The sequence below is a fragment of the Talpa europaea genome (genome assembly GCF_964194135.1).
Source record: "Talpa europaea genome assembly, chromosome: 9".
NCBI classification, from domain to species: Eukaryota; Metazoa; Chordata; class Mammalia; order Eulipotyphla; family Talpidae; genus Talpa; species Talpa europaea.
The window spans coordinates 109,338,530-109,569,493 of NC_140076.1; the positions used below are offsets into that span (position 1 = coordinate 109,338,530).

Here is a 230,964-nt window from a genome sequence, read left to right on the forward strand (position 1 = left end):
TAGAAACTACTTGTTCTTTATGTTTGGAACTAAATAACTTACCTTGCCCATGTACAAGATGCAAGAACTCTTTCCTGCAACCTATGCCATTTTTACTGTAGAAATTGAATCTATGCCATAAAGACATGAGTATTAAACCATAAATCTGATCTACCAGGTATAAAAACAGCAAACATGGCAAGAGTCAGGGCAAGATAAAATTCAGGGAAGAGAATAATTACCAAATAAGAATCTGTTATTCCAGAGAATTCTCATTTTGATTTGAAGAAGAGATTGAATTGTTACCTCACACCTTAAAACAGAAAGTAGCAGCAGACCCACTATTACATACTGTACTAACGGGATAAGATACAACTCTTAACTTTGCATAATCTGTGTAAAAAAGATATGCTTGACATTTGTGGAATGTCATTTCTCTTTATAGAATTATAGGCAAGATTTCTCCAATAAAACTTAACTTAAGCCAGTTATAAAACTATAACTTCACATCAAAATTTAAAAAAGTTAAAAAATGTGTTTGAATATGTACATATCACACAGGAGTGCTTGAATGTTCCTGCAGACTGTGCTGCTGGTCAGAGTCCAGTCTACTTTCCACCTTCAAAACCGGAATAGGCGGAGTCATCGGATCTTGCTGCAGATTAAGTTCTGATGAAGCTGGGAAGGACGATGAAGCAGTTGTCAAAAGCTGCATCTCTGTGCATGTTTCTTCAGATTCAGTTTTTATCCTCACACACTGGGAGTCAACTTCTAACTCTCGCTTTCCAGTTAAATCACAGTCCTTGTTAGAACTACTCTCTGAGTTTTGAGTAGCTTCCACAACAGGGTGGTATTGTTTAAGCCTTATATGCCAGGCCAAACTGCACACTGCGGACACTGTTTTGAACTGATGAATGACATTTCTAGGGATGAAGTAGATATCATTGTCGCACAGCTGAATTCTAGCGTAACGAATGCCTTCCCGCCTCATTTGGTTTAGTTTAGCTTCGTCCACCCACTGAACACACTGAAGAGAAGAAAAAGAGTTTCATGAGACTTTAAAACATAGAGCAATTTAGTCAAGTGAAATTTTATAATTAACACAGGAAAGCAGTAGAGTCAAATTAAAGCTAGGCGATACTAAATGATATGAACTTTCTAAAATTTTCTGTAATGCCTGAGAAACGTTTTCCTCATATTTTATTACCTCTCTAGTGTCAAGCATCAGTTAAAGTCAGGATGGCATAGGTTTTCAAAGTGCACTGAAATAGCAATATTCATTGCCACACACAAGGGCCTTTAGTGTCCCACATTCCTTCAGTGCCTTTCCATGTTTTGGAGGTGAGGGCACAGTGTGCAACAGAGTTAACAGCCGAGACTGCTCATGGTCAGAACTGAGCAGCCTGGGCCCTCCGAGCAACCTAGTCAACTCGGCATCCCAAAGACTGAATGGATCTGTTTTAATGATTTTCAACATCTCCACACATAGCCTATCATAGTAATAAAATTAAATTCACTACTACATGTTATCTAAGATAAAATGAAAGAAAAATGAGCAAGATACTTTTTCCCAATATCTTACTCAAGCTATGTAAGAAAGCAAGATTTATTACCTGAGAAACTGGAGGTTCATGAAGGTCTAACTGAAGTCTCTGTACAACATCAGTAAAATCCTCAGCATGAAAACAAATCACATCTTTGGTTATGCGAGGTTGGTCACTCCTAAGGGTAACAAAATTAAGTTTTAGAAATAAACATCTCACAAAGGAAAATGATGGCAAATTTCAGTCTTTCTAGAAAATTCCTGAAAATGCTACAATTAGCATACAAATTGATGCATAACTCCTAAAGACAAAATATACATTTGCTTCTTTAACTTTTAAAAAAATAAAAAAAGTCACAAAAACAAAAATTAGATTGGTATAAAACTGAAACAATGACTAAAAACAAGTAATTTTATTACAAACTAAACGCATTTGCAAATCTTTCACCACTTTGCCCCACGAGCTCCATGCCGTCCTGTGATAACATCAGGATAAAATAGAACACATCTCACTCACAAATCCCACACCTCCCAAGTTTCAAAGTAAAAAGGGAGAAAAAAGCCTGAATGATCTTTAACTTGAAATATTTGTAATAGTGATTGAACTACATCCTAAAAAAGTTCAGTTTAAGCTACAGTAATACTGAAGGCCCTGAAGTCATAATTATGGAAAAGTAAAATATAGTTTTTACTTTTCTAGCTTTGTTAAAACTGGGCACCAACTGAAAGTAAAAGGAAGCAGAGACTATGAAAAACAATATAACAATTCCTCAATTCCAGCAAGTCCACTTCTGGATAATACCCAAAAGACTGAAAACAGGGGTACAAAGAGCTACACCCATGTTCCTAGCAGCCAAAAGGGGGAAGCTGATAAATAAATGAATAAACAAAATGTGTCTCTGTGTGTGTATGTAATGGAATACTATTCAGTCTTTAAAAGGAAGGAAATTATGACACGATGCGTAATAGGTAAAACTTGAGGACATTATGCTAAATGAGAAAAACTTGGCACAAAAAGACAATTAATTGATTCCACTTATATGAGGTATTTAAAGTATTTAAAGTATTCACATTTATAGAAACAAAGTAGAATGATGATTACCAGGAATTAGAGAATGAAAAGCAGTTATTGTTTAATGGGTATACAGTTAATAATTTTGTAGGATGAAAAAAGTCTGGATATCAGTTTCTCAACAATATGAACATACTTATTAGCACTTCTGAACTACATACTTAAATATGGTTAGGATTTAATTTTTAAATTTTATGTTATGTGTATTTTACCATAATTAAAAAAAAAAAAATGGTCCCCAACCTTTTAAAATCAAGAGGACATATCTCAGACAATGTTAGTCAACCTTGCAGTTGAGTTCCATTCACTTACCATTCACCAAACTGTACAGCTTTCAAAACCCCAACAGCAGCCGTACTCTGCCAGTCAAACCCCTGACCCACATGATCAGCATGAGCTCTGGTCCTATCTTCAAAGAGGACTTCACGGGGTTCACTGGTCCGAGGTAGGTACTGGAGATTTTTTATTTCATTCATTGATCTAGAGTTGATTTGGTTGTGAAGTAAAGGGGGGGGGAGGGAAAGTATTAACAGCAATAAGACAAAAATGTCTGCTGAAATGCAAGATTTTAAATAAGATGAAGTCTGAGAAGGAGGCAATGATTTTTGATCACTACCATTTAACACACTATATTGTAATGCGTAATGTGGTTACACTCCTCTCTTGGTATGTCATCGTAATATAGAAGCTACATCTCTGATTTGTCTCAAAAGTAGTGATTGAATAAATAAAATTTAGTTGTAGCAACAGAAAATACAATTCAAAGTATATGGCTGTATGTGGTACTTAGTCATCCTCACTTTTAACTTTAAAAATATCCTACCAGACTTAAAATTCAAGATGGTAAACTGAGCCTCTCCCTCCACATTAAAATGAAAGCAAAGAGCTTCAATCTAAGAAAGAAGGGGGAAAAGACATATATGGACAACAAAACCACCAAGAGGGTACAGTGGAGCAGGGAAAGTCTCCCCAGTAAGTGGTGCTGGGAAAACAGAAAACATGCAAAAGAAGGAAATTAGCCCACTATTTAACTCCATTTACACAAATTAATGTTTTTGTGACTTAACAATGAAGTATTACCTCACACCCAGGAGAACAGCCATTATTCAAAAGGTAAGAAACATGTGAGAGGTCATGGGCAAAGGACCTTTGTGTTCTTGGTGGGGATATAAACTGGTATGGTTCTATGGAAATCAGCGTAGCAGGTCCTCAAAAAATGAAAATAAAAAGAAATTCCGTATGATCTAGTTATCCCATTTCTGGGTATTTACCCAAAGAATACACTGCAATGAATTAGTGAAAATACTAGTTCAGACATATATGCACCTCCCTCCCTATGTTCATTGGAGCATTATTTACAACGGCTAAACGCTGGAAACAAAGTAAGTGCCCATGGACAGATGACTGGATAATGATGTGGAGTACAGTGGGAGACTACTAGCCATAAAAATAAAAGATGAAATCCTGCAATCTGAAACAACATGAATGGACCTAGAGTATTATGCTTAGTGAAATAAGTCAGATGGAAAAAGACAAACACCATACGATTTCACTAATGTGATATATAAAACAGCAAAACAAACTAAATAAAACAAAAATAAACTTTTAGACTGTAAGACCAAATTAGACCAAATTAGACCAAATTTCCTACTGGGTTACCAGAAGAAAAGGGGAGAGGAGAAATCAGGTAAAAGAGGGTCAACTATATGGTGAAGGATGGAATGAGACTTCTAATGGTAAAAGCAACATAGTATATATATAGATTTATGGTGTATATAGATTTACATATGTAGATTTATGGTGATATACACCTAAAACCAACATAATGTTATAAACCAATGTTATACGTCAATAAAAAAATTTTTTTTTTAAATAGGGTACCTACAAAGACCAGGCTTTATATCTTCTCATAAACAATATTAGATACTAGGAGACACTGTGGTAATACTGAAAATTCTAAGGGGAATCCAGCTAAACATTAATCATATTTAATGACCAAAAAAGAAATTTCCAGACAGATAATGACTCAGGTTACCTTCCTTTTCTCAGAATATTATTGAGAATGTGCTCAAACAACAAAAGGAAATAAACCTAGAAAGAAGGCACGTGTGATTATTCAGAAAAGCATTAAAATGGGAAGTCCCAGGTTAATAACGCCGATAAGCCTTTCACATTGAAGAGAGCACAGAGTGCCAAAATATTTCTAGATTAAAAGTGATGTGTTAGAGCAGACAGTATGACTAAAATTCTAAAAATGTAGAATGCAAGGCAACCACAAGTGCTCATACACACAAAAAGGTTATATAAAAAAGCCATAGCCAAAGTCATAATCATAGAGGAGAAAGTCAATTAGGTTCCACAAGTATCTTAAACAAAAAAGAAAATAGAAAGTACTAGGAATATGGTCAATAAAAGCTTATGTTCCCCTTCAAAAAGGGCAATCAGGGGCCTCCCTGGTGGCACAAGGGGTTAAGCACCGCATATGAAGCAATTTGCAGCATCTGATGCACAAGTTTGATCCCTGGCCAGCCAGAGAGAAACGCACATGGTGAAGCAGACCTCTCCTGTCTCGCCCACTGCTCCCCACAGCAGTGTATTTCAGTCAGTCTGCCTGTTCTGCTCCCCACTCTGTCTCTAGTGAATCTTCTCACCCTCATCTCTGGCGTGTACCCCAGCTCTTGTATGCATAAATAAATAAATCTTAAAAAAAAAAAAAAACAGGGGCCTCCCTGGTGGTGCAAGGGGTTAAGACGCAACCTATGAAGCTGTCCACAATCACTGCAGCACAAGTTTGATCCCCGGCCCGCCAGGGAGCAACCCACATGACGCAGCAGACCTCTCCTAGCTCGCCTGCTGCTGCCCTCAGCAGTGTATTTCAGTCTGCCTGTTCTGTCACCCTGTCTCTGGTGATTGAATCCTCTCACCCCCACACCTCTGGCCTGTACCCCAGTTGTTGTATACATAAATAAATAAATCTTAAAAAAACACACACACAAAAACAAAAAGGAGCAATCAAAACTACAGGGAAAATAGGACATTTTTTAAAAAAATCTGCACAATCCAAATATTAAACAAGATTTTCAATATCTAGACAAAATAAAGGAAAGGTCCTTTTGTACATTATTCTTTTGAGTAAGTAACATAACATTGGGACATTATACAAATTTTTAGACTCCTAGTTTGGTCTGTAATAACAATACAGGTAGTAATCTTACCTATCTGTATTATTATAAATGCCATTTGTTGGCTTTCAAATTTTAGAATACACATACTGGCAATGCATGTAAGATCTAATTAAGCTTTTAAAGCAGAATATGAAGTTACCTCATGTATAAGTACAGCTAACACAAATACAATGGGGTGGGGGGAAGAGTAAGATAAAACTTGGTTCATGCAACTATTTGGAGAGCAGGTAAGGAAAGAAATCTATCATTCCAGGAAACTGACACCCTGTCAAAGTCTTAAAACAAAAAAAGCACTAAAAGCAGAATTGGGATTTGCTTCTGTTAACAAGGTGCTTGCCTTAAGGGTGGGTGAGGGGACTGGCCAAGCATGTTTATTATAAACCCCACTGTAATAATTTTTAAAACCCTGTGCATGTATTTCTTTAACTCTCAAGTTCATAGTGCTCGCTTCGGCAGCACATATACTAACTCTCAAGTTCATAAACTCAAAGATTATTCTTCCTTAACAGTGCCCTTGATACCTAGTTAGCTTCTCAGATTGACTGGATCATTTTCAGCAATAGGACATTCTCAACACAAAAAGATGACTTTAGTATTTAAGTTCTGCTTTATTCAGCTCCAATTCAAAGTGCTTCTGAATACCTCACTTAAGACTATTTAATCCCAACAGAAATAAAATTTGACAGCACTTCAGATTGGTGGAAAAATAGCAAATTATTAAATAAATAATGTCGGTATAGGTTCTTAACAACTTAGAAAAAATGTGAAATTTCTCCCTCTAAACTGAAATCAATACAAGGTAAATACAATATATAAATACTGAAATCACATTAACTAACAGGTTAATATTTTATCATGCTAACCTCAGAGGAAAACACAGATCTGACAACATGTAAGTAATTTCTGTGTGTAAAGAAAAATAAAATATTAAAGCTAAAAGGAAAAAGATGAAAAAAAACTTGCAACATGGGGAGGGGGAAGTTAATAGTCATAATATAGATTGTATTTTTTTTCAAATGAAAAATCCAGTAAAGATATAAGTAAGGAAATTAAACAGGAACTCCAATATAAGAAACACAAACTCCTCAATGAAAAACAAACTAACTGAGACATTTTTTTCCAATCAGATCAGCAAAGTTAAAAAGAATGCTAGTAGAAGTTATGTGTGAAACAGTGCTGTCTTACCAGATGGGTGGAAGCATAAATCAGCACATTTCCAGAAGTCAGTAAGAAATGTGTGACTACTTTTGAGCCTCTAGGAATTTCTAAGAAACATACAACTGCACAAAGATTGTACCTACCTACCCATCAACACGTCAGCCACCAACCAGCATCCATCCATCCCTAAATCAGTAAACTGTTGCACACATTTAACAAATGGCTTCAGGGAAAGATGGCTGATTTGCTGATTTCTGTGGTACAAATACTCCCCACATGGCCAAGTTACTGTGACTTTACTTGTTGTAGAATTGCTGGTTAATTATGATCTTGTGAGCCTATGCAAACTGGCTCCAGCATACCACTGTCATGTTTGTTAAAAAAGTTTATATTTGGAAACAATTTACACTTGTAAATTGTGGTTAAATAAATCTCGATACCACCTTAAGTAAAAACTATACAGTCATTTAAAAATGATGATGCGGTTGTATCTTAATACATAATCTAAGGAGGGAAAAAACAAGTTTTAAAGTAAGGAATGAGTGCTTTTGTCTATAATGGAAAATTTACGAGCATGTATGGACTAAAATTTAAAAAGTTAATATGCCTAAATGAGTGGGATGATGGATCTTTTTTTGCCTTTTTATTCTTTTCAATTATCTGATTTTTTAAAATTTATATTACTGATTATAATAATCAGGACACAAACGGTAGTCATTTCCTTTTTGGAAGGGTATAGAACAACAGTTATAAATAGTCTTTTAGAATTTAGAATTTCAATATTCCATACCGTCATATACAAAAATTGCTATGGTCTAGCACCATGCAGACATCTGGATTACTGCTAGGTTTTATCATGCCACCATGTTGCATTCATACATAGTTTTTACAGAACTTTTTAATGCATTATGTCAAGTGTCTAAAGGTTAGGTTATTCCACACTTAGCTCTGGCAACTTTCCTTTAAGATAAGATCTAGAGTAATATGCTGGTACCTATCTGAGTAATTATTTTGAGTTTCTATTTCCATAGTCAGCAAATATAAATCAAATCAAATATAAGCAAATACAAATTATTTTCAGTCTCCTTAAATGACAATTTTCATAGTACTAGAGTTACTCTACATTTAAGTTTCTGAAACACAAACTATGTTAATGCAGTGAGTTACTATAGGACAGTACATTACTGGTTTAATACAGCAAACAATGATCACCTGCCATGTGTCATGAAGACAAAAAAGAACATTACACAGCCTCTGTCCTCAAAGAGCTCCAAATTTTGTAAAAAGTAACATGTAAGCAGATCATTAATGAAGAGAATGATGTCAGAGGACAAAAGAGGTAACAATTAGTTATCTAAAGGAACAAAGAAAAGCTTCACAAAGGAAGTGACATCCCAAGGTAAATTTTGAAAATTTAAGTGTTTGCCAAGTAGAGGAGTAGGTGGGGAAGAGGATGCCAAGTAAAAATAATAGTACAAAAGCACAAATTTGTAAAGAACAATGGTTTGGAAATCGAATTCAGTGTAGCTGGAATAAACAAAAGCAGAGAATGTTGCAGTTATATTATGAAAGAGTAGACCACAAAAGGAGTTTGGGACTTTTATCTAGTAGGCAGTTAGGACTCAGGTTTTAAGGGGGAAAAAAAAAACAAAAACTGAAGTATTTTTAGGAGGATGCCTCACAATGCTGACTGTGCAATGAACAGGCTCAGCTAAGGCGCTGACCACTACAAGGTTTTCTGAAGAAAGATCTGCAAACAATCTAGACAAGTGGTTTTCAAACTGTGTTCATGTTTCAATCATTTTTATAGGCAACAAACCCAAACAAAATGTGCTTTGCTTATTTGAAAAAAATAAACGTTTACCGTCGTCTTTTGAAGGGTGACTTTGGCATGTCTGCTGTAGGGATCATCTGCTCTCCTGGCCTTACCCACATGATAGGCCCATCATCACTCTGGGACCTACACTGGAGTCGGAGGCTGGAAAGTGTACCCCAGGGCAAAGTCATCTAGAAGAGGAATGAGTCATATTAAAAAAAATTCTTAGACTATTTACAAACTAACCCCCCTCCCCACCAAATGAATGTTCTGAGAAGCTTATTTTGTACGTGCATATGAAAAAAATAAATGCCAATTACAGAGTAACTTATACGAAAAAAAGAATAGCTAAAGTTAAATATCTTACAGTAATTTTCTAAACATTTCTATTCAAAACACTGGATAAAATTTACTTTTAATAGACAAGACTAGCTTAATACTCTTTTAATAGAAGGTGTCCATTTCAGTAATGATCAGAACTTTAATAATCTGACACTCACTTTCAGAAATGGTGATTCTTCTAACATATCAAGGAACTCTGGGAAATAATCACCAACTTCTTCATCTACTGCTCCAACAAGACTTATTTGCCGCATAGGACCTGCCCGGTAGGTGCCACAGCAGTATGTCCTGTTGACCTGAGGAAAAATGAAAGAGGGGAGGGAGGAGAAAGGACTGAAGTACATATAATATAGTCCAAGCATTAGCATAGCATATAGTTTCCAATGTTGCTATTTCTTCTACATACTATGAACTCAGTGGTCGGTACCTTGGATAAAGTTTATAGTTACAAAAAGGAACCCTACCACACTGACAAAGTCATTGACAGGATACATGCCACAAACACGTTACCTCAATAGAAAGCAAAAACAACCATTTAGTATTTCTTACACAGTTCTTTGGCAGCATTTTCAGATCAACCCAATATTTTTTCCCATGGACAATTAACATCACCCACACACATACTTGTATACACAGAAAAAAAGATCTTAGATTTTGTTCTCAAATAGCAGGGATTTCCTAATCCCGTATAAATCTTTCTCCCAAGATCACCTTAGGTGATCCTTAAGCAGCAACCGCCAAGGTCAGAATTTCCTAGCATATGTTTGTGTAAGTTATCTCCAATTTGTATGATCAGCGTGCTAGAAAAAGCCAGGGGAGGCAGACTGAGAAAGAGAATAATCATGGCATATAGAGATAAGAAAGGTAAAGTAAGGAGCTTTTCTAAGGATTAGTTTAACCTTTCGAAGCCAAGTATCCTAAACTACTAAAGCAGATTTTACTTTCAGTTACAGGACCACATGATTTCAGAGATAATATTAGTCTCCCCCCAAACACCAACTCAACTATTCCCAATTATCAGAACTTCCTTTACCAAGAACTGGCTATCAAACTACACAGGATAGTGACATTTTTATGGGAGAATTTGTCCTAAAGAGCTATCATAATTTAGGATTCCCATAACTCAATACCAACCCTGAAGCATGCTTCCATGTGGCAGGTTTCAATTTACTGAACCTGCTGCCTTTGAGCTATGCAACTCTTAATGTATTATTTATCTAAATGAAGTCACATTATTTAAAATTTTGCACATATTTCAAGACTGAATTAATATTTTAATATCACAATAGCCAAGTTTACCTAATTTGAACACCATTAAATTCAAAAGCACTGAACTTGAAGACATCTAAAAATGCAAATATCATGGACAGTTAATATGTGACATGAATAAATATAAAGTATCTTTTCCTATTTAGAAAATAAAAGAAAGTAAACCTGAAAAGGGGGAACTACTGAAATGAAGTAATCCGTCATTAAGTGTTGGCAAAAAAAAAAGTAGTAATAATAAAGCTATTAACAGTGTCACTTGCACAAACAAATTTTAATAAATGCTAATGTCTGAGATACATTTAAATAATTAACAGCACAAGTTAAAAGACAGGCAGCATTTAAGACCAGAAATTCAACACATACCAACTGTGTGAAACTAATGCCAAACAAACTACTAATTATCCCCTAGTATCTATTCTATTCTTCTTTTAGTTTAAAAAAATAAATAAAAAAAAAAACCTTCCTGGGCATACAGCCAATGAGCTAGGCTCCCTGGCAGCTAAGCGTGGCCTGTGACTAAGTTCTAGACAAAGAGATGTTAGCACAAGTTGCATGTGCAATTTCCTAGGCATGCCTTTGTAAGAAAGCAGCTAGCTCTCCACTTCCTCTTTCTCTCCTCTGGGGCCAGGTTCAGCCATGCACATGACAAGACCAAAGGGTTTTTAATCGTTTAAGGTAAGACTTAAAAGACAGAGGGAAAGTAGAATTCCTGGATGATAGCATGGAACAGAAATGCTGATCTCTAAGCTTACTCAGGGAACTTTTATTTTGCTCTGGCCATTGTATGTAAAATTTCTTTGTTATTGCGCGGAGTGATTGGGCAATACTCCGTATTGCACAGGTGATACATGCGATATTATCTCCTGCTCTAAGCTAAAAAACAAGTCTGTAACTAGGGAATAACCTAGAGAACCATTAAGATGATTAGTGACTTGAAAACACACAAATTGAAGGAAGAGTACAGAAATTAAAAGATTTCAAAAGCACTTAATATGAAAAAGTAAAGAAGGTATATTAAAGTCCTCAAATACTTGGAGGTTTATTACAGAAGAGCAGACATACATAGTTTTAAATAAAGAACAGGAGTTACAGGAAAGCAGATATTATTCTTTCAATAGAAGTTTACTGTGTATTTTTTTTTAATAGAGGCATGTTTTTATTTATTTGTTTGTTTGTTTTGTTTATACAAGCACTGGGTACAGTCAGAAGCGCGGGAAGGTGAGAGAATTCACCAGAGCCAGAGCAGGGAGCAGAGCAGGCAGAAGGACCGAAGTACACTGCTGAGGGGAGGAGAGGTCTGCGTGCCATGTGGGATCCTCATCCGGTGGCCGGGGAGCAGCCGGGGATTGAACCGGCGCCGCAGAGGCCGCGGGCAGCTTCGCAACCCAGCGCTCAACCACTGCGCCACCGGGGAGGCCCTACTGTGTATTATTGTTGGCACTGTTCTCAACATAGATAAAGCAATCAGACCCATTCTTGGCCCCTTGAAGCTTACAGTCTAGAAAGGAGAGTGAGACACTAAACAAATAACTATTAGCTGTGACAAGTCTTCAGAATGAACAAAAAGACATTATGAAAGACAACGTGGAATCCTGATGTAGGGGTGGGAGGGTAAAGTGCTTCTTGAAACTAAGCTAAAATCTGTGTGACGAAGTTTAAAGGAAATAAAATTCTCTAAGCATCACTACTTCTGGGTCTAAAAGAAAGCTAAGGATGCTCAACAGAAAAATAAGGATGAGATTGGAAAAATGAGCTACTGCTTGATGATGGCAAACCTTGAAAACCACATTAAGGATTCTGGAAAATCACACAAGGACCTAAAGTAGAAGAAACGGTATCAGCTTTGTCTTTGCTTTTTTAGGAGAAAGGGAGACTTGGTGTTTTTTGTTTTTGTTTCATTTTCTCAAAGGGGCAAAGAAAGCAAAGCGACAGCTTAGGAGGGTTCTGTAACGCTGCAAGTAAGAAACAATAAACTAAGCTAAGTAACAGTGGGCTCATGTTTTAAAATAAACAAGATTTGAAAAATATTGAGATAAATTGTCAACATTTGGAGAAAGACTGGCCAGGAAAGACAACTGTGTCGGGGACGTCTTCCAGGTCCTGACCTTTGCCATCAGATGGAGAAACCACTCTTTATACTGGAGGAGGACAGGTCAGGGAAAGGAGGTGGTATCTTCAGTTTTAGACACAATGAAGGCTGAATAGACTCCCCAAAATATCCACATCCTAATCGCTGGAATGTCACCTTATATGGCAAAAGGATTTTGCAGCTGTGACTAAATTAAGAATCTTGAAATGGAGATTATCCCAGATCATCCACGCAGGCCCTAAATGTAATCACAGATGTCCTCATAAAAGGGAGGTAGAGGATGAAGCCACAGTTGGTCAGGAAACGGAGTGGGCCTCCCGTAGCTAGAAAGGGTTAAAAAGCCAGATTCTCCCTCAGAGGCTTTGTATTTTTTTAAGCTACTGTGTTTACGGTAATTTGTTAAAACAGCAATAGGCACCAGTATAAGATACTTTTGAAATGTACAAGTGAATGTGTCCAGAAGGCAAATGGATCTGCAATCAGAAGACCTCCGGACAGTCATTGGCAATAACTGACACTTTAGACTAAATACAAGTTCAGAGAGTAAGTATTTTGGAAAGCTCCAATTTAAAAAAGCGAAAAGGGAAGAAAAGGTAACCCAAGAAGAACGTAAAGGAGCTATGGAAGTGCTCAGAGAGGCTAATAAACCAAGACAGCACAACATGCAGAAAGCCAAAGAAAGAAAATATTTCAAGAACTCTGTGACAATGGTGCTGGCACTTCCAGTAAGATGAAGATGAATAATGCCCCACTGCTAACCTTTGCAATGGATATTTCCGAGAAATTGAGGGCAGAAACCACACTGGCATGGTTTGAGGAGAGGAGGAAATGGAAACAGCAAAATGCAGACAATCTTTCAAGAAGTCTGGTTGTGAAAATACAAAAGGTTGGTAGTTACAGGAGGAAACAATCAAGGGAGAATCTTTTAGATGGAAAAACTGAGCAACTCTGAATAGAATATCAATATATGCTGCCCCATAATCTCATGAACAGTGTAATCAAATGTTTAGATTTCTACTAAATTGATACGTAAAAACTGACATCTAAATAGTTTTAATTTCATTTTCTTGGGAATGAAGTATCTTTTCAGATAAAAAGGTTAAAAGGTCTTTTATATTTTTCTGGGAACTATCCATTCACAATGCTTATTTATATTGGATTGTTAGTATTTTTTAGTATCTATTTCTAGAGCTCTTCATAGTTTAGAAAGTTTACTCCTGTCAGTGATATGAAATATAATTTTTCACAATTTGACTTTGTTTATAAGTGATTTGGTTTATTTATTTTTGTCATAGAAAGACCCTCCCTATGCCAAAGTCCTGAAGGAGATTCCATGGGGATTGTTTTGTTTTTTCCATCTTGTATGTGTCTCCCACTTCTTACATTTAAATCTCTGATCTCATTTGGAATTTATCTTGGTAACCAGTGATATGGATACCAAAATAAATTCTAGGTATCCTGATGTCCCAACACTATCTTCTCTCTGCTACCAATTATTTGAGATTCTATCAATTTTATAATCCAAAAGCCTATATGTATTTGGATCAAATGCCAGACTTAACTTTTCTGTTTTACTGAACAGTGTTCACAAACTAGAACAGTGTTCACAAACTTATTGCATAGCTAAATCCTCAAAATGTACTGGCATCCGTTAGGGTACCCTTCCGTAACTGCTTTTCCTTTTCAAAGATTTCCTGGCTGCTCTTGTCTGTTACCTACCACCCATCACCTCTCATTATTAAACTTCAAACCAACTTGACTATCCCAGAACAAAAACAACTATTGATATTTTTATTTGGACTGTGTTCAATTTATAATTTAGAGAAAAATCATCATTCTGATGTTGATTTTTTATTCTCCTTAATCCAAGAACATCTTTCCATTTAAGATTTCTTTTGTGTACTGTTTTAATGCTAATGGGAAGAAACTGCTAAGAGTGAAAAGGAGACCTCTAGTTAAACGTGGGAGACTAAACATCATTTATTTCTATTTCTTATTAAAACCCGACTCAATTGAAAGTAGAAAGGATACAAATCCCAGACATTTAAAGAGAACATAAGGGAAAACGGCAAATACAAGCTATCAAAATATGTTTAGAAGGTGAAAAGCACACAGGAGAATAAGCAGACTGAGAACTCTGGATACTGCATACCTACACAGAACATACCCCAAAGGCCAGTTTGTGCGCAGAATCAGGTAAAGCTAAGAATCTCATAAGGCAGGGAACAAAGCATGGAACTAAGGACAAAGAATATTGGATTAAGATGTATAAGGATGAATTAATTAGACCTCTCCACTTTAACTTCTACCTCCCTATCCCATATTCTTTCCTACCCTATCTATTTTGTGAAGACAGTAAACTAACGAGACTATAGAATAAGATACCAGGCACAAAAATGTTAGAGTCATTATATTGAAAATAAGGAATTAAACAAAACTCTACATATTTAGCAATATCACCTTCCAGCTTCCACAGTTTGGCTCCCAGGACTTCAGCAGACGGGTATATAAACTGTTCTTCTACTAGAGCAAAAATGAGGTGAATTCGTAGCTGTAGAGATTTAGAGCCCCTAAGAAAAGACCTCTAAAAGTTATTTGGGGCTTTTCTCATAATAATGGGGTAAGAGTCCCTGCCCAGTCATCAAGTGATAAGTCCCACCTACAGGGTTTCTAATTAGTTTTGTACTAATATTTCAGTATAAACAAATCACCAGCCATTTGAAGAAAATACCTAATATACTCACAAGATTAAAACAGAAAGGAACTCAATGACACAGAAGAAAGTCTGAATATAGCCAAGTGTATTATTATCAAAGAAATAAATATATCCATGAAACAATGTTACTTAAAAAATAACAATGTTACTTAAAATTCAAAACATTACAGGTGAAATAAACCAATAGGAGAAAAGGAAGATAGTTAAATCTCTTTATCAGCAAGGATTGTATGGGGAATATAAAAATAAAATTTATTATTAAAAAAAAAAATTAAAGGTTCAGGGTCTCCCCTGGTGGCGCAGCAGTTGAGCGCTGGGCTGCGAGGCTACCCGCAGCCTCTGCAGTGCCGGTTTATTCCCTGGCCACCAGCGAGGGTCCCACCAAAAAAAAAAAAAATTAAAGGTTCAATGAGGAGGCCTAATAACAACTTATAAAAGTTTCCTAAGAACAGAACAGTGAAGGGCCTCCCCGGTGGCCCAGCAGGTCGAGCGCTGCTCTGTGAAGCTGTCCGCAGCCTCTGCAGTGCAGGTTCTATTCCTGGCTGGCCAGGGAGAAACCCACATAGCACAGCAGATCTCTCTTGCCTCGCCCACTGCTCCCCTCAGCAGTGTCTTCGGTCTGTCTGCCTGTTCTGCTCCCCATTCTCTCTCTGGTGAATTCTCTTACCCTCCTGTGCCTCTGACCTGTACCCCATTTCTTGTATAAATAAATCTTTCAAAAAAAAAAAAAAAAAAACAGTGAAAACTGATATAAGAAACAAAGAAAAAAATACAAGTTTACCCAAACATTATTAGGACATGCATTTCCATATTGAAAAGGACTAAATTCTCATCAGAAATGCTCTGGTGATAAAGACTCATACTAATGAGATCTAAGAAAAATCATAGGGGCTGTTAAAGGGTGGCCATCAACTGTATTCATGCTGTTTTATTTCTTAAGCTAGATAGTAAGAATGCAGGTGTTATCCTTTTTTTTTTTTTAAAGATTTATTTTTGCATACAAGAGCTGAGGTGTAAGCCAGAGGTGCGGGCGGGGGGGGGGGGGGGGGTTGCAGAGGATTCACCAGAGACAGAGTGGGGAGCAGAACAGGCAGATGGACTGAAATACACTGCTGAGGGGAGCAGCAGGCGAGACAGGAGAGAGGTCTGCTGTGCCATGTGAGTTAGCTCCCTGGCTGAGGATCGAACTCGTGCTGCAGTGGCTGCCGATAGCTTCATAGTGCTGAGACTTAATCCCTTGCACCATCAAGGAGGCCCTGCAGGTGTTACTCTTCATACTTCTTTGTATGTATGTGATATTTCGCAATAAATTAGAAAACAAAAAGACCCATCTCAAGGTCTCACATTACCCTCAATTTTCTGAAGTTATGTGGACAGAAGTTTTGAAAGCATCCAGACAGGAAAAAATAAACACACCTAAAAAGCACCAAGAACAATTTTAAAACCGGATTTCTCAACAGCAAAGCGAGAAGCTTAAATAAAGACACTGCAGCAATGCCTTTACAAATCTGAAAAACTTCCCACCTGGAATTTCAGACCTATCTAAATTATCAATCAAATGTAATGGCAGAAAACTTTTCAGAAATGCACAGTTTAATTTGAGTCGCTGAATTCAGGCAACTAACCAGTCATATAATCCTGGAACAGGAGAAAAAGTAAACAGAAACCCAGGACACATGGGATGTATGCAGATATGCATCTAGGAGACATCTACATGTACTCTTAATGCAACCCAGTAATATTACAAGAGGGTAAGCAACCTAAATGTCCAAGAACAGAAAAATAAAGAAATTGTAATATAGTCACACAACAAAATACCAAATACGATCACTGAAAATCAATGAATTAAACAGCATTACATGTGCACAACACAGTTCTCAAAAGCAATGTGGAATCAAAGCAATCTGCAGAATGATACACACAATATACTACATGTAAGTGTTAAATCACACAAAACAGTCATACATATCATTTATATGTTCATATATTCACAGCAAAATACATGTACAGAAGATGCATAGAAATGATAAACCACAAATTCAGAAAAATTTACTTTTGGGAAGATAAACTTTTTTTTAAATGATGTAAATATAAGGCAGAAATTCACTTAATATAATTTTTATTTTTCTTTATATGGAAATGAAGGCGGGGGGGGGGAGTTAACCGGTCGGGGTGGGTAAAGATTCTAAGCAAATGTATGTTTCTATTTGGAATGATGAAAAAATTCTAGAAATGAATAATGGTTATGCTCATACAACACTGTAAAAGTGCTAAATGTCAACGAAGCCCACTCTTATAAATAATTAAAATGATAAACTTTATGTTATGTATCTTTTCCTACAATTAAAAAAAAACAAAAAACAAGTATGGTGAGGGATGAAATCCAGAACACAGAAGCACTAGCTTTTGAGGAGGAGATGGGCTATCTTCTCTAACACGAGAGAATGTACAAAATATGCATAGGTCACACTTGAATACAGACTTGAACTGTGAGGGTCCACTTAAACATTTTTTCCTATCCTCAAATTCCACATTTACTGATTCAACCCATTTTAAGTTATACAGGGATTTTGAACTGCTTGCAGGGGTCAGGGGTAACACAGGCCCTAGTTCCCATTTTTCAAGAGTCAACTAGACATAGGTAAACGGTTTGAATAGTCATCATGAAGCACAGGCAAGCAAGGAGTCCAAAGAAAGAAGCAGGCTTCCTAGAAGTGCTGGTGGTCCACTGGAAGACTTATGAAACCTTATGAAAAGACAAGACCCTGAATAACTATCAACTACTGCACTATGGAAAGGTTGGACAAGATGATCTCCAAGTCTTTGGAAATTCTAAGAGGATGCTATCTGGAGGGCAAATGAAAAGAATCAGAGCAACGGTAAATGGAATACAGTTTTAAAAAGTGTTTCTCAAAGGTGGCTGATCATAGGAATTAAGATCACTCGAGCTATCTACATTAGCCCTCGCTCCAGAGCTAATGAATTAGAATTTCCAAGAGAAGAATCTGAGACTCGAATAGTATTCTGAATTCGCAATCCCTGTATTACTCTTCGGATCTGGCAAGGGTGAGAAACTCTGGCCTAGAAATGGCACTTCAAAGCAAAGTACAAGTTGACTTCTACCACTGCCCAAAGTAGTACTGGGGACATATTGTTGAAAGAAATGAGTGTTAGGGGACTGGAGGGAGATTAAGTAGAGACCAAAGAACAGAAAAGAGCAAGGCTGCCCTGGAAGCAGGAAACATAATGCCAACAGGGAAAACAGCCTTTAGAAAAATCAGAAGGCAAAAGGATGAGAAATCAAGGGAGGTAATGTCTGTAAGAAAACAGTAGTTAGCACTGCATGCACATTAATGTGTTAACAGATATGAAGTGGTCCTTTAGATTAGAAATTCAATTTTACAAAGTTATCCTGTGTCAACTGCTGAAAGTTAAGTAAGCTCAACTGTGCCCCCAAAACAGACACCTTTTAATAACAACAGTCATAAATTAGTTAGGAACTTAGAAAAGACAGCTGCATCTTGGAAGCAACCAAGATGTTTTTCAATAGTGAGTGATAAACTGTGGTACATCGGGACAATGAATTATTCAGCACTAAAAAGAAAGGAGCTATCAAGCCATGAAAAAACATGGAAGAACCGTGAATGTATATTACTAAGTGAAAGAAGCCCAAATAACTATATGCAGTATGATCACACCGACAGGACATTCTGGAAAAGGTAAAAGCACGGAGACAGGGAAGGCCTCTTGGTGGAGGCAGGGGGTATATGGGAAATCTCTGCACAGTCCCTTCCATTTTGTTGTGAACCAAAAACTCTGTCAAAAACAAAATAAAACACTTTCAAGGACAAGCTAGAAATACACTGCTTAGAAAACCCTGTGGGGGGAGACAAGGGGTGCAATGATTCTACAGAACTCATGTTTCAGGAAGACGTTTATTCAAGCTGCGTGCTTAAACAGAAAGGAAAAACGCTTGCCAGCAATCTACCCAATCTTGTATGTATGTAAGTAAAAAGGTTTACCCACTTTAAAAGTGAAAAATTAACGTCAAAGTGAGTTAATTATAAACTGAACTTGACTGAGCAAAAAATTAATCTACTGTTTTTAGGCTGTTTTATTTTTATAAAGCCATCTACTTAAAAATACTTTCCCCTTTTACATAACACTTATATGAAGTTCCTTAGGAGTTTCTCAGTTATTTCCCAAGTTACACAACACTGTACTGGTACTACTCTTTTAGCACTACCAATTCACCATAAAATGTTAATTATATTAATCAAAGATGGGGAGCACACGATAACCCCAGGTTAGGCCTTGCCACAACACACAATGAAGAAGGAACACTTGTTTCTCTCCAGGACAGCACACATTACTAGTCTATAGTAATGAAAGTAACAAAAAACATCTATCGCCCCTTGAAAGAGATGATCCACTGTAAGAAAACTTCAAAACTGTACATATACAGAAAATTTTGGGGAAAAAAAGGAAGAATGTAATATATGTACAATTACCAGCTGAAGAGAACAAAACCCTATTGTGGTATACATGCTTTCTTACTCTATCCCCAGCGCATTCACAAACACACCCTTCTCCAGATTCATCCCTCAGTTACTTAGCTGCTACAAGGTGAAGACAGCTGCAGATGGTGATATCTAAAATAATTCCCCATTTAACTTCACTGTATTTTTAGTGCTTTTTCTTGGAATTTATGTATATAATTTAAGACCTACATGAACCAGCTCATGAACCAGCAGTATCAGCAGCATCTGTGATATTGTTACAAAATGCAGACTATAAAGCCCAAATCCAGACTATAAGATAAAAATGTGCATTTTACATGTACACTAAAATGTGCTAATCCTTCACCTCTTTTAATACCACTCAGAGACAGAGGAGAAAACAATTCCTCTTTGAATATTTATTCAAACTAAACTTGGGGAAGGTCACAACCAAAATGTGACCTTCCTAAATCAATACTACAAAGGCTTGGAAATGGCTCCCATCTGTTCTAAAATCCTGATAATCCACAAGATGTTTGAATCCTTAATCAATTTATCAGTTACCAAAGGATTTTTATCAGGAAGAAAGTCAAGGCTTGCATACTTATTGCAAAACTATCACACTTTGAAGTTTAAAACCACTTAAAAAGTTTTCAAGTAGCCAATAATTATAAGATATAACACCTTAGGGGACAAAAAACAAATTTATTTCTAAAACATACTTTAGGGAAACATACATTTGTAAAGTGATACTAATTTTTCTCCATTAACTGACCAAAAGAATTCCCAAACACTTAAGCTTTGGGGGTCAAAATTGCAATTTAGTCAATGATTATTTAAAACTTAGACATGAATAATACTACAGAAATTTTAAATGCCATACTGTGTCAATATATATGTAATCCTCTAGATTAGAAACTCAAACTTACAAAGTTATCCTGTATCAATTGCTGAGTTAAGCAATCAAATTTGAGGGACGCTAATGCTCCAACTGGTATTATCAAGAACTTACCTCCTTTGGTGTTAGAAAATCTAAGTTTGACAGAACGTTAAAAGAAAACCACTTACATATGCATCCTTGCTTTGCCACTACAATCATTTCAAAACAAACAGAAGCTATTATCTTCTGCACAAAAACCTACAGTTTACTTCCCTTCTGCTAGTGGAGATGAGTTGTAAACTAGTGCTTCTCAAACTTTAATGTATGTGTGAATCATCTGGGGAAATCTAGTTAAAATGGATATTGTGATTCAGAAGATCTGGGCATGAGAGTCTTCATTTCCAGTAAGCTCCCCAATGATGTCACATTCATGCAGAGTACACTTTAAGTAGAAAACTTCTTAAAAACAAAGCTTAATTTACAATTCTTAGATGACCATGATTTGCAAAGTTCTGATGTTAATGTTTCCAACTAAATTCCAACCTAGCTTTTTTCCATCATTGTCTTGATTCCTCGTAAGGATCTGACACTTTAATTATGCCATCGTTCCAAAAACCAAGAAAGCTTGTATCCTAATCTTTTTTCTGCCTCTCTTTTTATCTTTCTCTCTCTCTTTTTTCAGAGTATTTTCCTTAAACTTACATGGGTGTACAGAATCTTATTAGCTTCATCTCTCTCCATTCTAATGCTGTCTTTGGGTCACCTACCTACAGATGCTAGTGGGTCCAACTTCTACATCTCCATCACAGAGATGTCTCCTGATCTTAGATTGGTATATTCATCTACCTAATAAGACATTTCTAACCATTAGTCTCTACGGGCACCTCCACAAGATGTCTCAAACACCTTCCACCTCTAGATACCAGCTTTTACAACTCTGTGTTGATTTTGTGACCACCACATTCCACTCATTTATCCAATATCATTCTTCTCCCTCACCAAGGACAATTAAATCCACTTTCTAATTTCTCAAATTTCATTTCCATCCTCTCTTCAGCGTCAATACCAGTTTGGAAATGGATCATTTCTGATATGGTCACCATAGTAACCTAACCAGTCTTCTTCCAAGCTCTCATTTCCCCCCCCCACCCCGCCAATCCCATCCTCCACCCTGTCCTGCAATTTTTCCAAATATAAAAGAATACTCGTCTATTAATGTCAGTCCCCCTTGTTTTTAGGAAAAAGTGCTACTTTTTTAGCACATCATGTAAAACTCTTCACAATCTTAATTTTGTCTAATTCTCTGGTTTCAACTCCCATCATCTCTTAACAGTCAGCACATATTCTTGCCGTGTTCAACTATCTCTAGCTTCCTGAAAGTGCCATATTCTCTAATGCCTCTGTGTGCTTACAGAGGCTATGATTCCCTCTGCTTAAAACACAATTACTAAGTACTAATCATCTCTCAAGATCCTACTCAAACACCATATGCTTTAAAATGCCTTGTGTAATCACCTGAAGTCTTGAGGTAATGCCACAAACTGTGCTTCTATTATTACAGGATTTTCCCTATGCATACCTCTATTCTACTACTTATAAAACTATAAAATTGCTGGTTTATTCATCTCCATTAGATTGTGCTCATCTGTCTTTTAAGAAGAATCTCCAGTACATGGTAGGTTCTCAAATAAATGTTTGCTGAATAAACTATCTTGAAATATAGCCATGAATAATTATCATGGCTATACATAACGAGAAGTAACTGCCAATAACCATCTCTAACGCAGTAAAAGAAATTTACTTCGCTTTATTTATAGGCTCCACAGAATTTCACAAGATTTCACAAAACACGGAGTTCAAAACACCCAAGGTATTGACTTAATTCCCAGCAACCGAGAGGTATTTATTAAAAGTATTCAAGTAAAAATATCTGAGTTATTTTAAAATGAGATGGCTTAATTTCATTGACTACAGTTTAGACCAACAAATGGAAGTCTCTTTTCCAGACTTAAGTAAGAGAGGAGGATGGTAAAATTATGGAGATACTGTTCAAGAAGTCTAGGCTTGCACCCCGATTTCTACTTACTAGTAGCTATATGACCACAGATGACAGTGAACATCGCCAAGCCTCAGTTTCTTCAATGGAAAAGAAATAAAATTTCTTATCTAACCCACAGGTTGTATCAAATATTCAAATATGAATGTGAGTGCATATTCATAAACCATGAAATGGTAAATAAATTTGAACTATTATGTTAGTTTACACCTTAGTTATCTGCTAAAGACTTAACAGGTACAAATTCAAGATTTCATGGACTAATTCAACCTTCCCTACCCACCTCCTACTTCTCTCCAATGATTTCTCTCTCATGAATAAAGTTTCAGAATCACCAGAGCAAGAGACTTAATCAATAAACTTATGCGGTTGAAGTATTTAAGGGTATCTAATTCAGTAATAATCTGATATGTTTCTAAAAAATTAGTTATTTTCTAAATCTCAAAGTAAATCTCAAGGTAAGTTGTTGGTACAGTCATTTAAATTTCAGCTCCATTAAAAAAATTAATTGGAGGACAAAAATCAGCAGGGAATATATAGATTTCTTCTTTTGTTAAATAGATTGGATTCTATTTATTGATATATAAACTTGTTCTACTATAGACTGATATGAAAATTAAAAAGTCACCACTGTAAAACCAAGACTTTCCCCCCCAAAATTTCTGGCTAATTTCAATTATGCTTGCTGGTCTAGCAATCAGAAAAGAAAATTTGCTGCATTTTTTTTAAACTAAAAAAGTGATATGCATATGTTAATTCTGCTCTCAGCAATATCTTTCTTCTTTAAATAGGGACTTATGAGGATTATAGAGTACATTAGGAGAACTGTTTTCAGTCTCTTCTATAATATTTATAAAAATAGAATTCCTTAACCTTCAAAGGGCAAAACTCCTTTAAAAAAAAAAAAAAAAGGAAAAAGAAAAAACAAAATCTACTACAAAAGTCAGCACTTCGGTACCTGATTGTAGTAACAAGGCCAAAATCCAAGGCGAAGCCCTTTATTGCACATCGTGTTCCAACATCTTGGGCAGCCCCATCTTGCGACCTCTCCAGACTGGCTGCTCCTGCTCTCTCTACTGCAGAGAGAACTTCAATTAGAGAAATTCTGAACCTCATAAATCTAAACTGGATACTCCCCTCATCGGAGGCAAGGATGGTAAGAATCACTAAAAAGATTCAAGTCAGAGGAGGTTTCAAATAAACCGAAGTGGCTTGAAACCACTATAATGCAAGCAGCTGAGAGTCTTTATTACGCAACAGTATTTGCCTAAAAAAAAAAAATCTGAAGGAAAAGAACGGCAGCAAATTATTAGATAACCTGAAAAAAACAGGTTATATGATCACAAATCTAAAAAGTGAAATATTCTCCACTAAACTTATGTAGTTTATATCCATAATACAAACTTATAGCTGACCATTCATATCCATAATCCTTATGAGAACAGCAAATAAGAAAAAAAAAAAAAACTAGGTCACATTATCAACTTTTTATGCCCTAATAAACTTAATTACAAAAATGTTTGGGTAAAAACCACCAGTTAGGAAGGAGCGGTTTCCCTGCTGACTTAAGCCTAGCTGCCCAAGCAAGGCTTCAGAAAATATCTTCACCTACAATGGTGCATAGGCAGAAGGAGCAGCGGCTATGGCGGTCTTCCTAGTGACACTCTCAAGTCACACAAATGGAGTATGTTTCTGGGATAGACTGCCAACAAGTTACTGAAAGAAGAGAAGTAAAAGGAAAATCCTGGCAAATAAACAGGCCAATGCCCTCATATTTTATTACGACATAAAAGGTAAGTCTTAACTAAAGTTACCTTGAGACTACCAGATCTAAGTCACATCTTCCATACTAATATTATCTGGGTTCTAAAAGACTGGACTGATTACTTTTCAAGTTGATTTTCCACAGACTTGTAATGATGTGTGCGTGTATAAAATATTCCTTATATCAAGCAAGACATAAGCCATATCCCAAAGAACTCAGCAATTAAGACTTATCTATTAGAGGAATAAACAAACAATATGAACCACCTTTTGCCACCATGAATTTTTATCAAAAGTGTGCTGGTATGTGCTATGCAAAAGAATGAAGTTAATACTGTTGAGATGCTAAAACTATACTTACTAAATAATTTAACAATGATTTTACCTTACCTGAGTGTGAAAATTTGAAATGGTGGTTGTTTCGATATCTTTCTTGCCCAGAATTTCCATTTTCACTGGAGTGTTGGGGAAATTAAAAGCAAAGTAATCCAAGAAGTCTGGGAGATAAGCAGCCGCTCCATGCACTATTGCTAAAGCATAGTAAGCAGCATTTTTCTCATTTTCACTGAATGTCAAAGCAAGAAACTCCTCAGAAAATCTCTCCATCTCCATTGGAGACAAAAATGAGAGTTCATCCATGTAAGCATGAAGGACAAGAGCACCACCATTGGACTGGTGTTCCTCATGAATAAAGTTGCTAAATTTAGTACCTGTTTTTAAGAAATTTCTACGAATAGAATGTTCCTGGTGAGTCATAAAAGGTGTTTGTACTCCCTGGGGTACCCGATATTCTTGCATGCCCAAATTTAATCGGCACAGCTGTTCATCTTTCAGATACCTGAAGGACTCCTTATTAACTCCTGAAGTGCTATTTATTTGTCCTTGGGTGAGGATTTCCTTACTGATGCGGGTCAGGCCAGCACAGACGGTTTGTACTTCCTTATTGTACATTTTAAGGCGTCTTCCTCGCATATCTTCCCGGTGTTTCTTTTTCTTTTTCTTCTTTATTTTCTTCAAGACAAAATCATCAGCTCTCTGGGTTTTACCATTTTCATCTGGTGTTTCTGGCCACAATAATTAAAAAGAAGTTAGTTGCTAGTGCTAGTGTCAACATACAAGCTTTTTAAGGTACTCAATCACAAATTAAATACTTAAGATTCTCTGAAAATACCATTGTAACTTACATTTTTATAAAACAAGTGAGATAAAATTAAAAAAATGAGTTTAAAATACAATGTACTGGATTGAAGATTATACTAAACAGCAGATAATGCAAAAGTAAGCATATAAGTTGACTTGCAATCCAAACCATAGAAGTACGCAAGTAACTTCATACATGCTACATTATGGACTATCTGCTCAGCAACAATTTTAAAATCTAAATTTCAGATCATCATATTTTGTTGTCAGTCTACAAATTACTATCACACATACAGGCAAGTCAAACAAAGGCAAATTAAGCTGTAAAACACCATTTTGCTATCAAATTGCCAAGATGGATTTTTGGCATGCTCCCATATTGTTGCTGAATGTATAAACTGGTACAACTTTCATGAAGGGCAATTTGGTGGTATGTACCAAAAGCGCTGGAAAATACTTATAATTCTTGGGAACCAGATTACACTCCAAAGAAAAAATTACCAAGGGAAATAACTGAAGATACATAAAAACAACCATGACAGTGTTATTTAAAATGGTAAATTCCTTAAATGTCTATTGATTAAATGCTGGAGCTTACTGATAAAATGGTAAAAATAGTTGTAATACCCAGCTATTACAAATCACATTATAGATGGAAAAACCAGCAAGTTACAAGGTTACAAAATGCTTACATTGTCACCTTTTCAAAAAATCTCTAACCACTCTTCCACACCCAATTTAAATAGCATTGTGCTCTCTTAACACTGCTGTTCCCCTATCACAGCACTCACCATACTGTTATTACATGTTTAATTGTCCACCTTTCCTCTAGTCTGTAAGCAATCTACGATTAAAAACATATCTTGCTTACCTTTCCTTTTTTTTAGATCTTTTAAAAATTGTTCATATTTTTATTTTAGTAAATCTAATTTTTAAAAAATTGTTACTGAGGTACCATTATGTTACCTTTCTTTGCAGAGCTTCTAAACTGATCCCATTTTTGCAACATTCAACATTCATTCAAACATTTATTAAGTATCTACTACATGCCAGGGACACTTCTGGGTAGCAGGGATATGATGCTGAGACAGACGGGGTTCCTACTCTCTCTGACCTTCAATCCAATTGCACAAGAAAAAGAAAGCTATCAATAGATTTTTCTTTAGGATGTGACATTTAGGTTGAGCCTTAAATGTCTAAGGGAAATTACTTCAGGAAGAAGCAAAGGACCTAAAGAGAGGAAAAAGTCTGACTAATCTATAAATATTTTGAATATATACAACACAGAAAAATATCTGAAGAAATATACACCAAGGTGTTAATGCTAGTTATCCAGGGCAGTAGGATTATAAAGCTTTCTTATTTTTTGTTTATATGTATTTTCTGATTTTCTACAATAAACACATATAGCTTTATAATATAAAATTTTATTTTTAATTTTTGAGAGATTATAAGGATTGACACGCCAAAAGAAATTAGTGTATTTTATTTACTAGTTGTAAAATATACCAGCAAGAAATCTTTAGAATTAAATACCAGATACAGTCCTGCCTAAACATCATGCTTGGTGTGGTATTTACTATACAAAATATATGCACCCAATAACACTGTTTCTGACGTGACTGACCCTGTTACGACATCTGGGAAGAACATTTTCAATAAATGCTACAAAAGATGGTTGCAGCACTCTGTACAAAATCCTTCCCAATCACCAGCTTACAAGAGTTATCAAATCTTTTAGAGAAAATACTTAAAAAAAAAAAAAAAGTGCAAGCCAAAGATCTTAAAGTGCATACATACAAATGACTTTCATTCTATTTGATATTTGCTTTTAAACAAAGAAAACCTTCATTTGCAAACACCACTTGTAATTAAATTGAGACCATATACCAAAATATAAATGTAATTTAACATTTAAATTGACAAAAGAAAAAGCAGTCTTTTATTCTACACACAACTAAATCTTCGAGAATTTGTTAAAACACTCGTAACAATCATTTATACCTCTCACCCTAAATTTAATCCAAATACTTTCCCCATATATCACATCTTTAATTTGAGCAATTTTCCTAAGCAACTAAATGTTAATGCCATTAAATACAAAGGTTAGACCAATTTTAAAATAGTTATCTAATTACCTTCTGCTAAATGTTTTAGCAATTGCACAGAAAAAAAAAAAGGAAAAAATATCTGAATAGATTCTGTTATTTTAAGCTTCAGGGGAGGTATTTAGCATGCAGAAGATGAATTGTGACCCAGATCTGCCGCTGAAATTACCACCACGAATGAGCTGCCTTGACTGTAACACATTTTCTATACTACTATGACTTTACCAATGGTATTTCTAACATGGCCAAGTCTCTGGGTTTTATTCCAAAACTCATTCATATGAGTACTATTACAGTAGCGCAACACAGCCCATGTTTGGGGGGGGGGGGGAACCACTACACAAGGAAATGAGAAATACCTTGCATTAACTGTAACCTCTTCTATAAACAAGGTAAAAGCTTAAAACATTATGAAATAAATTAATCTCCCTCTTCACAACCTGGTTTTTCAAATTTTGACTCTTATCTAAGGTTGAGATATATAAGGTTAGTCTTCGTTTACAGAGGAATTTAAGACCATTTGTATCATACTGATACCGGAATTGTCAGGCCTAGTCTCTCAGCCAGGAATGGATCCCAGGCTGCAGGGCAGCACTGAGCACCGGCCACTAGACCCCCAGGGGTTGGTGTCTCACAAAGCCACAGCAGGGACTTCGCAGACGCTCAGGCAAGCAAGCAAGAAGAGGCAGGTCAGGTTTGTTTAGAAGAAAAAGTTTATTGAGGAGGAAAAGAGCAGAAATAAAGTGGGACTCCCAGGCCAGGGAACCAGGCCTGGGAGGGGCAAGGAAGCCAAAGTAGAGTCATGTCTTAGGGAATATATACCTTTTTTCCCTCATTATTCTAAAGCTGCCCCAGTCTCTTTGTGATTGGTCAGTTCTCAGCTGTCTCACTTAATTTGCTACTGAATGGGGATCTTCATATTCCTTATCTAACAGCTTTCTCTTTCCCCATTTGTTGCATCTTTAAATTTATGGCCCAGTCTTCTGGATGGGCATCCCTGCATTGAAGTTAAACAGCTGCCCTTCTAATGTGACCATAAATTAAACCACTCTCCATTTCTCCAATCTCCGTCTCCCTTTACCACCTGAAGGAAACCAGGACCAGCATTAACAATGTTGTCCTTGGTCCTGGCATGTTTGTTTTTCCTAATGGAATGGGTTACTTTCCCTTGCTTGTCCTTATCTCTGAAGCCTCCCTAAATTCTTCAGAGGTCCCCTCCTGCACTATCCCTAAAACTGCCTAATAACCCTAGCTTGCCCTGTCTCAATACTAGATAATGAATTTCCACAAATGCCAAAATTTGCGTGTGAATTACTGCAGAGGTACTGAGAATAGAATATATACACAAAGTTTGTAAGGGTTATTATAGTAAAGTTGGCCATGGTTGCTTTATGAGAATGATAACCAGTTACCTTGCCTTGAATTAATGTGATTTAAAAGTCAACTGTCTTCACAGTATAGATGTATCAAATCAATATGCTGTAGATCTTAAACTTATATACTGTTATATGCCAATTACATCTCAATTGTTGGTTAACAAATTGAGTTATACTATAAAAAGTCAAACTATACTGGCTATCTTAAAAAGGGTCATTATAACTATGATTGGATTAATATGTGATGCTATGAATCAAATCCTCATGGCATGGCTAATATCATCAATTTATCAGAGCATCATTTAACATCACACTACTGAAAGTTTTCATTAATGCAAAGTAAAATCTTCCTAAATTACAAAATTTTAAAACCAATCTTATATCGGAACTATATCGTAGAGCTGGGAAAAAAAGTAATATATTCACTTCCTAAAACTCCTGATGGATAAGCAGAAGCTAAATAAAAATGTTCTATATTTTATAAGTCATAATAAAAGAACTAAAAATAGTTTATTGTTAGGAGTACGAGTTCTTGTAGATCTTTAAGTTCTCATTACAAAAAAAAAATTTGTTAACCATATATGGTGACAGATGTTAATGTCTTATGACAAGCATCTCAAAATACATACAATTATAGAATTACTATCTTGTATACCTGAAACTAACAAGTTATATGTCAATTACACCTCAATTTAAAAAAAAATAGCTTTTTAAGAAAGACTTTGTTCTGGTTCTATATAAAGGCCTGGTTAGTAACACTGCCTGACTTTACCACACCAGCGCTGTTTACTAAGATGTTTAAGAGTGGCTTAGTTGTATCTGAATCTCTATCCTAACACTTTTCCTAGAAGTATAAATCTTTGGCAAGCTAGTTTTTGTATACTGACTTGTTGGTAAAAAGGGGAAAAATAAGACTACCTTCTTCATAAAATCAGTGTGCAGAGGAAATGAAACTGCATATATTCAGAATAGTCCTAGGAAATAACAAATCATCAGCGCATGTTAACTACTATTATCACCCCAAAACTAATTTTAGAGGCAAGAGAGTATAGTATTTAGTAAGCAGTGCTTCACAATTAGACTGAGGTTAATGTCTACTACTTACTAAGGTCACTGGGCAAGCTCTAAAAACTTTAATTTTCTCATCTTAAAACGTTAATACTAGTATCGATCTCAGGGAGCTATCATAAAAATACAAGCCCTCATCAACAGTATTTGACACACACAGAAGTCCTCACCATTTAACTCTTATTATTTTCATAGTTGATATTCCACAATATTTGATATTTCATAATATTCCTTGAAATAACTGGCAACAACTCTGGAATATCAAAACTAGAGTTAGAAATTATGGACATAAAGTACCATACATCTATAGTTACCATAAGAGAACCATAAAAAGGGAAAAAATCTGAAAGGGGGGAAATTATTATTCACAAAGTGCTAGGGAACATAGGTTATCCCATCTTAATTCTCAAACAAGTCAGTGAAATACATATATAAATCCTGTTTACAGAAAAAAGAGGTGTTTGGTTCGAATTATAGCAGGTCACAAAGCTGGTGACCCTAATACTCAAACTGTCACCCGTCTGGCTCTAAAACTTACTCTTCCAGTACACTAAATTTTACACTCTCTTTTCCTTTCTGGCTCCACTACTGATGCAGCAATACTCCCATTAGGTGATCATCTAAAATTATCTAATTACAATTAATGGACATGAGATGGTTTGCAATGATCGCCAATAAAGAAAGCATTACTTCATGTAACACATATTTTGAGTGTCTGTTACAGCATAATTCTGCATAAAAACATACTGCAAAGAGATTTCCATGCCCTTAAAGACTTTTTTGCCTCTCTCTGTGTGGGTACGAAAAGAATCAGTCCCTGAAGTTGTTGCTATGTTAAATGAGATTATCTGTTTATTTCAGTTCTCTTTATAATATAATCCCTGTAAAACTCCCCATTCCTATCACAAAAAACAGTCAACTGTTTCTGGATTTAAAATTCCTGCCAATAGCTTTTTGAAATCACAGAAAATTTCCATTAGTTGTCTGGTTTCCCTATGACAACACTTGGGAGGTTATTCAAAGATGAAAAAATGTGGGAAAGGAAGGTGGTCTCTGAGGAAGTACACAGCAGCAATCCTACAATCTAATGACACCAATGTCATTAGAGATCTATGGGGATCCACTCCCTGTCCTTTTAAAAAATATTAAAGATTTAGTAGGATCATAAATATAATAAATAAAAAAATTATAAAGCATTATTTATTTTTTAATTTTTCTGTGAAGTTGGTTCTATGCTTCAATGCTTGGTAATGAGCAATAAAAGGGAAAGAAAAAAGTATAGGTTTCAAAAGACCCAGGTAACTATCAGTTTCAGCCTCAAGCCCATTGCTTAGAGGGTATAGTATCTTTTTATTAATTTAGCAATCCCAGTGTGTTTAGTATAAACTAAAACCACCTGGATCAAAATTTCTAAAACTGGGTTTTAGATTCAGTTCTACCGTGTACTAACTAGAAAATTTTAAGCATGTCACTTCACCTCTTTGAAAATCACTATACCTGCCTTTTAGAGATGAAGATTACCTTCTCATTTACAGATTGTTTTTGTTTCAATTTGTGACTAACCTATAATGAATAAAATATCTCAGACACAGGCAGACTTTTCCTGTAAAAGAAGCCAAAGAGATAGTAAGTTTTGCAGGGAATATGTACTCCGCTGTTGTAGTGTGAAAACTGCCACACACAATGATTAAGTGGAGTGCTGTTCCAATAAAGCCTTATTTCCGGGCTCTGTTTGAATTCCATATGATATTTCATGTGTCACCAGTTTTTGCAATTAGTTAAAATGTAAAAACTGGTCTCAACTCACAGGTTGCACAAAAACAGGCAATGGAACTGATTTACGACAAAGGAGCAAAAGCAATTCAATGGAGGAAAAACAATCTTTTCAAAAGATGCTGGTGTGATTAGATAGCAATTAGGTTAAAAAAAAAAAAGACCCTCAAACATCACACTTATATTCAAACAGATCACAGGTTAGAATGTAAAAGTTCACATTATAAAGCCTTTAAGGAGAAAATGTTTGACATGATGCCAAAAACATTATAAGAAGGAAAAAATCAATAAATTGGACATAAGCAAAATATAAAGCTTTTGTTCTGTGAAAAACCGTTAAGAGGATGGAAAAACACATAACAGTGGAGAAAATATGTGCAAGTCAAGTATCTGACAAGAGATTCCTATTTGTAATATACAAAGAAGTATCTAAGCTCAAAAGTATGGTAACATACATTTGAAGAAATGTGAACACATGCCCCTAAAACATACAGTGTTGTAAACTCATATTACTGCAGTAAAAAAAAAAAAAAAATTTTCACCAATGTTACTGAAATAAAAAAATTTTTAAAAATTTAAGTTAGTAAAAAAATATTACCTCAATTTAAAAAATCCAAACAATTGAACTAGAAAGTGGGAAGTGACTCTATAAAGACATTTTACTAATGTGGATCTATGGACAGCAAATAACATGAAGAGATGTTAACTATCACTAGCCATGCAAATTCAGTTCACAACTAGGTACTATGGTACATCCACTAAAACACTTGAAATAAATGTAGCAGCAATGCCAAATACTGACAAGGATGTGAAGAAAGGTGATCTCTTAATACACTGTTGGAGGGAATATAACATTGTACAGATATTCTAGAAAAAAGTTTGGCAATATCCTTATAAAAAACAAATGAATATATTTGCCACGACTCAACAACTGCAATCCCAGAGAAATGACTGTTTACATATCACACAAAACACTTGAACATGAATGTTTATAGCTTTAATCATAATAGCCAAAATAGAAACAGCCAAAATTGTCCTTCAACAGGTAAATGGTTAAACCGTGGTCGATCCATATCACAGAACACTACTCAGCAAGAAAAAAAGGAGTGAGCTATTGATACATTTAACTAGAATGGACCTCAAGATCCTCAAGCTGAGTGGGAAAAAAAAAAAGTCAATTTCAAAAGGTCACATACTGCATTATTCCATTTATATAACATTCTTAAAATAACAAAACTATAAGGATGGAGAATAGAGTAGTGGTTGCATGGAGTTAGGAAAGATGGAGACACATAGAAGGCACCTAAAACTATAAAGGTAGACAGCAAAGGGGGACCTCTGTGAAGGAATAGCTGTGTATCTTGACTGCAGTGGTGGGTAAACTAAGCTACAGGTGATTCAATGGTACAGAACTGTACCCACACATTGTACCAATGTCAATTTCCTGGTGTTGATATTATACAATAGTTATGTAATATGTAACCACTGGTGAAAGTTAATGAAGGGTAAGGACCTCTCTGTACTATTTTTGCAATTTCCTGTGAATATAGAAACCTTTCAAAATAAAAATCAAAATAACATTTGAAATTTTGAGCATAAGGGAAGAAAAGACATAGTTCTGTAACTAGCAAGAGTTTAGCCACTCTCCTCATTAATCTTACAGCTACGTAAAGAACCAAGCATGAAAAAAATAACAAAAGGTAGTTTCAACAGCACCTAATATTAGCCACTGTTTAAAGTACTTTCCACATACTGCTCCATTTAATACACACAACAATCTTGTAAAAGAATACCACAAGCCCATTTTACAGACAGGAAAACTGACGCTAAGGGAAGTTAAAGTAATTTGCCCACGGTCAGGCACTAGGTGGTAGAGTCACCGTGTACACGAAGATTCCAGAGGCAGCCTCCTTCAAATGACTAACAAGAACAAAAAAAGATACCCAACAAGTGTGTGCAAAAGTACAGATTAAACAAGGTTAAACCTGTTTACTGTCTGTATTCTCACTTTCAAAATGCCAATGTATATTATATATCTAAAAGGCCAGAGCATATAGTTTTTCCTGAATGTATCTGGCCACAGAGCACACTCCCCTCAGAATATATAATCCACATTCTTTCATTACAAAGTTAAAATGTTTAAATGCCCCATCTTAATCCATTTCTCTTTTCCACACACTGGCAAACTAAAAATACTTCAAACTGCGCTGTCCAATGTGGCAGTCACTAGTCAAAAGAAACTATGTCATTAAGAATTTAAAAAATAAAAAAATGCAGCGCCTCAGTCACACTGGCCACATTTCAAATCTTGAAGGGTCTGAAAATTTGACCCTTGTTGCAAGGGTCACACATGACTAACGGCTACCATATTGTACAGCACAGACACAACAGTTCTATCAGCGGAGGGAGCTGCATTGGACAGCACGGGGGTAAAGTTTTATTACTGTTTTTTTTAAAAACAGTCCTGGGCAATCTTCTGAGCAGCACCTTGTGAATTATTATACGTGTAATTACCACAACCCTAACATAAAAGGGGGCTAAGTCAGAAACTCCTAACAGGGTTAGCTACTGCCACTCTGACACCAAGGCACAGGGGGAAAGGAAAGCAGAGAAGCAGCAGAATGAATTGCAAAAAATAAGCTTCATGGGGGGGGGGGAGTGAGGGGAAGATGAAGCTTGATGGGATTCAGTAAAGCTGGGTTCTACTCCCTATGATGCCGATGATTCATTCTAAAATTTTTGCACTTGCTACTAATTAACTGACTTGAGCAAACAAGTCTCTTCACTACTTTGGGCCTCAGTTTCCTCTTCTACAACACAAACTTGAACTGGATGATCTCTAAGATTCCCTCTAATTCTGTACAACTGAAAGATACACATGCTAAGGTGAGAAATAAAGGTAAAAATAAAAGGGACCATTGCATATAGGTAGTGCAAACTCTTGTCAGCTTGGCACAAGTCTGAGAATAAAATTTGGAAAACACCACCAAAAAAAAAAAAAAGAGGTTTAATTCAATTAAGTAAATACTTATGGGGGCAAATATTTGCAATTAACGGTGCTATTTAAAAGCAGCACCAAAAATACTCATCAGTCCTAAATACGTGTTAGAAATCCGAGACTCTCCAAACTTCAGACTGACAGGCTGGCTCCTGAGCATAAAGTAACCAAACTGCCCGAGTACTCGGAAACAAAAGTAACCGAAAATCTTCTTGAGCAGCTGCAAGTAACCATAAAATCCTATACAATGTACAAACACTTGGCATAAACAAAATTCGCACCTGCATTTCCTCTACAGAGAATCTAAACAAATGTTTCAGGTACTCGGAGGAGGAAGGCACCAATTTTGGCCCACCTCATTTCTTCAGCACCCACATTTAATTAAGTAATCCTACATCCCCTGGGTTAAACCCCTGACCATAGCAAGGGTTAGGAGCGCTAACTACACTCTCAACTTCAGCCGTGCCAGACAGAACAAAACGTCACTGGAATTCCTGCCTCCACCACCTACTACTGCACGCTTCCCACTTCCCAGACACAGTGTTGGCCCCACTTCCCAGGAGCCGGAGGGGGAGAGAACCGCCCACCCCTTTCCTGAGCATCAAGATTTAAAATTAAAACAAACAAACAAACAACAGAGATGTCTTTACTCCGGATTTCAAACAAACAAAGAAGTGAGGGAAAAAAAAAAAAAAAAAGATACAGGGCATGGGATACTTTGTGCTCTGCAGAAGCCACGGCAACCTCCATCAAAAAATCAAACTGATTTAAACCTGAACCACATCCGCGAGCTGCTGGACCGCAAGGAGTGGATATTAAAGTCTTCCATCAAGGCAGACGGGAGGGGAACCTCTTAGCAACGAGCCTTGACTTTTAAAAAAGGCGGTTCTGGGCACCCCACCTCCCAGGCCCTGGGCCAGGCCCGCGCCGGCGGCTCCGCGAGCCACCGCGGGTGCAGGCCGGGGGCCGGGGGGTCCGGGGTGGGGGGCGAGGGGTGCGGGGGGCCGCCGGGCCGGGCCGGGCGCTGACAGCTCGGCCTCGGCGCGCAGCCCCCGGCGGGCGAGGGCGCGTCGGGGGCCCCTCGCCCCGAGTCCGCCGGCGCCGGCCGAGCCCGGCCCTCCCCGCGCCGAGGGGCCGCCGCCCGCTCACCTCTCTTGGGGGCCTTGCCCGGCGGCCCCCCGCCGGCGCTCCCGCCGTTCTCCTGCTTGTCCTTGCGGGCGGGCGCGCCGGGGCCGCCGTCGCCGCGGTGGTGGTGGTGCCGGTGCCGCTCGCGGTGGCCCTTGTGCTTGGGCCCGGCCGCGCTCACCGTCAGCGGCGAGAAGGTGAAGAGGGCCGCGGCGCCCGGGGCCGGGAGCGCGGCGGCCACGGCGGGCCCGGCGGGCGCCAGCGAGGGCGGCGGCGGCGGCGGCAGGAGCAGCGGCTCCACCGGGCCGGGGCCGGGGCCGGGGCCGGGCCCGGCCGGGGCTGCGCTCGCCGGCGGCGGCGGCCCGGGGTGCTGGCGGCTGCGGCGCCGCCGGTGAGGGGGAGCGAGCGGGGGGTCCTGGCTCGGCCGCCCCCGCTTCTCCTGGGCGCCCCCGCTGCTCGCGCGGCGCTGCCGCTTCACGCCCCGCGGCGAGACCCCCACATGGGGCTTCTCCTTCCCCTCTTTGTCCGGCTCCTCCGGCGCCGCCACCGCCCGTACTACGCGCACCGCTCCGACCTGCGCAGCCATTTCACCCACAAACACACATTTAAATGGCCCGACCGCCCCCCCGTCCGCGCACCGCGCATGCGCCGCCCGCGCACGGCCCGCTGGGCATTGGAGTCTCGCCCCCGCCCTCCGCTTCCCGGCCGGGCTCCCTCCGGCGCGGAACATGCCGGAAGGGGCCGTCCCCAGCGCCGCTCCGCCGCCCTCGCCAACCGCGCTCTGCGGAGAAGCGCCGCGGGCCGCGCAGAGCTTCATGGGAGTTGTAGTTCGCCCGCGCCGCCCGCCGGGCCCGGTCCGCCGAGGGGCGGCGCCGCGAGCGAGCGTGCGCCGAGTCACGCTCGGGGCCGCGACGCAACCGCCGCTGGGCGGAGAGTTGCCGCCAACGGCCCTAACGGCTGAAACAATGTCAGCGGCTCTCGGCGGCCCTCGGCGCGTTCCGCGTGTCGTCTTCGGGTGGGCCTTCGTCACGTTCCACGGAGTAGGTGGTCTCCATAGTTACTTTCCAATTTCCTGTTCGCCCCTGACCTCTGTGAGGTAAAAGACTCTCCAGCGTTTTGCGCCCGCACTTCACCGGCCGTGAAAGGAAGAGGAAGGAGGAATTTTAGGAGACGGTGATGGGAGGACGACGTGGGTCCGCCGTCGGAGGGGGCTGTAATTCGCGAGGATTTGGGCCCCTCGTCGCGGCCGTTGCCATGGTTACAGCGGCGGGCGGGGCCGGACAGGTGCGAGGGGAGGGGAGCGCCCGGCTCACCTGCCCGCTCACCTGCCCGCTTACCTGCCCGCTCACCTGCTCGCCCTCAGGTGCCCGCCAGGGTGGGGACCGCCTGGCTCTGAGGGCGTCCCGAGGGGCGAGTGCTGGACGGGAAGTCCGGGTCACGCTTTCCCAGCCAGACCTTTTTTCCAGATCTCACGTGGAAGGTTTCGTAAATCTGAGAAGCGGGTCTAGCAGAAAACACGCCCAAAACCATCAGGCAGGGTTCCCGCTCGGAAATCCACGTGCAGTGTTTCATCCACGACCCAAGGCCTCCCTGAGATCCTTTTCATCTGTTTGGTCCTCGAGAGAGAGACTTGGAAGTAACTGATGGAGTGAAGGACTCGGGGTAGACGCCAGTGGGTGGATCCCACTAGTGTCTGGAGACGTGTCCCGCTAAGTGAACGCTCAAGTTAGTGAGAGAGAAGGAAAAAATAAAAATAAAACGTTTATTGAGCCCCTGTGGGATACGCTGTGCTGCGATAAGCAGGTGACTGTTGCATCCAGGAGCCCTGGCAGTGAGAATTCCTAATGAGAAACACTGAAGAGCAAATGCGGTTTATTTCATGCTCCTAAGAATTAGAAAATTTTGATAAAGAGTTAGGTGGGGGAACTCTGGAATGCTTTGTAAAAAATATTAAGTTATTTGTTGCATAAGATTAAGTTGGAAACATCAGATTTTAAGGCCGATTCCATATACACACTGATTGTTTTTAACTGCTAGCACCCTGATTGGATAGATGTGCGTGTTTAGAGTGGACCTTGGAAATGACGAAAATGCTACCAAAAGATTTGGTTCATTATTTGTCTAAAATTGATAATCGAATAACTGGCTGAAACTTTAAAAGATTGCATTGAACATCTTGTTGGTGTATCCAAATGAAAGGAAAAAAAAAAAAGACTGTCATTCTTTGTATATCCTCTTAAATATAACTTCTTTTCATACCTACTTTGAAGATGTGGAGGGATATTCTCCACTGAGGCAAAAATAGCTCCCAGGGAATAGTCACTGCCAAAAGCAATAATTTTATACTGCAACCACAATATAAGATTTTTAAAAACACTTTTTATAGTAAGTTGTGACAATTTCCACAATTAATAGTAATATCCAATTAATATCCAATTCTTTCACAACTTTTGAAAGATTGTATCTATGTAGAAGAGCAGAGTAAAATTCATTTCCAAAAATGAAAACTCCACTCCAAAACTTTCTCATCCAGTATTCTTTACATAAGCTCAAGTGAGCTTTTATTTTCGGTTTCCAACCCAAAGTAAATGTGGTGAAAATATAAAACTTCTGGCACTTATTTCCATAATGCTTTTCCTTTAAAAAGCTATTACCACATTATCATATCTTCATTGTTGATATTTGTCTATAGAGAACTTGTTTTAGCTATCAGTATTCTAGTAGTTTTAGTTGCAGATGCACTTGCAATCTGTATTCCAAATTGTGTTAAACATTCCAAGTTGCTGGTGGTTTCCTTGGTCCTTTGGGTTTTGAAAAACGATTTGCAAAACCTGGGAACAAAAATAAAATTGAATTTAAAAACAGATTTTTTAATGGATATGAATATTTGGATTTAGAGTATATTATACAAATACATGGATTTTTTTCTAAAGGCTAAGCATCATTTTTGATCAATGTAGTAATAGCTTATAAAGGAATTTGGTAATTAAATTAAAGCTTAAATGATAATAGAAACTAAAAATATTATAAATTTGTAAAGCACTTACAAATTTATTAATTGTAATAATTATATAAAGAACCCTGATTATGATAGCCTTTGAAAATTCAGCACATAGTATCCTTTTTTCAGCTATATTAAAATACTGCTGACATATGAAATATTTTGAGTTTGAGGTGTACAACATGATGACTTGATACATCTGTATATTGTGAAATGATTACCACATTAAGGGGTAGTTAACACCTCCATTTCCTTATGTAATTACCATTTTTTGTGTGGTGATTACGTTTAAGAGCTACTCTCTTAAAAACTTGCAAGTATACTGCCAATTCTAGTGACCCTGTTGTACATCAGATCCTCGGGACTTAGTGGTGTCATAGCAGAAAGCTTGGGCCCTTTCACCAGTATCTCCCCTTTTCCTCCAGCCTCAGCCCTTTCTACTAGAACTACTCCAGCCTTTTTAGATTCCACTCGTGGGACTATACAGTATTTGTATTTCTCTGACTGACTGATTTCACTTAACATAATGTCTTGAAGCTCTACCATGTTGTTGTAAAAGGCAGAATTTTCTTCTTTTTGTGGCAAAATAATATTCCATTGTGTTCTATATGTGTGTATGTATGTATATGACAGATGTCCCTGAAAGAGGGAGTTAGAGGCACCAAAAACCCACCCTCCCATTGAAAATCCAGATAGAGCTTTTGACTCCCAAAAAACTCTACTAGTCGTCTGTTGTTCACTGGAAAGCCTTACCATAACATAAACAGTTGGATAACACTATTTTGTATGTTATATGTGTTATATACTATATTCTTAAAATAATTAAAGAAAAAATGTTATTAAAATCCTAGGGAAGAGAAAATACATTTATAGTACTATATTTATTTAATCCTAAATTTTATCGTCTGTTTACCAGAATATCTGTAAAAGTGGGCCTGTACAGTTCAAACCCATGTTGGTTGTTGAAGGGTCGTGTGTGTGTGTGTGTGTGTGTGTGTGTGTGTGTGTACACCCGCATATTCCATTCATCTATCAATGGGCACTTAGGTTGTTTCCATGTTTTGGATATTGTAAATAATACTGCAATTGAACATGGAGTAACATATAATTCTTCAGAGAGAGTGACTTCATTTCCTTCAGCTATAGATCCAGAAGTGATATTTCTGGATCATATGGTAGCTTTATTTTTAATTTTCTGCAGACCCGCCATACTGTTTTCCATAGAGAGTATACCAATTTACATTCCCACCAACAGTGCACAGAGTCCCCTTTCTTCACAGCCTCCCACAACACCTGTTAGCTCTTGTCTTTTTTATAATGGTGATTATAATGTGGGGTCATATCTCATTGTGGTTTTGATTTGCATTTCCCTAGTGACTAGTGTTAGTGAATATTTTTTCATTTACCTGTTCACCATTATAGCTTTTTGGAAAAATGTCCCTTTTAAGTCCTTTACCCATTTCTAATTGGATTTGTAAAATAATATATTTTACCTACATCTTTTCACCTACCATCCATTCATGAAAATAATAAAACTGGGATATTTCAATTCAAAAAATAAGCATCATTCACTTTATAAAATCATTGTATTAAATTCACTACTTTGTCCATGAAGCCCCATTTTACTAAGGTTTTGTTTGAAAAGCTTAGGGGGGAAAAAAAAAGAAAAGCTTAGGAAAAAAATAAATAACATCCAGAAAAACTAAGTAAACATTTTCTCCCTCTCTTTCTCTCAAACACTCCCTTCTACTCCCACTCCCGTCCTCAAAGAAGGAAGATGAAGAAATTTTATACAACCAGTGAAAACGATGTCTGGGTATGTTCAAAAAACCTGCAGTTACTACATTGATCCTTTACCACACCAGCAACTTCCTGCTTTCCTTTTTCTTTGATGAAGGTATATTTTCAAGGTACTCTTACACTTAATAATATTAGGGGCTCAAATTGATCAATGAAAGCTTTGAAATATAAAGACAGAACAGAGAATAGAAAACTCAGAGATAGTCCTAAACCTTAAACCTCATCACTTCACAAAGTAGTGTATATTATATACCTTATAGAACTGACAAAAGAATCACCTGAGGTATTTAAGTATCCAAATACAATGCCTGGCACATAGTAACTACTCAGGCATTACTTAAGTCTGATCCACAAGAACACTACCAGAACTGGGGGAGAGAGAAGAGTAAGAAGACAGAAGCAAAAATCCATTAAAATTGAATCTATAAATGGTGATGGTAAAAAAAAAAAATGGAGAGAGCACACAGCCTCATTCATATACATTTTACTGGTGAAGAAAAAGGAGGAGCATACGGAGAAGGAGGAAGAGAAGAGAGAGGAGAGGAGGAAATGGAAGCAACCTACTGAAATGGAATAAAATATTTGCAAATCATGTATCTGGTCAAGGATTAATATCCAAACTATATAAAGAAGTCTCAGAACTCATTAGCAAAAAAAAAAAAAAAAAAAAAAAAGGACCTGACTAGATATTTTCCCAAATCATATATACAAATATTGAATCATGTTGTACACCTAAAACTAATATATATCAATTCACCTCAATGTTAAGAATATAGAAGAAAAAACATTTCAGGTTAGTTTCACACAATTGTCACAAAATCATCCATTCAGTCCAGATAACTTGATTGTCACCAAGTGGACTGAAAATAGAAGAACATAATATTCGTCACATAGGAGGACTCCCTACACTCAATCTTTCTCACTGATCAATTCTCAATAGTCAGAACAGTAATGAATGATCTACCTTTTTGCATGTAAGGCTAATCAGGAAAGACATAAATGTTTATAAGCCACCCAATCTTTTCATTCTAATTTAAATACATTGCCTCTTCCTTTATGAAAGTGTGTCAATGAAAAAGTGCTACTTTCTTCATGGATCAAATAGTCAAATCGGTACATTTGAGAAGAAACAAGACGGATGCAGGTCTCTTAATATTTTACCCTTATATTAAGTCACACACTGCTGTAAAGTTAGATGGACCACGAGTTTTTCAAATAGCATCACTAATTGAGAGTAAAGAAGGAAACAGGCAACATTTGCATTCAAAGCAAAGTTTAGTGCTTTTTCCCTTAAGCTATGTAATATTCAATATAAATATTTAAACTAAATTATTTCATAAGAATAGTAACTTTTTTAGAATCATAACATTTTAAACCTCAGAGTTAATGTACTCCAAATAAAATTTCATGGCCCAAGAAATAGATCCGGAGATTATAGTTAAGTATTTGCAAAGGTCGGATAGGACCCATAACCCAGATATGCGGAGATGGCTGCTTCTTCACAAAATCTTTCCTTGCTTCTTCAGGAACAGAATTCCGTACAGGCGGCTGTTTTCCTGGCAGGATTACATTTCCCCATCTCCCTGGGAGCTTAGAGCACTTGTCTCAGGCTCCTATGTGAGCCAAATTGATGTTGTCAATTTCAGGCCAGTGCTTTAAGGCCAGAAGAGGAAAATCATGCCTCTTCCACATTTTCTCTCACCTTCTTGGCACCTGCAATGTGGATGTGGGAGCAACCTAATTTTGACCATACAGATCAAGACGATACCATAAAGCAGCAGTTCCTAAGATGTGGTCACATTCTACATTAATTGCATACTTCTTTTTTTGCCATGTGATAAAAGTCACTTTGATTACACACATTTCTCTGTTGAATTTATTTGTAATAAAAGGCTACTAGCATATTTAAAATAACATCGTTTTATTTTAAATGACCATATTCATGTAATAAAAGGCACACACAATTTGAGAGTTCTGTTGACATCTCTTGCATTTTGCTCCAGTGGCTCTGAAACTATTTTTGGATGAGATTTTCATTCTTTGCTTGGTGGTAAGATTTAAATATGTTTGCATCTGCAAAGGTCAGGTGACCCTGATTTTATGATTTCTTGGTGTGATCTGTGAAGAATTTCTGAAGATGCCTTCCTGTTTAGATAGGACACTTGTCTCAGTAAGTTGGAGAAATATTCAGGAAATTAGAATCTTTAAAAAATGACAAATTTTCTGACTTTTTTTTCCAACTCCAAGTATTCTCTTTGTGATTCCCGGCCCTGAGAACAGTGCAGAAGCAGTCACCTGCCCAGGAATGGGGCTGGCAGCTGCCATCTTCCTGCTCCCCTCTGTCTGATTGCACACTTCTTACAAAGAATTACAGTGTTCATAACATCACCTTAACTAGTATGATTTTACGTAGTAAAGAATAATAGAATGCTTAAAATAAGATAAAATTATTAAGTTTATAGCTTATACTAGGGACAATTGAGCAAACAGTTCCTTTAAGCTGCCAGACTTGTACTTCAACTTGTACTGTTGAACAAGTTAGACAAGATTGAATAGCAACAACTGCTGCTCTTTTGATCCCAGTTGTGTATAACTTTGCTTAGATACAAACTAGAGTATCATGGCATTTCAGAATTTCTTCATCTGACTAGTCACATTTATTTACTACATATCAACATAGTCATTTGGTTTCCTAGCTTTATTTTCCACATATAGTAGGCAGTTCAGTCCTCTGTAAGATGTTAAGAGGACGCTAATGTCAAAAATAAAAAGACAAATTGCATGGAAAAGAATATATAAATACAATTATAGCTCAGATTTTAAAAGGACATAAATATCAGAACCTCTATGTGCAAACTTAAATCATATTTCAAGTGTAGCTTATACTGCAAACGAATAAAATAGATGAACTTTGCTAAAGTCTATAAACAATACACATACCAAAATTCAGAAAGGAGATGGAGTGATTTGACTGAACAGCGTCTGGAGGCTTGTTTGGAGGGGAAGAATTACAAATACCTAGAACCAAAAGAAGAAATGCAAGAGAGAGAATGAAGATAGGCTCAAATCTATCCAACCACATAATTTCTCCAAATTAATATTCCCAAACTAACATTTTCTTCAAAGTAATTATTCTTCCCAAATAAATATATCACTATCAAACAAAAATATAGATGCTTACGAATGGAGTCATCACTATAGTCTTTTATTTTTCTCTGTATTTTAAAAAAAATGTTGCTTTTCTTTGCAAAAATATTGTATAATAAAGCTCTGTTACATGTGACTCAACTTTTTGGGGGATTCACCTTTTGGCTTTGGATTTCATCTTACTGTACATCTGACCACTTTCGGTACTTTTAAATCATTTGTTTTTTCATTAGTTCATCCACAGCATTCATCTATAACTTTTTTTAACACTACCCTCTACTCTTGGGATGTCTCTCTTTCCTTTCTAGCTTACTTCTTTCCCATTACAGATATTTCTAGATAGTTCCAAAATTTCCCCAAAGTGATGTTATTTTGCTATTTTTAGCTACTTACAGATATATTTAAAAAGTACACTTTCTCTTCCCAGCACCTTAATGTAGTCATGTATCAGTTTCTGCCCCATTTTGAAAGTTGTCCATGAAAACATGGTCTACATTTTGCATAATTTTAGGTTTATATAATCTTTTTAAGAAACAGCATATAATTGGGAAATTATTAAATATTCACTTTTTTTTGTCTTCAGCACTTTCAGAATGCAATGAGAGCATTGCATATGTATTTGTACACCTAATACCATGATTCCAGAAACACTTTCCCCTTCCTGAACATACTTGAGTATGAAACACTAAAAGTACATGGTAAATTTCAACCAAATTCAATAAAAATATATAATAATTGAATACTTACTATGTGCCAAGCATTAGGCCAGGCACTGAGGACAGAAAAACTAGTAAGATGTAGGTGAAAGTGAGAAATTTCAAAAGATATTAATCATCTCTAGACTGCATATGAGCTGAGAGTCATATTCATCCCTCAGAAATAACACCGTAGAACCAAATATTGGTATTTGTATTTTACAATGAGAGATAAAAATACTGCAGATATATGTCAAAGGAAGCTCTATTTTGCATATTGACTTGTCATTGATATTTTTATGTTGCCTGCCCAGCATTAATTCCTCCTTCTTCTGAAAATTAAACTTGAATTTCTCTCTAGGAAGCCACTTTCCCCTGTTTGAAAGCTCCTGTGGAGCTGATTCTGGTCTTAAACCAAGGAACTAAACAAACCCTTAGATCAAGCCTTATGACTGGGACAGATTTTAGTACATTGGCATGGTCACATGGTTGTTCAGAGCTGATCCTTACAGTCCACAGTGTCCACATATAGTAATTGTTCAATATTAGGTGTGAAGGAGTCTTATATTAATCAGCATATTAAGTATAATGGCAATAGCTGGTTCAGGCAAGAGCAAATGATTCAAGTCAAGATATCTGGACCCAATCAAAACTTGTCATGAGAATGTTGCTTGAGCAACTAGGAAAGAATTCATTTTTCCATTATAAGTCTGAAACCACATGGGTAAATGTCTGCCTGTGAGTGAGGTAAAGAGAGTATAACAAAGCCAGAAGATAGGAAATGAGAGATTAGATACTGATATCACTTAATCTCTTGGTTACAGGCCAAAAATATCTCCATTTTCTGCTTAAGCCAGCTCAAGTTGGGTTTTCTGTTACTTGCAACTGAAGGATTTCTGAGCATTTAAAATTTTTACCAAAAGTAGGCTTCAGGCATGATTCAAGCTCTTGTCGCTCTGTAATTCATTTTCCATACTGCAGCCAGAATGATCTTTTATAAAATAGATCATGTAACCTCTCTGCCTAAAACTTTTCTATGACTTCCCTTTACATTTACAATAAACCGTGACCTACTTAACATGACCCGTAAGGGTTTATCTACCTCCTCTTCCAACACTACTCTCTTTTCAGCCTCTCCTTAGTTCTCGCTCCTCTTGATTTGCCTACAATTATGTTAATTGTCTTTGAATTCCTATAACATACCAAACACACCTCAGAATTTTTGTACAAGCTATTCCCTCAATCTGGAGTGCTCTTCTCCCCATTCTTCTGGCTGGCTGCTCCAGCATGCTTCAGGTTTGTCATATCTCAGAAAGGGGTCCATCTCTTGGACCCCTGAGTATAAAACAGATTCCCTTTGCTGTCCTCCCTCATAATTATCTTCTTAGTTTCTTACATAGCTTTTATCACAATGTGTGGCTATGTATATATTTGTGAATTTACTTTTTTAATGTCTGAATCTCTCACTAAAGTTCTCCAAAGGCAGAGCCCAGCATCTGTTCTGTTCATCAGCACATCCCCCATGCCCTGCAGAATGTCTGGTAGATGGCAAGCACTCAACAAACATTCATTACACAAATGAATAAATAAATGAATGTGTAACACTCTGCTTAGCTGCTGGCTTCAAATAACAGATGAAAAATCCTCAATTACATTAAAAGTAGGGTCAACTTTAATGATAGACCAGTAAGAAATTCAGAATAAAGACAGAACATAAGAAATACAGGAATCATGAACCATCTGGAAGGGAAAAGGAAACAAAAACAAGTATGGACAACTAAGTCTAAAGCTTCAGGGTCAACTTTGGAGGTCAGATATTATTCTTCATTTAAGGCCAAAAGGCCAAAAGAGGCAGGCAGCAAAGAAATAGAAATTAACTCAGATCTAGAGAATGACCTAAGCAGAGTCTCTGAGTCTCACCATATTTAAAATCTATGCCAACCTAAGTTTCTGTGTCTTTATTCACTATACCCAAGACAAAATCGGTGCTAAAGAAAGAAAGCTTATGGTGTCTCATAAACTAAGCTGGTCAATCTATGGCTGTCTAATCAAGTAACTAGTTCATTTGCTTTTGATGCTTTTGTTTCCCTTGTTTCATACTATAACTTCCTCCTGAAATGGTTAATTCTCTTTTACCTAATTTTGGAGTTAAAAGTAGAATTTTCAATCATCCTTTCGCCATCACAGGTGAGAAATCAGTTCACTTCAAAAATTATGTGAATGGCAGGGAAGGCAGAGTGGGCTAGTTTATGGAGAGGGAGATAGAATGAAAACTCAGAAAATAAGGGTTAGTTATAATTCTCAGTTAGTTATTACTTAACATATTGTCAAGCTTTGTTAAGTTACCTGTTAAGTCAAATTTTCTCATTGCTCTTTGTCCCTCCCAAATCACCAGTGTAACTAAGTTGCTGTTTGGTCCTTGATTGGGCTAATTTTGTGTTAAAAAAGAAAAAAGTATTGCCATGTTTTATATACTTGGTAGTTGTAAATAAGGATTTCTAAGATAATCATCTTCCCACAGTTTCAGGAATCTTTGGATTTTGTTTTCATGACAATATAGTAAACATAGTAAGCAACAGACTTTTATTGCTAATAATACTCTGTGAAAATGGCAATGTGTCAATACTTTGCTTATTTCATTAAATCAACACATTTGTTTCACAATGTGCTTTGCTGTGACTATTTTCAAAGAAAATACATCTGAGGTTAAACTGCTGGGAATTTTAAATAACACATTTGTATGACAGCATCTTAGGATGGGTAGAAAGTGCCAAACATCATACTATTTATTCTTGCCTTTTAAACAAAAATTATCCCTCCCCTGACTTCTTACCAGATGTTAGCATTGTAGAGCCCAGCAGGTGCAAGACCTGGGGGTGATAGCAGTGAGTCATAGGATCCCACTGAAACTCTGCTTAGGAATAATATTGTTAATTTTTTCACAGAGTGATTATATAAGTAAAATTTACATAATTGTCAAAGCAGTATAGATACTCTAAGTAAGTGTAAAGAAACTTACTCTTTTTCATGTTCCGCAAAATTTTCAAACTCTGCAAAAATGAAGAAAAAGAAAGCGTTAGTTTTGTTCCTATGAAATCCAAAACACTTTAAGCGGAAATTTAAATATTAGTCTAAAACATGAATTTCCTTAAAAATAGCCATCAAAACGTACAGGGTTTTTTTTCCCATCTTGCCATTTTCAGTTCACTACAGAGTCATCACCTGACTTCATCTAGTTATTTATTCCCAACCCTAAAAGATTGTACAGAGCTCCTAGAAATGTGTTTTAAAAATAATAACCCTAAAAGAAAAATGGGCAAAAATACAGTACTTCTATGGGTCATTTTTTGTTTCTTGTTTGTTTGTTCTTTTTAACATTTAAATTTTCCATCTATCTAGAATATGTCCTGGGATAGCTATGATGTATGAATCCTACATTTTACTCCCTCCACCCCCCAATCTACTGACTATTCTTGTTTTTCTTCCCCTCCCCCATTTTAACTTAGAAATCATTTTGTCTTGTCCCAGAAGAAGAAAAGTTAAGTTTTATTGGGCATGCTTTAAGCCAAGTTGTTTTTTTTTTCTTTTTGGTTTCTTTCTATTAATGTGATTGTTGTGAGATCAACAATTTGAATGAAGACATTTAATCTATTTTTCTATCTTAAATCTGGCAATTGGGGTTAGGAGGAGGGCAGCTTCAATAATGAAAAGCCTCTGACGACATGTGTCTTGAAAGTCTTGTCTTCTTTACCTTACTCCTTGTGAAACATTTTGTAGGAGTCTTCAATGTCTGTTTTGAAGATGTTGAATTGTCCATGGGGTTAGGACAACTAGTGGAATAAGTGTGTATAGCTTCAGCTTGCAAACCCACATCTAAAAAAAAATGTTGCAGAGTTTTGTTGCATAGTTCTTAAGCTTTCAGATATATATTCATCATTTTCACTTTGACTTTTTATACATTTTAAAATAAATAATTAAAAAATAAGTTTTTATGTAATTTTTGTAATATTTAAACACTTTGTACCTTTTCTATTTAGATCCAACTTAATTGTTAGCCTATTATCAGTCTTATCTTTGAATAACTTTTTTGAAAGAAAGTGCTGCCACTTACAGTCTTCATCAGCAAGAAAGAAGGACTCTCGGGTTCTTTCTGGAAGCGGAGGTGGTGAGGGAGATGAACGATCGTCATAGAGATCTGTGATAAAAAGAGTATCCAAAAAAGCAAAAAAGATCCGATTAAAATTCATGTCAGGATCCCCTTTTGGTTTTGAGTGACTTTTCTAATTTTTAATATTAACCCATAACAACCAAATAAAAAATTATCTGAAAGATGACTGGTGCCTCAAGAAATTTATTCTTCTAGATATTTAGCCAATAGGTCAATGATTCACCAGACACTGTAAAATGTTATGAACCATTTTATAGTACAAATCCTTAGCGCTAAATATCATCTAAATGAAGGAAATTTTTTTTACCTGGGTTGGGACTCAGGAGTTTTACACTCTAAAAAATAAAAAGGGAAAATGAAAGCAGACTATGCATACAAATGCACAAACTTAAAGCAATAAATAACACATTTTGACATTACACGTCCTATACCTGTTGGAATAGTTCCGAGTGCTGACCCTGTTTTTCCTAAGTAATAAGTGTGCTGAGTTACAAAAAGGCATCCTTAATCCTTACAGTGATTTTTATGTCACAGCACTGAGTCGTAAATGGAGGTTTTGTCTCCTTTCCTTTCTACTCAGAACATTTTCCTGAAAATTTAATTGAAGGTAAGTTGCTGAATTTGAAGTAAGTACATGGCATTGGGGAATGAGTGAGTGTTCTTTGCTCTGGGAGTTAAGATAAAAACTATTACATATATGAATATCATTAGCAATAATATTAACAATTAGACTAGCAAATTAAAAGTATAATTACAAAGGTAAAGCATATTTGCCTATCAGTATTGCCATTGTAGCCATTTAAAATATATACTTAATTACTTTTCAGATCTCTGAAATCTTCAGACAGTTCGTTCATGGAATATATACAAATACAAAATACATTGTTGAAAGTGTAAATATTTCTTTCAGAAGTAGACAACATTATTCCCGGAAGTTTTATCTTAAATAAAAAGGGTATCTGCTATGAAAGTAAGCTATGATTACTTTCTATCATAGCTTATCACAGCTAATATGATTCAGTCCACCAAATTACTAGCAAGAACAAGTTACCTACTTATGAAACATTTATTTTTGCCTTAATTATCTTTCAAGAATCAGCTTAAATATTTCCTCTTACACTAAGTCTTCCTTGATTATTTTCAACTTCCAATTATTATTTCCCAAGGATCTCTCAGCTTTTGAGTCTCTTCTCTTTCTCATGGCATTAATCAATTTTGCCTTGCTTTGACAAATATTGACAAAAATAAAGACATCACATCCTGTAACTCACTGCTAGACTCTAAGTTTCTTAGGACAATAGTTATTTCTTATATATTTTTTTATCTCCCATATCCTCTAGCACATTGTTTTATAAATAGGATCTGCTTAATATTTATTGAGTGATAGGTGTTAAAAATACAAGGAGAAGGACTATAGTCTATTGAATCCAAATAAGTAGAATCCGGAATGAAATTACTGACCTTTCTTGGTCTAAGTCTTACAGAGTCATCCAATTTCTCTGATTCAGATGTTCCACTCCATTCTAGTGATGTTTCAATTTTTATGTTCATAGCTGAAGCTAAGGATTTGGGGACATCTGGAGAGAATTCTCCTGGAAGAAAGTAAATATGGTTCAATTCTTAGGAGGGTTTTCATTCTTTTAGAAAACAAGGGTCACTCAGTAATAGCAGACAGAGTGTTGAAAGGACCTGAGAAGTCATCTAGTTAATCCACCCTATTCCACCCACCGAATTGTACTCACCAGCTTCGTCTACCACAATAAAAGATTCAGGTGTCCGTTCAGGAAGTGGAGGGGGGATTTCATCTTCTGTCCTTGCAGAAGTTGCTATCCAAAATGCCAGAAATATAATCACAATTTTAATTGGAAAACGCCAAAGAAAATTCTTACATTCTAATATTGAGGTAAATGCCATCAATCATCACTACACTATTGAAACTGGTATCTTTCAATCAAGAATAAAAGCAAAATATAGTTTCATCTTAAATTTCAAACCCAGGATTTCTTTGCTTCATCTTCAAAATGTTCTATTTCCTTTAAAGGTTCAAAGTACTTTGTTTGGGCCTCCCCGGTGACGCAGCAGTTGAGTGCTGGGTTGGGAAGCTGCCCGCAGCCTCTGCAGCGCCGGTTTGATCCCCGGCTGCTCCCCGGCCAACAGAGGAGGGTCCCACATGGCGCGCAGACCTCTCCTGCCGCCTGCTGCTCCCCTCAGCAGTGTACTTCTGTCCTTCTGCCTGTTCTGCTCCCCGCTCTGGTGAATTCTCTCACCCTCCCACGCTTCTGACTGTACCCAGTGCTTGCATAAATAAATAAAAATCTTTATAAAAAAAAAAAAAAACAAAGTACTTTGTTTGAGGGCCTCCCTAGTGGTACAAGGGGCTAAGTCTCAACACTATCAAGCTTATCACCAGCCACTGTGGCATGAGTCCAATGCTCCACCAGGATGCTAACCCACATGACACAACAGACCTCTTCTGTCTCCCCATTGCTCCCCTCAGCAGTGTATTTCAATAGCTCCACCTGCTCTGCTCCCCACCCTGTCTCTGGTGAATCCTCTCACCCCCCACACACACACTCTGGCCTACACCCCAGTTCTTGTGTGCATAAATAAATAAAAATAATCTTCGAAGTATTTTGCTTGAGTCGCTGAATATCAGTTAACATAATATAAAACACTACATTAATTTAGAAAGTCTTGGGTTGTTTTCTACAACTTTCTCAATTTCACTAAGACTATGTAACAAAGCAACTTAATACACTTTGATATGTTAAAGATCCAGTTACAAAGTATGTAAAGTCATAAAGATTTTAGTATCACTTCTTCATTCTACAAATGAAGAATATGGAATGTTCTTGGTTCATGGAACTGGGATAACAAGGTTTTCTATACCTCTATAGAAATAGCATTCCAGATTTTTATAGAACTTTTAAAATGCTATTCTAAGAAACTGCCACTGGGTGGCACAGATGTCAATGTTGTTACAATTCCAGAAACTAAGGATTTGGGTTTGGTTTTGTTTTGTTTTTTGATGATGCTGATGAAGAAGTCCAATATATTATGGGGTATGCAGGAAATATAAAATTCCTTTAAATTGTAAAACAAGATCAAAGTACGTAAAATAAGTAAAGAAGGAACTTCCTAGGTCCAGATAAAGTATTTCTGTAACAAAGTTACTTATCTATGCAGCTATTAAAAACAAGTGTTCTCTAGTTCCTATCCAGTTAGACCTTTTTAAATTAGTTTTAGAAGCTCTACCTAAGAGTTAAACTTGCTCTGTATTTTACTGCATCTTCTTCCACATCACACTATTATAATCTTCTCTAACAGTAGAATCGCTCCTTTCAAACCACTAAATGAAACAAAACAATAGGCAGAAGATGCAAAAATCTAGAATGATGAGATAAGGTATGAAAGTAAAGGTGTATAGAAGGTTAAAATCCCACAGAGAACACTGAACATGAATTCCCTTCTACTAAGTTATTGCAAAAGGACAGGAGGAAATCAGGTCTTTCTCTTCCAGCTCCCGCAGGAAGAGAATTCAATTCTGAGCAATCTGGCCAACTCATTATAGCCATATGATTGTGCAAGAAATATTTTGAGTGACCATGTGGTGCTGTTGATAAAATCTTTCCTGTATGTTAACAAATTGTTAACATTGCCTGCTAGCATAGATGCAGTACCAAGTCACACAACCTTCACTCCTACCTAGTGTGATGAAATAGAGCATGCTTGTTATTGCTATTTTCAAGTTAACACAACATTGAAACACTCTTGGAATTTAGGACACAGAGGGAAAGAAGCAGAGAAAGACAAGGGGGAAAGTGAGAAGTAATCCAAATCTTACATAGAAACAAATTGAGGGCCTCCCCGGTGGCGCAGCGGTTGAGCGCTGGGTTGCGAAACTGCGCGCGGCCTCTGCGGCGCCGGTTCAATCCCCGGCTGCTCCCCGGCCAACAGAGGAGGGTCCCACATGGCGCGCAGACCTCTCCTGCCGCCCGCTGCTCCCCTCAGCAGTGTACTTCGGTCCCTCTGCCTGCTCTGCTCCCCGCTCTGGCTCTGGTGAATTCTCTCACCCTCCCTCCCGCCTTCTGACTGTACCCAGTGCATGTATAAAACAAAACAAGCAAACAAAACAGCAAACAAATAAATAAAGCATGCCTCTATTAAAAAAAAAAAAAAAAAAAAAAAGAAACAAATTGAAAGCTAAAATGCCACACACATTTTAAAAAATAACATACCTACTAATGCTGTCTCTTGGTTCGGTACTGAGGGATCCACTGCTAAAGAATCATGTGAATGATAATAAGAAAAGAAGGTAGAAGATAATGGCAATGAAGAACACGATAAAACAGTTCCATCTTGCTTCTCAGGAAAGTCAAGAGACATCTTGGAACCAGTACTACTTGGAGACAATGATGAAAAATAAGGATCCTCTACTAAAGACATGTCAGAATATATATTGAAAGCACTGGAGACATGTTGCCTTGCACTAGATGGATTAAACATTTGCTGCTGAGACTCATAAGACAGGGAATAGTTCAGTTCTGCTGAAGAAAAGTGCATCTTTTTCTGAGGCTCCTCAAGAAAAGAATGGTGTGGTTGAGATTCCAAATCAGAAAAATTTCCCCTGATGTCAAACTCCTTGGTATCTCTCTGCTGTAGCAATTCAAAGGGAGTTGATTTGGTCCGTGTTATTGGCCTCTTTGGATTAAAGTATCTTTCTGTTGAGTTTATAGATTCTGAACTAGAACAGGCTTCAAACAAAATGGAGTTCAAGTCCAAACTTTTATGCTTCTGAAGAGCATCATCATTACAACCACAATTTAGCTCCAAAAAGTCCACAGAACTGCTCTGCTTAGCAGGGTGTAAAACTAATCCTTCCTTTTGACTAGTTTCAGAAGTCCTCAGGTCAAAGGAAGAAGTTTCTGCATTTTCCCTTTGTGTGCTCTGTTGGTTCACCATTTTTGCTTCTTTTGTACTGTTGAAATAAAGGAAAGTAGTGAGGATAGCATACCCAGAGGCCTCTTCCCTGTCTTCTTCCTAGCATCACAGAGAATTATGAATTTGAGATTTGTCTCCCAGATCTGTCCCTTTTACATGTGTGAAATTGCACTCACCATTTTGGTAAATTAAGAGAATAAGTGTCTTCTTCTAGATGAGGAGTTTGCTGAGGAACTGAATACTTTGCTCGAATCTTCAAAAGAAATAAGGTATTTTTTTTTAGTGAAGCATTGGCAATAAAATATTTTAGCATCCACAAGGCTGAGAAGTTACTTTTCAGAAAATATAAGGATTGCAAATAATTCTTGAAAAATTAGGTGAATTTCCAAAATAATGAATCCAACAAGAACTTGTTCACATACTTAGATCAAAAGGTTCAGAATAAAGGATTATTAGTATTAGAGAAACTAGAGAGGATTTACTTGTAGTATCTTTTCAAGTGTGGCCGTTTTCAAATGTGTTTGAGGGGCAACCTTTGGAACTTAACCTTTAAAGTTAATAGGTGTTTATTAGGTTCTCATACTTATTTCATCTTATTCTACTTCCTCCTTCTTGTGCTGGTTTTCCTTAACATGCCAAACTCATTTCCAATTTAAGGCCTTTATAGTTACTATTATCTTTGATTGAAATACTCTTCTTACTCCAGATGTTGCATGTTTGACTAAATAGTTTATTTCCGCTTAAATGTCACCCGCATAAGGAAAATTTCCCTGACCATTCAACCTAAAATTACTCTCTCACATTGAGAGTACTTAGCCACTCTCAATCTTTATTTTATTCATAGCAATCACATTATGAGATTTGTTATTGTGACTCATAGCATCTAAGATGCCATAAATTGTAAAATATATTCTGATCTCAGAGACTTCTAAATGTAAAAAAAAAAAAAGTCAGCAAATCTTAAGACTCCACCTGTTATAAAAAGATAAACTCTAACAATAATATCTTTGAATGTGACTATATTTGGAAACAATCTATGCAGATGTAATTGGTAAAGATGAAACCATACTGGATTAGAGTGGGCCCTTATAAGATGATTTGTGTTCTTCTATGAAGAGAAAACAGAAATTCAAAGACACAAAGGGAAAATAAAATCTTGTATATTTTTCTGCTGTTGGGTGGAACATTCTGTGAATATTGATTTGATCTGATGGGTTTATGTCATGTTGAGTACTCCTGTGTTCTTGCTGATTTTTTGTCTAGTTCTATCAATTGAGAGGGGGGTATTGCAGTCAGTCTCTAAACAGAACTATGATTTTTCAAATTTCTCCTTTTAGTTCTATCAGTTTTTGCTTCATACACTTTACAATTATGCTTGGTTCATACATATTTCATATTCTATGTATAATAGCAGTAAGCAATGGACTGATTCTTTTATCATAATACAATGTCCATCCCTGTCTGTGATAATTTTCTTTCCTCTGAAGCCTGCTTTACCTGATATTAATATAACTACTCCTATTTTCCTTTTATTCATTCCTACATGATGTATTTTTTCTCAATCCTTTACTTTAAACCAACCTATATATATGAAGTATATATATATATATATATATATAAAGTATTTTTCCTATAGATAGAATATAGTTGGACAGATTGCTAATCAGTCTGTTCACTGGTATATTTGTATCATTTACATTTAATATAATGCTATGGTAGGGTTTAAATATGCCACTTTATTTTTTTTCTGTTTTCTGTGTTACTGATTTCTTTTGCTGCCTCTTCCTCTTTCTTTTGCTGCCTCTGCCTCTTTTTCCTGCATTTTTTAGAATTTCATTTTGACATCTATAGTTTTTTGAATGTATATTTTTGTGTCACCTTTTAGTGATAGCTCTAGGTACAGCCATCAGAATCTATCTATAGGTGTTGCATTTTACTAGTTCAAGTACAGAAAACTTACCTCCCTTGATTAAAAAAAAGAAGAAAAAGCAGAAACCTTACCTCCCTTTCTGTCCCTAATCCTTCCCTGCTTATAACAGCCTTAACATATTTCCTCTAATACATTTACAGCCACATGAAACAGTGTTATACTTTTTTAATAATCAGATTAGAAACTTAAAAAGAAAACCTATTCTATTTCCTTTGTTCAGCATTTTCTTCCTGATTAGAAAACTTGCTTTGTCATTTTTTAGAGTAGGTCACTGGCAACAAATTCCCTTAGTTTTTCTTCATCTGAGAATATCTTGATTTCCGGTTGAGCACCGCACTGTGAAGCTGTCCGCAGCCTCTGCAGTGCGGGTTCGATCCCGGATGGCCGGCGAGAATCCCAAATGGCGAAGCAGACCTTTCCTGTCTTGCCTGCTGCTCCCCTCAGCAGTGTATTTCGTCAGTCTGCCTGTTCTGTTCCCCACTCTGTCTCTGGTGAATCTTCTCACCCTCCCATGCATCTGGCCTGTACCCTGGTTCTTGCATTAATAAATAAATCTTTAAAAAAAAAAAAGAATATCTTGATTTCCCCTTTATTTCTGAAGGATATTTTCACAGGTGTAGAATTCTGGGCTAAGAGTTCTTTTCTTTCAGCACTTGAAAAATATTGTGCAACTTTCTTCTGGCAAATTCATTAGAGTTGACAATAACTAGAGAATTGCTTAGTTTGTTAACTAGCCTCAACAATTTTTTGGGCTTTCTTCCCTCCCTGAAGTTTTATCATTCAACTGATAGGAGTTATTATCAAGGACATGTCTTACATACTTTGTATTCCTAATTCTATGGAAATGGTAGACCCTTAATAAATACTTTCAGATCAATAATCCAAAATGTGATATTAAAAGTTAAATTATTATAGATGTTACATGCACCCTAGAAGGTAAATCAGTCATTTTTTTCTTCTAAAGGTTTGCTCAGAAACTAGTACTTTGTGATTATACAGTTAGTCCTTGACTTATTTTTTATAACATAATTAAAAACCATATTCCAAAACACTCAATGTTTCAATTGGCGTTTGGTCAAATCATATTTGCTTTCATACACAAGACCTTCAGCTGAAAATCATTCTCAAATTTCTGTGAGACATTGGCGTAACAATAAGGCTAGAAAAATCCTATCAAGGCTCAAGTGTGATTTTATTTTGTAATTATTACTCTTTTCTAACTCACCACACAAACCTCTACAGCATGAGAACAGGACATAAGCTTGCCCTTTCACTCACTCCTATTGTTTCTAAACTTACTTGAAAATGGTGTGCAATAGGAAATCAATAAATGAATTTTCTAAGTTTAAGTATCTCAATTAATTTGTCCTTTTTCACAGGAGATTTTCAGGGCAGGCACATGCACATCTGACGCTCCAATTTAGTTGCAACAATAAACAAAAGATTCTGTAACTAATCTGAGGTTCCTTGACCAAAATCAAACATGAAAAACAAATGGAAAAAATACCAAGTTTAAAGCTTACCTCGATTCCAGAGGATTTATCATTGATAATTTCTATCTGTCTCTTAAATAGCTCTAATACAGCTTTGTAGACCAGTTCATACTGTTCCTAAAGAGCATCACAAATGAAAACAAAGAGAAAGTTTGGTGAATTACAAAGCCAGATTTTGGGAATAGTAACACCAACCAAACCCTTAGTATAGCAGACCTGAAAATACCAATAACAATAGCTTAATGACGGTGTCTTCTGTTTGCATAAGCCACTTCAGATTTCAAAGCGCTTTTAGGCTACCAGAAACAGCCAAATATTTGACCTACCTAGCTATGTACAAGGACCCCCGAGGCCTACTGTTTCTGTGTTCTAACCCCACTTTCTTATCTACCCCCTTCTACCACCTCTTGAGTTCTCTTTTCTTTGCTAACATTTTAGAAATTTTATTTCATCCTGAATGCATTTTTTTTTTGTAAGTCACCTTCATCTTTTCTGGAAAAAATCAGAGAGGTTGTGGTTCGTGGGTAGATAGCTAGCTTTGATATTTATTATTTCATTTGACCCTCACAGTTGATCTAGCAAGTAGGTTATTATCCTGTTTACAGACTTGTCCAAGGTTATACAGAAGTGATTTTTGCAGGACATTGGTTAGAACATGAATCTTTGCCTCTTGGTTTAGTGTACTTAGATCAAGAGGCTGAAATTATTCCCTGGCAAAGATATCAAAAAAAAGGTACACTGCTTAGAAATCATTGCAGAACTGAGGCTGTTAGATGGTGAAGGTGGATATAAGAGCTAAATGGGAAGGGGCCATGGTATAAAGGGCCAAATATGGGTAGTGGGGCAGGGGTGGGAGGGGTGTGGTGATGTACATCTGAGGTATCAGGTATGAACTTATTCCTCTGATTCTTATACAGTGATGTCAGCCAATGTCACCTCCAAGTCAGAAAAAAAAAAAAAATTTAAAAAGAAAGTAAAGAAACTGTTGAATAGAGTCTGGAAATTTGTAATTCTAAAAGGATTTCACCATAAATTAGACATCTATAATTACAAGTTTTATGGGATTTTACTACTTTATTTTGACTTTCACCTAAATGGACCTGTTTAATGGGTTTTCCCTGACATTTTACACAATCTTATACAAATAAATCCAACTTTTTCCAAAAGTAATTTTAGCAGGAGAATAATGCAAAGTCTATATCACCCAACACAGGCAGGGTTAGTGCCCTCTTGAATTTTTTTTTTCATTTACGAATTGACTTCTTTTTTAATTTTTTTTTTTTAAGATTTATTTTTAGTTATACAAGAGCTAGGGTACAGGCCAGAGTCGTGGGAGGGTGAGAGACAGAGCGGGGAGCAGAACAGGCAGACGAACCGAAAGCACTGCTGAGGAGAGCAGCGGGCAAGGCAGGAGAGGTCTGCTGCGCCATGTGGGATTCTTGCTGGCCGGCCGGGAATCGAACCGGCACTGCCAAGGCTGCGGACAGCTTCAGAGCGAGGCGCTCAACCCACTGCACCACTGGGGAGGCCCCGAATTGACTTTTTAAAATTAATTTCTTTGTTTTTCATCGAGGTAGTCACTCTTGAGTTTTTTTAGAACAAAGAAAATCAGACAGGAAGTAGTCAGCTAGTGACAGTGCTATTTCGTGGTTAAAACAGTGTCAGAAAAAGCTACAACTGGTAGGTAGTCATTAATAATGTCAAAATGTGAAGGCTAACTTAAAATTGTTTTAGCTATATTCCAACTCTTAAAAGTAGGCCTGAAGTGAAATTTTTCTGAAATGGGGTGTGGTTCTCTTTATTGACTCAGTTTTACAACTGATTACTATACAACTAGATTGTACATTTCTTGGCATCTTTAGACATTGCATGGATCAGCCTTCGTTAAGTCTGAAAGCACTAAACCAGTCAATGCCCTCATTTCACACAAACTTTCCCCCTCATAGGCTGAATATAGAAAACACCTACAGTGAATACATGAAAAAAAAGTTGTATTTTTCCACTAGCTATTAGTGGAAAACCTGTGTGGGCCAAACAAAATGCTTATTCTATAATAGCTCTTCATTTTTTCCCTTTAACTCACAAATCTGAGATGAAAATATCTGAACTGCCACTGTCAATTGTTTTACTCTGAATCTATGTGCAAGTTCATTTCCAAGTGCTTTAAACATGTTAGGAACTTGAAAAAGTAACTAATTATACAAAAGTGTCTGTTGTATAGTAAATATCAATAAATGTTTGATGAATGAATGAGTGGAAGCCAAACACTATCTTAAAGATAGAGACCATTTTAAAAATGAGAGTTAAATTATTGGTGTAGAAATATGGGTAAAATTAATATTAATAACAATGAGAGATTTGAGCTGGGAATGTTTTACACGGGAGGTAGAACTTGAGCTGGAAAGAAGAGAAGGCAGAAAAAAAAGCATTCTTAGCAAGTAAATAAGTATTAGCAACCTGGAATGGGTTACAATATATAATCATACATACAGAATTATTATAATTACAATTTTTTATATATGCATACAGTAAGGACCAGGAAAGAGACCTCTTGGTTATAGGATTATGGTTGATTTTGTTTTTCAGTATTTCCTAAAATGAGTATACAGAATGCATCCTCCAGACTCTGTTACCACCTCCTGGAATAGATATTGCAACTCTCTAATGGTCAATTAGAAATGAATTTACTACTAAAAATTTCAAGTTGACCTGATCCTTCTATTTCTTTTTAATAAGTCAAACAGCCTATTGAGTTTTCTCAACATCCTTTTTAAGTAAGAAATATTTTATTGATTTCTTATACTTTTTCTGAAGAGACAGTAAACTAAGGAATGAAGGAAATTTGACCCAAGGCAAAGGATACAGGGAAAATATTGGTACATTTAGAGTTAGAGGGAAATTGGATTAATGCACTTAATAGCATATTGGCGTGAGAGCTAAGCTGTGGTGTGGTAGTTGTTTTTGGATGCCTTGGTATTAAACAGAGAAATGGAGCAAGATCCACATTATGGTCAACTGGCCATAGTTCTCACCTGTGTTTGAACAAATGAAGGCCTCTGTGTTCGCATTTCCTGGATCAAATTAAAAACATTGAAGTTCTCCGGAATTATCTATCAAAAAGAAAGAATTATTATCTTATTCCTTTAACCCTGTCTTTGTTAATAAATTATTGCCACTCCCATGATAGTTGTTCTCCCGACATGCAATAATATCAGAAAAAGAACGTGTTGTTAAACAAATGTGGTTTCTTATCACTTGTATCATCATTTTAGGGCATGGTTTTCCACCCAGAAAAGATTGAAGAAACTCTGCAGAATGATTTCCCATGGAATGATTGATCAAATGTTTGAAGTTAAAGATAAAATGAGGGAAAAGTCTCAGTAGATGAGCATGTATAAGGGTTTTATGAAATAAAAGTTGGTAGACAGGTCTGAAACCCACATTTTTAAACTTTCCATTTTGTACAAGCCTATTAAAAATGATTTAGCTATTTACAATAGCTAAGATATGAAAACAACCCAAAAGCCCCAAAACAGATGAATGGATTAAAAAGATGTGGTATGTATACACAATGGAATACTACTCAGCTATCAAAAAAGATAAACCCATGCCATTTGCAGCAACAAGGATGGCTCTGGAAGGGATTATTATAAGCAAAAAAAAAAGTCAGAAGGAAAAAGATAACATCAGATACTTTCACTTCTATGTGGAATATAGAGAAAATGAACAAAAGGTTAGGAAAGAGATAAAACTTGCAAGCTGATCATAGATCTGAGGCATCCAGCAGGGCAGGGGGAAGGAAAGGGGTCAAAACAGGGGAGGGAACCCTGGTGGTGCAAGGGGTTAAGCACCGCACTGTGAGGCAGTCCACAGCCTCTGCAGCATGAGTTCGATCCCTGGTCCACCAGGGAGCAACCCACATGGTGCAGCAGACCTCTCCTGTCTCGCCTGCTGCTCCCCTCAGCAGCGTATTTCAGTCAGTCTGCCTGTTCTGCTCCCCACTCTGTCTCTGGTGAATCTTCTCACCTCCCAGACCTCTGGCCTGTATACCAGCTCTTGTATGCATAAATAAATAAATCTTTAAAAAAAAAAAAACAAGGGGAGGGAAGAGCATAAGAAACTATGGTGATTGTTCACGTATGCTATGGTGGTGGGAGAACTACTGTGACTACATCGGACTACATCTGAGGAGAGAAATCAAATACTGTACAAAAATTAACAATGATGTAAGAAAATAGATTTAATAATAAAAATAAAAATGATTTATCTCTTTCCTTGCTGTCACAGAGTAGCAGAGACAGAGGTTTGGGTGCATTCAAGATTTGGCTCTACCTGCAGCCCACTGCCATGGGCAAGAAAGGCATTACTGCTGGACTTGGGGTGCAGCATGTGGGGCCAGAGGCACTGAAGACTTCCCCCCAGAATGCCTACCTAGCATGTGAATTCTGAAAAACCACCAAAGCCTTAAGCAAGTTCCCAATTGATCTTTGTGTGCTTGCAACCAACTGTGATATGCTGTGTATATCTTGTTGGTGGAAATCCTTCGTGCTGACGCCAGATCAACCTATCTAAGGTTGATGACAAGAAACCAGGGGAATGAGTAGACCTCTGTGAAACTAACAGAGCGGGGAAACTGTAAAATGGCTGATTGCAGTAGTTTTGTTAGGGACTATGGCAGAATCTCAGACCAAGGTTGTCATGGAGGAAGACAACATAGAAATGGACAAATAGGGCCTCCCTAGTGGCGCAAGGATTAAGATACAACCTATGAAGCTGTCCGCAGCCTCTGCAGCATAAGTTCCCCCACCAGGGAGCAACCCACATGGCGCAGCAAACCTCTCCTGACTCGCCCACTGCTCCCCTCAGCAGTGTATTGCAGTCAATCTGCCTGTTCTGTTTCCCACTCTGTCTTTGGTGAATCCTCTCACCCCCCCATACCTCTGGACTGTACCCCAGTTCTTGTGTGCATAAATAAATAAATCTTTAAAAAAAAAGAAATGGACAAATAAAAAATGTGATTATTGTTCCTTTGAAAAACAAAAATGATTTATAGAAGGGAACATAAAGTTTAATTGCAACTTGAGCCATTTACAAAAGCAACTTGGAGAAAGCGTCATTATAGAATTTAGGGCAGTGGCTCTCAAACTACCTGCCAACCTTGCTGGCTCACGCCCCCAAAGTTGCTGCCTTAGTCCACCTGTGTTGGGTCTGAACTCTGCATTTCTAAAATATCCTCAGGCAATGCTGATGCTCTTTGTCTGGGAAACTCAATTTGAGAACCATCAACTTAATGACTAATTTAACCCCCTGACAAAGTAGGTCTACAAGAAAATGTTCTAGAAATGATGAATTATGGAGACAGACGTTTTGAAGAACCAACAATTCCTAAGTCTGATGGCCACAGGGTAAGTAAATGGAAAGGACCCGTGGAGAGAAACTCACCCCATCTTTTAGTAACATCCACGCATAGTCAATAGCACAGATAACACCCGTCCTTCCACAGCCGGCACTGAAATGAAAGACCACAGGAGCATGTGTAACTGCAGACAGCGGAGTTTTGCAGCTGTGCTATTGCAACAGCAGATTTGCAGAAGAAAGCTGGAAACAATGAAACTTTCTAAACCTACCAGTTCCCAGAACACCCTTGCCAATTGCCACATGGTACAATGAACCTCAGGAGAGATCAGAGGGAACTTCTCACAGAGTCTCTAGAGCTACACTGCTCACAAGTCACTTTTCAGAAAAAAATATTAATTTGATAATTTAATAAATTATTTAATAAGTAACATTAATTTAATGCTCAGGTTGAACTTATTATAGTCTGTTTCTGTGATTCACCTTTTGTTTCCCATCAACCTCATTTCTAAACTTCATTGCTGGCAGAGAGGGGTATTGGCATGGGTTTGGTGGAGGATGAGTAGAACGTGGGCACATTCAGAAGAGCAAAAATGCAACCCCCAAATTAAAATTAAATATATGTACAGATATCTAACAGGGAAAAAAGCAAAGGAACTTCATTCCTTCCTGATCAAAGGGAAAAGGTGAGGCCAGGATCAGCAATGTGCACCCCGTGTGCTCCAACCACCTTCAGTTCCAACAGCGAGTCTTCCCGTCATGGCCATACTGTGACCCTGGGGTGTTGTGGGCACAGGCTCACGCCACAGCATCCCACCTGCAGTGAATGCACACAGGGACACTGTCGTCCTCTTGGTAGCAACGCATATCCCAGATGAGCTCAAGAATAGGGTCGATGGAGGACGGCACATCGTGGTCCGGCCAGTTCTTGTAATGAAACTGGTAGATGGTTCGAGTCTCCTATAAAGAATAGCCAGGACAAAAGGTGAGTTCGGGGATAGGACTCCCCCTCATTCTACCATAAGTTTACTCTGACTTACGAAGTAGAATCTATAGCATGTCTGCAATTTATGCTGCTTTCTTTCTTATAGACTTCTGGTGCCTTCTGAGAACAATTAAATGTGATTTCAGGTCACTTACTATTGGTCCACTCACAAGATGAGGGCAGTAGGCAGACAGTCCACCCTAGAGCTGGGTCACAGGCATGCTGCTACCTCAAGACCCTTTGCTTTAGAGAATGGGCAGCCTCGGCTCTCAAACTGACCCCTATTCACTGTGCAATCTCTATTCACCCTACGCCTATTATCATTTTATACATGTGCCATGGCATTGAATAGATTGTCTCTTTTGTATACGAGGCTTTTATTCTGAACATTAAGACTGCTCTTTCCCCAATTCGTTAGGTCCAGCCCAAGTCACATTTGTATTTACCTTCCTGATCTATGTAGGCTTTGGAGTTTATCTCACCTGTTCTGTACTTACATTTTTGAACTTGGCTTTGAGAGTCCTGATTATGTAATCGGATTTTCTTTTTTCAGATTCCTAAGAAATAGATTAAACATTAGCTATTTCAATGGCTAATATTACAAGATTTTTCTTTGTCAAGTAGACCCTGAAGTGTTTGCTCAGCCTAATGGGAACGGAGATGATACTTACACAGATTATGGAGAAAGGACCCACTTGTAGTTCCGTCTCTCCTAGCTCAGCCCAGTAGCGCTCACACTTTTTCTGTGGCACAAAGCAGAATATAATGATTTCCCTCCATTTATTCTAGTTTCTTTGAGGTGGCAAGAGCCACTTCCTCATTCAGAAGCAAAGTCAGCTCTGCATGCTTCATCTTACATTAGGAACTTCCAATCCCCATGGACTTAGTCCAACATCAAGATTTCCCATCAGAGACTCCCCAAGGATGGAAAAGCAAACACTTAAGGATATATAAGTTAATGACTTCCTAGAGGCCTGAAAAAGTAGAAACAGAGACTTTTGGCATTTTCAGTATTTCAGAAGGATCAATAGAAATCATGTCTGCTGTATGAGCTAACAGAAACATTAAGCCCCCTTGTTTTAACTGGAATTGTGTCAACTTAAAATGGAGACAGGTGGGATTTCTGTTTAAGACTGTAATATGAGCTGCCTATCTAATTTTTAATTTTTTAAAATTTTTGTGTAGAAGCACTGGGATGTAGGCCAGAGGTGCAGGTGTGAGGGTAGAGTGAAAGGATTCACCAGAGACAAATAGGGGAGCAGAACAGGCAGATTTACTTAAATACACTGCAGGGGAGCAGAAGGCAAGACAGGAGAGGTCTGCTGCATCATCTGTGGATTAGCTCCCTGGCCGGGACCAAACTCAGGCCATAGTGTTTATAGTGCTGAGACTTAACCTGGAGGCTACAAGGAAGGCCCCTAATTTTTAATTTTCTCATAAATGCATTCAAAAATGAAAAAAGGTAAAATTATCTTACTTGGCCCAAAATGTCAAAAAAAAAATTCTACATGCTATCAAGATAAGTCATTAGCTATTTGATATTTTCAAACTACAGCTTCAAAATCTGCTATATATTTTATATTTACAGTATATCTCAATTAGTATGCTCACTTTTTATTGGAAATATGTTATTTACATTTAGATTTCATAAAATGTACAGTTGAAAACAAGCTACCCAAGTTGTTCCAAATATATAAATAACATTTTCCAGGAACTGAACTGTATATCAGTTTTTGCATTTAAATTCATTAAAACAGAATAAAATAACTAAGCTCAGCAGCCACACCGGGCCGCACTGCAGGAGCTCAGGAGACATACGTGGCTGAGGCGGCCATTGAAAGCCCAGGTCAGCCCTCTGACCAGCATTAATAATGTCTGATTTTTAAAAATGGAAAAATAAATAGTGATTTTTTTAAAAGTTCCTTAATTTTACTTTAAAACATGGAATCTACTAGGAAAATGAACCAGAAGGGCAATTAGGGGTTAAAAAAAAAATCCCTGAGAGTCAGCTGGTATTCCCAAACTGAAAACTAGAAAAATAAGAATAATTTTTTTGTAGGTACATTTAAGTACATTTTTGCTGTCTAGTTTCTACCTTCTTTTCCTTCTTTCCCTTATTTTTAGGTAAGCTAAAAGGCAACTCACCTTCCCCATCTCAAACTCCATGCATGCCATCACAATGATCTGGGGGATGCAACAGAGAAACAAGGACACACAGTAGTTAGAGCAGCTAATCGGAAGGGCTTGGGTCAGGGTGGAATATGCTTCTTGCTTTTGGTTTTTTTTCTTTTTTACTAAAAGGTAATCCTGATAAATTATTAAAGGTTGTTCCTACCCTTCCTTCTATTCTGTCCTCACTTCCCTTTTCTCTATTCAAATCAGTAAATTCTTGTTAACAAATGAACTTGTCAAGATGAAAATTTCCATTTCCTTGAACAAGAATGACATGATACTTTTGACTAAAAGGTGTCAGAACACTGAAGTTCTAAAGACTGACCAAAAAAAGCACCGATTTTAATACATAGGAAGTCTCAGTCACACACCCTCACACTCTACTCCCACCTTCTTTAAAACTAGAAAATTAAGTAACAAAAGCAATTCCACACTTACCAGGACACTATATTCCCAAATCATCCTCCAGAAGTCCAGGACAGTTGTAGCCAAAGGTCCCTGGGAGGCAATATAAGCTTTGGGTCCATAAACTCCCTAAAAGGGAACAAAAATCACACGGGGTGACTACAAATAGTATCCTCTTCTTGTCTATTGTTTTCCCCTCTTTTAAAAGAACCTCTTAGAGAAATACAGAATAAGGAGTGTACCTTAATGAAGTTGGCATTGATGTAGTTGGAGTCCTCGTCAGAGAGTATTAGGGACAGCTCTACTCGGCTGTGATCATCTAGATTACAAAAGACATAATTAAGAGGGTGTCATCAGAGGGTTGACTGTGAGCAAGGTCTGGCAAACTACAAATAGTGATGTTCGCATCTGATGAGTGAGTGTTCTTTTGAATCATAAATAGCACAAACTAATTTGTCAAAACCAAGATTAGGAACAGCAAGCAAAGGATAAAAAGAGAAAAGCATGAGATTGAACTTGGAAGAAGGTACAAGTTTATAGAAAGAAATGAAACTTACAAGGCAAGATATCCTTATATCTGTTTTTCTTGATATTCTTGGGTCTCTCAGCAACAGTTGTAGGGTAGGTTTTATCTACTTTGTACTTGGTGGATTGTCTTTTCAGTTTCTGTAATAAAATTTCAAGAATAATTAAATCTTTCTAAAAAAAAAAAAAAGAGGGAAGAAGTATCTGCAGAGCTAATTCTCCACTACCCCCACATTCCATTTCTGCCCTTCCAGTAACCCCCGAGATTGGCCTCCCTCAGGACAGAGCCTCAGAGCAGAAGGACATCAGAATTGGGTGACATTTAGAGAAGTGAAATTAGCTGAGCCACAAATAGCTAAAACTTAGAGATGAAACTGGTGAATATTTAAAAAACCAGTATATTCTGAAAACAAATCAGCACATACCCCATCTCCACCCAAATGGTCAGATATTAAAAGTTTAATTCACTTTCTTTGTAGAGTTATTTTAAGTAGAAATGGAACTTTCGTTAGCTGAATAAAACTTCTCTATAGCTAACAAAATGTCAAGATTTCAAAAGCTATCATTTTAAATATGACCTAAACTTCAAGCCAATATCTCAAACAATAACCTCAAGTAGTAGCATTTTCTGCCGATAGAATACAATCTAGATCAGGTGGGAGCAAGCATAAGGTTCCTCAAAATAATGGGATAATCATTAAAATTATTCTCATTTCCCAGTTATCCCATAGACCCAAATTTCAGAACAGAGAAATGGTATTTCCTCTTTAGCAACTTCTTAGGAATCCATTTTATCCCAAATTATATTTAACTTCCTCATCTGATTCAAAGAAACCACATTGAATAGCTGTGACCTTTGTGGTCCTACTTAATTTGAGAAAGCTAAGGGGAAAAAAAACATCCTTGGTGTCCAATAAGTATTTGTTGGATTGAACTACAGAAAATAATTTCCATTATTTGCCCACTATGTAATGGTGATTTTGTCACACAAAGAGCATTAATTACTTCCTGTCGGTCAGATTTCTCAGCATCTATTTAGTATTCATTCTCTTTAACTTCCTTCTGGACATTTCCTCTTCCCTTCACCCTTATTAGTCTGTTACCTTGGTTTTCTCCTTTCTTCTCTGACTTCTCTTTCCCACTTCTCGCTCTGAAAATGGTGTGGCTCTGGCTGGCTGTTCATTTCTATGTTCTAATTGTGAATTACCCCCAATTTCCAAAGTAAAATCTTCAACACTCTGCTCTTCTCTCACTATATGCATTTGCTGAGAGATAGCATATACTCTTATTGAAATTATACCCAGTGGTTTTTAACTGATTCAAATTGAATTTTAATTCCAGCTCCTATTGGATAACTCAAGTTTATAAACTGAGACTCAATTACTAAATTACAATCCTGAATTCCTGATCATATATCCCAGACGTTTCCACTTGGATACCTTACTATAGCTGCAAACTCAGAACATTTAAAACCAAAGTTATTATTGTCCCACTGTCATTGCTGATGGCATTATCTTTATCCCATGCACCCAAACTCTGGAAATGGAATGACTTTTGGTTCCCACCCTCCCGCAATTTCTACCTCCAATTCAGTCAGCAAGGTCAAGTTTCTTCCCAGGCAAAACCTTGCATCCACCTTCCTTCCTATGCCAGTTACAGAAACCTTAATTCCCTCCCTTACAGCTTGAGCTGTCACAGTTACTTCTTAACTCATCTTCACACTTTCTTTTTCTTTTTAAAGATTTATGTATTTGTGCATACAAGAACTGGGGTACAGGCCAGAGAAGCAGGGGGTGAGAGGATTCACCAGACAGGGTGGGGAGCAGAACAGGCAGATCCACTGAAATACACTGCTGAGGGGAGAAGCAGGCAGAATAGGAGAGGTCTGCTGCACCATGTGGGTTTCTCCCTGGTCTGCTGGGGTGTGCTGCAGTGGCTGGAGATAGCTTGAAAGCGCTGTCCTTAACCCTTGCACCACCAGGGAGGCCCCACACTTTCTTTTTCTATTCAAATCCATCGGGCATAACTATGCCCAATTAATCTTACCAAAATACAGTTTTTGCTTTATCTCATACGCAAAACAACTTCAATGGATTCCCTAGAAAAAATCCAAACTCCTTAGCCATGTGCTTAAGAGTTTTCTCATTCTTAGTTGGACCTTAATTTTCCATTGCCCTAAAAGTTTGAGGCTTCTAAAGATGACTTCCAGTTTCATTCAAGTTTGTACAAATGGACGTCATTGAAAATTCTTTAAAATTATGACTTCTTCCTCGTATATCTGTACCCAATGCTGCTTTTGCATTTCTCAGTCATGATTATGGTATCTTGGATTAAACTTATAAAAATAAATCAAAAAAAGAGAAAGAACTTTTCTCAAGTGACTGGCAACACAAAAGAAAAGAGGATTATATTATTATTAGTTGCTTATATTTCATATAATATTTTCACATAATTAGGATCTGTGTCTATCTGTAGATACTTACTTAAGGACATGTAACTAGGTCTCAAAAAGAAAATGGGTAATGAAGTGAGAGCTGAAATAAAGGCATGATGAGGGAGAAAAAAAATGAGGTAGGAGAGAGTAGAAATTGATTACACCCAAATCTATTGTCAGTTTTCACAATTAATGAGGATATTTGGTGAGTGAGTGAGTCTACGAGGAGAGGGAAACAGTTGAGGTCATAAGATGTATGTTAGCTGGGAATTCATAATACAGAGAATTATCAAAGAGCTAAAATCTAACTAAATTCACACCAAATACCAAATCAATCATAGTTGTTATAACTCATTGTATAAGAATGTAAGTTTTTTCCAACTAAATATGACAAATGGAACAGCCACTCTTGTGTAATGACTAGCCCACAAATGCCAGCACTGAGTGTTCTTATGACCCTTTTTTCTCCTAGAATTAGATCAGACACAATTAGATCAAACCCACGAAAAGCAGGTGTCTGGCGAGCTCTTAAAACTTAGCTTTTTACCATGTTGAATTTGTATGCACTTTCAGGATTGGATTTAGCAGAAAAGATGCAAACCTGATAATTGCACAGCTTATTTTTACACCAAGATAGACACAAGTGGGCTAGTTGGGGAACTGAACTTAGGGCATCGCACGACACATGAGAGACTATGAAATAATTCCATTCAAGTTATTCCTACTTTTTAGCTCTCTTGCTCTTACATACCTTCAGAATAATCATTTTCAGGTTGCTGTTGATTCCTGGTTTGCTGAAAAGATTTTAAATTCCAGAACCATTCCTTTTAGACTTCTCTAGAACTGATCCTAGAACGTACTCCCCATTACTCTGTTTTTATTTGTTCGTTTTGCTTTGCCGCTCCTTTTCCGGGGAGAATGCTATAGAAAACTTACTCTTGGTAAGATAGCCTCAATTATTAGGTGAAATGTCACCGATTAAGGTTGTGTGTATGCGTCACATACCTGTTTAGTGGCCTTGACTGCCACCTTCAACAATGAAACAAAACAGCTTTTTTTCCTATGCCATTCCTCATCTAGACTCATCTGGCTGGATGACAAAAGGAGAGGCTATTAGCAAAACATCACTTAGGAAAGGCCTATAAGGGTGTTAATTTGGGAAGGATAAAAGCTTTTTTTTTTTAATTTTCAGATACCTTGCCTTTCCTTTTTCACTTTCACAGTTTTTAATGAAAGTTGTATATAAAATTCCTTTATGCCTGCTCAATTATTTCTTCATTGTATTTTCCCTTTTCTTTTCCTCCTAGGTGAGATTTGGCTTTGTGTGCTGGGATTTTTTTGTGGTCTTGGTCCAAGTTTAGCCAGTGATGACCGCTTGTCTGGGTGAATGCCCACCTGGCTGGGTGTGCCATCTCCCGCTGCACTCGGCTGGTGGAGATGACATGTGTCTTCCTGTAAGCCTGCATTGCCTTGCCAATTTGCTGCCTTTTGTAGTGTCCTCGTACAACCTGACTTCATCATCCTTGAGAATGGGTATGGATGGAGTATTGTCATTTTAGCTCAGCTCTGGGAAGAGGGGAAGATGTAATCTTTCTACAAATGTGGGAAGGTGCGCCAAAATGCCTTGACAGTGCTTACAGAAGGCGCAGAAGGACTGAACGTCATTTTGGCTGCTGGCCCTTCAGTGATGGCCGTAACAGGAGGAGGCAGATACCTCACCTTGAGGTCAGATCACTGTGCTAGCCTCCTGCTTTTACTCCCTTTCTCTCTCTGCTAGGCCCTCCAGGTTTAAACCCCCCACCGGAGAACAAAACAGAGCAGATTTAGGGCAGATGAACTAACAAGCTCCACCAGAAAAGGAGAAACTCTGAAAGTGGGAAGCAGAATAGTATAAAAGAACAAGGCAGGGCCACCGATGTGGGTTGAAGTTGGGGAAGAAAATGTAGGTCCAAGGGGAAAGTATTTCTCTGCCAACCACAGGGTGGGAGATCTGAATTCCCTGGAGGTGGCAGCAACAGGAAAAATCAGAAGAGTGACTGACAGAATAAAGACCAGAGGCCAGCATCCCTCTTGTGTCTTGAGAGGTTGGAATGTATGAGAAATCAGATTCCATGTGACCTGCTGAGCCATTCGTAAGCTCATAAGGTCCTTAGTCTCTACTACCCTTTTCGTTTCTGGGAAGGAAAACAGAACTGAGGTCCTCAGGGTTGAGTCATTTGTAAGTTCTTCTCATTGACTAGTAAAGGAATTACAGTAAATCCTAAATTTACGGTCTTAGATAGGTTCTTGGAAGCTGCAACTTTAAGGGAAATAACTTATAAAGAAGGCAGGTCCTTGCATAACATAATTTCCTTCAACTTTGAATTGTTTTATTCTCATCAATCTTATAATGAAATGAACAAACTGATGTTGTGTGATGACCCATTAAACTAATCAATGAGCTAAGGTCCCTCTCGAAAGAGAACAAAAGGAAAGCTCAAGACAACATCTTTGCACTGGAGGATGGTATTACTGTAACACAGAAGACAAGCGTAAGTCACATTGTGGAGTAGGAAAATCAAATACGGGTCCTCCATGTTAGGGGGGAGAGGAACATCAAGATGGGCTGTCTCCAGAGTGTCTCAAGGTAGCTCAATACCTTAAAGTGGCAGGTCAGGTGAATTTCAAACCTCCACCAGGATGGAGAAAGCATGAATGCAAAGAAACAGAATTACAAGCTCTGGCCTGCAAATCCAGTCAACAAGAGCAACTACTCTTAATATTGGGGGACAAGACTGAACTGGCCCTGAGTAAATACATCATCATCTCCTACTATCCAGGCAAACTTACACAGCTTCGTTGTAGTCCAGTAGTCACATAAGTGTGTAGGTGGGGAAGCGACTGCTAATAAACCAAGAGATTCAACTTCAGATACATAAAATGTGAGGAAATGACAAGAAATGTGTTACAAATGTCATTCAAATAATTGGAAACATGGAACTGGATAGTGTCTAGTGAAAGTGGGGAGATAGAGTTGGGAGAATTAGCTTTAAAGAGAATGGGATATGTTTATTCTAGTGATAGTTGCAAACAATTGCATCTTAATGTAACAAAAGTCAGGAAATGCTGATAAATATGTTCAAGTGAGAAACTGACTCATATTAATGAATAATTTCAATTGAACTGACGTTTGTCCACCTGCTGTGCAGGGCTCTTGTGTTCAGGATGCTTGGTTAGTATCGTTAACTATAAATAAATATAGAACTAAGGGGCCTTCCACTAAGGGGCCTCCCTGGTGGTGCAAGGGGTAGAGTCTCAGTACTATGAAGCTATCCACAGTCACTGCAGCAAGAGTTCAATCCCCTGACAGGGAGCTACCCACATGGCGCAGTAGACCTGTCTTGCCCGCTGCTCCCCTCAGCAGTGTATTTCAGTAGATCTGCCTGTTCTGCTCCTGCCTCTGTCTCTGGTGAATCCTCTCACCCCCCGTACCTCTGGCCTATACCCCAGTTCTTGTATGCATATATAAATAAATCTTTAAAAAATATATAGAACTAGGATATAACTAGATCTTTCTACAGAAAAATATATCCAGATCTTCCCTGGACTGTGTATGGATAAGTCTCCAGAAGTTACTTCAGTACCAATGTTATTTCTAGTGTATTATAAACCAATATTAGACCCTCACCTTCAGAACTGAATATTTCCTTTCTATCAGGGTTTATTGAATCCTTCCTATTTAATAAACGTGTCTTTGAATTTCAGAAATACAGTATTTGCCTTTTTTACCAAAATACCTCATCCCCAAGAAACATAAACTTCACCCTTTTTTTGCTTTGTATTATTTAAATGGAATCCAATGACACTAAAGGAATATTTCAAATGTAGATTTTTTTAAAAAATAAAAAAATAATGCATATTCATTGGAGAAAATTTAGGATACAGAGAAGCAAAATAAGATGACAAAAATCACCTACAATCCCACTACCCAGAGATTATTATTCTTAGTATTTTATAATGTTACCTTTTCATCTTTTATATATGAGTGTGATAAAGATGGGGTCACACTCTATATAGGATTTTATAACTTACACTTTAAAATTTTTTTTAATTTATTTAATTTCTTCATTATATTACTTTTAATTGAGGTAACAGTTTACAATGTATATGGTGTAGGGGTATAGATTCATACTTTTTCAGATTATAAATTGCTCTTTTTAGCTTATCAATTCATTTTCTTCTATATTTTATTATTTTTAAAAGATTTATTTTATTTATTTATGCATATAAGAATTGGGGTCCAGACCAGAGGCGTGGGGGTGAGAGGATTCACCAGAGACAAAATGGGGAGCAGAACAGGCAGATCGACCAAAGTATATACTGCTAAGGGAAGCAACGGGCGAGACAGGAGAGGTCTGCTGCGCCATGTGGGTCAGCTTCCTGGCAGGGGATTGAACTCATGCCGTAGTGGCTGGCCACAGCTTTATAGCGCTGAGACTTTAACCCCGGTGGCAGTAGGGAGGCCCTCTTCTATCTTATTTTTAATGGTGGCAGATTATCCCATTGCATAAGGTGTAATATAAGTCACTTAACATATCCCTTTCTATTATTTTAAATCTAAGTTGTAGCCAAACTTTCTAAACAATACTACAATAGGTAGTCAAAATCTATATAAATATCTTTCACAATTTCCTTCAGAGGATATCTTGGGTGGTCAAACCTATTTTAAAGCTTTTTGATCCATATTACCAAATATATATCAGAAATGGTATAAAGTTACAATAACAATGCATGAGACTGCATATTTCTGAAATCTCTCCAACACTAGGATTATAGTGTTTTAAATATGGGTCCATGCAAATAGGTAAAGTGGTGTTACAGGTATTTTTGTAAATTGTACTTCTATCTGCAATTTCTTAACTCTAAAACATTTTAGAAGATACATTATAATCAAATATGTGAAGCTGTTTTCATATTTCTGCATTCCCAGTTTTTATATAAATACGCAGACAACCAAGGAGCTCATATTTGCATATTCAGCACATTACCTGACATTTAGGCTATATTTGCATATTCAGCACATTACCTGACACAAGTCTCTTTTTACACACAATTCATACTTACACGCACACTTCCTAAATGAAGATGCTGAACTACCTCCGATGTAGAAAAGAGAAAGTATATCTAAAGAATTTTAAGAATAAAGACATGCAGCAAAATGGCCAGAGTTTACTATCTAAGCAAGCCTAAACCCTTATTTAATATAATGACTGAAATATATATATCTATATCATGAAAGCACAGTCAGTTGCTGTAATTGGCCAGAATGGATATCTATTTCTTTGCAAATTGCAATCTACCTGATAGACAATCCACTAATGGAAGAGGATGGCCTTCCTTACACTTGGGGGATGGAAAGAACGATGAATGACTCTTGTTAATGTGTCTCAGCACTGTCCAGATCAGTGGTGGCCAAACCCTGAGGGTTCACCCCAGCAGATGAAGGCCTCACACCATGACAATGGAGGCCCTGAAATCACCCTATTCATCAAGCAACTTTCTGACAATAGTAAGTTCCTCATTCTCCAAACTAGAGAACATGCTTGCCTTTAATGTAACTTCTTTTTTTTTTGAAGGATTTTATTTATTTTTTTTAAGATTTATTTATTTATTTATTTATGCAAGCACTGGGGTACAGTCAGAAGTGCAGGAGGGTGAGAGAATTCACCAGAGCCAGAGCGGGGAGCAGAGCAGGCAGACTGACGAATTACACTGCTGAGGGGAGCAGCAGGCGTGGCAGGAGAGGTCTGTGCACCATGTGGGACCCTCGCCCAGTGGCCGGGGATTGAACCGGCACTGCAGAGGCTGTGGGCACCTTCACAAGCCAGCACTCAACCGCTGTGCCACCGGAGAGGCCCTCAATGTAACTTCTACCTTGTCTGGTAGGGATTTTTCTCCCTGAAAAATAAATTGGCAATTTTTTTTTTCCTGGTGAATTTCTTATGCATTTGCCTGCTCCTGACCAACTCTGAGCCTACTGAAAAAATTAAATTTTCAGACCAGCGAAGCTAAAGTCAAGAGCCTGGATGTGGTGATCCAAAATAGATGGGACCCCAAGGGTTGACCTCACTCAGTGTGCACTGTGGCCACAATAGCTATCACATGTGCTGAACCTTGACAAAACTCACAGAGGTGACTAGAAAAAATTAAGATCTAGCTACAGGCAACAGAATGGATGGATTTTATAATCATAATGCAGAGGGAGAGAAGGAAGACAAAAAAAGAAATCACTTATGTAGAATTTAAAAACAGGTAAAATTAATTCTGGTAGTTTAGTGAGATAGATCACGTGTGTGTGTGTGTATGTGTGTGTGTGCATATACATATATATGTATATGTATATGTATATTTATGTGTGTGTGTCTTGAAGCTACGCAGACATACAAAGAAAGAATAATCTCAGGGAAGTGTTTAGCTATAGTCTGGTGGGGTTTAGGGGAAGTTGTGATTCAAAAGGACACCCAAAGGATTTCTAGGGCACTATTCTAATTTTGATTTGAGTGTTGCTTACGTGGTGCCTGCTTTATTACTAATTGCTAAATTGTATGTGTGTGTTTAAAGCACTTTTTGTGTATATGTTGTAGTACACAATTTTTTTTAAGTTTAAAGTGCTGAGAACAATGGATGAATTGGAAGCCATGGAGTGGGAAAGAGAAGGGAAAGAGGCTTTATTTCAAGTTCAAGTTGCACCACCTGGGACCTGCATGACCTTAGGTAAATTCTTCTGTTCCTCATGTTTACTACATGCCAAACGCTGCCAGTGGCTGAGGATGCCAAGATAAGCAGAACTCAATATAAGCCTTCCTTTTGTGGGAAAGCAGAAATGAATCAAATAATCACACACGTAAATGTCATATGGGAACTATCGTAAGTGCTATGAATACCTTATGAAGATACAGCAGGGGAGAGGGGAGACAAAATTAAAAAAAAATGACAGAGTAGGGCCTCCCTGGTGGCCTAGGGGTTAAATCTCAGCACTATCACCACTATGGACTAAGTTCGATCACCGGCCAGGGAGCTGACCCACATGGCACAGCAGACCTCTCCTGTCTTGCCTGCTGCTCCCCTCAGCAGTGTATTTCAGTCAATCTGCCTGTTCTGCTCCCCCTTCTGCCTCTGGTGAATCCTCTCACCCCCACACCTCTGGCCTATACCCCAGTTCTTCTACATAAAAATAAAGTAAAATAAAATAATCTAAAAAAAAAAAATGACCAGGGGCCTCCCTTGTGGTGCAGGGTTTAAAGTCTCAGTGCTATCAAGCTATTACCAGTCACTGCAGCATGTGTTCGATCTTTGGCCAGGGAGCTACCCATATGGCGCAGCAGACCACTCCTGTCTTGCCTGCTGCTCCCCTCAGCAGTGTGTTTCAGTAGATCCACCTGTTCTGCTCCCCACTCTGTCTCTGGTGAATCCTCTCACCCCTCTGCATCTCTGGCCTGTACCCCAGCTCTTGTATGCATAAATAAATAAAATAAATCTTAAAAAAAATGACAGAGGAGAACTTATAATAGGAAATTTGATCGTTCAGGGAGGTCGGGGAGGGTCTCTGGGGAGTCACCACCAAATTGAGGTCCAAAGAACTGAGAAGTTTTGACTAGGAAAAGAGGACTCTGAGGGAATATATTCAAGGCAGAGGAAACAGCATGTGTGGAAAAGTCTGTGGCAGAGGAAGACTGGAAGGCCTTGGCAACTGCAAGGAGATGGGGTTCTGTTTGTGAAGAGCTTTAGCGGCGAGCCCGGCACACAGCTCTTTGGGGAAGCTATTGTAGAAGGTAGATGAACAGAAAATGTATGTGAGGAAATGCAGGTTGAAAATAATCATGGAAATTTTTCAGAAATAAAATTAATATCACAAAGTACTATTTTAAACAAATTAGAAAAAATAAAAGATGTTATGATACAGTAAAGGATCCATTTCTTGGGTAAAATAAAGATATTTTCTTCTTGGAATTGTAGTGAGTAAGACCATCTATGACAAGCCACTTAAATTGCGTAGTATTTGGTAAACAGTCAAAAATGTATCGATTATTACCTTTTATAATTATTAAATTAAGACTGACAGGTGGTAACAAGATGCTAAGTTCAGATAGTTCAGATATTGCCATTAGAAAAACATTTTTGGAAATACATTTGGCAGTACCTTACCAACTAGAGCTATTATTCTTTGACCCAGTAACAACACTTTTGGGGATCTAGTCTCAGGATATATTTTTTCCCAAAAGAAGGGAAAAAAACACATGGACAAACACTTATTGTAGTGTTATCATGAAAAATTAGAAATAATCTACATATCCAACAACAAAGAGGTTATTAAATTATTTGGGTGCTTACTATATGTCAGGCTTTATATATATATATATGTATATACACACATGCACATGCACATACATATATAAACAATGCAATACGGCAAAGTGAAATATTATTTGTTGCCATTGTTTAGAGACTTTGTTCAAGGTGACAGGATGAATAATAAGCAGAACCTAAATTCAAACCCAGATTTATATGACTTCAATGTTGTTACAAGTACAGATGGTTAAGATGGCCTGAAAATCAAAGTTCAGTTCCACCACTTATTATGGGGTGCTAAAGGTTAGTCAACTAACCTTTCTGTGTCTCAGTTCCCTTATCTATGAAATAGAATAATAATAGTACCTGCCTCAATGGATTAAATGAGTTGACACAAAAGTACTTGAAAAGTTGCTATAAGAGGCATAGAAGTACGAACCATCCAAAGCCATTAACACAGATTTTAATCAAGATAATGTATAATTTTGGTGTAATGGTAAATGAAAATATAAAATTGCATCTCTGCTATAATAATCTAAAAGGTATTGCATACATGGACAAGAACTGGAATTTCTGCAGACAAAAAACTGTACTTATTGGGGTGTTGGTAGTATAGTGAATTTGTTTTCATTTATAGTAATGATGTTTTATAAGAACAAGAACAATAAGGTATAGCTTTGAAAAACTATAACTTTAAGAAATTTCCAGTAGAGTAGTTGCACGCTATTGTTTCTGCTGTATAGAAACTGTCCTAACTGGGGACTTACCCTCACACTAGGCTATTTGAAGGGCTCACAGTTAGTGGCTGAAGCAAGGTACTATTGCATAAAGATTAATTTTGCAGACTCTGAAATAATAATAGATCCTGGTTAAATTTCATGTGGATGGCTGCACAACTCAGTGAACATAAGCCAGTTACTAACCTCCCAGAGCTTCGGCTTCCTCCAAGTCAAAGGTCTTAGATACCTCCTGCAGGTTTTTTGTTTTAGCTTTTTTTTTTTTTTGAGTGATAAATAAGAGAATATGACACTTCCTTGACTTCTGCCCAAGACTATCACAATTATGATTAAATATTCAATAGAGTAATTAGTTGTTTCATATCTGCCTCTTGGAGACATCCTCTAATGTCTCAGAAGATTAGCTCCACCAGAGCGTGGAGTATCGCCCACACTAGCATGATGTTTCATACATAGCAAGCGCTCAAGACAGAGAATGAAGGCATGACATCTTGCAGGAGTGGACAGTGATGGTTTCAACTTCAGAAAGGATGTTGGCATAGGAGAAGACCCGAGCAGCGCCCCTGGGCTCCCCTGCCACAGCAGGACAACTGCCCCTGCCCCCAGGTACCAGCCAAGGGGGAGGTGGGGACTGAACTCGGAGGCATGACCAGCGCAGGGCTGGATGCAGAGCGTCTGTCTGGAAATAGATGGACCCAGTTGTCCAAACCAGGAACATCAAATCCTGGGAGGATAAGGGTTAAGGTGGAATGTGGAATGTGGCACGTGGGGTGGAGAGCCCTCCATGCAAACCTCAGTAGTTACCTGGGCTAAGCAGGCGCCCCAGCCCCTCTCACCACTACCTCAACTCACCCAGAACTACTCTTTCTGGTGTCTCACTTGAAACTTTGGGTGGGGGTCAGGCCAAGACCATTTTTCCGCTGGAGGACATGAGTCAGTGAACAGTGAGGTTCCACTTAATCACCACCCAAGAACAAGGTCCTAAAAATCAGCAGCTAAAAAAGCAAGGAAGTGATTAATATAAAAATCAGGATAATGAGTGTTTCTTGGGCAGGATGGCTGGGGGTGGTGTGGGGGGCTGGAAAATGCTGGAGGGAACAGCGCCCGTCCCGGATCTGACATGGTCTATTCCTCGTGGTTGCTTTTCAACTTTAACCTCACACATCCCCCCACCTTCCCCGTGTGTATTATGTTCACAATTTTAAATAGCTGAAAAACAAATTACAAACCATAACAGGTTTTCAAATGGGGGCTGGGAGTAGGGAAGGAATGACCAGATTTTTATTTTTAAAATATCAATTGGGTATTGAATGGAAAATTGATTGCCAATGTGGCAAGGCCAGCCACAGAGAAAACAGAAGGTCAGGTGCTGCTAGAATTACTATAGATAATGACTGAGCTAAGAAAAGGCAAAATATTAGTGATGGCATCTACATTTTTTTTTTTAAACAACCAAAATGAAAGAGAGGCTGAGACTGACCCCTTGGTTCACTCCATGCATGGGACGCATGTGGCCCAGGAGTTATTGTCCAGGGACAGGCACGTAGCTAAAAAGACACATGGACCCTGGGCCTTCTCACCTCCCTGGTAATAACTTCACCCATCCAGAGCTCAGGCTTCTGGGCCAGTGGTACAGAAACATGTTTATTAACTATTATCCCAGTTAAGCTGACATTAGGGTTTCGGCCATAATATGTAATCATCAATAATAACATGAATCACGCAAGGCTTTTCAGTGTTTGCACATCTACTATCTGGTCCCAGAATGTTAGTCACATAGGGGAGACATTCTCACTTTGTTCACTGCTGTAACCTCAGAGCCTAGAACCAAGTGTGGACTATAGTAGGTACTCAATAACTATTATTAACTATCACATTTGATTGGTATTATTATTGAGAGTGAATCATCGCAGTGATCCCATGAGAACAGATAGGGTAGGACTTACTACTCCCATTGTAGACATTAGGAGACAGACACTGCAGGAGATCAAGGAACATGCCAAATAGTTGATAACTTGCTCAACAGTCATGATTTAATTTCAGGTTTTCTGCTTCAATTCTCTTGCTTTTCACACTTCGTCACAGATGAAGGGCTAAGGTCTGAAGTTTTTAGAGGTCTGAAACTCCGGATGGGAGTGTTCCAAAATATCGGATGGCACGCTCAGACAGCCTGTGTCACGGGTGCCAGGATGTAGTGTGAGCAGGGCCTACCCAGAGCCCCTGCACCTGGAACCATGGAGCAATCAGACCTGGGTGACCCCAGGCTGCTCTGTTCTTGTATTTCATGTCCCTTGCTTGTCTCTACTCCCCATTCTTGCTATTCCTCTTCTCCAAGCAACAGAAGGCTAAGAGAACCCCATTATTGCAAAAATTTATTTTAATTTTTTTCTTAGGGAAAAAAAAAAGAAAAAACCACGAAATGTGGCAGCAGATGGTGTTGGGGCTGTTCAAGAGCCTTTGTCACCCAAATGAAATCCCACCTGTAGGCTGAAAATGCAATGTTCCGTGAGACGTCAGTTTGTTCACTTTCTTCTTAATATTAACTAAAATGAATAATTTGAAGCATAAGCCACAACTCTGATACCTGGGAACTCCAGATGCTAATTAACATTATACACCTGGATCACACTTAAGACACGTGGAATTATGCGTGTCTAACATGGACCCCCTCATCAAACCATAAGAACTAGCAAACAAAACACTAAAAAAAGGGATTTTGGAGAGAATCTCTAAAATACACACAAACCACTTAGCAGAGTCAAACTTTTAGGTCCCTTTCCTCCCTTTTGCCCTGTAAGGTCTTATACTCACGTTATCCCAAAAGCAATTTGGTCAAGGAGAGCGAACCATCCTGGCTAAGTAGTGTAGGTAACAAGACTGTCACACGTAGGACTCACCAGAAATTCATTGCCAAACTCCTCTTTGTTAATTTTCTTGTTCTGGGCCCTGTCCAGGTACTTTTGCAGGATTTCTCTCTGGTCCATGCTGCAGGGCAAGCGTGATGGTCTGTAAATGGGGTGAGGAAGGCATGTCAGATGTGTGCCATGGCCCAGACACCCTGAAAGCCTCCACTGCAACCTGAGCAGAGAGCGGGGAAGGTTGTGGTTTACTGACTTCATCACAAGCCCTATAGGAAATTAGTACGTAACCGCCTCTGTGGTCACACAACAAAGCCATCATCTCACTCCTGGGCCCTAGTGCCTTCCTCTTAGCAAGGGAACCTGTTACAATTTAGGTTTTTAACAAACAAGCGGCTACCCGGAACACAACATGTGGTCTGCTCAGTTCTGAGGCTGTTCCTCTCCAGCATGCTTAAGCAAATTCGCCATTTTTTTTGTTTCCTAGAGGAAACACAGAACCACAGAACTCTAGATAGGCCCTGCCTCTCCCCATGTCCCTAATGAGCACAAAGGTCCATTGATATTTCTGTTTTCTTCTGTCCCACATAAATTCTGCAAAGTGCAGGTGGCCCAGAAAGGGAGGTGACCCTATTTCTAGTCAGCCACCTTCTGCTGTGTTGCCCTCCCAAGTTTCTCGTCCACGTGGTGAGTGGCGAACATCTGTCCATCGGAGGCGTTGCTTTCATTCAGAACTTTTCAGTCTGCTGTGTGGACCTTAAACTCTCTTTTAGATGAAACAAAGTCAGGTGCTTCTGCAGTCTGTCTCTCCAGGGCTGGGGAAATGCCAACCTCCATTAAGGGAAGTGCTGATTTCAGGGGCTGCCCACCTTTCCCTACTTTTTGAGCTCCACTTGGATGCCAATACTGAGAGCTTTGATCTAGATAGGATCCAGGAGCACAGTGGTCCTGTGAGGCGCCCCTCACCAGGTAGTTGGTACAATACCCCTGTCTGTAATAAGCCACTGAGCAAGTCAACCCTTGCTGGCAAGAGTGTAATTTTTCAGGGCAGAAAGCTTGCGGAACTATTTCTAGAGACAGCATTTCTTCTCTGCAGCCAATGCCTTCAACTTGCCATTGCTTTGGGAAGCCACGCTGTGCACGTGGCATTTTGATGCAAACAGGCAGGCTGTTTTAAAAAAAGCTCACCTGCATCTCCTCCTGCATCAATAGGAGCAATGGGTGCACCTCCTCAGTGGGTCCAAACCAACCCAAGAGGGTCTTTTTTGGTGTGATAACAGGCAAAAATCAGTAGATCACCTCTGTGTAAGGACAGGTCAAGAAATAATATGCTGAAATTAGTCTGAAATAATCTTAAGGAAAAGAAGAAAATGCCTTGTTAGAACTTCCTCTATTTAAGGTATTAACATTATTCAAACTTCCTTTAGGAAATCTTGATTCTGAACATTATTAAGTTGCAGCCACTTCATGAAGCCCTGCAAATAATAAAGGAGAGGTCATTGAAATATGCTGCTTATAGGCAAGTAAAGCCCATAAGGAATTTCAATCCCAACACACATAAATTTAAATGAACCATAATTCTTCAATGATAATTACTGAGAATAGGATAGTATTGTTCAAATGATTGCCATTGAGCATTAAAAGAAAATTTCCAGCTGCTCTAAATAGTACAACCTTTAGTTTGTCTACTTTAAGACATATAAAATATGGGAACACTTAAACAAATGCAAAGCTGCAAGGTCACATTAACAGAAACTAAGTGAAAAAAGATATATACTATCACTGAAGACACAGATGCAATAAAGAATCAGTTGTGTAAGTGCTGGGATTAGGATGCTTTTTAAAATTACCATGCCATTTTTTAATTAGAAAAAAATCCCCACAAAAAACATTAATTTGGGAACCAATTTATTGAGTACCCACTAAATGCTAAGCACGAAGGTCCCGAGTATACAATCGTGAACAAGGCAGAATATGGTGGAAAACAGCCGTAACTAGTTCATAAAATCTCTCAGAACTAAAGATATAAACTTAACTGAAACATTCAAACCAACTTGCTTCTGAGCAGAATGGCAGAGCACAACCCTAAAAGGATAATGATTTTCTGCATTTGGACAAAAATATAACATCTCTGGCCCCTTAAATTGTCTTTACTTGCATAAGAATCAGAACTTTACTAATTAATACATAAAAAGATACCTAATAAAATTAAATTCAATAAATCTATTTTCCTCAAACCTGTATTTCAGAACAATCTAACTTTATTATCTCACGTAGCGGGGAGAGGAAATGGAGACAGATCTGAAATAACAACAAAAAATTTGCTCAGATGCCCTCTGTAGGCCTCTCACCCTTTTATCTTAGCAAAACTGAAGATTTTTTTTAAAAAAACAAACAGCAATTCTTGGGAGTTTGTTCTATTCTCAAACCAAGCAATATAGAAACATCATGAAATAACCAAACCTCAAAAACCCACTTTGCAGAAAGGCCATTTCCTGGACAGACCACTCAAGCAAACAAAAAGCAAACTGAAGGAGAAAACAAAAAAACATCAGTTTTATTTTTAACAAATCTAAGTTACTGCTTAATTTTTCACACTTCCTTCTACAGATACCCAGAGGGCATAGGAACCTAATTTGCTTGTTGACGGAGATTCTGTTGACTCATTTGTATCATGTGGGAAGATCAAGAGCCAGGCAGGGGAAACAAGTCATACAGCCGACTGGCAAACACCTAAAGGAATTTAAGAATTGACGGATGAAACATTTAAACCGGTCTGGTATAAACCCCAAGTGAACACGACAATTCCATTCAGACAAAGACTCATCAACACCTCATCAGAACCACCAGGCTGAGTTCTTGTGGAAAGTAAAATTGGGCCAGGAGCACCTGAACGGGAGTCAGGCAGAAACATCTCGCTGCTGCTGGTGTTGGTTTAGATGGGCGAAGACTACCAAGAGGAGTGCAGGTGACCGTCACCTGCTCCAGCAAGAGGGGAGCGTGCCATTTTAAGGTCAATGTCAAGGTTGTGCAGGTTGGGAATGAGATGACAAAAAAAAAGAACTGTAAACAAAGAGAATGTCGGGAGAGATTATTAGGACAAAATAAACTAGTCAGCAGGGAAGATACTCAGGCCTTCCAGAACATTGTTCTCTGTCTATGAAGAGGCGTGTTCTACCTGGGGAGCCACTTAGCTTCTGCTTTAGTTTCCACCTCCTCCCACATTCCCAGGGTGATCGGTTTGATATGGGCTAAGTGTGTCATCTGTGAAACACTCGACTCAGTCCCCTGTCGCTAAAGCCTATTGGTTCTTTCTCCTCAATGGCTTTTAGGTTCAATCTATCTTCTACTCCTGTGTGAACCAAACTCCAGATGTCACATCCAGATTCCGGTGGGAATAGACTCTTAGGTATCTTCTCATCTATGTACCTTGCATTCTAGTATCTCCTGGCAACTGAAGCTGGATGACAATCCTCAAAACCCCACTTTCAGGACCTCCCTGGTGGCCTAGGGGTTAAGTCTCAGCTTTACCACCTCGTAGGCCTGAGTTTGATCCCCACAGTTTGATCCAGGGAGCTACCCACATGGTGCAGCTGACCTCTCCTGTCTCACCCCCTACTCCCCTCAGCAGTGTATTTCAGTCAGTTTAACTGTTCTGCTCCTAGCTCTGTCTTTGGTGAATTCTCTCACCCTCCCACCTCTGGATTATACCCCAGTTCTTTTATGCAAAAATAAATAAAAAATCTTGAAAAAAAACAAACACAACAGCTCCACTTTCATGCTAAAGAACCAAAGTATTTACTGATGCCTATTTACTGATGCAAGTCCAGATTCTGCTCCTTGTCACCAGGCCCCTCCCCTCAGTGTCTCCACCCAACCGACACAACCACATACCCACAGACCTTGCTCATTCCACTCTGCTCTTTCACTACTTCTCACCTTTGTCCTATCTCTCACCAAGATGAAAATGTAGCCGTAATGCCTTGTTACTTTTTCTCAACAAATCCTGTCTCTAGTCCACCCATGACCTTAGTCTGAACCCTTTCAATATAACTCTTATTCAACTACAGAAGTTTTCTTAGTTTCTTCACATGTTCCTTGGCCCCCACAAGTTCATTTAAAAGGAGTTTCTTCAAAATAAAATACAGTAACTGCCCCCCTGTAAAGTTTGTCAAAGGCAGTTAACTATAGTGTCTTCTGTAAATTTGTATCACCCCTGGTACCTCCCCTGGCCTTGAGAATGCCTGAAATAAGTGTTGTGATAGTGATGCCATGATGTGGATAGGCTTGGGGGAGACATTCACTCTGCCTGGGTTGCTCCCTACATGAATTATTCCAGGTCTCTTGCCTGGCACAATCCACACAAGTCCCTGCCTGGGTGCTTTCACTATGCCTAGAACAGATGGGCCTTCCCTACAGGGAGGTCTGGGGCCCTGCCAAAGAGTATACCAGCCTGAGTGTGGCTACCAAAGCAGCAGGCTGCAGTGACGACAGAATCGGTGTCACACTGAGCAGAGGCCAGCCGGCAGGGCGGTGCTGGACAACAAACACGACCTCCTTTATCTCCAAATAGACCGGTTTCTCCTTTGTGCAGAGGAACACCGAAGAAACTCTGACACCTCTAATGAAGATGGCTTGTTTTGTTGGTGTTTCCACCTCATCCACAGCAGGTGCATCTCCTGTCCATCTTCAATGTGCACCTGATCACTGCAGCGTTCTGAGAGCTCACCCAGTTCTTCAGTTCGCCTGCTGTGAATTTCATTGTCCGCTTCCCACCTGCAACACAGGGAATCCGCTTCCCATCTGCAACACAACACTCTGCCTGTGGTTTCTGGATACAACCCTCCCCCCAGAGGTCAACTGATAACTTGCAATTTAAGCAACTTCCTTTTTTTTTTTAATTGAAATACCAAATGGGACTCTTGGTGAGGCTTGGTATTTTGATTTATATCAAAATATAAACAAACCTAAAGTCTCATCTTTCATTTGATTGTGTCAATGTTGAGTCGCTCATTTAGTCACTTAATGAATATTTATGTGATCATACACACACACCAGAGAAAGGGGGAAAGAAGAGCTAATGTGCAAGAAATTGTCTTCTTTCAAGAATCCTTTGTTCTAGTAGGGAAGACAAATATACAAAAAACTATCGCTTAAGGCTATTTGTGACAAGACCATAAAAGTGACACCAATGAAATCTTGAGACGGCAAAGGTCACTTCTTATTTGGATTATTTGAATAGCTTTCATAGAGGAAGTGATGTGTAAGTTAGATTTTGAACTTGTCTCTAGAACCTGAGACAAAACAATATGAAACAGTAGGAGGGTAGGATAGTAAGTTGCTGGCTTGACTGGATCACTGGTATGTAAAGTCTTGACTAATTAGGACCAGACTTCTAGGGAATTTGAATACCAGGCTGAAAAGCCAGGCTTTATTTGAAGGATATTGGAAAAGTACTGAAAGGTTTTTTTTTTAACAACTTTATTGGGGTAGTATTGACATACTATAAACTGCACATTTCAAAGTCCTTGCTTTGATTAGTTTTGGTGTGTGTGTATACCCAGAAAAGAGCACCATGATCAAGACAGTGAACATATCCAGTCACATTCAAAAGTTCCGCTGAAAGATTTTAAATAAATGGCAATCAAAGCAATGCTTTGTGAAAGTATCTCAGTGATATTTAAAAAAAAAAAAAGCTCCCTTCTGATAATTTTTTTGAAAGTCTCATAAGCACCTTCAGTGGTGTGTAAAATTTCAAAATGAATTCTACCACACCTAAGAATGAATTGAAAGAGTGGGTAAGGAAACCACAGTGTTAGCCAATCTCATAATAGTATTTTGGGCAGATTGGAAAGGTTAAGTGGTAATAAACTCTTGTAGGAAGAATCAGGACAAAAAGGAAAGAATAAGTGAAAAAGACTAACGTCTGAGTAGGACTGGAGAGAGAAGGGTAAAGCAATAGGAGTTCTGGGCAAGCGGGATGGCAATCTAGAACAGTCTGGGAATAAGAAAGGTATGTTCATAAAGAATTAAGAGTTGTGGACATGGATTTGTGAAAAAGATAAGTCAAATTCAAAACTGTCATGTGAGTCGAGAAGATTGGCTTGCCTTGGAGAGACAGTTGATGGAAAGAAGCAAGTCAATCTAGAATTTTATGAACCCCGATCACTGGAGTGGCAAATTGTCAGTGATGCAGTACTCAAAATATTCCTGGCACTGGGCCTAGCCCTTTACAAAGTATATTGTTTCATTTATCCCTCACAATAATCCTACGAATTAGTTATCATATCATCTCTATTTTAAGATGTGGAAACAAAGGCACAAAGGAATTGGACTAATTGCCCAATGTCACCTGATTAACCTATGTTGTGGCTAAATTGTTAAAAATCAAACGACCTGAATATATTCTTCATCCCTGGGCTTAATCTTGTAGCCAGTCGCTTTACCTCTCCTAGGACAGGGTGGCCCAGCAACAACACATCACCCAGCCAGAGCAGCTTAACCATTTCCTGGAATCCCCAGGGGCACCTTAACCTCAGTCTCCAGATACTACAGGATACTTGGAACTAGATTCACAGTCTGATGCTTTATGGGAATGGAGGGTAAAATAGGAAGCTGGTGTGGCTAAGAAGGGAAAGAAAAGAGATAAAGAGGAGGCTGCTGGCCTTGACATTTATCATTCAATTTATTTTTTTTGCAGTTTTATTGAGATATAAGTGACATGTAACACAATGTAAGTTTAAGGTATGCAATCTAATGCTTTAATGCATTTATGCCCTGAAACGTGATTACCTCAATATAGTCAGTTAGTACTTCTATCACCTCACAGACTTATATAGCTTTTTTTTTTCTTTTTTTGTGGTAGGAAATTTTACAAATCAACTCTCTTAGCAACTTTTAAATAAACAGTGTTGTCAACTCTAGTCACCAGGCTGTACATTACTATCTAGAACTTTTTCATCTAATCCCTGCAAGTTGTAGCCTTTAACCATCTTTAACCCTCTGGTGCTGGCAACCACCAATCTGTTCTATTTCTGTATCATTCAGCTTAGACGGTACTTGCTAAACCATAGTAGAAATGCATAGAAGAATTTTATTTTATGAACTGAAAAGCATTAGTCAAAGTGAAAATAGTGATATTGTCTAAGAGGTCAAATACCACAAAACTTAGCATGTTGAGTTTGAGAGTAATGTAAGGAACAAAGGACAACAAGTGTCTTAAATTGGCAGCAAAAAAATTAACTTCCACTAAAGAGAAACATGAAATCACATTCAGGATTGCTAAACCATTGTGATTTATTCAAGAATAGAGGAAACAGCGTACCTGGAAAATGTCAACTATATTAACAACACTGTACCTTTGTCTCTGTGCATTTTAAGGAGCCAGATGGCTGGCTGGCTGAAGGGAGGGGATGTGGTTAGTTTGTTAAAGTTTAGCCAAAGCCATAAAAAACAGATATAGCAAAAACAGATATGGCACTGTGTTTCTTCTTGACATTCAGGTAAGTGATCTGGCTTGGAGACTGGATGAAGGAGTCTCTACCTGATGATTGCCTACTAATCTATGAAATTACGATGGACAGCTATGAGACACACAGACCCTAGACACTCAGTGCTTTACTTCCAATCACTTGTTTCTCTATGTTACTCAGGAGTCACGGAGCTCCCTGGTTTTTCAAAGGTCCTAGAGAAAGTGGACTTGAAGTGAATTTACACTCTCAAAGTAAATTCTGAAAAAAGAATTATCCTATCTACAACTGTGTTTGGCAAGAATTATCTGGATTGCCACAGAATTTAAGTTGCTCAAGGAGAAATGTTTGTTTAGCTTTAGAGCAGAGGTCAGCAAACTTTTTCTGTAAAGGGTCAGATAGTAAAGACTTTAAACTTTACAGACCATAGAGTGTCTGCCATAGTCATTGAACTCTGCCTTGCAGTGTGAAAACAGCAACATTCACAGACAATGTGTAAACAATTAGCTGCATTCCAAAAACTTAATTTACCAAAAAAAAAAAAAATTAGACTGACTTGGCCTGTGGTCAGAATTATCCAATCCCTGTTCTGAAGTGATGGTTCTTAAATTCTACAATAACATCAGAATTGCTTTGCAGAACAGGCTAGCCAAAGCCTGGGCCCCAGTTCACCCCTAAAGAATCAGAATCTTTAGGCATGGGGCCTGGAAATTAGCAATTTACAAGGTCCACAAGTGATATGGGAGCACACTTTTATAAACATTTGTGCAGTCAGCTTAATCCGAGCTGGGATGACTAGCTGTCCTGATTGGGGGCAGCACTTCCTGTATCCTGTGGCTGTGAAAATGCTCTTACTGTTCTTTCTCTGGCCTTTCTAGTAGGAAAAATGAACAGACCACTAATTTTTGATTACAACACAGAAAATGCAAAAATAATTCTGCTCAGATGAAATTTAAATTGTGAGTTTAAAAGGAAATGCTCAAAATAATAAGATTTTACAATTACAAATCTCCCTGAAATCTTCTAGAGGAAAAAATTAGTAGACAAGATACTGATAGAACAAGCCTACATCTGATGGACTAGCTTAATATGGAGTCCCTTTCCCCTGTGATATCTCCCACAAATGCCTGTCCTGTTGCCTGGAATTCTACCATGTACAAAGTCATTGCTTTGGGTCTGGAGGTGCTGGCTTCAGCAGAACCTCAATAAAATTCACACAGACCTCTGTAGACCTTTGGGAATGGCTCCTACCTTTACCAATCAGTGGAAAAAGATTACCCAGTTAAGATCAGTTCTATGCAAAAGAAAGCCGTTTTTTATTTGATCCTTTGTTTTAATTGCCAACAATCAATCAACCCAGTCAGGCAAAGAAGAAGCACTGTGAAGGCTGGGAAACAGCTCCATCTCTTCTTTAGCAGCTTTCCACATGTTCCTAGGAAGGACAGTGAATAACACACAGTCAGAAGGATGATCGTAAGAACTTCCTAAAGAAACCAGGAATGATCTGCAGATACCTCCAGGGAATGTGGCTCTTCCTAAGGCATCTGCTGGCCTTGGAAATGAAAATAGTGCTCCATGAAAGCAGACGTTCTAATAATTACTGAGATGTGGGCTTAGAAAGCCTCCTATAGTTATTACTATGGCACACAACACTAATTGTTTTGTTGTTGTTGTTAGATAATAAGATTATTCTGAACTTCCTCAAGACATATCCAAAGATGTTAGGGAAAAAGACCCAGAAATTTTCCAGGGAATGAAGTGATTCTAGCTGAGATTAGAACTCTACCACCCAGTATACTTTATAGATGATTGTGTGTAGGAAGTGGAAGTAAGCTTTACAGAATTAGCAGCCAACATTTTAGGCAGCATGACTCTGGAGTCCAACACCCACAGGGTGAGCTTCTGAATATTCCCATTTTTCATGGCAAGAAAATCCTGCATTTTCAGTGAAGTAGGGAGACATGTTTTCATGCTTGGTTTCCAACTTACAGAAAGAGTCACGAATAGGATACCAAGTATAAGTACAAAAAGGGTTCAAATGACGAGCAAAGCGAGGCACCCTGGCATACTTACCCAACCTCCCTCGCGCTTGATGAAATCCCGGATACCACTGTTCTCGTTGATCATGGTTGTCATTGGGGTAACCAGCTGACGTGCTATTTCAGGAGCCTTTTCTGCCACACATACAACAAGTTTTACTAACATTCCCAGGAAGGCTCTCTCAGAAGCTAAGGTGGAATCCTGAGCACACAAGGACTTCACTTTGTCCTGAAGTATAGCTTTTGCCTGGGGACAGAGACAGGATACATCAGTGGAGTATCACTAAAAGAAAGTGCAGGAGGCTACAGGTGCAGGAATCCAATAAAGCCAATGTTTCCCAAAGAGTGGCCAATGTATTTTTTTAAATTTATTTTTTTTATTTATACAAAAGCTGGGATATAGGCCAGAGGCGCAGGAGGATGAGAGGATTCACCAGAGACAGAGTGGGAAGCAGAACAGGCAGATGGAGGAAAGCACTGCTGAGGGGAGCAGCAGGTGAGGCAGGAGAGGTCTGCTGTGCCATGTGGGTATCTCCCTGGCTGGCTGGAAATTGAACCTGTGCTGCAGAGGCTTTGGACAGCTTCACAGCACTGTGCTCAACCTGCTGTGCCACCGGGGAGGCCCATGTATCGATACATTCTTAGGAGTCAATGGATAAAATCTTCTCATTTTAATATTTTGTTATTTATTGTAATGGATCTTAGAAAAACAATTAAGAAACTTATCAAACAATGATTTCAGATATTGTTGCTCAGGATGAACAAAATGATTGAAAGAAAAACAAAATTGTTTGAAAGAAAAATACTAAATACATGATAGTGCGGCTGGTCACATTATGATGGTATTGCTTGAATGACTGAAGTCTGGGAAAATATGAATGTAAAAAAATTAGTTTTTCTTCTTCTTTTTCTTTCCCTCTAAAATTTTGTCTGAAAGCTATAAAGTGGGGCCAAGCAAGAACTATTGTGCTGTAGCATAGAGCAAACCATGTTGGCCAAAGCAGGATATCAGAGCCCACGCAGCTGAGAAGGGATATACACAGGAGACTACCGAAATCTTGGCTTCCAAATATCATTCTCCATTTTAAAAAAAAACAGAACTCCCTGGAGAATGGCTGGTTTCAGGCCAACACTTGAAAAACACAGGATCTGTTAAAAATGAAGTATTCCAATAATGATGAGACGATGTAAGAAAGAATTCATGACTCTATGATGATATAAAACATAAATTAGGGGTCTCCTCTGGTGGCGCAGCGATTGAGCGCTGGGCAGCGAGGCTGCCCGCAACCTCTGCAGCGCCAGTTCGCTCCCCGGCCGCCGGCGAGGGTCCCACCAAAAAAAAAAAAAAAATTAGTAGGGCCTCCTTGGTGGCACAAGGGGTTAAGACTCAACCTACGAAGCTGTCCACAGCCACTGTAGCACAAGTTTGATCCCCAGCCAGGGAGCTACCCACATGGCGCAGCAGACCTCTCCTGTCTCGCCCACTGCTTCCCTCAGCAGTGTATTTCATCAGTCTGCCTGTTCTGTCTCTGTCTCTGGTGAATCCTCTCACCCCCCCTATACCTCTGGCCTGTACCCCAGCTCTTGTATGCATAATAAAATAAATCTTTAAAAAAAAGTTCCAACAACTTAAAAAATAATAATAATAAAATAAATAGGTTGAAATTTTGATGAAGTAAGGATATTTACACGGTTTCACAGTAAGTCCCTATGAACTACTTATTAATTATAAAATGGAAAATAGTAACTTTACAGTAGAGCGGACTTGCAGACATCTTCAGCGACTTGAATTAACATCAAGAAGGAGACAAGCTGAAGCCTGTGCCACTTGATGAAACACAATGAAAACACAGCAATTTCTGTGCTATTTCTATCAAAGGTACTACCAAATTCTGAATCTATCCAAGAGGTAACAGCAAACAGACCAAGTGAAGAGCCATTCTACAAAATAACCGGTCCATAATCTTCAAATTTCAAGGTCATGAAAATCAAGAAAAGACTAAGGAATCATTCCAGGTTGAAAGAGACTAAAGAGATGACAACTGGGGCCTCCCTGGTGGCACAAGGGGTTAAGCACAGCACTATAAAGCTATTCACAGTCTCTGTAGCACAAGTTCGATCACCAGACAGCCAGGGAGCAACTCACATGGCGCAGCAGACCTCTCCTGACTTGTCTTCTGCTCCCCTCAGCAGTGTATTCCAGTCAGTCTGCCTGTTCTGCTCCCCACTCTGTCTCTGGTGAATCCTCTCACTCCCTCCACACCTCTGGCTTGTACCCCAGTTCTTGTATGCATAAATAAATAAATCTTGTATGCATAAATAAATAAATATTTTAAAAGAGAGAGAGAGAGAGATAGGACAACTAAATGCATTATCTGATTCTGGCCTAAATCTTTCAGCTATCTTTCATTTATCTTTCAGTGATAAATGGTATTATTGGGACAACTGGAAAAACTTGAATGGATCTGAAAATGAGGTGATACTTCATCACTGCTGATTTCCTGGTTTTGATGATAAGAGAACATCCTTGTTTGAAGGAAATATAAACATATTAGGAGGTGATGAAACTCATTATGTTGGCTACGCAAATGATCCAAGAGGGAAATTCTTTGTATAAACATGTAATTTTTCTATGAGTTTGAGACTTTTGTAAAAAATAATAATAATGTTTCAGAGAGTTCCCAGTGCAGCAACCCATTCACAGCTTCTGAACCTAGCAGTGCTCCAACAGGGCAAAAATATCACACACTACCCAGACTCAGTGGTCTATCAAGTCTCTGCAATTTTCCAGAAGAGTGCTGGTAAGGATGGTAACAACTGCAAACTCTCCCAGAGCCAGTGTCTAACCTTTGTGAATACAGAACTCGCTGTATTCACCAAGAATAAGAAGGATCCCAGGACCCTTGCCTTCACGATGAAGAAACTGGACCTCAGTTCTGATGGGCGGCTGGATTTTCAAGAATTTTTGAATCTTATTGGCAGCCTGGCCATAGTTTGCCATGACTCCTTTATGAAGTCCATTTGTTACAGAAGTAAATCTGAGGAACCCTTGGGCCTGACCTCCAGACACCCCCACATTTCCTCCTGGCCTCCCTATCATCATCCTTCCTCAAAGCCCACCAGGCAATAATAAAGCAGTATCAATTTTTTAAAACACACAGTGACAAAAAAAAGTGTTTTTAATTTAAAAAAAGGAGATCCATAGCAGGAATCTAGAAAACTTAAATAAGGGATCAGGAAAATGAATAACTATAAGAAAGTGAAAATCAAAATCAACAAAAAACTATGAACCAGAGACACTTTTTGGGGGGTGGGGGCCGGGAGGGGGAGGGATTGGGGTCAGAATGGGGCATGTGCAGTTGTATGGGGGAATATAAAAATAAAATTTATTATTTAAAAAAAAATTAGCAAAATGTGACACAGAGACATGAAGTGACTATGTATATAGATATTTTTTCCAGATACTTTTGAAAAGATGGCACCTGTAAGCTATCAAATGCTAGGTTGCCACAAGTCTTCCATTTGTAAAAACTGTGCAATAAAGTGAAACAATAAAATGAGGTATGCTTATACTGTGAAAAAAAAAAAAAAAGGAGATCCAGTTATCAACTATCTAAGAAAGTTTCAGTGTGAGTAATTAGGAATAACAAGTTCTGCCTCAATGTGAAGGAGGCACATCAGCCAAACTGAATTTAGTAGAAAGAAAGCATAATAGTTATGTCTATATGTTCTGAGGGTTTTGTGTGTTATGCCTAGTGTGGTTCTGAAATCACTCTGGAGTCAAATCCTCACTTTACCACTTACAGAGTAACCTAATTCTTTGTTTCCATACTCCCCAGTTCTCTTATCTGCTTACATGCATAGCAAATCCGAAAATCCGAAAAAATCTGAAAAACATACTGCGGACCTGTTGTGTCTCAGGCACTGTTCTAGGTTATGAGGGTATGATGGTGACCAAAACTGTTAGATGTTTGCTTTGATGGTGTTGTGTGTATATGGGGAGAGATTGAGCTATGGATAATAGTTTCTAAAATGCCTCATAGAGGGTGTAAAAATTAAATGAAAGTAAATATGAAGCATTTAGAATACTAACTAGTACAGTGATGAGATAACATTAGTTGCCATTTTTGATGTTAATCAGCATGTTCTAGAACATAGTCTATGGTTTTTAATTCCAGTGCAAAATCCAGTACTACTACATACTACTATCAGCATTCTGTTGAAAAGCTAGATATGGCCTGTGAGTTCCTGTAAGTACTTTGCATCAGACTTGTTAACAGCCTGTCCTTTCTATCTATGTTTCATTGCTGGACCTTGGGAAAAACAAGATCCCACTTCCAGCAAAGTAAGTATTAAAGCAGGTAGATAAAATGAATAAAGTACCTTATCAGAAATAGTGCTCTGTGTCTCTAAGTCCAGCTCTGATTATGAAAATCAAATGGGAAAATCTGAAGGTTGATCAGCTTATTCCAGAAGCTTTCCTTCTGAAACCACTTGGATTTTAATGAACTCTGAAAGAATTAGCAGTTGGGGGAACTCCTGCTGTATCTCTTTTTATGAATAGAAGCCCCCAAATCTTCCACAGAATATTTCTAGTCATCGTCATATAGGAGAAGTGAGAAAAGGGTATTTGAAGTAGGAAAATTTAAAAAAGCAGCAAACAATAGAAAGAAATAAGTAGAAACTTGACCTTTTCCTGCGTGAATTCTGTGATGACAGCTTGTGCAGTAGTTTCCACTTCTTTGTTGAACTCGTCAGCCAGCATCCGAAGGCGACCAGCAATGATGGCCTCGTCAAAAAAGCCAGCCCCTCCTAAAATGGAAGAGACACATATTGCTTTTGTCATAATCCTTGAAGGAATGGCAAATCCCAGGAAACTGGGCACTGTAGAACATTCTTTTGACTTTTACATAATTTTGGCCTCATTCTCATCCAAGAATATCTTCACTGTTCTGTCAACGCCAAGAGAAAATCTCCTTTCACTGAGAATCTCTTTCCTAGCCATGAAGATTTCAGATATTCCTGAAAGCTTAGAGTTACCTTTTGAAACAGAAGGAAATAAGCAAGCATTTTCAGATTTGCTCAATGATCTACAATCACCATCTCCGACCAGAAGCCTTACCTGAGTCAGTTTCACAGTCACAGCTTAAGCTCCGGCTAGCAATCGGGGCCTGGGGGTTTAAGATGTCCTCGAGTAGATAGCTTATGATGCACTCAGTTTGCTCCTCAAAAGTTAGGGAATTCATTTTAGATGTTTGCTGCCAAGTTTTGCTTTTCCACACAAGAAGTTTTCAGTAGACGTGTTTCCCTCTGGTGAAGTTTCCTACTGGGACATACAGTCCTAGAGCCGTTCTCACCCTTCCTGAAAAATAGCTGCCCAGAAAGGTGAGAATAGTGTGAAATGCTTAGGCACACAGAACTTATGGAAGACTTTTAGTTCCTTCTCAGAGCCACACCCTTGTTAGTATTTAAGATTAATGAATAACTTTCATTATTAGATAGCCAATTTAGAACTGAAAAAGAGTTGAGGAAGGTCTTCTTGGGTAATGCCATTAAGAAATACTTCCTGGCCCTCCCCGGTTGCGCAGGGGTTGACCGCTGGATTGCGAAGCTGCCCACAGCCTCTGCAGCGCCAATTCAATCCCCGGCCACCGGGTAAGGGTCCCACACGGCACACAGACCTCTCCTGCCGCCCGCTGCTCCCCTCAGCAGTGCATTTCGTTAGTCTGTCTGTTCTGCTCTCCGCTCTGTCTCTGGTGAATTCTCTCGCCCTCCCGCGCTTCTGACTGTACCCAGTGCTTGCATAAATAAATCTTAAAAATAAATAAATAAATCAAATAATCTTTAAAAAAGAAAAAAAATACACCCTGTTAGGTTTAGTGTATGGTGTAATTTAAAGAAAGAAGAATTTTTTTTTTAAAGAAGCATGTATTTTTATTTATTTGTTTGTTTGTTTGTTTGTTTATACATGCACTGGGTACAGTCAGAAGCGCGGGAGGGCGAGAGAATTCACCAGAGCCAGAGCGGGGAGCAGAGCAGGCAGAAGGACCGAAGTACACTGCTGAGGGGAGCAGCGGGCGGCAGGAGAGGTCTGCGCGCCATGTGGGACCCTCCTCCAGTGGCAGGGGAACAGCCGGAGATCGAACCGGTGCCGCAGAGGCCGCGGGCAGCTTTGCAACCCAGCGCTCAACCGCTGCGCCACCGGGGAGGCCCAGAAAGAAGATTTTGAAGATACTGAAGAATTTAACTCCTGACTATGGCATTTATTTGCCTCAACCATACAGTGATTATTCATTGAGTACCTATGCATAAGGGACTATATTTGGCACTACAAGTACACAGAAAAATGACATAGACAGTTGCTGTCCTCATGGAACTTACACTTCAGCATGAATGCCAGATATTAAGTGTCCTATCACATAATTTCTTGTGCTTATTGAAATAGTGTATGATTATAGGGAAACAAACCTATGGGGTTAGGTAGAAAGAACTTTTTGAAGCAATAACATCTGAGGTGAGCTCTGGAAGACAAATAGGAATTCATTATGCAAAGAGGAGGAATAAGACCATTTCAGGTTGAAGGAATAGAGTATAAAAAAGCTGGGGAGGGCATTTGAGGGATTATAAATGGGGATAATATGAAGTAATTCACAGGGAAATGATGAGCAATAAATAAAATAATGTTGTGGAATGATCCGGCAGTATCTGACAAGCAAGAAATATTAAATGTCTCCTTTTAGACCAAGGTCTAGATCTATTTTCTTAATAGATTTGGATTCCATATTGTTCTAAGAGATCTAGGATTAAACTCTTACTCTTACCAATAGTATCTGTCTTCTTAATGTAGTTACATCTAGTTTTGGGGTCTGGATCTCAATACCACTCGAAACCTATTAGCCCTTCTAGGAAATTCTGACTTGGTGAACTAAAAAGAGATTCAAGCATAAACTGTAAGTCAGTTGTTCCGAATGGAATTTTTATCTTGCAAAATAATGAGTAAAAAACAAAAGGCAAAAACAATTAAAGAAGAACCCCAGAAGGATCAGAACCAATACTGTTTTCTATTCCATTCCATAGAAGCAAGTTATCATAAATTGATTTTTGGACTAGGAACAGCTGAAAAGGGCTATTTTCACTTGTCAATATCTATGACTGGGGCTGAAACTTCAATTACTACTAAGGTTTCAGATCTCTGACATCAGAAGTTCACACTGAGATAATTCTAGGCCAACCTCCTTTTACACAAGAGCTCACCATTGACAATTTAAGATTCTAACAATACATTTACAACATACTCCTAAAATAATATATAAAAACAAAAAATGTTCTTAAGAAACCAGTCAACTGGTATTAAATAGCTTGTCTAAGTGAAGTGACATTAGTATGTGGCAGAATAAAAATTTAAAACATAAAGCAGAAAGTCAAATCTGTCTTAAAAAATACACCTTTCCTTTCAATAATTAACCACCTTCCTCATTTCACTACTGATATGCTTATGGACCATATTTGAACCTAATCTTGATTCCTTTGCATTAACTTGAATAATCAATATTGTAAGGCTATAGAAAAAGGGTGTGTGCTGCCACAGGCAGTGTAATGTAAATTTTTCTGCTTTATTCCTCTTTGAGCCCATACTCAGGAGTTAGATTCTTACAGTTCTAATATTGGACTCCTTTATTACTAAAAATGAGGCCAGAATTTTTTTCACTATTTGCTTCAGTTGCTAAGGCCACAGTTTACTTCCCTCTCCTAAAAGTCTCTCTCTATATATCTATATCTTTATCTATATATACATATCATTTAAAATTTAATTTTAATTGATACTTTAAAAAGTGTCATTTTAAATTAATTCAATTTTAAAACTGACACTTTTCAAAAGCAAGTGCTATTCTGCCATGCCCCTTACATTACAGAAAAGTAAACAAATAGAACTTAATCTTCTAAAAGCTCCCAGTAGTTGGGATCATTTTAGTAACATTTATTCAATTGCTGAAATAGAACTAATTTTTTTAGGTCAATATTTCAAATATAGTCTTTAAATTAAAAAAAAAAGTCAATTAATTATTTTCTACCACCTACATCCTGTTCCCATGTAACATAAAATTGGCAGAGCTTTATACTTTAGTTACTTTAGTAAACACTCATGGTTTAACTGAACAAATCAAAACAGAGAGAAAGCAATTCTTCCTTCCTTTCCCTCCCTCCTTCTCTCTTTTTCTTCCTTTCTTGAACTCAAGTTCAACTTCCCAGGGAATCCATGGTCTTGACCAGTTGTTCTCAACTGAGGGTGATTTTGGCAATTGCCCCACCCCCAGAAGACAAATGGCAATGTTTGAAGATATTTTTAGCTGTCGCAACTGAGAGTTCTATAGGCATCTAGAGGGTATAGGGCAGAGATGCTAATATCATCCTATAGTGCACAGGACACCTTACCTCCAACATCTCCCCAATCCCCTCCTCCTGACAACACACACACATAGGGAAAAATTATCTGGCCCCAAATATCAATAGTACTACTTTTGAGAAATCCTAGTCAAGATAAAATTCCATTATTTTCTGTATAGTTGATACAATATAACAAAACACTATGGAAATTTAATTACTTAGTCACTCCCAATAAGTATTTTTTGAGTTATCACAATATGACAGGTACTGTGGAGACGGAATAAAGACAATCACTATCTTTAGAAATTGTCCAGTGAGGACAACTTACAAAACTCAGGCTCTTACCAGAAAACTCAATACCATCTGTTATCTACTTCTATTTTGAGCCTAGTTGAGAGAAGTGATGGTTGAAATATTATTTGAAAATCTTGCAGCCCATTGATGTATCTAGGAAGTAGAAGTCCTTGAATCAAGTTGGATGATATTCAGATCATGTTGTCTTAAATCCTGGAAGAAATGCTCTCACTAAGGTCACTGAAGAAACATGTGAAACCATAACTAACTGCCCTCAGTTGCCCCCTATGGAAATTAAATTTCTTTAGAAATTGGAATTCAAATCTCTTCCTCTCTGATTGCCAAGTGTATAATTCACAACTTCTCTTCACTCTGACTGCCAAATCATTACTGAGTTAACTCCAAGGCTCAATTAACCATGGAGAACCTTTGAGCCTGAATATTTGATTGATTCCCCATGCCCAACCTAGCTGTCTTAACTGACAATTTCATTTTCCTGGTTCTGAATTCTCTAGTTATTCATACTTTACCTTCATTTTATTACACCTGTTCTTGCCATAAATTGTTTCAATTAATGGGGTCAGGCATGAATAAAATTAAAAGTGAGGAAGAGCGGGGGGCCTCCCTGGTGGCGCAGCGGTTGAGCGCTGGGTTGCGAACCTGCCCGCGGCCTCTGCGGCGCCGGTTCGATCCCCGGCTGCTCCCCGGCCACCGGAGGAGGGTCCCACATGGCGCGCATACCTCTCCTGCCGCCCGCTGCTCCCCTCAGCAGTGTACTTTGGTCCTTCTGCCTGCTCTGCTCCCCGCTCTGGCTCTGGTGAATTCTCTCACCCTCCCGTGCTTCTGGCTGTACCCAGTGCATGTGTAAACAAAACAAACAAACAAACAAACAAATAAATAAACATGCCTCTATAAAAAAAAAAAAAGTGAGGAAGAGCGATCAAGAAACACCTACAATCACACTGCTAGACACATGCGCTTGCTGGGCTGGCACCCTGAACAAGACCCTTAATGAAGAAAACTTCCTGAGAGAGCTCATACTGTACCCAACAGAGAAAGGTAGACAAGGTGTTACTTCAGTAAAGAGGAGAGGAGAGTGAGGAAATGTCCTAGGCAAGAAATAAAAACACAGAGGCAAGAAAGCCTGGAGCATTCAGGGAACTACAAGAGGTTTGCTTTTGCCAGAACAGAGGGTGTTTTTGGGGAATGGTGAGGCACAACGCGGAAGAGGTGAGGTAGAGGCCTCACTAGGGACTGTGAACTCTGGACTTGAAAACATGCTTAGAAATATGAAGACAGACAGAAACTCGTTGCAGTAATCCAGGAGAGGAGATGACCCACAAAAGGAGACTGTCAGTTTCTACACAGATCAGGCATCTTTAATGAACCAATCCCTGAAACTGAAACCAAATCGCATCCTCACCCCATCCCCACCCGCTTACCAACATTAACCTTTATAACACCACCTGGAAAACCGAAGTCATTCCCCAAAACAGTATGAGAGGAATAAGACAATGGTCTTTGGACAAAACATATGAATCTTGATTCCTAGGTTTTCCATTTTCCTTTATCTGGATTTACAAGTAGCCCTAATGAGGAAAACTAAGCAACTCTGACAGCTCTCTCAGTCAGGACAGGCAGCAAGAACTTGTTATGATTTGATGTCTCCAACTGTTCCGATCACAGTTTCTAACACAGAAATAAAACTGTCGAGTGTCTCAGGCCTCGCCTCGCTTTGTTTCACGGAGACCTGCATTTCCAAGCGCTCAGGGTCCGACAGCAGCTCTGTGAGGAACAGACAACCGGTATCGTCCTGTGCACTGAGGTAGGCTTTCCATGGCCGCGCCCCAGCCCTGCTCATCGCGATGGTCTGGATGTTCACCACTTGCAGGGCCATCTGGAGGGTGTCGCGGTGGACTGCTCCCTGCCACGGGAACACCTGCTGGTGAGCGACTTCGAGGCTAAGCCAAGTTTTCTCAAAATGTTCTGCAGTAAGCTGGCGGTCCGGGACTAGCATGAGGGCTGCAGAATCAGGGAGTTCTTGTACTTTCTCCTTGTTCTCTTCTGGGATCAGGGGTCCTGAAAGAATTAGAAAACTTGTGTAAGAGATGTCCTTAATCTTCAATGATTATATAGATTTTTTAATATAGATTTCCAAAGTGCATAATGTGACTTTTATCATTGGATCCATGGCATAAATAGCCTTTGATGACCTTCTTTCTTGCTCACAGTGGGTTTGAATTAAGGCAACAGCGTAAGATTTAGCTAGGGTGCTTTACTTTCTAACAGGCATTGCAAAAAATGAATATTTTTCATGACAAAGTATAAAGAACTATTTTTACCTGACATGGCAAAGGATGCAGTGTTGAGAAGCTCTGGGCCACAGCGCTCTGCCCCCGGGCATTTAGAGATGGTTGCCCAGCGGGCTTTGCCATACACTGGCACCAGAGTGTTGAAGTCTGAAGCCCAGTTATTCACAGGCCTTTCCGCCTGGTCCTCCAAAAGTCCAAGAGAAGGGTCAGATTTAGGGCTACACAGGACTCGCTTAACTTCATCAACGCCAGCTAAGAGGAGGCGATAATAGAAGAGACCTCTGTCCCGTACAGCCATATCTTTTTCTTCCTCTAAGGTAAAACAACAGACTGAGTTAATAAAAACATAACCAAACCTCCTACTCCCATGCCAACCAAAATGGGGAGAGAGGAATGACAGAGGGAGGAAACCCAAGAAAATATTAACATTTTCTTCCTGGATCCCAGATAGGACCGGCCAGACAATGAAAACGATGTTAAGTTTCACTACTGATCGTGGCAAGAACTATGTCCTTCTTCTTCTTTTTTTTTTTTAAGAACTATGTCCTTCTAAAGAACCTACCTATGCAGTAATACAGCAGCCGCCCCAGAGTGTCCTGGCACTCGGCAGGCCGGGAGAGGAACAGGCGCAACAGCGCAGTGAGGAGCTCCATCTTGACAGCCGGAAAAGTCTCCGACTTCACGTTCTCTACAAAGTCTTCCAACACATAAGGAGCATTGGGAATTCTTTCCCCGTGGACACCCAGTAGCCAAATAAGCGCCTGTTTTCCCTAGGGAATCAAGGAATGAGAACAGGTGCTCACCATTTGGCTGGTCAAAACAGCGGATAACAGACAGTTGCAGTTTTGCTTTCCGCCTGGTATCAGCAGAGAAGGTCTCATCTCTCATTTACATCCATTTCCCCTGCTATACTCTCCACAAGGAATAGGAAGGAAATTCTTCCATACAAAAGGAGACTCAAGACTTTCATAGCTTATGCTGATGAAGCAAGAAGGCTTCTTCAGCTTTGGGGCTTCTGCCCCCAATTGGGGTTTCATGTTTCAGTGGAAGTTACTGAAAAATTTCTCCAAATTACTTCGTGACGGCAGTGATAAACCTACAGTGCAGAGCACAGTCATCTGTGAAGCCCCTTGAAAGCACTTGTGCCTAAAAGAAGAACAACAAAAATGACTGTGCCTAGGTCAAACCACTCTTGATCATTTAAGACAGAGACCTGGGGTGCACCCCAAATATTTATAAAAATTCCACAAATGTTTCTGTCTTTGATCCAGCACCCCCCCAAAAAAAATCCCATGGTCTAACTATCTGGTTCAAAACTGTTCAAGAGAACAGAAATATCAAAGCATCTATAATCAAACTGTAGCTAAATCCCATATATAGAGACATAAATTTTATAATGTATATCCCATTGAGACCCAAAAAAGAAAATGAGGTGGTAATTAATTCTAAGAATTTCCACTTCACATACTGGGTAGAAAGAATAATTAAATCTAGCTCAGAGGGGAGGGCCCCAAGCAATCCCCCTTAGCCTGGAGTAAAGAGAATGACAGTCAACCTCACTGTCTTCAATGTTCTCCTCACAGCCAGGCAGGGCTTGACACACAGCTTCTGTACACTGAGGACACAACCAAACCAGGTCTCGGAAAGTTTGCACCACCACTGCAACACAGCTCAGGACACAAGAGCACAGGGTTAGAGCCTACTGCGGAAGGAATCTTAATAAGGTATATTCACACTAGATTGCTGGGTGAATTTGGGTCAAATAGGTATTAGGGGTGGTGTGATTACCTGAGAAATGTCTCACTTGGGCAATCATTTCTTAAATGATTGTTGCTCTTACCAGATTATATGAGGATAAATGAGCTAAAGTATGTAAAAGTACTTGGTAAAATGTAAAGCTGTATGCAAATGTAGGGTAGTATTGAATAATACTCTGAAAACAGTATAATTGGAGCCACCAGGCTGGTAATATGGTGAGAGAAGCAAAGTGCCGGGGAATAAAATTTAAAACAAGCAGGGTTCACACTTACACAAACCTGAGTGTTTCTTTTAATCTTTGTCTCTTAGGCACTGTGCTTGTCTTACACGAGGCCCAGCCCTAGAAACCACCATTTACAATAAGTTGTCATAAAGCAAAAAGGGGGCTCAAACAGGGTCATCCCAGCATCCTTTATTATCTATAATAGTTTTATAGATCCACAGCAACCTGAAGGTTCTCTGTTAGATCTGTAGAGCCTCTGCTTCTCTGATGATAACAGAGGATGATGCAAAGGAAAGTCTAAACCTCCATGTTAGTCACTAACAAATATTTTTGGAGCAAGGCCTAGACAGTTGACCTAAAAAATAAAAATCCCAGTAAGGTAAGCCATTACCTGTGGTAATGTGCTCTTGCCGAAGCCCTAGCAACTCTGTGAGAATCTGCACACACTGCTCTGTGTAGGTCCTGGCAATACCACCTACGGAGGAAGGAAAGGCAGAAGAAAGCATTAGGTCAGATAAGAGCACCTCATTCTACAGCAATTTCACACCAAAGACAAAGAAGACCAAAGATACCTTAAAAAGTAACCCTTGAGCCTCCCTAGTGGCCTAGGGGTTAAGCCTCAGTGCTATCACCACTACAGCTTGAGTTCCATCCCTGGCCAGGGAGCTAACCCACATGATGCAGCAGACCTCTCCAGTCTCACCCACTGCTCCCCTCAGCAGTGTATTTCAGTAGATCTGCATGTAGTGTTCCCCACTCTGTCTCACCACCCTGTACCTCTTGTCTACACCCCAGTCCTTCTACACACACAAAAAAAAAAAAAGTTAAAAAAAGTAACCCTTGCTTGATGAAACAAGATTTTAAGTTGCTATAAGGGTACTTTGATAAAAATGAATCCACCTTTTTTCCAATTGACCACCAGAAAGGATGGAAAAAGAATTTCCCGTTGAAAAGGGCTGAAAAATGTTAGTAACAAAGGTATTTTTGTGGCAACTGGACAGGAGGCACTGTTTACTGTAGATATGGGAATATTCCTGTTGGGAAGAACGTGACACAGTCTCCCAACTGTGGTTTCTACTGTCCTCTTTGTTCCCTCTTTTTTACCCTAATAATGACCATGCTTTCCTCTGAATGTGAAGGCTCCTTCTCTTTCATGTGAAGTCCTCCAAAACTCAGCTCCCTCGTCGCTTTCCTTTTGTATCACTCTACACTTTTAAATCCCAGACAGGAATTGTATGGGGAATATACCCAAAATGAAAATGCATACATTGTGCAAAAATGAAAAATTATGTGAGAATTATGTAAAATAAAATATATTTAAAAAAAAAATAAATCCCGGACAGGGTAGTATGAAAAAGTCTGCAAGACTTAGGACTTAATCTATGGTGTGTACTCAACATAACACATGGTCCATAGGAGATCAACACATGAATGGTGAGTTTGCACAGGACTTTGAATTAGGAAAGCTGGGTTTGGGAATTACATAACCTTTTCATAATTTAATAGCCTTTTTATGCCTGAGTTTCTTATCTTTAAAATGAAATTCATAACACCTGCTCATTTTTCCTGACTGCCTTACAATACTATGTTAAGATGATATGCAGGAAAGCATTTTAGATAGGAGGCAACAAAATGCAGTGTGAATTTTAAGTACTATAGTTTGAATTACCTGTATTCTCTATCCTGGAATGTATGGCAGCATATATTTAAAAAATTTAAAAAAAATCCCTCCCTGCCTTGTTCTAGTCATTGATCCGGTTCTTTAGTCCATGGTACTTTGTCTCATTCCCTTTTCCTCTTTCTGGTTATACAGCTTTCTAGCAGGTTGGTCCAGGCTCTCAACACGAAGGCCACAGACACCTACCTATGGCAAAGATGGCCGCCTGTGCAAAGTCAGCAGAAACGTCAGTGCAGTAGCCTCGAAGCTCTTCCAGCACCTGCTGCACGTTCTCATCATTCACCAGCTCACAGAGCACTTCCACCTTCTGTAGCTTGATGTAGTGGGGCTCCGAGTAGGAGCAAAAAAATTTTTTGTAGTGGCTGCTAAAGTGACCTGGCAAACTATGCAAGATCTGCCGCACGTGACAGAGGGCAGCAAAGCAGAGCTCACGGCTCTCTGAAGAGCAGGCTGCCAGCAAAGCCCCCTTGACTCGCACTAGCACGTCAGTTTGTACGTGGGGGAATTTTTTTGCCAAGATCAGAAAGAGTTTGGTGGCCCCCATCACCACACCTGGGCTACTGCTCTTGAGGAAGCTGTCCAACAGGTTGAGAATGTCAAATAGTTCCTCGTCGCTGCGGGGTTGGTAGCGGAGCAGAAAGTTCAAGACTTCAGCCTGGCCCCATTGGTCCAATTTTGACATTCTAGCCAAAAAAGGAAATAAAGTGCTATTTTAGCAACAAAAATAAGGGCCATCTCCATGCTATTGCCATGTTCACAGACATCTATTCATCAAACCAAAGGGGGAATTAATGAAAATAAGCTGTACCATAATCGAATCATTCTTTTAACATAGAATTTAGACACAAAACAGACTATAAATTCCATGACCAGTTTATAATAGAAAAGTATACTCATCTGGGCCTCCCTGGTGGCACAACGGGTTAAGCACAGCACTGTGAAGCTATCCACAGCCTCTGCCACACGTGTTCAATCCCTGGCCGGCCAGGGAGCAATCCACATGGTGCAGCAGACATCTCCTGTCTTGCCCACTGCTCCCCTCAGCAGTGTGTATCTGTAGATCTGCCTGTTCTGCTCCCCATTCTGTCTCTGGTAAATCCACTCACCTCCCACACCTCTGGCCTGTACCTCAGTTCTTGTATGCATAAATAAATCAATCTTTTAAAAAAAAAGAAAAGTACACTCATCTAAGGTCAAAGACATGGTCAGTATACCCCAGGTTCAGATTCTCTACATTGGAACAGCATAAATGGCTTCGTTCGGGGGACATAATGACTGTAGAAGATGACAGAACCTGTTCGCACAAGGTATTTCTACCATCTCTCTATTTTACCGTAAGAAATTAAGGCAAGCAAAAGAAATCCTCTCAGTGAACTATGAGAAAGTTAATAGTTAAAGTTAACTTTCTTTTTCTACTCTACAGAAGTTGTTCAAGATGTCTCCTTAATTCAACACAGCAACAAGATCCCACTACGACGCAGATCTCATCATAATAAAGAGTACTGGGCATCCAGACCGATTTAACAGGTGGTGGGCGATGGGCTTATTGATGACAACACCTCCTTCCTGCTTCAGAATTTCCTCTAGAGACCTCAGGCAGTTCACAACCACAATTGGATCCTGGTCACGCAGCAAACTATATAATTCATTTACCAGGGCACCATCTAGAACAGAGAACAAAGATCTCAGATAAAGAAGAAAAGCATTTCACAGTCACAGAACTGGAACTACAGTCACAGCTTTAGGAGGACAAAGTTGACAAAAACAATAACAGCACAAGGCAAAAAATATTACCTTCAGACTGCTCTAAGTAGCTAACGCAAAGGATCTCACCTGGGTCCCAAACACCAAGCTCCTCATCCTACTTCTACTTAAAGAGAAGTATAAAGAAGTAGGACCACATTATCACTGTCTGTCAAAGCTACAAAATTTTTTGTAAAATCATACACATAGTGGAGTCACTAGTAACTATTGATTATGATGGATTACACTGAAACTTACCCACTTCAGAATCTTCATGAAGATTATGCATCTTGGCACAACCAAGGACAGCTACTCGCCTGACGTAGGAAGCCTTATCCCGAAGACCATTGAGAATAGGTTGTTGGATATACTCCTGCACACCCGGCATCCTAGGAAACATATCCTGGAGTCAGTCAGATCCTGAAATACTAGTTTTGACAAACTTCTGCACCTATGCATTTAACGGAGGGTTTAGTAGATGTCTGAATGTGCATCCCTCATCTCATGCAGAACTGGAGAAAGCAGCTGCCAAACTTTAAAAGCCCTAGTTGATGTTTCATTTGGAATAACGCTGCCCAACTGTGTGTGTGTGTGTGTATGTAAAATATATATGTAAAAATTATCTAGAAATCTTTAAACAAAACCAAGAATTATTTCATGGAATAAGATTGCAAGACGCCTTTAATGAAACCATGTAATTTTTTTTAAGCCAAAGTAATGGCTAAAAACCTGAGTTCAGGTTACAACGGTGTTTTCCCCATTATTAAGAAGCTCAAATAAATTGCCATCATTAAAAAGTTTCCTCCTCGATCTCCTGAACTCATCAGCCACTGAGAAACAGACAAGAGGGGGCTCACCTGAGGCTACACATGCTCCGCAGCGCCAGCCCTCGCACCATCGGGTTGGGGTCTGAACAATCTTTGCACAGTGTGTTGATGGCTAGGAGAGCCAGGTCTGGTTTAAGGGGGGCATATGTGCACATGTACAGATATACCAACTTCTTCTGAACAATATCTACAGTGGCACTGGCCTTCACCATTTCCATGAAAACACCAGACATGTCCAAGCCCTGAGTCATGTGCCTGAAATCAATAAGCAGAGAGGGAAGAATAAAATACATATCTTCAATCCACAAGAAGTCAAACTTAAATACTTCCTCGTTATCCAACTAGATTGTGATCTCTTGGGGAGAAGCAAGCAGACTGATCTTGTCTATTATATTTAACACAATACTTCACACCGTGGGCCTGCAATAAACATTGTTCTATTAAATCAATAAACACTATTGAATCCCTAGTAAATTCCAGTGAAATTCAGCTTTTATATTCCAGGAAAATGTTCTGGGGACATAATCTTGAAGGAAGCATGGCCTCAGATCTCTAGAATTCAAAGTCTACTAAGAAGCCCAGAAATGAATGCCACTAATTATAGCACAACAGATAAGTATTATGAAGAAGTAATGGGCAAGGTGAAGTGGGAACCCAGAGGTCTAACACTGCCAGGGAATCAGAAAATGTTTTGACAGAAGAAGAATACTTTAGCTGAATGAGCAGGAGCTCACTAGGGAGGTCTGGCAGACAAGTACATGGTATCAGGTATGTAGACACGAGTACAGATGGCACATTCTCTTTACTGTCTGCAGGTAGTTGGGTTAGTGGGGTGTTCCTTGGGTGCCATGATAAGAAGTTTGGACTTGATGGATCACTGTTTCTCAAACACTGACTTCCTAGAGCAATCAGATGGGACGGTGTTTTGTGATGCAGATTCCTGAGTCCCGCCCCAGCCTACTGAAATCAGAATTATCAGGTTGATAAAAAAAAAAAATTACATAAAAAATGCACCCTAGGGAAATTTGCACATACTAAATTTGTGGCCCACAGCTGTAGCCAAGAGTTGGATGTTCAAATTCACTTACTGAAAAAAGTCTGGTGGGGAAAAAAGGAGGCAAGGTGACCTACTAGTAAGCTACTGCTATTGCTTTGATGATGAAAGCAGAACAGCAGCCATCCATCCCAATTAAAAACTTTTTTTTAAATGGATATTTAAAATTAAGAATCCCTATCATCTGACTAGAGGAGTGATGCTCAGGTGTCTTCAAGGTTGACACCCAAGCATGGTCAGCTGGGTGCTGACATTCATCAACACAAATGTAAGTGGGAGAGCAGGTTTGGAAAAGGGGGAGGATGTAGCTGCTATTTGCATGTCTTTGAAGAAACATTCAGGTGGAAACGCCAAGCAGGCAAGAGGATATGTGGGCCTGCAGATCAAAACAGGGAGTTCTGTGCTAAATATCTATCACAGATCCTGGACTCGGCAGTTCAAGACATGGACGCAACCACCCGGCTGAATATAAGTCTCACAGGGAGACTGAGGCGGCCCTGCAGAGAAACAGAAAGACCAAAACATAAACTGCCAAGTGTGAAAGTTCATTTACTCCTGGGCAGCGGCAGAGGGAGGAGGGCAGGGCGGGGGTGGCGGTCAGCAGCGCTGGGAGATACCTAATCACTCGCTGGATGACATTCCGGTAGCGCAGCCTGTCGGCCTGGACGTGAGGGTTGCACAGAGCCTTCTTGAGCTCCTTCACCACGTCCTCGGAGCCCAGGTACGGCATCTTCGCCCCCGGCCACGGGGCCGTGCCCACAGCCCGGGGTCACCCGTGGGCTCCTCGCCCCGACGTGGGAACCTGGGTAAAGCAAATGTCAGTCAGCGCGGAGTCGGGGACTCGCGCCCAGCCTCGGCTTTCCCAGGCGGCCCCAGGCCCTAGTACACAAACGCAAACGCTCTCTGCTCCCCGGCCAGGCCCACCCTCGACGGCTCGGCGCCTCCGCGAGACGCGCAGGCCGCTTCGCTCCACCCCGCTGCGGCTACCTCTAGGCCCCGGGCGCGGTCTCCGGCCGGGCCGCCGGGTCCGCAGACCCCTCCTCCTCCAGCGCCGGCCTTTCTGGCGCCTCCATGCGGTCGCGGGCATGACAGGCAGGAAGTCCCGCCCCCTCCCGCGCGCCCGCCCCGAGCAGCTGCCACTCACAGTCTCCCGGGGAGCGCCGAGCGCGCCCGGCCCCGACCTCAGTGCCCTTCCCCCAACCTCTCACCTCCCAGCGCTGCCGTGCGGCTCCCTCTGGCGGAGGGCGGCGGGCGCTCGGCCATCGGCTGCTTCGGCCTGTCCCCGCCCCGCGGCGCGCGCTTTGAGCGGCGCGCCCGGCGCGGTTCCCGCGCGTGGGAGCGGGGCGCGCCCTGGGTCGCGGGCGATTCGCGCCTCCACCCGCGCCCCGGCGGCACCTCCTTTCTTCCACCGCCCTCGGACCCCCAATGGGCTGGCTTTCCTGAGCGGCTCCGGCCCGGGGCTGGCCCCAGCGTGGCCTTCTTGGCGCGCTGTCCCGGGAGTCCCGCGCGGGGTCCCGGCCCCGTGAAGAGCCCACCCGGGGCCCCCAGCCCCGCCGCCATGAACGGGCTCCTGATCCCCCACACGCCCATCGCGGTGGACTTCTGGAGCCTGCGCCGGGCCGCGTCGGCGCGGCTCTTCTTCTTGTCCCACATGCACTCGGACCACACCGTGGGGCTCACGAGCACCTGGTCCCGGCCCCTCTACTGCTCCCCCGTCACCGCCTACCTCTTGCACCGCCACCTGCAGGTAGGGGGGCCGCCGTGGGTCCCTGTGCAGGCATCTGCTGGGGACCCCGATCTGGCACACAGCTCTGGAGTCACTGCCTAGTCATTAGTCAGGACTAATTTTGACAAAAGTAGGAGTTGTTTGCATCCAGAAATGCATCTTTAGTCCGCAATAGGAGCGTGACTTCCAACTGGCTTTCTTGGGAGGTTGTAGCTATAAATTGGGGAGATCTTTGAGTCCCGCCAAGAAACTGTTCCTGCTTTTCACACAAGCTAAACCGGTGCTGCCCAAACTTAGCTCCTCACAAGAATCCACCTTATTGTGCCGGGTAAATGTATGGGTTGTCCAGCGGCCGCCCCTTGATTCGTAGATACATCTGGGGCAAGTGCTGGAGTTTTTTTTTACCAGTTACCCCAAGGGGTTATTATTTCTACAGAAGTTTAAGAATCGCTAACTAGACCGTTTCCCGGATTCTAATTGAAAATTGTACACAGGGGTGGGGCATGGGAGGAGAAACGGGGTTGTTTGACCAGCTTTCCCTGGCTGGGGAAAGGGATAGTTATGATCTACAGAGTAATCAGGGAGGAGTTCTGTCTTTGTTGTGACGACCAAACTGTTTCCTCAGGTATCTAAGCAGTGGATCCGAGCCCTGGAGGTTGGTGAGAGCCATGTTCTGCCTCTAGATGAAATTGGGCGAGAGACCATGACCGTGACCCTCCTAGATGCCAATCACTGCCCTGGATCTGTCATGTTTCTCTTTGAAGGATACTTTGGAAACATCCTCTACACAGGTTGGCCTCCTGAGGGGTCCTGCTCACCTTCCCAGCCTAATTTTCATGAGCAGCCTTAGCTCATAACAGACTTTCTGGACTTCTCCTACCTTATGAACACAGTGACCCCTTTTTTTATATCTGATGTCCCACTCTTTTGGGTTCAAACCTTGTGAAAAATAATCAAAAAAGCCAGGAGCAGGATGGGAACATTTCCACATAGGAGCTATATACTACATTAGTTCAGCGCCACACTCCATGACACTTTCTCCACAGGTCAACAAATACCTGCCCATTTGTTGGAGGTAGATGAGGTCAGTCTTCTGTTTTATTGTCTCCGCCCCCACCCCTGTATTCTTCAGGTGATTTTCGATATACACCGTCCATGCTAAAGGAACCAGCTCTGAGAGTGGGGAAACAGATCCATACATTATACCTGGACAACACCAATTGCAACCCAGCCCTGGTTCTTCCCTCCCAACAAGAAGCTGCCCGCCAGATCATTGAGCTCATTCAAAAGCACCCACAACATAACATAAAGATCGGTGAGTGGTGTCCATTCCTTTTTCTCTCACTCAGAGCTACTAAATCTAGGTTCTTTGGGGGGTAGTGGGGGAGAGGTTCACACTTTCAAGACTTTGCACAGAACTCCCCTTCTCCATGAAAGCTGCCCTGACCAATTTATTTAAAATTACAGCCTGCCCAGCAGCCCTCCTCTCACACTCCCAGCTCCTGATCCCTACACTAACGGAACTTTTTCACTTTCCCATAGTGCCCATTACCTGTCATGTCTTAATGTGCTATTGCTTATTGTTTATTGTCTACCCGCCACTTCCCCTGCCCTCCACTCACCTGGACCACAAACTCCTTGAGCTCATGGGTGGAGGTGGGAAGAAGTCGTGTGTTTGTGGAACAGAGAAGCTGCAGCCAGTGTGACCCGCACACAAGGGTGAGGAGGTAGGAGAGGCAGGAGGGGCTAAAGTACTTGTTAGCCATTTTAAACTTGAACCTAAACACCAACATTGCTCTTAGAACAAAGAACTATTGAAGGATTTTAAGTCGGAAAGGGACAGTGTTGCACTCATCACCTTGCGGTGTTTACCATAATTTAGGTTCATTACCATATTCAGTTTTTACTATTTGTCTGTCCCTGCTCGAGTGTAAGTTCCACGATGGCTGAACTGTTTGTTACTTATGACTATGTCCCAAATGCTTAAATTAATGCCAGATAGAGGTATTCAGTAAATATTTGCTATATGAGCGAATGAAATTTATCTGGATTTAGATATTCAAATGAGAGTACTGCCTAAAATTAGATACATTGAAAACCCAGCTGAGTACTTATTTTAGCAGTTCCACAATAGTACAGGACAAGAGGACTCCTTTGGAATTGTCTTTTGAGATCATTTCTGAGAAGCAATTTTTGTTTTTAAAAATATAACAGATTTAGTTCTAATCACCTTTTGATTTTTCCCAAAATTATAAGTCCCCAAAAGGAAAAAGTTTTGCCACCGTAATGAATATTTAAAAGATTATGGCCAAACTCTGAAATCCCTCTGAAAGAGAGACCACCAAATTGATCAAGGAATGCCCATTACTCTCTGGTTGCTTCACTGCTTGTGAAGACCTCTCATCCTAAATATTGGAATTTTCCCAGAGTTTTTAGGCAGTTTCCCAGCTGCCTAGAGGGTGCTGTGGCGGGGCTTTATTAATTTGGCAAATATATAAGCCCTTACTATGTGCCAAGTACTCTTTTGATAGGCCCTGGGGATAGAAGGATGAGTAAAATATAAGAGTGTACAGTTTAGCAGAAAAGGACCTAAAAGAGGTTTTAAGGGAAGGAGGGGGCCAGGATAGGGAGAGAGAAAAAAATCAGCTATTTTTGAGCTAGGTGAAGAATAAGGGGAATATAAAAGAAATATAAATTCTTTGATGAAGTTCATAATCTGCGTAAGAACTTGAAATACACCTTCAGAAAAGATCTGAGAATGACTATTAAACAACTTCTCCCACATCTGTCACCACCACCGTTATTCAAATTCAGGCTCTGTTTTTTTCCTGTGTAAGTTCTATTTAGGCCTTTTAACTAATATTTTTGCTTACAACGCCTTGTCACCCGGCTGTTGGAGAATACTGCTTAGTGTTACTATAACAGCACTGTTAACATAACTGTTCTGGTTATATTATGTCTATGATTAGAATTAGCCATGTCCCCATTTCAGGCTCCTTACTAGCTCCCCTTCACTTGCAGCATGAAGTCCAGCCTCCTTAGCAGTTTATATGAGGCCCTCTATTATATGGTCCTTTTCTAGTGTCATCTCTTACCAGTCCCTTCTTTTTGCTTTAGTAACACCAAACTGACCCCTCTTGAAAGTTCTCTACTGTGACCTCCATCCTTGAAGACTTAGGTTAACTCAGACCCACCCTTGAAGATGTAGCTCAAATGTCATTTTCAGGAAACCCCATGACCCCATATGGTAGATACTTTTCTGGACCTATCACCTCCACTGCCCTTAACTACATGGTTTCTAGGTCTCTGTGGAGATTATACCCTTGGAGAGCTGAGACTTGTTCTCGCGGTGCCTAGCCACTGGTCAATGCCTTCCTCTGTTGAAATGAGTGAATTCTGTTTACCTCTCTCCCCATTCTCCATATAGCTCAAAAGCCATCTCCCTGATACTCCCCAACATTAATTTTGTGTATTTTTGTTAAATGTTCAGTTCATTTACTGGAATTTCATAGTAGCTTCATTCTCTTCCTTTCCTCAATCCCTTTAACATTTTTCAGGACTTTATAGCCTGGGGAAAGAGTCATTGCTGGAGCAGCTGGCCCTGGAGTGTCGGACCTGGGTGGTATTGAGTCCTCAGCGGCTGGAGTTGGTCCAGCTGCTGGGCCTGGCAGATGTGTTCACGGTGGAGGAGAAGGCTGGCCGCATCCATGCCGTGAACCACATGGAGATCCGCCATTCCGCCATGCTGCGGTGGAATCACAGCCATCCCACCATTGCCATCCTCCCCACAAGCCGGAAAATCCACTACTCTCACCCTGATATCCACATAATCCCTTACTCTGACCACTCCTCCTACTCTGAGCTCCGTGCCTTTGTTGCAGCGCTGAAGCCTTGCCGGGTGGTGCCCATTGTCCGTCGGCAAGCCTGCTGGGACTACTTTCAGGACAGCCTGAGCCCCAGGCTCTCTCTTCCTCCTGTTCCAGACTCTGTGCAGCAGTACATGAGTTCCTCCACTAGAAAACCAACCTTCCTCTGGAAGTTGTTAGAAAGGAGGCTAAAGAGGCCGAAAACCCAGGGTGTCGTGTTTGAACCCCTCGAGGAAGACGCTGATCAGTCTCAAACTAACAGCATCTCAACGAAGGCCAAGAATGCAAGACTTTCTGGGGGCCTTGGGAAGCTGCCTGCCCGCTGTCCTTCGCAGACCCAGAAACAGTTATTCCCAGACCTCTGCAGCAAGGCAGTTCCTTTCTCTGAGTCCCGGAAGATGGGGCCTAGCCTGACTGCCCCCTTGGGTGTTTTAGTGCACTTAAGGTCTCCAGATGAGGAATTTATTTCACCAGAAACTGGGAAGGAAATTGGTGCAGGGTCTCACTTGGTCTCCAGGGGAGACAACGCTGGCTTCACAGCCACAGGGACCCAGCACACTTGGCTGGGCCAGGATTCTACCCTGTCTCACAGCAGCCAGGCTGCCCCTCTTCTCGCTCCTGAGTTCAAGGGCCTGGCACTAAAATACCTTCTGACACCTGTGAACTTTTTCCAGGCAGGGTTCTCTTCCAGGGGCTTTGATCAGCAAGTGGAAAAATACCATAAACTTTGGCCAGAGTAGACAGGAAAGTGTAGAATGACAACCTCATTTGATCCAACATCGCAGATTTGAAGAGAATGGCTGGTAGGGAGAGTGTGTTTTGGGCCCTCTATTCTGTCCTCACAAGGTCCTTATGGAATCGCCCCAGAGCAGCGTTTCCCAATGTATGTTCATGGGGATCCCAAAACATTTTTCACAGTAGACATGAGCACCTTGAAGGTTCTGCTAAGTCCTGCAGTAACTTAAAACTTCAGCTCAGTGTTCGCCAACTTTTTTGAAAATGGGGGTGTAGAAGATAATGAGCCTGAATCCAGAAGGGCCAGGTCATTCCCTCCATTGTTACTTGGTGTGTCATGTGCCATTCTCTGTGTCCTCTTCTCCCCCTTCCTAGATAAAAAATCCCTACGTGGTTCTGTTTTTTTTTTAAGTTAGCAGTTGTGGCGCTTGAGGATAAAGTGGTGATCCAGGCAGCACGTTTCAATCCTGAATGTCATTGACTTGCTGTGACCCCATCCAAGTAACTTCCTGTCTCTGCCTCTGGGAGGGAACAGGAAGCGATGAAGAACCTTGGAACAGTGAAGAAAAATTCCACCTCTGCCTCCATGAGAGTTTGCAGCAGTGCCACTGGGGACCTATCTGGAACCGAGCCAGCTAGGGGGTTGGGCACCCCTCACCAAGGGAGTACCTGGAACACAGCTGAACATTAAGGTTCTTAGCTGCCAGAAGGTCCTGACTCTTTGGCTGAAATAAAGTCACAAAAGATCAAATGCATTGCCAGATATTCCTGATAGTTCACATAGCTGAGATATTTGCTGCTCCCCCAATCCCCCCCTCTTTGGATTGAGTAGGGAGCCAGAGCACACAGCCTGTTTGTTTTAGTATCCAAGGCAGAGACCAGGGAGCTAGCTGAGGGTGTGTGTGTGTGTGTGTGTGTGTGTGTGTGCAGGGAATTCTGCCCTGGCCTGCTCGCCGCCTGACAAAATGCCATACCAATAAGGATGGCAGAGACCATGGCCTTAGAGAGGGCCTGGGTGAAAACTGCTTAGTAATGGAATCCTGGTCTTTAGCCTTTCTTGTCAAGAGAAAGTTTTCTACTTCTGGGGGAAGATTTGAAAAGTTTAGAAAGCAAGATAAGGCCTGGCTCTTGGGCAAGCTGTGCACAGCTCAGTTTTGTCAGTGACCTTCACTATAAGCCTCCCTGGACCCTCTAGGAGCACAGCAGCTAAAGCAAGTGGCAGAGCAAACAGCAGAGCCCCAGCCCCTTATCTGTAATACAGGTACTGAGATACCTACTTCTCCTGACTGCTATAGAAGCTAGATAGTTGGTAAAAGACTCAATACCTATTACACGGTGGGTGTTTCAAATGCTGATTCTCTTAGCCTCTCTCTTTAAAAATGTTCTGTATATAAAATAAGAAATTTTGGAAATTATGAAAATGTAAAGAAAAAATCAATTCTAATTCCTTCCTGCAGCTCAATTGTTCTAGTCGTTTTTCTTGGCGTGCAAATATTAAATACATAATTTTTTTTTCAAAATCAGGTTAATGCTGTATATAATTTTATATCCTGATTTTACTATGTTAATATAGTAAATTAATATATTAATATATTTATGATATTAATATATTAAGAATTTCATCTTATTAAATACTATTTAAAGTGTCATTTTTAATAGCTGTATAAGGCCCTCTCAGGGAGTCTACCTTAATTAAAACTATTTCCATATTCAACATTTTGTGTGCTCTTTTCCCCCCAATTATACATAGTACAATGAGCATTCTAATGCATATGTCAGAATTTTTATTTCCTTGGAGTGAATTACTGGAAGTAGGATCACAGTTTTATGTTTTTGATGCAAATGATGCCCAGTTGACCTCCAGAGAAGCTGCAGAACAGGGCAGTATGAAAATAAAGACACATTAAGTACAAATGATGTCATTTGAAAGGTACATGTTAACCTTTACAACCTCATCTCATAATTTAGTAAATATTTACTAAGCTGTGTGAGCAATGCTTAGTTGGACTTCCTCCAGGAGCCTCTAGCTGTCTCATTTCTATGCTGTGCTGCCCAAAGGTGGCTGGGAGAGATAGGGTGGCCTGCACTGCAAGGCCCCTGGATTGGCATTATCTTCTGGCAACACGGGAACCTGTGGACTCAGGCTGTGTCACACATATTCCTTGAATTGGGATCTGTGTAAATTCAGCTAGGGGACGAGAAGCACAGGCCTTGAGGAACTTAGTTGTTGGTGGCGTGTCTGTAATTTAATGATGGGAAAATTCCATCCTATTTGTCTGCCTTATAATTTGTCTACCTTATAATACAGATTGGCATTTGCTTCATTGGTTTCCCAACACTCATAAAAATGCTGCATAGCATATATCTCTAGGAAGCTGATTTATTTTTCAAAACTAAGGTTGACCCCTTAGATCTAGAAAACCTTGCAGTTAGGCTGAAGGTACTGGGGTAAAGCAAGTTCCCTAGGGATCAATTAGTTATTTCACAATCTGTGGGAAAACTTGTACTTTTCCTGAGACTAAATGTGACTAAAATGAGACTAAATGAGACTAAAAATGGCTAAAGTCCCTTTGGAGAGAGAAGTTTGCCTGGGGGGCTTTGGGCACCATCAGCACTCAAGACCAAGACTGCCCCTTGTTATAGAAAATAGGAGGTAAGAGAGTCTGTCTGGGGTCCTCCCTGGTGGCACATGGGGTTAAGATGCAACATATGAAGCTATCCACAGTCACTGCAGCACGAGTTCGATCACCAGCCAAGGAGATACCCACATGGCGCAGCAGACCTCTCCTGACTCACCTGCTGCTCCCCTCAGCAATGGATTTCAATCAATCTACCTGTTCTGTTTCCACTCTCTCTCTGGTGAATCCTCTTACCCTCCCCCACCCCTGCACCTCTGGCCTGTACCCCAGTTCTTGTATGCATAAATAAATCTTTCAAAAAAAAAAAGAGAGAGAGAGGCTGTCTCTTCTTTCCTTAAAAAAAGAGATTTGGGCCCAGGTTCTCTATCGCTTGTTCACTCAGAGAGCTCTCACATTTTGGTGTGGTTCTTTTTTTTTTTTTTTAATTTTTTTTTTTTAATAGAGGCATGTTTTATTTATTTATTTATTTGTTTGTTTTGTTTCTACATGCACTGGGTACAGTCAGAAGCGCGGGAGGGTGAGAAAATTCACCAGAGCCAGAGCGGGAGGCTGAGCAGGCAGAAGGACCGAAGTACACTGCTGAGGGGAGCAGCGGGCGGCAGGAGAGGTCCACGCGCCATGTGGGACCCTCCTCCGGTGGCCGGGGAGCAGCCGGGGATCGAACCCGGCGCCGCAGAGGCCGCGGGCAGCTTCGCAACCCAGCGCTCAACCGCTGCGCCACCGGGGAGGCCCTTGGTGTGGTTCTTAAGCAGGAGAAATTCTGCCTGGGCTTCCACGTGCACATATGTTTGATACTACCACTGGTGGGTAGCCATCAGTCTGTTTCGGGTCCCTCACCTTTAGCCTCTGTAACCACCATTGCCACAGCTGTCTTGGGTTCATGGTGCTTCCCCTTACTCTTTCCAAGGACATCCCACCTTCATCACTTTTGAAAGATTCTGCTTTGTCCTTACAATCCTCTGAATCTATAAGTGCCTACAGGGAATTCTCAGAATGGTTAAGTTTGTCTTTATTTTAACCACAGTGCTTTTATTTAGCTATCTCCTTCCCTCGACTATCTCATTCCTGGGTCACTCTCTTTGAACACATCCTTTCTCTTTGAACACATAGGTCACAGAAAGCACCCAGAATCTTGCTCTTGGTTCTTTCCCTAGAGAGAAAACTTACTGAATCATCTTTCAATCCCACAAAATTTGTGGCCAGCCCTGGGTTACTGTTTCCCTTACAATATTCAATATTTAAAATGCTATTGTACGGGCCTTTCCTGGTGGCACAAGGGGTTAAGCACAGCACTATGAAGCAATCCGCAGCCTCTGCAGCACAAGTTTGATCCTCCGCCAGCCAGGGAGAAACCCACATGGCGCAGCAGACCTCTCCTGTCTCCCTGCTGCTCCCCTCAGCAGTGTATTTCGTCAGTCTGCCTGTTCTGTTCCCCGCTCTGTCTCTGGTGAATCCTCTCTCTCTCTCTCTCTCACACACACACACACACACACACACCTCTGGCCTGTACCCCAGATCTTGTGTGCATAAATAAATAAATCTTTAAAAAAAAAAAGTAAAATGCTATTTATTCAGCCATCCTATCAGCTCTGACTCCTCCCTTCAGTTTACAGTAGTTTTGGGAAGTGGAGGCTGAAGAGTGTGTTCTCAGTGCTACAGTTCCACAATGGATGTGCTCACTAAAAGGTGTGCTTTGAGAAACATGAAAATTGGATCAAGCTCACTTATCCTACTAGTCAGTCTCTGGAGAAACAAAGCATGAGGGCGAGACCAGATTCCTAGGGAGTCAGGGATGTAAAGTTTGGAAAAAACTGACCTTCAGGAAGGAAAACATCTCCATCAGCTAAATTGCTTTCAATTCCCATCCATCTTCTAGGCTTTCACAATCTGCTTGCTAATTTCACTCTCAATGGAAGCAAAAAAAAAAAAATCTTTTTAATTATCTTTTTTTTTTAAGGTTTATTTTTTTATTTGTTTATACATGCACTGGGTACAGTCAGAAGAGCGGGAGGGTGAGAGGATTCACCAGAGCCAGAGCGGGGAACAGAACAGGCAGAGAGACGGAATACACTGCTGAGGGGAGCAGCGGGCAGCAGGAGTGGTCTGCGCACCGTGTGGGACCATTGCCCCGTGGCTGGGGATCGAACCGGCGCTGCAGAGGCTGCGGGCAGCTTCGCAACCCAGCATTCAACCGCTGCGCCACTGGGGAGGCCCTTAATTATTTCTTACTAAGAAAACATTTCCTCTACTCATAAACCTTTAGGAACTCAAACTACTTAGCACAGGTATCAAGGCCCAAGCTAGCAACTCACCTGTCCCCAGGATCTCCTACCTGCACAACAGCCATAATGGAAGAGACACAGGTTTTCAGGATGGACAGTCTGGGAGCAATCACCCTTGCACTGATTAGCTTTGCGCACACTCTTAAGCAAGTTACTTTGATTTTTGGCATATCAGTTTTCTCATCTGTAGTGTGAGAAGAATAATGTCGACTTCATAGGGCTTCAAGGGCAAAGTGACCTAAGTGCCTCACAAAACATCCAGTACATTGAAAAACATATTTTTACTTTATCCTCCCTGCCATGCCTTCAACTGTAGTTATGGTATAACAGGGGGGTCCCCAGGAAAGGGGGAGGTTCCAGGTTCCCTGCCCCACCCAAATGTAGGGTGGAGCTGAGCAGGGAGAGAAGAAGCTGCAGAGGAGACTGAGAAGGAAGGAAGCAGGATGGAGCCAGGAGACCTGGAGGAGGCGCATGGAGCCGAGAGACACGTGAAGAAACTGCGCTTGCCTTTTGGTCATGGACGGGGTGACACTGATGTGGGTGAGAGACCCATGGAGGTGACAATGGCAGCTTTTATCTTGATTTTGATTTTGCTCTTTTCCTTCCGGGCTTGTCTGGTTGTTTCTGACCCTTTTCTGTGGGTCCCCACTGGAAGATGCTTTAGACTTGGGGCAGGCTTTGGGGCCTTGCTCTGGGCCAATCCTACTTGGGTGGACTTTTACCCACGAGGGGACCAGTAACTTTGGGTGCTTGATTTAGAAACTAGATTCTTTGCCTTTTCTGTATTGTTTCCTAGTTGTATTAAAGTTCCTTCCCATTAAAGTCTCCTATGTTTTGTGTTGATGCGGCGGATGGCAGAACCCATTTAGAATAGGCAGATTTGTGGGGTCTGGGCTGCCCCCTCGCTGCCCTGTAACAATGGGAGAGTGAGTGGTTGACATTCCTGGTGCATGCTCTACACAGCGCCATTGGCTAAGCCTGTCTTGCAGGTCTAAAAAAGTCTGTTGAGAGATTGGTTAATGAAGACATTTCTTGGTAGGGAGGTTCCTGGAGTCAGGTCTTGCCAGAAGGATGGTTAGCTGAAGCAGCCAAGGATACCTGTGTCCAGATGGAAAAAAAGAGAATAGGATCAAATCACAGCAAGCCCAAATGCTGAGCAGTTTTAACTGTAAAATCCTAAGGGCAAGCTCAAAGCACAACAGAAAAACAAGTGGCAGGTCACAGGCCCAGGGAGTCCAAAGATGTGTGCAGAGCAGAGCACCTGGGCTGACAGTCCAGGACATTCCATTGTGCGGAGACAAAGGGCCAGACGCTGCACTTGATCTGGTTCTGGGTCCTCCTTTCATACCAGCTCTACAAATCAAGCCCGGATCAGTCCCTGACTTCTTGTCAACTCCTACCCTGGAGAAATGAACCACATAGCTGGTGTCACAACATAGTTCAGCCTCTGGCATCCTCAACATTACTTGTCACCTCCTCAGTCCAGGCCCTCTTCTGTGCCTCACTGGTTATTCAAAACTTATACGACCTCCAACTCTCACATTATGAAAGCCTAGGGAGATGCCTGAGCACTACGGGTACCAGGCTGCCCTACCTTGAGGGGACTCTCTTGGACCGAAGGGACAGGTCTGCTCAACCAGCCCTTCCCCTGAGGTGGCAGCAGAAGAGACCTCAGCGCTGTCAGAAATCCAGGGCTAATACTTAGCCTTCCCAACCTTGTCTCTCTGGGCTCTCCAGCCTCCTGCTCTGCGCTCAGCAAACTCCTCTTACGTTCTCTGCATCTGTTCTGAAAGTCCCTTTCACCTTTCTTTCCTAAGGTGACAATGGGCTCGCCTCTGAGTGCTTGGCTCTCTCAACACTCTCAAGCAAAGACCATTTCTCTCCCCCAACCCCTCATGGTAAAGAGGTGGAATTAAAATCCCTTTATTCTCTTTGCTGACCCATAATACTGTTAAAAAATAAAATTCACAAATTTAGTGATCTGATTGGTTTTATTAAATGATTCATGAACCAGGCAGCATCTCATCCAGATACTGCAAGGGAGACACAAAACGGAGGTTATTTGTAGATAGAAAGAGGGTGAAACAAGGTTATTAGCAAAATAAAAGATTTTTTTTCAGGTAAAGTCACCTGTCAGGGGAAAGTAGAGGGGTCTTATCATGCAGATGACCTGCTCTTGCTGGTTGGGAAACTCCAGATTGAAGACATAGGATAACACTTTTGGGAGAGGTTGAAACTGCAGTAGGAATTAAGTCTGGATGGAGGCCCAACCTGAGGGACTCCATCTTGGGCCTATTTTTTTTTTTCTATTTTTAATTTGATTATTAACCATTCTTTCCTGGGAAAATCTCTCCTTTTGAAGTGTCTGCCACCAGCTACAGCATCCTCTCCCCCTCTTCATTTAGCAAGACTGAGTCACTGATTTAGTTTTCTGCTCCTGTAGAACACTGTCTTCCTTCTGAACGACTTCAGTATTCTGGCTTCTCGGTTTCCTTCTTCTCCTGTCCAAAGATCTTATTTCCCTGTACCTCACCATCCTGTCTTTGCCAGAAATTATGCATCTGAAATCTCAATGCTGAACCTTCATTTCTCCAGGTTATTTGCTCAAGTATCTCCAGTGCTGGTAGTTTACTATTCATAAACCCTCTCCAAGCTTCTCTTCCCATATTGACCCGGTTGAATCCTGTGATTCATCAGTTTAATATCACTCCCTTGCTGTCTTCTCATGTAGATACTTGCCTTGAAAACTCCAATCTGGATAAATCATAGTATCTATCTACACGTTGCCAGCGCTGGAGCAGCTGGGGCACTGGTGAAATCCAACCAGTTGACTGGCTTCATTTTAGATTCATGATCTCATACATCATTATCATACATCCAAATGGCTTCCTTACCACTGAGCAATCCTCTTCTGTTTTTCTAGTAGGCTTGGTTTCCTCTTCTCTCTTTCATGGCTTTTCCCTCCCACCTACACTTTTGTATACCAATAAATCCTGTTAACTCCACCTTGAAACATACTTCAAATTGTCCTTTCACCATCTTCACCTCTCTTACTTTTATCCAAGCAACCTTTGTCTCTTGTCTAAGTTATGACAATAACCTCTTATATGTCCTCTTTGCTCCCAACATTGACCCCTCTGGTCTCCTAATATATTGTGTAATCCCCACAGCAGGCAGTACATAGATCATTTTACTTCTCGGCTCAAATCCTCCAGTGACTTTCCAGCTCACTTTGAGGAAAAACTCAAGCTCTTATAGTGGTCTGCCTTACTCACACAACTTCCCGCCATCTCTCACACCTCGTTTTCTATCCTCCGGGGACACTGGCCCTCTTGCAGTTACTGCAATGTACCCAGTAAACACAGAGATTTTCACCTAGATACCCACCTGGCTCCCCCACTTCCTTCGAGTTCTTGCCCAGTGATGCTATTCTTGTAAAATTGCAACCACCACCTGCCCTTCCTTAATTTTTCTCCATGGGGCTCTTACCACTTTTTTTTTTTCCAAAAGATTTTTATTTATTTATGCATACAAGAAAGGGGGTGTAACCCAGAGATGTGGGGGGGGTGTGTGAGAGGATTCACCAGAGACAGAGTGGGGATCAGAACAGGCGGATCTACCGAAATACACTGCTGAGGGGAGCAGCAGGCAAGATAGGAGAGGTCTGCTGTGCCATGTGGGTCAGCTCCCTGGCTGGGATTGAACTCATGTTGCAGTGGCTGGTGATAGCTTGATTGCACTGAGATTTTAACCCCTGTACCACCAGCAAGGCCCTCTGACCACTTTTTTTAAAAAAATATTTTATTTTATATAATTCTTAACATCATTTTTCATTTTTGCACAATGTATGGATTTTCATTTTGGTTATATTCCCCATACAATTGCATCCCCCCTTATTTTGACCCTAATCCTTCCTCTCCCCACTCCTCCCCCACCCCGTAATGTGTCTCTGGTTTATAGTTGCTTGTTGATTTTGAGTTTTACTTTGTATTACACAGAATATCATTTATTTATTGAGGTTACCTTGTGTCTCACTGTACTAGAATGTGAACTCCAGGACTTTTTTTTTTTTAGTCTGTTTTGCTCACTGTTGCATCCCCACTGTCCAGAACACAAAATAGGTTTTTAATAATAATCTTTGCTAGAATGAGTCAATGAATAAATCTGAAGGAATGATGGACTGCATATCCTTTAGGGAATCCTCCCTCAATAAATACTATTTCTCTCAATCAGGAAATAAAGTAGAGCTCTTAGTTCCCCAGGACTGAACTACTGAAGCTTAGTTTGGCAGACCCTTTATAAATATAATCTCTATAACTTGCAATTATCTTATGAGAAAACTAGTGTCCATAAACTGATTTATTTAATTGTTCATCCACCAAATATTTATTCAATACCCACGAAGTGCAAAGCATGTGTTCTAGACATTAGGGATATAAAATAATCAATAACAAGACAAAAAATGTCCTGCCCACTTGGAACTTATATTCCAAAGGACATATACACTACACATAAACACACACTGTGCTAAGGGGAAGATAAAACTGGATACTGGGGATGGGGAGCAGCTAGATACAGTCTAGGAAGGTGTCTCTCTGGAACTGACACTGAAGATGAGACGAAAGGAGCCAGTCAGGTAAAGATTAGGGGTACCATCAGTGTAGCCCACTGGGAATAAGCTCTGTGCTCAAAGAACATCAGGAAGATCATGTGTTTAGGGGGAGATGAGGTAGACATGAGCTCAGAGAGGGAAGCACATGTTGTCTTAGAAGTGACTTGTAGGTTACAGAAAGAAGTTTGGGTTTGTTTTTTTTTTTAATTTTTAAGAAAGATTTATTTATTTATGCATACAAGAGCTGGGGTACAGGCTGGAGATGTGGGGTTGGGGGCAGAGAGAGGATTCACCAGAGACAGAGTGGGGAACAGAACAGGCAGACTGACTGAGGGACACTGCTGAGGGGAGTTGTGGGTGAAACAGGAGGGGTCTGCTGCACCATGTGGGTTGCTCCCTGGCCGACTGGGAATTGAACTAGTGCTGCAGTGGCTGTGTATTGCTTCATAATGCTGTACTTAACCCTTTGCATCACCAGGGAGGCCCAAGAAGTTTGGGTTTTAGTTTTAATGGAATAGGAAGCTATTGGAGTTTTTCAAAGTGGGGGAATAAGTTGACCTGATGTATAGTCTAAAAAGAAATAGGTGGATGATGGGACCAAAACGAAAACAGGAATGCTACTTAGCAGGCTCTTGCAGTGATGAGAAATTCAGTGAACTGAAGCGGGATTTTGGGAAGAAAGGGCTCTGCATGTGTTTGGGTACAATTCTGTTGGTTACCGCTTTCACACAAGCAGCTGCAGGGAGAAAGGTATAATTTTCTTCCACCAAAACTTTCACAAAAATGTATATATTATATATATAACTGTGTGTGCATGCGTGTGGGGGTGTGGGTGTGTATCCACACATATTATATAGAAACACATATTTGGGGAAATGAAGAAGAATAAAATAAGTGTTTATTTACATAACAAATAACTGGAATATTTTATGAATTAACACTATTTCCTAACAGGCATGTTTTATAACTATGTACTTGAGAGGAAAAAACATGTTTTACTTGCTTTGGAGTCAACACAGGCCTTGGGGTTAGAGGTTACATTTCCTGAGAGACTAGGACACTTCAGTAAAAATATTTCATTTATCAGAGAATACTTATGCTTTTATTTCAATTATTATGAAGTTTTAACTGTAAGATTTAATGGAAAATATTAGTCCTGATCTTTGGACAACAAAGCATTGCCAAATTCAGCCTGAATTGGGTCTTCTTTTTTTTTTTTTTTTAATTGTGTATTTAATTTTACAGGCATGGCCTTTCTTCAAACTCTCATCCCACCAAAGTCATCATTTCGCTGCTGGGACCCAGTCCCCAAACTGTCCTATGCTGATGCGAAAATCAAAACTAGCAAGAGTGGGACTTGAGGGCAGGCAAGTTAGATTTCTCTCCGCAATCACATACCACACTGTTCAGCCCAACAGCCAGGCCTGCTTTGGTGGGGAGGAGCAGGGAGGAGCGAGGCAGTGATGAGACTAAGCCAGTTCACAACACAGAGGAGGAGCCTTTGCCAGGAAAAGGGGAGGACTCGCTTGGCTGATTTTCCTGGGAGTGCTCCTAACATACACGGACCTTTGCTTCTCAGTTCTGTAAACTCATCTCCTTCCTGCGTTTATGTACAATCTCACAGCTCTCTGGCAGCTTAGCATCGACTCAGAACCAGTTTTCCCCAGGAAGTACGTGTCATTCTTAAGAGCTCATGTCCCTCATGTGTGATAATATAAGGGCAAACAGGTTCCTCCTGCTATCCACAAATAGAGCCTTCCTATGGAACCTTCGGAAGGTGAAATGGCAGAAAGTGAAGAAGCAATTACTATTGATTTATGTTAAAAAAGCTTCCAGCTTTCCCAGATCCCCCAAATAATCAAATCACACTTTAAAAAAAATCAACATATAGTAAAAAAAAAAAAAAAAACCAAAAAACACTTAAAAAATTAACATACAGTCAAAGCAAAAATGGCTCCCGTGCCCCTCCCTGGCCTGGTTCCACCAACCTGGGAGTCCCACTTTATTTCTGTTCCTTTTCTCCTCAATAAACTTTTTCTTTCCCTAAATGAAAGAAGGAAGGAAGGAAGAAAGGGAGGAAGGAAGGGACATAAATACACGGCCTGTGTAAAATAGTGTGGGGGTGGGGGTGTTGGGGAGGGGAAGAGGTTACTGGGGTCACTTCGGCTGTTTGGATTGGCTGCCTCTAGAATGGCTGCTGTAAAACAAATGCTGAACAAGTGAGTTTTACCTTTCACCTTTTGTTGTAAAAGCAAAAATCCTCTTTGGATTTCTTTCAGTGAGCACAAGCAAATACTGAGGTAGGCCTTTCATGAAAGCCAATTGGCATAATGTGGACTTTCAGGAAGTAGGCGATATCTGTATTTATTTTGTTCATATTATGCATGAAAAATTGAATTACTAAAAACGAAAAGCAGGGGCCTCCCCATGACGCAGCGGGTTGAGTGCCGCTCTATGAAGCTATCTGCAGCCTCTGCAGTGTGGGTTCGATTCCCTGCTGGCCAGGGAGATACCCACATGGCGCGGCAGACCTCTCCTGTCTTGCCCGCTGTGTTTTTGGTCATCTGCTCCCCTGTTCTGCTCCCCACTCTGTCTCTAGTGAATTCTCTCACCCTCCCATGCCTCTGGCCTATACCCCAGTTCTTGTATAAATAAAATAAATCTTAAAAAAAAAAAAACAAAAAGCATCTCACTGTTGGTCCAGTACCATATTCTTTACATTCCTACTCGGTCAATTGAGACACCTAGAGGCTTCCATAGTAACCACCAGACAGTTGTCTTAGGTTGCTCAGCGCTTGTTATATGGTGTGAAGGCCAACCTCACAGACTTGTGATCATTATTCCTAATTCATCTCTTTAACTTAGCTTTTGAGACCCTTGAGGACAGGGAATGTGCTTAATTCATCTTTTTGTTCTGGCCAACTCAGTACCTGATATTTATTACAGTCACTAAATCTTGGAAGAAATGGGGGAAAGAAGTCCTATTCTAATCCCAACCATGCATGTTAGATTTGTCATTCATGAAACCATTTAAGGGGCAAGAACAACTTATTCCTGTGAGGAGTGACAGAGCAGTCACTCAGATCATGGCTCCTTAGAAGTAGCTGAAGAGGATGGCACAGACCAAGGCAGCTTCTTTGGCTGCAGAGAGTTGAACATGAGAACTGACCAGAACAGATTCCGTTATCCAGGCAAACCAAACCACACTTCCCAGTTTGCCAGTCACCGCTCATACTATGAAAAATCCTATGTAGAAAACACATCACTTCTGCCACCACTCTGCCATTCAAATTGCTCTCACCAAGATCAACAGTGGCCCTTCTAATGCCAAGTCCACTAGCACTCTTCAACCCTATTCTCCTTTTTATCTCAGAACCTCTGGACACTACACATGCCAGGAAACCTGCCAGGAAACCTCTTCATTCTCTCCTGTTTCAGTCAAGACTGGTTGTGGCTGCAAATAACAGAAAAATGTCTTAACAGTAGCTTTAAACCTAAGAATATTTATTTACTTAAAGTCCAGAAGTGGGCAGTTTCAGGTTCTCTGAGTTCAGGCACGTCATCAAAGACACACTCTTTCTATCCGTGTCCTCTGCTGTACTCAGCATGTGACTGTGTGTCTTTTTTTTTTAAAGATATATTTTATTTATGCATGCATGCAAGAACTGGGGTGTAGGCCAGAGGTATGGGGTGGGGGTGTGTGAGAGGATTTTCCAGAGACAGAGTGGGGAGAAGAACAGGCAGATTGACTGAAATACACTGGAGGGGAGCAGCAGGAGAGACAGGAGAGGTCTGATGCACCACGTGGGTCAGTTCCCTGGCCAAGGGTCAAACTCATGCTACAGCGGCTGGCAATAGCTAGTGCTGAGACTTAACCCTTGGGCCACCAGGGAGACCCCTTTTTGTCTTTATCAATGCTGTTGCATTTGTGGTCACAAGAAGGCCAGGCCTTGTATATTCATTTCTTTGTTTCAGAAAGAAGACAGAGGCAAGAGTAAAAGAATTTCTACTTCTCAAGGTGTTTTTTTATATATCGAGAAAAAATTTCCAGGAGCCTTTAAGCAGACTTTTCATATTTCAGTAATCAGAACTAAGACTTCTGTTCATCCCTAGACCTATCATTGGCAAAGAGGCATGGGCTATTCTTCAACAGACTCTTCTACAGAAAATGAAAATAAGGTTGATGGAAAATAAACAGTTTCTTTAAAAAAATAAAGAAATGGGATTACTAGGATTGGTTTAGATCAATTGTAATTTATTCCCTGATTTGGAAGAAAGACCTTACAGTTCTTGGAACCAAAGAATCCTCCTTCTTATCTGAATAAAACTGGTATTATATTAATAAGGAAGAAATAATACAGGAAATGACTTTTGAATAAGTATGAGAGAGACTGACTTAATTATTTTGAAATCAAATCTCCTGGGCACATAGCTTGATTGCATCATCCCCTAGCCTCTCTGGAGCTAGCAGCATCCAGTTGCTGAGTTCCCAACAAAGTAATGTGTGCAGAGTGGGTGTATGTGTTTGTTACCTCCAGGCCTGGCCTATAAAAACTTCCCACACAATCATCCATATTTTCTAGTCCTTTTTTTCTGGACAGATGCAAAGAATCCAATAGAGAAATCCAAGCAAGGAATGGAGAAGACACAAGACTCTGGTTGGAAGGTGCCTGTATCCCTGAAGGACTTCATGGAGCTGAGTAACCCTCTAACCCCTAGTACTGCAAAGTTACCTGAAATAGTAACCTGAAATAGACTGATGCTATGAGCAAGCAATAAAACTTAATTGTGTTAAGTCACTGAGCTATGGGGGTTGTTTGGTACACAGGGGTGGTTAACTCTAACTATTCATTGAACAGTCAATGAACAATGCCTGCCACATTCCCCTTTGCTACCACCACCATAAATGAGCCTTGGAAGGGAAAAATCCACCATAAATGAGCTTTGGAAGGTACCTCATTCTTGCAATGCAGAAACTGTCCACTAGGGTTGACATTCACACCCAAGGTCACAAGCATCCTATAAGACATCAATGTGGACTTAGAGCCCAAATCTGTTTTCTAATACAATTCACTATAAAAGGAACTAGGACTCAGAGAAATGACTGATTCTAGGGCTGGTCTTGAAGGACAAGATCAGTTCAAAGCATGGAGACATGTTAAAAAAAAAAAAAAGGAGCTTGAAAAGGCCACTGCAGGCTAAATGTGGGCAATTTTAGCATCAAAATAATTAAGGACAGTAAGGAATTATAAACCATTGAAAAACACAGTAGTCCATGAGTCTGTATCATTAAGGAACAAACAACTTCATGGTTAATTAAGTAATAAGAGATAAGGGAGACGTGGTATAGGAAAGAATCATTGATGGATATTAAATCTGTGGGAGCATGTTTAATGGGAAGCAGAATATTTGCATGATCTAAGGTTTCTTTCCACAGATTCTTCATTATTACAAGGAAAAAATAGTAAATATACAGTGGAGAAATTAGACCCCTGGTCAAAGTGATTAAAATTGTCACCCAATGAGGAACAGAGACTTCATCTGCCTTTGGGTGTGATATCCTGGGAAAGTAGATCATTAATGTAGCATTCTGGCCAGGGATGGATAACCTGAATCTAGTCATGAATAAACAGGAGACAAATAAACCAAACACCTGTTATAACAGGTTAATAATCATATTCTATTATTAAAAATATGGCCTATATTCTTCAAAATATTAAAGAGCTAAGGATCTGTTTTAAAGGAGACTAGAGACATGACAATCAAGTGCAATATATGACTGTAAGCTGGGTCTTGTACATACTGGATGGGGAGAAAATGGTAAGAAGGATGTTATTAGATTTTAAAAGGGATTTTCTATGACTTGATTTTAGATCTTCACTCATGGTTTTCCAATATGTTGGCTTCTACTTGAATTCTCCTTTTCTTTCTAGCCCCTTGGCTTCACCACTTCTATAGTTTGCCTAGCTTGTTGATTCAGCTTCTAGGCCTTAAGCACTGAAGCTTCTGAGCAAGTGCTTTTTGCCTGCAACACTGAACGTAGGCTCTAGACCCGGAAGGTTTATCATACAGGATTTGCGACTGCTCTGTCTCCCTCTCTGGCTGCCCTGAGTTGTCCGGGAAGAAACTGTTCACCTTCTCTCATGTTCCCCTACATGATCAAAGCCTCTTCTAAGTTCTCTTATTAGGCTGTTTCTAGTCTTCATCCACTTTGCTCAGTTATCGCCCTCACTGCCACAAGTTCTCTCTTTAAAGCACAGATTCCTTCACATTACCTGTCTGATTAAATCTCTAATAGTTCTTCATTGCTTTTCAAAATCTGACTCAACCTACTTTACTAATTGCATATTCTGCAGCCTCTCTGCTGCACTAAAAGCTCCCTCAGGGAATGGATCCTGTCTTTTCGTCTTTGTATCTTTATTTTTTTTAAAGATTTATTTATTTATGCATAAAAGAACTGTGGTACAGGCCAGAGGTGAGAGGGTGAGGGGGATGAGAGGAGTCACCAGAGACAGAGTGGGGAGCAGAACAGGCAGATTGACTGAAGTACACTGCTGAGGGGAGCAGTGGGAGAGTCAGGAGAGGTGTGCTGTGCCATGTGGGCAGCTCTCTAGCTGGGAATCGAACTCATGCTGCAGTGGCTGCGGATAGCTTCATAGGTTGCGTGTTAATCCCTTGTGCCACCAGGGGGGTCCTTCTTTGTATCTTTAATTTCCAACATAGTGTCTGGTACACAGAAGATTCTCAACAGATATTTGAAGAATGGACACATGAACTTCAGGTACATGAAACTTGGAAACTTCTCTGACCATACAATGCTCAAATACCATCTTTGAAAGTCTTCCCTGATTCCATCATTAAAGTCTCATCATACATAACTCCATGCATTTTACCCCCTATCTAGACAGCAAAATATCTGTCTTATTCATCTTGCATCTGATTTAGTCTCTAGGAGAGTGCCTGGTATAGAGCATGCACACAAGCAATTTGTTGGATGGAAGAACGATACCAGAGAGGGGAAAATACTATATTTAATGATGATTTCTATGTAGTGAGAGACCAAGAAAATGATCTAAGAAAAGTGAAAATACAGAGATCAACAACTATAAATAAATAACTTATAAAGAAGTAAATTAAGTAGTCAGACGACGACATAGAACTGAACAATTAGAATAAAGTGGGGGTCAATCAGGAACAGCTCCCTTAAGGAGAATTTTGAAACATTTTGAAAAGAGAAAAGGGACTTGGAAAAGGAGTTGTTTAGAAGCAAGACATCAAGTTGGGCTGAACCAAAGCATGATATGCAGTTAAGTGTGTTTAAAGCAGTCTGTTCAAACAGGATCTGTTTTACCTTTAGAGATCAGCTTCTGCTGTTTTTCCTGGCTCCCCAGGCAGGCATGTTCACCCACTCTCTTTGTCTTGATGTTTTCCAGGTCAGTCCAATGTAGGACTTTATGTTCTCTAAGTTTCTGTGAAAATAAGGAACAAAACTGCCCTGTGGGACTGAACACTTTTGTTAACCCTTGTCCTCTAGGGAAATAAACTTTCCTGTTCCCAATAAAACAAAACTGCTCCCAATGCTGTTGAGTCAGGAGAGAAACCCAAAGGTAATATAACCACTTCAGCACATCTTCACAAAAATGATCTTTTATTGGTGAGGAGATGGTGATCCAAAGAGGATCACCAAAGAGGTCAAGCATGTAAAACGAAGCAAGATCTGAAAAATATAACTAGGTAGCAGAGTCCTATCTTAGCCACATCTGTGGTCCTCCTCAAAGAGTACATGCAAATACCCAGGGTGCGGGACGGTCACTTTCTAGGGCTGATCATAGTACTTGCGGCCTGGAAAAAACAGATTATACTACTGTCATCTTAAAAACACCTCTCACTTTAGAAATCAGAACATTTTACGCGGTGGGAGGTACATCCGACAGTCTACACAACCTCTTGACCTTCTTGACAGTGCGAGATAGCAACTGCCTATTAGGATACCCTAGTTTCCACGCCGTATCCACTTTTCCAGAAGTTGTGTGCGCAAGACATTCTTGATTACCCAGCCTTACTATCGGCTGGAAAAGGCAAGAAAATGACGGCAGCATTTGCTCATCGCAGGTTCTCAGGAGCTGGGTTCAGAGCACGCCTAGCTTCTCACTTGCAAACACAATCACAGGCTTCCCAGGCGGCGGCAGCAGAGCCCTCTCGGGGTCTCTGGGCTAGAGTCTTGGGGACCAACAGAGCCCGCACACGGAGGTCCCTCCCCTCCAGACGTCAATGAATCAAAGCGTAAACGGCGGGGATCCTGCCCCGCGTGGGGCTTCGCGGCTCAGCCCGGCGCGGCGCGGCCCGGCCCCTGCGGGGGCGGGTGTCACACTGGGCGGTGATGTCACACTGGCAGGGTAACACCTTACAGCTGGACCCCCCGCCACCAGCACCTTAAAATCTCCGCGGAGTCGGCCTTGAGGACGGGGCGGCCCACCCCCCGCGGCACCCGCCCCACCCTGGCTCCCCACGGCGGCCCCCCGCGCCCCACCCCTCCCCCCGGCACCATGCAGTCGCGCTGACCGCCGCGCGCGCCGCACTTCCGCCTCAGTAGGTGTCATGGCGCGGGGCGGGCGAGCAGTTCCTGCGAGGCGGGGCCGGGCGGATGGGGGCGGCCGCTCGGCGCTCGGCTCGTCGGGCCTGGCGACAACGGCGGCTGCGGAGTGAGGGGCCCGGCGGTGGCCCCGGACGGCAGCGGGAGGCCGAGGCGGGAGCGCGCGGGGCCGAGGCGGCGGCGGCGGCGGCCTGGGGCCGGGGGGCGGCGCGGGCGGGAGGCTGAGGGGGCTCCCCCCGCGGGACGGGCGCGGGGCGGCTCCGGGGGGCGGGGGCCGGGGCCCGGGCCGGCTCGCGCGGGGGGTATGATGACCCGGCGGTGGGGCCCCGGATCTCGTCTCCTCCGCCGCCTCCTCTCGGCAGCCCCAGCTCGCGGCTGAGCCCCCGACACACCGGCGGTGAGTGCGGGCGGGGGCGGGGGGCGACCTCCCTGCGCCCCCGAGGCGGGGCCGGGCTGGCCGCGGGCTCCCGGGGCGCCGGCCTGCGGGGGGCGCCTCCGCCGGCGGGTCCCCGCCCGGGGCCGGGCGCCCCATCCTGCGCCCCGGCCGCTCGCGGCGCCAGGGGGGTCGCGACCCCACAAGAGCGGGGCGCTCGGGGCTGTTTTCGGGGCAGCTCCCCCCGTCTCCTGCCACTTCCCGCCTGGGCGTGGTGCTGTCCTCAAATGACAGGGTCTCCGCGCCCCGCCGGGGCCGCCCCGGGGTCGGGCTGGTTCCCGGGGTGCGCCTCTGTGTGTGTGTGTGTGTGTGTTTTGGGGGGCCAGGAAGCGGTGTCTGGAAAGGGGGAGCGTGCGGGGTGGGTGTGGAACCGTCCTGCGCCCTCCACTAATGCTCTTTAATCGTCAGGTTGGTAATTTGTAATGATGGTGGAGCCTCCGTGGGACCAGCCCACCTAAAGTCTGTCTGTGCGAGGCAGAGCTAGAGGTCTGGCCCAAAGGGAAACTTTTGCTGTCGCCACTTTCCCAAAGCTTTCGTTAAATTAAAAAAAAAAAAAAAAAAAAAAAAGAAAAAGAAAAAAGGAAAAGAAAAAAGGTGAGGAAACAACCACAACTCGTGGGTAAGGCCCACGCCGTTCACTGTTTTGGGGGGGAGAGAGGCCACTTGGGGGCCCAGCAGCCCCGACCCGAGCTCCGTCTCCAGGAGCGCCTGTCTAACCTCCAGTTTGTTGTGGTGACAAACCGAGCTGTGGCCTGTGTTTATGCTGGGCGCGTGTTCTTTCCTGTTTAGGTGGGGGCCAGGGGAGGGGTGGGGAGAAGGGGAAAAAACAACCCAGGCTCCAGAGTGTTTTCTCCGCTTCAACCACTGACTCAGTTGTACATAGAACTCATTTTGAGGCAGCCCTAGGTGCTTTTTCGGAGTGACACATCGGGCGTTTTCAGTAATCGCATCAAAATATTCGTTTCTACTCTACAGTCCTCTGCCCAATGTCTTCGTTATTCTTGTTTCCTGGTAACTCTGATGACTACAGCAGCGGTCCTGCTCCTGATCGAGTGGGGTTTAAATTAAGTGGCTGATGCCCTCAGCAAAACCTACAATTTTGCTCTTGTTTGTGTGAAGCTATTTTTAATTCCTGGTCTGTAGGGTTTTTTAAATTATATTATGATGAGGATCATCATAGAGAATGCAAATCAGCACCAGCTTTTTTTTTTTTTTTTCCCATGTGTGAATCTGAAGCTTTTGGTAAGGCATTTAAAATTCTACTAACAAGTCATTTTCCCAAATAGTTGTTATTCAGCTGGAAATTTGGGGTCTTTACATGTAATTATCTCAGGGAGCTGTGTTAGGATTCTGGCAGGATGGGATGATGAAGGATATCATTGACTTTAAGATACTGTTCCTGACTTGAGGATATTTTGGTAAAGTACTTGCGGTTGGAACTGGAGGCAGCCAAGTCAGGAAAGCATCTGAGGGGTAAAATGGTGAGTGAGATCTTGTAAATATACTGACTCTGGTTGGCAAGTAGAACTTGTGCTGAGGGTATTTTCAGAATAGTTTATCCTATCTTTGGACACTGGAGTTTCATGTAGTTGATTGGTAACTTGAGGTTTAAAACCAAACCAGCACTCCTGAAAGAAAAAAAAAAAAAGATAGGTTCAAAGTTCACAATTGGCTGGAAAATAGAATCCTTTCATTCTGTGGCTTTGTTTTTGTAAGTACAGCTCAGTCAGTGGTTGTGTTGGTAGAAATCAATGAACCAAACCTACCGTGTAAACTTCTTGTGCTTGGAACTTGTGCAACTTGTTGTTAGGTATTGTAACCGTCCTTTTGTAATTCAAAGTAATTTTGCAAACATGAGCTTCCTGATCTGCCCTTTTATTTTCATTTTCGTGGTTATTCGGGTCAGTATATATTTTAAAGTTTTTTTCTTAGAGTCATTAATTCCTCCCCACTCTCTTCCCGGATATGTCATGCCTTTCTGAAGACATCAGCAGCATCGTAGTCCTTCAAGCACCATTTCTACAATCACTGATGTGATTTTGGGTCCCTGTTTTTGTTTTTAATTTCCCTTTTAGTTGTTAGCTCAGCTTCCTAAATGCCTCATGTATTTTTTAGATCATAATTTGGCACTTAAAACTAATTTGCATCTGTTTTTATGTTTTCTTTTTGCTTTCTTGTGTGTGTGTGTGTGTGTGTGTGTGTGTGTGTGATATCACTTAAGCAACATTCTCAGCTCTTTAAAGAAGAGAAACTTATGTGTATTTCTTTTGGAATCTTTAAAGACACCTAGTACAGTGCTTTCCCAGAGTGCTTAATGAAAGAATCAGAAAACCTGAACTCTTTGCCAGCATTGCCGCTCATCAGCTTTATGTAAAACTTGTTTGGCTTTCTTGGGTCTCCTTTTTCCTCATCTTGGAATTAGGGGATTTTAGTTATGAGATCCCCTGAAATTTTTTTTTTGTCAGTGTTTTCTGCTCTAATAAAATACATCTCTTTTTCTCTGAACCGTTCTTAATTTTTCTACATCCCCGATCATACTGGCAGAAGTCGTCTGATCCATCTGAAAGAACTTCTTCCACCTTCTAAATTATTGTTACTTTATTTAAGTCCTTTTTTCTTAGGCATTTGCTGGCTAATCTAAACTGGATCCTCTTAGTGATTATGTTTCCTACTGATCTCTGTTTTAGTTTGACATTTTCCTTGTGCTAGAAACGCCTTGAGGTAAGTGTTTCTTTATTCTAAACTTTACAGGCTTGTAGACTGTCCTGCACACATACTAAGATGGTTCCTTTCCCCCCAAAGTCCCTCCTTTCCTTTTGCTCTGTTATTACAGATTTGCCATTACTAGAAAACCTTACGTGAGCTGCTAAAATTTAGAACAAAATATTCTGTCTAGAAAGAAAGCACCCTTCAACCAGTTTACGAAAATATTAGAAAATTTATGATTGGAAATTACATGGAATTAAAGAGTTACTCCTTTGTGGGCTAACACCAATTGTTCCATACCCTATTTTTGCATACCAGTTGGGGACCTGGCTTGTTTCACATGAAGGAAGTACTGTAGAAAGGGGATGGGAACTTTGACTCAAAAAGTATCAAGCTTATTTTCTAATGTATCACATTACTTGGAAAACTAATACATATATTCTCTTGTAGATAAGGCAAATTTTTATCTCTTCCTGTGATTATTGTTCTAATTTAGTCCAAAAGACTTTTAAAATCCCCTTCCACGTATATATGGAGAAATTATTTGATATCTTTATGGTCATTTATTTTAGCAAACATTTGGGACATAATGTATGCTAGCCACTGCAGTCGCTGCTGGTGATCCTCCTCTGGTCTTGAACTTGTAGTTTATAAGGGAAGGCAACTTAGAATAGATCTCAAAGTGGTTCATCAGTCAGTGTGTGATCTTGCCTGGCTTCCTCTGGAGTCCTGCTTATACTGTTTCCTCACTTGAGCCCTTCTGTACTTTGTTTCAAATACCTGAAGAATGTAGCTTTGCGTTAAAGGTTCACTTTCACTGGATGGACTCCTTCTTGTCAATTACTTCTCAGCTTACTTGCTCCCTCCTTACAAGGCTTTTTATTCACTACCAAATCTGTGGTATCTCTCTCCTTCCCTCTGGCTCTCTTAGCATTTTTGTTTTCATCATAGTATTTATCATTAAGTGCTATTTCTTGGTGTGTGCATGCGTGTGTTTCCCCAATAGACAGTAAACACAAGGAAATAAGGGATCTTGTCCATCTTGAATAGCACTTTTACCCTAATGTCTAAAATAGTGCCTAACAAATATATGTTAGATGACCAATATATGTTTGTTAAATACATAAATGAAATAAGTAAGTACAAGTGTGGTAAGTGCTAAGTAGTAGAGGATGCTATGGGAGTCTTTACTAGGAAACCTAACCTAGTGTGAAGTATAGGTCTGGGGAAGACTTCCTGAGTAAGTTTGTCAGTATAAGGCTGACAAAATAATAATGTAGCTGAAGGAAAATAGTTTTTCTCTCACGTAGCAGCCTGAAGTAAATGTTCCAGGTTGCGGTGGGCATCCCTGGAGGGCAGGTGACTCTGTTCTCCGTGTTCAGGGACCCTTGTTCTTTCCATCTTGTGGCTCTGCCATCCATTGGGCGGTGGCGTCTCGGTGAAAGCTGGGTCTCTGAGTTTCTGCTGGTGGAAAGGGAAGGATTGCGCCAGACTTCACACGTCACTTTCCACTAGAGGGAGGGACTGGTATAGACAGTCAAGCCATTTGCCTGGATAAAAGGAGAGTAGATTTGGAGCCAAACCAACAGCTCTGCCATACTGGAAAAGTGAGCTTTCAGCAGAGACGTGGAGTAGAAGTTAGCAAAGGAGAAGGCGAAAGGGGAAAATGAAGTGCAGAAAGGGAGCGTTATGTGTGAAGGAACGAGGCAGGAGAAACCAAGGCCTGCTCTAGAAACCCACGGAAATTTTAGTACTTCTGGAAGAGAGAGTGCCTAGGGGAAAGGGTTGATGAACTTAGGCTATAAAAATAATCAGGGTCCAGATCTTATAAGGCCTGGCAATTCACATTAGTGCTTTTGTACTTTGTGCTCGGGTTTTAAGCAGGGGGGTGCAAATAAGCACTAAAAACAAAACAAAACAAAAAACTTCAGTTGTAAGTTGAAGAATGAATTGGAAGCAGCAGTCTGAAAGGGGATGCTTGAGAGGACAATTTGGGGAAGTTAGGCTGTTGAAGTAAATTGTCCGGAATTGTGCAGTTAGGGTGGAGAACCATGGGTACAGCAGAGACACACTTGATGTTCAGGTGACAGTCTTCTTCCCAGGCTTGGTCTTGCTTTATTTTTGCAGAAAATGTGTTGTTATTTACCTGCTTTAATGATTATGAATATTCTCTATGTGTCGGCGTGCTGGAGGATAGGTACATCTGGGTACATATGAATTGAGGACAAGTGCTGAAGGAAGAAATCAATATACACAACTGACTTTAGATTATTTAGGTCAGCATTTGTTAAATTGTATCGCAGAGGCAGTGATGACAGTAAGTGAAAGCAGCAGGAATTTATGATCTGTCAGGGAGGAAACGATGACATCGACATCGGGCAAAATATTGAAAAGTGATTATCTTGTTTGTCATACCCAACTATTAGATTCATATTGTAATATTTGAATTCTTTGTAGTAAGATTATCTACCTGGGGTGCCCATAAATGGGGGGGCGGGGAACACCCATTAAATAGAAAACAAATGGGAATTCTGTTACTTTGTTTTTGGAAAGCCTTGGATTCTATAGCAAGACCCAATTTTCTTTATTATCTACCGGTACAATTACCAGTTGCCTTTTGCCTATTCTCATTGGCAATTAATGCAGTGATCAATGTTGTCATTTTTTTTGTTTAAGTCCTTGGAAAGTCAGCTTTGAAATGAAAAGACTAGTTTATTGCTTGGAGTCAAGAGGTGCAACACTTTCAGGAAGTCAGAAGTAACATTTATTTATTGGTAGCTATTCTCCTGTGATTTGAAAATATTTGTAATTTGTTTAACAGTCTGCTACATAGTAAGTTTTCCACAGATACTAATTCTGACCCATATTTTTGAGAGGTCTCAGCCTAGGAAGAGTATTGCCTTTCATTTGCAAATTTTGTGGAACATAGTATCTTTATCTTGTACCTAAAAAGGACTCTTCTTAGCTGAATTTCAGAGTGCTATCCAAACAAGAGTCTCGGGTGTTGTAGGCAATTTTGATTCTGTATCTTCAGCGAACCTTGACTTGGTTGAGGTCAGCACGGGTCTCAGTCCTGGTGACATTATGGGTTCTTCTCTATGCTGGACTTAAGTCTGTCTTACTGAGAAAGAGTTACAGTCATTTGTTCACTTAAACTTCCTGAAAAATTTCTTCATATGTGTGTTTTTGCAGTGCTCAATGTTAAGATTTGAAGTCATCAAGTATTAAATGTCATGACTTCATTATTACTACTTTAAGATCCCATATTACTAGACGTAGAGCTACTGCTAGCATTTTTTTAAATTCATGTTCTCCCACTAAATAAGTTTAGGTGCATTAACATTGTGTTTGTATTTTTTGATAGATTGTTAAAATTGGTAGCTTGCGCCATGGGAAACAAATTTAATTTTTTCATTTTTCAGAATTTGTCTCAATTTTATGAGGACTAGAAATACCTTTGCATATACTTTAATAGGTAAATTTTGTAAAGGCACTACTTGGTTTCAGATTTTTCTTTTTTTTTTTTTTTTTAAAGATTTATTTATTTATTTATACAAGCACTGGGTACAGTCAGAAGCGCGGGAGGGCGAGAGAATCCACCAGAGCCAGAGCTGGGAGCAGAGCAGGCAGAAGGACTGAAGTACACTGCTGACAGGAGCAGCGGGCGGCAGGAGAGGTCTGCGTGCCATGTGGAACCCTCCTTCAGTGGCCGGGGAGCAGCCGGGGATTGAACCGGTGCTGCAGAGGCTGTGGGCAGCTTTGCAACCCAGCACTCAACCGCTGCGCCACCAGGGAGGCCCTCAGATTTTTCTTTTATTATAGCTTGATGTTATGTCATTGATATAGGTAGAACAAAATGATTTGTAAATTTGAAGGCTTAGAGTTGAATTGTACTGACTTTAGCTTTAAACTTACACTTTATTCTTTCATGGTTCATATAAATTATAGAAACTCTTGTTTAAAATAAATCCAGACCACATTTTGGAAATTGAAGGCTGAGAATGTTTTCGTTCCAGCTGTCTAGTCCAGTGCAGATGGTTTTTAGTTGCATTCAAGCACAAAGAAATGTACACATTGCTTTTTTTTTTTTTATGTTTTGTAACATCCTTTGTCATGCTTCCTTCCTTTCTAGTTATATATTTGTTCTTTTATAACAAGTAAAATTAGACAGTGTGTATTGGAGTAGAGACTGCCCCCATATCTCAAAGACCATACAGATAAGGGAGAGATATTAAACAACTAAACAAAGTCAGGCATTTGAAAACCTTGCTGTTTGATATGTATCTACGAGGGAGGATGTATATATGAGGTTGACTGGCAGGGGCCAAATCATCCCACAGATACTGAGCTTGTATATTACAAGAGCCTGCGGTCGGTTCTAGTTACACAAGGAAAGAACAGGGCAGATATGGAAGTTGCCTCATCGAACTTACACCCTAGCATTAAATAATTTCAAGTTGTAAGGGAAGAACAGGGTGTTGTGAGGAGTGAGTGGTGGGGGGTGGCAGTGATAGTGGTGATGTCTATGGGAGAGTGCTTGTGTGAGCGTATGTTTGTGTCTGTCAGGAAACAGTTTTCCAGCAGAAAGTCTTCAATATATTAGAGGGCCCAGAGGTGAAAGAAAACGGAGCATCCTAACAAGAACTGAAAAAGGGCCGTTTGGCTGGAATGGAGGAGTCAGATGGGAAGATTTTTTTGAAAGACAGCAACCAGAATTTTGGAGACCTTTTTTAGACCCACTGAAGATTTTGGACTTTATTCCAAAAGCAGTGGGAAGTCACAGAGGGGGAGAAAGGAGGTGAGGTGGGTTAAGAAAGAGAACAGTCATCTGACTTGTATAAAGATAAGATCCCCTGAGTGCATTCGAGATTAGTTTGGAGGCTACTAACAGTTTGAACTAGATGATTCCAATAAGGATAAAGCAAAGTAGCTGATTTGAAATATACTTAGAAGCTAGAATTGATAAAATATGAGGGAAGAAGGGAGGGTGTCTTTATCTTATACCTTACAGTATCTTATACAAGTCAGGATTTATTTATTTATTTATTTATTTTTAAAGATTTATTTATTTATACAAGCACTGGGTACAGTCAGACACGCAGGAGGGTGAGAGAATTCACCAGAGCCAGAGCGGGGAATAGAACAGGCAGACCAATGAAATACACTGCTGAGGGGAGCAGCGGGCACGGCAAGAGAGGTCTGTGCGCCATGTGGGACCCTCACTGGCGGCCGGGGATCTAACCGGCACTGCAAAGGTTGCGGGCAGCTTTGCCGCCCAGCGCTCAACCGCTGTGCCACCAGGGGAGGCCCACAAGTCAGGATTTAAATGAGTTTCAAGCACTTTAGGTGTATTAAATCATTTAGTACTCAGAACCCCATGAGACAGGTATTACTATCACTATTTTATAGATGCATAAACTGAGACTCATTGCCTCCCTGAAGTTTGGCTTGAAGTATTGGGTAAAAATATGTGCCATCTCATAATTAAGAGAGAAATCTGGGGGTACTGAGGGTGGGATGGACGTTCTTATGTTTCATTTTGCACATGTTGAACTTGTGGTGTAAGATATCCAAGTTGCAGTATGGAGGGGGCAATTGGATATCAGGATTTTGAGGTCAAGAAAGAGAAGTCTGGGTTACCGATGGAGACTTGAGGATCTTTGCAGGTGACTAATCCTGGGAAGTAGTTATTATAAAGGGGGAAAGTGGTGAAGCAAAATAAGGATAAGCTAGTAAGAACCCCAAAGTATCTGAGGGTTGTATGGTTGAGAGCAGAGAAAATAAATATGAAATGAATTGTGTGCTATGTTGTGTTTGCATTTAATTCTGAAAGTGATAGCTTTGGGATTAGTCTTTGGGCTTTTTGAGCTCCAGGTATCTTTGTCTGCATTCAGGGATGAAGGCTGGGCTGTTCTCACTTCCTTTACCTGTGTGTTTCTAAGGATAATGTCCTGAAGTTCTTTAGAGGAGCCTCTCAGTTTTGCATCATCCTGATTGTTTTTTCTCTGGTCAGTTTATTAATGATGCTCTTACAGTGTAGTGGCAGAACTGAACACTGTTTCCTGTATGATCTGAGCAGAGTGGCTAACATTCACTTTTCCACCATATTTTGGACACTATTTCGATGAATGTAGATTAAGATTGAATTAGGTTTTGATGAGGGGAACACTATTATATCATTTTTCTCTTATGTATGCTGTATGCACATACATACACAAACACACATGTATAGGATAGGGTTGTTGGAAAAGTCAAGGCATATTTTCTCTGTTTTTCAAGCAAAAATGCATCATGACTTCTGACAACCATGTGTGTGTGTGTGTGTGTGTGTGTGTGTTGGTAAATGCTGTATCACTTGTCCTTCTGCTTTGTGCTATTCATATTTTGGACCTAAGTAGGAGTCTATTTGTGTTAAATTTCATCTGCTAGATTTGCCATGTGGTTTGTACCCTGTTGTTATCTTTTTGGACCTGTTACTTAGCAATATTGAATGCCCTGCCCAAACTTGGTTCATTGTGATTTTTATAAGCATGCCATCTATGTCTAAATTTAAATAATTGATTAAAAAGTTAATCAGGGCGAGAATGAAGACAACTGTGAAATGACTGCTGGCGCCAAAGAGCTTGCCTCTGAATTCCAATACTGCCACTTCATAGCTTTGTTATTTTGGGTAAATTACTTAAACCTCTCTGTGCCTTAGTTCCTGCATCTATAAAATGGAAATAATGGTATTCATTTCAAAGGGTTGTGATGAAAATTAAATGAGTAATATAGGCGAAGTGCTTAGATTTGGCACATAGTGAGTGAGCAGTCATCTGAGTTAATACTACTGTTATTATTTTATAAACCATCATAGATAATCACAGCCCTGTTGTTGCTAGACCTCAAAGAGTGTTTAAGGTTGTGTAATTAGGCCAAAAAAGGGAACATGTTTTGGAAATGTACAAAATAAAACCATAGCCAGATAAGTGTTTGCTTGTGGTTTTTCTAAACTAAAAGTTTTCTTAGGTACTAATAGAGGGGTATGTAAAATTGAGGGTCTAATTCTTCCCTTCTCTGCATGTAGGTATGGCATCACAGCTGCAGGTGTTTTCCCCCCCATCAGTGTCGTCGAGTGCCTTCTGCAGTGCAAAGAAACTGAAAATAGAGCCCTCTGGCTGGGATGTTTCAGGACAGAGCAGCAACGACAAATACTATACTCACAGCAAAACCCTTCCAGCCACACAAGGACAAGCCAACTCCTCTCACCAGGTAGCAAATTTCAACCTCCCTGCTTACGACCAGGGCCTCCTCCTCCCGGCTCCTGCAGTGGAGCATATTGTTGTAACAGCCGCTGACAGCTCTGCCAGTGCGGCTACATCCACCTTCCAAAGCAGCCAGACCCTGACTCACAGAAGCAACGTTTCTTTGCTTGAGCCATATCAAAAATGTGGATTGAAAAGAAAAAGTGAGGAAGTCGACAGCAACGGTAGCGTGCAGATCATAGAAGAACATCCCCCTCTCATGCTGCAAAACAGGACTGTGGTGGGTGCTGCTGCCACGACCACCACTGTGACCACCAAGAGTAGCAGTTCCAGCGGGGAAGGGGATTACCAGCTGGTCCAGCATGAGATCCTTTGCTCTATGACCAACAGCTATGAAGTCTTGGAGTTCCTAGGCCGGGGGACGTTTGGGCAAGTGGCTAAGTGCTGGAAGCGGAGCACCAAGGAGATCGTGGCCATTAAAATCCTGAAGAACCACCCCTCTTATGCCAGGCAAGGGCAGATCGAAGTGAGCATCCTCTCCCGCCTCAGCAGTGAAAATGCTGACGAGTATAATTTTGTCCGTTCTTACGAGTGCTTTCAGCACAAGAATCACACCTGCCTTGTGTTTGAGATGCTGGAGCAGAACTTATATGACTTTCTGAAACAGAACAAATTTAGCCCACTGCCACTCAAGTATATCAGACCCATCTTGCAGCAGGTGGCCACAGCCCTGATGAAGCTTAAGAGCCTTGGTCTGATCCACGCCGACCTTAAGCCTGAAAACATAATGCTGGTTGACCCAGTGCGCCAGCCCTACCGAGTGAAGGTCATTGACTTTGGTTCTGCCAGTCACGTTTCCAAGGCTGTGTGCTCAACCTACTTACAGTCACGTTACTACAGGCAAGTGATGGATGCTGAAAAGCATCTCTTAGACTAGAGAACTGTTCTTATATTTAACATGCACTCTGTAGAGCTACATGTAACAATTCATTTATTTACAGATTTCAAGCTAGAAATCAGATGATGTATTGTAAGTTCCTTCCATGTGTGTGGCATTTCTAGATGTACCATTGCCTTGTTTCAGAATTTTCTTTAACACTAAAAAAATTAATTCACTCTGATTCTGAAGGTTATTAAGCTCTGGAAAAAAATCAGTTCGCTCTGATGCTAGTTGAATCGGACTAGCATCTGGTTCTTTCTTTAGTCCTATTATATGTAATTGCCCCATTTTAAAGATATGTTCTTATTTGTGATGCATTTGGGTATATGTCTCCTCCCCACAACCTCCCCCACCCCATTCTGTTCATATCTTGGCAGGTAAGTTGCCTTGGAAATAACCGCAGGTTTAACTCTAGTAATATTTTATTCTTTTACATTTTCTTTCTTGTGTAGTAGTGAAAATTAGATTAGATGATTGCCAAGGTCTCTTCCTGTTTCAGCATTTTCCATAGTATTTTCAGCCTAATTGTTATGAACTTGTTTGGCTATCCTTGAATGGCCTTGATTCAGGTACCTTACACTTTAGTGATTTATTTTTTTCAGATAGTTGCTTCTAACATGGCTAACTTTTTAGTATCTTCAAATTACCGGGCCAGTACTTAAATGGTGGTATATACAGGTTTTTTTGTCTATTTATTTTAAAGAATTTGATATTTAATTTTAATGGCCATGCATGAAATCCAAATCTTAAACTTATCAGGAAATGAAAAAATAAATGGACCAAAAAAAGATAACCCACAAAATATGTCTATCAGGAGGTATGTTCACTATGCCCAAAGCTGATAATAAATTTTGAAAAAATAGAAGTTGTGAACTAAAATTTCTATATTTTAGAAATTCTATATTTTTTCTTGTAAGGATATTTTGAAAAGGACTCAGAAAATACACTATTTGTGTGTTTCTTTTTTTCTAATTGTGGTAAATTTTACTTAACACTGTAATTATCCCATTTAATATTGGTAAATACACTCACAATTTTCTGTAACTATCACCTCTTATTTCCAAAAATTTTTCACTACCAAAACAGAAACTCTGTGAGCCTTAAGCAATAGTTCTTCCTTCCCCCACCCCGATAATCTCTATTTGACTTCCTTTCTTTATGAATTTGCCGGTTTTAGATATTGCATGTAAATCAGACAATACAAAATTTATCCCTTTGTGTTATATTTATTTCACTTAGCATGTTTTCAAGGTAAATCCATGCTGTGTCATGTTCCAGAACTTCATTCCTTTTTTATAGCTGAATACTATTCCATTATATATAGAGGCCACATTTTGTTCATCCATTTATCTGTTGGTGGACAGTTGGGTTGTTTCCATACTTTTGGCCATTGTGCATAATGCTGGGATGAACACTTAAGCACAAAGTGTTTAAGTCCTTGTTCTCAAATTTTGTATATATATTTAGAAGTAGAGTTGCTAGTTCGTATAGTAATTTCTTGCTAAGTAGCTTTATGGAATCACCAGTTTGCTTTCCACAGTGGTTTCACCATTTTGCATCCCCACCTACCCTCCCCCAGCAGTACACTGGGGCTTCAGTGTCTCCATGCCCAGCCAACACTTTTTCTTTTCTTCTTCCTCCTCCTCCTCCTCCTCCTCTTCTCGCCATCCGTGTGTGTGTGAAATGGTATCTCATTGTGGTTTGAGATTTGCATTCCCCTAATTATTGTTGTCATTGAACATCTTTTCATGTGCTTGTTGGCCATCTGTATATCCTGCTTTTGGAGCAATGTCTATTAAAGTCCTTTGTCCACTTTTTATTTGGATTATTATTTTGTTGTTGTTGCTCAGTTTCGGGAGTTCTTTATATATTCTGGGTATTAATCACTTACCAAGATATTTACAAATACATCCTCCCGTATTGTGAGGTTGTCTTTTTACTCTGTTGATAGTGGTTATTTATACACAAGTTTTTAAGTTGGATAAAATCTAGTTCGTTCATTGTTTTCTTTTGTTATTTGTACATTTTTTTCTTTGCTATTTGTATTTAGGTATAACCAAGAAATCATTGCAAAACCAAGGTTATTTATGAAACTTTTCCTTTATGTCTTCTTTCTAGAATAGTTTTAGCTCTTACATTTAGACTTCAATCCATTTTAAGTTAATTTTAGAGTATGGCATAAATTTAGGGTGTAATTTCATTCTTTTGCTGGTGGATATTTAGTTTTTCCACACCATTTGCTGAGAAAACTTTCCATTCCATTGAATAAACTTGGCACCCTTACTTAAATACTTTGACCATGTATGATTTATTTCTGGGCTATTTTCTTGGTCTATATGTCTATTTGCCAGTACCACCATGTTTTGATTACTTGTAGCTTTGTAGGAAGCTTTGAAATCAAAGCTTTGAAATCTCTAGCTTTGTTGTCTTTCAAGTTTATTTTTGCTATTTGGAATCCCTCGAGATTCCATATGAATTTTTAGGATTAGTTTCTCTATTTCTACCAAAAAAAAACAACAACAAAATCTAATGGTTTATGATAAGGCAGAGCCCTGAATCTTTAAATTACTTTGGATAGTACTGTTATCTTACTAACATTAATTCTTCCAGTCCACCCTCACTTATTTTCATATCTTTTCTTTTTATAGTTTTATAAAACAATGACATTTCTGCAGTGAGATGGAATAAAGAAATGCCTAGAGCTTTTGGTTTCTGGTTTCATGCTGCCCCAGGCAACTTGGCTAATTTTGAGAATCTCACCTCCATTTATTTATTCGTGACTGGAGAGATTTAAGTTCCAATTACTTTTTCTTCTAATGCACTTCATCGAGCAGTCCTACTGTCACCCACACTTGCACACACACAGCACATTCTACAGGTGCACTGAAGAGTTCAGTTCTGCGTCCCACTGGGGGAGGTCAGAGGGAGATTATAGCCTAGAGTTGATCACCTCTTGTTTTCTAGATCTTTTCTTGCCTGCAGATGTCCTTTAACTGTTTGTCTGCCCTATCAAAGAAAAAGTGCATTCTTTTGTGGTAGAAGCAATTTTAAAATTGAAAAAAGCAGAACAATTGAGATGAAATTATTTCATGAAATTATCTTTGGAGGATTTTTAAAGGGTAAAGGATATCATAAGTACAAATAGTTCTGGCTGCTTAGTTTATGCTAGTGTATTTCATTTGAATAATTTTCAAGGTAGGTTGCTGCTCTTTACCCCTTTCTTATGATTTTAATTTAATTTAAGCTGTCATTTGAGTAATTTGCTTTTATTTTGTTGAAAAGATTTTCAAATTTTGGTACCCACTGGTAATTACTCTTCAATAAAGCTTCCTAAAAATTCATTGCATTTAGATGTTGACTATAGGAGTGATTTTATTTATTTATTTATTTACACATATTTAATTTCTTATATTATCTTGAGACTTAGAATAAGTAACTTTCTTTTAACCTCTGTTTTGATCCTATACCCTGGAGCCCCACTGCAGAATGTCTCTGGTTTATAGTTGCCTGTTGATTTTGATTTTTACTTTGTTATAATTACTTTTTTCCCCCTGATCCCTTGTTTGGATCCTCTATATTTCTTAAAGGAGTCATTTTAAATGGAGTTAAGTTTATTCCTTAAAACAGAAGTTCTGAGTGTAATACTGTGCATAATGAGGTTCAATATCTAGGGCTTGACTACTCTTATTATTTAATATCAGTGTTCTGTTTTATTACCGTATTATTGATAGTGAGCACATGGAATAGCAGCTTAGCAATTCCTTTTTTATCACAAGTTTTATCCATACTGGTTTTCTTGATGTTGCTTTGTTGCCTGATGGGAGTTCATTGAATTCTCCCTCTTGCCTTTCAGAAAACCTCTGTGAAATCTAACTGGTCAGTGATTCATTCTGACTGCAAAGCCAACCTTCCTTTTGCCCTCCTTTTAGTTTATATTGTTTCATCTTGCTAACATAAATATAAGTTGACATAAATTTTTGCCACCCCGCTGTTTCATTGACCACAAGCATGGCTACATGACTCAGTCAGTGGAAATAACATATTTTATTCCTTGGCTAACTGTATGTGTGAATGTAGACTAATTGCAAGGGAAGTTGCTGTCTTGGGGGCTCTTGTTTTGGTGGGGAAAAGTTTATCATATAAAAAAAGCATGCTTAAAGTTTACCATGCTAAAAGAGATTCAGTGCTTTTCCATTCTAACAAACTTGCTGGCCTTTATTTAAAGCTGAGATCACTTTATTTTCTATGGAAGGGCAAGGTCTAGAGAAGGAAAACATATTTTCAGCTTATCCTAGACATACAATCCAATTTTGTCTGGTTTACAGTTTCACCTAAGCCGCAGATGCAGGAAGTTACACTTTCTATAACAGCTCTGATCTGGTAAATGTGTTTGATGCCTTTGAGATGGGCAGGAAGAACATGAAAATGGCCCAAGAATGATATGCATTATTAAGCGACTCTACTCTCGGCTTGCGCTGGGTTCCAGTGACATAAGCTTTATGGCTTTGGTGGAAATTTTCAGTTTGAAGATATTTGAACTTAGAAAATCAAAAGACAAGGATTTTTTTCTTCTTCTACCTGATGTAGTAATTAGAGCGTGTTTAGTGTTTGTTCTCTTAGGATGGGCATGTTGTCTTCAGAAAGAAGCCCTAAGTGCAGTTAATGTCATTTTCCTGCCAAAGTGAATGTTGCCCTTTGTTCCCTCTTTCCCATGCTTTAGTCAGTAATCTTTTCTTACCGCCCAGTTGTTGGAATGCCCGAGCCAGAAAGGGGCCTGGAAGAATAGTGGTCTGGGTTTTTGTTATTATATAGGTCGATGTGATACAGGACAGGGTGAGGGATACCCCAGGACACCCAAACTTGCCTACTCTGAATAGGTTCTGCCATCTGCCGCGTAAAGCCAGACATACTCTTAGCGTGTAAGACCTTCAATGGAAAGGAACTTTCCTACAGCTGGTGTGCATTGCAGAGACGAGAAAGAGAAAGAATGTAGTTTCCAAGTCGGGCACACAGGTTCTGCTCCCTGTGCCTGCTCCAAGTCGTCTTGATCCCCTTCCCTTCTCCCAGGCTCCTCTCGCTTCTGCTCCCGCCCAGCTCCACCCATCCTTAGGGTAGGGCGGGAAACCTGGAACCTCCTCTTTCCCTGGGGATTACCCTGTTACAGATGGAGTAGAACCAGAATTTCAGTGTCCAGAGTTTATACTGAGGGATTGAGAAATAATAGAGGCCAAGGGGAAAGATGACATCATAATGAAAATATTTCCAAGAATTACAATATGAATTCAAAGTTTAAAGCATTCACTCTTTAGAGATGAACTTGCTCTAAATAATTCCATTTTATTCAGTTAAAAGAGAAAATGAATGTAGTGTTTTTCCTTCCTAGAGTTTAAGTAAATCTAATATTTCTCAGCTTTACTGATAATGAAATACCCTATATAGACTGCAGCCTTGTTTTTATTTTTCACTCTTTTCAATTTTTTTTTTTTCTATTGATACTTGCCTTTTGGTATGGTAGATTTGGTAGTTAACTATTTTGTGTGAATTTTCGTGGAAATCCTTAGCTGCTTTTGTTGCTCCAGAAGCAGATTGAGATCAAATGGAAAAACTGATTCCAGCCAATTTTAAGGGTTATTTTGTTTAATGGGGCTTGGGGCCTGAAATTAGTATTTTTTTTAATTTCCATGAGACTTTAAACTTCAGAAGTGTAGCACTAGTGGTCACATTGTTGCTACATTTTTAAAGACATCATTATTGAGTGGCCAGGCCCCTCTCTGTGACAGGCCTTTTGGACTTTAAAGTGTCTTCCAGGTCTAGTGGGAGTAACAGAATCAATTTGCCACCCTTCAGTTGATGTTTAGGAATCTCTAAGCCCAGTTTTTATTTTGGCACAAAGCCATTTGCGTTGTCCCTGTCAGCTGTATTTGGCACTGTGATGAACTTGGAAATTAATGATTATGTTCATTGGAAATAAAAAATTTGTACCTTTTCAATTTGAGAAAAACGTTTATGTTTCCTGGTACTCTTACCCTCTAGTTTATTAATGCTATGAAACTTGGGCTGCCTTAAAACATGCCAAGTTAATGGAACTCTGACATTCCATCAGTAATATGGGACTCCAGCCACCTGCAACAGAAATACCACTTTTTTTTTTTTAAACAGGAAAACAAATTCACTTTTACTGGCTTTTCAATAAGTTTAAATCTATGAAGGGTATAGTAGCATCATGCAGATTATCTCCTATGCCTTTAGCAGGAAGTTGCTTCAAGCTTTGGTTACGAACCCCGCCACTGTTCCCCTGGGAAACCTTGGAAAGGTTTTATTCGATTTGCCACCAGCAGTCACTCTGCTGTTCTTTGCTTTGTACACATAAGCAATCTCTTGCCTAGATAGAATTCAGTTTCTTCTTGTGGATAAACACTTTCAATTTTAAGAAGCTCTGTGCATTCCCTCTGGTTGGAGAGACCATGGTAGTAGCCAGTAAAAATGACCTTGAACGACAGCCTCCCAGCCATATTTTAGAAGTCTCGTTTCCGGCAGGCCTCCACAGGCCTGATCACGAAGAGAGAAAGGAGAGGCTCTGACATCATTAATACCACTCTTAGAGGTTCTTTATTTGCCTGATGTCAGCTCACATCAGTTAGTAGAAAAAGTTTCATCAGGTCTGGACCGTCTGCTTTCTCTGTACAAGGGTCAGGAAAGCTTCTATGCCCTGTGGAGTCCTTTAATTCCTACGTCCTGTTTTCTAAGGGCTGGCTGCTCTTCCTAGATACTTACTTGGGGAGGATATTTTTATTTAAGGAAATTTCTTTATATCCTCCCTGCTCAATCTTTGTCTCTCTCACCCCCACCTCCCAACACACAAAAAAGCAATAATAAGTACACTTTCCTTGAAAGTCAGGGTTTGGGAAACCTAGTCACTCCATGAGTGGTCTGTTAGGTGGTTCCTCATGGAGACAACAGCCTTTCCATTTAGTTCTCTTTTTTTAAATTAATTAATTAATTTATACAAGCACTGGGTACAGTCAGAAGCGCGGGAGGGTGAGAGAATTCACCAGAGACAGAGCGGGGAGCAGAACAGGCCGACTGACGAAATACGCTGTTGAGGGAGAAGTGGGCGTGGCAGGAGAGGTCTGTCGCACCATGTGGGACCCTCGCTGGCCGGCCAGGAGTTGAACCGGTGCTGCAGAGGCTGCAGGCAGCTTCACAGCCCATCGCTCAACCCTGCACCACCAGGGAGGCCCTCCATTTAGTTCTTGTTAAATGAGAGACCTGGATCTGGGCTGTCTTCACAGATTTACATTCTATGGCTTGTAGTAGAGAAAGGAAATCTTTCTGTGAAGATAATCAAGTGTTTAACAACTTGGACCTTGAATCTAAACTGCCTGGGCTCCATCATTTACTAATTGTGCAGCCTTGGGCAAGTTAACCCCTCAGTTCCCAATTTCTTTATCTGTAAAATGGAAATGATACTTTATTACACAGAATGTCAGATCATGGATTATAAGAGGCAACACTGTGTACCAATGAGAAAGTAGAAGTTCTGCCATTAAACTAAAATATACCGTTATTGGCAAGAATCTTCTTAATTTCAGGGATGTAAAATGTGGGGTGGAAATATGCATCTTAAAGTTGAGGACTTAATATTTAGAAACAATGCCTGCTTTCCTAGGATTGTTATGAGGATTAAGTGACTCCACATTTACAGGGAGAACAGATCATGGCACACAGTATGTACTATGTGTTACCTATTATAGTTATATTTGTATTAGTGTTACTATTATTAAACCCCTTTTTGGATCCATTTACCTCTTAATTTTAGTGACTATTTTAAAAAAATGCCATCTATAGCTCCATGCCAAATTGATGTATATGGATGGAGATGTTCTTAACCTTTATTTATTTAGATACAATATAATATACCCAATTCCAGTACAACACAGCCTAGCTTCGAGTTCTCTTTCTGCCAGTCATTAACTATTTAATTTTGGGCAAATTACTTAGTATCTTTTTGCCTCAGTTTCCTTCTCTATAAACAGTGATAATAATTTTGCTTTGAATGTGTTTATATATATATATATATATATATATATATATATATATAGCTCTAAGTTTATGTATTTTCTTAGTCTTCTCCTTAAGGTTGGCTCAGTTAGGTTCCTCACTTGAAGCCTTAATAGAAAAGATTATTTCTTTTTCTTTCCTTTGTTTCTTGTTTTTATTGCGGTAACATTAGTTTACAACACTGTGTACGTTTTAGATGCTCTTCCCTCAGCAAGGGTATGTATCACCCCATGCCCACCACCACCAAGTGGCTAACCCCCAGCCGCCCCCGGGCACTCAGCTCCTCTTCCTGTTCCCTCCCTTGTCCTTTCCCTCTGAGCGCTTCCCTTCTGTTGTCAGAGTGTAAGGGATTGATTTTATTTTTGTTTTGTTTCTGATTGTCTTTTCCCCCAGTTATATTTCACAAATGAGCAAAGTCATGAGGTATTTGTCTTTCTCCTTTTGACTTACTTCACAAGGCCCATACGTATTGTTTCAGATGGCAAGATGCCATTTTTTATGATTAAGTGGTATGGAAATGATTATTTTAGAAAGCACACTAAGAATGTAAAGCTTTAAAACAATGATAATATAATAATAAATTACTGTATATCTAACACTCACATAGTGCTTACTATGTGCCAGGTACTGGTCAAGAGCTTTAATATTTAAGCATAATTATTATTACTATTATTCAAACCTTGTAACAACCCTTATCTCCATTTTATGAATGAGGAACCTGAGGCACAGAGAGGTAAGTAATTGCCTACAGCTATTAAATAATGAAACTAGGATTTGAACCTAAAAGTTGGCTATAGAGTCTCTGCTGTCAAGCGCTGTGTCTCTTCAGAAGGCATTTCTATCGCAAAGGGGCATTTATTGACCAAGCGATTCAATTGGTTTTTCCATAATTAAAAATATGCTTAGAATAAAAGGAATAAATCTATGATCCCTTATCCATGATTTCAAAATTTGGGAAGTTCTCAAAACTAAAATCTTTCTGCCTTTGGTCTAACTTATTTATTTGCAGGACCTGAACTGAGTCAATGCAAGATTATTTAAAATCTTTATTTAGTTGGCCTACTGTGAATGTTCATGAATTTTGTTTCAGAAATATGAATTTGATTATGGGGTGCTTCTTTAAATGTCCACTGTGATCATTATGCAATTTGTAGTTTATGTATGTTAGTACCTTTTTGAAATGCAAAACCTTCTGAATTCTAGTACATATCTGGCCCTGCGAATTTTGGGAGATTTGGATGATGGGCTTTATACCAAAGATAATGCTTTTAGTCTCATTAAATTGATGTACCTTTAGCCTACAGTAAAATAAGACTTAGTTAACATAATTATTTTCCCCAGATAATGTTTGTTTGTTTGTTTGCTTAGAGCCCCTGAAATAATTCTTGGATTACCATTTTGTGAAGCTATTGATATGTGGTCGTTGGGTTGTGTGATAGCTGAGCTGTTCCTGGGATGGCCTCTTTATCCTGGTGCTTCTGAATATGATCAGGTAAGAGTATTTATTTAGATCGAAATAGAAAGCAAGTAGTTACTACTGAAGTAAATCTGAGAGGAAGATGAAGTGTAGCAGGAAAGAATAGTCTAATTAGAAAGAATTTTTAAAGAATAGAATTTTCTTTACTGCTTCTTAGTCTAAAGTTGCATTTGCAATTTTAAATTTAAAAAGAAATTTGCTTTTATATTATTTTAGATGATACTTTTCTAGAGCTGTAATAATTATTAGATGGTTAATTTGGATTAATGAATATGTCTTGTAAATTAAGAAATGAAAGTAGGTAGCAGACCTCTCTCCTGTCTTGCCCACTGCTTCCCTTAGTGGTGTGTTTCAACAAGTCTCTCTTTTCTGTTCTCTTAAAAAAAAAAAAAGAAAGAGAGAAAGAAATGAAATTAAAGGCAGGATGAGGAACTGGAATTTTAAAAATGAAATTTCACTTAGAGCTCATATTTCCTTTTATAGATGACACACTGAAGTCAGCACCCTCTGTATACTGAAACACATTGGACCTCAGAAGCTGTCACATTTGTTGGGGCTCTGTCTCAGATGTAAAATAGAACTTAGGAGGGAAATCATATGAGTTGCAAAGTATTCTGATAAATGACCTATGTTTCGAAACAGTCTTCAGAAGATATGCTACAGTTTCCTAAGGAGATGGTCCTGAGCGAAAGTTTCACCATGGAGATAAATTATGAATTCTCATTTCTTATTCTTAAAAAAAAAAAAAAAAAAAGAAAAAGCTCTAACCCTTATGTAATAAGCTTGGAGTATAGAGACATTTTTCATTCCACCAGCGTCTCCTCAGCACACTATGTTTGGCACATAGTAGGTAAATGAGGTGTTTGTTTATTTATTTATTTAAAGAAATTATTAAAAGGGAAAAGGAACACAACTCTTTCCCTGTTTGACTTAGAATTTTTCACTACTCGATCCATTTTAAGGTAGATACAACCTTTGCCAACTTCCGAAATTTTGACTCTCAACATATCTCGGAATGAAACATAAAAAATGAGTTGTTCATGTGTAACTAACCAGTTACATTGTGCTTCAGAATATTTAGAGTTTTACCTTGCTAGAAATAAGTCAGTGTCCTTATTTTACACCAGAAAGTATGAGGGAGATTAAATGGCTGAACCAAGTCATTGGTTCTTCTTTTGGGATTTTAGACCCTTTTGAGAATTTGATGAAGCTGTGTATCTTTTCAGGAAAATACACATACTATGTTTTGTGTATAAATGAAGTGGATACATGGACCCCTGATTAAGATACCTTGCTCATAGCAATTACAGTCTCCAACATGGCATTCCAGGCCAACTGTTTTGTGACACCTCTTCAACCTTACTAATGAGATTGGTATCATAAATTTTCTTAGGAACTGGAACCAAATAAAATTAGGTTTAAAAGCTAAGGTACAAGTGAGGCATTTCTTGCAAAGAAATGATTGGTAGTTTTAAGAATCTTTTGTGTGGGGCCTCCCCGGTGGCACAGCGGTTGAGCGCTGGGTTGCGAAGCTGCCCGCAGCCTCTGCGGCGCCGGTTCAATCCCCGGGTGCTCCCCGGCCGCTCCCCACCAGAGGAGGGTCCCACATGGCGCGCAGACCTCTCCTGCAGCCCGCTGCTCCCCTCTGCAGTGTACATCGGTCCTTCTGCCTGTTCTGCTCCCCGCTCTGGCTCTGGTGAATTCTCTCACCCTCCCGCGCTTCTGACTGTACCCAGTGCATGTATAAACAAACAAATAAATAAATAAAACATGCCTCTATAAAAAAAAAAAATAAGAATCTTTTGTGTGATGCAGAGATGTGAAACTGTGGGTAGTAGGAGTAAAACATTTTTCCCATGCTGAATAAATAGGATGCTGCTGTTGTAGAGCAGGATTCAGGGTAGTTTTTCTTGGTGCAGCTGCTGTTACATAAAAAGATTCCTATGGCAGAATCCTTGTTTTCATAGCTGAGCCTTAAGAAAACTTTATTGAGATATAATTTACATACCGCAGAATTTAGTTATTAAATATACAATTCAGTAGTGTTCAGTGTGGTCACAGAGTTGTGAACCATCACCAAATCAGTCTAAGAACATTTTTATCACTTCAAAAAGTAACTCAGTAAGAATCCCATTTCTCCCCAACCTCTACCCCACCCTCAGCAACCACTGGCTACTTCCTCTATAGATTTGCCTCTTTTGATACAACGTATTCATCAAGTACAATATGTGGTCTTTTTGTGATAGTCTTGTTTTACTTAGCAATTTCTTTTATCCATGCTATAGCATGTATCAGACCTTCATTGCATTTTTTTTAAAGATTTGTATTATTTATTTATGCATACAACAACTGGGGTGTAGGCCAGAGGTATGGGGGTGAGAGGATTCACTAGAGACAGAGTGGGGAGCAGAATAGGTGGATTTACTAAAATACACTGCTGAGGGAAACAGCGGGTGAGACAGGAGAGGTCTGCTACGCCATGTGGGTTAGTTCAGTTTAATCCCCCTGGCTGGGGATTAAACTCAGTCAGGGTGACTGGCGATAGCTTGATAGCTCTGAACCCCTGAGCCATCAGGGAGGCCCTAGAACTTCATTACTCTTTATGGATTAATAATAATCTCGTGTGTGTGTGTGTGTGTGTGTGTGTGTATGTGCGTGCCACCTTTCTTTAAACTTTAAGATTTTAATATATCATTCCAGTAATCAAAACAATATGCTAAGCAGATATATAGATCAATAGAACAGATGGGAAAAGTCCAGAAATAGACCCGACACATATATGTCAGGTATTTTTCAATAAAGATGCTGAGGTAATTCAGTGGAAAAACAGTTAATTCAAAAAAATTGTGCTTGAATGACAATCTGTGTATAAGGAGAAGGAAATTTATCCATTTGTGGGGGACACATGGGTTATTTTCACTTTTTCGCTCTTGTTTATGACTGTTTTGCTGACTTTGGTGTACAAGTGGTTAAGTCCCTGTTTTCAGTTGTTTTGTGTTTACAGATAGAAGTATAATTGTCTAGTCATATTGTAATTCTGTGTTTAACTTTTTGAGGAACTACCAAATTGATTTCCATAGTGCGTAGACCATTTTACATTCCCACCAATGCACAGGAATTCCAATTTCTCTAAATGCTTAACAGCACTGTTTATTTTTTTTCCTCTCTCTTTCAAGTAATAGCCATCTTTATGATGTGAAGTGCGATCTCATTGTGGTTTTGATTTGCATTTCCCTAATGATCAGTGGTGTTGAGCATCTTTCACGTGCTTACTAGAGAGCTATCTTCTTTGAGAAGCCCATTGTTCATGTTTGATTTGTTTTTTTCTTTTTTTTTTTTTTTGGTTGAGTTGTAGTTCTTTATATAGTCTGGGTATCAATCATAATATGGTTATCACGTATTATGTAATTATGTAAATAAGTTCTACCATTACAAGGGATTGCTTTTCACTTTGTTGATAGTGTTATTTATACAAGAGTTTTTAATTTAGATGAAGTCTAGTTTGTTTTTTCCTTTGTTGTTTGTACTTTTGGGATCATATCCAAGAAATCATTGCCAAAGCAATGTCATGAAACTTCACCCCAGTGTTTTCTAAGAGTTTTATAGTTTTAACTCTTTCTTTTAGGTTTTTGAGCTATTTGAAGTTAATTTTTGATGTGGTTCAAGAGTCCAGTTTTACTCTTTTGCATATAGGTATTCAGTTTTCCATCACTGCTTGCTAAAAGATTTCTTTCTCCATTGATTTGTTGTTGGTCAGATATGAGAAATATAATGGTTTATTTATGGACTGTTTAAATTCTGTTCCATAGATCTTTAACCTATATTCCTATGACTGTACCACACAATTATGATTACATGGAGCTTCATAATCAGTTTCGAAATCAGGAGGTGTTAAGTTTTCTAACTTTGTTCTTATTCAAGATTATTTTGGCTATTTGGGGCCTCTTGAGATTTCTTTTTTTTTTTTTAATAACTTTTCCAGAAGAACGCTTACTTTTATTTTTTTTGTTTAAAGATTTATTTATTTATACAAGCACTGGGTACAGTCAGAAGCGCGGGAGGGTGAGAGAATTCACCAGAGTCAGAGCGGAGAGCAGAGCAGGCAGACTGATGAAGTACACTGCCTAGGGGAGCAGCAGGCAGCAGGAGAGGTCTACACGCCATGTGGGACCCTCACCTAGCAGCCAGGGATCGAACCGGCGCTGCAGAGGCTGCAGGCAGCTTTGCATCCCAGCGCTCAACAGCTGCTTCACTGAGGAGGCCGCTCTTGAGATTCTATATGAACTTGAGGGTAGATTTTTCTACTTCTACAGAGAACGTCATTTTAAAAATAAGGATTGTATTGAATCCATAGATCACTTTAGGAAGTACTGCCATCTTAACAATATTATCTTCTGATCCATAACATTTATTAGGTTTTCTTTAGCAGTATATTGTAATTTTCAGAGTACAGGTTTATACTTCCTTTGTTAAATTTATTTCTAAGTATTTTATTATTTTTGAGGCTCTGGTAAATGGTGTTATTTTTGTTAATTTCATTGCTAGTGTGTAAAAATACAATGAGCTGTCACGGATCTGGTATTCTGCAACTTTATTGGACTTTTTCTAAGTTTCCTAATACAACTGTATTCTGATTTTTTTTTTTTTTTGGTTATGATTTTCTAAATATGAGATTATGTTGTGTGCAAATAAAGGTCAGTTTACAACTTCCTTTTCGATCTGGATTCTTTGTTTCCCCTTTACCTAATTGCTTTCCATTGAATCACTAGTACAGTGTTGAGTGGAAATAGCAAGAGTGGACATCCTTGTCTTTTTCTTGATTTTAGGGGAAAACATTCCATTTTTCACTATTAAGTATAATATTAGTTTTGGCTTTTTTCTAGGTTTTTTTTTTTTAAGATTTATTTATTTATGCATACAAGAACTGGGGTACAGGCCAGAGGTGGGGGGTGGGGCTGGGTGAGAAGATTCACCAGAGACAGAGTGGGGAACAGAACAGGCAGATTGACTGAGATTCACTGCTGAGGAGAGCAGCGGGCGAGTCTGGAGAGGTCTGCCCCGCCATGTGGGTATCTCCCTGGCTGGCCAGGAATCAAACTGGCACTGCAGAGGCTGCAGACAGCTTTACAGCACTGTTGCTTTATTTACAGCCCTGTTGCTTTATTTACAGCCCTGTTGCTTTATTTTAAACTTATGCAAAAAGCAATATCAAGATGATAGCTTCCTGTTCTACCATTATAATGAATCTATTTCATTCTATAATATTAAATATTTTTAGTGTTTTAATTTAGTAAATATATCACTGTAGAAAAATTAGAAAAGATGCCAAGAGACAAAAATTTCCACCTCCAGTAGTAGCTTACCCCTCAGAGGTAACCTGGTGTGTGTATGTGTGTGTATGTGTGTAATGTGTTAGATTTTATCATGTTTGTTGAGTAAGTACTTTGCATTCATGGAGGCTATATAGTTCAGTGATAGGAAACAGACTTTAAGTAAGTAATCATACAAATATTTATATAATAACAATTGAGATAAATTCTATGAAGGAAAAATGCCATTTGATATGTGCATATGCACATGCGTATCTCTTGATCATTTATATCCTAATTCCTTTTGTTTAGACTCATTTTTTCCCATGCTACCACCCTAGTCCAGCCTGTCTTTATCACTTACCAAGGCTACTAGACAGTCTCCTTTTATCTACTCTGACCTCCCTGCAGGTTTTTTTTTTCTGGAGTGATTTTTTTCAAAATACAGATTTCCTCAAGCCACTTCCCTGCTTTTTAGTGGCTTCCCATCACTTTTAGAATAAAGAGTTAAATCCTTCATATGGTACTCTTTCCTTCTCTAGGTTGATATTTATTTGTTCTTGCTTTTCATGTTCTAGCCCCATTGGTGTCATTTCAGCAGTGGTTAAAAATATGCTTCCTTCCAGCACAGGCTCTTGCACGTTCTATTCCCATAGTTTGGAATACTTCTCCAGTACCCCTTCATTTCATTTATTAGCTCAAGTATCACTTCAAGGAGATTTTCTGCACCAGTCTTTAGTCTATGTCAGGTTCCTTTGTTGTGTATTTTTATAGAAACCTATTTATTCCCTTCAGAATGCCAATTCAGTTTGAATTGTATATTCAGTGTCTGTTTTCCTCACCAAACTGCAAGGTCTATGAGAGCAAGAACCATGTCTGTTTTTAAAATCACCACTGCCTGACTAAATAAATATTTAGTGAATGAACATGTGTTTGTGGTCTGATAGAAATTTAGGGATATAAGGACCTTATGGGCTGTATCATATCTAATACACCATCGATTGAAAAATGCACCATTTTTCTGTACCTCTAAGAAAGAATGCTGCCAGTTAAATCATGGCAGCTTTCAATTTTAAAGAATTACTTGATTTCAAAGGTGTTAAAGTGAGAAAATGTTCTTAGAATCAGTGAAATATAGTAATTAAAAAATAATTGAGATATTTAATTTGTAATCTGCTTTTTCTACTTAGCGTATTGTGAAATATTTTTACATGTCAATAAATATACTTCTACCCTGTCATTTTAACTGTCTGCATAGTACTAAAATTGATTCATGGCAGCAGGTCTGATTTGGTCTGTAGGCCATAGTTTGGTGACCTTTGGTTTGTATTCTTAAAAAATTGTTAAGGACCCAAAGAACTGTGTATATAGCAATGTCTGTTCATATATACTACATTAGAAATAAAACTGAAGATTTTGGGGAGGAGAGTTGGAAAGTAAGATTTATTTCCTTATTTACAAGTTTCTAATTTCATTTTAAGCATAGCCATTCAATTTAGGGAGGGGGTAGTGAAAAAATTTGCTTCTCATAACTCTGTTAATTGTGGGGAGAGATGCATTGGCTCTTCTGTTGTTTTCATGGGTGAGGAGAACTGGAACAAGCCTTGGTGTGAACAGTAAAACCAGGAAAATACGTACGCAAGCACGTTTCCTTACTCATCAGAGCAGTGACATATTCACACATCACCTCCGGAAATCTGTATACCCATGAGAATAGAATGAAATGTCAAATAACTTTAGTATTATTATGAAAATAGATTTTACTTCATAGACTCTTGAAACTGTCTTGGAGACCTCTGGGGACCCAGACCATACTTTGTGAACTTCTAACCTAATTCATAGTAGATGGTCAATAAATGTTGAATGAATGAACACAGTAGGTACTGTGGAGGGAAAGAAAAGCTAAATTCAATACTTAATTTTATGGTATTAGAGGTAAGCTCTGTGGCAGTTTAGAGATGGGGCAATTGACAGGAGTTAGAATAGGCAAGGAAGAAAGGTTTATGGAAAATTTTTTTAATCTTTTTAATTGATTATCAAAAACAAAGTAAATCTTGGTAATATGTGAAACAGTATTTACTAGAAACTATTCTGTCTAGAGAAACAGTATTTACTAGAAACTATTCTGTCTAGAACCTTCCTGAAGTTTTCTGAATTTTGTATCAGAAGTCTACAAAGAGCAAAAGAAGTTTCACACAAATTTTTCAAATTGAATTTTCCTTATAAATAACTGACATAGTAACAAAGAAGTCACTGAATAAATATTTGGGGATTAACTATGAGTGGGTTAGCATATGTATATATTTACAGGTTAATTTCAGTTGTATTGATCAAAGAGTTAATTCTTTGCAGTAGCATTTTTGCGTAGATCTAATAATACCTTAAAAGTTTTTAATAATTTCGCTCTTTAAATCAATGTTTTGATGGTTTTGATGTTTCAGATTCGTTACATTTCACAAACACAAGGCCTGCCAGCTGAATATCTTCTCAGTGCTGGGACAAAAACAACCAGGTTTTTCAACAGAGATCCTAATTTGGGTTATCCGCTGTGGCGACTGAAGGTCTGTCTCCCCTGTGATGCTACCCATCCCTATACTCTTCACTCCTAACTTTGAATTCAAAATTTAGTTATTAAATTCTGGAATTAGAGGAGGGAAAAGTAGGGAAGGGAGGTGTATATTTGCGGGAGTAAATCCTTTGAAAAATTATTTCATTGTACCCATTTTGGCCTTACCCTTAGTTAAACAAAACATTAAATGTCAGTCATTTGACTGAGATTATTTTATGTTTTAATCAGCATCCTAGAAAGGGTATAGAGAGTAATGTGCACTGTAGTTAAAGTGTTAGGAAGAACCAAATGATTTAGCAATGACTACCTTGTAGAGAATTCTTAATAATTATGACAAGACAATGTAATTTTCTAACTGCCCACATAAAAGGCTTTATATATTTTCTTGAATCAAATATTTACCTTTTACTTCCGAGCCAACTCTTTTAACTTGAGAATCTGAGTTATTTGACTAACCCTGTCACTCTGCCTCTGAGCCGGTTGAATAGTCAGCACTGGAAATATCATTTCATTTGAAAGTGACTTTGAGAGAAAATTGGCAGGGTCCCTTCTTACATGACATTCTTCAGGATCTATGAGACATCACTTTTTGCATGTTTATTTAAAGCTGTTGAAGGGATGGCCAGACAGCAGCAAGTGACATCTCTCCACCAGATTTTCTGGTTGTAAATTACTTACACTTTGCCATCTCTGGTTGGCAAGGTGACAACACTGGTTTCTTTGTATTCTGGCTTTAATTTAGAACAAAATGTGAAAAGAGCATACAGTGAAATTTTAAAAATGTATATTTTATAGACACCTGAAGAACATGAACTGGAGACTGGAATCAAATCAAAAGAAGCTCGGAAGTACATTTTTAATTGTTTAGATGACATGGCTCAGGTGAGTATAGAAAGCTTCAGAAATCCACAGATTTATCGGTTTCTTTAATAAGAGACACCTTCTGTTGGTTCTATTAAAGATAGATTCAATTTGTTTTTGCCTGATATGTGTTTTCATTTTTTTTACAGAAAATGCATTAATAATCAGTCATTGATTTAAATCTTAGAGAAGGATACTTGTAGAATATTTCTCCCTTTTAACTGGTCTTATATGTTAGCATTTTGAAATATTGTTTATGAAGGTTTCTTTATCTATTTTCTCTACTAAATAAATATTTCATAAGTGCTAGCATTTGGGCGTTTATGTTCAAAACTGGTTTAAACACTTTACATTTATGTCATTTAATCTTTTCAACAACGGAAACTTAAAATTACATAATAGTAGTCACTTTTGCTTAACTTGCTTGATTCAAATTTTAAATGAAAAGAATTTATTTAGCTTTATTTTTTTAAAAAAAAAACCTCTACCAATTTGCAGATTTTAATTAATGTAAGGGCTTACCTGTGAAAATGATTATCCTGTATTAGAATTGTCTCAGATTTTTCTCTTGAGCACTATGTGTATATGTGTCTATATATATATGTGTAAGTATAGGTAGATAGGTAAGTAGGTAGGTAGATAGATAGGTAATTTGGAGAGAAGTCAGATACTTAGTGCCAGCATTAGAGGTTAAGGATGAAGTATAATATTTCTAAAATTTCCTTCACAGGTGAATATGTCTACAGACTTAGAGGGAACAGACATGTTGGCAGAGAAGGCGGATCGAAGGGAATACATTGACCTATTAAAAAAAATGCTAACTATTGATGCAGATAAAAGAATCACTCCTCTGAAAACTCTTAATCATCAATTTGTGACAATGACTCACCTTCTGGACTTTCCGCATAGCAATCAGTGAGTACTGTGGTCTCTGGGGCTCTTTTGCCATGATGTGGTTCTCTGTTGAGTCACCAGCCTGTAGTTAAATGAAACTGTCATGTGAGCAGCAGCGTTGGTGCTTGTATATTTGGCTGGTACTTTCCTTTGTCATTGAAAAATCATGAGATTAAAAATTAAATGTGTATTTTTCCTCTTTATGGTTATAAAAACTCTTGATTCATTTTACTCAGAGTACTCAGAGGAAAATGGAACATTGGTCTCTAGTAATCTTGTGTTATTTGCTGTCTGTTTAATTCTCAGCATGCATTTCAGTGAACTTTTAATCTCTTTTTTTCCAGTGTTAAGTCTTGTTTCCAGAACATGGAGATCTGCAAGCGCAGGGTGCACATGTATGATACAGTGAGTCAGATCAAGAGTCCCTTCACTACCCATGTTGCCCCAAATACAAGCACAAATCTAACCATGAGCTTCAGCAACCAACTCAATACAGTGCACAATCAGGTATTTAGTAAATGATTTTGGAATCTTAAACTTATTGGGATAGAAACTAGGAAGAATGCATGTTGAGCTAAAGAAACCAGGCTTTGCTTTGGTGGTCTTGTTGCTTCATAAGAATTTTCCACTTGACAGAGTGATGGAAGACAGGCTAGAGTGATAATGCCTATCAGCCACACACTGACAAAGATTAAATACAAAGGCCTAATCCGTGCCCTCACAGTCTTAACATAGTAAAATAAATGGAACAGACTGTTGTACTAGTTACTGGTTAGTCAAATTTACCTTTTTTACTTTAATTTTTTAAAGATTTATTTATTTATACAAGAACCGGGTACATGCCATATGTGCAGAAGGGTGAGAGGATTCACCAGAGACAGAGTGGGGAACAGAACAGGCAGACTACCGAAACACACTGCTGAGGGGAGCAGCAAGCGAGATAGAAGAGGTCTGCCGCGCCATGTGGGATTCTCCCCTGCCAGCCGGGATCAAACCCGCACTGCAGAGACTGCAGACAGCTTCACAGTGTGGCGTTCAACCGCCCATGCCACCAGGGAGGCCCAAATTTGCCTTTTTTAGCATTAGTTGTTTATCTAGTTATGGTACTACCCAATGCATTATAGAAGTTCAATTAATATTTTCTTCTTTATGAAAACATGGCATATATACACAATGGAATATTACCCACAATCAAAAATGATAAATTCATGCCATTCACACCAATATGGATGGAGCTGGAAGAGATATATGCTTACTGAAATAAGCCAGAAGGAAAAAGAAAAATATTGAATGGTTTCACTTATAGGTGAAATATATAAAATAGGTGAATGATGTAAAATATATATAAATTAAAAAAAATGTTTTCTCTTCTTTGAACTACCTGATGTCAGTTTTCTTGCCTATTGAGAATTTGTACCAATGTCAAGATATAAGCATGTATTTCTCAATATGCAAGATATATGTACTCTCTCACACGCGCGCACACACACACACGCGCGCGCACAGACACACACACACACACACACACACACACACACACTTTAGCCAAATATCTCTCTGTTAATATGTCTTGAAGGGTGTTTCCAATTAATTTTCTTCTGTGTTGTACATTGGGTTCCCAGAATCTTACTCATCTTATAACTTGAAGTTTCTACACCCATTCTCCTCCTCACCTCCATCCCCAACCAACAGTACTCTATGAGTTTGCTTGGTATTTCCAGTAACTTACCTTAAAAGTTGTTTTGCATTTGTTTGCTAAACAGATATAGTTTGATTTAAGTAGTTTTCTGAAGATGTAATCTTTTTATTTTCTTAGCAAGCTCTGCTTTTTAAATGAAAGAATATGTGAGATTTGGTAGGATCTCACACCCAGTAATTTTGCTCAAGAGATGTAGAGGTTTAGATAGCATCAAGCAGTACAGGACTACTTTTCATTTTTTCATAGACAGTTAACATGACATTTTTAAATGTTTTTAAGTTTTTCTGGATAGGTTACGTGAAACACTGCTATAATCTTCACTTTATGCCACTATTCAACTGTCATCTTTTTGTTTTTAGGCCAGTGTTCTAGCTTCCAGTTCTACCGCAGCAGCTGCTACTCTTTCTCTGGCTAATTCAGACGTCTCACTGCTTAACTACCAGTCAGCTTTGTACCCATCATCTGCAGCACCAGTTCCTGGAGTGGCCCAGCAGAGTGTTTCCTTACAGCCTGGAACCACCCAGATTTGCACTCAGACAGATCCATTCCAACAAACATTTATAGTGTGCCCACCTGCTTTTCAAAGTAAGTGGGGAAACTCCTGTGTCATATAGTACTTATTAGATACCTAGTTGTTTAGTTTTGATCTTTGACATTTAAACACTGGCTCTCATTATGAAGATAACTGAAGTTAAATTTTTATTTTATAAAATTTTAAAATTATAACTTTTTATGAATTACAAAATATTTTATAATTATTTAAAATTTTTAATAATTAAAATTTTTAAAACTTATTAAAATTTGTACTTTACATTGACTGTCTAATTATGATGCTATCTCTAATTCAGGTAATGTTTTATTAACTCAATTGCCTGATAGCAGTTTTCTTACTGAGACCTCAGACCAATCTCATATTTTCTCTAAGATTATTTATCTTATTTCCTATATCATTCCATTGTAAAATAAAATCAGCATTCCAAATGAAAGTTAAATTTTATTTTAAAATATAGGAATCATGTTAAGAATGTGGAAATCCCTTATGTTACTCTTAAGTTAAGCTCTTAAGAAATAAAGATAATTTTTTATTGAACTGAAAAATTCTCCAAGCTGAGGTACTTACATGGGGAAGGCATTAAGATTATCTGCTTCAGCTTATGAATCACTTTGTTCCTGCAAACAACTCTCTACAGAGGAACAGAATGGCTGAAGGAGGAGGCTCTTACCCCTTGTGTTGCAATAAGATTTTAATTTTCACATTCCCATCCATCCTCATTTTCTCCTTCTGTAATCCAGTCTATCTGGTTACTTTTTTTCTGAAACATGGGGAATGTGTGCTTATTGATCTGATGAGCCATTTAAAAGGTTAACTATTTTAAGGATATTTCCTGGCAACACACTTGACTTTCTCAATAGAAAGTCAGAGTCAGAATCCTTTGGGAATAAACCAGGATTCAGGCTTCTCATCACACTTTACATGGAAGCAGGTAGCATTTTTGTCTTTTTTTTTACTTCAGTTACTAATTGACTGTGACTCTTTTGTTTGTTTGGTTTCTGACAGAGTCGGAGCAAGCAGAAGGAAAAGAGGGGATAGGGGAGACTGAGAAATTACCGGGAGGACAGGAGAGCGATAGCCATGTAAACCAGGGAGAAACCACAGGGAGAGCGGAGGAGCAGATTCAAAACCTGTAAATGTGCATTTAGCCTAACTTACCAATTATTTTCTGCGTATGCTTCATAGTAGTAAATTCTATACTTTGGGTTAGCATATATAGAATGATTCTTATACTGAACTTCTTAGCAAACTAGTCACCTGCTTCCCCTCACTTTTTCCAAAGTGGATAACCTTTTCCAAATTTCATTGAAGTAACTTTCAGATCTAAAATTTTCTGCCACTTCTCAGATGACACTTCAGAGATGAGGCAGTACTTTTGATTTCCTTTAAAAAAAAAACAAAAAAAAACCCAAAAAAATTTAAACTGAAGAGGTAGAGAGGGAAAGTGGCATAACCTCTTTTGGTATAATTAGGTAGCTATAAGTTTTGGAAATTTTTTTCCTATCTGGGAAGTATAAATAAAACCCAAGTAGCTAGTTAGAGCAAATTTAAAAATCTCCAAATGAAAGGAATTTTTTAAGTTAAGGTCGTGACAATGATGTTAGCTGGTATGTGTTACTATATGCCAGATAATGTTTCAGGTGCCTTTACATATATTAATTCATCCTGACAGACAGCCCTAGGAAGTGAGTAATGTGATTATCCTCAATTTTTAAATGAGAAAATTGATTACTATTTCCTCCTTTGTTCAAAGTCTATAACTAGTTAGAGGTAGAACCATAATTTGAACCCAGGCAGTGGGGTTCATACCTTGTGTCCTTCCTTGGGGGGAGGTATTATTCTCTACCACCCCTTGGTATCTAAACTCAAATAGCTGTGAAGAATTGTAAATTGATTTGCCAGCCACATCCATTTGCTGGTTTTTGCCCAATAGGCCTCTATGCCAGGTTGCCTGCTTTCTTTTACCACCTGCTCTTAAAAGAAGATAGACCCTCATCAGTTAGACAGTTTTACTTTTCTTTCCATAGTTCCATGGTTCTTCATTTGAAAGGCTGTGTTCAACAAAAATAAAAACCAAAACAAATAAAAGCAAAACTGATCCTTCAGGCTTCAGGGAGAACCTTTTAAAAGTGTTACCTTTGGTTAATTCTTTGTTTCACTTGTGGTTTCCCGAAGAAGCTAATTTTAAACTAGCTTGACTGCTGTGGCTTAGCCTAAATTACTACATCAATCTAATACTTATTTAGAGTGACATTTGTAGGTCCATACTATAAACATCTATTTTCCATACTATTCCACTTGACCAAAGCAGACATATATTTTGCTCAGTGTTAACTTTGGTTCTGTAATTTTGTACCCTGCTACTTCATCACTTTGAGACCCACAGATGAGTCTTTACAGTGAACATTTCTTCCTAAATTTTGCCTTCTCAGTTCCTAACAGTTTGTGGGAAGTTGTTACAATAACATTGTTTGGTAATGTATTCTGGGAATAGAGACAAGAATTTTAATGTTGCTTAGTTTCCTTATTAGATAGCATTGCCTTAGGAAGAATGACTGGCTTTTTTTTTTTTTTTTTTTGGTCTGGGTATCTGGATTGTTCCTTTTATGTTAGTAGCACTTCTTAAAAAATGCATTTTTGTGTGCTTTAATTCTGATTTTACTAATTTCTCTTACTTTCTCTTACTTTACTAATTTCTCTTAATTTCTGGATTGTGTTTACCAATATGACAACTTGCTATTTAAGTAGTCATTTGCTGAAATGGAAACTTAGAAGGTTAACTTGCTAAAAACAAAACAAAATGAATTATGGTTGATACTTGAGCAGTAATATTGAGGAAAATTATTTGGTAATAGTTTAGAAAATGTCACTAGAAGAATATTCTTATTAAAATGTATTCTCTCTTTAAAAAGCTGTAGACATTAGTGAATTAGAGACAGAATAGAAACTTAAATTCTCTACACTTAAAGTTTGATACTGTAGACTTCAAAGAAAACTTTGAAAACTGTCTTCTCCAGTCTTGGCAAAATGGAGAAATATCTTGAAGCCTCTTTTTTCTCCAAAATGTGATGTTCCTATTTATAGGGAATATTTACTCAGCATTTGTGCACAGAGCTTATTGTATTAAATATGAGGTAAAGGAAACATAGTCACATTTTAAAAGCAACAAAAGCTCTTGCTTTTTCTTATATCTTCATTAGCTACACAAGAGCTTTTTAGAAAGCTGTCAATAATAAGAACAGATTTCTAAAATAAGAAAAAAGTTTTTGTAAACCAAAATATCTGCCTTTCAATTTTTTTATTCTAGGCATAATTTATTCACATGCTGGTTAAAGATAAAATGTATGACTAATTTATGAACTAGGTTATGTTTTTTGAAGTGTGGGATAAAACATCCTCTAAAATATTTTGATCATAAGATAACTTAAATGGTAAATTGAGCTTTTCATAATTTTTCTTACCTAATTATCCAAAAGTTATATTCAAGTCTTTGCTTTTATTTATTTATTTTTTTAAAGTCTTTGCTTGTAATATATTACATTTAAAAACCACTTAAGGTTTTTTTTCCCCTTGATTTGACCTACACTGTTAATGGAAACAGGATGTGTGTTGTGTTTTAAGTTTTGTAGGATATAGAAAATTTAAAATCCTTTTAAACTTCCCCCCCATATCAGACATCTCTGTTAATCTAATCTGAAAGAACTCAAGTCTCCTTTTTTTTAACTTCCAGCCTTCTGTGCAACTCCTTTGCCTTAATTGTTTAGAACTAAAACCTAAGTGGTGGGTTATTTGAATAGAAAAGCTAGAAACATCAAAAACCTCCCAGACCTAGCAAAACAGTTTAACTGAGATGTTATTTTCTGCAGCTGGATTACAAGCAACAACAAAGCATTCTGGATTCCCTGTGAGGATGGATAATGCTGTGCCAATTGTACCTCAGGCACCAGCTGCTCAGCCACTACAGATACAGTCAGGAGTTCTCACCCAGGTAAAAGCCAGAGCAACTTGGGTGCTCAGTAGTGTCGAAGCACTATTGAGAATCAGATTATTTTGTCCTGGAAAGTGGTATTTGCTTTGCCTATAAGATCTTTCTTGGTTATGATTCAGTGGACTAAAAATGAAATGTTTTTGTGGAATGATGTATTCATTCCCAACTGCCAGTTCTTCCCTAGACTTGAGGGATAAATTATTTACATGTTGAGAAATTGTTTTCTGAGTAAATTTTCTCAAATTTTGTGGGATGAATTTCATTTTTTATCTTGGCGCCCTTAAAGATATGGTACACAAACAACAACATTTTGATTCTAAAGTAAAAGATCCCCCTTTGTTTCCTTAGTGTCCCCATTGTTCACTTTTTCAGAATTTCATTCATGGTTGAGAAGCCAGATCACAACAGGTGCCTCTTCAAGTGTAACATTGCCTTATTCCTTGTGCTTAACCAAGCTGTAGAAAGCTTAAAGCTTTTTAATTGCCATGTTTGCAACTAAGATGGTAAAGGAATTCAAAAAATATAGGAACAATAAATAAATTTTCAATTCTGTAGTAAATGTTTGTGGACCATGATGCCTAGAAAATTCTGAAATGCAAAACCCTTACTTTGTGAGTAGGAAGAAGTGGAATCCTCAATACATGCTTTGTTAACCAAGTTTTATGGAATTGATCCTCTGAATCTGGCCCAAGAAGGATTTCTATACTATTGACATTTTGCTTTAGGCCCTTGGCATTTGACATAGTGGGCCAGTGCTGTGCAGAATTGACAGGAAAAGTCGTGTTTGATACATGTGTTTTAGGTGATAAGAAATTATTGTTTATTTTTGGCATTAACTTGGGGGGAATGAGAACCCTTCTGAATCCAAATAACCTGCCTCCGTGTTTGTTTCACTCACCTGCCTAATCTACATTTCAGGGAAGCTGTACACCACTAATGGTAGCAACTCTCCACCCTCAAGTAGCCACCATCACACCGCAGTATGCGGTGCCCTTTACTCTGAGCTGCGCAGCCGGCCGGCCGGCGCTGGTTGAACAGACTGCCGCTGTACTGGTAATTCCCCTCACTTGATTGTGTTACTAACGGAGTTTCTTTGGTTTCTTTCTTTTTTATTTGTTCCCTGTTTGTTTTTGTTCTGTTTTATTCTGGGTTTCTCATTTTTTCAAAAAAAAAAAAAAACCTTTTAACTTAGTTTTTGCAGAGGGCATGGAAGCATGTGCCATCTTGTGGCTGTGTTCTTGCTACATCTTTAATGTCTCATTGTTTTCCTCCCCAACATCTGCTGAAGCACTGTTTGATTCTGATGTTCAGTGTGGCCCTGTAAGGAGCCAGAACCCTTGGTTCTTCTTGCCAGCTTAGTGTGGTGAAGGCTCTTGGGGTAGCTTCAGAAGAGCCTCAACACTGTTATCTGTTTTCTGCCCTATCTCTTACCCTCTGATTCTTGAATGAAGGAAATGGCCTTTGGTTTGGCTCTGCTCCAGATACTCCGATGGCCAAAATTTGAACTCCTTGGCAAGTTAGCTTCCTCATTATTTGCTCTTTTAAGCTTCTAAAACTTGTGCCTGTGGAAATGTTTAAGATGCTCTTAATTTATTGCTGTGTGAGTTGATAATAACTTTCCTTCTATTGATGCGTGAAGGTAACTCTACCACACATGATTGGTGGTACCTTCTATCTTTCATGTGAAGATACTCCCTTTAAAATGCTTTTAGACTGTATTTCATTTGTTGATTGAAATTAAAGGTGAACTCATTTTTTAGGGGTTTATGGAGAAATTACTTGCTTTACAAATAGCTCTGTATATAAAGGTGAAAATAATACAGAAAAACCATGCAAATATAATAACTTTGTTACAAAAAGTTATTAAGTACAGAAGCAAGTGTATCAGTATGGGGCTTGAAGACAGGACAGACAGACAGGACTTCCAGGTGTATTTAAGGATTTAGACTTTTAAGAGTGATTTTTGGGTATGTTTTAGTTCTTTGGGGGGGGTCAGTTAGAATTATTTATTGGTCATACAGCATTTCATTATTTAAAATTTAAAATCAGATTAGAAAACTTAATAGATACTATTGAGTCCTGGTATTTCTACATCTTTCAACATGACTATAATTCAGTTTTCAGTTTGAAAATCTTTGTCACCTCCAGATTAATTATCTCATAAACATAAGACCCCAACGCAGGGGAGTCAGATATATATTTCCAACTCGATTGATCTGACCCCCGGTTTTTACTTGTTCACCTGTAGTTTTGAGGTTGGAATGTTAGTTGACAATTCTCCTTTGCCGCTTCTCTTAAGTTTGCACTAGCCATTTGCTAAGCTTTGCATATTTTTGTTCTTCCTCTGTCAAAACAGTTCGTCGCTTGGAACGCCAGATTTCTGCTTCACGTTGGAATGTTATTTCTTGCTCTGTATTAAACTACACGCTTTGTCTTGTGCAGGTGTTGGCTTATGGAAAGACGCATGGTGTGACTTAACATACTTCTCTTATTTTTTGTTTTGTTTTGTTTTGTTTTCAATTCTGCTTATGATAGCAGACGTTTGCAGTTTCTCTGCTTTGAAGGCTTCTTGTTTGGAACCCGTATTTGTAACAAGTGGATCTGTTACTTGCAGAAATATTTTTAAAACAGTGTCTTGATGATGGCCTTGCAGTTTGAAATTCAAGAAACAGAACCATATGTACCCAAGCATTGTAGGTGATTGTTCTGTAGAATTCAAGTTTAAAAAGGAAGCTTTCAAATCCATTTCCATTTTTTCAGAAAATGCCAGAATTTCTGTAAAAAGAACAGAAAACATTTGTTGCTGTCTATTGCAAGTATCTTGGCTTGTTGAAAACTAAAAAGGGTATATTTTCTTGTGATTAGTTTTTCTGTTGAAGTATGTTTCTACAAATATATAAAATTGTATATATTTAGGTAACTACGAACAAAATACGGCTGTCTGCATCTGTCTCATAAATCACATACTTATTGCCTTATTTTTAATTTTATCATTTGGCTGTAAATAACGAAGTTAGTTTTCTCTTGTTAGAGTAAGTTTGTTTGCTAGAGGATTTGGCCTTCGGTCATTCACATCTGGCTCCATTTTCCAAGTTACTACCCTTTTATAAAGGAACAGTGCTCCCTTTAGTTTTATGGATTGAATTGACCTAATGTCTTATCTGATTGGCACTCAAAAAATTCTTTTTTTCTTAAGGGAGCTGTCTTAACTCTTTCAAGGGATGTATTTTATAATCTTTACAAAAATGATACTACACCATTTAACCAGAGCTTATCTCTGAATTTTCAGACTCCTTTACTCTACAGTATAATAGAAACTCTTAACACACCAGGATCTTCTTTTCTTTACTACCCTGGTGGTCAGGTTATGGAGGTGGCCAAGATAAAGCAGCGTGTTCTCTTTCCCTATTTACAAGACTTGTAACCTTGAGCCCCCTGAACTTTCTTTTTTAATCTCTGCAAGTTAACAATCTGCAAGCAACTTCTTTTAAGATATGAATTTTTCTTTCATCTTAAAAAAAAAACAACAACCAGAAGAAAAAGCCAAGAATGAGTCAAGTATGGGTCTTTTTTTGTGTGTGTGTTTCTTTACAGCAGGCTTGGCCTGGAGGAACTCAGCAAATTCTCCTGCCTTCAACTTGGCAACAGTTGCCTGGGGTAGCTCTGCACAACTCTGTCCAGCCCGCAGCAGTGATTCCAGAGGCCATGGGCAGCGGCCAGCAGCTCACAGACTGGAGGCAAGTCCCCTGAGTTCCTCTGTGGGAGAGTTGTATGGCAGATCCCTTAGACTAGGTGCTCCTGGCGATTTGGTCAGACTGAGAAGAAAATAAAGGAGATAGGTATTTCTCTTGGAAATTCTTTTAGAAAAGGGTCCATATCAGGCTAAGAGGTGGAATTATAAGAAACTTTGAATACAGGAAAAGCTTAGGACCCATTGTAAAGATCAGGAATCGTTTACTTCAGAAGTAGTCATTTACTTAAGGAAAGTCTTCTGCAATTAAAAGGCATACAGTGAAAAACTAAAACCTGGTAATCCAGGTGCCCAACTTTAAAAATAAAATGCAACTGTATGTGGTTATTTTAATTGCTTTTATTATTTCCTTGGTTTTGATTTCCCAGTGTTTTGCTCATTTGCTCTTTTTTCTTTCTACCGCTGCAGAAATGCCCACTCTCATGGCAACCAGTACAGCACGATCATGCAGCAGCCTCCCTTGCTGACTAACCACGTGACTTTGGCCACTGCTCAGCCGCTGAATGTTGGTGTTGCCCATGTTGTCAGACAGCAGCAATCCAGTTCCCTCCCTTCAAAGAAGAACAAGCAGTCTGCTCCAGTCTCTTCTAAGTAAATCTCTGTTAGAACTGATAGATAAAACTGTGCCAGTTTGAGAGCCTGGCATTTAGAGTGTTATGGTAAAGACATTTTTGGTATGAGGCAGCAGCCAAATTGAGGGTTTGCATACCAGGTGTGTCCTGATTGTATTTATCCCTCCTCTCTGCTGCTACTCTGAATGCAGGCCTCCTTTACACTGATGTTTTTATTTCTCTGCCCACTTTATAACCTTAAAGTTAACGGGGTAGGGCAGGGGAAGGTGAAGGGCATACAGAAATTAAATTTATGTTGTATTTTGGTGTTATTGCTGGATACCCTGGCTAGAATGTTTAGTTTATTTTTTATTGGAGCTTTTATAGTTAAGTGTATTAGCTTAATGACTGGGTTAAAAAAGAATCAAAGAGCATATTGGAAAGGAGAGGGTTCTGGGAAATGATTCGAGTTTGGGGCCAAGATCTGAACAGTCTTTCTTGTGACTTCCTACAGGTCCTCTCTGGATGTTCTGCCTTCTCAAGTCTATTCTCTGGTTGGGAGCAGCCCCCTCCGCACCACATCTTCTTATAATTCCCTAGTCCCTGTCCAGGATCCGCATCAGCCAATCATCATTCCAGATACTCCTAGTCCTCCTGTGAGTGTCATCACTATCCGCAGTGACACTGATGAGGAAGAGGACAGCAAGTTTAAGCCCAACAGGTAAGACAGGGCATTGGTCCCGGGCTTATTGGCTCTGCCCTTGGTCTTAGTCTGTTGACATTAGGCAAGTTGCCAATTTTGGCTATGGAAGGAAGACAAGGAAGGAATTTTAGAAGCATGGTATTTTGGATGATGATCCCAAGCACGCCAAGTTTCCATAACTGAGCATTTTCAGGTTTTCCAGAGGATTATACATAGCAGTTTAATCAGATAGGTTTGATAGCTGGTATGTATGAAGTTGTCAGACTACTTTGGCTTGGAATGCACATTCTGCAACAGGTGTGAGAGCCCCGGCCATAAGGAACTAGAGACTCTGAAAACATACATAACAGGATCATCTGGATAGCAGTTCATTGGAATGAGTTGGTAGATAGGAGATCATTTGAGATTCATGTGATTTTCTTAATCTGAAAAAGCCTCTTTGAAGAAGCAAAACTTTAAAGTAGGGCTCCCTTCTTTTTCTCCCTCTGCTGTGTGAAAGCTTAAGAATTTAAGTAACAGATTATTTTTTCTTATCCCACTACCTTAATCCAAGTCCTTAACTGGGCAGTTACCAAAGAGGGAGTTGAAAATGTATTTATTTATTTTAAAGATTTATTTATTTTTATGCAAGACCTGGGATACAGGCCAGAGGCACAGGAGGGTGAGAGGATTCACCAGAGACAGAGCAGGGAGCATAACAGGCAGATGACTAAAATGCACTGCTGAGGGGAGCAACGGGCGAGACAGGAGAGGTGGGATTCTTGCTGCCCAGCCGGGATCAAACCCGCACTGCAAAGGCTGAAAACAGCTTCATAGGATGGCGCTCAACCCGCTGTGCCTCCAGGGAGGCCCAAGGCAGTTGAAAATTTAAAAGCTGTCTCTTTAAATGTCTCTCAGGGCCTGGTTTATTGTGTTGTGTTCTTCATTAACTTTTGGTGTCAGGCATTCAGAAGAGGGAATAACCCTACTTTTCCCTGAGGAGGTAGGACTCACACATGAAAGTAAATAATATAGTGACTTTACAGTCATATAAAAATGAAGTGAACTTGAAAAGTAAATTCTAGAATGAAGTAATTTAAAAGAACCATTTACAAATGGGTAAGTTGACTTGAAACTAAGTTTTGAAAGTGGTCATTGAACTGATTTGGGGAAGAGAAACAGTAAGCCTTCCAGTGAGGAAAAGTGGCCTTCCATAGTGGCAAAAATGATATAACCAGCCGATTGGTTCGATGAGAACCGAATCTTCTAAAAAATGAGGAAAAACAAAAATTAGCAATATGGAGAGCAGTTAATAAAGAAACTTCAAAATTATATATTTAATGAGAAGTTTGATTAAATAGAACCATTCAGAGTCCAGTAGGGTGATAGGGAAAAGAGTGGTACTTGCAGAGTGTTACTGAAATCATGTGCATGGGAACGACAGAGTGGTTGTTAGAGCTGTGTCCTCTGCCTTGGTTCTGAATCCTGCCTTCACTTACTACTCTTGTGACTTTGGGCAAGTTCTTTGATTTTCCTATACCTTAGTTTCTTCATCTGCAGAATGGGGATGATAGTACTTCATAGAAATGTGAGGATTCAACAGGATGTATGTAGAATATAAGAAGAGTGTCTCCTACATAACAAGCGCTCAGAAGCTTGCTCCTGCTGTTAGTATCATCATCATCATTGTTAAGGGAGGAACATGGCTAAAAAGGTGTTGATTTTTCATGTATTTTCTTCTCAGCTCTGGCCTGAAGCCAAGATCTAATGTCATCAGTTATGTCACTGTCAATGATTCTCCAGACTCTGACTCTTCTTTGAGCAGCCCATATTCCACTGATACCCTGAGTGCTCTCCGGGGCAATAGTGGGCCCCTTATCGAGGGGCCCGGCAGAGCCGTGGGGGATGGCACTGGCACCCGCACCATCATTGTGCCTCCACTGAAAACTCAGCTTGGTGACTGCACTGTAGCAACCCAGGCCTCAGGTGAGTTCTCCATAGCTGGAGCTGAAGCCTCTTTTGACCTGCGTAGGCTTAGTATTTGCTGTTGTCCCCCACGCTGTGGTAGAGCCCGGTGGGACAACCAGCTCCAGAAGTACTTCATTCAGCCATCAACTTCTTATGATGTGAAGTGATTTTGGCCATCAGTTTATCTTCCTGTGCTTATTTGCTTTTACATAAAAGTGAGTATGTACTCTCAGATACACTGGCTGTTGATGGGGGAAAGTGGACAAGACAGTTTGGAGGAGGTTCATACATTTATTAACCCCTTTAGCCCTGGAAATAGTAAAAACGAGTTACACGGCCTCAATGCCAGGGGCCCCGGAAGTGTGGTCCTTGTCTAGGCAGTGGCTTCCCAGGGGCCACCCGCTGCTCAGAGGGAGCATGCCATCTCTGCCTCGCTTCTCTGCATCTTCTGTTTAGTCCTGAGTTGTGTTACTGCCTGAGATATAGCAGGATTATAATTTGAGGGTATTGTGTTAAGCCTCAGAGTGGTTCTCCTTTTCAGAAGTAGACACTGTCCCATTGCAGACAAGACTAAACTGACACCAGGCTGCTGAGCAGCCTTGTTAGAAGCGCTTGTCCCTGATGGGTCCAGAGAACTTAAGCTGCCCCATGAGGCACTGAGTGAACACTCCAGTTTTCCTAGTGGGACTACAGGTGGAAGTAAAATGTTTAAAACTAGTCTGGTTGTAGGTAGCTGCTTTTCAGTTTCTTATTTGAAGACAGTGAATGCCCAAGATACAATCTTGCCTTCCTTCAAACCCTTTGACATGTCAGTGTCCCAACAATTACCAATATTTTACTCAACTTCACATCGTCATTTCTATGCCTTCTTTCTTAAGACATTTAGGGCAAGGACTGTGTCTTGCTTGTGTTTGTATTTCTGTAATATGCTGCATATCATGGGAGCGTAGGTAGTACTTACTGAAATAAACCTTTTAAGGCTCCCTTATGGAGCTTTGTGGCAAGACCAAAAAGAAACAGATGATACAGTTTCTGTTCTTCTGGTGTTAAGTGTAATTGAGGAAACAAGAAACTAACTCTTGAGAACTGCACGCAAATATGGCCGGATTGCCCTGATAGGGTCCCGAGGTTAGTTCAGTGATACTGAGCAGATGTCTCCTCCTAAGCCACTAAATCCTGACCCTTTTTTAGGTCTCTTGAGCAGTAAGACCAAGCCAGTGGCCTCAGTGAGTGGGCAGTCGTCTGGATGCTGCATCACCCCCACAGGGTATCGAGCTCAACGCGGGGGGACCAGCGCAGCACAGCCACTCAACCTCAGCCAGGTAAGCGCGAGGGGCTGCTGCCTTCTGTTTGGGCTCCCCACTATTGCTCCTCTCTGGAGAACCCTGCTTCTGGCTGGATTGCTGAATAAAGCCAAATGTAAACTCCTTTTCTGTTAAGCAATTCGGTGTTCTGTGGCTGTGTCTTACCTGCACCTGCTGTGTCTCTTCATTCCCTCCGGAGTGTTCGGGATGGACTTTTCTGGGTTTCCCATCCTACCCCCTTGTCTTTCCTGGAAGATAAATGTCTGGAATTTAGAAAGAGCCATGGATGCTTTGGTCTGTGCCTGGTGCTGCGCCACTACATACTTTGAGACCAGATTCTCCTTTATCTCCCCAGCCATAAATAACAAGCCTAGCGCTGTTTACTCGGGGAAAGACACAGTGAAAGGCTTTCTGGCCACTTCATCAGCTGGCGCTAGTCCTGATGCTGCTTGAGTGTGGGATTTGGGACTTTCCCTCTCACCTGATTCTCTGACGGGGTGCGGAGGGCCACTATTCTGCTTATGTTCGCTCTTTCCTCAGCTAAAATTCTCGTGCTTGTGTGACATCTGCGGGCAGTGAGAAGGCGCGACACTGTGTGACAGTTGTGTGCGCGTGTGTGAGTGAGAGAGTGAGAACGCATGAAAGCACATGCCTGTACAGATGTGAGTTCGAGTTAGTGCATGTATTTTAGGCTCCACATTTCAAGAGGGACATGAAGAACTTAGAGGAGAACAAAAGAAAACAATGACAAGAAAGAAAGGTTAGGAAAAATTCAAATTCACTGACGCCAGAATAGGGTGAGTTGAGTCGACAGTTATTCACTTGAAGGAGTGGGGAGCCCGGTGAATGCTTGATTCCCCCTTTCCTCTGGCATCCCTGAGAGCAGACTGTTGCTGTCTGGGCTGGGTTAGGATCTGTTCTGCCAAGAGGCAGAGGGATGGATGGCTGACCTCCGACAGCATGGCCAGCCCGGGAGAGTCTGTGCTGTGGCAGCCCTGAAGCCGTACAGTTTAGAACCTCAGCTCTCAGTTTGGCCTGTGGCACCCAGAACCAGAGCGATCCCCTTTCCTCACTCCCTTCTTCCTCCTTCCAGAACCAGCAGTCATCGTCAGCTCCAACCTCGCAGGAGAGAAGCAGCAACCCTGCCCCCCGCAGGCAGCAGGCGTTTGTGGCCCCGCTCTCCCAAGCCCCCTACGCCTTCCAGCATGGCAGCCCCCTGCACTCGACGGGGCACCCACACCTGGCCCCGGCCCCTGCCCACTTGCCGAGCCAGCCTCACCTGTATACGTATGCTGCCCCCACCTCTGCCGCTGCCCTGGGCTCCACCAGCTCCATCGCTCACCTCTTCTCCCCACAGGGCTCCTCGAGGCACGCTGCAGCCTACACCACTCACCCCGGCACTCTGGTGCACCAGGTCCCTGTCAGTGTTGGGCCCAGCCTCCTCACTTCCGCCAGCGTGGCCCCGGCTCAGTACCAACACCAGTTTGCCACCCAGTCCTACATCGGGTCTTCCCGAGGCTCAGCAATTTACACTGGATACCCACTGAGTCCTACCAAGATCAGCCAGTATTCCTACTTGTAGTCGGTGAACAGGAGGGAGGAGGCCGGGTCATGGCTGCCTATTCTTGACCCTGAATTCCTAATAATGGGCTGTGATGAGCTCCTCCCTAACCCTCTCTCGAAACTCCTTAGCCAGCAACTTGTTCTGCAGGGGCCCTCTGAAGCAGGAGATTTTTTTCTCTGGGGAACCTGTGTCGGTGTTGACTGCATTATTGTAGTCTCCCAAAGTCCGCCCTATTTTTTAATTCTTTATTTTTGTGACAGCATTTTTAGTATTTGGAAGAGTTCAGATGCCCACCTTCTGTAGTTACCTAGGAGGAGAAATGGTTCCGAAGTTACCCTTTGAAAAATATTTTGTCTCTGACATGATTTCTATAAATGCTTTTCACAACAAATGAAGCCCCTCTTCATTTTACTTTGTTTTATTGTAATTGCTGGTCAGAGGGAAAATGCTGATAGAAAGAAATCTGATTCTAGTGAGAAGAGAAAAATCCTTCCTTTTTTCTTGTTTAAAAATCTAGACTTAATTGCCTCTTTTAAAGCAGCTTATACAAGTCTCTGTGTAACTATCCGGCATTTCTCCTCAAAATCTGACTTTTGTTTATGGGACATGTAAACGTACAGTACTTTAGTTTTGTTTTCATGTCATGTTATACTTAGTGGACAGTTGTTATTTTTTGCAAAACTGCTTTAATCCTACTCTTGTTAATGTTGGGATCCTCTCGGTGGCTTCTGTGTTTCTCATAGTGTTCCAAAAGGCAGCTCACCATTTGCTGATAACCTTGTGAGAGAATCCTTACTACCGTGAAAGCACTGGGTATTCTTTTAAATGAAGCACCATGCATTCTTTTTAAATTATTTTTTTAAAATGTCCTTCTCGCTCTGATTCAACTTAAATTTTATTATTGGAAAAGCCATTAAGGTGGTTATTATTGTATAGTGGTGGTGGTTTTATTATATGCAAAATCTCTCTATTATGTGATACTGGCATTGATGAGTTTTGTCTAAAGATTAGTATGAATTTTCAGTACTACACCTCTCTCTATTTGCCTCATCTCTCCCTTCTGTTCTATGTGATTTATTTTGGGAGAAAGCTAAAGAATCTGAAACCAGATAAAGAACGTTGTTGTGAATAGCTTTTATACTTTACAGTAGCTTCCTTTGTATGCCAGCAGCAAATTGAATGCTCTCTTATTAAGACTTATACAATAAGTGCATGTAGGAACTGCAAAAAAAAATATTTTAAAAATTTATTACTAAATTTAAAATATTTTAGAAGTTTTGTAATGGTGGTGTTTTAATATTTTGCATAATTAAATATGTACATATTGATTAGAAAACTATAACAAGCAATTTTTTCCTGCTAACCCAAAATGTTATTTGTAATCAAATGTGTAGTGATTACACTTGAATTGTGTATTTAGTGTGTATCTGATCCTCCAGTGTTACCCCGGAGATGGAATTGATGTCTCCATTGTATTTAAACCAAAATGAACTGATACGTGTTGGAATGTATGTGAACTAATTGCAGTTATCTTAGAGCATATTACTGTAGTGCTGAATGAGCAGGGGCATTGCCTGCAAGGAGAGGAGACCCTAGGACTTGTTTTGCACAGGTGTGTCTGGTGAGGAGTTGTTCAGTGTGTGTCTCTTCCTTCCCTTTCTCCTTCCCTTATTGTAGTGCCTTATATGATAACGTAGTGGTTAATAGCGTTTACAGTGAGCTTGCCTTAGGATGGACCAGCAAGCCCCCGTGGACCCTAAGCTGTTCACTGGGATTTATCAAAACAGGATTAGTAGCTAGCGGTGTTGTGTAAATGCATTGTTCTCAGTTTCCCTGCCGACATTGAAACATAAAAACAGCAGCTTTTCTCCTTTATCGCACCTCTACCCCTTTCCATTTTGGAATCTCAGCTGAGTTCTCACAGACGCCTTTTCCCCTCGTGGCTCTCTCACTGTGCGCTGCCACCTTGCCTCTGTGAGAACTCGGGAAGCAGGTGGGAGGAGTCAAGCCAATAGTGTATATTCCTTTTTTTTTTTTTTCCCTTTCTTTCTTAAAAAGTATGTGCAATCACTTTTAGAATGAGATTTTTTTTTTCTTCACTTTTCCCACATGGCAGTCCTTCCTGCAAATAGTTGACATTCCTAGTAAAATATTTGCTTGTTGAAAAAACATGTAACGGATGTTTTCATACCAAAGAGCCTGTTGTATTGCTTACCCTGTCCCCATACCATGAGGAGCTGCGTGATGCCGCCGTGACAGGGAACTCGCAGAAAGGTTTCTCAGCCGGTGACGACTATGAAGAAGGAACCAAAGCCTGTTGAGTTATTGGGCTTTTGAGGTTTCTTTTTTTTTTTTTTTTTTTCTTTTTAACAATTTATATATTCTTGGGGCCCTTCAAACTGTGAAATTGTCCTTGTACTCTCGACTTCTGCCAGATCTAGGTCAAGTAGAGGGTACTTAGGATAGGGATGTTCCTGCTCGCCGAAGATTCTGGGCAAGAAGGTGAACCCTAAGATACAGATGTGTTCCATCTGAATTGAAAATTACGCATGTGAGGGATAAGTCTAGGACTGGTTCTTTGTGGAGATGGTGTCAAGGAGGTGCGGGATGGAGATGGGAGATTTCATGGAGACTGGTCAGCAGACTGCCAGGTTGAACACCGAGGAGCTGTCAAGTCATTTGCAGTTTCCTCATTGTAAGAAGTGAGGGCTTCCAAGATGGGGCAGAGAGTCAATACAGCCTACCAGGAACATGTTGGTATTTTCTATATATATATTTTTATCATTATATTGACTTGTGTTTGCAAGATACCCAAGCAGTTTGTATAGTTATTGTCACTGGTGTTAGTTTTCTGGTCGCGTAGATGATCTTTGTGTCTCCTTTTTGCCAAGCACATTCTGATTTTCTTGCTCAAAGGCAGATCTAGTTTATAATGGAAATATTTTTTGTTCCTATCTTTCCTCTGCAAGGATAAGATTTTTTGTTTTTGTAAGAAATGAGATGCAGGAAAAAAACCAAAACACTCCACTTGCCCCCCAATCCATGAAGTAGACCCCATTTAAGATAGGAGTCTTAACTTCACAGCAAACAGACAGTATCAACAGCTTGTATTGTTTCCCTAGTCACTTTTCTAGCATTGTGTGACTTTAAGCATTTTGGAAATTTTCCAGTCTATTGATTTGAGTTCATTGATGCAGTGCGTCAATAAAATGAGTAAATTTTCTGATTCATGTGACTGTTTTTGACTTCTGTTAGTCTATCAGTTGGCATTTCAGATCTACCAAGATCAAAAACTACTGTCTGTCAAATGTTGTGTGTGTTCCTTGTGGCTTTAGAGTCTATCCCTGGGGCTTAACATTGCTGGCTGTGGCCAGGTGGGGAAGCCCTTTACGTTTAGTGAGCAGCTGGCCCAGGTCACAGTGACCTGACCTCAGACCAGCTTCAGGCTTTAAGTCTTCTCAGAACTTGCATTTCCAGCTTCTCCCCTTCAGGGCGAGAGGGAACGTGGGGAAGGGTTCCATACGACCACTCTGGGCTCATCAGGACACCGGAGCCCTGTGTAGGGTTTAATAGTTCCCAGGAGGTGATACTGCTGTCAGTACTCAGCTGAAGTACCAACCCCAGGACTAAGAACTCCATTCCCAGCAATTCTGGCCATCCATCATCCTCCACTAGAGGCGCTAAGCGTGACCGCCCTTAGCCAGGCAAGCACAGTAACGTGTGCTTTTATTCAGCATTATTAATGCAAAAACCCACTGGATGGTTTGTTTTAGGATAGGAAATGAAATTGCCTCTCAGTGACAGGAATGGCCCAAGCCTGCTTCCTATTTTAACTTTTTTTCTTTTTTAAACTGATGGATGGTGCAGCATGTCTACATGGTTGTTCGTTGCTAAACTTTATATAATGTGTGGTTTTGATTCAGCTTGAAAAATAATCTCACTACATGTAGCAGTACATTATATGTACATTATATGTAATGTTAGTATTTCTGCTTTGAATCCTTGATATTGCAATGAAATTCCAACTTTATTAAATGTAATTTGATATGCTAGTTACTGTGTGCGATTTAAACTTGTTTTTGCTTTCTCCCTTTTCTGGTTGTGCGCTTCCTTTTACAACAAGCCTCTAGAAACAGTTCCTGAGAATTATTGAGCTATGTTTGTAATGCAGATGTACCTAGGGAGTATGTAAAATAATCATTTTAACAAAAGAAATAGATATTTAAAATTTAATACTAACTTACGGGAAAAGGGTCCATTGTGTAAAACATAGTTTATCTTTGGATTCAATGTTTGTCTTTGGTTTTACAAAGTAGCTTGTATTTTCAGTATTTTCTACATAATATGGTAAAATGTAGAGCAATTGCAATGCATCAATAAAATGGGTAAATTTTCTGATTCATGTGACTTTTTTTGACTTCTGTTATAAAGGTACGATGGTGACCCCTGATGGCTTATTTGGAGTGGTTGAATCCATTGCATCTGACCATCAGTAGAAGATCAGATACAAAGTCATTCTTCATATAAACCCCAGAACGCAGATGAATAGGGATTGGTAGGAAACACTTCCCAAGAAGAGAGTACCCAAGGCCCTAACTTAAGATGGTTTGCGTCTGGCCGTTTGAAAGGCCAGGCACTTTTAACAAAGACTAATTGAACTTTGTTTCTTAGTATTTCCCACCAAATCTCTAAAGTAGCAGAATGAAAATAATCACAAGCAAGTGCTTTGTTTTAAATTGCACTGTTAGAAGCTGTACTTTTTAGAGGAGCACTTCTGATCAGATTTTTCTTGATTCTACAGTGAATAAAATTTTTCCTGATAGAGTTAGAGATCTAGCTAATCACCACAGATCTCTGAATAAATGCTATCTATCTATATATATATTTTTTGTACTTTTTTGGGATATATGTTTCAGGCCGAGTCTACCTACTCTATAGTGACCGTTATTAATTCATCTTGGACTCCTGAACCAAGGGAAGTGATCAGTAGTTTATTCCCTCCCGTTAGTAGGGGAGTCAGAATACATTTATTTTGATTTAGGCTGCTACATATTTTCCAGATTTTTTTCCATAAATAAGTGGATATAAAGTTAGTGTGAACTTGTGGAACACTCCCCAATTTTTGGTAAGAGACTATACCTGGAAGTGTTAGTGTGTGACCAAACTTGTACACCCTAAAGGGATCTGGCCATCCATATGCAGAAAGACAAGGCATATTCTTTTTTTTTTTTTTTAAGATTTATTTATGCATATTAGAACAGGGGTGTAGGCCAGAGGTGTGTGTGGGGGAGAGTGTGTGTGTGAGAGGATTCACCAGAGACAGAGTGGGGAGCAGAACAGGCAGACTGACTGAAATACACTGCTGAGGGGAGCAGCGGGCGCAACAGGAGAGGCCCACTGCGCCATGTGGGTCAGCTCCCTGGCCAGAGATCGAACTCAGGCCACAGTGGCTGGCAATAGCTTGATAGCATTGTGTAAAAGAGCTTTAACAGAGTCAGTCAACAAAGAGAAGATAAGAAAGGATAACAGTTTCCCAACAAAACACCCAAAGTTACTCATTCCCTCCTGGGTGAATGCCCACCTAAACAGCGTTGGCCCGAAAACCAGGCTGCGGAATCCCAAAAGCTCACCATGAGTCTAAGGTACCTGGCTGGGAGCCGTAGGAAAGGGACAAGAGGGCCCAGGCAGGTCTGGGATGAAAGAAGCAAAGTCAAAGAACAAACCAAGATAAAGGCCGCCTCTGTCAGCCTCCCCATGCCTCTCCCGCCATGTGTCCCCCAAGTCCCTCCAGTCCCAGGTGCAAGTCCAAAGCTGAGAAGCAAGCACCCTTCTCCACATGTCCCTCCCCCGGCGCCCACCTGCCTCCCATGTTTATAGCTTTGCCTGGCCTGCCAGCTCTGCCCGCCATTGCGTGGGGTGGGGAACATGCTACCTAAAACCACTTACCTCAAAGAAGTTTTCAGGCAAAGGAAAGCCATGTAGGAAGATTTTGCTGTCAGTCTCACTTCAGGTAATTAAGAATTAATTTACTACATTTTTCTTTTTTTTTTTTTTTTAAAGATTGATTTATTTATACAAGCACTGGGTACAGTCAGAAGCTCGGGAGGGTGAGAGAATTCACCAGAGTCAGAGCGGAGAGCAGAGCAGGCAGAAGGACCGAAGTACACTGCTGAGAGGGAGCAGCGGGCGGCAGGAGAGGTCTGCGCGACATGTGGGACCCTCCTCCGGTGGCCGGGGAGCAGCCTGGGATCGAACCGGCGCTGCAGAGGCCGCGGGCAGCTTCGCAACCCAGCGCTCAACCGCTGCGCCACCGGGGAGGCCCAATTTACTACATTTTTCAATGATGTTTTTCCTTTTTTATCATAGTTATAATCTCTTCTTTAGGCTAAATCAGAGAGAGATCGGGATAGTCCTTTAAGTAATGGGGTCGTCTGTGGGGAAATCTGTGTTTTAATGATGAAAATCCCCATAAATCCAATCTGTTTGGCTGACTTGGTGGAAAATTTTCCTCCGGAGGGGACGTGACACTAAGTGCTCAGCACCAGATGGCGCAAGTGAGCTACAGAAGTAATGAAAATTGACCACTGGGCCTCCTTTTGCCACCTCTTCCCTTCAAACCTCACCTCCCCTGCTTTCTGCTTCCACTGAACAAGGCCGAGAGCAACCCGTGCTGTTGTTGCTGAGAAAGGGCAGGATTCATGAAGGCAGTTTCTTAAGACATCAGCGCTGGACACTCCTTTTCCCGGGTGACCGTCTAGAAGGCCTGCCCTTGGGTTTCCATGCCCTTCCCTGTCCTGGGGAGCCTGCAGCCTAGGCGGGAGGTGGTTAAGGCTTCTGGCTGCTCTGCAGTGGGGCCATCTGTGTTTGATCAATCCAGGCGGAAAGGGGGAGGGGGGGCTGTAAAGAGACTGAAAGCATTCCAGAGTAGTGAGAGAGACCAGAGATCCAGAAAGAGGACGCACCGCCCCCACCCCGCCCCCAGAGTAACCCGCAGGCTCCAGTGGAAGAGGCCCAGGGCTCTCATCCACGCCGGTGCCGCCCGCCGGCTGCCATGGGGCCCCGCAGCACCTCTCTCCTCATCCTGTTGCTTCTGTCGTGGCCCCGGCCCCTTCTCGGACAGCAGCACCACCTTGTGGAGTACATGGATCACCGACTGGCCGCCTTGGAGGTGAGTGGCTCCTGGCTCCTCCAGCTCAGCCCGCATGGGATGTCCTCCCTTCCCGTGAATCACCTCGCGTGTCAGGAATCTGGGGGTGACAAGGTAGAGCTCTGGAAGAACCCAGGCAGAACACGCTTGCCCTAAGAGAATTTTCAAAACTGCAAGCCCTTCTCTTCGCTCACACACGTAGAACAATTCCAAAGCACGCAGACCCTTGTGTTTAGAATGGGATAAAGGGGCAGGGTGGAAGCGAGAGCCAGGCTTGGAGCCTGCATCATCAGGATGAGCTGATGATGCTGTTGATGTTGGGCATTCCCAGGAGACCTGCAACTTTCTGGCTTTTTAAACAGTTTGAGGTCTGTAGCCTCTTACTTGCCAGGAGAGGAGTTGCATAATGGAGCGGAGACCCCTTCCCACCTTCATGCACAGAGCCCGCCCTGGAGGCACGTGTCTCAGTGGCGCTGCTGCAGAGTGCCCAGGCCGAGGACGCCAGGGGCCGGGCCGAGGGGACTGAGCCCTCTGCACAGTGAACGTCTTTGAACATCTGGCTCTTGCCTGGGAGGGTTGCAGGGGCCGCAGAAGCCTGGCTGAGGCTGTACTTTCGCCACGCCCGCCCCTGCTCGGGCCTCTCCCTGCCTGGGAGTTGTAACCCTCAGCCTTCCCTCCTGTTCCCCCATCCGGTCAGGAACGTCTGGCCCAGTGCCACGACCAGAGTACCCGGCAGGCTGCAGAGCTTCGGGACTTCAAGAACAAGATGCTGCCTCTGCTGGAGGTGGCCGAGAAGGAGCGCGAAGCACTGAGAACCGAAGCAGACTCCATCTCGGGGAGAGTGGACCGTCTGGAACGCGAGGTTGACTATCTGGAGACGCAGAGCCCAGCTCTGCCCTGTGTAGAGGTTGATGAGAAGGTGGCTGGAGGCCCTGGGGCCAAAGGCAAGGGCAGAAGAAACGAGAAGTATGACATGGTGACTGGTAAGTGACCTGCAGGCGGGCCCCTCGCTCACCTCTCTTCTCCCATGCTCTTCCCCTTTCCCCCCACTTTGGTTCTATCTTTTGGACTCTGTTTTGGGGACATCCTTATAGTCAGAGGCTCATCGAGCAGGGTTTCTGGGGAGCCAGGCCTCTGCGTGCCGCTTTCCCCGATCCTCCAAAAGAGTGGAGGGTCTGCTGGGTAGATGCCCCCACTTGTCCAGTGGGAGGGGGTTCCTGCCAGTGGGCCTCGACCGCTGCCTCTACCTCCTTGTCCTCTGCTTCCCCCTCCCCACCAGACTGTGGCTACACAGTCTCCCAGGTGAGATCCATGAAGATCCTGAAGCGGTTTGGGGGCCCAGCTGGCCTGTGGACCAAGGATCCGCTGGGGCCGACAGAGAAGATCTACGTGTTAGACGGGACGCAGAACGACACGGCCTTCATCTTCCCGCGGCTGCGTGACTTCACCCTGGCCATGGCTGCCCGGAAAGCCTCCCGGGTCCGGCTGCCCTTCCCCTGGGTGGGCACGGGGCAGCTGGTGTACGGCGGCTTTCTTTACTATGCCCGGAGGCCTCCCGGAGGGCCTGGAGGGGGCGGTGAGTCAGAGAACACGTTGCAGCTCATCAAATTCCATCTGGCCAACCGGACAGTGGTGGACAGTTCCGTGTTCCCCGCGGAGGGCTTGATCCCCCCGTACGGGCTGACGGCGGACACCTACATCGACCTGGCCGCCGACGAGGAGGGCCTCTGGGCCGTCTACGCCACCCGGGAGGACGACAGGCACTTGTGTCTGGCCAAGCTGGACCCGCAGACACTGGACACAGAGCAGCAGTGGGACACCCCGTGTCCCAGAGACAACGCCGAGGCGGCCTTTGTGATCTGCGGGACCCTCTACGTCGTCTACAACACCCGCCCCGCCAGCCGGGCCCGCGTCCAGTGCTCCTTTGACGCCAGCGGCACTCTGACCCCCGAAAGAGCAGCGCTCCCCTATTTTCCCCGCCGATACGGTGCCCATGCCAGCCTCCGCTATAACCCCCGGGAGCGCCAGCTCTACGCCTGGGATGATGGCTACCAGATCGTCTACAAGCTGGAGATGAGGAGGAAAGAGGAAGAAGTCTGAGGAGCCAGCCTCGCCTCTGGGAATTTCTCTCAGCCTCCTCACATTTACACCCCCACTAAATTGCTTGCTCCTCATTCTCCTCATGTGGACAAGCTGTGGTTCAGACCCCGTATTTTTAGCCAGTGGATGCCAAACCCTCACAGCCCCTTCATTTTATCCAGGACTCCAGCTCTTGAGTAATCAATCCTTTGAGAGCGAAAACAGAGAAAACCCCAATGTTCACTCCTTTCCTCCTGCGCCACGTCAAGGAATTTTAGACCAAAGAGAAGCCAGATCCAGACCTCAGGCCGGCAAAGGGCAACAGATTCTCTCCCGCCCGACTGAGAGCCGGGACAGAGGCCTGGCAGAAGGAGGCTTCAAGGCCGCCCTCTCTCTCCTGTCTTCGGTGCCCTGAAGAGCCGGACTTTCTCCACGTCATTTTGTATTGCAACTTTTTGCATTAAAAGGAAAAGCCACGCTCCTCTCCTGTGTTTGTTTGGGGGAAACCCTCAGATTAGATTTCCCCCAGTGACCCTCCATTTTCCTCCTACACACCCATCCCCTCCTTAAGCCGCATCAGGGGTTTGGCTGGCGAGGGGCCTTCTCTGGTTACAGGTTTCACTGTGAGGCGCCTGGGGAAGCTCCAGCCGCCACTTGAGCAGGCTGGGCTCAAGGCCCCCCACACCCACCATCCTCCCCGACCCTCCCAGAACCACTCATGACACCAGGCCTCTGGCAGGGGCCCCGGCAGGCTTCCAATTCCAGTTCGCCGAGGTTTTGAACCAAAGAATGGATTTTAGTCACATTGAAGCCTTGTATGGCAACCGAAGTCCCGAGCGCGTGTGTTTTCAGTCAGAACTTTGTTCTCACCTCCGAAGTGGACTCTGCCCCAGCCCCCTCCTGTCCCCAGCATGGAGCTTGTCCCCGGGCCAGGTTGCACAATTGTTCTTGGTCCGAACTGCTCTGGTTTTCCTGCTGCCACAGCGTCTGCGGTTTGGGCAGGGAGGGGGGGCTTGACCACGTCCCAGATGTTAGCCTCACCAGTGCCCCAACACATGCCCCTCTGCACCCTCACCACCCCACCGACCCCACTGCAGCCCTGGAAGCTGGCAAAGTCTGTCCGGGAGGCCTCAGCACTTAACCCTTTCTGGCCTTCTTCCCTGGCCTCCGGCTTGGAATTACGGAGGCCCTCGGGGGACAGGAGGAGGGTCAGGAAGAAGAGCCCCCAGGTTCTTAGGAATCTGCTACACCCTGTGCCAGACCCCACCCCAGCCTCACCCCTGCCCAGCACGCAGGAGCAACGTGGGCTGAAGGACAAGACCTGCTGCTTTCCCAGGGAGGTTGTCCTCAGGCCGCCTGGGGAGGGCCTCGTGGTTATTTACAAGAATGGGGAGAAAGAGTCTTTCCCCCAAAGTGCACCTCTCCTCCCCACCCGGGATAGGGTGGATCCGTCAGCACCCTGTGAGCCTCCTTTTGTCTTGTCTCCTCAGGCAGAACCGCTCCTGACGTAGGTTGGTGAGGACGGGAAGAGAAAGGCAGTGCAGCACCTCACAAAGGCGCTATTGTAGGGAGCCAGGCGGTGGGGGCTCTCTCCCATTCAATTCTCCCCTAATGTGGGGCTGGCAGCGGTAATCACCGCCTGTCAGCCCACGGAGGGGTCTGCCCACGCAACATCTGGCTGCAGCGGAGCACTGGGGAGGGTGTGGAGGAGGGAGGGAGGGCTCCGTGGAGGCCTGGAGAGAGGGGTCCAGGCGGAGGGCTGCTGCGGCCGTGAGCGAGCGAGTGTGTGAGTGTGTGTGAGTGTGTGTGCGGGGAGCGGCGCTTGTCTCCTTCCCAGTGTGCACTGTGAGCTCCTGGAAGGTGGGCTGTGTCTGTGGAGTTATCTAGAGCGGGCAGCAAACATCAGGAATGGTTTCTCGAAGGCCCTGCAGAGAGAACAGCTCCAGGACGGTGGAGATGGCTTTGCTCTGAGGGGCCTCCTGCTCCCCTGCCCGCGGGAGGCTTTGTGGCATCTTCCTGGGCTGACTCCTCAGCGAGAAAGGGAAAAGCAGCCTTTTAAACAATTTGGCTTGAATTTTCTTTGGAAAAGTTCACTCAGACTTTTCCAAAGGGGCAGGAATCTCTGGGGCCTTGTCATTTCTTACTTTTTGCTTTTTTCTTGGCCACTGTACAACGCCGAGTGCTATTTTGGAAGCGTTTTGGAAGGTGAGTGGAACTGTGTGGGCAGATCCAGTGAACTGTCCAAATTCATTAAACTAAATTATCTGCTGCTCAAGGAGAGCGCCTCGGGAGCTGAATCCTATCATCAGAAAACAGCCTCGCCGCCTCTTCGCGGCCGCCCATAACCAGCGCTGGGCAGGAGGAGGTGATGACCTCTGGCTGGGCTCGAGCAATGCCAAGTGAGGGCCCGAATGGGAGCGAGAGAGGCTAAAAGCCCCACACCGGACCCTCGGACCCTCGGACAGCGGCAGCCGGGGCTGGGGCCTGAGGAGCAGACGCCGCCTGCCGGGGCTGGGGTGCTGGAGTTGCATCTCTCCCCCAGGCTGCTCCCTGCTCTGGGCCCCAGAGTGTCCTGCGTCCTCAGAACCCCTCCCCTCCTCCCTGAAACCGGCTTAGGATCTGCCTGCCGGGAAACCAAAGCTCGCTTGCTTCCTGCTGTTTTCATCAAGGGGCTGAGCCAGAGTTCTCTCGGGCCTGGGCGCTGGGGAGGCAGAGCAGAGACCAGGCCTCGGAGTTGTCGATTCAGCTGTCAGCGCTTCCTCTGGAGGACGCTGAGCTGCACAGGAACCGGGGCTCTTCCCCTTCTCCTCCTCCAGTCTCCAGTTCTCTGGTCCCTTCCCAATCCCTCTCCTTGCAAAGGCACCCCTTCCCCGGGCTCTTAGGAGCACCCTCTTTCTCTCCTGCCCCTTTCTCCACCTGGCTGAGGTCATTTTGGAGAACTGAAGACCGCTGTGCGCTGGCGATCCACCTGTCTGTGGCTGCCTTGTGTGGTCTTTGAGCCACAGTGTGTGTGTGTGTGTGTGTGTGTGTGTGTTGGGGTGGGGGGGGTGCTTTTCTGTTCCTCCAGCCAGAGGGCAGGTGCTGACTCTTCGGCCTGAGAGCCTCTCTGCAGCTGCAGCCTCTGCTGGGTCCTCTGTGCACAGACTGGAAGCTTCCTCCTTCGCCACCCAGGCTGCCCCGGCTGGTAAGCTCTGCCTGCTCTTTCACTTCTGCTCTCACAGTGCAGAGCTTAAAAGATTAAATCTTTATTTATGGACTTAATAACTCCACAGAAGAATTATAAATGTGGAAGCCAATGTATTACTTGAAAGGGCAGAGTGAGAAAGTGCAAACGAAGACCTCCCTGCACCCTCTCGCTGGAACAGGGGTTCTGACACCAGCCCGAGCTGGACGCCTCTCCAGAATGCTCTGGCATGACCTCTGGGGGCCCATCCAGCCCAAACTCTACCTGCTGTCAGAGTGGACACCTTGTTCCCTGGCCATAGCTGTGTGGCCCGAGGGGAATAAATCGGATTCTCCGGGGGATTAAGAATGGCAGGTCAGAGGGCTTCCCCGGTGGCGCAGTGGGTTGAACACAGCATTGTGAAGCTGTCCGCAGCTTCCGCAGCGCTGGTTCGATTCCCGGCTGGCCAGAGAGAAACCCACATGGCGCAGAGACCTCTCCTGTCTCGCCCGCTGCTCCCCTTCACAGTGCTTTCGGTCCTTCTGCCTGTTCAGCTCCCTGCTCTGTCTCTGGTGAATCCTCCCACCCTCCCGCACCTCTGGCCTGTACCCCAGTTCTTGCATAAAAATAAATCTTTTTTTTTTTTTTTTTTTAAAAAGGCAGGTCAGAGATCTTAGGTCTGAGAGTGTCTGGCAGCATCTCCTGGCCTGCTTCTGAGAGGCAGTGAGAGGGGCGGGGTAAGGACAGGCAGACACAGGACAGAAGCCCAGCAGGAGGAGGGAGAGGAGAGGTGGCAGAGCCTCCAGCCCTCCCTCCTCATCCCTCCTGTGATCAAAGCCCATCTCCTGCCCTTGGGCCTAACCAAACACCGGAATCTTTAAACACTCCTGCTTTTTATGTTGTTGTTGCTTTTTATCTTCTAAGTTCATATTGATGGGTTTCTACCCTAATGCACAAAGACAGCAACTTGCGTTCACTTTACCTCCCCACCGACACCCTCCCACATCCCCCAGCCTGCCAGGTGGATGACCTTGACCCTTTGGAAGGCTCCGGCCTGCACATGACCCAGCGGACTCACCGGAATAAAGAGCTGTGCAGGCCAGTCCTGGATCATATTGCCACGGCGCTCAGGTCTGCCCTCCCAAGACATCTTCCGGTGGCCGGTCCTTCTCTGCGCTCGCTCGGCCTGTGCTGTCTCCCTCCATCGGGGCACGGTGCTGTCCGGGCAATCTGGTGTCAGAAGGGGCAGGAACATCGGAGTCAGAGCTCCTGGGGCCAGAGTCCGGCTCTGCCACTTACTGCTGTGGCCCGTGGGCCAGTCACTTAATGCCTTGCTCGTGACACACAACCTGCCCAGTGGGGTTGGCGCAGAGCAGGTCAGGGATGATTCACGCAGACACTTGAGCAGTGTGGACCATCAGCATGTGGGGGCTCTGAAACCCACTTCCTCTGGGGGGGGTTTCCACTCCATCAACAGGATCAGTCTCAATTCATAGAGGAAAACTACCCATGCCATTTATTTCTTTTAAATATTTACGCATACAAGAACTGGGTTACAGGCCAGAGGCATGCGGGGGGGGGGGGGATGAGAGGATTCACCAGAGACAGAGTGGGGAGCAGAAGAGGCAGATTTACTGAAATACACTGCTGAGGGGAGCAGCGGGCGAGACAGGAGAGGTCTCCTGTGCCTGTGTGTAGCTCCCTGGCCGGGGATCGAACTGCAGTATCTGCGGACAGCTTCATAGTGCTGTGTCTTTACCCCTTGTGCCAACGGGAGGCCCCACCCATGCAGTTTAAAAGTAAGTTTGATGTGTGTATTTGTGATACATAAGCATATGTATTATGTGTGTATTTGAGATTACTTCTAACCGTTTTCATCTCTATTGTTAACATGGAGTAGACTTATTAAAAGCTCTGGTATTTGTCACAATTAGAATGCTGATGAATGTTTTGGGAAATGAGGAAGAAAGCTTTTTAAAATACTCAAGAAAAGGTAGGTTTCAGGGCCTCCCCTCTGAACCCCTGTTTCTCCAGGCACACCCCCCCAGGGGGTCTGTGTCTCAGTGTGCTGTGTCTTATTCCCTTGTGCCCGGGGCCTAACACAGAACCTGGCTCAGAGAAGGGGCTCGGTACCCCCTCGTGCTTGCGCTCCTCCGTCGTCCTGTGAGCCCTGGCAACAGAAGGAATGTTTGTCTCCTAACGCAGGTCCTCACTCAGGGGTGGCATGCTGCCAGCAAGCAGTAACTGTTCTTGATGGCATTTTTTCAATTTATTTGGACAAAGACAAGCTACAGATAAAAACTAAAAGCTGTCTCCTTTCAACTGCAGCGTTGGCTGGCCTTCCCACAGGGGCAATTTCTAGCTCCAGCATCTAAAGGGAAACTCACAAGCCAGACTAGCACATCTAAGCCCTCTGACCACAGGGGAGAATGAGGCTGAAATTACAGAAGACAGTGGGGAGACCTTTGTTGTTCGGCATGTGGTTCATGGCAGGGTTCTGGAATAGTCAAACCTGCTCCCACAGTAGCCCTGCCACTTGCTAGCAAATTACTACAGTGCCATCAGCCTCAGCTTCCTCACCTATACATGAGGACCACAGTCCCAGCTTCACAGATTGTGCCAAGAATTAAATGAAGTTATCTCTGTGAAGCAGTAACCCAGTGCCTGGGACATGGTAGGTACTCAATAACATTATTGTTAAATGTTGGCAAGGATATGGAGAAAAAGGAACTCTCCTGCACTGCTGGTGGGAGTGCAAACTGGTCCAGCCACTATGAAGAGCTGTGTGGAGATTTCTGCACCTACAAAACATAGAGCTTCCATGGGATCCAGCAATTCCACTCCTAGGTATTTACCCAAAGGACACAGAAACATCAATTCCAAAGAACACCTGCACCCCTATGTTTATAGCAGCACTGTTGACAATAGCTAAGCTTTGGAAACAGCCCAAATGCCCAAAAATAGATGACTGGATCAAGAAGATGTGGTCCATATACACCATGGAATATTACTCAGCCATCACAAAAGATAAACTCATGTGATTTGCAGCAACATGGATGGCGCTGGAAGGGATCGTGCTCAGCGAAATAAGCCAGAAAGAAAAAGAAAAATACCGGATGGTCTCACTCATAGCAGGAATCTAGAAAACCTAAATAAGGGACCAGGAAAAAGAATAACTATAAGAAAGAAAATATCAAAATCAACAAACAACTATGAACCAGAGACACTCTATGGGGGGTGGGGGGCAGGGAGAGGAGGGATTGGGGTCAAAATAAGGAGGTTGTAATTGCATGGGGAATATAAAAATAAAATTTAAATAAAATGTGAAAAAAAATAAACATTATTGTTAATATCATCATCATCATTATCACATGTGTTTCGGGTAGAAAAATGCTCATGTATCTTGTCTCCTTGGGTCTGCACAACCATTCCACGAGATAGGCAGTTCTCAGGAACCTGAGGATTACGGGATTAACATGATGTGTCTAAGGCTACAAGGCTAACGCAGTCCCGTGTTGCTCAGTGAGGGGGATACCGTCCGATCGTGAGGAGGGATGTTGTCATCCTGTGACCTCCTGGAGTGCAGTTGCAGGATGGTGATGGTACCGCACCCCCAGGTGGGTCTGTGAGGACCACAGGCGGTATGTGGCCTGTCCTTGACCGCAACTCCACTAAGCAACCCCCAGCCCCGAGTCTTGGGGCCTGAATCTGTGTCCTGGAGGCTGCACAGAAGACGGAAGAACCGCAGCTGAGGTCAAATCCTGACGTGTCACTCTCTGCTCTGGGATCCCGGCATACGACGGCCCTGGACTTCAGGGACTAGAACCCGCTCAGAGCCTGGGCATGAAAGGGCGAGCTAGTGTTTTGCTTTCTTTCTTTTTTAATTGAGGTGATGTAGGTTTGCAACACTCTATTAAATTTAGAGGACATGTGTTTGAAAATCTCTTAAGATGTATGTATTCACCCCCTGGCCACGGCCAAAGCCCGTCTTCCTCCACGGTGCCCCCGCGGGCCCCCACCCCAGCCTCCCCTCTGGGAACCTCAGGCTTGCAGTCAGATGCCAAGGGTTGGTTATCGGGTTGGTTTTGTTGGAAGTTTTCTTTCGTTTCTCTAGGTTCCACAAATGAGTGACATCATCTGATATTTGTCTTTCTCCTTCTGACCTGGAGTGCTGGTGCATCCAGAAACAGACAGGTGCTCAGGAAATGCTCATTCCCAGGCCCGTGCCTCTTGCTGTCTTCTGTTGGATAGTGCGCCTCTGTTTGGTATTCTAAGCCTCCTGTGTTGATCCAGGGCCTCTCCAGCTGCTTCCTCTTTCCATTTGTACGTGGTCTGTGGGAAGACATGGCACCTGTCTCCTGCCATTGATCCCGACGTGACAGGTGACAGTGCAGTTGACAGGCGTCCCCTGCCAGCCGTCAGGGAGGGACATGGGTGTCCCCTCGCTCTGCGCCCGACCCAACCCTACCAGCAGTGGTGTGCACGGCCTTGGCCTGCACCTAAGCTCTGTTTCTCTCCTACTACATTTCTTGCAAAGATATTTCAGTAGCTCAGTATGTGTCCCAGGTCACCGTCACTATTGACTTCTTGGACTTGCTGTTGATTTTGACAGATCCTTCGATACCATTTCGGTTGCACTTGGCCTTACAGATATTTATTGCTGTCCAGTTGCACATGATTTTTGTTTTGTAGCTGCTGAATGCTCTGTTCCAGACCTGTAAATCCAGGCAGTTGTCAAATACATGAGCCTTTCTCCATCTCTGTGATAGCCCTTCTGGGGGAAGGAAGATGGTGTGGAAAGAGCATGAGGGTGAAAGTATGAAGACCTTTCTATTTCTGTGTGGTTGGTCCATGTGCCTGAGTATCCCTGCTCTGCTCCTCATTTACTGTGACCTTGAGCCCGATGCCAGCTCCTCTGAGTCTGTTTGCTCCTTAGCAAAACAGGATTATGTGGCCTGGATTATCCTTTCATAGGGTTCAAGTCCTAATGTGTAAAGCTTTCTGAACCAGCAGGAAGGAATCTTAAAAATCACAAGTCCAGAGAGTGTTGTGAGGGCAAAGGCCAGGCCTTCTCCATCTTTCTAGTCCCAAGATCCAGCAGAGTCAGGCACATACTGGGAGACCATAACCAAGACAGTTTGTAACGGAGTGGCCTCTCGTGGTGACTTATCTGTGACTTAACCTCTCTTGATGACTCAGAGGTATTATCGACATCAGTTACTCTCCTGTGCTGCTACTCCGTGACGCCTTCAGAACCCATTATGCCATGTGCAAGAGGCTATTACGCTTTTCTGCTTGGTGTTTCTTCTCCTCTCTCACCATCACCTCTCAGTTTTCTCTGCAGCCACTGGATCCACTCTGAGAAATTGCCATCGCTATTTCTAATCCACTCAAGGCTGGGCTAGAACGAGAGGGAAAGGCTTTGGAAGATTTGAGGTTGGCACAAGGGCCGGGCACCTCTGCTGGCATGGCAAGGAGTGTGGCCGAGTATTTCAGAGGCCAGAAACATGGACTATTTTGAGCAGAAAGAGGCCGTGATGTCATCTTGTCTCCCCTTCCACCCAGACAAGTGTTTTCTTTTTTATTTTTCTCTTTTTTTCCCCTCTCTCTCTTTTTTTTTTTTTTTAAGATTTTATTTATTTATTTATTTATGCAAGCACTGGGTACAGTCAGAAGCGCGGGAGGGTGAGAGGATTCACCAGAGCCAGAGTGGGGAGCAGAGCAGGCAGAAGGACGGAAGTACACTGCTGAGGGGAGCAGCGGGCAGCAGGAGAGGTCTGCGCGCCATGTGGGACCCTCCTCTGGTGGCCAGGGAGCAGCCGGGGATCGAACTGGCGCTGCAGGGGCTGCGGGCAGCTTCGCAACCCAGCGCTCAACCGCTGCGCCACCGGGGAGGCCCCCAGACAAGTGTTTTCTAACCCAGGTGCCCTCACCATTGCTCTCCGCTCACACTGCTGTGGATAATCCAGCGACTTGTCCAGCAGCTGTGTGTTTCGTGCTGAGGACATAATGGTTCCCACCACCTGCAATCTCTGCCCCGTGTCCTGGAGGCTTAAACATTTTCCTTCCTGCACAGAGAAGGTAAATGCATGTAGATCTGGATTTCCCCTTTCATTCCTGATGACAACCTAGCAATTCATTTCTCTTCCTCTTGTCCTTTCCAGCCTTCCTTAAACCTCTCTGAGGTGAAATAATTTTTTAGTGTTGTATACTATTTAGAGATCTAGGGGAAGCTTTCGAGATGTAAGTAAGTGGAGACAGAGGGAAATGTCATTGTAGCATGGATTCTAAATTGAGATAGGAATATCCTCATTTGTTTTTTTAAATTTTCTTTTTAAAAAATATTTATTTATGTATGCATACAAGAACTGGGGCACAGGCCAGAGGTGGGGGGTGGGGGTGGTAAGAGGATTCACCAGAGGCAGAGTGGGGAGCAGAATAGGCGGATTGACTGAAATACACTGCTGAGGGGAGCAGCGGGGAGACGGGCGAGGTTTCCCGTGTCCTGTGGGTCAGCTCCCTGGCCGGGGAGCAAACCCGTGCCGCAGGAGTTGCAGCTAGCTTCACAGTGCTGACGCCAGGGAGGCCCAGGAGTAATCTCATCTAAACCAAACTTTGGGATCTATTTGAACATCTATGAATTATTCCCAAATTACCCACCATAAATAGTGATTTACGTTAGGTAGGTTTTTAATGCGGGTGAGGGAGGCGGCGCAACCAATTGATCTGTGGTCTGGAAAGGAACAGTCTGGCGGACCCGTCACTGGGGCCGTGTCGAGGAAGGGCATGGGGCAGGGGTCCAGGTTCAAGTTGTGATTCAGCTCTTTCCCGCCGGCGTGACCTCGGTCTCCTCCTCTGCAAGAGAGCAGCGGTGTTACTATCTCCCCCGCACGGTGATGTGATGACCACACGCGTGTGGAAGTGTGTACATCCCAGAGCTCCGCAAGCGCCAGAGGCTCCCATTCTCAATACTCGCATCTAGTGGCTTGTGTCCGTGCTGGGGTCTGGGGCAGCCAAGACCGGCCAGGGGGCTGCCTGTCTGGCAAGGGGTGAAAAGGTGCTGTGCAAAAGGCGTCATCACTGGGCCTCCCCTGGGGGCGCAGCAGTTGAGCGCTGGGCTGCGGGGCTGCCCACAGCCTCTGCAGCACCGGTTCATTCCCTGGCCGCTGGCGAGGGTCCCACAAAAAAAAAAAAAAAGGCGTCATCAGAGGAGTCGATGGCGGCAAACCAACTGTGGCTTTCCCAGACTCATAAAAGAGGACGTGAGTCTCACCTAGTCCCCATGATGGGCCAGAACTGCCATCAGGCAGAAAGTATAAAGTCCAAGATGTGCTAAAGTCAAAACACCATGACAGTGTAGCGGGAGGCCCGGGGCCTCATTCCTGGAGCAGGGAGAAGAGGGGGGTGAGACACGGGACTGGGTCAGGGAGGCCACCCAGGGACACGAGGCCCGAGTGACAGCCATGTGAGAGGCAGCATCTGCAGAACCCTCGTGTCAAAGCCACTGGGACAGACAATTGATTAAAAACTTCATGAATATTGATGAAGTATTTACTATGTGCTATGTGTTTATTCACCACAGCGAGGAAGGCAGAGGCTGACTTGTTTTCACAGCTGCTGGGGGGGTGGGATAGAGGTGGACAAGCAGGCCCTCCTGGAGGCTGGGAGGGGTCATGTGATCCTCATGCCTGCGGTGGGGGATGGGCCAGCTCTGGAGTCTCCTCAGCCTGAGCCAGCGGAACATGGTGACGACTCCTGTCCACCCCATCATCACTGCTGCACGACCACCCGCTGAACCATTGCAGGAAGCTCCCAGTGGCCTCCTGGCCCCGCACAGTGGTCATTACACCTCAAGGTGGATCATCATTTGTTAAGGGTCCTTCTCTCCAGACTAGGCATGGGGCAGGGACAGAGACTTCCTCTTCACAGCTTCAGGGCCCAGTGTCCCAGCCAGTGGATATTTGAGGGGAAGAGGGAGATGAAAAAGGCAGGAGAGCACAAGAAGAGAAAGGAAGGTCCTTCCTGCCCAGGGGTTGTCCTATCTTTCCAAGGATGTTCTCTGTGAGCTGGGCGGTAAGTACCACAGACACTGGATGCTTCTCCTCCCCTGAGTAGAGAGATGCTTGAGGCTGGAAGCCAGCCAAGTGTCTCTCTCGGGCACACAGTTGTCTCTGCCTGTCTCCCTGGAGTAGGACGCTGTTGCCAGCCTTGCCTCCCTCAGAGGCTGGGCACACTGGGCTCACTGGGCTCACCCAGGAACTCACCTTGGCCTTGTGGCTTCTCTAGGGTACTCCTCTCTTGGCCCTGCCTGTTTACCAAGCCCTTGGCACCCACTGGACACGCCCAACATGCGGTGATCTCACTTACTCATCGAAACAGCCCATCCCACCAATCAGCATTTAATGGGAGCCAGGCTTGAGGACAGCGCTGCATCTCGGGAGCCACAAGGCAGTGGGTGGGGGAGTGGAGGGGTGGTTAAAGGAGGCAGGACAAGACAAGCCAGGCTTTCCCTCTGCTACCTAAGATGAGTAGTTTGTCAGGTGCCTTCAGGGGGACATTTCTCCAGACTTCTAAGGAGGAGGAGGTCATGCTCTAACAAGGGAGACAGTGGCGTCCCAGGTAGGCCTCTGAGGGAGGATGGGACTACAAGGATGTCACAGGAGAAAGGACCAGTCCCACCACCCACAGGCCGGGTCAGAAGGCCTGGTCAGAAGCAGCTACCAGCCCAGTTCTATGGAAATACAATGACCCTCAGAGAGTTAGAGAAATAAAAGCTAGCAACTCCAGTCAGGGCCCTGTTGCCAGGGAGCATTTCTGAGGGAAACACGTTGACACTGTGAGAGCGATAGCTGACGCTGACTGAGCTGGTGGGTGTATGTGAGTCTCACAACAGCCCTACGGCTGGGGCCGCCAGCACCTTCTTACAGATGAGGGAACTGCGGTTTAAATGCAACTGTCTGTCCAGGTCACACACACTTAGGAAGCAGCAGGGCTGGAGCTTGTCCCAAAGTCTGTGGGACTCCCAAGGTCCTGTTCTTGCGCCCTTCGTTGTGTGGGAACCGGTGAGGTCTTGAGGGAGAAAGCAGTGTATAGTCAGGGGTTGGGAGAATGAAGAGGAGCTGGTGAAGGAGGGAGGTTGAGGAGAACTGGATGAGCCTGCATCTCTAAATCTGAGAGGAGGAGGCAGCCGGGAGTCTCCAACACTCAGAGAAGAGAAAGGAGGAAAGAGCTTCCTGGAGGCTGGAGGGAGCAGGCGGTGAGCATAAAAGAAGGGGAGGCAGTGAAAGGAGAGAATGGTTGAAGAAATCCGGTGACCAACGTGCAGACAAGGAAGGCAGCAGTGAGGAGAGGGTGGAGGGGAGCTTTTTTTCTAATGTATTCTTAATGATGACAAAGTCGTATGCACCGAAAATAATGTAATAATGTAACCGGCAAGCCTGAAGCACCACTCGGCCTTAAAAAGCATTTATGATCAGTGCTAGGGGTCATTCTCAGCCCCCCCTGAAGACAGGATCATTCCCATGCATTCAAAAATATTGTCGCTGCCTATACCTGTGCCAGTGAGGTTGATGGAATTGTTTCCTATGTTTTAAAATTCATATAAGAGATACCTTCTAAAAATGTATTCATGCAATTTTTCCTCAAACCTCAGCATTATTTCTGAGCCTGCTCGTGATGGTTCATTCATGGTCGCTACCGCTGTGTTAACAAGTCCCAACCTTTCCCAACAGGTTGTGTCCAGTTCTCACTGTTAGGAGCGGTGCTGCAGGGCATATCCTTGCCGGAGTCCCGGGCCCACAGGGCTGGAAGAGGAGGCCCCTGGGCATCCCCAGGTGCATGTCCTCGGTGGTATGGCACTGCCAAGAGTCCCCTGGTCTCCCACTGGACCCCCACTCCCTGCACAGTGAACCGGTGCAGCGATTGGGTGGTGGAGCAGGATAACACTCCGCTCCTGCCAGCCTGCTGGTGCGAAGTGGTGTCTCATTACCATGTTAATTAGCCTGTGGGAGAAGGAGTTTTTAGGGCAAGAGAAACACTTTTTTCCAGAGGGAAAACGGTAGGAATCTGGGTAGAGGTTGCCAATGTCATGGAGAGAGAGAATAGAAGGGAGCAGGATGAGGATGGAAATGGAGGGAGAAGGCCAGGGCTGCGCAGGCACCTGTGGACACGGTGTTCCCACTGGAGACTTGTTGGGGTAGGAGGCCAGAGGCCTGCTGAATGCTGAGGGGTGGGGGTGGGGGTGGATGGGAAGCAGCTCTGAGCCCAAGAGAAAGGTAGAGAATGAACCAGTTACTGGGGCAGTTTGGTGGGGGCCAGCAGGAGACTGAGGGCCCAGGGGAAGTGAGGCCCACTGAGTCTGGGCCGGGTCTCTGCAAAGCTCCTCCCTGCCAGTGCCTCTCCTCCTCCCGGACAGGATTGTTCCTGGGCAGCCATCAGCAGCCGCTGACTCTCTGTGTCCCTACTGTGTGCGTCCTGTAGGCCTCTTCCTGCTCCATAACCTCCTCAAGTTGCACAATAGGCTTAAAGCCACAAGACTTAGGGTTTTGGCTGGTATACGGTCCATATGAGCAGTTACCATGTGGCAGCCCCAAAGACCACACTCCTCAGGCTGAGTAATCGGGGCTATACCCCCGGGGTTGCTGCCTGAGGTCGGGCTGGAGGGCCAATATTCTTTTCTATCCTGGGTGAGGAGGACCATTGGAGCAGCTGCTATTTATTAGGCACCTACCCTGTGCTAGGATCCCGTGTGCATTCTTTTTGTTTCTAACAACAATCCTGGTGATGTTTTATCCAACAAGGTAGATATTATTTTCTCCATTTTACAAGTAAGGAAACTGAGCCTCCCAGAGGGCCACAGGCCAACGCCCCAGGGAAGTGGAGAAGTTAACACCAGGAAGGTCGTCACAAGGAAAGTGGGCAAAGCTGGTTTTATCTGGCCCAATGTGCAGAACTGGTCCCTGAAGGGAGGACTTTGGCCAAGCGAGGGAGTCCCTTTTCACAGAAGGGAGCACAGCCCTGGCCTGCACGCTTTGTCTCCTTGGCAACAATGAACTTCGTGTTTCTGGAGACGTCCAAGCAAACGCAGGATGACCGTTGGGCCCTTACAAAGGATCCAAGCGTGAGATGCGGAGTGGAGCCAGACGCCCATCACGGCGTTTCCAACATTCAAACTTTGTTCCATTTTTCAGCAAGAGAAAAAGATGGGGTGTTAACAGAAAAGAAGTCCAAAGGTGTTGGACTAACGGATCCTGGGTGAAACGCCGCATGCTATGTTTTAGGAAATGAGAATGTTGCTTCTAGTCTTTGGGGTGAGGGTAGCACCGGGGCCCTGCGCCACTCACCCCAGACCTGGAACTCTCCCAGAGGAGTCAGGAAGGCGTTTCAGCCTAAGCAACTCTGAGTTCATTTTTCACCGGCTCTGCTCGGGCAGGTGTCTGGCTGAGGTTTAAATCTAATTTGTTTGCATTTCTGTGGCAGGCAGCCGCAGTGACTGGTTGCAAAGGGAGAGATTTGCTTTGCACATAATTTAATCCAAGTGTTAGTTAATGAGTTTGCTCCCCCGCAGACAAGGGGAATCAACAGCTTCCCCCAGCCTCGCCTTCGTTGGTCATTAGCAAGGATGCTGCTCTGTGCGCCTAGTTAGATTCATGTGACCACAACTCGGGGGTGATTTACTGTAACTCCTGATATTAAAATCCTCTGAGACATGCGGAATGAATAATGCTCTGTTGTGAATTTGTTAATGAGTTTCCTGCTTCCAGATAGGAGGAGCTGGCACAAAAAAAAAAAAAAAAAGGATTTTTTGACCAGGGAAAGACGCAAGTTGGGGTTCCTGATGATTCTGGAGAGAAAATATCCAGAAATTTCTTTTTTAAAAAAAATCCCACATTCTGGTCTCTGTGGGAACTGTCATTAACTTCAGGTAGAAGATGGCTTGGCATCTTTCTGGTATCCTTCAAATAGAATAAATAATCAGTCACCTTAAAATTAAAAAAAAAAAAACAAAAAACCAGAAGAAGGTTATGATCCAGGGTTTAAGTAATCCTGGCTAGGCTTCTGATTTGCATGTATGAGATAAAGTATGCCACTGTTCAGGGGTTGATTGCTCAGAAGCTGGACTGCTGAAGAATGAAATTAGGTTCCGTAGCAGATGAAGATGTTAGCATGCAGACTGAGGGGTATCCCGGGACCCCCTGAACTTGCACGCTCTAAATGGGTTCTGACATTCACTGCATAAAGACAAAGCATTCTCTTTGTGTGAAAGAACTTTAATAGGACTGTGCTTAGAGAAAGAAAGGATAAAGTTTTCCAATGAAACACCCAGTTACCCATCCCCTCGTGGGCAAATACCCAGGCCCAAAGCAGGGCTGCTGAGCCCCAAAGATTTGCCTACAAGGCTAAAGCAAGGAACCAGACAAGTCTGGGATGAAGGAAGCAAAATCAAAGCACAAATCAAGACAAAGGCTGCCACTGTCCCCCTCCCCGTGCGTCTCTCTCCCATGTCTCTTCCAAGTGTCTCTGCATGTCTGACTCCGTGTCTCCTTCCATGAGCCCCGAGTTCCTGAGGCAAGTCCAAAGCTGAGAAGCAAGCACGCCTTCTTCACATGTCCCCCTCCACGTGGGTCCTGCAGTCTTGCTCGCTGGCTTCTTCAGCATCTCCTCCAGCCTCAGTGCCACCTTCCTCAGCTGTGGCAGGGAACATGGAACCTCCTCTTTTTGTGGAGATGATGCCCTGCAACAAGGAGGCAAGGGGACCTCTATCAGCTCCTCTGGGGGTGGTGCCCCTTTGCAAGCCCTCCCTGAGGGGTCAGTGTCCTGCTCCTGGCATTGACCAGGTGGTCTTCCTAGGCATGTGATGCTTGCAGTCACCAAGGCCCCCACTTAGAAGGACCCCAATTTGGTCTAATGCTCTCTTGCTGCTGTCTTGAAATTCTTAGTTTTTGAAACAGGGGGCCCCCATTTTTATTTTGCACTGAACCCCACAAATTATGCAGCTGGCCCTGCCAATGGCTGCCTTGGGTTTGCTCTTTCCAAGTCTGGTTTTTTCCAGGGAGCAATATAAGACGTTTGCTTTTAAAGTATATGAGTCAGATAAAAAATAGATGACGTCTCTTAGTAAGAGAGACAATTTATTGATCTTTATGCCCTGTTTAAAGAAAAATACATGTTAATTGTAGACAATTTGAAAAGTATTCAAAGAAGGAAGAAGTATACAAAAGAAGGAATGTATAACATATTCAATGTTATAGAGAAGCAAAAATTTTTTGCCACCCAAAATATGTCTTTGGCGAGAGGCTGATTTCATGGGAGGGGTTCAGAAGGCTGGGTGGAGGTGGCTTTTGAAGAAGATATTTCACAGGTAACCTTCTATAAGGGCATGGCCCTGGAACACCTAATCTCCTTATCCCTTCTCAAGAAGGTAGAATTTAAATCTGCATATTTTTGTCTCCTGTACCTTCCCTGGTAGGCTCCCTGACTGATGTACCCCACTGTCCCCCAATTCCTTTTCTGCCTTAGCTAAAGTATTTAGATGACATCTGAAGCCAGGAGAGGAATTAGTCATGCTGGGTGTCTCCCATGTATGCGGGAGGTACACATGCTGTTATTAAACATTTTTTTCACTTTTCTCTTATCAATCTGGCTGATGCTTTTTTGATTATCTGCCAGCCTAGAACCCAGAGGAATATGTGACAAATTCCATCTTTCTGGTCCTTTTTTTTTTTTTTTTTTTTTGGACATATTTTTGTTTTGCTCTTTCTTTGCATCATTGGAAAAATACTGAAATAATATTTTAGAAAATGCTTCATAAAAAATCCCCAATATAGCAAGAACTCTCCTCATATCACTCCCCCCCTCCAAGATTTTATGGCCTTCTGCTGTACAACACTCAGTCAATTCTTTATAGCTGGGCCATTTATGCTTATTACTAAAAGAACACTCCAAAGAGAACACTCCTAGATTTAAAGGAAAACAAAGCATTTCATTTTCCTGGGGTAGATTCTTAGAAGTCAGACTTAGTCAGCGCTCACATTGTCAAACTGCCCTCTGGAAAACTGTTGCAACTTCCGGTGGGGCAGGTTGGGAGGAGATGTTTAAAGGAGAGCTAGGAGAAAGCAGAGCTCAGTGTGGGCCTTTGGCTCTATTGGTCAACAGTCAAACTAGTTTCTTCACGAATCCTCAACTGTTTCCTGGAGGTGGCTGCTCCTGGCATTTTCTGCCTCCGCCAGCCTGACACAGGGGATCTGGCAGCTCGAGGGGGAGGGGAAGCCTCAGGAGCTGTTTCACATTCTGAGGCTTTAGGACAAAGACTGATTCCCCTGCAAAGTTGCCAGGGAGATATTTTAGGGTGCTGGTTTTGGTTTTATGTTACTTTACTCTCCCCAAGTTTCCTAAGAGGAGAATAACATTGCAACTTTGAAGGACAGACCACAGGAAGGATGGGCCTCCCCAAGGTGCTCAGAAGACATGTCGCTTTGGCACAGGAATATTTTGAGCTAAGGTCAATCAAGGCCCAATGGCGCAGGAGACTTTGCCCCCCCCTTCGCTACCAGACCAAGGGTCTAAGAAACTGTCACTGGGTCAGAACCTCTCTTACCGGTTGTGGGTCTGAACTCTCAGCTATAAATGTAAACGAAAGGTCTTTCATGCAGCAAAAGTGAAAAACAAAAGCAATTAATTGCACAAAACAGGTTAGAGGGGGAGGGAGAACTAGCAGCCCTGAGGTAGGGGTCCTCAGGGTGGTGGGGGCAGCCTCAGGGTGGTGGGGGCAGGCTCAAAATCCTGATGTCAGTCTGGGAGAGTGGCAGCTCTGGTAATAAAAAGGGGGAGGGAGGGAAAGAGAGAAGAGAGAAGGCGAGAGAGGAGGGTGAGAGAGGGAGAGAGCTCAACCATGAGCCTCTGTCCCTTCTAAAGACTCACAAAACAGCAGCTCAGCTCCACTCCCTCCCCGCAGCCCCCACTCTGGACATCTGGGGTGGCTTCAGACCTGGCCCTCACAGGTCTTCCCCAGCTTGGGGCGAGGTGCATGTTGGTTGTCAGGGGCAGAGTTTGGTTCTTTGTCCACACCAGGCCATTCCAACACCTTAACTACCTAGAAGAATGAAAATTGGGGGTATTGCCCAGAATTAGGATTTTTATCAGAAATAACTTTTTTGTCAGAAAGTCTATCCATGTGGTCGGACAAAAATCCAATCACAGCAGCGGGTCTTCTCATCCTTGTCTTGTGAGTCCCCCTGGAAATCTCTCCGTGAAGCCCCAGGCCTCTATCCCATTCCTTGGTTCCACTGGCCCTAGAAGAACCCCAGCGGTTGGGGGGAAATTTCTCTCCCCCCACCAACTGCCTCTACAAAATGTCTCCAATGAGAAAAGAGAGCTTCAGAGAGGCCACGGCCTCTACAGAGTCGTTCTGAATGGAATGATCTCCGCGTTCACACTCGGAGCCTGCTCACTGGGACTTGTGTTTAGGTTTTTGGGAAGGGCACGGTGAGCAGGTCACTAGTAATCTGTTTACTACTGATGCCTGGGCCTCCTGACAATGTGCAAGAAGATGCCATATGCCGCAGGTGGGAGGGAGTTCTCCAGATCCCTTTGAAATGTCACTTGGCAGATCTCTAGAAGTTCCGCTCTGGGTCTGGGGCCAGGGCGACTCCCAGTGACCGGTTTCTGCTGGGGCGAGGAGAGAAGCGTGCTCTGGGCGGGCTGAGTGTTGGCGTTTGGAGACCAGCAGTGCAGAAGACCCAGAGGACTCACAGGCCCCGAGAGTCTGGGGAGGATTGGAAGGGGATTGGAGAGGGGATTGTGGAGCCAGCCAGGGGTCCGTGTTTATATTTAGTTGCTGTGGTTCATCTCTGCTTGGCTGACCCTTCCTTGCCTCAGTGATTTCCCATCTGCTGAAGGCAAAGTTTCTGAGTTGGGGATGTCCTCGTCCCTGTGCTTCCACCCTGCCTGCGGCCCATCTCCCCTCGGTCTTGCGCAAGGAGAAGCTGGCTCCAGGGCTCTGGTGGGAGGTTGCTCAGTCATGGCCTGGGCCCACCCCTACTTGAGCCACAGGGCCAACCGCTGGCCTCTTGGCTCCTCTTCCCAGTCTACCCCCTGGCACTTGGGAAGATCAAAAGGCTCCCGTCTTTGCGGAACCCCGGTTAAGAAAACTCTGGAAGGAAGCCACACTCAGCTCACGGCCGTGGCCTCCTGCCTTCCTCTGCCTTGGGGTTCTGCCCCAAGTCAACTTCATAACCAAAAACCCCTCAGATTGGGGTGTGCGGACACAGTCTTGGCTTCCGCAAGTTCTCTAAGAACTGCTTGGCTGTTGACTTTTCAATTTTATGATATTTTCCAAAAACTCTTACCCAGCTGGCACGCAAGCCAGCACTCTTGCCTGTGTTCTTCAGGGTCCTATGTACATTTTTCTCCTTTAAAAGACACTGAACTTTACACAAGCCTGAGAAATTCTACGCAGAGCCTCTAATGATAATAGCTGCCTTTTCCAGCCCTTTAATCAATGGCTAACCCTGCACAGTTGCTCATTTAGCTCCTTCAAAAGCGCCACGAAATAGTCATCACCACCCCCATGTCCTAAAAAAAGAGGGAGGCCGAGACCTCACAGGCCAGAAAGCCAAAATGCAAGCAGAGAAGAACCACAGAAGCTCAAGCGCAGACTCTTAATTGCCTTTGAGCGGCATCATTCTAGGTGGTGAGGGTGGAGGGTGGTTTTAAAATTGATCCCAATGTCCCTACTTAGTTCATTTGTAACCCGGGAGGAAATATAACACATGTACATTCATAACTAATATAGGTCGGGCTGTGATAACTGCAAAGATCAAATGCAAGGAAGTGTTTAAGACTGATTCTAGCTTAATGAGTTGGGTTTGAAGTGGGGAAGGAAAAGATCATTTATTTTTAAGCTAAAATTTAATTGAGCTGCTACTCCGTGCAAGGAATTGTGTTGAGCGCTAAGGATGCTGAGAGGAAAAGATTCAATGGGGTCTTCAGAGGGCTCTGCTAGGGCAGACAGAAGAATGAACGGATGCACTGTGAGGAACAGCTGGAAATTGCAGAGTAGACATACCCAGGATGGGAACTCAGCGAGGTGGCTGTTCTCTCCACCTCCAGGTTGGCCTGGCAGGGCCTGAACAGCCAGAAGAGAGGAAGAGGGGAGTTCACAGAGGGAGCAGCTGCAACAAAAAATGCATGACAGGGAGTGACCCATGCAGGAAATGAGAATCCATGTTGGGGAGGGCAGGGGGAGGCTCCCGGATAATGGCTGTAGAAAGGGGAGGCTCTAAGGTGAATCACAGAGTTCTGAAACCTCAACAAAGAAATTGACCTTTTCTGGCAACAGTGAAGACCTGGGAATGGTGGTCAGAGTGAGAGAGGTTAATAAATGTCCTGGACAGTTGACTCTGGCAGCCCTGGCAGGCGGGGTAGACGGGGTGAAGATGGGAGCCAGGGAGGCCAGGCAGGAGGGTATCATAGTAATGCAGGTAGAAAATGGAGATGTCTCCATTAATGCTTCCCATTGCACTCAGAGTAAAGAACAAGTCACCCCAAAGACCTCCCGGGTCCCCAGGACTGATCTGTTAGCTCTGTAACCTCAAGTCCCAACCTTTTCTGACTCGGCCACATCTCCTGCTAGCTGGTCCCAGGTGGTCATGTTGACCACAGTGCCTTTGCATTTTCTCTTTCTGGAATGGTCTTTCTGCAGACGTTTACATGGTTCGTTCCTTTGTCTCCTTTAAACCTTTGCTTAAATTCTCCTTTGCAGTGAACATATCCTCCCCATTTTATTTAAAACAGTCCTCCCCAAACACCACTCCCTGTCCCACTTCATGTTTTATTTTTTCCATCCACCACATTATATCTGTACTTATCTGTTTCTTTCCTGTCCTCTTCCAGCAGAATGGAAGCTCCTTGAGGTGTGTCTGTTTTCCTTCCTGCTGTATCCTCAGTGCCTGGCACATTGTTGGTATAAGTAAATATTTGCTCAATGAATGAAATATTGAATTCATGGATGAAAGAAAAATTTCAAAAAGGCAAGGAGAGTAGCAGTGGAGTGAGAAACAGGGAGTGATGGTGGGAAGAACTTCAGGCGGGATGGCCAGCAGGACCTGGGCTTGTTAGTAGGGTGGGGGACGTGGAAGAGTCAAAGGTGACTCTCTGGGGTCTGGCATCTGGTGAGTGCAGGACTAGGAAGTGATTTAAAGCTTTGTCTGGAGAACCCCCTGGGGTGTGGATCCCTAGGGGGTCTCCTGGAAGCACCTAGAGGTCCACAAAGGGAGGAAGGAAAGAGCTCCAGCCACAGTAAATTTGTGTTTTTCTGTTTTGATTTTGGTTTTCTAGTTTTGGTTTGGTTTACTTTTTAAATCACTGAGATTAAAAATTGTAACAGATACAGTTACTGATTCTCACTATGCTCTGGATATTAAACTAAGAGAACATCATTTAAAGCTGCATGATCTCGGCTTTTCGTCATGACGACCCGGTGATGGTGACATGGGTCTCATCGTATTCTTTCTGCAGGTGAAGAAACTGAGCTGGAAGAGATGAAGTGATTCGATTAAGGTCACGTAATTAGTAAGCAAAGAGCAGAGCGTGATTCCTGAAGCCATGGACTCGGAGAGGAAACAGACAATGTGCGGACGGATGGAATGCAAAGCTTTGCCTCCATTAGGAGCTTGGACTGAGGCTCTTACATCAAGCGCAAAATGGAGTTCTTAAAGTCTCGTGGGCCTGAGGAATCAGAGGCAAACACAAGCTCCCTTGGTGGAGGGGGCGCGCTCCTTGGCTCAGAGGAGGGGAGGAGGGGGGATGGGGAGGAGGGAGAGAAGAAGAGGAAGGTGCAAGGAGAGAGGAAGAATTGGCACCCACCTAGCTTCATGCACCTGCACACCAATCAGGAATGGGCATCCATGTCAGAAGGGACCTTCTGCTCAGGTAGGTCCCCCCGTAGGTGAGGGCGCCTCAACAAGGAGAAGAGTGCCTCGATGGCCAGAGTGTGCCTGAGGGTGCACTCCCCTGTGCTGGGGGGGAACCAGACAGAGTTACTAAAAATGGTGAGTGGTGGCCTGAAACCAGCAAAAACCACAACAACTGAGAGAAAAACATCCCCCAATTCCTGAAGATCAAAGCCAAAGACCCAGACAGGGGTCAAGTAAGCATCAAAAAGAAACTGATCGGTGGGGACCGCAGGGATCCTGTGCCCCATCAGAAGGGCAGAGGCTGCCAGATCAAGCCAACTAAAGTCACCAGGGAATGTGGGCTCAGTGTTGCCTCATTTTCCATTTTGTTTTAAAAGCTGGAAATCTGTGGGGTTTTATGTAAAATCCTCTCACTTTTAAACGTTGCCAAACCAATAGCCCCAGAGGGCCACAGCTGGCCCACAAGCGCTGCTCTGTGTCCTCCGACAAGGATTCTTCCTCTGGTTAAGAATAAGGGTGGACAGGGGAGCAGGAAGGGGTCAAGAGGCCTGGACACAGGTCAGGAGGCAGCGGAAGAGCAGTTCTGGAGGGAAGGCAGGACGCTTGATGGAGGGAGGCTTTGTAACTGCACTTTTGAAGGGTCTGTAGAACTTTAACTGAGTAACTGAATCCTTGTTCTGCTGTTGGGAAAGCAGGAGGGTGTGGGTTTATAGCTGGAATGCCCTAAATGCCAAGGCTGTCTGCATCTGGGACAAGTATTACATGCAGGAAGCTCTCCTTCTAGCCAAGCATGTGTCCCAGCCAGGCTGCTGAACTTTCACAGGTGAATGACAGCCATCTCCAGTTCAGCCTATTAAAGAATATGGATCTGCCCGTAATTGGTAGCAGGGAGGAGCCGACTCCATGTACTTGTCAGAGAGCATAACATTGAATTTCTTTCAGCTCAACATTTACCAAGTGCTTGGTTGCAAAAAATAGCATTGATGGAGGCAAAAGACATGCATTCCCACCATTCCTCTGGATTCCCTCAGTACTGCCCCTGGGTAAGTCAGACCTGCAGGGGTCTTTAGAGACTTGGGTACCTGAGCACATGATTTTAGTTTCTGGTTGGCTTGATTATTTTTTTTAAAGATTTATTTATTTGTGCATACAAGAAGTGGGGTACAGGCCAAAGGTGCAGGGGGTCAGAGGATTCACCAGAGACAGAGGAGGGAACAGAACAGGCAGGTGGACTGAAATACACTGCTGAGGGGAGCAGCAGGCGAGTCAGGAGAGGTCTGCTGCACCATGTGGGTAGCTCCCTGGCCAGGGATCGAACTCATGCTGCAGTGGCTGCAGCGAGCTTCATAGTGCTGCGACTTAACCCCTTGTGCCACCAGCGAGGCCCCTGGCTTGATTATTGACAGAGCTTTTCTGCTATGTCACCAGGTATACTTGTAAGAATGTTAAGGATAGAGGGACCTCCCTGGTGGCACAGGCAGTTGAGTGCCACACCGTGAAGCTGCCCACTGCCTCTGCAGTGCGGGTTCATTCCTGGCCAGCCAGGGAGAAACCCACATGGCATGGCAGACCTCTCCTGTTTCAACCGCTGCTCCCTTCAGCAGTGTATTTTGGTCCTTCTGCCTGTTCTGTTTCCTGCTCTGTCTCTGGTGAATCCTCTCACCCTCCCACACATCTGGCCTGTACCCCAGTTCTTGTATAAATAAAATCTTAAAAAAAAAAAGAATGTTAAGGATAGAGATTTAGTTCATTGACCAACAATGATCTTAACCTCCTGATAATCCATACTTTTGTGTAGTCACCTCCCACACTGAATAGGGCTGACCTGTGTAACCAGTAGGATATTCCAGCAATGATGGAGTGTGACTTGCAAAGCTAGGTCATAAAAGATATTGTGACTTCCACTGTGTTCTTTCTTAAACGACTGCTCTGGGGCAAGGCAGCTGCCATGTTGTGAGAACACTCAAGCAGCCATCAGAGAGGTCCATGGGGTGAAGAAATGAGGCCTCCCTCCAACTATCAAAATAACTTGTCAGCCTTTTCCATGAGCCGTGGATGTGGGTCGTCCAGCCCAGTTTTTATAACTTATCTTTTTCTTCTCTAAGTTTTCGGCACTAACTTTCTGTCTCTAAATAACAAGTTGATATTGCTATTGTATATCCTGATTTTCCTGTTTTCAACATTATCCCTTAATTTGCTACTTTTTCATTTTTATAGTAAGAAAAGCAAGTTACCTCTGAACAGCAGATTAACAGAATAAACATTTTCTCTCACTTTTCCCTTCTCCCAAAACATTATAGTAGGTCTGACCAGCATTTATACTGAGTTGATGACTACACTATTATGGCCATCTAAGTGCATTTCATAGCAGAAGTATTAGTTTTTCTTTCTTGGACTGTTTTATTTCTTTATACTTAAGGTAATTATTGTCTTGTGCTTATGTTTAATTTCTACATATTTATCATAATTTTGTGCTTGAGCTTTCCCCTAATTGTCTGAACTCTTCAGTCCTTACAAACATATCAGCTATTTCCTCAGTATCCTGTGATGGAGAGCAGTGTTTGGAGATAGTTCTTAGAAACTGGGGGCCAGAGGTGGTGTCCTCTAGGTTTAAAGCATGACCAACACATTGTTGAGTTGCCTGTGGGGAACAGGCCTCCATCCCCACAAACCCAGCCCCTGGAATTCAGCCCTTCTGCTGACCATCGTTACCGCCTCTGTGGCAAGTGCAGGTGTCGGAAAAATTCTGAGAAGTGACATCTGTGCTTGTTTTTCTAAATAATGATAATTATAAAGAAAATTAGGTGAACCTGCTCTGAGCTTTGCTTTCCCGTTCTGTAAAGATGAAGGCAATAATAGCCCCAATCCCTTAGGGTTATTCTGAGGATCAAATATGATATTGCGTAGCACACCATATCTGCCATGCACTATCATATTCCCACGAGGCCTTTCCAGGGGTTCAGCCACTGCCTTTCAGCCCTGATCCCCTCCCCCCACTGCTAGAAAAATTATAGTCACAACTAATATCTGTGATCATCATAAGCACACTGTTTATAAAATATTATCTCATTTAATGCTAACACCCTCAACACGCTGTTATCACCGTCCTTTTTTTTTAGAGAAGAGAAAATTGAGGCTCAGAGAGGGTAAATACTTCCTCAATGTCACACAGCAGAAATGCAGCACAGTTGGGACCCAGATCTAGATATTCTGATCGCTTATGCCTTATCTACTCCACCCTGTTTAGGGCAGATATCTAGTTTCTCTCCAGGAGAAGACCCGGTTGATGCCCGAGACTCAGCATGAAGATGATGCTATAAAAGGAAATTGTTCCGATCTATCCAGCGCTTTCCCTAACTGGAGTCACAGGAGCATCCATCATTTAGCAACTGTGCCCTGTGCCCCTGCTGGGTGTGCAACCAGCTCTGTGTGAGTGAGGAACTTTCAGGTTCCTGTCTTCAGAGCAACAGCCATTTCCCAGGGAATCATAGATGACTAATTAAAACGCATACTCCTGGGCGCCCAGGCTAATTCTTTCCCAAACTAGGCAGGAGGGTGGAGTGGCTGCAGGATGGAAGGAAGGAAGAAAGGAAAGAAGGGAGAGAGGAAGGAAAAAGGCAAAAGGCAAAAAGGCAACGTTTACCTATTTTTTCCAGGAAAAACATAAACTTTCTAAGTCTTTAATTTACACTTGTTAGCATTTTACAAAGTGCTCTCAGGTGTGTGGATCCTATGCACCTCATTAAGACCTTGTGTTTTCAGTAAAACATTATTACCCAGCATTGCAAATGAGGAAGCCGAGATTCTTGGAGATGAGGGAGCATTTAACCATCATACACCCGAGGAGATCTAGAAAGATCTTGTGTTTTGATGCCTGACAGACCTGGATTCAAGTCCAGATGACTTATGATCACCACGATCTTTGTCAAGTCACTTAGCATCTCTGAGCTTTTTGTCCTGTTCTGTGGAGATCAAGAGAGAGATGATAACACCATCCATGCCCTTAGGGTTATTCCGAGGATCACCTGCTTTGTTCTTATTGTTAGTCACCCCTTTTACTAAAGCAGCTGGCAGATCTATTTCTTATTTAATAATATACATTCAATGAATGTTAGTTACCCCTACATGACCCCCACCTCTCCACCCCCCGAAATTACCATAGCTAATAATTGCTGGGGAAGGGCTGGTCTTGGTTTTTGACTTTAGTACCTGCGCTCTTCCACCATGTCTTACTGCCCACCTTCCTTTTTAGCATCTTGCAAATGCAACGAGACCATATTATATATCTCCATGTTACTAATATTCTTTCCATTTCCAGAAGGATATCCAGATAGCTTCGGATCAATTCTTCAGAATATCCAATTATCCTCTGCGGTTGGGGAAGGCCCTGCATGCCATCTTTATTATAGCCTAGTAGCTCAGGATATGATGTTTCCTCTAATTATTTTTAGTTGGAGTAGACAATCAATTCTGTACAAACAATAAAATAGGAAGCCTGAAAATAGTGGGCAGAGTTTAATGTTGGCATTAATCTTAAAGCAAAGTTAATCAACACATAATCATCTTTGTGCGACATGGTGATTAGGTTTAAATGAAATCTATTTGTGTAAATGAAAATAGCTAGTAATATTTTGTGCAATTAAGCCAAGCACCTACAGCTCGGAGAGGGCAGTAATCCTGAACGTGGGTGGGTAATAGAGTTACAGCTCCCAGCATCTCTCACCTGCTTGAGAGGGGATTGTCGTCAGACACCCTAAGAGGCTACTACAGGGCCTGCAGTCCCAAGTGTTCGACATGTGTTCGGTCCTTCTCTTTCGTGTCCATTTCTTCTTCCCCTTCTCTCTTCTTCCCTTGTCATTATGACTTCTTAGTCAGCCTTCACTGTCCCAGGACCGCGACCGTAGTTCCCAGTGCTTGAGAATGAGTAATTGTGAGTTAGGAGTTTGGAAACCCTGGCTCAGACATTCAGAAAGAAAAAAAAAAAATACTCTAGAAAAAACGATTTTAGGATTCATTAGGAAGTTCTAGCGAAAAACGATACTTTTCTTAGATAAGAAAAGCAATAAATCAAGAGCCAGATTACAGTCATTTCTAACTCTCCGGGGCTGCTGAACAGCAGCAGCGATAACCTGAGAGACTGTCCATGCAGGGACATGACACAATATGGGGGCTTGGGGGTTGCTGCCAAGCCCTCAGGCTCTCAGTGACCTTTGTCTGTGAATCCTCCCTGACCTGCCTTGTCTACTGTTTAGTGCCTTTTCCCAATAAAGGTTAGTACATGTTCACTGTCCAGGAGTAAAATGGATCAGGACTGGGTACTCGGCTTGAGCCAATCACGCTCTTTTAGGAACCTGGAACAGTGATTTAGGGACAGGAATTGCTGCGTGTGACTTGAGCTGAGAGTTGAATAATGGCTGTTAGGTGGGGGATGGGCATAGCAGCGTAGAAAGAGGCAGAGATAAGGGTCTCTGAGATCCTACAGTGAAAGAATAAAAGCAAATGGCTGTTCTAGTTCAAGCTCCTGGCTGAGATCTCCCCTTTAACCCGTATCCTCACCCTGATTTGGGATTCTGGGAAATGTTCCCATATCCATACAATTCACTATCCCATTTGAAGTTAGCACAAATGAATGCCATTTGCTACCCAAAGAGCTTAAACCAAATCACATTGCTTAGTTATGTTGCTTTCCCAACACCTTTGACCAAAGGAAATTTGGTAAAAGAAACTTGTATAGCTTGCCACTTTACCCAGAAGACACTGCTGCTTCCTTCTTAGAGGCTAATGCCAAGCTTGTTTAACTTTTTAAAATCACTTTCTGCCTTTCCTTGATCTGGAATAATTAAACGAGAGTGGGGACGGGTGGACGGTAGCAGTGGGGCAGGGACAGGGCACTCCCAGCTGTAACGGAGACTTCCATTCTGTGCAGCGGGTTCTCTGGAAAGCAATATTGCCTTGGACTCACCCTCTAAAGCTCAGAGTCCCCCTTCTTCTGACTCTGCCTCCTACAGACTTTTCAAGGTCTCCAGGAATCTGTTGCCACTTCTCACAGCTGCAACTGTAGAGCCTGCCCGGAGGCTTTGGGGTTAAGAACAGCTTCTGGAGGGACTTAAAAGTCAATGGGCCACCAGAAACAGAGTACTAAGGGGAATGGAGCAATCAGTTTCCAAGAAATACAAGGTCACTTCCTTTTGTTACAAGCAGAGGCAATGCCTGTGAGAAAAATCCAAATATGGGTTTCATTAGAAAAAGCGTCCCTAGTTTTCTTCCGTGTCCTCTGTGGCAGAAAAACTCATTTCCCAAGTAGTTCAAAGTGGTAAGAGATTCAGAATGACTGACAAGGGGCTCCAAATGTGTTCTCTGTGTTGGAAGTAATTAAAAATCCAGAGAATATTTATACATGTGAGTTTAGTAAGAACAGCTAAGTGTTGAGTTTGGGACAGACCAAGCCTATGTGGGATGAATCTGTTGCACTCAACAGAGACTTCCTCGGGGGAGGGGGGGGGAAATTGAGGACAAATTTCTCGGTCTCATCTATGCAAGTGTGTGTTGGATTTCTGAATGTGAAATCCTGGGACCTCCCAGAAAATTCTATATTTAAGAAGATCAGAAATTACAGAAGAAGGATTTCTCTCGTCACCTAACAAGCAAGTACTTGATGGCTCCCTGCTTGGGCCACAGCACTGACCTCGGAGCAGCAAAAGGCAGGAGAAAGTCTCCCAAAGTGGGGCTCCCACTATGAGCACTGTAACATTCCACCCATGCATTGCAGACACATTTATGACCTGCTGGTGTGCCAGATGCCAGTATAGGTTTGAGGAAAAAATGAACAAGGCCTGGGAATGCAAACTGGTCCAACCACAATGGAAAGCGGTGTGGAGATTCCGGAATAGGAATGGAAGCTACTAGCAGAAACTCATTAGGCTAGAGGAGTAAGCTCAGAGAGGGGGCTGGGGGTGGGGGCTGGTGGTGTTGGTAGCCAGGACCAGGGTGGTTTTGCAATGGGGATGGGCGAGGTGTGATTGGATTGAATATACTGGTTGGTATTTTGAGAGTTGAGATGATCTGTTTACATTTACAATCATGATATCTGAGAGTTTGCAATGATCAGTGTGTGTGTAGGGAAGGGGAGTTGGGGGGGTGGGTGGAGTCATCTCCAGAAGGGTCAGACAGACTTTTCTCAATATTCCCGGAGAAGGCCTCTTGTCACTGTGGTATGAGAACTAGAGGTCAGTCAGGACCCTGTGAGTCCCCGGTGGTCTGTTTTCATTGCTTAAGGCAAATGGTTTTGGGTCGACAGCAGTGAGGGTCTTGAAGGCTAGGAAGCCTCTGTCTCTGCCTAAGGCCTTCAACCCTCCCTCATCAAGGAAAAGACACTTAGAAGATTGTAGATTGTAGCTTGGGGGTCTCGCATAGGTTTATCAGTGAACATGTTCTCTCTAAGAATCTCATCTTTATTCTGAGTCAGGGTGCAGTGAACCCCCACCCCTGCTATATGTTGTGTGAAGTTCCCCCACCCTTTGATGTCCCAGGTCCCTAAAACAGGACAAATCTCTTTGGCCCACTCCATTAGTCTTTAGAGTTTACATCCATGTAAGTTCTCCTTAGATATGTCATTAAATTGCCTTTCCTTTGCTCACCCATCTGATGCTGTTTTGATTACTTGTCCAGCCTGAGAAGAATCCAGAGGTCTACAAGCTGATTGCCTTTGCACCCAGCATCACAAATAGCCTCACCCCACTTCTTCATTTTGTGACTGAGAAAACTTGAGATGTAGAAACGGGATGTGATTTGGCAGAGGGCACATGTCTGAACAGCAGCCAAGCCAAGTCTTCTTTCTTCCAAGATAATGCTTCCCCAATGTACTAATGTGTGCAGTCAAATAGAAAGTGAATTCTACTTTCACTCCTTCTTAATCAAGTCTCCCCATCCAAACATCTCACTTACCTAAAGTCCAAACATCTCTCCAAGAAGAAGGATCATATGAAAAGATCCCGGAGTTGGGAGAGGGAAAATATTCCTTCTGCCATCTGCAGCTGGGTGGAGCACTCTGGAACTTCACTCCCCATTTGACACTGAAGCGCACAGGCAACAGCTAAGAAGTGGTAAACCATAAAACTCCGTCCACCTTTATTCCTACCCCACACTCTCTCCCCCTCTGGTAACCTCAGCTCTGTTATCAGCCTACTTCGAAAATAATAATCTCTGAAGTACATTTATTTTGTGGCTGGTGAGATAATCCAAACAGTCTATGAATATAAAGTAAGTCACGCATTTCTTGGCGTTTCTAGGAATTCCAATAGACTTTAGGTTGGGAAGAGCTGGCTGCTCTATGTCCAGTGGGTAAATTTGGAGAACTGCAGCCCAAGAAGGGCCCCACCCCCCCTACATCCACTGGCCCCGTGTCCCTTGGTAGAGATGGGGAGTTGGAGGCAGGTGAATGAGGCCAGCAGTCAGGAGGCCAGGTGGAGGCCAGGACCCGGTGCTGCTTTAAGACCCACGTCCACTCCCAGGAAAGGGACCTTCAGGACAGGCTCTTCACCTTCCAGAAGGCTTGGGAAAGCTCCTTGAGATTTGGTGATTGTCACGAGCTCTTTCAGGGCCTTGAGCTCTTTCTGCATCTCCACCATCACGTGCTGTTGCTCTGAATGCGTGGACTTCTCCTCCTTCAGCTCTTGAGCCAGGGCTCTGAGCTCCGCCATCACCGCCGCGTTGGCCCTCACCGCCTTCCTGTAGGCCTCTGCAAGGCCGGGCACGTTGAGTGCGTCTCTCTCCAGCCTGGCTTTCTCCAAAGAAGACTCAATCTCTTCATACTCCTTCTTAGCAGCATAAAGCTTGTCAATGAGGTGGCATTTCTCCTCAATCCGTGCCGCCAGGGCTCTTGCGAGCTGCTTTTCATGTCTTACATAAAGCCAACTTCTAACAGACTGAAGGAGTCGGAATAGAAATGAGAGACCGACCAGGAAGCCGATGAAGAGGGGACTTGACACTCTCCCCCACTGGAAGCTCTGGAGAGTGAGTGGTGGGTTCAGGCCTACGGGCAGAAGCTCCGTCACCACCTCACTCAAGTTCTCAAGGATCAGCCCAAAGCCAAGACCCACAGCGGGTGGCAGCCCCTCCATGGCACCGGCCCAGCACAGGGCTAAGCCCTGTAACCATGGGGGCACCAGCCACCACAAACCCCAACATTCCACCTAGAACCCAACGAGCCACTGGCATCCCAGGCTGGTCAGTGATACTCGGTGGGACAGGGGATTTGTGACTGTGATTTCTTTCCATTAATATCTGATCATTCATTTTTTTAACCTCTTTCTTACTGTTTCTATCAATATAACATTAAAACATAGTGAAATATGACAATAAATGCGAGACTTGACAAATCTTTAAAATGTATAACCTCTACAAAATCTAAATCCTTTCTTAATATGTGAATTATATCCATTAACACAGAAAATATTCCTTTGTAATTTTTTTAAAGATTTATTTTTATTTTTATGCATACGAGACCTGGGGTATAGGCCAGAGGTGCAGGGGGTGAGAGGATTCACCAGAGACAGAGTGGGGAGCAGAACAGGCAGATTGACTGAAATACACTGCTGAGGGGAGCAGCGGGCGAGACAGGAGAGGTCTGCTGCGCCATGTGGGTAGCACCCCGGCCAGCTGGGGATCAAACTCGTGCTGCAGATGCTGCGGACCACCTCATAGTACTGTGCTCAACTCCCTGCACCACCAGGGAGGCCCCTCCTCTGTAACATTTTAATTGAAACTCACACATGCATCCTCTGTCTTAATTTCTATTAATATCTGCCAATTTGGTGGTGGCTGAACTTCATATATATGAAATAAATCTCATTGTACAACTAATGTCTGTCTCTTTTGCTCCAAATAATGTTCTCAAGACCCACACTCCCCTCCCTGCCTTCCCTTGTGGTAACCATCAACTTGGCCCCATAGTCCAAATGTTTATTTTCATTTTATATTGTCAGCTTTTTTATTTACTTCTCCATATACCACATATGCGAAAAATATCTGGTGTTTGTCTTTCTCTGGCCTATTTCACTGAGCCTAATCCCCTTAAGTCCATTCATGTTGCTGCAAATGGCAGGATTTTATGGCAGGACTTCATCTTTTTTTCTTAAATAGTTGTATAGTAAACAACTCATTCTTTAAAAAGCATTTTTAAAGTAACAAAACAGTTATAATTTTTACTTATTTTACTCTAGAATAAACAGGAGACTTATATACATCACTTAGGATGCTGAGGGCTGCATCATAACTGCATAAAGGTGGCTGAAGCATTCAGGGCTTTGATCTCACATGAAAGGAACATTAGAGTGAAGCAATTCGTGGATGCTCGATGGAGCGGCTCAACCTCGGGAGCTGACGTGGCTTTCCGGGAATTCTGTGACTTCGTCCTGTGGTCACAAGATGGCTGCCACAGCTCCAAGGGAAACTGCGTTCACTGTGCCTTTCTAGTTTCTGTATTTCTGATGCTCTGGCCTCTTGGGTCCTTGCTGAGCCTGAGAAACTGCTCCTCCCAGAGCAAGCTCATGCCTGCAGAAACTAAACTGCTCTCCTGAAACTTGCCTTTTGTGTGCAAGCCAAGCAATCCCCCATTCCAGCCTCCTCTGCCTTTTCTTTTTTTTATCATGTCTTGGTAAGTCTCTCATGCCCTGGACCACTATCCACCTGCCGCACTCATCTGACAGCTGAGGGCAGTTCCCTTCCTGCACCCCAGCCCTGAAATTATCCAAAGTAGTCAGGCCTCTACCTACTACCCACGCCCACCTCTTGCATTCTGCAGACACTGCAGTGAAGGTTCTGGCTTCCGGTTTCCTCTGTGTCCTGCCTCGACTGGCTCTCCCTGGGGCTCCTCATTGTCCCCACGAGTCTCCCCCTCCCAAGACATGCTCCCTCTCTGGGGAACTGTAACAAACCCCTCAGGTCATCCTCTCCTGACCTGTTGGCCCCACCATGTCTGAAAAAGAGTAAAACTGACATTTGAAAACTGTACAATCCTCGCTGATGAATCCAAAGGCATGACTGGCCTGGGAAGGGCACCTTCCTTGGCACAGGGGGAAGGTAACATCAGCACTAAGGTGAGTTTCGGGAAAAAGGCAGGGGAGGGCTTGGATGCAGGGAGGCCATTGCATCGTCTGTCACAAGCCCTAGGGGATACACATGAAAGATCAAAATGGGGTTGTTCTCATCAAGGAAGGCTTTTTGAAGTGCATGAGCTTCCAGGGAGACCTAGAAATCTAGATGAGCGTGTTGTGTGCATCAAGAAGGCTGTAGAGACAAAGGAGGAACAAAGCACGCGGGTGTTCTCCATCAAGATGTGCTTGATGTGCGCAGGCCAGCAGCCTTGGCCAGGGCCGTTTGCTTGAAGGTCCTAGTCCTTCTTGACTTTAAATCATTTGCCTTTGGAATGGAAAAGGCTGGACACTTCATCAGACAAACCGATCCAGCTGCAGGGAACGCCTGGATGCATCCCTCCTCAGGAGTCCCTGATAAAGAGGCTCCATGACATCTGCGGTAAGGAGCAGCGGGTCATAGATCTATTTCTGCCTCCTGCTATCTGTGACTCATAGAATGAGTCAAGGTGAATGTCCTCATTTCTGAGTTCCAGGCCCCATCCACGAAGGACAGAAGACCACATCAGTGCTCCTTCCTGCAAAGTTGGTGGACGGTGGGAGTGTGCCAAGACCAGCAGGCTGCCCGCTCAGCCCGCCTGCCCAGCCACTGGCTCTCGGCCTCTTTGGTTCTTTTTACTCTTTTCCAAATAGCACTGCTCCAAAGCAACCCAGGCGCAGATCCTGGGCACAGCTCTGCGGGCTGCCCTGAGACACCCGAGCAGAGCAGGCTGCAATTGCTTCCTATTAGCAACAGTGTTTGCAGGATAAATAATGTGAAGCTGAGTGCTGGCTCGTGTGTGCAGGGGCAGATTTCCATTTTGCAGTGGGTCAGCTTCCATTCCACTGGGGGGTTTTGAATGTTAATAGGCATTTCTCTCCAGGTGCCCATTCTCCATTCTTTACAGAGTGCCAGTTCCAGGGGGGACCTTCTATTGGAATCCTACAGGGAGACTATTACTCTTCTCATTGTTTTCCTTGCAAATTAGTTTCTGGATTAAATGGCTCTGGTTGCTGAACAGGCTTAGAAAATTGGGGCGGAGGGTGGGTGGGGTGAGCTCAAGTGTCCATTGTGGGCGCCTGGTTATTGGCGGCCTCTGAGATTCTGGGGTTTGGGATTTAGGTGGAATTAACTAATTCTCATTGGTTTCTCGGAGTCTTGGGAGAAAGGGGTGGGCTTTCTCGTTCCGTGGAAGGAATTATATTTGCTGTTATTGTATGAAATGTGGGGGAGGGCTGCTCAGCTGCGGGAATTGTTGGCATTGAGAATCAGAACCGGGGAGTGAGAATTACCTCCAGACGGCCTTGTTAATGCCACAGAGAATAAAAGGAGAAAATCCAGGATGCCCTGGTGCTAGGAATGTGGGCACAGGTACATACGGGCTGGCAGACCGGGACAGAGTGGAGAACCACAGTTCCAGAAGGACAATTCCAGAAGGACAGGGAAGGCTGGGGTGAGCCTAGGAGGTCACAGGATCTGTGAGAAAATGGATTGGACCTGGTGGCCTGAGTGATTCATCTTTGGGCTTAGCATGTGTTAGTCATCTCTGTAGTGAGCCGGGAGCAAAAGGTGCCCTTCAGGCTAGAAACAGTGGCTGAGTGGGAGTTCCCACAGTGAGAGCTTCGAAATCAGAAGATGGAAGGAGACGGTGGGATAAGCAAAAAGAAAAACAGCTACTAGAAAAGAGAAATTTGGGGGTTAGGGGAAATATACCAAAGAGACAGTGTCCTTAGTCTTCTGATTCAAGCAGAAGCCTTTTTAGTCAAAGGGAAGGTGCTAAAAACCAGGCCAGGCGTGGGCAAATGTTTTGTTTTTTTTTTTTTTTTAGCATAACAAGGCCAGGATAATTACTTTTCAAAGAGTAGGGTCAAAGCTGAGTTAATGGAAAGAATGTACACTCCTTGGGTAGCCAAGACGTTGGTCTTTGGAAGAAGATTAATTGTTGCTGTAGTGAGGGTGTTTGCTTTTTAGGGCATTGAGGAGAAAGCGGCTGTAGCATTTTCTCGTGGAGAGAAGCCAATACAGATTTGAAGCACCCGTTATCTGCTCGTCATCCCTTCCCCACAGCAGATGCCCAGGTCCCAGGACCAGCGGATCCCGGCGAGAGTAGCACCTCCCTGTCTCGGGCCTCGGACATGGCGGGCTAGAAGGGAAGGCAAAACTGTCACCATTCTATGGGAGGGGAAGAATAACCAGACACTTCCGGCCTTGAAGGAAGGGCGGTGTGTGAGGCAAATGGAAGAGAGCTAGAGAATGAAGAACATTCCATGAGGCCTTGCCTCCCCTTGTGTACAAAAACGATGGATGAGGTTGATCTTGGGGTTCAGTGAGCGAGGTCCTTGGGTTACCACATTTTCCAGAGTTCCCCTTACAGTGAGTTTACTAAGGAAAAGATGTCTACACCCTTTGCATAGACACGGGCAGGCAAAGGTTGTATTCAGAAGGGCGGGTGAATTGGGAGAAAGAGAGAAAGAGAAGGTGCTTCAGAAACAGATGGGCAGAGAGGAGCGTTTGAAAGGGACAAGTTTATTCTTACAATTTCTTTTTTGGGGGAGGGTTCCATTCCTTCGTGGAATTGTTCTTTATTGTTAAATCAGTCAATTCTGGGGTGTGATTGGGTTCATCTATCAGGACTGGAGATTTTTTTTAAGATTTATTTATTTTATTTATTTATACAAGATTTATCTATCTATCTATCTATCTATCTATCTATCTATCTATCTATCTATTTATTTATTTGTTTATACAAGCACTGGGTACAGTCAGAAGCGCGGGAGGGTGAGAGAATTCACCAGAGCCAGAGCGGGGAGCAGAGCAGGCAGAAGGACCGAAGTACACTGCCGAGGGGAGCAGCGGGTGGCAGGAGAGGTCTGCGTGCCATGTGGGACCCTCCTCTGGTGGCCGGGGAGCAGCCGGGGATCGAACCGGTGCTGCAGAGGCTGCAGGCAGCTTCGCAACCCAGCGCTCAACCACTGCACCACCGGGAAGGCCCAGGACTGGAGAATTTTTGTAATGATGCTCAATCTCCATATCCCCATGTCCAGTTAAGCATTTTCTATTTCCATAGCAGGTTTATCGACGTTCTTAATCATTTCTCCGCCTGCCTCTAATGTCTGGTCTTGTGCAGCTTCCATCCCAAATTCTCTGCTCTAAACCTCCAACAGTAGCCATTGTTTATTTGGGGAAGAGGCTTTTCTAAGCTCTTTTACATCGAAGGTTTAAGGCACGCTTCATGACAATCTTAAGAGAAGGCACTGTTACCACTTATCTTGTTTTGATGGGTGAGGAATAGGATTAAAAAGCTCAGGGCCTCCCCTGGTGGCGCAGCGGTTGAGCACTGGGCTGCGAGGCTGCCCACAGCCTCTGCAGCGCTGGTTCATTCCCTGGCCACCGGTGAGGGTCCCACCAAAAAAAAAAAAAAAAAAAAAAAGCTCACATGACTTGCTCTAGGTCATTCCATCGTTGGCAGAACCACCTTGAGAAGTGTTGTTACAGGGCCCTGGTGTTCTCGGACAGTCTCCTGTGGTAGAGGCACCAGGGCTGGTGCTTAAGTGTTCAAGCCTTGTGTCTTCAGGCAGATAATCTGGCAGTGACTCAGAGTGTGTGTGTGTGTGAGAGAGAGAAAGAGAGAGAGAGAGAGAGAGAGAATTTCTTTGGCATGGATTTGGGTAGAGTCCATAAAACATCAGTGGGTAGAATTCATTCAGGACATAGTTTTCCCCCAAAATTGTAGAAGTGAGCCTTGCTGCCCTTAATGGTGATGCCTCTACTGGACGGCACATTGGCTTGACCTGGTTGTCTCTTCCTGTTCCCTTGCTCCTTTTTTTCTAGACAATTTCATAACCTATCTGCAACTATCTTGAATTCAGATTCTGCTCTTCAAGGGATCCCAGCTGAAATTTATTCTGAAGGCAATTGGGAGACCTCGAAGCCATTTTTCTTTTCAATAATAATCATATAATGAACTCTAGGCAATCAATTGCCTGGATAGAGAGGATACAAGTATAGTAAGTTATAGCCCTTGAACTTAAGGAGCTTATAACCTCCACCACCTCCTCCTGTAAACTTTTCAGTGCTTTTATTTCCATGATCTCATTTGGCCTTCTCAGCAACCTTTCCAGGAAAGTAGTGCAAACATCGTTACTCCCACCTTAGAGAAAAAGCAAAAGCAGTCTTACAAAGGTTAAAGTGGTTTATAGGGTCACACGGTTAGTGAATGGCCTTTTAAGCAATTAAAATCTCTGACCGAGTATATAAATTATCAGTTACTCTGAGAAAACAATGTTAAAAGCAACACATTTTCTGTAATTTAATTATCTGCCTGCCTTCATCATATTTTCTTTGCGTTCTCTGTTTCTCTTCAACTCTCCAAATATTGTACTGCTTTTAATCAGTGCTATATAATTTCTTCTGGGAAACTAGGTCAATGTACAACGTGTGAACACAACTTTCCTTTTACAATTTAAGCAGCATTTTAGTAAAATTGAAAGTTAAAAGAAGAAAAATTCCCTTTGACTGCTAATGCATAATTTTAAGCAAAATGGCACGATCTGATTTGCATGATAGAAGGACGAGTGAGACCAAGTCTGACACCAAGTCCAAGGGCAATGCGAAAGAGACATTGGAAGGACAAGATTCTACATTCCCTCCCTCCGTGGTTCCATCCCTTTTCATGACTTTAAGTGATATCTTTATGCTGATGACTCACGCATTTATATCTTTAGCCCCAACTTCTCTGAGTTTCAGATTGGCATATCTCACCCCCTACCTGACATCTCTACCTGGATGTCCCAAAGGTGCTCATATTAAACATGCCCAGAATGAAAAGCTTGATTTCCACTCTTCTGCCAAACTGTCTCTCCCAGAGCTTCCTTTGTTGATCAGTGACTTCACCATAGCCCTGGTTTTTCAACCCAGAGACCTAGGAGTTATTCCTGACCCCTTCTTGCTCACCCTCTGTATTCGGTCAATTAGCAACCCTGGCAAGTTATATATTTATTTGCCTCAGGTCTGTTTACCTACCTCCATCGCTTGTCTGGATTATGATTGTAGCCTCCTGATAAAACAGTTCTCTCTCCTTTCACTCTTCTTCTTGAGTCAGGCCTGGAGAGAAGGGGCATATCTTCCTTCCCATTGCCTGCATCCCCGTGTGGAAGCATCTCCATTACAAGACAGTCCTGGCTGCTCAGTGATGGAGTGTTGACTTCAGCCAATGGAATGACACGAAACTATTAGCTTTCTTTCACCACAAGTTGCCTGCCTCAGGGTGACTGTGTTAGTTTGTGTTAGTTTTCTAGTGTTGTATAGGTAAGAAAAAGAAATAAATGGTGTACGGATTGTCAAAGAAGAAGTGAAAACACCTTTATTCTCAGATAACATGATTTCTTTAGAATACAGTGGGAGGAGGAGAGACTGAAACATAATTATTTTCCCTATTGAAGAAGAAATTACTTTATTACTTAAGACTCTTTTGATACAAGTAACCAAAACAAACTCAAGCTAGTTTAAGTCAATAGGAGAACGTGCTGTATACATTCATGGGCTCAAAAAAGAATTTGACTAAACGGATCTCGGGAAATTTGAGAATAAGGATAACAACCTATGGACAGAACATCGGTGATTTGTGTGTCCTTCCTCCAGAATCTCAAATTTACTGTGATTCACTGAAAAGGAGTAAAAACCTTGAAACCTTTCAATCATTCCCAATTTCCAGAGAAGAAGACAGTATTATGTGAATTATCAAGTACTATTAAAATTTCAAGGGTTCATGCATATGCAAGTTGTACATATGCAGGTGGGATGAGCCTTATTTGAGTTATAACACAGTTTTAAAGTGTAGTTATTGAGAAAGTATAGGCTCCAAAGACCACTACACACAACCACAATAAACTAAACTGATCATTACAAAGCTAAATAGTAAAAAAGTCAAATTAACAGTAATTTATAATGAATGCAATTTATAAATAATGATCAATGTAACTAAGCCAGCAAAACCCACAGTCAATTCCAAACAGCGCTGATGAAGGACTGACAATAAAGTGTTATTACCCCAAATTGCAGAAATTCCAGCTATCTGGGTGCTTCCGTTGTGAGAGCATCACTCCATTGCCAACTTGCCTAGCTGGCAGTCAGCTTCCTCAGCAGAAAATGGAATCAGAGTTCCCAGCACATTCTGTAAAAATCACTTTAGCTTGGAAATTCTAAATTTTAGGAACCCATAATAACCCATTCAGTAGATTATTAGGAATTAGTCCTTCATTGCATACAAAAATTTATGGCATTGTATAAAAAAATCAATTGCACATAAGAATAGAAGCGTTTCTATTTTTTTCTTTTATTTTGCATTTTGCTTTGGCTTGAGGCTCATCAGAGAGCTCCAGTAGTACACTGGGAATCATTGTTCTGGAAATCTGCCATGCTTTCCAGAAACTAACTGTCATATTTCTCAGATCCAAAACTCCAAACCCCAAGGCAGGGTGTGTGAATGGCCCAACTCAAGCCAGATGCCCACCAAGCATCTAATGAATTGTCTTAACAGAAAGATTTTTGTTGTTGTTGTTGTTAGGACTGCACTGTGATGGGAAGGGCAGCTCCCAAAGAAGAGTCGCCCCACGGACAAGACCACCCACTCAAATAACAATCAGTCAGGAACATAAGACTTATCCTATTCCTCAGCCATCCAGAGGAAATGGAATCTGTATTTTGTTTGCAAGCTTTGGGTAACCGGAAGAAAAACTCAGATTCAATACAACCATAGGTAACAATGCAAACAGTACCTCTAGGAAATAGGCTGTCTCGCCATGTGAAAGTGCCCTACACCCCAGCCTTGGAGTCTTCTGTCCACTCACCCACACTCATTGGCCCCTAGAATCGAGAGTGGTGTCCCTGGCTCCTGGAGTCCCCAGGGCTCTCTCTCTCTTGTCCCCAGTCCTGGTCATTTCTTGTGCTGCTAAAGCTGGCAGCTAGAGGGATCTGTGATTGGTCTCCCTCTGTCTGTTTAGGACCCCTTGTTACTCCCTGGCTAAGTCAAGTCTCCCTTTAGAGCTCCTGAGGGTGAGGGCATGCCACCTTTCTGTCAGGGCCTCTCTGGCTTCCTGACCCTGCTTGTTTTCTCAAGACCCTCATTCTGCCTGATATGGGCACTTTGTCCTCATCATCTATGCTTTGCCTCGCGAGAGCTCTGTCCATAGTGCTTGTCACTTTCTGGGTGTTCAGAAGCTCAGCTCCAGCAGTGTGTGTGGGTGTATATGGTGGGCTACGCATGTGCTGTGCGCGCATGCGTGTGTGCATGTGTGTGGGTGTGTGGTGTATAGGGTGTATGTGATGGGATGGCAGGAAATTTTCTTCTCTCTTTCTCAGATATCCTCCCCACAAACCCTCAAGACTGAAAGGAAAGATTCTCATCACTCTCTCTGTTATATCCCCGTCTACCACAGAGGAAGTTTCTTGGCTTCACTGGAACTTAAGGGCTGGGTCTTGATACACTAAAGAAGAAGACACAGGAATGTTAAAATGATAGCTTATGTTTATTGCACACTTATCATGTTGCAGACACTTTCTAACCTACTTCTGAGTACTTGGCATCTAGAAGGAACTCAATTTGTTTAATGCCTGGTCAGTGTGCATTTAGTTTGTTAAATTCTCATGACAATCCTCTGAGTAGGAATTATTATCACTCCCATTTTGCAGACAAGGAGGCCAAGTCATAGAATAATTCAGTCATTTGTTCAAGGTCAAACCACTGGTAATCAATGGAATCTGGACTCCAGCCCAGACATGGGCCGTGTAGCTGTTGTAGTGGAGAGCAAGTCTACTCTCAAGACACTAACTGGATCCAGTGTCTTGCACTTGAGTCCCTTGAAGAAAATTCTCATTTTAAATGTCAACAGAAGAATAGTAATTATTTCTTTTTGCATTCTGTAGCAATTTAATCTCTTCCCAGGTAGGTAGATGGTTGGGGCTAACTAAAGGGGAGGTCGTATCCTCTGAAAAGCATGTTAAGAATAATAAAAATATTGCACCTTAATAATAACACTAATCATCCAGAAGCACTGACATGGGAATGAGAGAGGGCAAATTTGGATGTTGCCCTAATAGGCACTGCTTGGAGAGAGGATCTCTTGGCCAAGCAGACTTATCCTAAGATCACCTTGTCAAGGTCACGTCTGAAGCCTTAAGAGGTCCTCAGGGTACTGAGCCGGGAGATAAGCCCCAGTCCCCTGAACTGCGAGGGCGTTCACGGCTCACTGAGGGATTTTCTGGTCACGAGGCATCTCGACTTTCCTACCGACAGGCAGAAGATGTACTATTTAGGTGGCCTCAAGTATCTGGTCTAACATTTACATTTTATGGTGATTAAATAGATGTGCATCCTGTGGGCTTAGGTAATATAAGCTGCCGCTGGGAGAGATCCCCTATTTAGTGCTGAACAAATTAAGTTTCTGAGCCAACAAAGCAGAGGACTGGACATGGGAATTGGAGAATTAACCAAGACTAATGGTCTCTCAGGGGGCTTACGTAGGCAGCCACCATTCTTAGGGGTCACTCTCTCTTGACTGCCTGAGCCTGGTGCCCCAGAAAAAAGAGCCTGAGAAAAAGCCTTAAATGTGAGGATTTTCTTGGAGAGTGGGATCCACAGAGCACGAAGCAGAGCGAGAGGGACGGAAGCAGGGCCAGAGAGAGCTAACTCAAGGACGCGTTACCAAGTGAGCGTGTCACGGTTGCCTGATTGAGAGTGACTGAGCAGCCTCTGACAGTGTCTCAGAACTGTGCAGCCGGAGGACAGAAAGAGAAAGCATTTATCCATTAGTTC

General features: G+C 41.6%; 6 protein-coding genes across 11 annotated transcripts; 3 read left to right on the plus strand and 3 right to left on the minus strand.

Annotated features, from left to right (window-relative positions):
- Positions 1-532: 532 nt before the first annotated feature.
- RSBN1 (round spermatid basic protein 1) lies at positions 533-36,686 on the minus strand (the record flags this gene model as incomplete). Its single annotated transcript, XM_084242461.1, has 7 exons — positions 533-1,006; positions 1,593-1,701; positions 2,907-3,074; positions 8,802-8,944; positions 9,254-9,391; positions 24,759-25,432; positions 35,981-36,686. 7 exons carry the CDS (start codon positions 36,684-36,686, stop codon positions 533-535), a joined length of 2,412 nt encoding a protein of 803 aa, XP_084098587.1.
- Positions 36,687-38,722: 2,036 nt separating this feature from the next.
- On the minus strand, positions 38,723-90,498 carry PTPN22 (protein tyrosine phosphatase non-receptor type 22; the record flags this gene model as incomplete). The annotated part of the gene is made up of 22 exons (XM_084242462.1): positions 90,473-90,498; positions 80,970-81,057; positions 66,606-66,714; positions 66,291-66,367; positions 66,082-66,177; positions 65,617-65,655; positions 64,143-64,214; positions 63,969-64,028; positions 63,304-63,446; positions 62,574-62,640; positions 60,164-60,241; positions 57,162-57,248; positions 53,885-53,961; positions 53,006-53,745; positions 50,510-50,593; positions 50,229-50,359; positions 49,075-49,102; positions 48,711-48,794; positions 48,351-48,472; positions 47,619-47,649; positions 43,698-43,775; positions 38,723-38,787 (listed from the first exon to the last, which is right to left on the minus strand). Exons 2-22 carry the CDS (start codon positions 81,054-81,056, stop codon positions 38,723-38,725), a joined length of 2,355 nt encoding a protein of 784 aa, XP_084098588.1. The 5' UTR covers position 81,057; positions 90,473-90,498.
- Positions 90,499-100,768: 10,270 nt separating this feature from the next.
- AP4B1 (adaptor related protein complex 4 subunit beta 1) lies at positions 100,769-109,442 on the minus strand (the record flags this gene model as incomplete). Of its 3 annotated transcripts, XM_084242669.1 has the most annotated exons (10): positions 100,769-101,196; positions 101,460-101,741; positions 101,992-102,199; positions 102,985-103,088; positions 103,802-103,885; positions 105,275-105,771; positions 106,605-106,752; positions 107,090-107,220; positions 107,689-107,913; positions 109,330-109,442. In XM_084242669.1, the coding sequence occupies 10 exons, from the start codon at positions 109,440-109,442 to the stop codon at positions 100,769-100,771; spliced, it is 2,220 nt and encodes a 739-aa protein (XP_084098795.1). The 3 variants fall into 3 exon arrangements, with proteins under 3 accessions (XP_084098795.1, XP_084098796.1, XP_084098797.1); XM_084242670.1 differs by lacking the exon at positions 103,802-103,885; XM_084242671.1 differs by lacking the exons at positions 106,605-106,752; positions 107,090-107,220; positions 107,689-107,913.
- An 828-nt stretch (positions 109,443-110,270) lies between these two features.
- DCLRE1B (DNA cross-link repair 1B) lies at positions 110,271-115,044 on the plus strand (the record flags this gene model as incomplete). The annotated part of the gene is made up of 4 exons (XM_084243101.1): positions 110,271-110,459; positions 111,064-111,229; positions 111,571-111,753; positions 113,996-115,044. 4 exons carry the CDS (start codon positions 110,271-110,273, stop codon positions 115,042-115,044), a joined length of 1,587 nt encoding a protein of 528 aa, XP_084099227.1.
- A 28,131-nt stretch (positions 115,045-143,175) lies between these two features.
- On the plus strand, positions 143,176-179,737 carry HIPK1 (homeodomain interacting protein kinase 1; the record flags this gene model as incomplete). 4 transcript variants are annotated; one of them, XM_084243097.1, is made up of 15 exons in its annotated part: positions 143,176-144,448; positions 153,918-154,041; positions 161,777-161,896; positions 162,700-162,786; positions 163,496-163,680; positions 164,004-164,166; positions 165,718-165,943; positions 169,778-169,899; positions 170,818-170,952; positions 173,494-173,636; positions 174,059-174,241; positions 174,716-174,922; positions 176,628-176,869; positions 178,043-178,173; positions 179,249-179,737. In XM_084243097.1, exons 1-15 carry the CDS (start codon positions 143,373-143,375, stop codon positions 179,735-179,737), a joined length of 3,633 nt encoding a protein of 1,210 aa, XP_084099223.1. In that variant the 5' UTR covers positions 143,176-143,372. The 4 variants fall into 4 exon arrangements, with proteins under 4 accessions (XP_084099223.1, XP_084099224.1, XP_084099225.1 ...); XM_084243098.1 differs by having other exon boundaries at positions 173,497-173,636; XM_084243099.1 differs by having other exon boundaries at positions 164,004-164,064.
- A 7,033-nt stretch (positions 179,738-186,770) lies between these two features.
- On the plus strand, positions 186,771-188,966 carry OLFML3 (olfactomedin like 3; the record flags this gene model as incomplete). The annotated part of the gene is made up of 3 exons (XM_084243685.1): positions 186,771-186,887; positions 187,564-187,849; positions 188,146-188,966. The coding sequence occupies 3 exons, from the start codon at positions 186,771-186,773 to the stop codon at positions 188,964-188,966; spliced, it is 1,224 nt and encodes a 407-aa protein (XP_084099811.1).
- Between the last annotated feature and the right edge of the window lie 41,998 nt (positions 188,967-230,964).